Source organism: Numenius arquata, chromosome 5 (genome assembly GCF_964106895.1).
Source record: "Numenius arquata chromosome 5, bNumArq3.hap1.1, whole genome shotgun sequence".
Classification (NCBI taxonomy): domain Eukaryota; kingdom Metazoa; phylum Chordata; class Aves; order Charadriiformes; family Scolopacidae; genus Numenius; species Numenius arquata.
In genome coordinates, this window is record NC_133580.1 from 28,427,041 (window position 1) to 28,667,193 (window position 240,153).

Sequence of the window (240,153 nt, forward strand, 5' to 3'; positions counted from 1 at the left end):
ATTTACACTCCCTATAGAAATACAGACTCCCTGGCACAGAAATCAGGAGACAGGTTGAAGGTACCAACCCATTCCAGCACCTTCGATCTCAGTCATATCAGCTGTAAAGCAGAACAAAAGCGTAATGACCAATTTAGGAACTGAGCTTTACAGGTGAACAACTGCAGCATTTTGACCACTGGAACTCTGAAATGAGGAAGACACTTCATGGTGGTGTTTTGTCCTGACTCTCATTCCTAAAGGAAAATAAATGTTTTCCTAAAGGAAAAAAAATGTTTGGTGCTTTGTGTCGGCTGTCTTCCTCCAATATTTTGGAGTAAACACTATAGCTCTTAAATCTGCTGTTTACGTGCAGATATCCCTGCTCATGGGTTTGAAATCTGCCTTCACATGCTCATGTTCATACTGGATTTGGGGAAACATCAATGAAAGCAGAGGGAGTGGTTCATGCAAAAGAGTGAAAAAGGAAAGAGGGACATAGAAAGCCTGGTTTGCATCCCACCTCACTACCAGCCCCAGTTAAAGGAAAGTTTAATCTGTGTATATGCACTCACATGAGGAATTTTTGCCAGTACAGTTGTTTTAGTCACAAAACACACCTCATGACACTCTGACCCTTCTTTGTAGAGTAGGTCCAGCCCTTGCCTTACCCCAGAGGCGACAGTTTCCTCTGCTATAAAATGCAGTATAGGGTGAAAACTTGAGGCAAGCCACCTTGACGCAACCAAAGCCTCCTTATTTCCTATGAGGGCCACTGGGTCTGGCACTGGCAGGAACAGGTCAGGCAGGGGGAATAACAGCTGGACTGACAGCTGCCAGATTGGCTCCACCACTTAGTGGCTGGGAGTGCATCTCTCAATGCTTTTGCTTTTCTTGCTATATGGCTGGATACCTTCCCAGAGCAGGGAGAAGGAAAGAAAAAAAGAAAAGGAAAGAAAAAAAGAAAAGGAAAGAAAAAAAGAAAAGGAAAGAAAAAAAAGAAAAGGAAAGAAAAAGAGAAAAAAAGTGCTTTAGATGGGATTTTTCCATTGGAGAAAGATGGGGGTGTGAAATTAATTCTTTCCAAGAAAGCAAACATTGAGCTAGACAATATTTTCTTTGAAATCCCATTGACAAACCAATGTAACATTTAGCATGTAATATAGAAAAGTCTATATGACACACTGCAGAGTTTCTTTCTGCCATAAACGGACAGAAGTTATACATAATGCAAAGCCACAAATGCTGACAGACTTTTTGCAAGAATGTTTACATTTATTTTTCATAGCCCCGAGAAATCGATCTGTAAAGACATCCCATAAGAGACTGCATTTGGCCCTGAAATATTGTCCTGAGACACTGTTTTTCTCTCTTCCATCTGACACATTTTACAGAGGGCATCAGCATGTGTATTTGCACCTCAGCTGTGTCATGAGCAAAGAATTGCTATTGTTTTAATATGCTACGCTGGGACATTTAAACATCGATATTGTCAGATACTACTTTACAATTCCCACTAGATTTCTTGCAAAGCACACATTTATGAAATAAAGTATTGCTGTATTCACCCATAAAACTCTATGTTATAACAGTACCGAGCATCTGGTTTTAATCAGAAGCCAGGAAATTCACAGTTCGAGTTGGAACTCCATCCTTTCCTAAACTCATTGTGTTTAACTTCTGCAACTCAGATGTGAACAGGTTCTACAGAGGTCTCATGGCCCCTACTGAAAGCTAAGCACAACAGGCACACAGGTTTGGAGTTAGGTGATGTATCAGGGGCAATTCCACTTCTTGAGGCTTCCTGATGGAGCAACTTGAACAGCCGTAGCAAAACAGGGCAAAGAGACAACACAGACCATCATTGCCAACAGTTTACACAATGGTGGTAGTGTTGCGAAGCAGGCATGTTTGAACCCAACTTTCAAATCCAAGCTCTATCTGAAAATGGTTTAATACTTTCCAAGATTCAGTTTAAATGAATTTAACACTTCCTTTCTCTAAAACCACAGTTGGGATTTTGCTAGTAAAATACCATCAGGATTGAGGACCAAAATAATTTTATAGTGTCAGTCTATTCTAAATCTTTTTGTTCACGAGTGAAGCAAAAATCTGTAAAGGAATGTAATGCACAAAAACAAAGTACCTGAATTAATGTTGGACAGACAGTTTTGAAAGCAACATTTAATAATTTTCAATTGATCAGCTTTGCTAGTAAATAAATGGATTTTCATTTGTGAGGGTTTCTATGAGTGTTCTACTATATATCTAGCATTCGTTCACTCATTTAAATCTTTTTTTTGGAGGCTTTTCTCTGTTCCTGTGGTTTAGGCATGCCCTCAGCTAGAAGTTTGATTAAAAATTAGACCCTAAAACCCTCCCCAAGAAATTAAATGGAGTTTCAAAGTATAGGAAGAAAGTTTAATGAATGCAAGCTCTCTTAAAATCAAAAAACAATTGAGAGTTCTACAAAACCAGGGGCTCCAATGGCATTCACCAGATACTTAAAGGGAACCTTGACAGGTTTCTTTCAGCTATGACCCTGTACTTTCACATGACTCTTCTCTGAAGCTTAGGCAAACCCTTGTGGTCTGCAAAGTCCTGCAACAAAAAACTTTTCAGAAAGTCCTGAACGAAAACAAAACAAAACAACGAAAAACCCAACAAGCTGTAAGTCTCATACCCTGCAGGACTGGAGCTGCTACTGGAAACGTTGCATACATTTACTCGGCCTCTCAGGTTTCACAACACCGATTATATATGTTCAGGAAGAGGGAGATGCTACTGCAAACTTACTATCACTTCTCTATCTAGCAGCCAAGACAACAAATCTTACATTCACAATTATATTTACCTTTTAAAGTTTTAAAGAAGAATGTATCCTACAGCTCAGAGTATCAGCAGATGGAGGCTACTTTCATCTAACGTCTGAAATACCGAAGCAACTCACTGCTGTGTCCTTTCACCTGACAGGATGGAAAACATTAAGTTACACATTTTTGGGAATATCTAAAGTTCTTATTTGTGAAAGTGTCAATTGATATTGCTTCTTAGCCATGGTGGTGAAGAAGACAAATGGTCTTCCTACATAAACCTGTGTGTTTCAATGGGGCTACTCCCCATTGAGTGACAAAGTGGTCACTCAGTAAGACAGACAGTATATGGTGTGTAGATACAGGTAACCAACAAAAGGGTGTGGATATTTGATCTACATTCTCTATTAGCTTGAGTGTAACAGTGGCCACGTGTGTAAAGCACAATCCAGTGTGAACGGTGGTTGCAGAGTGGCTCGATCACCGCCCTGCCCAGAGCTACTGAACTGAACCCACAGAGGTAGCACAGAGTGCATTCATCCACAGGCTGGGGCAAGTGAGTCTCCGTACCCTTGGAAAGAGCTTGGTTCCTCTGAACACTACCTTCAGCTTCGTGATATTTCTTGGATATATCCATTGTCCGTTAGTATAATAACCTAATCTGTTCTATTAAATCCTTAAACTAATTCACTATGTGCTAATGTAAAGACAGAAACACACAAACATGCATACAAAAGAACCTCAAAACGTTGCACCAGAAAGGGTAGTTTCATGCAGGGAAATAACAGAAGGAGAGGTCTATAAAGAAGAGTTTACATTAATTTATGTCATATGAGAGACAATCTAGATTTGTATTCAGGAAGGCCTGTTGTGATGAACGATTGCCCTTAACCGTGTTTCTTCATTCCCTCTCCCTCTTCTGGACCATTTGCAGAATAAATAAACCCCCTGTTTCATTCTTATTTTTACGATGAGGAGATTTGAACCCTGACAGACATTGTCATTTAAGATGTTTCCTGGACTTCTGGGCATTCGTTTAGCTTTTATGTTTTTGAAGAATGCGGACTGTGGATGCTTGTTATCTATGCCCAGGATGCAGGATAAATGCAAATGCTTAGCAGTGTGCTAAACATGGCCCTTTGATTTTGCAGATGGGAAGCAGAAGGATACTACCTGGGTTACAAAGCCATCTAAACGTGTCTGAATGACCTGTAATAGAACAATAGATGGTGAAAAAAAAAAGTAGCAAAAACCAAACCAGAAGAAAAAACACACATTAAACTGGAAAAAGGTGAAACGTGAAATCTATCCCTTTTCTATAAACACATGTGGAAAGAATAACACCTAGCCTTTTTATTCTTGGCTTCTTTTTTTTCCACTTCTTTACATTCCAAGAGAAGATCTGCCAACTTTTGGCCGTATCCGTTTCTCTTCTGTTGTTTGCCAGTATTAGTGCACTCTAGCACACATTCTTTCTTAAGACTTCAAAACGAGTCATTTGTTAGGTCTAACTGTTTAAAGGACCCAGCCACCCTTCCCTCCTTTGCTCATAGCGAGCTGGGTGGTATACAGCACATTCGCACACCCCAGCTTACACACTGCGGGTTTGGCTGAAATCTTTAATTGAAAAGGCTCTTGAACCAGACTTCACACTGCATGCCTTGTGTTATTGTAGATCAGAAGACCTCGCACCAGCACATTCGAATGCTCCTAATGCTCCCTTCATCCTAAAATATACACTGAGGCAAACATACCTGTGTTTTGCTTATTGAAGCCTCCCGATGCAGAGCTTCAGTACTTCTGTTGTATAAAGGATTTCTAAAATCTTAGATCTGGACCTGCTTGTCATTACGCATATAAACAGAGGGTGAATTCACCTCTACACAAAAAGTTAGCACAGTTTAACTGCTTTAGGATTTAAGTTGAACTCTATGGCGAACAGACTGTAGACAAAAGGCTGAGTTTTACCATGAAAGATTAAGTAACATAACACAAAAATAAAATACTGAGTGAGCTAGGGTGTACAAGTACTCACTCTTTGCATGTCATAAAGTGAGAATGGAGTTAGATTCAGATCTGGTGTAAAAGAGTCAACATTAACAACTGTGATAAAGCTGTGTCCACTTCAAACAGGTCTTAATCTGTCTCTGGAGCAGCAAGAAATGTAAATCTCAGTCAGCTTGATTCCAAGTCCATCAGTTTTAATGTTAGCTTTGTTTATAAGAATATCCCTTCTGGGGGAATTTCAAAGATGAAAAAAAAACATGCCACACTGAGAGCTATTAGAATATAGGTAAGAATTCTTGCGTCTTTCTCTCTCTCTCTCCTTCTTTCCATCTCTCTTTTAATTCAAGCACAGACAAAGCTTGCAAGGACCTGCTGAGTTATTTGCCCGATGCCACCCTATCACTAGTGGAGTGAGGAACAGACCCAAGAGCTCCTGATTGCTCACTACCACATGTAGCAGCATCCTCAGCCACAAAGCTCTGAATTTGCATTTTGAGGGAATGTTATATGGGATGCAGAAGAAGAATAGGGAACCACTGGCTGGATGAAGATTTCAGGTTTGGTTTATTATTATATATAGCCACAGGGTAGATCAGATCCAGATCCAACTGCCTCAGCATTTGGTAGTGTTCAGCTCCGGGGTCATGGTTCACTCGCTGTTATGAAAATGGGATCATAGTGTGTTTTGATGTACTTCCTACAATTAATACAGATTATTATGTATGAGAAAGGAGAAAAGAACTAGTATGATTACAACATATAATAAGCAGTAGGGGGTGCCTTGTTATATGTCTCAGTCTCCTGGAGGTGGCGTTTAGCACATTTCTGCGTTTAGGCAAACAAAACTCTCTTAGATGTCAAAAATCACTGTATAGTGATTAACGACACTGACAAAGCCAAAATATAGACAGGAATACCATGTTTAGGCTCTCATTTAGGAGATTTTGCACAGAAGAGTGTTACTTAAAACTAACTGCTGTTGACCATTGGAGAAATGAGGAAAGATACTATAATCTTATGCAATCCCAGTTTTGGTCTGTTCCCTTGACCTGGATTAACCTTTTTCCTTTTATCTGTATTTTAATTCCAAACACCTCACTTGATTGCGACTGTATCCAGGTCTCTGCTAAAACCTTTAATGAGCAACACTAAGGTCAGCGGAAATAAGTTTGAACTCTGTTATTATTTCATACAAATACTGTAGGGATCCTTGAATCTCCCATAGTTATTAGTGACTTTGGTCTCCAGTGAGATGTTCAGCATCTGGCTGTATTTAGTTTATTGATTTCTTTTTAAATGGCTCTTGAAACGCAACCATTTAAAAATACACGTTCTTTCTTCTTAACTTACTATCTACAAGCACACACACTGCACAAAGGTTGCACAAAATTGGGCCCAACTTTCTTTTGCAAACAAGAAGGAAACAGCAAAATGGCCATTAAAATCTTAGTCTAAATATTTCTATTTCCTTCTTGAGTGAAAAAAGGATAAATTTATATACAGCACACTCACTCCACTTACATTATGACTAAGTACTGTCAAAAGACTAATGAAATACCAACTGTGCATTCTCTCAATTTATTACATCACACTCAAATGTATTGCTTTGTGCAACCAATATTAACAAAGATCACGTCCATTAAAATGTGTACACTGTTCTGTAGACTGAATACAGCACATAAAACTTGTTGGCTTTAATCAATAAAAAGCCCAGAGCTGCACAAAAATTGCTGGGTCATGAAACTACAAAACTATTAAACCATTTTTTTAAAAAACAAATCTCTTTTTTATATGGCATGAGTAGCTAATTCTTTTATAAATTATTAAGCATTCTTTTCATTGCTTGCATCATATTAATACCTAGGGGACTTATTAGTGGACCAGGACTCCAGCTGCTCTGTTTCCAGTAGCTGCTCACATAAAAGTGAGAAATTCCCTTACACGGTATCTTTGACTTACTCTCAAAACCATTCCAAATTGGTTTGGAAAAAGGCCACGTGGGTAAGGCCAATATTGCTACACGGACTGAAAACTGGCTGGCAGACAGAATCCCCATAACCCACAACGAGCACACGGTGAGGCCAGATTGGAGGTAACGTGGGTAAGACTATCTGTGAACTGAAGCTCCTGGAAGGCACGTGGTATAAAGCTGAGTGCTTGGAAAGGTAACAGTGTCACACAGCAGTGGGTGCGAGCAAAAACAAGCATCTAGGACTCAGATGTTCCTAAAATTAATCTTGGAGACGTAACCTAACTTCTTATCTGGAAAAAAAGGCAGCTGCCAGACTACAGGGTCTTGATCTACGAAGTGCAGAAATTCCTTCTAGGCTTTGGTTTAGCTTTTGCTTCTGTCTAATAGAATGGAAGAGTTAGAAATATCCCCTCCAAAAAGAAAGTAGGCAAGGAGAAGACGTTTTGGTTGTAACACCTAGGCTTGAGGAGGAAGACACGATAGTGGCCAGGGTCTCACTACAGAAGTGCCTCTGTATCTTTATAGATTATTATTGCTGCAGTTGTCCCAAAAGTCAAGTTTCAAAGCCCTGAAACTGCAGAATATCAAGGGTCCCTGAGGCCAGTTAGAAGGGACTAAGGCTTTTCACTGGTCTGAATCTAGTCCACCTCAGTACTGAGGAGTGCCTGAAAGTTAATCCCATGATGAATGGTCTTCACAAAGTTGGCTGTTCCTGGTCCACATCAAAACTGGCATTAAACAGCAGTCTCAATAAAAGATCAGAGGAACATGAGCCAACTTAGGCTATCACCCTTGCAGATTGTGTTTGGGGTGCATTCCTGGGGCTCTGGGGGAGGCTTCTAATGCCACTAACATCTTTTCTTTTCACATGCACAGAGATAAAGATGGCAAGTTATCAGAGAGCGAAGCAATAACACCGAGTGTGTCCTGAAGACTAACTGAACAGCGTAGGCATCACCCTGAAATAACATGAGATAAAACGACTGCCAATAAGACAAAAATACAATATATGTTAACAAGGCAGAGGCTCCCCTTAATCCCATTCTGAATAATTTTTTACTTTTTTCCTAGATTTTTTTTAGAAATATTTTCATTCTGATATTACCAGGATGGAAAATTTCTGGCTGAAACTTCTGCAAAGCTGCAACTGACTGCAAAAGAGACTTAAAATGATGTGTGTCGTGCATTTCTATGACTAGGAACCATTGTATTGCCTATGTTCATTATGAAGGAGCATAGAATCATAGAATCATCTAGGTTGGAAGCACGAATCATTCTTCATTTGTTCATGATGAAAATATAGCTTCAGAGAATTGAAATGGCAGTTCCAATAAAGTCAGGATTTACTAAACCAACCAAAGTAATTTTCTGCCTTCCTCTTCAGAATTTCCCAATATTTTTCTCACTTTGGACAGTTCTGCCCCCTATGTTTCTGAATTCCTCTTTTACAGCTTAATATAACACATTAATTTCATTTTTAGAAGTCAGAGTATAAAAGTAGGATTTGAGGGCAATACTAAGTTAGCTACATACCCAGAAAGTCTAATAATTTTTAAAGTTTTGGGGTTTTTTTTTGTATACCTGAAAAAAGTGTAGCCAAAAAAATTGAGGATCCTCCATGATTCAACGATTTGACTTCAACTGATCTGCATGTAAAGCCTGAGAACAATATCATGGACACCAGTTTGAAAACATATTGTGAAACCATGGATAATATTTCTAGACAAACAAGTAGCAACATTCACAATAGAGTCATTTAAAAGTGCACAAAAAGGAGTATATCGCTTCTACTGGTTTATGGGAATGTGTAACTAAAATAATAAATAAAAACTTACTGTATTCAAGGTGGGATTACCTGGGAGATGCAGAAACTAATCCTCATTAGTACAGATTTTCTGAGCGGTGAAAGAAAACCCCGTGATATCGGCTTGTGCTGCAACAACACATTACACACTGCGGCTGTATCAAACCAATGGAGCTGTAACAAACATGACATGGGTTAAATAAAACCAGAATTTTTAATTGTCTTCTTTTAAAACAAGAGGGACACCAGGAATCTTTTTAAATTTTATTTTATAAATCAATAGCTTTATAAACATACAAATAAACCAAATATATTATATTTGTGTTGAAATATCATCTCAAGGTTTTATACTAAAGATTATTTTGAGTTTCAAGCTGAGTTTAGGAAACATTTAAAACACGAAACACCGTAATTACAAAAACATACCAGCTCGATTTTACTATCTTATTCTGTAAAGAACACTATCAAATTTAAGATCCCTAGACTGAAGGAAAACAAAGTAAAAAAAACACGGAGTAGAATATGAAACTAATTTGTAAGTACTCTGAAACACCTTTGTCTAGACAAGATTCAAAGTTACAAATCTTTATTTCCTTTGAGCAGGGAAATTCCAACCAAAAGATGACTATCATTCATCACAATACTTTGATTTTAAGCACACAAACGTATTTCACCAGAGATAATCAAAGTGCAGGGATTAAAGTAATTTTACTTTCCAGCTCTGATGGAAACAAAATACTTTACTGAATCATGGCCTTTATAGCTGGACATCAAAATATGCAAGATCAATGATGAACTGTGAAAGACCAAGGAATCCAAACTAGATGTTTTTAACAATGTTAATGAAATTTAACTATGCTGAACTTAAAATAAAATTTAACAAATACTAATGGTTCCACCCAGTGGTTGCGCTCTCCTGAACACAGTTTAGTATGCCAACTCTGCTCAACCACTTCTCTTTCTGTGGAAGCACCCTTGTTGCTACTCACACAAGAGGACAAGTCTTTGTTGCTACTGGGTCCAACTAACCTCTGGAAATGCCTATTTTACAAGCTTATTCTGAATTCAGAACTGGTGTGATTAGAAAACAGACTCACCAATTCAAAACCACTAGCAAAAAAATCACTTTAGAGGATAAGCAAAAAAGTGACAACTCTCTATACAACACGGCATTATCTTCATTATAATTCAGACACCTTGGGCTAAATATTCTTCCTGTTTACACCAACATAAATCAGAACCGACTCCACAAAATTACTGCAGCGTGTAGCTGTTTGGGACGAGAGGTGAAAGGCTTTCGATACTCTTCCCCATCATTGGCCTACAGACCTGGTAACCAAATGACAACATCCCATACCTTCCTGGCAGGATTCTTAAAAAACAAAAGGCAAGATGGCAAGCACACAAATTAGTAACATTTGCCAGTATTATCCAGCTAATAAATTACAAGGAACACTAGTGGTGGGCACTGTACTGGAGTTTAAAGAAGGTGTCTGATAGTTACAGTAGCAGGCTTTAAAGATAGAGGACTGGGAGATCCCCTACAATTAAAACTTTATTAGTAATATAGCTGATTTCCAGATACCTTCCAAAACCTTCTGAAGACAGCCTTAAGGAGTCAAGACCACAGGTGAAAATCACTTGAGATGATAAACAACTAAGGTACAACTCTGTATAGAACAGAGCTTTATAAGTGAGTTAGTTCTTAGTAAATAACTGGAAGGGAACTGTAGCTGTTAGAAAGCCAGTTACAAGAAAAATTGGTGTTGTTTTCCAATTGATCCCATGCAGCACAAATAAGCTATGTGGAAGTCTGTCCAAACTGAGGTGTTTTTTTGTTTGTTTGTCCCACTCCTCCTGTTCTTTGGAGCAGCAACTGGCTGGACTTCTTTCCTCACTTCTTTCCTCACACTAAATCCTATATAACAGAGCAGGTTTTGCTGCCAGCCACACTTCTGTGAGGCAAGGAGACAGCTCCAGCACACGCTGCAGGGCTGAAAGCAGGCTCAGGCCCACTGCCTTAATCCAGAAACAATCCTGTAATGCTCTGAAGGACCAGTGTAGACCGGAACACTTAATGGAAGAATCACCTTTCCCCTCAAATGTTACCTCTCACTTAATAGATGTGACCATCATTAACACCATACGCTCACAAACAATCCTCCAGCCCACCAAACCTGAGAAATGCCAGGCTCCATTTGGTGCTCACTCACAGAAGCAGACACAAGAATATCTCTGGAGAAGTCCAAGAAGTTACACTGGCCTGACAGCAGAACTGGGGAGAGGCTTAAACTGCCTATGAACAACATTTTAATAAAAAGATTTGTTTCTAACTCGTTTTCCTGCATCATCTTCCATTCCAGTTTCTCTGCAGTTGTGCTTCTGGCCCATTTTCTAGGCAGTTTTCTGGACTCGGTGTGTGTTTGTGTAAAGGCCATTACTTGCAATAAACTCCATTAGAACGTGCTTATCTCTGACAAATCACCCTCCAGTCTGTGTTCTCCTCAGTGTCCTTTTAGCAGGCAGTTAATGAAGTTAGCAGCAGTGACCCTTAAAGTGATACTTAGAGTACTCATTGCTAATATGTTGCTCGCAGTAATTCTTCCAAGCAGAGATGATGGGCAAGGAGTGGCAAGGACTTCTCTGTTCTGTCTTGATTTGTGTTTTTTTTTCTAAAGCAGATTTTAACAAAAAGATGAGGGCTGCTTCAGTGTTTCATGAGTTCCCATTCTCTACTGACTTCCTCCTTCCTCCTTTTCCCACTCAAATCCAGGCTGCTTCTAGTCTGGCTGCATCAGCAGACTGGCTGGGGCAAGCTCGCGGGGCTCCCTTTCCAGCAGGGGCTTGGGGTGGATGCTCCAGGGAGCCTGGGGAGGGCCCCTTGCCGCTCCCATGGGCTGCTGCGATTTCTCGCCAACAGGAACCTCTTGTCGACAGCCTTGTTCTTTCTCCTCTTCTGCCAAAGCCTCTGCTGCTTTGTTGTATGTTATAGGCTGTTCTTCCACTGGAGAAAATGGATATGTATTACTGAAAGCCATTTGAGAAGCTTCACGATAACTAAGCTAAGAGAAAGCTAATGGCAGCTTTGAGAGAGGAAGGCTATGAAAGGAAGCACAGAATCAAGTTAAGAAAATTACAGAGCCAATCCATGTCAACAGAACCAAAAAAGAGGCAAAGTCAAGAAAATGTTTCAGATTTTAAGAAATTACTTGTCCTAGGCAAATTTCATGGCTTTCTGTTTTAATATAGAAGAGGAAGAAAACGTGTGCCTGTGACAGCAAGACCACCTGCCTGGCAAAATTAAACCCCCTGCTCCAAGGTCAGAAGATCTTAGAATTATTCATTAGCATGGTATAAGATCTTTCTATAACGTGTTAGAAAAGACATCAGATTATTTGCCAGTCTTGTTATCCAAAATGGTCGAACCACTTCTGCTAAGAATTTTCAACTAGGAAAAAAAAAAATCACACACCTGTCATGAGAAATTTCTGTTCCAATAGCTGCATCTGATAAAACTATAAATGAAAACAGAGCTTCCTAATGGGAAACATCAGGCTTCCTTCAGTGGATGGTACAGTTCTACACATGTTCACAATATTAGTCCGACAAAGTAAACGTGAGGCATATTTTCTAGTGATGAATAAAGTGATTTCCCAATTTATGTCTAAGGACAGGATGGGCAATTTTGAAAATCTTGCAAGATGCTTGCCCAATTGAGTACCCTCAAACATTTGTCTTTGCATATTTCTAAATGACTGACACAAACTGGGTTCTTCTAGTAACTTCTGTAGCTAGGAGGTATATATGGTAAATAAGACAAATAGTTGAGGATGTCAGTCTTTTTCTCACCATCTGAGCAATTAGGAGATTCAGTTGCCACGTATACAGCAGCATTTCCTAAAATTCATAGTGGTCCAGCTGGTAACCTGGAACCATGGAAGCCCACTGGGTGCTCCTATGCTGCCTGCTGCCTTTGCGCCAGGGATGGGAGGCACATCTCCTTTATTAATCTCAAATTTGTTTAAGCATCAAACACCCCCCAGGCACTCAAACACCTTCATACAAAAAGCAGAACTGCAGTTGCTGCCGCAGGGCAAAAGGTTTCTGGGGAGTCCTGGACCTCTCACACCACATAAGTTATCCCACCTGAATGAATACGGAATGTCTTATATATCTTTCCGTGGATGTACATTCCCCATCAGTATGATGGGCATAACTCACTTGCTATGAAGCAAACCTGTGAAGTTCTATGTAAGTGCAAAAATATGATATTATTACTATCACGAGAAGCATCTGGCTTCTTATGAGTACGAAAGCACTGTTGTAGCGTAATTTCTCATGAGTAATCTGCAAAGTGAAAGACTGAATGGTCCCTCCACAGCAATACAAACATGGCTTCTGCTATGCACAGCTGCTATAAACAGGCCAGAAATAAAATTTTCATTTCTCTTTCTCCTCTATCTGCTGCTGCTCCTGCTGGTACAAAGGTAAGGAGACATCTAATAAGGAAGGAAATCCTACTCACCATATTCTGAAGGACAGGCAGGATGGGGATCTGCAGTCTCACACTCAATTAGATCAACCGCTTTAGTCTCCAGAGAACTGTTACACTCCTTAACAACTGCAAACTGCAAATACATACAATATGCACAAAATATACAGAGCACAAATTAATATAAAATGAACCAATCTTCTGAAACCCAAGAGGCAAACTAGAAGAGCCACACACTCCAACCACAGCAGGGGGAAAAAGGTCATCCTGGCTTCTGGGATGACCCTTCCCCTGCAGATAATTAAACACTTGAGTTGATGACAGCCCCGGTCTTTCTTTGGAAAGTGTGCAGTCCCAGTCTAGTAAAGAACTACCCATTCTGTTGCCTTGCAAATTAACCTTTCAAGATGCAAGAACAAAAGTACATGAAAGTCAACCCCCCTCCATAATACTGAGGGCCGCTTTTAAAGTATTGGGGAGACCCGCAACCAGACAGCAGCAAACCCTGTCAGACAGAAGGAAGGAAGCGAGCCTCCCTCTCCGGCTCTCAGCACCACCTGGGGTCTGCAATTCCCTTGTCCCCCAGTGACAGTGGAAGCGACACCTCAGAAGCAGAAGGTGGGACCTTCTGGGAGAACATGCTGGAAAGACCAGGGGGAAAACAAAAAACAGGGGTAGAGGAAAGCAATATGAAGCACTGTGCTGCAATAGTATAGAAAGAAAGAGGGAAACACAGTAAAAAGAGGATGTTTAAATTGTGGGGACAGGAAAGAAAAGAAAATGTCTCTAAGTAAGATGTCCCAGCAGAACGACTGACAGATTCAGTGTTCCAGGTGGATAATTGGTGGGTTTACGTGGATAGACCACAGATGTAGCAGGTGACTATTTAGGCATCAGTTCATTTACATAAAATCTGTAGGCTTGCAGCTGCTAACCCACATGTGACAGACCCCCAGAGGAGATTCAGCTACACACACTTCTGCAAAATATCTTTGACTGTGCAAGGCAGAACACTTGCTGGACAAAAAGTCTCAGAGTAGCATCAATATCCAAGCACGTGCAGAAGTTTACCAAAGCTTATATATCCCTAGGACAAACCTAGCCTGCTTATTGAACTCTAACACAAATGTGAAAAAATACCCAGGCATACTCTCCACTAAATGTAGCCTCACTTGGGAGAATAAAAGTAAAAGGGAACAGTGAATGACACTTGGACAATTTATAGGTATTACAATACCTAGTATTTGATATGCATGACAGCGTAAAACCTCATTATCCTCTACACTAACCGAGATGGGCAAGAACAAGAAAGTCTTTGCACACCCTCTCGTCAGCCTCACGAATGAGCGGTAGCACTGTGAGCTACAAAAGGAGTGCATTCCATGAGCTTTTTACATATCATGCAGTCCACATAAGAAGTGCTTCGTTAGGATTATTTATGCTTTATAAATCAACAGCACCCCAAAACTTATTCCAGTACCTTAAGAGTTGAGAAGCTATAAAGTTTTCTGTCCCCAATGTTGTATAATCTCTTTTTTTTTACATAAAGCTCCCCAATAATCCAGTGTGAGTGAATAGTAGAAACGGACAACTTCCTGCTGCTTTTGGGCAACTATACAGTTTCTAACCTGAGCGCATGCATGCATGAAGCCGCGGTGAACTTAACACTCAATGGCTACATCAGCACAGAGAAAAATCACATGCATGGAACCACAGGAATCCATTACTGTGTAAGCAGCAATAATTAGCAAAGGGTCAGTGATTTCCTCTTCCAGACTGCAACAGACCATTTGCAATAAATTACTTTATTAATGTATTTGATGTCTCCCACAGCAAGAACGCGCGGTGAAATTTAACACGAGTGTGTAATAGATGGGTAGCTTGGATTTGTTTTTGTTGATTCAGTCCATTGCTTAGCTGTCTAATTACACCTAATTCAGCAAAAATGTCATTGACCACTAGCATTAACTGTGGGGACAACAGCAGGTGGGAACAGAGCTGACGAGCTGCAGGCCTCCTAGAGCTCTGCTCCCAGGCAACGAGCTGTTCTTAGTCCCAACAAATGTTTCCGATTTTCCCAGCCTCAGATATTTTGCAAGCTGCGGTTTCTGTCTCTGCTGTGAACACACGATGACATCGTAATGATTCAGCACATTTCCTGTCCAGTACCTGGAGGAATAAAGTGCTGGTAACAAAAGGTCCCCAAGAGTATGCAGTTGACCAGCTAAGGAACAATATGTCATAACCAGGGTCAAGTCAATTCAGTACTCCCAAGATAATTTGATAATGTGTTTCAGTGGCTACTCACTCACAAATCCTGCCAGACACTCAATCTAAACCATTTGCGAAGGCTTCTTTGGGTTGATTAAAAATCCTTGGATTTGCACTATAAATATTTCATGATATTCAACCCCTCAAACAGACTCCCAAGTAGAACAAACTCATCTCTTTCTGGAGTCAAACATTTGGAGCAGAGTCAAACTTCAGGCCTTTTAAAGTCAAATTCTTTTGTGACCATGACTACTATGCACGTGGTTCTTGTACCTTTCCAGCTATAGTTGGTTGTGAAAGGCTTTAAAACCTTCAGTAATACCCATACTAAAAAAACCATGTGTGTGGTTACCCCAGTGAAAAGGTATGTGCTTCCCTAGAGTTTATTACCAATCCTGTACAAGTATAAACACTTCCAGTAGTCTTTTCCACTGGCATAACTGTGCTTGTTTTGAAGTGTGTGTGCTGCTGAGCTGATGGGATGCTACCCGGACAAGTATGGTGATGCCTGCATTACAGCAGCTCACGCAGAGCTGGATGATCTGTGTGTGCAGACAAGCTCTCAGGGGAACTCATACCATTCTGAGAAAGGAGTCCCAGACTGAGCACAGAGGTAGCCGCAGATGCCAACTACGTCACTTTTGCCAACTTCAAGTTTCAATTGCTATCAACTAGCAGTGTAATGTCATTTTAATGCCAGTGAGAACCAGGTCCTTAGATCGGATCTTAAGGGGCCAAATTCTCCGATGCAACTTCAAAAACGACAACAGAAACAGGCCAGTACAACCAGATCATGATGGCATTTCTACCTACACCGGTGCAAAATTTGTATTTTATATTCCCTCCCAAACAGCCTAGTAACACCCTGGTTGTTTTTCTTTACAAGGCAGCAGCCTTTAATACAAAGACATTTAATTTCATCAACCCCCAAAATAAAGTTTAACATCTCATGTAGCACACACAATACTTGGCTTCCAAGAAGCCTTTTTTACTGAGGGCATACTTTCCTGTGAAAATAACCTGTGATATGCCATGTCATCACATTGCCATTTCCTTAATTTAGAACACAGTTCCCCAACTGTTGTGTTCAAAGCTAACAATAACACTGGCTAATGGTTGCAATACATCCAGGCAGCTGTGAACTTTGAGGGATAACAATGAGGTAAGATGAACTAGGGTTCACAGCAAAGCACTTGATGACTCTAGCAGTTATTTAATATATTTAAGATGTGAATTATTTGATGGATAATCTCAAGTGGATCCCTAACACTCTTTGATCCTTCCTGCTTCCCTCTCTACTCCGCATTAATATAGTTACCCGAGACTTGCTGCTTGTAGGCGTCACGTTCTCATTGTCAGCACGGCTGCTCGCATCTCTTGCCACTTCTGCATAGAGATTCTTCTTATACAAGTTTTGACTTCTGCAACAGAACAAAAGCTGAGGCAATTTTTTTTTTGCTTTGGGAGGAACAGATGCTGCTTCCTTCCACATATTATTCTGCAGGTATTTACAGAAGGGACATAATACATTCCTCTTATTAAAAATTTAGGTTGCAGCCAATAAAATGAACAGCGTTTGTGGGTGAAGCTCAGAAATAAAAATCTGACTGTATTTTTGTACACCATTGATAGTTACAATTATGAAAGTCGCTTCTGCATTCATCTGCATCATTTACGAAAAACAACAGTTTCAGAAATTACTATGAAATAAACAAACCAAAAGCCTCAAAAAGCTTCGAACTAAGATATTTCCAGGAAAAAGCATGACCAACGGAATTAGCTCAAGGGGAAAAAAAGCCAAGAGTATAACCTGGAGTTAGAAAAGGATATGAATAATCAGCTCTAAGGGGCTAGGTCCATAAATTCAAAAGTTGTTATTTTTGCAGTTAAACAGCAATCACTTATAAGGCAGTATTAAAAGCTCATACAGGCCCTAACATAGAAAACACGGTCATAAGGAAAAGAGCTGATATATCAGTACATCTTTACTGATTTTACGTACATGTTGTCTCCTCCTAAGCTAAGAAAATTACTGTTACACTCTTCAAATTCCGGAAGTCTCATTCATTTTAAATGAAATTTAATAGACATGTACGAAAGAAAATTGGAATTTTCCTTATTTTCCTTTTATTTTTACATCACATTCATATACTAACTGAGGAAGTGCATCTGCCATAATTACCATATATTGCTCCCTTCATGAAAATCCAATGTAAATAAAATTTGCTTTTTGCTTGAAACAAGAAAGACCTGTCTCCATCATGGATTTTCTCCCCAGATTCTCTATAACACGTTCCTGTGTATTCAAACTTTTTTTTTAGAAAGTAAAAAGTAATTGCTCCCAGTAGAGGATAAGACTGAGACTGCCAATACGAAATCAAATAGGTGTCAGATCTGAGGGTATATCCACAGAGCAGAATGCTGAGAAATAAGGTAAATTAGTCCATTTTGATTTTTCCCCAACACCGTGGCAAGGCTGCTGTTCATGTTTTGTCAGCTGGATGTGCCCGTTCTGCATTGCAGCTCATAGTGTTGACAAAACTCCAGCCCGTTTTCAAGAGTTATAAAATCCATTGCACAGAGCTCACACACAGGCACGGTCCTCAGCCGGATGCCCCGCTACTAATTCTACATCTTACTTTACAGCATGCGGAGTAACAGATGCCAGATGGACTTGGCGAGCACGAGAGTCTTCGTGTGAGACTGAGCACAAGCAGACAAGGCAGTGAAATCTAGTTGACTGAGCATGGGCAGGAGGCCAAGAATTTCTCAATCCTAATCCCAGTCCTACTGTCGATTTTTGCACAGCCTTGGCCAATTGAGGCGGGGTGATAGTCGGCGTTAAATCTGCGATTCAGATATTTATTTTGTTTTGGTTAGAAAAGAGTTATTTCCTTGCTTCCCAAGCAAGATAGGAAACTTGGCATACTATACAGTCAGACTGCCTACACCTAACATTAAGAATAACACAATACTCTTCAGCAGACTGCAGTCATTGAACAAACCAACACAATACTTTGGTATTTTTGGCCTCCAGTTTACACATTTTTCAAATTGGCAGGTATAGATGTCCAACCTCATTTCCTCCAATTAAAAGGAGATAGATGTCTCCATTTTAAAGGGGAAGGAACAGGGCTATTACAGACTTAAATGGTACATTTCAAAATACAGTAGATTATGTGAAAAAGCAGTATAGCAATTTCAACCCAAATACTGGTTTCCAGACCCCAGTTAAATAGGGATCTTAAGCCAATTGGTTTCATTTTGATCTAGTTGTGCTAGTAATAACTGCAGTACAAATTAAATCAAGCACGTAATTGAAAACTTGCTGTTGAGGTAAATAGTTATATTGATCAAAAGCATTTGGCAAGAAAGAAAGGTAAATCATGGAGAAATGACAAAAAAGAGAGGAAAGGAAGAGAATTAATATCTTCACACCTTAAAACCAGCCGTATTCCGGCTATTTTTCATGACAGTTTATACGACATATGTGGGAAATATAAGAATCTCACAAGTTGTCTATTCTGTATGTATCATTCCACTGATTAGCTTCTAAATGCCAGGTCATGAGAACAAACCAGGCTGCGCCTAGCTTTAATTCTGGACCTCTATCATTAATTAATAGAAAATAAGAAGCATGGCAGCTTCTCTACTTTTATGGACTAAATATGCCAGGAAGCATTAAATAAAAATGGAAAATATTAGCTTCCATAGTTAACTTCTTTTGTATCTTAACTTTTTACGTCTAAGAGAGTCTAATTTTAAAATTCACCTAAACCACAAAACAAAACCCCTGCATAGGGAGGGCACGTCAGCACGCAGCAGAAGACTCTTGATTTGGCTCCTGTCTGGCTTTTTATTTGTTTACTTTTAAATATGCATTTAAACAAGAGCCTCTGAGAACAGATATTTGCCAAGGTCATGGCCAAAAGACTTATTAAACGCTGAGTACTTTCCAGTCCAAGGGACATCGATGACATTTAATTTCACATCAGACTGGGTTCTTAAATAGTGACTGGAGGGATTCTTTTTGCCTTGAGAAGAATCCCAAACCTGCACAATTCATTACAGCCATGGAAAATGCCAGGGAGTACTTTTACAACAGATGTGCCTTACTCTTTCTCCTGCCAGGAAAACTGCTTTCACATTCATTGCTGCAGGCATCACCGTGGAAGTTTGCTACTGGAAGAGTAGTGCACTGCTTTTCTCAATGGCAAGGAAACTTTCAGGTGCCACTCAACACTGAAAGTGAAGTAAAACCAAACTATGGGGGTAGCTAGCAGAGAAGAGCCAAACTCTACCATGACAGTTTCAGACATCTACAGCTCTTAAGGGAAATCAAGGAAGAAGTGAATAGCATGCTCCTGAACGCTCTCATCAATAAAACTATGGGTCTTCCTCACAGAATCACAGAATGGTTAGAGTTGGAAGGGACCTTAGAGATCATCAAGTTCCCACCCCCCTGCCATGGGCAGGGACACCTCCCACTAGAGCAGGTTGCTCAAAGCCCCATCCAGCCTGGCCTTGAACACCTCCAGGGATGGGGCATCCACAGCTTCCCTGGGCAATGTGTTCGAGTGCCTCACCACCCTCACAGTAAATAATTTCTTCCTAATAACTAATCTAAATCTCCCCTCTTCCAATTTAAAACCATTACCCCTTGTCCTGTTCTTCAAACCTAGTAAGGTCTATTCTTCATCCCCCCAAACACACATCACTCACTAACACCAATGCAAGTACCGCAGGCGAGGGACATGCCAAAACTTTCTGAATTATTCCTAGATCCAATTACTGCAAAACACAAGAGTAGCAAGGATGACATGGCACTTTACACCAGCTGAAGAACAGCTCACGTTCTTTGCCATGAGCCCTCTGTGAAAATCAGCAGTGTCTCTGCCCCTGTCCACATGTTCACCACACGTGTTTGGAAGCACTACCTGTGGCAGTAGGCAGCCAGGGACACCAGCAGTAGCAGGAGAACCAGCACTGCTATGCACACTGTGATGGTGATGTTCCGCATCTTCACCCGCTCGGCGTGCTGCTGCTCCCACCACTCCAGATCGCTGAACTGGCACCGCTCCCCGACATAACCTGTCACACAGCTGCCAAAGAGAAGTGAGCACACTTTGTAACAGACAGCGGAGGAAAAAAACCCAGATCATCACTTCGGTCACCTTGTGTATTGATTTACCATTGGCAGCTGCTATGGAAATACCTGGTTGAATTTAGTAGTGGTGAAGACAAAATGACTTTAAAGGGATGGCTGTCAAAACCTATAGAATTCAATATTAAAAGACTTTTTTACTGTAAACCTATAGAATTATACAGCGAGGTTATAATCTCCAGATTCTAATGAGTAAAGAATAGAAAAAATAATTTTCTCTTAAATCCTGCTGTGTTTTTATCGTTTCTTTAAGATTTTCCATTTAACTGTTCCCAGCAGCAAGTTTCCCTTTCTTTGAAATAGGCAATATAGGATCTACTCATATTTTCAGAGTGATTTGATTAAGGGAATCAAATTGTAATCTGAATCCTAACTTTAAAATAAAAGATGAATGAAAAGCGTCTAAAAAAAAAAACCTCACATGGGTCAGAAATATCTTCATAAGTTATTTTTAATACAAGCTCCTTCTGCAGGCATTTTTTGTTTATTTGTTTGTTTTTACCACTGTAACACCCAACATAGAGATATCAGTGCATGAAACCCTCAAATCAAAATTACTAGAATGTGAAAAATAAATCAAAAAGAATCCCAGCCTAGTTTTACTGTCCAAGGTGAGAGACATAAAAAATGAATAATAAACACCAAAAAAAAAGTCTACTCATTTCATAACAATCTCTCAGCAACGTAGGCTCAAATCCTGCTCACAATTTTTAATTGCTCTAATTTTACTCAAATCAAAAGAGCTAGTCAAATGAGCCAAAGAAGCAAGATTTGACCTGCAGCAGCTTTTACCTGATGTCCTTGAAAACGTTATATCAGCATTCATTATTAAATCAGGCACAAGCACTCTCATTCTGTCACAAATTAGAATGCATATACGTGGGAAGGCAGAAATCTGCTAATTTTTTAATGTGAGATCACAATAAATTCCAAAAAAGCTAGAAGATCTACTTTCTAGTGTAAGAGGTTTTTATTAATTAAAATACAAATCACATTTGGTATGTCATTTTTGCTAGGTAACATTTTCCCCTGACTGTTTTGGTATTTAATATATTATGGCCTACATGAATGAATGCTGCCATCTAGTGAAAATTCAGCAATGTGAGAATTCAGCAAGGTCCACACAGGAACCCTGGCCCCCAAGAACGTGGCTTAGCATGATTGCTCCTTAATTTTTGAAAAAGCTTCCATTTCCAGCAGTGAAGAATACATACTTTTGGATTCTTATTATGCACTAACACCTAACAAATAAAAGAAAAAAAGATGTGATACAATTTGAAAGTTCTGCAGTTGTGGACTCTTCAGCTTCATAGGAAAAACTCAGTGAGGTAAAAAAAAGATAGTTTTCAATACCTTCAAAATTTACACTAAAAATTTATAACAAATACCAGGGATGGCCATGAGCTCATCTCCTGTAATGGCTCTGCCTAAGGGCTTTGCGAGCTTAGGAAATCTGCAGCACAAAGCATCCACTTCATTCCCATGTATGTAGATGGGATACATTCATTTCATATTCCTGCAGGTACAGAGGTCTGTAGGCAGGGGAGACCACTCATATTTAAAAATAAGAAAGCCTAGGATTTGACGGTTCTTGCAGGAATGTGCTGGTACAGAGGTTCCTGCAGTGCAGTACAAGGAAGATCTGGGGAAATGGTGGGTCAAAAAAACCCTTCAGCACAACGCTTGCTCTCCTCATTCCAGGGTTATACCAGGGCCACCCAAGCTACTGAGACAAGAGGGAGATTTGCCAGCTACGGAAAAGCATCCATCCCCTGCACAGGTCCTCCCTCACCAGGTGAGACCCCAGGGAAAGAGGCAGGCATTCATTTTGTCCCACTATAAACACTTTAATGCTTGATTTTGAAGAAAGATATAACACAGATTCAAATATAATCAAGTTACACAAACTCCAGCACTAATAGTTTTGAAGGAATGATTACCCCATGGTACTAGGCTGTCACATTGACCAGGCCAAGGCTGACTTCTGGAAATATGAGATTCTTTTTGCTTTTATCAGGAACTGCATTTGGGGAACTGGGAATTAGGCTTCACAAAAATATCAACAGGAGGAAAGAGGTCTCTCATTTTTGAGGCCTCATTGCTACTCTCTCTGTTTGTGAGACCATCATGTTTTACCTTTTCTGCGAGGGACCAAGATGCTACAAACTGTAAGGGCAGATGCTGACACTAGACTTCTCCTTCCTGGTCCCAATCAGAGAAGACAAGACAGAGATGTCCTCTTCCATCCCAAAGAGTGCTACACATGAACAGCAAGGCCAACAGGGAGGTACAAGTCAGCACAATACATACAGGAGAGACAGCAAGCGCTTCTTTCATAAAGCCATGAGCACTAAGTCACTTAACAACTTATCTCATATTTCCAAAGCAAAGAATTGAGTGCTTAGGGAACAAATCCAACCCTACTATTAATTGTAACGAGTGTGAATGGAGTGACCTCTTACAGAAACCTGCAGTGATCACTTAGAGAAAAGAGCAGAGGCTAATGATAATTACTAGCATGAGTGATTAACAGATAATTTATGGACAAACACCTCACTGTCTGCACTCAACTGAGCCCTAAGGATACCATTCTTCAGCACAGACAATACAAATTTCTGTACTTACTTGCAGGCATAGTCTTGTAGATCAGAAACGTAATTGCACACTCCACCATGGAGGCAGTACGCAGGAGGGCATCCTAAAGAATCACCTTGCACAGGGTGTGTAGAGTATTCATTGCTGACAATAGCAGGGGACACAGTAGATTCTGAAACATGGGATTTCAGAAGGACATCTCAAACTTTTGGCTGCATTGGCAACATGATCTTACAAAAGAGTTCCAGAACTTCAAGATAGCAAAGTAGGTAAAAATCTCTAATTCTGACCAATTACTTGTGTTTTAACTATTTGCTGAAGTTGCTTATCAAATTTAGGCATACAGAACTTTAGATCACAATACTAAAGATGCTTGATTCTAGATTTGCAGTGAAAGGCTCACAGAGGTTTGCTGCCTTCTGTCTATTTAGATGTGAGTACAGTTCTGAAGAAAAACTGCACTGGCTGTCTAGTTACTTAAGCTTAAATGATTTTTGCAACTTACGCAGCTTGAGGGTAAGGTAAATCCCTGCCATGCATAAAGTACCAGAGTCAGATGTACAGGTGAAGGATGGCTGTATTTCACGCATTTGGATCTCAGACTGAGAAGTTTTCACATGCAACTTGTCATTCTTATGTAGATTATTTCTCCTCTGCTACCATCCAGTTGATTGCATCTATGTGTGACTGCAGATCACATCTTTTATTGTTTCAAGCCAGCTCAGGTACAGATAACAGCATCACTGGAGAAGAAGGGAACTCTATTGACCCAATTCTTCAAAGGGTTTTGTAGCCTGCTCTGAATGACACACACTGTCACCTACATAGATATCCAAACTAGCTAGTTTTAAAGGTAGCTCTAATATCTCTGCAGAGCGTGACCTACAGCGCAGACATGCCCTTACAGAAAAGGAGTGCTTCCTCGCCTACTTTGATGCTACAGCAAATCTGTAGGTCAGAACCAAGAATTTCTAGCAGTATGGCTTAGCACAAACGCGCCCAATTGCTCTTATACATTTATGGGATCAGTTTTATGACTCACACCAGTTTTATTGGAACATGACCTTCAACGACATTTGTTTTTTACAATTTCATTTGCAGGAGAACTGCAATGGCAAAGAGCCTGAATGGAAAAGGACGAGTGATTTTAGTGAACCTCAGGTGTGACTGCATTCTGCAAAGAAAATTTCTGCTTGCTCAAAGAGCTTACTGATTAGGCAAAGAACTAAAACAGTGTGTTAACACACATGAAGACATGGGATCAGTTTTACAGCTGATGGACCTAGAGGGCATTACTTCCAAGTCATGCATCATTTAAAATCATTGTTTCCAGAGTGACACCTGAAACTAATGAAAGCTTCATTAACTGAAAAGGGGTAGGAATCCTGATAGGTCTTCTCCTTAAAAAAACCCATAATTTCCTTCTGTTTTTCTGCAGAAACAGATCTGTGACAATCACATAGTGTCCCTCCATCATCAGACATTCACTTGATCTGGAGTAAAATTCACTCCAGTGAAGAGGGTTGACACAGAGTAAGACGATGAGTCACTCAGCTCCACATTTTCACAGAATGCTGCTGTCACATCGAGGCACTGAAATGAGGGTCCTATAGTCACTAGTGCTGAACCATCAGCAGCTCCCTTCATTAAATTGGTAACCAGATTTTCTAAAGAGCTTAAGAGCCCTTTTGAAAAATTAGCCACTGGATCTGAAAGACTATCTTATTCTGAAGAATTAAATGGGACTTAAATTATGTACGGTTCTTGTGCTAGCCTTCTGCAGAGGAAAAGAAGGCACAGAGACTTTGAAAAATAACACAGACTGAAATCACCTCCAAAAATGTTACCTCCAAGGAACATTTACTTCAGCTGTTGATTGTAAAGGCCATTAGATAGATGTGTCGTTATATTTAGACAGTACAAATTAGCATTGAACCTTGAAGTAGATATTTCCAAACTAAACTCAGATCTGGTCTCCTTAGTCCACCTCAAAACAGCCTCTTAAAGCAATGCTAGACGGCTCCACAGGCTGCCAAGTATGTCACTATACAGGGTTTCCTTAATTTCTAGGTATAACCATTTATCCAAGAGCACAGTCCTTAGTTAAGACCCACTTGATTTTAATTGCTCACTCCATTTACTCACTGCAACCGATGCCAGTTCCAGAAGCATCATCAGCACACGAGCAAGTGAAGTTTCCTTCTGTATTTGTGCAGGTTATGTTCTCTCCACAGGTGTGGGACCCCATCTTGCACTCATCAATATCTGTCACCCAAACAGTCTGCAGTTAGAAGAATGAAATGCCTCAGAGCATCGGTTAAAAGGGCAGCAGTTGCCACACTGCAGTCTCCTGGCTGGGGAAAAACACCAAAGACCTTCCCCCTGCAAATATGCCTTCATGGAAAACATAACAGAAAAGCAACCAGCGTACTTTCTGTGCTAAGTAATCACAGGCTTCCCAGCCTCTCAGATCATGCTGTGCTGCTGCAGAAGCTCTCCAGAGGGAGAAGGTAGGAAAAGCTTTCCCATGAAATGTAACGAGCACAGTAGGGTTGAGAGAAGCCTTTTTTGTACTAGATATATTCTCTTGGCGTTGCTAGTGACAGCTTGCACCCTGGATGAGTACTAGAGTACTGTCAGTTGGAATTCTTGCGTTAAGACAGCAGAAGGGTTCGGGAGTGGCGGTGTTGCCCACCATTGTACCGCCTGCCTGGTCCAGCCTGGACAAAAAGTTTGAAAAGAAGAAAAGCATCTAGAAACCTATAGGTTTATCCAATTTGTGTAAACAATTAAATGAAGTGAGCCCCTGAATTACTATGAAGAGGCTCTCTGATTATGTGGGTTTCCAGGCTCATAGCCTGTGTTAACCTCATATATAGCTCTCATGCACACCCTCCTGCACACCCTCATCCTGCCTCCACATCTTCTCTAGCACAGCCCATGGCAGCAGCCCCTGCCAGGCTGGCACCTGCGTGGTGCTAAGCGCCTAAGCACACACACACACCCCCCCACAAAGGTGGGAACTTTGAAAGGATTCACATACCAGAATTTGGGAGCCTCTGATTCATTTTATGAACTGTCAGCAGAATTCATGTGCCAGATCTACTTTGGAGAAACAAAATCACAGATCTATCATCTCAATTTGTGTGAAATTATTGCTTAAACTACCGGGACTTTTTCTACAGTAAAATTAACAGGATCTGGCCCAAAGCAGAAAATTCAGTACTCTAGTACTGACCAATATTGACAGTACTCTAGTACTCAAAACAGAAAATTCAGAGCACTTTTAAAAGCAAAAATACATGAACAAAACTGTTGCAGCATATTTCAAGAAATGTGATTCCAAAAACACAACATGAGCTCATCTTGTACCATCTCTGGATCTACTAACAAATTCCTGGATGCTGTGCATGCATGCAGGCATCTAAAACTGAAATACAAAAATCACTTAACAGTTTCTGTGGTTTTATAGAACATTTCAAGTCATCAAACACAAAATGAGTTTCGATTCTGTTTACATCGTAACAAGATTGCATCATTTATAAAATGCTGTGAAAACATATCTTACCATATTGTGGACTTAAAGACTTCAGGAAGGGAATGGACTGATTTTCAATAACAGTGGTAGGTACCAGAATCATTCTAGCTGAACAATTATACCACAGACAGTGAGAGACCAGGGCTGCCTGGGGACGCGCCTTGTAGGTAGTTCTGGGACAGCAAGAGGGGCTTGTCACTTCTGTCTGCACTTTCAAACGTCCTCAAAGACACAAGCTCTGGATCTCTGACCACTGTAGGCAGAATGCTTTCTCAGACCTCCTGCCTCTGATACTTTCCACAACCTGCCCATAATACTGATACTGTTCTTAATTTTGATGTCATCCTGATGTGTGTCAAAGAACCGAAGTCCAGTAAAGACTATGTAAGAATTGGGTCAAATTTAATGGGCTTTGAATTAGGCTATAAAGGAGAAAGGAAAAAGAAAAGGACAAAAGAGTAGACAAGACTCTCAGAAAGCTCTGAACAAACCATGTGCTAGTCAAATACTGGAGGGGAAAAGCTTCCCGTTTCCTTCATATTTACAGCTAAAACGGATTAAAAAATTAAGACATGAAAAGAATGAACTAAAGACCTAGCATTAGAGCTGGATGGGAAAATCAGTGGGTCTGATTATTAACAAGACTCTAAATGTACTCAAGTTGTCAGTGTCAACACCTTGAACCCCATGCCTATTAAACCAACCTGGAATTATTTGATGAGTATTATGACACACTCAATACCTGCTTTCGTTTATATTCATGGCAATGATTTTCAATAAAGCTCTACTGCTTCACCTCTTTTTCCCCCCTCCCCTCCACTCTTCCTCTCTCCTGCTGTAGCTACTAAAAAGAGTGCAAACACTGAGAGCAGGTATCCACTGACAGCTACAGGCTTTGCATATTGATCAGTTGCTGAGCTTGCCACACTTCAAACAGGAGGGAAAGAATCAAAAAGGAAGAAATTATAAATGTCAACTGTCTGGTGAAGCCACAGTTAGGATCCATGCCCCTATCAGATTTTTCAAAAAGAACCAGAACAGCTCATTTGACAGCTTCACAGCTTGATGCAAGGCTAGCCCACATCATAAGACTTGTCTCTCGCTCATTCATCCTGCCCCAGCCTTCCAGACGCAGCACAGCCCTCACACACGCTCATACCATAGCAATGGACTCCGTCTCCAGTGTAGCCCTCCAGGCATTTACAGACGTAGCCTCCTTCTGTATTGATACAGCCTGAAACATTTCGATTACAGCGGTCCATATTTAGCGCACACTCATCAACATCTGTGAGACAAAACAAGGAGACGGGACACACAGGTCATGAAACCAGCAGGTAAATCGATAAAAAGAAATCTCTACATCACGAATCTCCCTCAGACTGTGCTGTCACTTGTCATTTGTGCATCTGAAGCAAAAGGGAAGAAAAGGGTGTTGTGGTCTTTTCTTGGTATGAAATTTGATGGGGATATTCTAAAGAGCCTAAGACAGTCAACCAGCTACTTTCAACCGGAGACCTAGAGGTTCCACAAATACCACTTGCTTCCAAAAAAATCCTGTTTGGAGGGAATTATTCTATTCAAAGTAGCCGTATATTCTCAAACCCTACTCAAAACTTCGTTTTGAGAAAGAACACACAAGCTTAAAAAAAAGGTATGACAATGAAAAAAAAATGTACACCCCTTTCACCTTCCAATTTTTATTTTCCTTTCCATACCAACATAGACTCCTGAGAGTCTTCATGCTTAGTCACCAAATGGTAAATTGTTCTGTTTCTAATGCCCTCCTGTCTCGGCCTATATGAGAGAACAAAGTGCTTTGATTTATACTGCATGCAAATCCAAAAATTTAAAGACCACCCAGAGCAATGTGTTGTCTGATGGTTAGAGTCTTTCTAGTGCCAGAAAGAAACAAGAGCAGCACTTCTATATAAACATCACTTCAGGAATACTAATTTTTAAGAGATTCCTTAATACATACTTTTAAATTATATTTCAACTATCATGGCTATAGACTGAGCTTTTATAATTAGGCAATTTTTACAAATAAATACATGTGGGTTTTTTCCTATTATCCTCATTATTGCTTGTTAATATTAATAGGATTAACAGTCATGACTCAGGGGAAAATAAGGCATGTGATAATTAGCCATTTCATCTCACATGCTCTCTGCTCATCATCCCTTTCAAAACAAGCAATACCATTGACCTTTCTGTGATGGCTCACACAGCAGAGCTGCCAGTGTAAGAAAAGATACGATTTTCTTCCTCTCCCCCTATCTAGTTTTCCGAAAGATTGTATTCATGTCTTTTATTACCATAGCATGATTTCCCCTTCCTGGTAAATCCTTTCAAACACTGGCACATAGCACCATCTTCCAGCAAAACACACTGTGCATTGACATCACATTCTAGTGCAGTGCAGTCATCTTGATCTATAGCATAAACAAAAACAAAAAACCCAGTAGATGCATTTGGACAGATCAAAGGAGGTACTGTATATAAAAAAAACCCTACCAACCAACAAACTAACAAGAAAACCAGAACTTACAGTCAAAGTTTGAAACATAGCTCTCCAGAGTTAATGACGATAAGCCATTACAATAATTAGGGCTGATCTCTTTGAGTTGGAGTGTCATTTAGTATCAGGACTTCTGAGTACTGTATGCAAAAACTTTTGTACAATTTAATGATTGAACATATGTAGAATTCAACAGTTTTACTGCATTTTTGTTCAGAGGAACTTAATATACTTATAAAATCTAAGGAAGAGGCTTTCACAAGAGTTCCAAATTATAAATATTTGTTCTCTAGACATGGATAATATTATTAAGTTTTGTTGACATTGCAAAGGAACATGGAGACAAACAAAAAAGCTGTCTTACCTGGCATGATTGCATAGACCCAACTTCTTGTAAGAGAGTTAAGAGTATGAATGCCGCAAGTCTTGACACTCAGCCTTTCTTCCTTTAAGGCCTATGATTTCTTTCTGTTCTATAAACCCTTTCAGAGCTTCACGGTAAATAGAAGGAAGAAAATCATCAGACTCTACCTGATACCATGATTTCAGCCATCAACAAAATGCTGATTTTCTGCTTTTCCCCACTGTCTGTATCCTTGAATATCCCACTGCTTTGTGTGCTCCTGAGCAAGGTCTCTGGTGTTGGCACCGGCACTACCTCCTTGTGCACAGAGACGCTTCCTGAAAAAGACAAGAACAAAGGGACACGGGTTATTGAAGTCTACTGAACTTTTTGATTTTCTATCACCCTTCTACTTTCCAACATTCACAGTGTTTTCCTTCTGAAATAAACATCAGTATCCTCCCAGACTAGCCTGTTTCTGGCCTCAAATTATTCCTAAAACCACTCACTGGTGGGTTTTCTTATATACAAAAGACAACTTGTTGCCACTTCTTGTTCACAGTACTTGTCAGCACCGCACACGTAATATGCCAAGCGGAAAATTACAATGGTCAGGCAACATGTTATTATCCCATGACAACACTCCGGTGTTTTCATTCTTCAGAGAAACCATCATTCATTATCTAGAGCAAGGTGAATATTTTCCAATGCTATCTGTCAGGACCCTCAAGGGTTTAGGAAGGGTCTTTTTTGGAACAGAAGGATTGTACCTGCTGTTGTGTTGGAAGCATCCAGAGCACGACAGGTTTTTCCATCTTGACTTTTCCCAAATCCTGGATGGCACATGCAATGGGCAACTCCGAAATTATTTTCACAGATCTGATCACAGCCTCCATTCTCATAAAGGCAGGGATTTGTTCCTAATGCAGAAAAACAGGCAACTTAACAACCTGCTTCTTCAGTCAACATCTCCTTTTAGCTGTGCAGAGTTGAAGCAGTTGAGAAAAGAACGAAAACTGGCAAAAACTAGAGCATCCCTTTTTTCTTTTTCTTTTTCTTTTTTTTTTAATTAAAAAGAAACGCTCCATAGTAAAGCATAGGTATCACCTAGCCTCTGGCAGGAAAGCAGATTTGCATACTCTCTATCTAATAAATGTATCATTTTCTAAAAATTTATTTCCTTTATTATTTCTCCTTTAATAAAAGAGCCCTAACACTCCCTGAAAGAACATTACAAGGGCACAGAGAACCTGTGATTATCTTCTCTCGGTTCTGGTCTGTTGAATTACTTTTTTCTGTTTACAGGGAGATTGTTCCCAACAGAAAATCAAATTAGTTGATCCAAAACTAATAATTCTTACAAAATCTTTCTCCGTGCCATTTTGTATTATTTGTATGTGTGAGGGGTGCTAATAAACTAGGATAAATAGGAATTAGAAGACTATGGTAGCTTTGTGGCAATTGATCAGCATCTCAAGGCATGATCATAAATATACAAAATCCGTTAACATTTCTGGGACACATGGCCAGATGATGCTTTCAATAAATGCCAGTCTGATTATGCAAGGCCTTTTAAAAAGCCTATTTCTGAGAAGATAATCCTCTCCCCAGGGACATCTATTCTACTGATATCAGTGAACAAGAGGAGGCTGGAAGGGAATGACTGCTTAATTTTTGCAGTATACCTGGTTTCGCCAAAGGATGAACTACAACCATTGATGAGGGTCTCAGCATGCTGCCTCGAAGACGTACCCTGTTTTGGCCGGTCTTCTTGTCCACCCTCATTAGTGATGGCCTAGCCCAGTCAGAAAACCAAAGGTGATCCTCAAACACCGCTACATCAAAAGGGTGGCCTACAAAGAAATTAGATTTCTCATTTCCACATCTGTAGAACACAGACAAGAAACCAGGTAAACAAAAGCAGTATCTGCATACAGATCTACTTCTAACACAGTGGCACAGCCATAGCCACTTCTCCACTTTGATGTCTCACGGGGAGGGATAAGTGTCTGTGAATGATGGACCATGGGCACATGTTACTCGTGCTCTTAGCAGAGGAGGCTATGACACTTGCCAGGCTCAGCACAGCCTCTACAGTGCTCCAACCAGATCAAGTCTACAAGATGCTTCTACCTCAGACATCATCATTTCTTGAAGCAGCATTGGGACCAGCCTTTCAGAAGTGGAGTGCCTCCCTCCTCTGCCAGTAAGGGGCCCAGCACAGAGCTGCTGAGCTACACAGCTCCTTTTGCAGTCTTCACACAACAGGGAGGAGAGCAGCTCATGGCATGTATAAATGTACTGGCACTGGGCAGCCTGGGAGCTACAGACATTACAGCCACTAACTCCTGGTAGGACCCCAAAGCCAGTGTGTGGTCTTTGCAAGTGCCAAAAGTACACACAGGTGCAATACAGTGGTTCACATGTACATATAAACATGCACAGACATTCACTAGTCAATTCATCGCAGTGCAAACTTGAAGAGAGGAATTAATTTTCCTCACTTCAGCCAACTAGCAGCATTAGACTGTGACTAGTTAGTCACTGTCTATTAGCCAGCTAACTAACAGTAACAGCTAACACAAACCACAAGATGCAACAGGTCATCCAGGTAAGTTCATCTCTTTTCACTGGTTACAACAGGAACATAGACACCAGCTTAGACCAAGCACCTAACACTTACATGACTAACAGTAGATGCAAAAAATCTCACCCCAAGTTCAGAATACAGCAATTTTTCCTTCCTAGCACAACATTTTCTGCACTAGAAAAACTCAGATCCCTAGTTGACTTCCAGAGAGAAGCTCATCAATTCAGTATCCAAGGGATAATTTTATCTATAAGGGCAGACATACTTATAGATATAAAGATCTTTGCAAAACAATTCTGACTCTCTTTAATATCTCTGTCATGATAGAAAATTGTCATCAGTCCGTAGGGGACTATGCATTCTTTCTATTCATTTAGAAAACTCCTGCTTTCAAGATAGCCTTTGGGCAAGCTTTTTGCGGTGGAAGGTGAGACCATATACTGTTCTTCCATGGATGTCCACCTGGTTTCAGAGTGGGTTCTTCCTGGCTGAAGCTGGTTTGCTTTGTCCTGGTCTTTATTTGCAGTCTGAATACGCACCTCACTTTGTACCACTGCAGTTTGAGCCACTCTGAGAAGCATGTTTTGTAGGCACGTGATTTTATGACCTTTTTTTTTTGATGTAGGCCTCAAGTAGGCAATATTTATTTCACTAATGAAATTGGGATCCCAAAATATATTAATTTAAAAAATAAAAAATTAATACTAAAAAAAAAAAATCAAAGTGAAGCAAAGAAGCAAATGAAATAGCAGATAAGTTAGAACCTTGGAGAAGGTGTGTGTGTTGGTATATGTTAAATACATATCATAAATAAACTGAAAAAAACACACTCCTACATAAGAAAAATTCTAAACACTCTTTACGTGTTTTTAAGGGTTAAGTTAAAGAGTATATTTTTATTCTGTTAGCACTTCACTACCTCTACTGAACTGTGCTTAATTGCTGGGCAAGGTTCTTAGTTTTTCTTTTCACAAAATTTGAGCAACAGGCCAAGATCTAGATACTATCCCCATCCAAACTTTTATTCACAATTTTAGGATCTATATCTTGCACTACCAACAAACAACAACACGCTTCGACCAGCAACTCCTTAACCTCTTAACTTACCAATACATTAAGGATTAAAAATAGAAGTGTAGTGTCAAAAACAAAGACAGGAGGAAAAGTTAGTAACCACATGAACTCCTTCCACAACAGTGCAAACCCAACCCATTGCATAAACAAAGGGAATGGTTGTGTTCTTCACTGCCTTAAGTGGGTGCTTACAGGCTGTTTTACTTACAGTTGAAAACAGGGTTAGCAGAAGAGCAGAAATAATTTTACTTATTTTGCATGCAGCTATAGTGAATGCATTCTCAGTACAGGGGCACTAGAGGGAGCTGCTGTAATAAAAATTCATGTTACAGCATAACACCTATGAAGAGATGCCGTCTTCCAGTGTTCAGCTGTCCAGGAACAGAAGCTGATTTCTGGTCTCACTAACAGCATTAGCAAAACATCAGGATATCAAGTCTCTCTTCCTCTCTGAATTTGCACTTCATCTCTTTCACTTCTTTCCATCAGGTGTTGATGTCCTTTTCTCCCACCTTCAAATATCCATGTCGTTGTTCCTTTCCCATATCCTGTGTTTCTCCAGCACTCCTAGCTCTCCTCTTTTTTCCCCCAAGACACTGTCCCATTCCTTGTGCAGAAACAAAGTGAAACTTCCAACAGGCTTCAAGGTCCTCCTTTGCAGGTCAGTTGCAAGGTGCAGTGTACAGCAGAATATGTGCAGCAGGTGAAAAGAGAGGAAGGCTGGCAAGTCAGCCTGCTCAGGGCTTTTGATGTCTTATAAACTGGAGAACACTGCTTCCTCCAAGACCTCAGTCTGCTCCCCTCCAAATAAGTGGGAGGGCATCTGGCTTAGGAGATGAACACAAGCCTTCCCAGAGACAAGACTAGAACAGCAGCTGCTTAACAGAGTAGCTGTAAAGTCTCTGCCCGTGGCAATCACTGTCTTGAGCCAAGAGTCCTCATTCCGCCCATGTTTTGCATGCATACCTACAAAATGATCCCCAGAGAGATATCATGCACAAAGGGAATTGTCCTCTACTAATTTGCCCTGTACGAGATTCTTAAACGCATGGTTTACTTTCAATGTGGTACAACATCAGTTCCTCATTGGTAGTATTTCTGTTCTTTTGCTCCAGAACAACACAGTACCGTGTCAAACGACAGAAATCTCAGCCATAACAACTACCAGCATATTGCGTAAATAATTTTTCTATTCAGTGTCTGTTGTGTTCCCAATGTTCAACACTGTGCAGACGCAGGTTCTTTGCTCAAGGACCTAGCGGCCAAGATTAATTCTCTTCCAGCTTACATCAATATAGCTCACTGGTGTAATAAACACAGCAAAAACTGAATTACACTAAGCAGCCATACATGGAACAAGCAAAACACATTTTTAACCCCTTCCTTCTTTTCACTTTTCTCTGACGGCAGAGAAGTTCTCTATGCAATGCAAAGTAGCTGCTTAGTAAAAGCAGAGAGTGTCAGAAAGTTGTTCTCTTCCTAAAATGCATAAACAAAAGTCAACTGGGTGACAGAATGAAGAACTAAGTGATGCCATTAACCTCAACACAGAGTTGCACTGGATATACAGCAGAGCCACTGGCCAGTAATTCACATGCACAGTTCCACATGCAGATACACGTGCACATTGACAAGCAGCAGTAGGTAATTTATCAACCCCAAAGCCTCACCTACATCATTCTGTGCAAGAATTCGCCGACCAGAACCATCCAGGTTTGCGCTCTCAACCACTGATTGCTTAGCATCACACCAGTACAGCTTGTCAGCTAAGTAGTCGAGAGCTATTCCACTGGGCCACACCAGACCAGTGCTGGCTATAACTTGCCGATCGATGCCTTCTAACGAAGAGCTGTCAATCCGGGGATTGACCCCCATGTCAGTCCAGAATAATCTCCTTTAGAAAACAAAATGCATACAGGAAGTTAGTAAGTAAATATTTGTCCTCCTCTTCGTGGAGTTCTTTCAAAGCAGAAAGATCAGATCAGAGCAATAAAAGGCCTGAGGCACATGAGAAAAAGTGTACACTTCAATAAAATATACTGGCTTCTGATCTTTTAACACTTGCCATAAGACTCCAGGTGATTACACTGGGACTTACACAGAATCCCCACTCTGCTTGTTGGCACAAAACCTTTGAAAAAATATCCTCCCACCTATGCTAACTGCCAGCTCTTCCTATCTGCCTTTTGAGTTTTCCACATGACTGATGATGGCGGTTTAGCAAACCCAGACAACAGATGATGCATTATCCAGCCTCTTGTCTAAGCAGGGGTGTAACAGCACAATGAAACCAAAATTACCTGCCACCCATGGAAAGCAAACAAGAGTCTTTGGGTTATTTTGTTTTTAAAAAATAAACCAGTATCAGGCCCAGCCTCTTTTCTTCTTTTAATAAAATCATGATTCTCAGGGTCTCCCTCTAGAGTCCTGAATGTTACCCACTGAGTGCTTACTTTTTTTCAAAGAACACACAAGTACAAGATGGCCACCTAAAACAGAGGTAACCAAAGCCACAAATTACTTCTGAAGCTTGGACTCCAGTCTTCCTAGGCATCAGCTGCCTTTGTCCGGTTTACGGAGATAACTCACAGATTCACTTAGCTTTATTTACATGACCAGTTTTGCTGTAGCCAAAGCAGAGATTGGTATTCTCAACAGTCTTAATTGTGTCTCAGATCTCTCTTTAATACTGACTGTACAATTAGGGAAACTGCTATAATGTCTGTTCCTCCTTTCAATATTAGCTTTCTAATAAGGAAGGTTTTAGTCATGTCTCCTCCTCCCTTTCTCCTCGTAGCCCTTGCCTCTACCAGTAATTCTAATAAACAATCTCCCTGAATTTACCTGTTCTTAAAAGTTTTCCTGTAAAATGTCTCCATTATGTTGAACCTCTACAGAAAGATTGTTTCAGGTCTTTTCTGTACAGAGTGAAGCTAACAAAACACCCTTCCCAACTCAGCTTCATTCATCAGTACTTAGTTACAGCAGGATAAAAATAATAATAATAATAAAAAAAAAATCAACACATTTAAAGCCATCCTACTACAGGCATATCCATGGGACTTTGCCATTGATTAAAACGACGAGAATTTCATCAACAGTTTAAACATTCAGAACTCCTGTGATTACCTCAGCACTAGAGAATAAGACAGTACATTTCAATCAACACATCTCCACAACAGTAGATTTGGTTTAGTTTCCTCAGAAACTGAAATATGGCCAAAAAATTCTTTGTAAGCACCATTGGTTAAAAATGACTACCTTCTTCACGCTAATAGATGTGAAACCATCAAAGTTTGGAGTGTGGTGCTTACAACTGTTAGGGTGGCCTTGGTTGGTTGTGCTTTTCTTTAGCTTAAACTGCATACAGTATGGTTAATGCTTTTGATATTTATGTAAATCTATACAAGAAATGAACATGTCCCAACTCACAAAAGAAATCCAGCAATAAAACATTGCAGTTCACACAACTCTGCAATGCAGTTACTATCCTAACATGAGACTAATGCACTTTTTGACTGCCAAAAGGGCAAGGATGGCATGCTCATTTTTAAGAAGCCTCCCCAGGTATTAGACAATTAATCAGGTTTATCACTCCTTACTTAACAAACGGGTGAATGGCAATCCCCCGGGGCTTGGAGATACCCTCCCAGATGATCATTTTCCTTTGCATTCCATTCAGATTGCTCCTTTCGATGCATGCCTTCCTGCAACACACATAGCACTGTTAAGTCTTCCCTGCTCTCTTTTTAATTACCTTCTCAGGCAGAACGTCGTAAGTTTTTGCGTTGCTTTAGTTTAGCACAAAACTGTAATAAATAACTTTACAACGACAGGAAATAATCCTGCTGATATGGTGTGTCTAGTTGTTTTATCAACCAGTAATTCATGCTACAACCTCATTATCTAGTCCAGGGCATGATGATAAAATACCGGCTGCTCTGCAGGAGACATGATGCTCTCCTTTTTTGGGCAAATAAGGAGTTGGAAATATGACCAGTAATAGAGGAATGTTAGTTTTTAAAGGAGTCAGGAGGAAAACAAGCTCCTAACTGAATGGCATTATTAAATGTGTAAAGAATTTTTTTAAAATGGCACTTATATATAGCAATTTTCATGCAGAAATCACCACGCATTTTACATATTATATTTATTTTACAGGAAAGAATGAAGCTGAGGTCCTTATGATCACCCATAAAAATCCATGGGAGAGTCAAGTATGGAATCTGTATTGCCAGTCTCTCAATACAACCTTTTTCCAGAAAAATGTACTTATTGCTACAAACTTCACCTTGCCAAACAAATATCAGCCTCTACCTGAAAGCAAGGCTACATCCTTCCATTCCTACCTGAACCTGCATAGAAAGGCCACACAAACATGAAAGGAGAAATGTATTCATGCAAATGGACAATACAAACAGGTAAATGCAGTAAGTGAGAAGGATGCGGCAGGTACCAGTTCACAGCTTCACCCTTGCCTCTTTGTCTTACAGAGATAAGCGTGACAATTTCCCATTTCACAAGACACGCCAGCGTATTTATACTGGAGCACAATTGTGCAGACAAGATTGTATTTAATAGCAAGGAAGTGGACTAGCAGCATATTGAAAAGGGAGAAAGAGAGTGATCTGGACATTCAAAGGCACTTTTTATTGACTAAAAGAAGATGGGTCATACTGAAACATCATGACTGCTCTTCAAGGAGTCTTCATTATGTGCTCTGATCTGACACTGCCTTTTCACCAAAGGTCTTTTTTTTTTTTCTCTCTGCAGGTAAGGTTAGGTATCAGCTGAAATGTGAAGCCATATTGCCTGCCAGCAGCCTTTCCTCTTTCAACAGAGATAATTGACAAAGATTCTCCATTAGCTTAAAGGGGCATGATTCTAGCTGTCAACAATGCTAGCTGTCCAAGATGTATTCGTGCAGTAACACTCATTATTTTTATATATATCTCTATATAAATAAAGATATACCTATATATACACACATGCAGTGTATGTATATAAATATGAGCATATACATATATATATTCACACGTGCATGTGCACATACATATATGTATACATGCAGTACATGCTTTAGATTCCTTACAACTGTGTCCAAACCCTCGCCTCTTGGAAAGACAAAGATAAAAATACAATAACAGACACAAAGTGAACTTCCAGCATTTCAAAGAATCTTCCAAATGTATATACTTGAGATTATAGCTACCCAATCAGAATACGAAGCATTACTGAATTTAGAGTGATAGCTCAGCTATTTCTGTATCACCAGTCATTTATTCCAAATATTTTATGGCATGCTTCAACATAAATGCACTGTGGAGCATGTACCCTCTGTCTGTCCAATACAATTTACGGTTAATCCAGTCCACAGCGAGGCCTTCGGGTATATCTATAGCTTCATGAATAACTTTTTCACGATTTGAGCCATCCAGATTAGCTCGTTCTATCCACTTCAAGGCTGTGTGGGCAAAGTAAATCTGTGAAGAGATAACAGATGAGGTGTTATTAGTTCCCATCTCACTGTCTGCTCTATTGCCTTTGCCTAATAATTCCACTTCTAAAACAACTTCTTAATCTTGCAAGTTCCCTCAACTTCTTATTCACAAAAAGCTGCACAGGTAACCTGTGATCCTTGATCAAATAAAAAGGCATTTATCCTTCCACCAGGATGACTTTTACAGGCAGCTTGTGCTTAGCTGTTAATCCTGGTTGCCCTATATACAGCCCTCTGAATATCCTGTGGTTTTGTTTCAGCAAGCAGCTACCTCACATGAAGCACAGCTGAGGAAGCAAAAGTAGGAGCAGGCAAAAAGCAGCATGTTATCATTTCACTGGCTGCTCTTTTTAAAAAGGGGGGAGTGGGGAGAAGAGAGTAGTAGTGTATGTGTGTCAAAGGGCTGGGAAGGGAAAAAGAGTCATATAATTTACTTCTCTTTTTTTTTTTCTTCCCTCTTTCAGCCTGCACATATCTTACTTTTTTTACCAGGTGTCTATTCTGTGAGGCTCTAACATTTCCAGAAAAGGCTTCTCAGTTTTGGGTCTAAATAAAAGTTGTCTGCTGGTGGGGAAATCAGGTTTGTGTTTTCCAAGGATGAGGAACAAAAAATTGCCATGTATTTGATATGCAGAGGGAGCCAAACGCTGTATGGCAGAATTGTATACAAAGCAATGCTGAGGCTTTCTTTGCAAATGGTAGCAACAAAACAAATAACTTTGTTTTGATGCTAACCACGAGGCCAAACAAAGCAGGAGGGAGGCCTCTAGCATTAAACCAGCTAATTCAATTACCATGGGAACACAGAGCAATGCTGAGCTAATTTACCTCGCACCTCAGTTGTGTGCCATCAGGCCCAGACTGCTGCAGCCTGACTGGCCCACTGCACGTCACCTCACCTCCACGCTGCCAGCCCCACCGTTGTGCAGAGCTCCCTAGAGAAGCGGAATGAGAGTGCGCACCCAATGTCACCAGCACAGCTGATTTATATTCAGCACAGCACGGAACAACTGCTAGTTCCCTAGCAGGGCCCTATTTCAGGAGCAAGTGGCCATGTTCCAGCAGCGCCTGAAACGATCCTCCTGTAATGCAGATCCGGTAACATTCTCATTTGTTTAGCTGTGTCCTTCCAGGCCTTGAGATATTTCCAGCAATTTAACTGAGCTCCTCATCAGTTCTCACTGTACCACCCAGTACCTTTTTGCAACACTTTTACAGTGTAAATAAGTCTCACCGTGGGAAAAAATAACTACCTGCCACAGAAGGTTTAGCAAAGTACAGCTGAACTCCTGTTCTTCCCAACTCTGCAGGCAAGGAGTAGGGCACTCCTTGTAGGAGTGGGGCAACCCCTACAGGCAAGGAGTAGGGCACTGGGATGTGGCCACATCCATACAAACAACTCTTAAATGCAGAGAAGATGAGCAGATTCCCGTTTCCAACAGCAATATCTTGTAATATGAGGAAGACATTTCATAAGAACAATAAACCCAGTGAGCGTTCAGCAATTTTATTCAATAACATCAGGACATAGCAATTCCTGTTAAGATCACTCCTACATTTAGTAGGGATTGTGGGATGTAGCTGTACAGAAAAAAACCCATACTGTTGTTTTTACAGCTACCTAGTGAAAAAAACCCCACAATGTATTTCCAGAAAACAGTATTGAAATCTTAAGGAAGAAAACTATCAATCACACAAAAGTTCTTTGAAATTGAAAGAAGGCCTGAAGTACAAAGCACATTAAATCGGAAAGTGAAGGATGAAACTTTTCAACTGGTGTTTGGCATCTTGTACCAGTTGTGCTCCTGGACAGGCAACAGAACAAGCAGCACAACATGTAATCTGGATCACTGTCAGCAGAAAGGTTAAGGCACATGAAAGCCCAATCCATTTGTCCTTGCAACACTTCAAAATCCTCTCGCTTTTAATGCCTTACCTTATTTTCCACCGGGTCAGAGTCCAGTGCTAAGACTATTCCCATCTGCCAGTCAAGTAAACTTGCATAATCTGTTCCATCAAAACTGATCTGGCGGATATCTTGGCCATTTGCAAATAACAAAAATGGCTTAGGACCTGTTGATCAAAATTTGCACCCAGGTTAATCTCACTGGGTTCAAAGTGATCTCTCTCCCGCATCACTCCCTAGCTAACACTGCAAGAAAGTAACAGTAGAAGACAAAATGAGTAACAGAAGCATAAAGAAATGAAGGCTCTTGTCCCACATCCCACTTGCATCAGAAATCAAAGATAAACATGAATATGGGTTTTCAGCATCAGTGCCAAAATTTGTGATAAAGGCAGTCACTAGCCCTGTTGCATTTCACACTGAGCGAGTCTGCCTCAAGGTAATCTTCCCTCTGCATTTCACAGCATCACCGTAAATGCCAGAACACTTGACTTTTGCACATGAGAAGCCTTTCACAGTAAAAGCAAGAAAAATGCTGTCCTCCAAAAAATAAAGCTTTTCCCTTATTCCTGAAACAAATCACAAATTTCTCTTTCTTCTTCTCTCTCATGCAATTTCTTATACCTTGCTGCTCACCAGGCTCTGCCCTTTTCTCAGAAGAAACAGAAAGGTTTGGAATCCAAACATCACATCAAATATCTGGGCTTCCTGGGACCAGTGGGGGAGAAATATCCTTGTAGGGAAGGTCCTTCAACAGACTATTCCCTGCCCTATTCTCCAAATGTAGACACCTCAACCCCAATTCTGTAACACTGGGAAGAAGGTACACCCGCATTTATATGAAGGTGCAAAAACCTGAATACTGCAGACAGACCTGCCCAGTACAGGAGCCCAGAGTGAAACACAGAAGTTGGTTAATAAACTGAATTTTCTGAGGCTGAATCATATGCTGGTGCTTGTTCTGGTATATTTTCAAAATAGGTTATTTTCCCAAACAACTAGTAATTCCCAAGTTTCACAAAGTAACCTAAAAGCAGTGCAAAAATGGATCCCAGTTATGCAATCCACTTTAAATGACTCTAAAATGCTTTTCCTTTTATTGGCAGAAATATGCAGGCATACCAGGATACCAACCTATAGCAGTGCAGTGCTTTCTGTCTCGCTGAAGCTTATATCCAGGAAAACAAGCACATTCCCAGGAGGACGGGCTTAAAGAAGAACATATCTGACTACAGCCACCATTATCTGGAGATGTACAACCTTAAACAGAGAATTTGAAAAATTTAACTTTGCCATTCCAAGAAAAAAAAAAAAACACAACCAAAAAACCAAAAATCAGAGGCATAAGCAAGAGAACGATTCACTCTGCCTAGGACTTCTACACTGCAAAGCACTTCAGTCACTGATAGAGTTACTGAAAGGCCTCCTGCTGAAAGCAGAAGTCTAGTGAAATGAAAGCAAATTGGTAGTAACTTCTCCCAGAGTTTTCAAACTCTTTTTCAAAGTGTAAGGCTGTTATCAATGGAGCTATCTTGACCCCTAAGACAGAAAAGATACAGTTGAAAAGATACAGTCCCCTGAATTTGGAAAGCTTGCTGGAATGGGGAATGACAGATTAGTGGGCGTAGCTGCTTCAGAAATTCTGACTGCAAAAATCCCATTTGTGGGTAATTAGATGAAACTGCTGTAAGTTAGAGTGACTCTGAACCTGGGTTGTGCAATGTCAATAATGTCATCTTCAGATTTCAAGCCTTAATTTTGTACCTATATTTCCTCTCAAATATAAATTTTAGATGTCTCCTGCAACAAACGTCTGGGAGGTGCACTGAGCTGTGCTGACAACAAAAGAATTTGGCCCGCAAAGATTGGATGTTGCTGCTAAGAAACATCTATTAAAAAAAGATTAATATTGCTCATCTCAGCACTCTAAGAGCCTGGCATTCTGTTGCCTCCTAACTCATACAATCATTTACAGCTGTGAAAAATGAGTATAAAATGACATCATTCACTTCGGGCTCTCAGTGCTAAGAGCAAACAGAGTTTAGCAGTCACTACCACTAGAAAAATGTTACTTACCCGTGCATGCTTTGCCATCCACTTTGAGTACAGATCCTTCAGGACAAAAGCAAACAGGCCCTTTAGATGTTTGAAGGCAACCATGGCTACATTCAGTGTTGTTACTTGTACAGGAAATTAGCTCTACAGTAATTTAAAGAGGAAAAAAAAATCTTAAATTATGATACAAATTTGTACGAATCCCCCCAAAAAGAGATGTTAATGCTTTCTTAACTAGGAAAAGAAGAAGAATGAAAGAAAGAGAGGAAGAGAGAAAGAAGGAAGGCAGGAAAGAAAGAAGGAAAAAAAACGTGATGTTGAGAGTATAACACTTCTGTGGTCTTTCTGGGGGTTGTTTTCATTTTTTGGGGTTTTTCCAATTTTTTTTTCTCACCCTCCCGTAACTATAGCAAAGGAGAAAGCCAAAATTGCTGGTCTCTGAAGCCATTATACTGCTCAGCTTTAAATTTTCCAAAATTGTATGAAGAAGTGTTATCCAAATAGAAATAATTTTGAAAGCTTTCTTTTTTACATTTCACCAGAACACAGATCAGGTTTTGAAAACTACAAGGCAGTTATACTGAAAGAATAAATCTAAAACACAAAGAGAATGAGGAAAAACTATTTTCCTACTACTCCAAGGGTAACAGAGTAATCAATGAAAACAGGAGATGAACCTTCCAGAAATACAGTTATGTTCCTTTGGTAATTTTTGAAGCTGAGGACCTGGCAATAGCTTTCCTTTACTTCACATTATAATTGCTGGAGTGCCAATATTTTTTGAGTATTTCTTTAATGCAATTTCACGGGATATCCTCCTTCTACCCTCTGTATTGCAGTGCTGCATCTCTTTATGCCAATTCTAGTGCCATATGGCAACACCCGTTGGAAGACTGGAACTAATGCAGGTTTCCCACAGCTGCTTCTTTGAATCAGCCACATACACTGGCGTAAATGGTGCATAGCTCCTGCAAATATTGCTTCTCCAGGGTAACTGTGCTCTGGACTGGATTGTTTAACCCCTTAAGCATGGTGAATAGAGTCCAGAAACTGATCTTGTTTCCTATGAGGACAGGCTAAGAGAGTTGGGGTTGTTCAGCCTGGAGAAGAGAAGGCTCCGGGGAGACCTCATAGCAGCCTTCCAATATCTGAAGAAAGCTGGAGAGGGACTTCTTACAAGGGCACGTAGTGATAGGATGAGGGGTAATGGTTTCAAACTGAAAGAGGGGAGATTTAGATTAGATATCAGGAAGAAATTCTTTACTCTCAGGGTGGTGAGACACTGGCACAGGTTGCCCAGACAAGTTGTGAATGCCCCATCCCCGGAAATGTTCAAGGCCAGGCTGGATGGGGCTTTGAGCAACCTGGTCTAGTGGGAGATGTCCCTGCCCATGGCAGGGGAGTTGGAACTAGAAGATATTTAAGATCCCTTCCAACGTAAACCATTCTATGATTTTATGATTCTTTCTGACTAGAGCTTGTGGCTTTAGATGAAGAGCTTTGTACTGCACTTGCAGGACAAATCATCAAAATGTCTGGTCAGCATGCGGACTTCTCACCTTGCATCTCTCTCTCTCTCAAGTTGCGTAGATGGTGATATATCTGCCTTGTGCAGCAGTAGTTAAGGAGTTATACTGTCCACGCTGCATCACTAGCTTGTGTTAGAAAAACATTATTTTCTACCTAATTTGAGCACCTCAAAATGTAAGCGTATAGTTCAAGCTAGTCATCCAGAGTACGAGTGAGTTGCACACTAAGTGTTGTTTTGCACACAAAAGGATATCCCACCTCCCAATAGCCTTTGGCTGCAGGACTCCCATAGGTTTTCTGTCACATCATGCTGCCTTCTGCATCTGTCACACACACCCTGGACCTCCATGTTTGGGTCACTCAATCGTACTCTTAATAGAGAGGGAGAAGTGACTCTTGGACGTTTAAAATAGATAGACTGACTGCTAGAGTCTGTTAGACTCTGATACTCTCTGGTAGTGATATTTAATATACCCTAGGTCCTGATCCTGCCGTGATCCAGACTGAACTCATTGGTGTGCACTAGCACTTCTACTTGGGTCAAATGCCAATCTTTTATTTCCATGGAAACAAGTGAGAAGGATCCTTTGCTTATGCCTAAGGTTCACTTCATTATGAAATAGAAAAGTGACTGGGAATATCTCCAGACCTCAAAACTTGGATGCAATTCACATTTTACGTTTTAGACTTACTTTAGAAAGGCTTCATTCATTTGTAGGCTGAATATACACAATGCTACATAAAGGGAGAACAAAAACCTTCACCTTGACCCTTACTATGACTAAAGTATGGTCCTTGAAGCTTATTGACAAACAGGTCTTTGTTTTTTCCCTCCACTTCTCTGTGTTCTCTGCATTTAGTTTATTCACATTTATCCAGCTTCAGAAAGCTTCCTGGTTTATGCACCTATGCTATATGGGTAAGTTCTCTCAGGCATTCTTCTTATAAAAAAATTTAATTGTTAGAAGAAAAAAAAAAAAAACAGAACAAAAACCACCACAAGTGCATCAGTCCTCCAGAATAAACAACTTTATGAATACTTCCACGTGTCTTATTCACTGTAAACAGATGCACATGCATTTAATATCATTAATTTAATGGATATTAGCGATGCTATCAACCCTCATCTGAAGAGAAAAAGAATGAGGCTGTAAGCTGCTCATTCAGAGACTGTGCAAATTGTTATGCAGGTTAGACAGAGTGAGCCAAATTCAGAGACCACACTTAAAAAGACTTAACTGCTTATCCACCTGGAATGTGCCACAGAGACTAATCTCAGCAAAGAGGTCTCTCTGGAGACCTGACTCTTTTTTTTTTTTCTGCTCTGAAGAGGCTCATACTTGATTATTCACGTGTAACTTACAGTTCCTTAAACACGACATCTGAATTTGGTTCAATGAGTTTAAGCTGATCCTACTTACATAATAAGGGATTGGAAGTGAGCAATGCAACACACAAAACTTTCAGAGTTCCCAGTGTCAAATGAGGACTCTCTCCAATATCATACAGGAGGCATTTATGTATTACTGCTACTTACCATGACATGTTTTCCTATCAGGCAGAAGAACGAAACCTCTCGGGCAGGTGCAGTAATAGGAACCGGGGATGTTCACACAGCCCAAAGTACAGCCATGATTCCAGAAGCCACATTCATTGATATCTGCCAAAAAGAAGCGCTTGCTGTGTCAGAATAATGTCATCAACCATGTCAGGTAATTAGATTAATGAAACAAACAAACAGTCTTGAAGAAGTACTTCTTTTTCCCATTCATTTTACAAAAAAATATTGATCCTAATAAATGATAAAAAGCAAGTTTGCAGACCTCAATCAAATAAGCTTTAAAAACCTTCTAGCAAAACCTGCAAAGGCTGCTTATGTCCAGCACAGGTGGCATAGGTGCCTAGAGGACTTTCAAAAGTATGCCTTCCCACACAGACTCCGGTGCCAGTTAAGCCCTGTGTGCACCCAAAAAATTTACATTATGCACTTTCTTCAGATAAAAATTATTTTAAACAGTTTGGCTCCAACATGACTTAAGCAAAATTCTCAAAACACAGAAGTGCTTTAGAAGCTGAAATTCAGAAAGCAATCTTGGTGAACTTCCTGAGAACTAGATGGCTGCTGCTCAGGCAGATCTGTAAGCTAGGAATTTTGGTATCTTTATGTCTTTTCAAATCTGGTCTTGTAGTGAAAAAGATACTTCTGAAAGTGATATCTTAACTATTATTAATAGTAATGTTAGATTTGTATTAACACAATGCAGATTAAAGCATTTAGAAGTAGGTTAAGAATTTGTGACTTTTTTGAAAGAGGGACTTAAGATAGCCATCTTGTTGCAGGATTTTTTAATGATTCACCTTTGGTGGTATATCTATTTCAATTTTTACTTAAAAATTAAACAAGCATCCATAAGCATGTCTACTTATCTGAAGCTCCTTTAACTACTCAGGCTAATACCAAAATTTGTTGCAAGAACAATACTTGTGACACTTTCATAGGTCTTCTTTTAAACTGTCTCAGAACCTGAGAGGACACAAAACTGAAATGGCAAAACCAGAATTTGTAAGATCAGTGTGTTTTTTTCATACTCAAGATATAAGTGAATAAATTCTTCTGTTCTTTTATTCTATCTGATGGAATACAGCTGATGGGAGATTCATGTATTACCTTCACAAAACTGTTTATTTCGACTTAAAATAAAGCCACTAGAACATTTACAACGATGAGTCCTTGAGTCTGGCCTGCAGATTCTTCTTCTGCACTTTTCTTTATTCAAACCACAGGTTCCTTTTTCTGGAAGAACAAACATAGTATAAATGTAATGGAGTTCTTACCATATCAACCTTCAAGGAGAAACTACTTTGAGCAAAGATGCTCAACGATGTCTCTTCTCAAGAGCTTCTTACTCAACCTGAGGAACTTCTTATTAATAGAAAATAACTTGTATTATTTTCTATTGGTAAAATCAGGCCAAAAAGTCACTATAAAAATGAAGACTAAGACTACTTGGAAGACTAAGAGTAGGTCTGTGCAAACGATCATTTCTAGCTCTGTGTCAGATGAGAGAGCCTGAAGTAGGGGATGGTTTGATTTGGGTGCATACCTAATAGTGACTATGAAAGGGAAAATCCTGTGTAGCGGGCTTCTTATGCCACCAGTCCTGCACAGGCTCTGTTACCTGTTATCAGGCTCCGTAAAACACTCAGAAAGAAGAGAGCAACAGAGAGAGAGCACACAAGCACAAAAAGAGAGAAGAGAGCTTTGAAAGAGAGAGAGAGCGCGCAAGCAAAAACTGGAAATTGTTAGCACAAAGCAGTGTTCAAGACTCACATTATTTAGCAAAAAAAATAGCTGGACAGATCATAATGACCACACATTTCATTTGGACAGAAAGTGTTAGCACAGTCTAGAGAATCTTTGTACTGGAGTGGATTGTGGTTTCTGACTATGAGAAAGACAAGCGTTATAAATCTTGAACTCAGATTTAAAACAGAATGTTTCAGATATTCAAGATATGTTCAAAGTTTCTTCAAAGAAAGCATAAAAAAGTACCCAACAGATCCCCAGAAGCCTTCCTACTTCTTATGCTTCATAGAAAAAGGTAAATAGGTATTCAAGTATCTTTTTTTTTCATGGGAAGAATTTGCAGAGCCTCATGTTTGTGCTCAGATATCTTTTAGAGCTGGTGCTTTCGCAGATATGCAACACTCATGGTTTTATTTTTGTCTCCCAAACTATTATTTTTGTTTTAATCTTCCTAATCTTCTTCTGGGGTTGCTTGCCCCTTTTCCAAGCTAAGAATAGCTGAACTGCTGCTACTGAATGTGGGTATGCAGCCACCCACACATGACACTGTCTCTGCCGTGTGCTGTCTGTGTAACAGATCATGGGCTCATATAGACAAAGAAATTTGTATGTGAACAATTTCCTTGTACTATTTCCTAATTACCCTGCAAACTCCAAAAGATGGAAAGCAGCATAATATTGAAGTTCAACATTTAGTCTTCTGCTAGCCACAACAGAGAAGATGCTGGCCATTTGTTGGAATGACAGATCACATCTATAAAAGACTGAAATAAATTTCCCAGACACACACTGGGGCTTGGCTAAAATCATAGAATGGTTAGAGTTGGAAGGGACCTTGAAGATCATCTAATTCCAACCCCCTGCCATGGGCAGGGACACCTCCCACTAGACCAGGTTGCTCAAAGCCCCATCCAACCCAGCCTTGGACACCTCCAGGGACACCTCCAGTTGCATCCGCAACTTCTCTGGGCAACCTGTTCCAGTGTCTCACCACCCTCACAGGAAAGAATTTCCTCCTGATATCAAAGCTAAATCTGCCCTCTTTCAGTTTTAAAACATTATCTCTCATCTTATCACTATAGTCCCTGAGAAAGAGCTCCTCTCCATCTTTCTGTAGGCCCCCTTCACGTACTGGGAGTCTGCTATAAGGCTCCACTCCCTGGAACCTTCTCTTCTCCAGGCTGAACAAACCCAACTCTCTCAGCCTGTCTTCATAGGAGAGGTACTCCAGCCCTCTGATCATCTTCGTGGCCCTCCTCTGGACCTACTCCAACAGATCCATGTCCTTCTTATGTTGAGGGCTGCAGAGCTGGATGCAGTATTCCAGTTGGAATCTCACAAGAGCGGAGTAGAGGGGCAGAATCACCTCCCTCGACCTGCTGGCCACGCTTCTTTTGATGCAGCCCAGGATGCGGTTGGCTTTCTGGGCTGCCAGTGTGCACTGCCAGCTCATGTTGAGCTTGTCCATCAGCACCCCTAAGTCCTTCTTCTCAGGGCTGCTCTCAATCCATTCTCCGCCCAACCTGTATTTGTGCTTGGGATTTCCCTGACCTAGGTTCAGGACCTTGCACATGGCCTTGTTCAATATCACCAACATTGCACTTATTTGCATGAAACTGATTAATTCTTCTCTAACAAAAGTTTTACCACTAATTGAAAAATGATGAATGGATGACTAAATGGATATTATCTATCTCATTAAGCATGTTAGCTTTTGAGAGACTTGAATTTTGCACAGTTTTAGCTAGCTTCTCTTTTTGTAGAACTAGTTTTGAATTGGACCCTTAATCTTTGTCCCTCCTGCAACTGAATCAGGAACACACAGTAGTAGGTTGTCTAATCTTCAAATACAGAATTCTTTAGAATGACAAAAGTGCAAGTACATGCAATCACAAAACAACACAAAACAGAAACAAGTCTACATTCAAGGCTGTATCTTATGCTTATCACTGGTGCTGTATTTTTGCCCCTTGCTTGTACCATTATCGGTCTAATGAGACTAATGAGACCTAAGACACATGAGAGTTACAGGACAACTAACCGAAGCAATAATTATGCCATCTGGGTAAACTCAAGAAGATATTTTGAGTTCTAATAATTGTTTGGACTCAATATTGCCAAATCAATATGTAAAAAAACAATCACATGTCAAAACTTAAAGTGAATGGTGATTAAATTATGAATCACAAAGTTTTTAAGGTAATCTTTTCTGGAAGAACAAGCATTACAAACCATACTTTCTAATTTGCTTGGGGTTTGTGGGGTTTTTCCCTCCCATCACCTCTCATATGTAAATGGGTGTTCTCAGATAATAGCCTGATGCTGATATTTTAAACTGGAAAGAAACACAACATAATTCCTCCAAAAAAATATCCTGAGTGTACTGAATATCATTAATCTGTCAGCCAAGATACTTTAAAAAAATTCCAGAGGCAGTCTTTGAGATTTTAGGGTAATTAAGGTATTTTATGAGCCATTAATAAAAGTATGAAGAATATTCCAGCAGGCATTTATAAATGCACATACTGTCATCAAATCTAGGGTTAGCTATCAAAGTGAGCTGAGGTAAACTAGAGGCCATCTTCCAGATGTTTATTGTGTGGGGTCATAGCAAACCCATAGCTGAATTAACATTCTTCTCTGGCCCTGATCAATCTAGGAAAATCTTTTGAAAGAGAAAGGGAACGGGAGACATGAGGAATTTAAGTAGTAAATAATCCAAATTCCAGTAAAAAAATCAAATCACGTCAGTTGAGCACTTCTCATCAGTTCATCCGAAGGAACTCACTTGCTATCTGCTTTAAATAAGGCCTGATAATTCACAGCCGACATTACATTGCAACATACACTTTCTTAGCTTGTACAGAGCATCCAATTAGTCTAGGTATGCTTTTATCTCCAGGTTCCTCTGTTGTAAGATCAGCTATAAATCTCATTTGTACTCCAGGCTCATTAGTCCTCCTTTCATCCCAGTTCTTGCAGTGGATAAGCCAAGCAATGTACATGCAAAGTCCAAAAGGTTCATCAGGATTCAGCCTGCTAAGCTTCTTTCTACTCCATCACTTACCTTCTTGTAAAAATGCTGGGATTTTGAATTAAAAAAAAGATCTACTGCTGACAACACTTACTGTCATACAAAAATTTACTAAACATTGGAAATATAAGGATATGTACTGCAAGGCATTAAAATACACCAGTAGTTTATTTATTAATAAAGGGGGGGAAACCCTCTTTCCAGTGGAAAGAGAAACACCAGAAAGCAGCATGTTCTAGTGGAAGAAGTGGAGTTAATCTTCTGAGAGAGGAATAAAAGCTAAACCCATAGTCAATGAAATTATGCTACATACTCTTATGGAGAGGAGACGTGTAACACAAACAATAGCCCTTGAGGTTCAAGAGACTTTGAGATTCATGGTGACAGACACCCAAAGATGCGTCATGAGACCTCCCAAATCTCATTGCAACAACCCTGAGATGTGTGGACATGCCACTGCCTGCACCACAAATGTATCCTTCCCTAGTTACTCTGTGTGAAAGCACCAAATGTGTCAGTTGAGAAAAAGTGCTTCCATTTCCCAAGATGACTGTTTTCCTTGAAGGAAGTAGAGAACAGGTGTTGTCTCTGAAGGGAGGCTCCTTCTGTTTACAAGCTTGATGTCCAGGAACACTTTCTCTTCTGCATCTCAACAGCTCTTTGCACTGCAAACAAAGCACTTGAAGGGGAAAGTTCCCCACTTAGACTTGGTTTCAGGAAAGAGAGACAGCACGGTACTGTATAAAGCTGTTGGTTGGCATGAAGACAGACAAAGCCTTTTTTATAGTAGATATTTAGAAATGGGTCATCTATTTAGAATCATAGAATGGTTAGAGTTGGAAGGGACCTTAAAGATCATCGAGTTCCAACACCCCTGCCATGGGCAGGGACACCTCCCACTAGACCAGGTTGCTCAAAGCCCCATCCAGCCTGGCCTTGAACACTTCCAGGGATGAAGCATCCACAACTTCTCTGGGCAACCTGTTCCAGTGTCTCACCACCCTCACAGGAAAGAATTTCTTCCTGATATCTAATATAAATCTCCCCTCTTTCAGTTTTAAACCATTATCCCCCATCCTATCGCTACACTTCCTGACAAAGAGTCCCTCTCCAGCTCTCCCGTAGGCCCCGTTCAGGTACTGGGGGTCTGCTATAAGGTCTCCCTGGAGCCTTCTCTTCTCCAGGCTGACCAACCCCAACTCTCTCAGCCTGTCTTCATAGGAGAGGTACTCCAGCCCTCTGATCATCTTCGTGGCCCTCCTCTGGACCTACTCCAACAGGTCCGTGTCCTTCTTATGTTGAGAGATGCAGAGCTGGATGTGGTACTCCAGTTGGGGTCTCACAAGAGTAGAGGGGCAGAATCATCTCCCTTGACCTGCTGGCCACGCTTCTTTTGACGCAGCCCAGGATGCGGTTGGTTTTCTGGCCTGAGAGCGCACATTGCCGGCTCATGTTGAGATTCTCATCAACAACCCCAAGTCCTTCTCCTCAGCACTGCTCAATCCATCTCTGCCCAGCCTGAGTTTGTGTTTGGGATTTCCCTGACCCAGGTTCAGGACCTTGCACTTGGCTTGGTTGAACTTCATGAGGTTTGCACTCAGGAGCCTCTGTATGGCCACCTCTCAGGACCTCATCCAGGTCCCTCTGGATGGCATCCCTTCCGTCCAGCATATCAACTGCTCCACACAGCATGGTGTTGTCAGCAAACTTGCTGAGGATACACTCAATCCTAGTGTCCATATCGCCAACGAAGATGTTAAACAGCACCAGTCCCAGTACCGACCCCTGAGGAACACTACACATCACTGGTCGCCACTTGGACACTGAGCCGTTGGCCGCAAGTCTGAGTGTGACCAGCCAGCCAGTTCCTTATCCACTGAGTGGCTCATCCATCAAATCCACGTCTATTCAATTTAGACCCAAGTATGTCGTGTGGGACAGTGTCAAATTCTTTGCACAAGTCCAGGTAGATGATGTCAGTTACTCTTCCCTTATCCACCAATGTTGTAACATCATCGTAGAATGCCACCAAATTTGTCAGGTACGATTTGCCCTTAAAAAACCATGTTGGCTGTCACCAGTCACCAATTTACAGTTTCACTTTTGCTGATATGAACCTACTTTCTCTTCATGTCTTTGTACCACCTATACCTCTGGGAACCCCTGGCAATCTTCCCTTGGGAGTTCTGCAACCATTGCTCGACACACAGATGCCTGTATGCTGTTTGCTCAGTTATTCGTATCCAAGCAAAACTGGTGACAAAAGCTATTCCATTAACGCAAGAATATTCTATGTCTGCTTTCCAGAGAACAAGACATTATTTCCCCTGGACACCGCCCACCCCTACTGCCTCAGTCGGAATCCTCAAGGAGGGTAAGCTATCCATAGTCAACTACCTTCGTTTTCTGTCCCACAGTACAAGGCAGTGACATGACCACTTCATACTGTAGGCTGCAACTGATATCAAAGAGACCTAAGGCTCTTATTTCAGAGTTATTACGGCAACTTCAAGTCTGTCTAAAACAGGCTGATTCTTATCCAGCCATTTCACAGCAAAGTTGAGACATCCACAGTATCACTTGTAGGACATGCTATGCACTTAACCTTTAGTGCCATAATAACCAGAGGTGTTTAGATGCACATTAGAATAAAATTTCCAGAAGGGACCAGATATTTGATTAAGATACTCTACATGGAGGATTAAAAAGGTGTATGCTTTGTGCATTTAGCAGGAAAGTATAAAAACATCTTTGTGTAAACAAAGGGAAGAGAAGGAGAAAATCGCATTTATCTGCATGTGTATTCAGATTAATGAAATGAGCAGCTCATGCTCAGCACACTTCCAGCCTCATACTTCAGCTGGAGTTACACACACCAAGTGGAACTGTGGATCACTGAAATTAAAGGAAGTTTTTTTCTTGACTTCACCGAGGCCTGGAATTTTGCCAAAGAAAATTATTACTGTGGAAATTCAGAGTGTATGACATTATTACTCTCACAAATACAACTATATCATTACAGTTTACTTACCGAAATCCTGAGAATCTGTTCTTGCACCTGGCTGTTTAAATGGATGCACCACTTTTATCTCCACTGGTGGAAAAAACGATGGCTTCAGGCTAATTGTCACTACAACGTTTCCAGTATACTTGTTGGCTCTCCATATCATACCAGACTTTAACTCTGAATAGTATAGGTGCTCGGCAAAGAGAGACATACCAAGCAGTTGATGTCTACAATGAAGAGAACATAATACAAAGTGTCACATTACCTGATCCCTATATATTTACTCACTCATACATTTTCTGAGCCAAGTTCACTGTAAATAACCTTTGTATTCTTATATATCTATCTTATATTTTTTTATATATATTACAGTATTTTATGAGAATCAGATGAGGTGCCAGTATTCCCAAACACTCCAGCACCCAGAATCCTGCAGATTTGCAAGAAAGAGATGCAAAGTGGACAGCCTGAATTTCTCATAGGTTATAAGAGCTGTTGTTCAGAACTGACTCAATTGACAGAGAAAGCTTAGGTATCACCCCACTCCTGGTGAACCCAGCAACTAAAATAGACCCTTGCTGTGCTGAAGGAGGTAGGCCAGGTAAGCTCTCCCATTTCCCAATTTCCAGTGCCCGTTCTGACGCTTCTCACTGTCCCATGAAATCAGGGTGGAGATGGATGGGTAGGAGTAGGACATTCCTAAAATCCATCTTGCTACTTCTCCTATCACAAGAATTTATCTTCCATTTGCTGGTCGGTTATAGCAGCCAGCAGGAACCACAAAAGGACCCAGTTTTAAATATGAGGGAAAGCAGAAAAAATAGTGAAAGACTGACTTTTGAACTCCACTTTCCAGTATGTATTCCAGGTGGAAAAAGAAGAATCCATATCATCCAGGCTCTAAGGGAAAGTGCTGATGTCCTCGTGAACACCAGCCAACTCAATGGAGAAAGGGGAAAAGGGTAATCCAATGTGACAGCTGGCAATGCAGTGAAAAACCAGCTTTTTGTTCCTCATATGCAAATGGTGTGCTGCTTATTTAAATCAGCAGGCCAGCAAACCCCTGTATTTTTCTTATTTTGCAGTTGGCAATCCCTGTTACACATATGCTGACCCAGGCATACTGATAGAATCTGCAGTGATATAGGGTAAGCTTTTCCTGAGTACCTCAGTGAAAACATGCCCACCACAGAGCATCTGTACCACTGCAAAGCATGAAGGCCAAATATTAAAGGCATCAAAAAGTACATGGGTCTAAGAGACCCCTCAGCCGTGCTCGGCCCCAGAACCAGGGAGCAGAGGGGAACGAGACTGTTGCGTAGGACAGTTTTCACCACATCTGCTGATGCTTGCTGGAGAGCCTGAGCACAGGGGGTTATCCAAGCCTCCCCACCCAGCAGCTAAGGAGGACAACAGGCTTAGAAGAGGATAGGAAAGACCTGATCTAGCTCAGTCTCTTGAGCACAGCTCAGACACCTGAGCTCACCCACTGTGACCTTGAACAAATCATTTAATCTCTTTGCTTTTGGCTTCTCTATCTGCAGAAAAAAGGCCACTATAAACACTCAGAGAGGATTTCTAAGGATTAAGTAGTTATCATTTGCTAAAAGCCTGGAAGATGGAGAGTACTGAATGGCAGTATTATCCTTACAACAGTCACTTTTTTCCATTCTCCTATCAGTAGTAGATTTACAGTTACAGGCCATTTGCACTATACTTTGTTGTGTTATGAACTGACAAAATAAAAGGGAGAATGAGCAATCCCGGGGAAATGCATGTTTTATTTCTGACAAGCTCAGGAAAACTCACCGGACAGAATTTTTGAGCAAACGGACAGCTCTGCCATCATAGTCACATGATCCAATATGGGAAATCTCTTTCCCATGGTCATGTTGGATCCAGTAGAGCCTTCTGTCAACCAAGTCTAGTGAGATGGCCTTTATTTTTTCTGTGGTTCTTAAAACATTTCTCACATCACTTCCACTGAGGGATACTCGGTGTATGCTGGAAACTGTACCATCTGAAGACCAAAATAACAGCCTGCAGGCAAGAGAAGCATGTTTTGAAAGAAAACAAACCAACCACCAAACCCCACATTTGCAAGATCACATCACTGCTACATACTCCTTGTTTAGTTGCTCCTGTATACAGAATTTTTCAGTCTTACCACAGTGAGAACCAAAACTAATAATAAAGCAAGGAACTTTCTTAGTACGTACTCACCTATTTGAAAAAAAGGCCCAAATACACCTCCCCTTAACATAGCTCTATTAAGAATGGAAACGATAATAAAGTATTTTCTGTTTAACAGAAGCAATGTTAGAACTAAAGTTTGTTACAGTTGTTTTCTTATTTTAATAAATACATTTCTATCAGAGACCATACGACTCTCTTCGGGAAGCAATGAGATAGAAATTTCTTTCATGTAGGTCAAAGCAGGCATGAGCCCAGTTTAACCATGAAGCACTATTCTCTGCCTCTGCTTTGTTCGGCTACGCAGTCAGAGAAGGAAACTGGAGTAATATCTCAAACCTACAGGCAACTCCTGCAAACCTGGGGAAAGACACATCTTTGAGGCAGATATGCATTGTCCTCTGCCTCTGGGAAGGAATCTATCTCCAGAAACTCTAGTTGAACATTAAGTGCGTAACTTAAAAATACCATTTCTATTATTGTTCTCATTTCTTTCTACCTTCCTGCTGGTTACAGCAGCCAGACTATGCTGTTATTAAATTAAGACACAGTCAAAATACAGCTCCAATACTCAAACCACTTGTGCAACTGAAGCTATTTATATGTCAAGTTATTCATGGATCAGAACGCAGATTTATCGATGTGACTAAGGTTAACAGCAGTTCTTCCAAAATAGCAAGTTATCCCTCATACATGTATATTTTATTTTTTAATATTTGGGTTTAGATTCTTTGCTTGGGTTTCTTATGCATGAAAATTCCAAGAAGCATCATCATCTTGCCTTGTCTTCACAAAATTGCAGCATTTATATGTACAAAACAATGTAGCATAAAGACAGCTTTGCTATGTTTATGTTAATCATTTGTTAAAGGCCCCCAAATGGATTAGATCTCACTGGCAAGGGACTATACTAAACCAGGAGGAAGAATCAGCCCCTGCCTCATGGCTTTGCCTCACTGTTACATAGTCTACAGTTATAATGGGTTATAAATGTATAGGTGAAAGCATTTCCAGGACAGCCCAATTTTATACTGCCATTTTTAAACACTTCTATTTTTGCAACTTTAATGGAAGAGATTTATGTGTAAAGAGAAGCAATCTCTTCTCTGTAAAGAGAAGCAATCTCTTTCTCTAAGCAATCCTGCTTCAGCAGGGGAGTTCGACTAGATGATCTATATGGTCCCTTCCAACTCTAAAAAAAAATTCAGTGAAATTCAGAAATTAGCATGGAGAGACCAATGTGACAATTTATATTGATAACTCTTGAGGAGGCCAAATCTCTTATGTGAGCGTGGTTCTCGGTGTAAATTGCTTGAAGCTGAAAGAAGTATCTTTATGAACACCGAATTACTAGTGACACAAAGTAGCAACAGCAGTTTCAGAACCAATATTCAAAGCAACTGACAAAGAGACAAAGGAAACAGGAGTAAAACCTAAGTTCAGACCTTTTCTCAGAAAACATACCAATTTATTCTCTAAGTGTGCCATGTTTGAAGCACAAGGGACTCCAGGCATTTGCAGACATCGTTCCCCTTGCTGCTCCAGTCCTGCTTTCTGCTGCCCTCGAATGTTGCTGTCTTTGAGAGAGGACAGCGAGAGAGGACCAGCAATACCTCTATTCCCTCAGTTCTCCTCACTAGCAAAATTTTACCTGATGACCAAGAAGTATAGATTCTGCATTAGCCTTCAGTGGGCTTTTCGCACGCACTTCTCTATTTATCTCTTATATGCCTATTAATCTTTTATTCTCTTTTGTCAATGTTCAAGGAGCTATTGGACTGGAGATAATACACTGAGCACAGACTAGCCCAGCAGCCTATAAACCACAATCATAGTACTTTGCACATTTTTAGCCCATTTCAATGAAATTACTAACCTAGTTAAAATTACCTTTGCTCAGCATCAATGGTAATCCTCGTGGGACGACCAACATCTCTTAGAAGAACTCGGCGTTTCTTCCCATTCATGTCTGTCGTTTCTATGGTTGCTTTCTGTCTATTGGCCCAGAGAATGTCTTGATTTATCCAGTCAATAGCAAATCCTGAAATGCCTTTGTCTATGTAACAGAGTCTCTGTAAACAGAAAAAAAAAAAAAAAAAAAAAAAAATTGACAACAAGAAGCATCCTAATGATTACCCTAAACTTGACTTCCAGTATAGGGAATAGAGTCCCAGACTGAAGCTTCCCATTTCATTCCTTTGCCTGCTTCATTTTCCCTCAGACCTGTAGATATTTCTCTTTCTTATTCTGTAATCGCTTTCATTTGGTCTTCGTACTTACACAAACCCCTTCTGAAGTGAGGGACCCCCTGCAAAAGGGGAAACTGTTCTCCACAAGAAATACGCTGGACTAGTCTTTTAGTTACAACTTCTTGCATTTGGCACACTATGAAGCACCCAGGCATGTACTGTTACAGATGGAAGACTTCCTAATGTGCCGTTGCTGGACCCTGATCCTTAAAAATCAGCATAAAATACATCAGTGAAGATTTCACATGGGTACAGGAACACTGGCGATCTATCCTAAACAAAAGAAGGCTCTCACAGCGTTAAAGTTCAGCCACAACAAGCCTGTCTGCCCTTCTTAGTCAGCCAGATGCACTGAACTGCACAGCTTTTTCTGAACAAAGGATGAAGTGCTAAAAGAAGCGTTTATGCAACCATAGAAACCAACAAAAGGTTTGAGAAAAAATGAGTAGGAATTCAAGCACATTCTTCTCATACCATTTGTGCCAGTTTGAGTTACAGTAATCTGGAAGACAAACTCCCATAATGCCAGGGATTAATTTAAAACTGATAGAAACATTACTGTCTTCGAAGCTTTAGTTTGTCTGAATTTCCTCTCCTTCATTTTTAACTCCCCTTCAGTTGATCCACAGAAAATACTAAATGTACGGTGAATACCAGTATAACAGCCTAGATTCAGGACAATAACTATTACGACAGCAAAAAATATTTAATAGCCCTGAAGTGCAATCAATGAACAGGAATGGCAGAATTGTAGCGAAAGAGCAGGTGGTTTCCATAGAAGATTTTACGCCGATTAACTTGGAGAATTGCAGAGAACTGATTATTTTACCTCTCGTTTTGTGCCATTCAGGTGAATTCTCTGAAGTAGTCGCCTTTCAGAGTCTACCCAATACACTTTCTCTTCTGTATAATGAAAATCCATAAGCGTTGACTGACCAGTATCAGCCACCAACCTTTCATGATTGGTCCCTTCAGTGTCAATTCTAAAGATGGCATTTCCATGGCTAAAAAGTAGGAATGGTGCAGGGTCTGGTGTGGAGAAAACAAAAAGAGATCAATCAACAGATAAGCATGGCACTTTTGCTGCATGAAGTTCTCATCAGTATTATATTAGCCAAAGAGAAAGGTCACAATCTAACCACCTCTCTCATATTTTAATGATAACTTTCCCGGCATATCACAGAGAACCAATAAGATAGAAATATATAAGTCCTTTCACAATGCTAAAAATTAGGTAAAAAAAAAAAAAATCCGGAGTCATGAAACTGAGATTACAGTGGTTGTTACCACTATTCCCAAACCCTACAGCCTAGTCAGAGTTCAGAAGAACTGTTGCATGCATGCCAACAGAGGTTGGAAGAATTATGCCATGGATGCTTCTTCAAGGTCAAGACTGCTTCCAACTATTGCACTATAGCAAGAACGTATCACAGAGAGGTGGTCTGGAGTCTCACTTTATCCAAACAAGGAAACCGAAGATCCCAAGTCGGGGCAAAAGAAGCTAGAGACTGTGAAGGCTTCTTGTGATGCAGAGGGCTGAAGAAAACCAAGAGACCGGTACTTAAAACTCCTACAGCTCAACAGCAGCAACTCCTTTCAGAACAAAAAACTGTATTCATACTGAGTGAAGGGTAAGAGTGTATCAGGGGCTTTACACAAAATATGTTAAAATGAAAGACGTTCCAATTATGCCCCGAACTGTAGAAATCCAATTAAGGTTGAAAATTATAAGGAACTAGGATGGTCCAAATAGCCTTCATGCAACCTTAAAATCATGATACTTTGATAAGTATGGAACTACAATTAATAGGACGTAAAGCTGGGCTAGTGTAATCTGCAGCCCCAAACATTATCTAGTCCCCTTTTTTATTTTTAGGGTATCACCACAGGGCAAGGTTAAGATTGCCCAAGGAACCTTAACTGCATTTCTAAACCACAGTGGTTTTCATTTAGGCAGTCTGAATATTATGGATGTTTATCAAGCATGCAGCAGAGGAAATTAGTTTTTATGTAGCCAGTCACATTTTAGCCTTCATTTTATAAAGAAATGGGATTTTTCTAATAAATAAAAATTTGGCAGTATACAACCTAGTCTTTAATTTACCACTGAAACAACATTCAAAGAAGAAAGTTCACTGTGGTGGCAATGGTGGGATTTATAACAGGGTTGCCTGAAACAACAGATCACGGCATACCAGTGATGGTTTAGCCAAATGACTTTGAAATGCAATCATTGATATAGATCCAACAGAATAACAGCTTTCAAGCCTGTCTAATCACTTGTTGAACTGACCTTCCTGTAATGCAGAGCAGGTCTCCATTTATGAGGGATGGATGTCATCAAAGATGCACTATCATCAGTTTTCTTGCACATAAACTTTTGAAAATAAAACTGATTTTATTGACCAGTTTTGCAACCTTTTAACTAAATACTTTACTAATAGCCTGAAACCTGAGGCTTTAAAGTCAACAGACATCACTTCTATAAATTTTAGCCAGATGTTCCACGTTCATGATGGTTGCAAGGTTGTTTGATTCAACCCCTTTCACAGCAGAGGAACAAGCCCATTTTTGATTTCTCCAAGAGAACAGCAAGCTAGGCTAGCTTGTTTCTACATTAACAGACTGGTTTTTAAGCTACCACCCAGTTATAGCTGCTTCTAGGATTTTAGTGACTCCCTTTTCCTGCTGCTATTTGCATTGAGCAACCCCATGTGAGAATATTTAAACTATGAAGACTTGTTTTACGTAAATGGTAAATGAACGGTGAAGTGTAGCAAGGTTGATTTATCTCAGGAATTTGACAGCTGTACTGCCTGCATTTTTGCCAATTAGTTGACCAAGAGCATTTATATACTTTGGTTTTGTCCTTTCCACTCTTGGAATTTCCTATCAGGCACCCATGAATGAGGGCTTTAAACAGAACAAATCTAACTTTGATTGCAGAAGCATCAGCCAGACTTGGGACTTAATTTTATCAGGTGTTTAATGAACAGGTAAACAACATCTGCATCTAAGAGCTTCCTGTCTTTAAAACATGAGGATATTTCACTTGGTGCATCCCCTACAGAAGGGTTTATACCTAGCATAAGGGTTCCTTATCCATCACTGTAACTCCTGAGCCATCACTTGCTTTCTACTGGTGCTATAAATGTTAGCAATAGTGTTAAAAACGGTTAAAGTCCTCCAATACTAAGGTATCTTTGAAAGATACTTGTGTACATATATCACTGTGACGGTAACATGTTTGTTTTCAGTTCAGAAGCGACAAGTTTACAAAACATTTGATTAAAAACAAATTTAAAATTATATTTAAGAGGCTAGAGGTGTTTAGGCAGGACTACAAAAAATCCAGTTTGGGTCTTTGTTGAGTCACATGTTGCTGTAAATAACAATGATTCTAGGAGCTGACTGAAGTAATCGTGTTGGTGCCAATTTGGGAGCTACCAGAATATTTTTGGTGAAGTTCATGGTCCCAAAGGCTCAGGGACACAAGTACGTATCCTACTTCTTGGGTCAGAAACATGCCCTGTCACAGCCCATCTCTGCATCAGCAAAACTCCCAGGCAAACATTAGTCAGAAAAAGAAAATCCAAGCTCCTGGATCAGAAGGGAGCTGCAGCATATCCCAGACAAGAACCAAACCCAGACATTCAGGAAACCAAGGTGGAGAGGTGAGAGGTGAACTTCAGAGCACTCCTACCTCATACTTTAGATGAAATATAGGGTTAAAACAATCAATAAAATCCAACTAGATTTTTTTCCCTGGGTAGCATTAGTTGAGGACAAAATGAATCACAGAATCATTCAGGTTGGAAAAGACCCTTGGGATCATCGAGTCCAACCATCAACCCTACTCTACAAAGTTCTCCCCTACACCATATCCCCCAACACCACATCTAAACGACTCTTATGAAGGTTATTCAAAGGCAATAACTTTAGACATTTTCCTCTTAGAAGGGCTAAAAACTTTTAAAATTTAAATGTATCTTACACGTTCAAAAATCAATTCATACACTCAGGACAGAGCAAGTGAGATGAAGAACTCACAGTAGCGCTCAAGTTTATTAAGAAACTGCCAATGGGCCAAACCAAAAATAAGGGCTTCCTGCTTATTATTTCTGTCCCTAAAAGAGACAAAAGGTAGCAAAATGCTGTGTACTGCTATGTTTTCCTAGAAGTAGTAAGGATGGGATAAAAGAGTTTGCAGTTCCAAGCACACAGAGAGTATGTCTACTAAAAAGGAAGTCATTGGTTAGTTTTATTTGTTTGTTTTTATATGTTCATTCATCTCCCACCACCATACTTTCCATTCCTCACAATCACTCTTCTGTGGCATCCACTTTTGGCCTTGCTGCTTACCCACACAGTAGAAGGAGCCAGTTTTTCCATCAGCAAACCAAAGCATCCCAGTCACTGTCCAGTAGGGACCAGATGGGCATGGTTCACTTTGAAAAATAATGCTACCTAAATCTCTAAAGATCTTTATTAGTCATTGAAAAAGAAAATGACCTTACCGTTCACATAGCAAGACCATTTGTCAATATCCAAAGTGTAGCCAGGCAAACAGGAGCAGATATAGGACCCTGGAACATTGGTACAGGTTTGGCCACAGGTTCCCAAACCGCCTTCAAGACACTCATCGATATCTGAAACATGTTTTTGAACAGATCAGGAAAATTCAGCTAGCAAAAGCAGCAAAGAGCAAGAGTACCAATGATAAATTGGTCTACAAAATTCTATATTCCACCATTAAAAATGAAGAGGACGGCTGTATTGCATCATGTATCAGTTTCAGAATTCCTGTTTTGTCCGTTGTTACATGCACAGTGATTTATTTATTTTTAAGAAGACCGCCCAAGGAAATTACCATTCTCCCTAGCGTCTGGGCACTCTGGTCTCTGATTGCCCAAACACAGGGAACAGACTTGTCTCATACTCCATTTCTGTGACTTGCATTGTCATTTGCTATGCAAATTCTTCCTGTAGCTGCTTCTACAGTAATAGTTTTGCCAACAAATTAACAAACATCTCAAAACAGCAAAGCAGCAAACGGGCTGCCACAGCACTGAGTTCCACATTGAGCTCATTTTGGTTTGAGCAAACTCTAAAAATACATTCAAAGCACTAAAATACCCTCTATATTCTGACACCAACAAGTCCAAAGCAATGCAACAAGCAAACTAATTAGAAACTTGGCTTTTAACTGATAGATTAGGCTAGAGCCTTTAAGAATTAAAAGATATTTGATGTATTTATGATGTTTTATCAGGGCTTGAGGCAGTAACTATTAAGTCCTAAATTAAGGACTTTATTTGAAAAATAAAGGTCACCACTGAGGAGCATATTTTACACTAAGGGGGAAAGAAATGAACCCCTTGGGCAGGACCACGGATGACTGTCCCAGAAAATTTAGATAAACTTCAGTTCCTACTGAAAAAAAATAATGTATCTAATAGTAACTTCCCGAGCTGCTTGACATCTGGCAGTACCAGGTCCTGGCATATTTCTTGTATAATCACTGTGAGGGTTGCTCCAAGGAGCAGCTTTTTCCCTGCCCAAGATCTATTTGATGTCAGCGGCTTTTGTTCTGGGTTTTATCATTCGACTTTGCACACAAGGAGAAAAGAAATCAACACAAATTTTTTTGAAGAAATGCATTTGATTAAGTCACTAAAAGACATTGATTCATAACCAAAACTACATATGTGTATATTCCAAGTACAGCTCACAACAATTTTATATTTTTTTTCTGTGTTCCTGATCAAGAATTTAGAGCAATGGAAGAAGAGCTTCTCCTTGGATAACTTATCTTAGATGATCATTTGAATCAAGTGAAAATTATCACAGTGCTTCAGGAGGTCTGTGAGTGTTAGTTGAGGATTCCCATAGTTCAAAGAATGTCAGAACTGGCACTTAATGATAACTACAGGAACTGCAATTTAACCAACTTGCACCAGCACTTTGAAAGAAACTTTCTGTGTCAGTAACCTAGGGAGAGTGAAGTAATCATATCTGATATTGAAACTCTCTTTTAATTGCTTTAAAAAATTGCATGCAGCAGAAGTGTTTAGGTGTTTCTTCTGTGTCAGATATCAAAGTTCTTCAAAAAGAATGTCAATGCTTTACACTCACCTAACATGTCTGTACAGACTTGGGAATGTTCCATATTGTTTTCAGAGTTTTCCCACAATGTTATATTCCACATAGCAGATGAAATATACTTTTCAATATATGACACGTAATCAGAGCACGCGCAACTGATTTGTTGAACAGACTATGACGGTAAAGCAGAAGCATTTTCAGCAATTTAATTCCATAAAGCACTCTAATTCTAACTCACAATCTTCAAACCACCAGCTTTCTGGAGCATATTTTCTCACATGTATTAGAGATGTACATGCCATTCTCCACAGCATTAAAGGAGTAACTCCTCCAAATCCCCTCTAGAAAGGTTTGACTGGCTTAGAAGTTTGTTAATGGGTTACAGAAACCATGAGCTCCAGGTTACCAGTTTAAACGTAGCTACTCTTGGCTAACATTGCCTGGATGTCATTAAAACTAAAGGGCTCTTTGATAACCTATTTGGGAGGGCTTCGGTGACCTCAGCTCATTGTCACAGCTGCTGTCAGTGTTAGCAGGGATGTGAAGCAGTCTGCAGGCATGAACATTGTTTGTATCTCTCCCCGAGGCACTGGTTTTCAAATGGAGTAACTGGCTGACTAAGCCAGATAGTTAATCTGATCTAGCCACCAGTACAAAAGCAGGTGCAAGACTGTTGATAAAGGCTGTAATATAGTTCATGTTAGTCAATATACTTTTATGACAATAGCAGCTTGTTAAATAAACCTGATGTTATTTCTCTGAGGAAATCACAAGTATGGGTAATAAAGGCAACTGTGTAGACGTAAGATTGCTAAAGACAGAGGTCATTGACGAAGCAATGTAAAACACTGATGAAAGAACTATTATACAATCACAGTAAAGAGCACATTAAATAAGAAAGATACAATCTGTAGGTCGGGCCTATCTGGAAGACTGCTTACTCTGAAAAGGGTTTGTGTTCACGCTGAACAGAAAGCTGACCTCCTAGCACATTACCGGGCAAGAAAATTCAAATCACAACATGTATCAACACAGGAGAAATGAATCACAGTGAGGAAATAATTTTACTTTAGTATATGGCAGTGGTCAGACTATATTGGCATGCTGTTTTTATTTCTCAGATATAGATTGTTAAAGGATCCTGAAAAATTAGCAAGCGTATACAAGGGTAAAAAGCCTGATTTCAGGCTAAGGAAAAGTGCCTTGCTATGAGACACTTAAAGAGCTTAGTCTGCTTAGATTATTAGAAAGAAGTTTCAAAGAATGATTGATCACAGTATATAAACACCTTCACAAAGAAAAGGTTTCAGATTTTCTAAAGGACACTATAATCTTTTGAAGGAAAGATTTAACAAGGACTGATGTCTGGGAACTGAAGCCAGACATTAAATTCACATTTTAGTGGGAAGTGCGATTCACTAAGGGAACTAGCTACCAAGAAAAAATGTGGAGATGGGAAAAAATATCAGTGGATATTCTCAAGATCAGACTGGGAAGATGTGTTTTAACCAAACACAGGTTACTGAGCTATGTACCGAGGTAACTGGACAATGACCTGTTATTTACAGGATGGAATTTCCAGCTTTATATGACTGTACAAAATTGACTCTCCAAGAAAGAGCACGTTGATTGATCAGGCTACAGGAATTTACACTGCCTCCCCAGTAATTGTACTTGAAGAGAGGATTTCAGGTTATCAATCTGCATATGCATATGCATCACCACCAAAGTTCACATAGTAAAGCATAACCCCACACGTACTGAAAAGCGAGCAATCACCCCAGCTGAAGAAAGGCTATAGTGGAAGAATAACCACCCGATAAAAGATAAAGGGTGCAGCAGTGACAGGCAGCTGGGCCACTGGAGAATGCCCCTTCCAGCGGTAAACAGGAAGCACCAATAGACACAGCACTATTGTAAAACACACCACAGTTTTGTGAACATTCAGCTTTTATAGCATTAACAATGGAAGAGGGTCCTACGCTTAACACACTCTCTTCTTTGATTAAAGTACAAAAAAAAAAGTAAAAAAAAAAAAAGGCTGTTTTTTAAGGCTTAGAAGAACTCGATCATAAAACCATCCATCAGGTGTAACTAGCAGTGCCTTCACCTGAACTCTTAGTGCCAAAGCAAAGCAGAGTTGCATCCTGCTGTAGCTGTTTTACGTCTCCTGGCAACCACTTCCCCCAGTGGGAACTTTACCCTGTGAAAGAAATCAGCTTAGTGAACACAAAAGCTGTCTGCAGTGGCCTGACAGCCATCCCTGAAAGGAAGAATGAGGTTCTGGTCAGTTCTCAAAGGCTTCTTTATGCAAAAAATGCCTTGAGAATCAGCAAAAACGATGAATCATGTCATCATGATGTTGGCAGCTCTCAATGACTTTGCATACAAATATGCTACTTTATTAAGGGTCCTGAGAAATGCTCTGATTGCAGAAGGTGAAGCATTAGTATGCCTGGCAGGGATACAGAGAGACTACAGTGAGCCAGAGCTTGCATTTCATTATGGTCCCAAATACATACAATTATATACATAATATACACATGTGCAGATATATACACTCAAATAATCTCACTCAAATTTGGTTCCTGTGGAGCTGGACTGGAGATTAATTCAATCCACTCTATTTAGCCATCACCATAATCTTTTCAACAAGGTTGAACATGAAATTTCATGTGGGTTACAAAGAAAGCAGCCTGTGACTTTTATTTATTTTGTTAAAGGCACAGCTCAAAGATTAGAAGAGTGACAGAAATGGAAAAAGATACTCCAGCTATCAGCAGGTCACAATAAAATAGATGAGGCACAGCTCAGTATCTTCTTTCTCTAATTTTAAATGAGGCCTAAAGTACAACCTGATCATTCACAATTTTTGAGAGGATAGAGACTGTGAAGTGCTCAAATACTATGGTGAGAAATACAATGTGATTACAAGGTGGTTATCAGCTCCTGGATTCTTCCAGTCCAGAGCCACAGAGGTGATCATATCACAGATACAACAGCAAGAGGAATCATATGATTTAATCAAGTATAAAGTAGAATGAATTTTAGAACTGAAATAAAATTCAGAAACCATTTGCAGACATCTTGAAGAGAAACAGCAAAAGACATCTTAAGGGACTACAATATCTTTAGTTTTCTACCTTTCTGGACTCGGATCTCAAGGCTTTGGGGACTAGAATGGAAAAAAAATAATTTGGTTTTGTCTGTGAAATAAATTCTACGTGCAAATTAGCAACTATGAAGTGGACCTCTACTTCCTAGATCATGCAACTTTCAACATACTGTTACTGGCTTACTTTGCAAAGCTGAAGTTCACAAGGCTATTATCTGGCCCTCTTTGAAAGGCATAAGCAAATACTGTCATCCAGCTCCCTTGAAAATCCACTTTCAAATTAGATACTAGAATGTAGTCACTTTTGTTTAGAAAGTAGTTTCGTTTAAAACACAACACAAAACTAATATCTGCTGTTTTCCACTGAGCAAAACAATGATGAGTCTTGCAATATTAGTCATTGGTCCTGGTGTCTGTCCCTCAGTCCTCCTCAGAATTAAGCTTCATATGATTTGTAATGCCACTTCTGTCGTTTCTTGTAACACATTTGCCTCCTTCCTATTTTGATCTAAGTTTTTACAGTTAAAGATAGTATTTGTCTGCTGCATCCAATTTCCAGAGAATTTAACGGGAATTTTCTCATGAATTGGTCTGTGGGTTCAGACCCACGTTCAAGAATTCCTAACTACTATTTGGTAACAATATTTTCAAGCATCTTTCCCCAAGGCAGTACAATATGAAGTGAGCTAGCTGGAAAACAGCTACTAAAAATAAGCAAACAAGCATGTCTCCATGAAGCCCTGAAGAAGCGACAAGGCTGATCAGTTAATATCAGAAGTTAGAAGAGACGTGCAGAATTTAAGAACCTACGATTAGGTAACACTTCAATAAAGTGGGTTGTGTTCTGGCTTCTTCAAAAGCTTTTTTTACAATATTGTTGGGTTTTTTAAATCATTATCTTCCTTCACTTCTAAAACTTACAAAGTGAGTACTCAAAGTCAGCCCTGAAGCCAAAGTACACCTCCAGTCTTGCAGTATCCCGAACATAATATATTTACTAGGGTAGCCCAAGATTAACAGGCGCTAGTGTCTAGTCTAAAACTGACAATAAAAGGGGCTGCTCTAGGGGCTTCTTCAGATAAACAGTGGCATGTAGGAAATCTTTTGGTCTCGAGTGGGGAAAGCATCTATGCACCATGAGAGAATAAAAAATAGTGTTGTTAAAGTGGTACTTCAGGAGGGCACAGGCAATTGATTCCAACAGGCATAAGGCCCATCCCCTGGTGTACCATGTATGCTTACATAGTCAAATATGTTAGAAAAAGCTCTCCCAGGACCAACTTTGCACAAGTTTTTACCTTGTAGGAATAATAACTCCTGTGTAGCCTAGACCATTTTTCTTTAGAGACAGGAGGTTCTATGTTTTCACTGGGGTGTAAGAAAGATGAATTATTTAAAGGTAACTGAGTCCCCAGTCCTGACATCAGCTTAAAATAAATTACTAAATCAAGATGACAACATCAAAAATTGCAGAAATGCTTCCAATTCTACCACAACTTGCTGATAAATTGATATGTTCATTCACCAGACTGGTCTTGTTCTGACCATGATCTGTTCTCCCATACTTTCTCTCTTATAAACCTTGCTGTTGTGGGACACTCAGTCACTCCGAAAGGCTTCTCCTCTCTTGGCATACCAAGTCAGGATTCAAATAATCTCTCTTAAAATAACTGTATAAAATTATGTGAGATATTTAGGATTAGATTTCATTATCCTTCCACAGGATGAGAAGGTCCTTTGATCTTTGAATATCCCTGGAAATAAAAGGAACTAATTAAGAAGTGAACTATTTAGTAACGCAAGAAGAGCATGACCCAGACTTTCATCTGTAGTGGCAGCATGGAAAACAAATCTAGAAAAGCCTACACACCTTCCAGCAAGCATTGCTTGTAACAGTTCACTAACAGAGAGCAGACACCTTCTCAGTTCAGGGTAGTCCTTGTGGCTGGCAGGATACCACCACAGTCACAGACCATAAAGAACATTTTACAATTGGTATATTGATTACAGCTGACCAAGAATGGCCACCAAGCCACAGTTCAGCTTGCTGTCATTGTTCACAGTTCTGTGGTATGAGTCATGTCTCCCACTCACCCCTTTTTATCCTCACTATTACCTTCAAAGCCAGCCTCCAGCTTCCTACCACTTACTGCCACTGTACCCTCCATCTGACGCAATTAATGAGCTAGAATATCATGTATCCGGTCTTCTGGTCAGAATATGACTTGTGTATCCAACACACAGAGGAAAGAACAGGGGAAATACACTCCACCAAAGCATCCTTCAGACTTACATTTCATGTCAAAATTTCACCTTTGCTTAATATCCCATAATCTAGTGGTCTCCAATTAAAAAGATACCCAAGCACATTTCATTTTTCATTTTTTCTGTGTTTCACTGAATTGCTCAGAGTATGTCATAGTTTCATTAGCTCTTACACAAAGACGACTTCTATCATTATTTCTTGCAGAGTTTGCTAAGCTACCGGCTGTTCTGTTTTGGTGCTTTACCTAGAGTCCCCCATTCATACAGCAGATGAATGTATCTAATCTTCAACAGAAAAGACATAATTCAGGGCAAGTTATGTCTCCATTGATGGAAGAGCAATGTACATCAATATGTGAAATACGTTAACTGAAATAAAAAAATACATCTTTGCAGCCTTTTGAATGTCAGTATTTAGAGTGCATTTTGACTCATTAAACAATAGCCTTCATGTCAGTAGGATTCTCCTATTATACATGAGCTCCTAATTGGGCAATCCAGTAATGGAGAAGACATAACTAATGTGCAACCTAATTGGCTACTGAAAGCTATGTTCATTTTAGCAAATAGTGTGAGCCTGCAGGAGAGGCTGTGTAAAGTGCAACAATTGCTGAGAATATGACATACACACTGTATATATTTCAGGTTGAGGTTATGGAGAACCAGGTCTAGTTTGGTCCCATGGACCGGCTGGCCATCAACAGTGGAGAGGATAGATGCTCTCCCACGGGGACACCTTCTGATTTAGATTGGGCTAAAGGGAATCCAGTTTGTGCACTTTGAGAGTGCTCCACAATGTGAAGACAGGCATAATAAGAGGTAGCAGTATGGAGATTCATTTCAGAAGTATGCTTCTCGTGTGAATTCAAGCATCAGTGTGTAAGCACCCTACGTGTGTTTGGCTCTCAGATCAGGTTCTGAGTCAGTCTTCAATCAGGTTTATCATCAGGTACACAAAAAAAGCCTAGCTCCTCCCCTCTCAATATCAGAGTATTTAACATGCATACTTCTATTTTCTGCTTACAAGATGGTATTTCTTGGCAGAATGCACAGAGGAGGCACCTGTTATTAAATCACTGGAATCATGTCAAGAACTGAGTCGGAGCCTCTGAAGCCCAAGCAATCTAAGGCAAAAGCATTAGCTCCAAGTATTAGGTCTGTTTGCTTGAATCCTTACAGAGCGTTTCCTCATCTCACTGCAAAGCCCACACCTTCATTGGCTCTGGCTTTCTAAAAAAAAAAATTGGACTTCAAGGCAGCAGGGTAGGGAAAAGGGTTCTGTTACTCTTCATCTTACACTTTGTAAAGAATAGGTACCTTAATTTTACATGTTCCAAATTACTAGAGGTATTATACTAATATTTATGTCATACATTTCACCCAGACTGTAGTAGTACAGTATCAAACACACCAGTGATTCATGTATTGTATGAGATATTATTAAATATAAGCACCACATATCTACATGCACCAATAAATACATAAAAAATAGTTTTTAAAGTTGTCTATCCCACATGTAAGTATATACTAATACACAATCATTAAAATAGTCTATATGCATATAGAAATACAGAAATCCACCTATACACAAATTTTACATATAGAGAAGCAAGAATATGCGCATGCATATGTACCGAAAATACAGAGACACTAAAGCTATGGCAAGAAGTTTTGGTAACTAAAGAACAATTCAGATCTCTCAATGATCATATAAAAGTTTATCCTGCTTTCTAATAGTTAAACTGACAGACAAGTGACTGATTTCTGAAAAACAAACTAAATAAAATGAGTTCTGTTCCTTATGAGAAGTAAAAGATATCGAGAAGTTGATTTATCAGTTCTGCCAGTACAACACACAAACAATCTGTGAAAAAACTCTTTGAAAATTATGAGGCTTAATTAAAGGAATACAAATGCACTTTTATTAATCTGTGAATGGTCAGCAACTTACCTATACAAGTGGAGTTTTCAGTCTTTAATCTGTATCCATTAGGACAGTTCCAGTGCTGCAGAGCTGAGAGGCTGACAAAACCAATTTTAAAAACCACTGGCAAAAAAGCAACAAGGAAGAGAAACATAATCTTGAGCGTTTTTTGAACTGTCACTAGAGAAAAACTAGTTTGTATTCAGTCATATCCAGGACAAGATGAGCACGTGTAATCCCAAAAGGTTTCTGCAATCTCCCACTTTATACTCAGACATCTTATCACAATACCAAGTTTTATCTTTGCCTTGCTTTTCTTGTCACTTTAGCCCTTACTGTGTCTGACTACAACCTTGAAGAAATTCCTGGGAGATTTCTTCCCCACACACGTCGTTTTTTTTTCCTCTCTCTCGTTCCTTTTTTTTTTTTTTGGAAGCCAAGTATGAAATGCCTGACACACTTGCCACAAATTTAACACAGCTTAAAAGCAATGCTCGAAAGGATCACTGTGAATTTCCTTGTAACAAAAGCTGCTGTTTAAATCTTAAAAGCAGTGAATTTTGAAAACTGTTCACCACAGCCCTCAGTGGAGTACAGGGAGCGAGATTTCCAGGTACCGTCCTCCAAAACGCAGTTGCTTTTTACATACAAACTTGGACGGACTCCTCTTTCCTTTTTAAAGCTCTGCTTGCTCCACCTCTTCTCCTTTTAGTACCACTTGAGTGAACCCTGTGTTTGCAAATAGTAATGTGGTCAGTTCCTTACTACAGGGAACTGAGCCAGAATGCAGATACCCAGCCACCCATAATAAATACAGTCTATTTAGAAAAGCAGCCCCTCCTGCTTGAGAAGTACCTGCGGCGTGCCAGCTAACTTTTATTTCCCAGAGATTGTAGGCAGGTTTATACCATGCCTGCTCAATCATGATTAGTTGCATTAATTTTAATATTGTCATGTATTTTACCACCAGAAACAAACTTTGCAGTAAAAACATGCCATGGAAAAAGGGGGGAAAAAAAATCCCTCTGGTTTCTCCAATATATTTCAGCCAGAAAAACAAATTGGCTTAAGGTCAACTTCAGATCTAGGGTATGTGTTTGTAATTCTTGATTTCAAAGAAGCTGCAACCATCTCTCTCAGATCTGAATTTGGCCCTTGTGCACTTCCAGGAAAATACCTGCTGTCAGAGACCGAGGCAAACACGTTCTGGGTCTGTATCTCTCATGTTGCAGGCATTTATATGCACACATTAGTGCTGTAAGAGGCTACTGTTGTGATGTAGTGCTCTTTTACACCTGTTTTGCTGAGATATATAAACTAGAGAAATTCCAGGCACATCAAGCTCATAATTATTCCAGTATTGACAAAAATCTCCATTTTCCCAGTCAAGCAAAGCTTTAGAACACAAGCATAAGTTGCTGAATTTTGAATGTGCTGAGATTTAAGCAGGTATTTAAATGGTTGACCGTGCCAGGCTTTGTTGAGCTGACCCCTGTAAGGCATTCTGGTTCTAGTGCTTTTTTCTTCCCCTTTTTTTTTTTAATTTCTTTCTTTTTTTTTTTTTTTAAATTTCTGCAGTATTGTGCTAGAATAAATACTAATAGAACAGCTGGATACAGCAGCAGTATTAGATGGTTACCTACAGCTGTACAAGTTCCGTCTCTGGGAATTTCCTCTCCCCATATTTGTCTGAATCAATGAGAGTCCAGACTTCCACTGTCAGAAAAGAAGAAGCATGAAACCTGATTATAAATTGGGCCACTCTCCACTAAAAGCAACTGCTTCTTGATGTTTCTGCCTGTGTGTAGGCACATTCTGCTTGCTCAATCTTCACTGCTACAGCTAATGCAGCTAATTAAATCTGGACTGACAAGCGGCAGCCACATTTCCATATACTCTGCTCGGAACAGAGTCTCTGTTCTGCGTGCTATAAAATACAATAACAGTAATGTAAATTATGTGGGGCTAGACTCATGCCAAACAGCATTTGCTTCTCCAAATAGTTCCCTGGAATACAAAAGGGCAACCAATGTGAAAGTGCAGTATAATGCCATCCCATCTAGGATTACAGGATCCTGCCCACGTGAACCCTTTTACTAATTCTGCAGCCATCGGTTCTTCCTCCCACAGTTTTCTTCAGTGTTCAAGCTGGGAGCACACAACCTAAGCAGCTCAAAAGGAATGTGTCACTTCTTTGTGAGCAACCACCAGCAAACTGTTTACTAGACCGTGAGGGTGGTCGTCCCAGCACAGCCCTGACCTCTTCTAGGGCAGACTCAAGACAAACTCACTGAAGGAGACAAAACGAGTAAGCTCTCCCTTTCCCGTTAAAACCCAGAAGCAATTTCTGTCTGACTCACATTATTCTAGTCTCCCATTTACACACATTGCCTTTTCTGAACATTTCCCTCAATCTTCCCCTACTCCATTTCCTCTTTTTGCCTTTACCCAAAACACAGTCAAAGGGATGTCCCAGAATTTCTCTTTTTTTCTCTAAAGTGAAAGTGAAGACAAAACTGTCTGACAAACCAATGATCTTTTCTGGAAGCAGCCAGGTAAAGCATGGTTAATAACGTCATTAATTTTACCATCCTAGAAGTACCGGAAAGGTTTAAAAACAGGAAGAAAAAGATCTCTTAATAGTGGGATTAATATTATTTTTTTCCCTCAAAACCCAATTATGGCTCAGACCAGAACTAACCCCCAGACCCACAATATGATACAATATGATCTAGGCCTAAGGATGTAAATAAGTTACTTGAAAGTGGATAGAAACAATCACCTCCCCTTAGACCAAACTGGAAAGTTCTCAATGAATTATGAAGGGCATCAGGCTGTACCACACCTTAACTTTTCAAACATACCATTTTTCACCAAGTGGTTCAGCATACCACAATAATTTCTTCACATCTAAAGTCAGTGTTTAAGAAGTTGTTCAAACGTGTTTCTACAAAGCAAACTATTGTGCTCACCTACAGGTATTAAGTACAGCAATTTACTTCAGTCTAGCACTCGTACGATAAGTTAGGCTAAAATAGCACAAGTAGTCTCGTTTGTACGGCTCACCACAGAACCGAACCAAACCATCCTAACATTATCTGTCCCAGTACGTCAAATGCAAAGAACTGCCTTAGTTTCATTTGACCTGCTGACTCAAGAGACTGATGAACTAACAACAAATAAACATTTTATTCCTTTCTTTTGGACTTCTCGCTATCTCGATTAGTTTTGGAAGGCTTTCTTTGCCGAGACCAGCTAGCAATTCAAATGGAGGGAGTCTTCTCCCCTACCTTGGCAACGAGCTGCTGGCGTCTAGCTCAAGGCCAGTATATTCTGGCTGTTTCTAAACTATGAAGGAAACAGAGCCCTCCCTCAGTTTTCGAGGGCTTTCAGTATCTTTATTGCATTAATTAGCACATTGTTTAAATCATATATTGGTTTTTATTCTTGCTTATTACACATTGCACTAACCTGTCAGCACTTCTTTTCCTGTCAGCCTCTGGAAGTCTGATTCTGGCCTTATCTAACCTGATCTGGTTAAAATTATATTTTATAGTCATCGCAATCCCAGTTACCACCAACAGAGGTTAATGATTAAATGCAAGAGTTCACTGCAACAGGGTAGGAAATGTGTAGTGGCTCTCTCTAGTACAAATAGCACAGAGGAGTGAGGAACACTCGGATTCCATGAAAGAGCTTCCAGATCCTCCCCCTTGGCCCCAGGGAACCTGCGAGCCCCTGGGTCAACATGCTCACAGACATGTCATTGTCAGAAAAGGTATTGCCACCAGAGCAGTAGCTAATTGACACAAGCAACTTTTAGGATGATACTGGGGATTTCTGATAGTCTTCAGGAAAAATAGACAGTATTTTTGTAAGCCACCTACTTACAGAAGCCTGATCTCAGTGTGCGGATGGCTGACTGCTCACCATACTTTCTCTAACATGACAGTGCTTGATTCAGTACCATTAACGTCATTTCAGCAGGTTGAGCCTGCATCATGTATAATTCCGACAAAAGGGACATTATGCAATACTAAATTGCCTGTCAGACAGAGCAGGGGGAGACACAGTGTGAGACAGTGGCATATTCTGGTGATCTCTAAAAGCCAGGAATGCCTGAATTCTCCTCCTGAGGTATGACGGCCATTCTGGTTTTGTCCTCAAGCATGTCACTCTGTTCTCTTCAACAATTTGTAGATGATATTTGGCTCGAAGGATGCAGTAATTTAATTTATTAGTAAAATTAAAGAGCGGGGCTTTAAATCATGAAAGCTTTATGAAAACCAAGTGCTATTGTAGGTAATATCTTTCCAGTTGTCTCAATTTATTTCACAGAGCAATTATGACAAATACCCACTGGATTTTTTTTTGGCAGTTTGAGTCTCATGTCTTTTCTGCTAGGGTTACAATTTTTCCTACTGCAATCTGACCTTAACGAAAAGAAAAAGACCAAAAAAAAAAAAATCCATGTTAAAACCATACTGTTAATTATAACCAATATTATCTTTTTAAAGCAGTTTTACATTTAACATTTTGACAGGCACCTTTCATCAGTTGCTGTACAGTGAATACTTATTTCATCAGTTAGACCACACTGGAATCCACAGAAAGATCCAGATACAAACTTAAATGTGCTTTCTCTCGTATCCAGACAGTCAGAACAAGAGTGAAACATTCTGGGGAAGTCACATAGCACATTACTGACTTATGACATTTATCAATGTTAGATGACTACATTAGGCCTCTATGTTAGCAGACATAAAGGAGTAGTTAAAATAGCATGTTGAAACAGTCATTTGGCTCTCTGAAGTGGAGATAAAACTGAAGATAAAGCAAGTCATTTGTTACCACAAATAAGATCTATGCAGCTTGCTACATGAGAACATTTAAGAAAGGGTCTCAGTAACAGGTATGGCATTACTTCACTATCAGGGTCAAAAAATGTATCCTCCCCATAGGTTTTTTGCTGTGTTTCCATCCCAAGGATAGCTCTGTTTCATCCACAGAAAATTGATTTCTAATGCACAATATTAGAACAGTCACTCTAACAGATCTCTCAGAAATAAGGCACTGACTGAAATCTGATTTCACTGATTTTCAGAGTTGCTGAGCACTCACCATTTCCACTGATACAAGTAAGAGATCAGAATTTTAAATATCAGTCCATACGTTCTTATTTGGAGTCCATCTACCACAGGCACTGCTGCTACTTCTCTTTTTATCCCATGAGTTCTGGGCTGGGAAGATGAATAATTAAAGTTACTTTTACAGTCAACTTTTGTCTCTGCATCACAGACCTTTTCATTCTTCGGTTCATTCTTCTTGTGACCATGATGCTCTTTAGAAAATAAACATCAGGGAACATTTTATGGTTTTGTTCTACAGCTGCATCATTGGCTATGTGGAACAGAATTACTGCATTTACCAATCCAATTCACTTTGTCAGATTAACCCCATTTCACCTGGTGCATCTATTTGGCATCTACCAGTTTGGCATTCCTACACAAACACACACCTGCATAAGCTTACATCTGTGTATCACATCACAAAGGCAGAATTAAACAAGATGGACAATAAACAGGAGTAGAAGTAGAAAGAGGCATTGTTAAAGTCAGCTTTCCACAGCAAAAACACCTGAGATGAACTCAAAAGACTGGAATTACCAGAAATGTTGTCAGTGCCTGGTACTGAGCTCCCGTGAGCAGACCACAAGATGCTCCCAGTGCTGCCAAGACTCAAACACTCAGAAGGAGGCAATGACTTCCTGAGTGCACTGTGACTACATTCTCTCGTGGAAGTTTAACATTTTCCTGTAGGTGGCCATGCAGCTGGCGCCACCGGGATTCATCAGTGCATTGGTGGGCAACCAAGACCAGGTGTAATAAAATACATTGCTAACTGTTGGGAATGCTCATTTCCCAGATGTTCATAGAACAGGTTCAAGAGATCTCCAGAAACAAATATGTCCAAATTAATAAATATTTTAGTATTGAGAATCTCCTGAAGAATTTGCCCAGAGCCTGCTGAAAGTAAGCTTTCGCTGGAAGCGCAAGTTTTTGATATGATGGCATTTAATGTGTGAGATACTTTAGATCTGTAGTCCCTCTCTCAAATTAAAACTATATATGTTTGTCAGACCCTACCCGCAGTGGCCATAAGAGTCCTGCATGTGGATTTCTTATACCATATCAGGAAGTAGCTGGTACAGAAAGTGGCAAGTGATCAGCAAGGGGCTCTGCCATGGAGGAGGCAGCTTGACCCGACACCACCTCAGAGAGAGCCTCACAGCTGCAGGCAGCTCAATGCCAGAGCCTATCGCAGACCCAAATGCCGCTGTGAGAATGATATCCCAGAACTTGGCATCCAAATCCTGCAGCTACCAAACACACCCTGTTTTTGAGGCCACAGCTGTCAATTCTCCATCTAGACAGGGATGAGGAGAGAAGAGCAGTAGGGAAAAAGGCAGGCATACTAAGTACAAGCAATAGCCTGCATTATATTTAACTTTTAGAAAATGGTTCTGCATACTCCAAAGCTTGAGACAGACACTGTATTGCTGGCGGGAGTGTGAATACAGGCACTTCAGTTCAGACTCAAGTGACAGTGGTGATTTCAGAAATGAGAGAAACAGGTTCCGGAAAGATACAGCTACCTCTTTTATAGTTACCATTATTTATTGGTTGTCATAGCCTTTGCCTTACACTAGGCTGATAACTGACAAATTAGGAAAAGCAACAGTGAAATCAGGCACAGGAAGACTCTGTAAATTAAAATGTCTAAGGATGCACAGACAAATTCTGTGACTGCTATAACCATACGCACAGTATATTAAAAGATTCCTTCATTCCATCTTCATCCCTGCCACAGGCTTTCTGCGTGATCTTGGAATACTGTGCAAGATCTCTGCATCTCACTATTTACCTTTTTATAATAAAAAGAACCAATACTTCCCTTTCGCATGAAGGAAGATTATTGAATTTAATAGCTGTTATATAGCGCACTGAGATCTTTGTATGTAAGGTAGTATTAAAAATTGCAAAGTAATTGTTAATTTATTACTGCTAAGATCACATCGGGAGAACAAACCAGGCCACAAAATAGAAGGAAAAAGAGAAAGTTAATTTGGGTTTGTACATTAGTTGCATCAGAAATAAAACCCAATCTTCTTCCCAAGCAGTGTTGCAAAGCACTGAAAACTTTTAAATGTAATTTGTTACTCTCAGAATGCAACATAAGTTTACTTCTATACAGAAAAGCAGAGTAAAAATACACATCCTTCCAAGGAGATACGTTTATGCTTATACCTAATTTCTATGAAAAATCATTACACTGTATTGTAGAAACTTTTATTTCTCAATGTGCAAACTAAGCTTCTTATGGTAAAATACCTATTAGTGCTGTGCAATAAAATACACAGAGGCCTTCTGTGACTTGACTAGAACTAACACATGACATTGGTAGGAATACACCAGCTAACTTAAAGTAATGAGAGCATTTCTGAGACTCATTGCCTTATACACTATATTAAAAAAATGCTTCACATTCTCAAGCCACTTCACAAGTTACCAAACTAAAACCACAATAACAATGAACAGAGTAGATAATCCAAAGTCACCATCTATAAAATACACCTCAACGTATTATAACATCTTTATTATAAACTAGATTACTTCAGGGCCATTCTGTACTATAATCTTATTGCAGTTAAGGTCAACTGGGCATTAGGACAAAATTATAGAAGGTGGTACCCACCCAAATCCTTCTCAGCAATGCCCATTGGAGAGGGTTTGGTGAACCTCTTGGGCAGTGCTTTGAAAATTAGCCATAAGGTGCAGTTTTCCAAAATGAAACAAGACTCTAGTAAGAGGAGAGGGGCACGGGAAATCTATTCTGAGAGTTTGCATGTGTTTCCCAATGCTAAAGAAACCTCTCCATTTGCGCGTTTGAGTTTGACTGCCTTATTTAGAACTGGGCTGACAGGCAAGGCAGAACGTGTCATAAGAAGAAACCTAAATACCTAAAATATCCCGGCCAAACATTAAAATTCTAGTATCATCTATATATTTCTAGAGAGACTTATAGAAGCACCTACCTTATGTATGTTGGCATAGAAGTCAAAGACACTCATTCCTGCATACATTCTTAATGTTCATTGTCGCTCATTGCTGCAAAACACGTGGACCAAGGGTGGAGACTCTCCTCGAATGTTGCTGGATCACAAGCTCATCTTCACATTCCGGGATTAAATACCCAGAGTGACAGCTCTTTGCTTCCAGACATGAAGGAGACATCCTGAGCTCACTGAAGTCAATATCAAACTCCCTTTGACTGCACTAAAAACATTGGACTAGGCCTGTATTATGGAAGTGACAGATTCTTGTCTTAACCATCAACACAGCTCTAAATAAGTACATTTCTTCTTTCTCCCACAGAAATCAAAAGAGATTCGGTACCTGGGTAAGCAAATATCTCTATTATATGCCCTCTGGGGGCTACTTAAATATTTTTTTAAACCTGTGTAATTTAACATAGGCCCAATACTCAGAAATAAGAGAAATATTAAATAATATTTCTTAAAAGTGAAGGCAAAATAAGGGTACTATCTGATTAAGGCTTCAGGATATGGTTTTCATGCTATGTACTTTTACACCTGTCCCAAACCCGTGTGTGAAATGGACATTTCTTTTCTCAATCTTAAGTCTTCAAGAGGTTCCAGTAGCAAACCTAAACTAGCAATTGACATCAACATTCCTTTTCCTCTACTGCCAATAACAGGCACCTGTTCACCACTACACAACAAAGCAATTACACCTTCAGAAATTATCAGCCATTAAAAATTCTTACAGTCATAGTGTTCTGTGGATGAAGTATTCAGCTACTACTAATGCTTTTGTCGTAAGGTGAAAAAGAACCATCTATTAAGTGCAGAACAATTCAAAAGAGGAAAGCATTATAAGTAAGGCTGAATGGTTTGCCTGTACTGCTGCATGGCTGTTGAGAGCTCTTGCTAGAACTGCACCCACAATGAATAAATGACCATATTCACATTACATGTCACTTTTTTTATCAGGGCCCATCAGATTAAGCATATTATTTAATTCAGACAATTGTACAGACAGGAAAAGACTGCCATATCTTCCCTTCACGTGTTTAATATAGATCAATTTATGATGAAAATTCACCTCCAAAGTTGTCAGTATTTCTCCTGACTAACCAGCTGGACTATTCCTAGAAGTAATGTGGTCACTATTCAGTAGCTTAGGAGAAGAAAACCAAGTCTTTTTGATGCAGCAAAGCTCTTGGCAATCAGTGCTCAGGCAAAGTTATTAGGGCTTGAAGTATTGCTCTTGAAATTGGAGTGCTGAACCCAAAGCAATTGCTTTCTGTGATCAGCTGAACTGCAGAATTACTGAGAAAGAACATTTCCACAAAACTAGAAAAAGTAGTCAGCCAACACCGAAGAAGGAAATGGTGTGCTACATCGTAAATGGCAGTCACTTTACCTTAGGCAGTGAATATATTAAACTCTGGTAACTTTATGGCAGCTGGCACGGCTGTTTCTCATAAACTGCCAACCTTGGAGGATGGTGGAACTGCTATGAACCTGCTGCACATAAACAAAAAGCTCCACCCTCTTGTACAAAACTGCCAGGCAGAACACAGGTCCTTGATGGCTATTGAGGCCAATTCAAAAAACCACATGGATAGTTTTTGTTTGTCTGTGGTCATCAGTGGTTCCTTACACACACCAGGTATGTACAGTGATGAAAGGAGGCCATTCAGTTGCATCTTCACAGGTTCGTTTTTCATGCTGAAAAGCTCAGTCATCTATGGTTTCCTTACTAGATGGTCAGTCATCCTTAGAGACTGTCCTGGTATCATAGTTTTTTGAGATAGATTTGAGAGACAATAGTAAGGGGCACTTTGTCTGACTATTACTATTTTATCAGTACTGCAAGTGGCTTGCAATCTACCTGTCACTTTGCTGAAACTGTCAAGATGTGGTAACATCGTCTGAATCTCTCCCATGGCCCAACCTCTCACCAGACACTCTTGCTATTTGTGTATACTTATTCTTGGCATCCGAAAGCTGCCTGAAGCGTGTGACAGGATTCATCTCACTGTAACTGGAGTACCACTCCACCAAGTCTTGAGCTACTGGCATTTGCTGAAATGGTTGTGGGCTTAGAAACGTTGTCAAATGCCAGTTCCCAGGATGTGGTCAATAAGTTATTTAGAGCATCTTTTCAGAACCCATTCCTATGTTTTATCCTCAGCCCACGCAAGGTTGGCATCGCACAGTTCATAAAGAGCATGGCCTTTTGTGGAATTTACTCCAAATATTCATCAGAGGAAGAAATGTCATCATTTCAGACATATTTTTAGGCACTGACATTTGACTTCAACTTCCTCCAGGCCTGTCCCCCTGCCCTTTTGATGAATCACAAGTTATTAGTACTGTAACGGGCTTCCTATAGTTAAAGTTTTGACAATTCATTCTGCCCAGAACTTCCTATAACCGCGAAGGATCAGAAAGATATGCAAGGATATGTTTTGACTATAACAGATCCTATGAAAGTACATAATCTTCATAGTTTATTTCTCCCTTCTGTTTCTCCCTTCTCATTAAGGCTGACCAAGTCCACTATCTTTCTAGCTGGCAGTTGCCATCAAATAGTGTCCTAGCTTTTCCCACTTAACACATGGCCCATCTCATTTTTACAGTACAGTTAGACTCCTTTGATGGCAAAGGTATCAATCACATGGCTCCTTGCCTATGTAGCCTCTTCAGGCTCAGAAAGCCAATCTTTTTAATTCCTTCAGCCTAAGTCTAGGGTTTCCCCTTCCACAAGTCTTGTTTCAAAGCAATTACCTCAACTCTGGAATGAATGCTAAATATAAAAAAACAAATCACGTACAAGAATACAAGCTTTTGTCCCCCAGACCAGATTTCTCTTAACTCTTCTGAAGATCTTTCCTGGATCCATTTTTTAGAACTGGTGAATTCTCGCTATCCTTCCTCCTTGCAGTTCTTGCCCATGATTTTATAAGCCAAAAGACTGGTGAATGAGGTCTTTCCACTCAGAGAGCAGAGTACTCTCCAGCAGGGTATTTTCACTCTTTATTTAATCTTACTTCTGTGTTTCCTGTAGGAATTTCTTCTTTTCTACTCATGCATTCCCCTTCACCACAGCCTTTTTGCTTGTTTAGAATCCGTTTGATCAGGTTGCCAATTCAATGCTTTCTTCCAAGGCAGACTTGCACATAAATAGTTATACTAAAAATTCTTACTTTATGTCCCAGCCACCAAACTATCATTTACGTGTTCTGCTTGTCCTGAGCACCTTTCCAAATGTCTATCTGCTGATTCTCAGCATTTCCAGTCTCTTATTAAAAAAAAAAATGTTTAACCATTTTCCTTTTTTTGGCATAATTTTCACCTGATCAACCCATAAAAGAATTTTCATGACCATTCTTCTAATTTCTTTATAAAGGTCAATGAGCTTTCAGAATCACCATTTTTTTTTCTCTCATATCATTTGATCCAGACTTCATTTCAATGTGAATCTTCAATAGTAAGGAACTGAAAACTTGATCATCTTTGACTGGTTGAACTTTTGTCTGTACCAATTCACATTCAGGCAATCTCTAGAGCTAAGTCATTGTTAAAGACACCAGGAAATGTCACTTTTTTCTATCAATAAACAAGGAATTTTGTTAGTTACCTCTCCTCAGGAAGTCCCTGCTACAGTTTCAGAGAAATAGCTCATACAGATATTGGACATAATGGCTATTCAATCATTGTGCCCGACCAGAACAAAGACCGTTATTTTTCTGGCTTGCGAAAAACGTGGCTTGCATTGTTTCTGCTGCTGATTACCCTATCCAAAGGGAATGTCTGCTCCTCTGTCTAAGAGTAAAGAATGCTCAAGCAAGCTAAGGAACAAATAATCAGCACTTTTGTGCATGAAAATGTGCTTCTGCCATTGTAGAGAGATTCTTTCTGGTGTTGAGAATTAATTTAGGGCAATCTTCTACTAAAAAATATCTTGCTCAGATTTTAAGCTGAACTCAGAACTCCAGGAATTGAGTGTTTTGTGAATATTGATGCAATGCAAATGCAGAACAAGCAGGAGCGTTATGATTCCTGTTTTCGCACTCCTGCTTCTGCAGGAAGGAAGTCACTTCACCAAGTCACTTTTATGCTAGAGAACAAGAAATATCAAGTATTTTTGTTTTTTAAACCAATCAGTGAGAAAACAGGTCACTCAAGACCTGAGAATACGCTCTGGAAAAATACCCACGGATAATGTCATTCATGTGCAATCTGAAGCTAGCAGTATGCTTCAAGATTAGTCTAACATAGAAGAAGGCTCTAACCAAAGTCAAGTAAGGATAAAATTTAAAAGGCAGAGAAAAGAGAACAGTAACATTAAAAGAGAAAGTAATATTATTCTGAATTTAATTTGCCATGCTCTATAGCTGGCTACTTACCATACTCTTATATTGTCCTCTTTCTCCCTCTGTGATTTAACTTCCACATGATCTTAAACACAAGGGACTGGGCTGTGAAACAAAAAATATAATTGGTACAAGTTATTTTTGGAGGCTCAAATGTTTGGCCAAATCTTAGCAACATAAAATTCAAGACACATGACTCAGAAGTCGATCCGATCAGGCCATGGCATTAGACTTCAGCGTCATTAATTAAATCAGGTTCTTACAAGAAAAAGTACTTATGGATATTGGATTTAATTTCCTTTTTCTTCAACAAAGATGTAATTGTTTTGGAGATTTGTTTATGAATCTGCTTTTTGAAGGTTTAGAGAAACAGCTGTTTGAGGACTCTAAAGGCTTCCTACAACTGTATGTCTAAATGAATGAAAAAAGTAAAAATATATCAACAAAGCTTTTGTTGAGTTGAGTTGAACAAGCAACTAATTTAATTTAAATTAGAGTTGCACTGAATCTACTACTAATTGTCATTTTGGATTGTTCTTACTTTCCATCTAGTCCAGTAGCATGTCTCAAGTATTAGCAGCCCAAACCAGAGGCCTCAGAAGACACTACTTGAACTCTGTCTGAGGCAACACTGGAACACTCTATTCTTGCCCTCAATAAACACATACATTAAGCTCCTTTCTCTTGTATTAAGAGAGAAGAAAAAAAAACACACTCCATTTCAGCCTTCTCTGGAAATGAAGTATCTCACTGAGTCCTCTCTCAGTCACCTTAGTTCCACAGAAAACAAAACAAAGCCTCCACACCATTACCAAATTCCTTTAACTCCTCCTTAAAAAGATGTGCCAAATATTTGATTACTCATTGCGTTTTAGAAAAAGTATTTTCTTGTCAGAATATCATCTCCAAAATGTAGTAATTCACACATGGTTAGTAAACTGGTATTCCATGAGAGTTATCATGAGAGGTTACAGTACTTCGTACAGTCAACTCGTTCCATAACATTCTTAAGCCAATCAAGTGTCTTTCAAAAATACCGGACCTTAGGTTAGATCAACTATACTTAAAATACATACCTGATGGGTGCTACTGAACTTGCTGCAATAATTAGAGCAATTTCATATTCTTTTCTAAACACAAGGCTAGGATGTTATTTCCTTAAAAACAGAAATGACTCTTTTTTACTTAGGTCTAGGGAAAGACGATATCCTCTCGCTCATAGTTGCTTTCTGCCTTATTGATTAAAAAGACTCCTTTCCTGAACACTGACCAATAATGTACACAGCTTTGTAAAAAGAACTCTCTCCTTGGTATAGCCTGTTTCAGACTGAAATTTCAGCTTAATTTTGCCACTGTTTAGCAAGGGAGCCTTTCAGATTTATTAAAAAAAAAAAAAAAAAAAAATCACACATTTCTAAAAAAATCACACATTAATCACGCCTCCATTCTGATGTGAATTTTGGAGGAAAATTTTTTCAGTGGTTTAAAAAGAAAACAGAAAGCATCTATTCTACTGAAAACTTCTCATTTTCAACAAAGGAAACTGACAGTGCTATCCTGGAGCTTCCATGGCTGACTATAACACCTGGAATAATGCAACAAATTCTGTGAGAGATGGCATCCAGGTCAGCATGTTTCCAGTCTACACCCAGTTAGACAGTCAAAAAAAAAGGTTCATTTTGAAATCTCATCTGTGCTCACGAAGGAAATTCAAGTTGGTCTACCTCCCAGCCACAAATCTAACAAATGGGTTTTTTAAAAAAAAAATATCATAGCTCATGATCACAGAATCATGGAATTGTCAGAGTTGGAAGGGACCTCTAGAGATCATCTAGTCCAACTCCCCTGCCAAAGCAGGGTTGCCCAGAGCACATCACTCAGGACTGCATCCAGGCGGGTCTTGAAGATCTCCAGAGAAGGGGACTCCACAACCTCCCTGGGCAGCCTCTTCCAGGGCTCTGGCACCCTCACCGGAAAGAAGTTTTTCCTCATATTTGAATGGAACTTCCCATGTTCCAGCTTGTGCCCATTGCCCCTCGTCCTATCACTGGAAACCACTGAAAAGAGTCCAGCTCCATCATCCTTCAAACCACCCTTTAGGTACTTGTAAACATAGACAAGGTCTCCCCTCAGCCTTCTCTTCTCCAGGCTAAAGAGCCCCAGCTCTTTGAGCCTTTCCTCATAAGGGAGATGCTCTAATCCCTCAATCATCTTTGTTGCCCTACACTGGACTCTCTCCAGTAGTTCCCTGTCTCTCTTGAACCGGGGAGGCCACAAGTGAGTGTGGCCTTCTCCTGTGCTTTTAAGAGTTCCTCCTTGAAGTATGACCAGCCTTCCTGGGCACCTTTGCCCTTCAGGACTGTCTCCCAAGGGACACTCTCAACCATGCTCCTGAACAGGCCAAAGTCTGCCCTTCGGAAGTCCAAGGTAGCAGTTCTGCTGGCTCCCTGCCTTGCTTCTCCAAGTATTGAAAACTATGATTTCATGATCACTCTGCCCAAGATGACCTCCAATCTTTACATTCCCCACCAGACCTTCTCTGTTAACAAGCAGCAGGTCAAGTAGGGCACTTTCCCTGGTTGGATGTCTCACCAGCTGTGTTAGGAAGTTGTCTTCCACACACTCCAGGAACCCCCGGGACTGTTCCCTCTCTGCTGTGTTATATTTCCATCAGACATGTGGGAAGTTGAAGTCCCTCATGAGAACAAGGGCGAGCGATCGCGAGACCTCTGCCAGCTGCTTATAGAATATTTCATCAACCCCTACATCCTGGTTGGGGGGTCTGTAACAAACTCCCACCATGATGTCTGCCTTATTGGCCTTCCCCTTGATTCTTACCCATAAACACTCAACACTGTCATACATGTTGTTAAGTTCTAGGCATTCAAATCTGTCCCTAACATAGAGCGCCACCCCACCGCCTCTCCTTCCTTGCCTATCCCATCTGAAAAGTTGGTAGCCATCAATCGCAGCACTCCAGTTGTGTGAGTCTTCCCACCACATTTCTGTGATGGCAACTATATCATAGTTTTCCTGCTGTACAATGCCCTCCAGCTCCTCCTGTTTGCTGCCCATGCTACGTGCATTCGTGTAGATGCACTTCAGCTGGGCTAATTGTCCTGCCACTTTTTTGGGGGGACGAGCCCTAATTCTCACCTGACCGTGCTCAGACCCTATTGTAGTTGCCATCCTTGGCCCTTTACCCCTAAGCTCATTACTAGTTGGCCTGGTTTTATCCCCTTCCCCCTTCACTTCTAGTTTAAAGCCCTGTCCATGAGCCTTGCTAACTCTTGGCCTAGTACCCTTTTCCACTTTCGGGATAGGGTTTTCCCATCCTTTGCAAGCAGACCTGGTGTCCTGGAAATCAAACTATGGTCAGAGAACCCAAAGCCTTGCTGGTAGCACCAGTTTTGGAGGCAGGCATTGATCTGCCTGATCTCCCTGTTTATCCATTCATCAGTCCCCAAAACTGGAGGGGCAGAGGAGAACACGATCCGTGCTCCCGAACCCTTGACAAGCCGTCCCAAGGCCCCAAAATCTTTCTTCATTGCCCTCAGACTTCCCTCTAACTCATCATTCTCTACCTGTAAGATCAAAAGAGGGTAATAATCTGAGGGCCGTATCAGGCCAGGAAGCTTCATGGTTATATCCCTAACACGGGCCCCAGGGACGCAGCAGACCTCCCTGTGGGAAGGGTCCGGCCGGCATACGGGACCCTCAGTTCCCCTCAGAATGGAACCACCTATAACTATCACCCTCCTCTCGCTCTTCACAGAAGCAGTCTTAATACATGGAGCTGACTGCTTCGGCAACTCCCTGGATGAGGCTTTATCAGCATCCTCAATTCCCTCATCCTCTGTCTCCAGAGGCACCTATCTGTTCTGTACGGGCACCTGGGAAGGTGGGGGAGGTCTGGAGGGGACTCTCCCGCTGCCCCGAGCAGGTACCTGCTTCCATTGCCCCCCATCCTCTCCTAGTTTCCCTCCTTCAGCCTGGTGACAAGAGGGCAGGGGATCCTCTGCCTCTCCTGGAGCCTACACCTGCTCCTTTTTCCCTACGGATGGCAGGGTGTGGCTCCACCAACCCACTTCCCTTTCACATTCCCAAATGGTCCTCAACCCTTCCACTCCCTCCTTCAGCTCAGCCACCAGGCTGAGCAGATCATTTACCTGCTCACAGCGCACACAGGCACTGTCTTTGCTGCCCTCCTGCCAGAGGTGACAGGCTCGGGCATCCCACGCAGCCCGTCACCTGGACAGCTGCATGTCTCTGCGGCGGATCAGTTTGGGTCGCTTTATTCCTTTTGACTGTAGCTGCAGACCGAGCGGAGACCATCTCTGCATGTTTTCTTTCCAGTCAGGCCAGTCCGCCCGCCCGCCCCTCCTTCGTGCCCTCGTTCCTCCCCTCACACTCACCCGTCACGCGCCGCCCCCCGCCACGGCCCCGCCCCGCCCGACCGGCCGACCGACCGCGTGCCTGCTCTTCCCGCCTTTCAATCCCCGCGCGGCTCTTGGCCACACACACCCCCCCCTCCGCGCCTGATTGGTTGCCGCAGACTTCCTGCTTCCCGCTGGGGCTGGGGCTGTGAGGGGGGGGCGCCCCGAGCTGGGATCCCCCTCTGAGCAGCGCCATCCAGGCCCCACCCCAGGCTCGCCTCAGGCCTTGCCGCCGCCTTCAGTGAGGCCAGTGATGGGCTATTGTAATATATTATGTCTAGGACTCACATCCTCGCCAGAATTTCTACTGATGCATACCCCTCTTTCTTGCAATAAATTCATAAACTGTTCGCTCTCCCATTTTCCCTTCATAGGCAACGTTCTTCAAAAAGCTCTCACAACTTTCGTTGGGACAACAGGCAGGCTTTAACATCAGCTTCAAGTACATTCTTGAAATTCCCCCGGTGCTTTTGTTCCACACTCCACTTCTGCAGCTGCCCTCACCTTTGTGGGAACTGGGCATGTGTAGAGCTCCAGTCGTTGCAGTAAGATGGAAGGATCTTCATCCCTCCTTTTATCGCTGCTTGGTCTGCAGACACCCCAGCACCCCTGCCATGTCCACAGCAGAACTGCAAGCGAAAGACTTCGTGGCACACAGACCCAGCATTCTCCTGGATTCTACCCTTCTGTTGTTCCTCAGCCTTTCTTTTTGTATTTTCAGAATCACAGAATCACATGGGGTTGGGAAGGCACCTCTGGAGATCATCTAGTCCAACCCCCCTGCCAAAGCAGGTCCACACAGAGCAGGTTGCACAGGAACATGTCCAGGAGGGTTTTGAACGTCTCCAGAGAAGGAGACTCCACCACCTGCGTGGGCAGCCTGTTCCAGGGCCCTGCCACCCTCAAAGTGAAGAAGTTCCTCCTCATGTTTAGGTGGAACTTCTTATATTCAAGTTTGTGCCCATTTCCTCTTGTCCTATCCCTGGGCACCACTGAAAAAAGACCGGCCCCATCCTCTTGACACCCTCCCTTTAAGTATTTATAAGCATTGATCAGATCCCCCCCCAGACTTCTCTTCTCTAGGCTGAAGAGACCCAAGTCCCTCAGCCTCTCCTCATAAGGGAGATGCTCCAGGCCCCTAATCTCTCATTTTTGAATGATTTTCTCTGATTTCTTCTCAGATTTCCTTTTGTCCCCACAGCTACGCTCATCACATAATTGTCTAAAACTCTAAACAAAGATGAAAGGCTCAGGCAAACACATGGTCACGTATAAAAAACAATCTTTTATTTTCACATCAAAACAACTTCCATTTTAATTACTTCTTTGAAAAGGTAACGAGTTTAAAATCTCCTTTGTTTAGCCCCTTAGATATAGCCCAAGACGGAATGTTTTTGCTATTACAGATGTTCTCACGGTACACACAAAAGAGTTTTCTCTCTTAATCCCCCACCTGAGGAAAGTATGAGAATCTGATGACAGGGCAAGGAATAGATAGATATGATAGAAATGGTAGAACAAGAGGGAGTGGCTTCAAGCTGCAACAGGGTAGGTTTAGACTGGATATTAGGGAACAATTTTTCACAGAAAGAGTGGTCAGACACTGGAACAGGCTGCCCAGGGAGGTGGTTGAGTCACCATCCCTGAATGTGTTTGAGAGCCGTTTAGATGTGGTGTTGGGGAGAACTTTGTAGAGTAGGGTTGATGGTTGGACTCGATGATCCCAAGGGTCTTTTCCAACCTGAATGATTCTATGATTACGAAGTCCACTGAGAGCAATGGCAAGGACTAAAATAGACGCATGGAAGCCTAAAGTTTGGCTCAGTAAATGCGCATTGAAGCCAGGATTGTGGTTAACTGTGACAAGCGCTGAGGTCCACTAAAGCTTTAAGTAAAAATTAGGTCTATTTGGAATTCAGCCCACATCACTCAGTTATTTCATTAACCATCCAATTTTGACACACCCGTTGTAGGTAGTGAATAAAAAGAGGTCTAACCTTCTTGGTGAAATGCAGGATGAATGGAGCTAACAAAGTGCAAAATGTATGAAAGGCGATGCATAAACATTGGTTAAATCCTCTCAAATTCTCCTACCAGGCAAGCATAGGTCATAGTCATCACCGTTCATAGCGATGATTGATTCAGTATTGCGTTTCAGAAGATATTATACAAATTGATTATGGGTGACAAAGTCCATCTCAATGATTCTATCATTAATATTAACAATTTACAGTATAAAAATTTGCATCTGTTACCAGAAGTATTTCTTCAACTCTTTAATTAAACCAATCCTGGGTGATGCAGGGCACATGTCTTCATTGTGTGATTTGGCCTTTGTATCAAATTCCTATCAGAATTCCCCAGCAAATTTGCTGTTTTGACATGAGGTACAGAAGCATGTCCAGGTTATACAACTCTGTTGTCTCAAAAGCTCTGGAAAAAATAACGTATCTCATGTTTTCTTGAAAGAACTTGCCCTTTATAATACATTCCATCTTTGATATACTGATAGCACGCATGGTCATAGAGATTAATTTGTAACTTTAGGATACGCTAATTCCACAAGGATTAGTCAAACCAAAAGGTTTCACATGTGCAAGTGAGCTCTCTCAAACGAGCTTTGCACCACCTCAGTCCCATTTATTGATCTATCATCTACAAGTCAGGCAATAGCACTTTTGAGCTCCAGAATTAGATTCAAGTTTCTTGCGAAGCTTTCAAACCTGAAGTATCAAATATTCTTCAGAATTAAAAAAAAAAAATGTTAAAATAGTTGCTACAAACAGGGTGTTTTTAATTGGAAACACCTTCAGCAACAACTACTGGCTACACTGTCTATATGGAAAATAGAAGGCAAATATCATAACACTTCAGGTCCTGCTAAAAATGTAGTTTATCATGAACTGCTTGTCAGGTGAACCTTGGTTTTGACACAAAGAGAATCTGCTTTCCCTAAAAAAATTCCAAATTAAAAAAAAAAAAAAAAAGCCAAAGCAAAAATATTCCACTCAGAAAACTAAAAACATTTTTACTGCAATCAAAATTATCCACGGAAAAAGAAGGATCACTTTTTAACCACACTAGTGACACCAAGAAATGCCACTATTTTAAAGTTAACTAACTAGGCTTTGGTTTTCAGCTTTGAGTAAAATTTCTCCCTCTGGAAGGAGAAGATTTCCAATTTTCTAGTAAAGTAAACAGTTCTCCTAGGCGTAGAAAGGTCCAAGAAAACAACGCAGTTTTAATTTTTAGGAAAAGACTGTGGTTCTCAATTCATACGTACTCTTAGCCATAGTATCTGAAACTAACACAATAAAAGCTCTGTTGTTTACTTCAGGCAATAAAAAAGCAGCCTCAGAATAGACAACTCATTATTATCATTAGTAGGCAATTCCACATTCATCGTTATTAGCAATATTAATACCTGATTTTTTAAACACTGGGAAGCATGCTCACAATTAACCTTCACTGTGCTCATTGAACTTCATTACACATCCAACATGACCTGAGGACAAGACCTCCTCTTATGGTATCTCAAAATGTATTATATTACTACACTGTAGTACACAGTATTGTGCAATATCTATGTAATATATAGGTATAGAAGAAAGTGTGTTGCATTACACAGTACCACAAAATCTTTTTGTAGAGATTTCTGAAATTGAGGTATATAGACATATGCATCCAAGTAAATTCTAAGGCTGAGATTTTACAATAAGATCATTTGATGTAAATTAACATTATTAATATCTAGTATCTCTCACAGAGTTACTCATAATGATGTCTTACCTGAGCTTCAGAATACTAAAAATGCTCGTTTGCCGTAGCATCTGCAAAATCACAACCTGTGTATTGTACCTCTCAAGAGTCCATAAGCTGTGGCTACCTAGCTTCAGTCTGCATTGGCCTGAGATCACTTCCAGCCCAAGATACTGTACAAACAGAGCTGTATGACATCTCAAAGCACAAGCTGGTATCAGAAGAAAACTTGCATCTTCAGATAAAGTTTTGACTTCGATAGATATAGTTGAAACTGTTTTCCTATTATTTTTAAGTACATACTTTTTACGAAGGTTGTGAATAATGTTTGATACATGCAACTAGCACATCATACAGTAAAACAAGAGAAGAGAAAAAAGAATGATGTTTTAATGAAAACAAAAAATAGATCTTTAACCAGGCAACAACTTCATGCTGTATTCATCTTTTAAAGAACATCATTCCCTCACATCCAATGTCACAAACATAAAAAAAGAAAATAAACTGGCAACATTTTCCTTCTATTCTCCCTCCCACCCACCACCCTCCCCATCCAGTAGACTGCATACATATTCTGACAACCATCTGCTTCCAGATGCAGTACCATCACTTTGGATTAATTTTCCCTATTGTATATTCCATCTCCTCCACCCTCACCTATGTTCAACACAGATACTCAGACCTAGAGCCCTCGCTTTTGAAGGTCATTTGAGAATCCATGCTTGACCTAGAACAAAGGAGAAGTCTTTCCGACTCATCCGTGTACCTTCGTGCCCAGAGCTGCTCTCCTGCATTCACTGTTCGAGGCTTCAGAGACAGTGTTTCAAATTTCACATAGGTCTCTTTTGCAAGGTCAGCTTCCTTTGCAGTTTTTGGTTTCACACGAAGTTTTAAAACTTTATAGAGTAAGAAAAATATCAAAGGTAAAACAACCACACATGCTGCACTGCTGGCCAGTATCAGAATAGAAAACTGAGAGCTGCTGTCATCATTTAACCTATCAGTGGAGAAAATAATGCACTGCTCTTCCGTAGGTGGCACTCCTTTGGGTGAGACACACGCCATATATTGAGTCCTAGGTTGCAAGCCATCAATTGTGACTTTGTTTTTGCTAGAATCGGTGCTCAGAGGCAACATATCTTTCTCGCCGTACTTTGAGTATAACACAGTCACTGCAGAGTTGCCTGTGGCGTTGACAGTTTTCCAAGTTAAGGTCACTCTTTCATCAGTTTCACTGATCACTCTTAGGTTCTTTACAGTAACATTTTGCTCCACCGTACTTGCTGTATTCAATGAAGTATCCTCACCTTTCTTGCTTATCTCCCCAGTCAACTTTGTATCCTCACCTTTCTTGCTTATCTCCCCAGTTTGCCTTTTGTTTCCATTTGTCACTGCTTTTGAATTTTTCTTTCCATCGAACATGGGCCTGGATTGCTTCTTGTCAGTAAACCTGATGCTCGTTGATCTTTCAGTGCTAACCAGTGCTGTGGTGGTTGGTGTGGTGGGAAGAGGTGTAGTTGTCCTCTCAGGTTCCTGCTCGGATTCCTCCTGAGTGGTATTCTGTCTCTCTGCCTCTTGCTTCCTTCCATACTTCTGTGGTGACACAGTTGTAGTAACCACACCAACCACTGTGACGGTAACAGCAGCTTCTGACATTCCTGCCAAGTTCTTGGCTTTACATCTGTATTCTCCTGCATCCTTGTATGAAATCCCTGTCAAGCTTATTATGGACCATCTGACACCCTCTCCAGGTGTTTCTTGAATTACTACAGGAAAATAAAAAGAGAAAAACATTATAAAAGTGAGCTGAAGAGAAAGTAACTGTTATTAGACTACTTCTTCCCTTAAGTTATTTCTGCTAGAAGGAATCACGTGTATTAAACTTCTTAAAAAAACAATAAAACACAAACCAACCCCCCCCCCCCCCCCAAACTATGGAACTCCTTGAAACATATTACACTATTGCAGAAAAGTGCTCAGCTTGGGTCAAAATAGAATTGAATGTCTGGAGGAATTACAACATAATTTGCAGTTTCACTAAGTAAAACAAAACCACATAAAGGGAAATCAAATGTCTTAGAACTGCTAAGTGATTGGCAAATACAAGTCTGACTGACTTCAAGTGACATTGAACACACTAGCCATTTAAAACATGTTTGGAAATTACCTTTGTTTTAAGATATTTCAGTACTTTGGACTATTACCTTCTTCAGACCTACAATTTAAGATAACGCTTGGCACTAGCAAGAAACATTTTTTATATTTAAGTTACTGTATGATCTCTATCATAGTAACTAGAATGATGTAAGACAATCACAGCCTCTTTAGCATTCAAGATGTTTGTCAGAAATGAAGAATAAATGTGCAAATAACAGAAAACATGATTTTGGAAAATCCTATGTTTACAATGCTGAGTTTTAAGTGGCTCAGTTATGGCCTTTCTAGCTTTTTTAACACAAACATTTTGAACCAAAATGGAGATTCCAGTAACGAATTCTCCTTTCTGGTTTTCAGCTTCTGAGTTAGGGCCCAACTATCCCAACCTCCATTTTCCTTTATCCTTCCCCCGCTTCATCCGTTTTCCCCCTCCACATTGTTCTTATTACAGACGACACCCAGAGTCAGAACAGTCTGTTGGACCTGTTCAGACCAAGATCTAGACAGAGAATTTCGTAACTAGCTCTTGCACAGATAAAATCGCCAGCTTGACGCAATACGTGGCCCCTTGTTGCTCATTACAATGATGTCAAAGCACAAGCAACCCGACAATTTCAGGCTCTCCCGTTTCCTATAAAAGAGCAATTATACCTGTATAGTTCACTGGTATATTGTCTGACCTAGTCCAAGTAAGCTGCGGTGTTGGGTACCCGGTCGCATCGCAGCGGAGCAGGACGTTGCTTCCCAGCGGGGAAGTGATTTTCGTCGCTGACGTCATCACGGACGGTTTAAGACACTGCTCTAACTCAGCTCTCTGGAACAAGATTCCTGCCAGGTTCTCGGGTCCGCTACATGAGACCAATGGATCAAGAAGTACAAGCGAGTTGTCCACAATTTTGGAAAATTCAATCAGCTTTGAAATACGACAGTCGCAAAACCATGGGTTGTCCTGCAAACCTGAGGCAGGGAGGGAGGAGGGGAAACAAAACAAAACAAAACTGTTGTCAGGCTACATATGGATGTTGTGATTATAGTACGACGCATGACTTCCACCAAGTACAACCAAGGATTCTGCATTCATCTTTTCTCTTTCCATGTGTCTTTTTTTGTTCGGCTGATTGGTGGGGGAGTTTTTGCAGAGGTGAGGAGGAACAGTACGAATGTTTATTAAGCTAAACTTTTTTCTTCGCAGAAGCTTACAGGAGCACAGTAACATATTGGCAGTGCCTTTCCTTAACTTTGCTATTTATCTAGGAAAAACCACTTTGAAAAGATGTCTTAAGACTGAAGATACATTTTCACCTGCATGTGACTTCTGGAAAGATAGCTTCTCAGGGCTATTGCATCCCATCGCTCTCCTCTGCTCTTAGTTCTTCTTTGGGCTCTTACAGTTTGATGTTCTCAGACCCTTTTTTCAATGCTTGCAGAGAATTTAAGAGCTTACACAAGTATCTCTGCCCCTTGAAAAAAAGGATAAAGGCTAAGGAGAAAAGGCTTTAGGCCAGTAAAATTCTTATCTGGCTCTGAACTATACCAATATTCTTAGAAATCTGGCTTCAATTTACGACAACCTCTGAAATACACTCAAAAAGAATGGCAGAAGAGTAGAAAATGCAGAGGACCCTGAAAAAAAGCTGACGACTACAACATTTTTATGATGGCACACAAGAATGCTGACTCTCCTCTTCCGTTAGAGGCTAGAACACTTGCCTCTTGATTCCAAATTCCTTGAATGAGAGGCTTCTCCGTCTTGGTGAACTTATTATGGTGAAACAGAGTAGCCATTTCTGAGGAATATAAGTTTAAATCCTCAGCTGGTATCGATTACTCTGCGAGGTTGACCTTCACAGAGCAACAGCAGCTTCACCAGGTAAAACACCACACATCGTATCACACGAGGTCAAGTATTTTCTCATTTGACTTATACTTTTGGGAGCACTTTTTTCATTTTTTTCAGGTATTAACAATAAGCAGAACTTACAGTCTGAAACGAAGGACGGTAGGCAAGAGCCTGTCACTATTGAATTTACTGGTTAGCGCAACAGACAAGTCACATTAATTAAAAAAAAATTAAGAGGAAAAAAAACTCCTGAAGCACCTGCTAATAGCAGTGTGTATTTTTAGGAAATACCAAAACAGATAATGGAAAAATTCCGGGTTTTGTTCTGGAAGAAACCTGTAGATGAAACAATACATGAATAATTAACTATTGCTTCCTTTTATCGCCTGACCAAGATTAGGTTATTTTAAGCACAATGGCAGTGATTGGTTAAAACCAGAGTAAACCCCAATTAATCCCCTCTTTAAAACAAGACTTGACCTGAAGAGATTCCATGACTTTGACATCACAATCCAATTTCACCCCTTCCAGACATAAGAGATTTTACATCTATTCACTACTTATTGCCCGCTGGAACGGAGAAGGAGAAATCAAGGAAACTGTATCAGCAACTGTGTTTCGTTAAAAAAAAAAAAAAGAAAGAAATAATCTCCAAAATATGAATTTTTTTCCTGTGAACTTCACACATATATTTACAAGGAAAAAAGATACAATCCAGATATTTTCCTTATGTCTAAGCACATCAACTGTTTGTGCTCGTTAAAATTCTGCCCAGACACGCACATGTATGTAACTGTTTGTGCTCATCTTTTAAATTAGGGAAGCTTTAGTTTGTACTGAGAGAGAGTTAGAGACAATATTCCTGTAATATTTTTTTTGCATTCTCACTTGCTTATAATGGGTCAATTTTCTTTTCTATGTTAAGAAAGAGACTGAGCGTTTGAAAATTAAATTCCCCCTAAGGTATAAGAAGGAAGACAGGATCCCCTTGAAACAAGGCCTCAACTGGCAGAGTTACTCCATAAAAAAAGCTACTAAAATGCATATGAACTCCCACCATGGTCCTTCTGCTATCTAGACGACAGAAGCACGGGGCAGCTGTGCTACGAGCCGGTGGCAGGGCAGGAACTCTGGGTCCACAGCCTTAACCAGGACAGATTTGCAGCATCAGTAGGACCCCCATCCCACATACCAGGCAGCAGATTCTTCCTTAAATCAAACACTACTGAAAATATTTCTTATGCAAGCTTTGCTGCAGGAAAGGATGGGGTTTATTATTGTTATACTGGGGTTTATTATTAAAAACCCCATCAGAGGGTGATCAGAGGGGATGGAGCACCTCCCCTATGAAGACAGGCTGAGAGAGCTGGGGTTGTTCAGCCTGGAGAAGAGAAGGCTCCGAGGAGACCTCATAGCAGCCTTCCAATATCTGAAGGGAGCCTACAGGAGAGATGGGGAGGGATTCTTTGTCAGGAAGTGTAGTGACAGGACAAGGGGTAATGGTTTTAAATTGGAAGAGGGGAGATTTAGATTAGATATTAGGAGGAAATTCTTTCCTGTGAGGGTGGTGAGACCCTGGAACAGGTTGCCCAGGGAAGCTGTGGATGCCCCATCCCTGGAAGTGTTCAAGGCCAGGCTGGATGGGGCTTTGAGCAACCTGGTCTGGTGGAGGTGTCCCTGCCCATGGCAGGGGGTTGGAACTTGATGATCTTTATGGTCCCTTCCAACTCTAACCACTCTATAATTCTATGATTATTATTATTATACTAGCAGCGCTCAAAGGTCTTTCAAATGGAATTATAGAATCATTTAGGTTGGAAAAGACCTTTAAGATCATCACGTCCAACCATAAACCTAACACTGCCAAGTCCACCACTAAACCATGTCCCTAAGTGCCGCATCTACACGTCTTTTAAATATCTCCAGGGATGGTGACTCAATCACTTCCCTGGGCAGCCTGTTCCAGAGCCTGACAACCCTTTTGGTGACGGAATTTTTCCTAACATATATATAAATAGATGGCTTTCATATTCTCCCAGTGTCCCAAAGTAACAAAAAGTATCAGAAATTGACAAAATAGAAGGAATGATGAAGCAAAGATGGATAGCCCTGAGATTGGATGGTTGTTTAGTCCAGTCTGGGACACAGGCTTGACCATCTCAGAAGGCCTGGTTTAAGCTTGAGAAGAAAGCCATAGTCCCAGAAGACTCTGTACTTCTGTGCTTTAGTGCGAAAAGAGAGTTATTTCAGTTAGTGACCTCATCTCCCCAATCCATCATGCTCCCCAGTGGAACTGGATAAAGAAGCAGGACTTATATAAATACATATAATATATACAGATACAGGAGTTCTTTGCTTGCCTCCATGGCTCATACCTTCTGTTTATCTGTGTCTTGCCAATATCTGGCAGTATTCACATTATTTTTAGTAAACTTGCACAGCCATTGTAAGTCATCAAGTCACGTGAATTCCCAAAATGAAAAGATGAAAGCACTATTGAGTTGGAAGCAAGGATAAAACATTGAATTTGATTATACTTCAGTTAGCTATCGAAGAGAAGAGAAATCTGATGGAACACCAAGTCTTTATAAACCCTGGATTATTTTGTAGAAATATTAAGGCAGCTTGCTGACCTGAGGAAGAAATACTAACCAAGGCAAAACAAATGTTAATAAATATTTATGCATTGCAATATACCATTGGAGTGTATTTTAACATTAAATATGGATTAGAAATTGCTCTAAAAACCTTTCTTTATTCTAGATTTATTATATTTTCAATTTACTCTCACACATTTATATGTATGCTTGCGTGTACAATAGCAATGGCAAATATATGTTTATGTCTGTGTGCATGCACATTTTTGCAGTCTCCTCGCTAAGCAGGGTTTCCCCACGCTGTGTCAATATGGACTTTAGGATTCAAAGTAGCTACGAGCAAAATTTCCTTTGTAAATCAGTAACCACTCTCAGACCATAATTTGTATAATATATTGCTTTTCAATGGCTGTAAAATGCCAGTATGTGAAATATTCAAGTTTTGGGCTGACGGAAATCTTCATTACAGCTTGGGCCAACCTACACCCAAGGCTCTCTTCCAGCTGAAGCTCCAAAATTTTTCATCCGTGGTTCTGAACAGTAAAGCCCACTTCCCGCACTGTGTCCCAGTGTTTCCTACACACAGTAATTGCTAGGGAGTAGTTCAGGAAAAGCAGCATCTACCCAATATAACAGTCTAACAGCTGGGAGCCTGAGGGACTTGCAGCATTTCAAGTTTTTTGGCACTTCTACATGCAACAGAGGCAAGATCTCATCTAACTGCCACTCTATCAAATCCTGGATTCCTCTGTTCCTCTCAGCGACTCACCAGATGTAATTTTCCATACGGAAAATGCTATTGCCATCATTCACGCCAGAAATTTCAATCTTTGTGCAGCAGCCAACGCTGAAAGCTAGCTGTGATTTGGAGCAATGTATATAAGGCTATAGCTCCAGAGGTAACCAAGAAAGGGCCAGATGGACTCACATACTGGTCTCACGATCATTTCCACTGCTTAATTGTCAGCTCACTCCACAGCTTTGTTTTGAACTGTTCCAAAGGGCGCTCTCCAAGACAAAGCCAGGCATGGCTCCAGGGACAGTTCACACTTGATGGACTGCTCCCTGAAGGGCTTATGGATGAGACCACACCAAGGACATCTGTCTCTATCCTATTCTTTCCCCCAGCGTAACTGCAACAGGCTTTGCACCTCCAAACTACCCTGCATGCCTATCAGCCCCCCAGGAACACAACACAGCCTTGCTATTTTATATATAAAAAGCACAATTCAATAGGTTGTGATGCGATGCTTAGATTAGTTCAGGCAGCCTGAACTAAAGAAAAATAGAATCATAGAATTGTCTAGGTTGGAAGGGACCTTTAAGATCATCTAGTCCAACCATCAACCTAACTCTGATAAAAAACCCCCATCACTAAACCATGTCTCTAAGCACTATGTCAACCCGGCTTTTGAAAACCTCCAGGGATGGTGCCTCAACCACTTCCCTGGGCAGCCCATTCCAAGGCTTAATAACCCTTTCAGCGTCAAAATTTTTCCTGATATCCAATCTGAACCTCCCCTGGTGCAACTTGAGGCCATTTCCCCTTGTCCCATCGCCTGTTCCGTGGGAGAAGAGACCGACCCCCCCTGGCTACACCCTCCTTTCAGGGAGTTGTAGAGAGTGAGAAGGTCTCCCCTCAGCCTCCTTTTCTCCAGGCTGAACACCCCCAGCTCCCTCAGCCTCTCCTCACAAGACTTGTTCTCCAGACCCCTCACCAGCTCCGTTGCCCTTCTCCAGACCCGCTCCCGCCCCTCAATGTCTTTTTTGTGGGAAGGGGCCCAAAACTGGACACAGCACTCGAGGTGGGGCCTCAAGTCACCCACCCAGTTACATTTTAGAGTCACTGCAGCATCCCGTAGAGCCCACTGAAAACCAAGGGATAAATCTTACCAAGTGTGGAACAGTCAGTCAGCTTTAAAGAGAGCTGGCCCTAAACTGTGTGGATGAAAGAAAGCCAGAGTGAGCCACTTGCCCAGAGGGTCAGGAGCCATTCCCTGACCTTCTTTCATTTAGCATAGTGTCCACACAGAGGAACATCATACAGTAGGAGGTAATTAAAAAAAAAAAAACAAAAACAACTCAAGCCCCTAAATGCAGAGATTATGAATTGGAAGAAGGAGATGCTAACCTACCAGTCCCCTGGCAAAAGTAGTCCATGGCTCCTCCAAGAGTCCTTGAAGTAGACATGGGGAGCCTGAACTTTCTCTTACGTGCAACCTTCTTGATGCTCAGTCAAGACACTGAAGACAAAATTGCCTCCTGGCGTTAAAAAATATATACGCACAAACATTTGGGTTTGGGGCTTTGCTGTTGTCGATCTTGTTAATTAAACACAAGGGACAATCTTGTTTTGCCAGAACTAGGAGAGAACTATGGCCAGCTCAAGCCATAATTTCTTACACTAAGTAGAATCTGACTGCTGTTTTCCCGACTAGACAAAAACAGCATTTATTTGCTCTGGGTTCCAGCTTCTGGCAGAGCTCTTGTCTGCAGATGCCATTCCGTGTGGGCACATAGGTCGGGCGGAACGCTGCCACAGAGAACGGCTGGAGAACACAGGACACTCTTGAGCACCAAAGCAAGCACTGCCTGCAATTGTGGGCATCACATTTTAAGAGAAACCTTTTTTTTTTTTTTAAACACAAAGGAGTCCAAAGGGAACCAGTAACTATGGTAGAAATTTTTTTTAAAGAAGCCTCACAGTCCATAAGAAAGTGCTGAAAGAAATGGTGTGATTGGTTAAGGCGGCAAACAGGGAAGGAAAATGTATGAAAGGTTACTATAAGAGATGGTAATTAGTGTTTCTGTACGTCCATCTCATGTAGGACAATAGGTAATCAGCTTAGTTTGCAGTAAGGGAGATTGAGGTTAGATATTAAGAGAAACTTTCTCACTATCCTGATAGATAAGTACTGGAAGAGGTTACCAGAGAAGGCTCTGGAATGATCTGGCCGCAAGCTTTAAGAACGGTACTGACTTAACCAGAACGGTTGAGTTCATCCGGATCTGCATCCCAGAAGGCTAGAAGCCTTTTTGAAATCCTTCCTGACCACACATCCCTGTGACCCTTACCTCCACCTCAGAGGAGGAGGAGAGCATCTGTGGGATACACTTCTGCTCCCTCAGGCTCCAGCAATCCCGGTAGAGTCAGGAGGGGTGTCAGAGAGGAAACAATGCCACCGAGCGCATCTTGCTCCTGTCATTCTAAGCCAACATCTCCTATGGCTGGAGCATGATAGAGACATCTCAACTCCTAGGTTATCTTTCTAGCCTGACAGTTTCTACTAACCATTCATTCCTGAAAAAGAACTGCTTTGCAACAGTCCGTCAACGGCAACCTAAGGATGAGCCTCTGCATAACTACAACTTCAGAAGCTCCAGTACTATAGATAATACAGCTAACACTTAGCGGAGACTAAGTAAGTTTGTCAAAGTAACCCACAGCATAAAGAGCACCGCACTTCCTAATCTCCAGAGGAAGGGGATGTTTTACTCGCTAGAGAATTTCTTATATAGCAAGCACTGTCTGTCTGCATTGAGATACACTCATCATAAGGCTATGAAGTCAATGAGAGAAAATTCAGCTAATTATTCACAGCTTACCTAAGGGAGACTTACTCAACGCAATACAATGACAGTACTACCTGGCATTTTGCATTCTCAGATCCAAAACTACAATCGCTGCACAGAGCCTCCCTCAGCATGTAACGTTAAAGAAAGAGAAGCTGGTGCTGTCTGATCCCAGCATGTATTCCCCTCTGGAGATCTGTGTTCAAACCCAATTGTAGTTCATAAATGAAAATGATCCAAAGGTCACATCCAAGTCCCTAGAGAACTCAATGCTGGCACCAGAGGGTTTTCCAGGACTAGGGGAGGCTGGCAAAGTGCCTGCACCAACAAAGCGGAGAGAAGAGCATGTGTGGTTTGGGGTTTTTTTGGTGTTTGTTTTTTGTGTTCTTTTGTTTGTTTATTTCTTTTGGTTTTTAAGTGGTGAGAGCTACTTAAGGTAAGGAAACCAAATAACCTCTGGGACTCCCTCATGAGATCATCAGGAAGATTAGATCTAGCACAGTTAGCTCCTACTTTACTGCCTCCTGTACCCTTCCGTGTGGGCACGGGGAAAGGCGTACTGAGCTGGATTTAGTTTTACAGCTTTTTCTTTTCTTTTTTTTTGAATCCTGAATATACGAAGATCCTGAATATATGAAATATATCCTGAATAAACGAAGATCCTATTAATGCTGCAAACCTACAGTTATCGTGTATGTGAGGAACTCGTTCAGCCTACTTGCATTTATGAAGTGACTTATATACAGCCTCATCTGAATGAGAGTTTCAAATTGCAGCTTCTGCTGTGAAACAGAGGAGGTGAAAAAATGAACACTGGAGAGTTGGGGTTCAGGTCAAGAAATTGGAAATACTGGGCAGCCCAATGCAGGGCAGACCTCTACCAGTGGGTACAGAACTACTGCAGTTAATTTATGGAGTGTCAGCTTCTTTTCCTCCCTTTCACCCACTATGCTACAGTACAAAAACATCAAAACAGGAACTTGGACATAGACAGCGACAGAAGAGAACGCTATTGAGAGAGCTGTTCCATCCATGTTCTGAAACTGCGGAAGAGTCTGGCCAAACTATTCTTAAATACTTACTTTAAATGCTATAAAAAGTACTGTGAAGTTGTAGGGAACAGATTCCTATTCTCTCTCCCATATGCAACATGTAAATTGGGAAAAGCTTCAGGATAATCAGTCAGCTTTAGAGCAACACAAGGTCAACAGGAGTCACGGAGAGAGCAGAGCTGGACTCTTTTAAGCCACCACCACTATCTAGAACTCTGGGTCTCAGGACAGGCTTCATATGAGCATCAGCTCTAACTACTTGTTTGGCCTGTGAGTCACTGGAAAACCCAGTTGCAAATGGAGATGCTTGTGGTTGCAACCAGACAGTGATGAGGGAAATGTCAGCAAAACCAAAATTTTTAGAAGTCCTGCATTTTTATGGATACTGAATATACCAGGTGGCCTGTATTCCTGTAGACTGGAATCCCATAGATTTCACTTCAGTTTTATGACCTTGAGATAATAATATACATGGAGGTCGCTCCATGGAGGTCAATCTTCATTTTATAGTTTTCTGCCACCAACAGAAAATAAATAAATAAATAATCACAGAAGACTGATCTGGATAAAACCCACTCTCCTGAATCCCAGGTTGGTCCCCTCCCTGCTCTCACTTGCATCTTAACATTTAGGTATATTTTAATAATGAACGAGACTGGCTGTTTAACATACCCAAAATGACTCTCTGGGTTGCCAGAATGTCTGTGTTCTTGGGCAGGACAGCTTCTGAGAAGGGAGGCCAAATGTCCATCAAGTCCGATGGCAAGGTGGTTAGCTTGTTGCTGGATATGTCCAGGTAGGTGAGGTTTCTCAGGTACCGGCCAGCATCAGCAGGAATGCTGGTCACTTTATTGTTGTGTAAATCAAGGGTCCGTAGGTTGGGCATCTCTGCCAGCGATTCCCAAGGGAAAGTTGAGAGCAGGTTACCATCCAGCCGTAGCTCATGTAGCTGTTTCAAGTTATAGAAACTGCTGATATCAATGTTGGCTACACAGTTGTAAGTTACCCACAGGTATTTGAGATCTACTAGATAGTAAAAGGCTTCAGTTGGAATCCTTCGTATGACAGTTTTCTCTATACGAAGTTTTACGGTATCCACAGGAACGTTCACAGGGATCTCATACATGTCAGGATCGTTACAGAGCACAGACCTTGCATCCAAAGGGGGAAAACAAACAAACAAACAAACAAACAAACAAGAGAGAGATTGGCATTTCTTTCTCAGAAATTTGTATCTCAGATTTAAAAGCAAATGCTATTACTTTCTGCAATGCTACTAGCAAGAGCAGCCCTCTGAATTGAAAAACTGATAAGACAAATGGGGATTTTTTATAAAGAGAAAAAGAATACAAATTAGCAATGATACTTTCATATGAAATCTAATTTGCTTTATTCTAAAGCACGTGAACACCGTCTTCTGTCCATCATTCTATTGATAACTGAAAAACAGAAGCCATGGTATAAGGAATAATACATGCATGTATCTCAACTGTGAACTGCATGACATGTTTTAGTAAAATTCAGAATATTGGATTACTAATTTCTAGTTTTTCTGCATGATGAAGATTCAAAGTATTTGTCTATATAGACAATAGACAACATATAGGCAATTTCAGAATAGACTGAAAATCAAAAGTGTTAGCATATTTACCTAGGGGAGAGCATTCTAGCCCTATTTCTGGTGTCTACATAGAAATTACCTGCTTCTTAGAGGTGCTAAGAACTTTCTCCTCCCGCTGATTTCAGTGAAATGGGATTTGTCAGCATTTTCAGGAATCAGCATGCTTCCATTTCTTTGGGGTACACTGTTTGCCCATGTTGGCTTGAAGACTCCCCTCCCCTCAATAAGCCCATCTTTAATTTTCTCCCTCTTTCTCTATATTCTTCCTCTATTTTACTTTCTCCTCATGCAGCTTTAGACTAGATAGGTTGTGACAGTAAGCCGCAATGACAAACAGTATTTCCCAAAAGTAACATGACAATACCCAGATCATCAAAATTCAAATAAACCTCTTTATTACCGAAAATTATCTGATTTTCCTGCAGATTAAAAAAAAAGAAGAAACTACTGTATTTATGTAAACCAGAATCACTTTACAGTAGACAACTACTTTGTAGAAATAGGAAGGACATTACAATAGTAGGAAAATCACGGAGCAGAAAGAAATTGCCTTCGGCAAAAACTGAAGATCTAGAGTAGAGTAGCTATTTGCTAAGTACAACGCCATAATCACCATCTGCTGCTATTCAGAAACACCGCGAGCCATATAACACAAGTGTAAAATATACTTTTTATTCAACTATGCTAAAACTAATTTGCAACGTATGCAAATGTTATTTCTACTTTCTTCAACCCTTCTCCTTATAAATTGCTTTGTATAACAAATAATGAAATATGTACCTTGCTCCAGTGCCATCACTTCTGCCATGGTAAACGCAAGTGCATTGTGAAGGACAAAAGCCATGCACTTCTTCAAAAAAGCTCATTAGGAGGTAGAAGTAAATAAAAAGATACATGGCTTCCTCTCAGCAGAACAGATATGAAAAAAATCTGAAAACTTTATTCCTAGGCACTCATGGGCAGTGTGCTACGAATGTGAACGTAGACATCCATTTAGTAACAGCAGATTACATCAGATTAGCCGAGATCTGTAGTTGCTTAACCTTCAAACGTATCCTGAAAGGGATCAGTTAAACCGGCTCATTCTTTATTCTGACAGAAGAACACACTCTGTTTCAAATCATATCCAGTATGGTTCAAGGCTATTTTAATACGTAGCTTGTAGGGTTAGTATGTAATAAAATATCTCTTTGCTCCTAAGAGGCAATGCATTATTTACTGTCCATAAAGTGTTCCAAGGTCCCTGAAGGAAATCTAGCAAAGGATGAGGATACTGCATGGCGTTTTCTTTAATACTAAAAATTACAAATTAATAGGAAGCCTAGATTCCTATTAGAATCCCTATAGAAAGAGGGCTTTTAAAAAATCACATAAAAACAGTTTTTTACCAAAAAAACCCCACATACATTTTAAATAAATTACACACTGCAAAGCCAAACTTCAGGTGCATACATACATAATAGAAGATATTTATTCTCAAATTCTGAGAATCATCAAGAGTGCATACACTACCATTCATAAATAGATCTATACACAGTCATCTCTTCCATCCTGAATAAATCCATTGCTCACATCACCACAGGTATTTTTTAAAAATTACACAACAGACCTATATAACCATGAGACTGACTTCGAAATGATGAGAAATTACCATAACTATTTACTCGGTTTTATGTGCCTCCTAAGGGTCAAGTTTTAGGGTGCTTTTTGTCTCATTTTCAGGATTTGCTGAGCAGTCACAAGCACTAGAAACTTCTAAAAGAAAAGCTGTTTTTCCTACAAATTCATTTGGCTGTGTGAGCCAAAACTTTAAAAATACATTAAATATCCTGCAACTCCTTCAAAATGCTAAAAGCTGACAGCAGGTTCTATAGGGTTTGGCTAGATATTTTGATATCTTAACATACTCACAGAAATAGAACTCTGCAAGGCGTATCAACACGGACACTTGGTATAGAAATACATTCACACAGTGAGAATGCAGAGTATTTCAACTCTGGAAAACTTTCAAGGGAAGTTGAGGGAAAGTAATTCATGAAAGGACTTACAGGTCCAAAATCTATGTTACTGAACCTAAGCACTACCTGCTTCACTCCCTCCCTGCCTCTGTGTCACCTTGTCCAACCCTGCAGGAGTCGCAGTGAACACTTCACTAGCCTTTTTTGTTTGGGACAGACATATTGGGCCAATAAACCTCACTCTCAAAAGCTAAAGTCTTCGTGGATTTTATCTTTTTTTCTTCTTAATCTAATCTAAAAAGATTGACAGAAAACAGCTGGCTGGGGCAGATTATTATTCCAAAAAAGATGAATCTTCCAAAAGATTAATTAACTTTAACCCAGATTTCACTCCTTTCCATGTAACTTATGCATGCAAATGATATGAGTTCTACGATGTCAGTGCACTTTGAGATACACTCATGGGCAAGGCATTGTTTATAGTTATCTCTTGTCTTGTCTGACATCGCACCATTGCCAGGATTGCCCTCCGAAACCTGTAAAGGACAAAAAAGGGAAAGCAGAAAGATTGTTAGCTGGAGAGCCAAATATAAAGAAAAACTGGGTAAGCTGGCCTTAAGTATTACAGCAGTTTTCAATTTTAGTAGAACTTAACTTAATAAAAAAATGGTGTATTTGGAATTCAAAAGGACCTGAGCCTTTTTCACTCCCACGTACAGGAGTAACTCGATTAAGTTCAGTGTTTCTTCTCTAACAGGGGTCACAGAAGCTTATCCCAGGACGGGGTATAGCCACGACAGAGATAAACTTCCAGAACGGGAAAAAAAAATGGGATGTTTTTTCATTGACTTAGCAGGATCAGAATACGGTTGCCTAGACTGAAATCACAGGCTCTGCTTCTAGGTTGGCAATAGAAAAAGGAAGAGCGCCTCTTTGCAAAACCCAGTTCCCAGTCAGAGGCACTGGCTTGGTTAGAACATTTGATATGCTTCCTCAAAACAGAAGAACACACTTATCTTATTTACTTTAACGAAAAGTGTCAATCCATCCTAATCAATCAGAATATGACACATCCCAAATCAAGTAAGGAAATCCACAGAAGTTACGTGTCACCAAGTTGACACCCATTTTGGTCACAGTCATTAAAACCAGTCTACTGCTGATGTAACCCAAATTCCATAACGAGTCCCTTTGAGAAACCACAAAAGGACTTTCAAAACTGTCTTACAAAAGCTTCATAAATGCATTCTCAAAAATGATGATCAAAACAATTTCTTTTACACTTCCTGTCCAAAACGTCATCTTTGGTAAATCAGCAGTGCTTTACCCTTTGAGCTCTTCACGGATCAGTTTGTCATATGCTAGAGATGATCATTCTACAGTTACATGACATGCTAAAATCATGAAGTAGACCGGTACTAAATTAGGAGCACTTACTTTTTGTTTGCAATTACATAAATGCAGGGATTATAGAATGTGGAAGATTTTGCAAATAGAGGAGCTATAATGGCCATTGCAGGAGAAATTTTCCTTGGGTCTCCAAAGGAAGACCATAAACACACAATAGAATATGGAGACCACGCCACCAAGAACATTACAATCATCACAATAGACATCTGTAAAACAAGAGCAACAGGCACGTAACCAGTATTGCCTGAAGATGAAGACCTCATAACTTAACCTCAAAAGTGCATGCCCCTGTGTGAAAATATCCAGAAGTAAATATCAAGATGTAAACAAGCACACCTGACAAATTTTGACAGGTTATAATGAAATCTCACTCTGGGGATTTAATAGTACCTCACACTGCCATTTATTTTGGCGTGCTGTTATTTCGTTATGTACAATCTTCCTTCGTAGTCAGCACTACTGATTATGTAAAATCTGTCCATCAAAAGTTTAAATGGCCAGAGAGGACTTCACACATGAATTATGACCACACTTCAGAGCTGGAAATGCCCTGCAAGCTGTCACCAAATCCCTCCCTTCAAACTGCAAGATACCCGAGTTGTATAATCGTTTTTGCTATCATAGATATCTGAAGAGCTGCACTCTGACATCCACCAGAGGATGGATGAACCACGACAGCTATCCATTCCTAAGAAGAGAAAATGCTACATTTAAAAATGATCAGGTAATCAACATCATCTGAGCCACAGAAGGTACCAACTTTTACATAAACCACCCTAGTTTAACCGCTTCCTAGCTACTTCCTCTGTTTTCTGTTCAGGTGTAAACAACCTGAAATCTACTTTCTGACCTTGCTAGAGAAACTATGATAAGCCGCTTCCCAAAAATAAAACGCTCTTTCAGAATGACCTATCCCCTTTCAAAATAGACTTGAGACACACATCAAGAAAAAGATGTTTCAGTGTAACCTCTTTTTGCCATCCTGGACAGCCCAAGCGGAAGGATTCCAGCAAATAGGTCCCTCTGGGATGCTATCACAAACAATAAATACAAACAGAGAGAAAAATCTAAGCCAAACAACCAACCTAATAAAAACATTTCATAAGGCTTAACTATGTTATAGTTAAATAAAAGGAAGTAAATGTTCCAGGACACAAAGGCTCAGCACATATACTTAAAGAACCCAGAAGCCTCTGCTTGGTTTAATGAAGCATGATCGCCATGTTCAAACGTTATACTGAGGAGATATCTGAGCGGTTGTGTCTTCTCTGCCCGCCTGCCAGAGAGAACAGCCTGGACACGTTGGGGCTCACACCCCAGAACACACCACGCCACAGCCAGAACTGAACAGCGACAAACTGGGGGTAGTGGGAGAGCAGGAGAGGAATCAACCAGGACAGAATTTTCTGGCTTTTGTCTGGGATGTGACTCTGGAATGGAAACCTCAAATTAATCAAGAGGACAAAACAAATCGCTACAAAACCAAACAAACCTGCAGGGCTCTTTGTATATACAGGATTCCCTACTGTTGTTTACCTATACCCTTACTCAGTCTTTCAATGATGAACAAAATGAGAAACAAGAAGTAAATGACTGTTTTGTATGAGCTGTTCTAGAGCATAACCAATGTACAAGCTGTGACTCTCTCCACAGAGGATTACTATTTAAATACAAACGCAATACCTACTGACAATAATGCAAAGAAAGAAGCCATTCATTTAGAGGTTAGTTTGGTGCGTAGAAAGCTTAGGAGATGCTAACTTGTGAAAAAGCAAGCAGTCCAATTCTAAAGAAGGATACTGCTTAACTCCAAAGCTTCAGTCTTGGTTGGGTTTTTTTTTATGGTTTGTCTTTTTTTTTTTTTTTTTTTAATAAATATAACTCAGTGTCTTCAACTGCAAAACAGGAAAAATGCATTTTCTATACAAATGTGAGTCTAAATTTATAACCGAATCCTCAGTTTCAAGCATTCTGAAAGTTCCTCAGAAGAGCAAAATTCTCAAATTATTATTTTGAGGTAAAAATACCAGTTTTCAAAATCTAGCAATGAGAAAGTTTTCCAAGTGCTGCTAAGCTTGTATTGATAAGTAATTCAAAAGCATAGGTACACACTCTTCTGTCCAATTCTCTCCCATTCTTTTATCATCCCCAATCATATCTTTACGCAAAATCAAAGGAGCTAATGAACTTCATGATTCCTCAAGGACTTTTCTATATTAAAAGAATGTCAACCTTCCAGGCAGATATATCATTTTATGCCGTAACTCACATTTGCTACTCTTTATGTAAGAAGGAGACAAGCTCAACAGACTGAAAAGAGGAAGGGATCAGAATCACACAGCTTGGGAGCTTGGAAATGCTCTTTCATTTCTAGGCCATTGGTTCAAATCAGAGCTGACCAATCCATTTCAGACCAGATACATCCTTGAACCTAGCAGCAAGCCTAGGGACTCTGCAGACACGAAGAGTGAAAGTCCTACTACTACATCTCTGGGGTACATTTCTATGTAATGACAGAGGGTAGAGGCAAGGAAAATCCATGTTGTTCCCAGCCTCCAAACTAGCAACTCATCTGGAAAGAGTATTGGGCCAAAAGTAAGGAATCTAGTGTTTAAGTCAAGCCAAGAGTTTTCACCGTGGCTAAATTTCAGTTAATATTTAGTACAGAAGGAAAAGGGGGAATATAAGAAACAGAAATGCTTGAAAGGTTGTACTGTTCCTTTGCCCCCAAGACTTTAACACAAAAGAATATGCTTAAAACAAAATATGCCCTCATTTACCATACCTTTGTCACATCTACTTGGTCAGACCAATCTACGTTGATGCTCTCCAGGCATTTACTGCTGGCATATTGTTTCATTGTCCGGGAAACATTGTAATAACAGTAAAACATGACTGTTAAGGGTACAACAAAATTAACAGCGATTACACTCATTGTGAAGGAAACAAAGGACCTGATAAGACAGAAACACAAAACACAGTATCTTACAAATAGCCATCCAGGAGAAGTTACTTAAGAATTTGATATTGTGATTTGATTATGAAATTTTAAAACAAGCTTTTAAAGAATTAGGAAAATTTTCTTTAGCCTTCATTTTTTTTATTAGCAACTATAAGTCTTGCAGTTTTCAAGTATGACTCAATTCCTATGATTTTTCCTAGACTTGCTCTATATTATTTCTATCGTTTTAAAATTTTTTTTATAAATTAGGCTTCATACTTCAGAAAGAAGTTATGCTCATATAGTGGTGAATTAAACAACCTTAGCATTCAATGAGACAGAAAATTTAAAACAAAGGGTGAAGGGGAATCTTACACATCATTTTTCCGCCAATTTACTGTGCACGTTGCTCCAGTTGGATCCGGAGCATAGCTAGCCCAGCCTACAGTAGGCATGGAAGCCCAAAAGACGGCATTTATCCAAGCAGCAAGGATCAGAGTGGCATAGCTTCGGGTGGTCATTCTTCCCCCTGTGGCCAAGCACATACAATCACAAATGGTTGTCATCTTTTGCTTCTTTCCAGTGTTGAACACAACATTAGAGGCACACACCAGCTTGACACTGGTCAAAAACTCCCACAGGCCAGAGGTTTCTCATGTTGTTCTTGTTACGGTTTGAGAGAACCCATAACAATCTATTGTCGTTAGACAATTATTCAATCACCCGATGACCCCTCCCCACCCGGAAAGGGGAATCGGGGAACACAAAGAAACACAAGGGTTGAGATATAAATAGATTTAATAGACTAAGACTAAATAATTAACAATAATACTAAAGAACCACTATTAATCCCGATACTGATATAAGATATACAGGAATTATACTCAGCCACTTCTCTCAGCAGAAGCTGTGCACTCCCAGCCGTGGATAGCAAGTATTGGACACTGGGAGCACAATGGCTTCAGGAAGAAGGGAAGGGCTCAGGGCTCTGGCACCGGGACAAGGACTTGTCTGGACCCGCCGCCATCAGGGAGAGAGCCAGCTACGCAGCAAACTTTTCTAATTGACATTGAATGTGACGTTCATGGTATGAAATAATCCTGTTGGCCACCCTGGGTCAAATGCCCAGGCCTCGCTCCTCCTTGTCCCTGCACCTGGCAAGGCTCGAAAACACTAAAACCTTGAATCCCACAGAGCCTGGCTGGCTATAAACTAAATATTTTCACAAATTCAGACACTAGAGTCTTCTAAAAGTGCAATTTTCCCCAGCATTAGAAGAAAAGTTAGTCCTGTGTCTCTCAACCCAGGACAGGTTCTGTACATGGATGTGGCCCTCTACAGACTGGAAACAGACAGCAAAATACACCTTATAAACAGAATAACAGCCTAATTCTGAAACTTTCACTTTCACAAGCAGTACCATCCATGCCAGCCAGATAACTTACTTAACCAAGTACTGTAGGATCATGCCCTAAATTCAAACTATGCCCAGCATTGTAATTACGGAATCATTCACGAGAAAACAATGCAATTAGACTTGTATTTCACAGAAGCACAACATTGAACCATTTTTGACCGTAAGTACGGTACCTATATCAGGCCTGCAGATTGTCAGATAACGGTCAACTGCAACAACAGTAAGCAAGCCAATACTCGCCATCCCAAAAAAGATATTTAAGGCAGCATAGATCTGAAATTAAAACAAACAGACAAAAAAAAATCCTTTCTGAGAAATCTTTCAAAGGTACAAGCACAAATTTGTGGACTGAAATGAAGGCACTACGACACATTACATTCAGCCAGTGTTCTCTTCCATAAGCAAGGTACTGAAGGAAATAATTCAACGCAGGCAATTTGGAGTTGGAGCTGGCTCATTTAAAATTAAACATTTCAAACGCAACCTGCTTGTGTGCACATCAGAAACCCTAAAGACAGTAGTCTAAGAAGCAAACAAACACCATAATTCAATGAGTAAATTTTGAGATTGAGAGATAAAGAGGTTGGGGGGGGTCAATTCATGCTTTCAATATATGTTTAAGAAACCTGCAGAGCATTTAATTAATCAAAAAAGTTATGGCTTTAGCAAATGTGAGGTCCTGAATTGTCACTCTTTCCTCTGTTGTATCCCTGCACTTAATTTATAGTTATGGTACACTGATTTTCCCCATTAGGCCCCATTTTGACATGTGTCAGATCTATTGCACGCAGTGACGTATGCTGCAATCCCAACATGATCCAAATGCATCTGCCCAGGCATCCCATGGGCAGCCCGACCAGGAAGGATGACTGGGAGGGCTGTGTTACCACTAGCACCCCGGAAATTTAGAGCCCGGTGCCAGCCCACGTGCCACCACCAATTATAATAGAACCACATGACATTCAACCATCTCAGTTCACAGGACTCATCTGGTTTAGGTTGATACGAGTTGTGCTTCAAGTGATCTCAACTCCCAAAGCATTGGTAGTGAGATTTTGCATCAACTTCAACCCGCTACAAGTCAGTCTAGATTCGAAGACGTTAAAAGCGAGGCTTCCTGCCAAACTGTGACTGAATTTTGAGCTTGAAATCACAGTGTATATATAAAGATCCACAATGTATAGGGTTGCTTATGTTTTCCTTGAGTCACATTTTCAGTATATGCCTTCACATTACTACTCATTTTCCTGGGTGCTTAAGCCCCACAGTCTTTTAAAAAAGTAGATTTAAATCACAGTACCCAGTGAGTGAAGGGCACCATCTCTCTGCTGTGGAAGCATACTTTTTCAGTCAGTCTATTTTTAAAAACAGCTATAAAAACTAGGCTAAATCTTTAATAGAGAGAAATAGCCTTGCAGGCCTTCATTTTGGATAATCCCATTCAAAAGAACATGTATTTTCCAAGCAGAGCTCACTGAGATCTGTCAAGCTCATAATCAAAACAGTAGCCAGATCCAAAGTCATTAACTATCAGATAAGTCACCAAACTTGCATGTGCTACTATAACTTTTTTCATTTGGGATGTCATTTCCTAAGCTGCCTTAAAGCTATTTTAAAATCTCTAGTTGATAAATATAAGGTTACATTTTAATGTTTTCAGATTATAAATAAAAATTTGGAATGAAATTCACACAAAACCCTACATCCAGAAATTGTTGACGTTACAGAACATCAGCTTCAGGTCTAGAGCCGAGTTTTGCATCTCCACCTTACCTCTTAAAAGTACTAATATCAAGTAGGGCTACTACTTATTTCTCAGTTTGCTTTTAAGCGCTTAAAACTTTCTCTCTGACTGAATTGCAATACCTGGCATCCAGTATGTCCGAATTTCCAGCTTCCATGCAGGTCTGAGGCAGCAGACATGGGGTAACCAATGCCACTAACACCAATGTCAGTAAAAGCCAAGTTGATAATAATTGCGTTGGTTGCCGTCCGGAGTTCTTTGTACTTAACGAAGATGCCTAACACAACAATGTTACTGAAAATGCTTATCACTCCTGTAGAAACAGAAAAAGGGAAACTTTAAAAAAAGATGCACACCAGTCACTAATATACATGGAGAAGAAAATGCAGCCTACTGTAACATCTAAACAAGTATTGTAATATCCTAAACAAGTTCTATTTTCAGTCAAATGCAATTTTACACAGAGGACAGACACCTGAAAAGGTGAGAAAAGCTTTTCCAATGAGATAACTTGCCCTTGGATTCAGTAAGGGCCAGAGGTGGAGTGTTTCACTGAACCTGGGACTTCTCATGCAATGACAACAAGCACAGCACAAATTCAAAAGCATCTGAGACTATGAGTCAAACACTCCAGCCACCGAGTACAGTGCTGTCTCCCATGGCAAAAAAGAATGGAGGCTGGTGACTGGTAAAAAAAAGCAGGTCTTATGATTCACCTGATCTAGCAGAAGGATCCTGCCACCACCCGAGATCTTCCTTTCTCAGTGGAGAGTTTCCACTGTGCATTCAGGCAATAATCCTGGGCAAAAAAGAATATAGAAGCTTCGACTATGCTACCACTATCCTAGCCAGACTAACTCCCCTCTCTGCTCATGAGGTCCCAATTCTTTGCCAGCATCAGAGTTGGCTCAGGTTGCTGCAAATTGTATTTTCTAAGCCTTGTCAAGCAGTCTGGATGATCCGCACAGCCTGCCACAGTGGCATGGCTGAGCTTGCACCAGAGCTATTTCCTCCACCTGTGACAAGCTCTAGAGCTGTGTAAAAAGCCAGGGTAAAAGCCCAGCTCTGCACTGAGCTTGTTCCTGCATCACTAACCTGCGTATTTTTAAACCTCTTTGGTCTGGCTTGACTCAAGCTGTGTCTGAAGTCTATTATTAGCCAACACAAGAAATCGGCAGTGAACAAAGAGTTGTAATAAAGAAATACAGTAATAAAGTTTAAAAGTACATTCACCTCTCTTCATGTCCGATCTCTCTGAAATTTGCTTTGGACTTAATGCTCTTCAAGGTGCCCCGGACGCTCCTCAGGACCCTGTGCATCAGCGAGCTTTTCCCGATCCTGGTGACCTATATTAAACCCTCCAGTTCTTCCTTTTCTCCTTCTGTTCCTCCTTCCTAGCTACATCCCACTGCACGGCTCTTGGCCACTTTACATGGCACTCCTTCAAAACAGGGGGTTTCTTTGTTGTGGTTTTAATCTCTTCAGACTGTAGCCTGTTGCAGAGATACCCAGAGCAAACCCCCATCCTCTAGACTTTTACTAACCCACTACTAGTAAACAGCTAATAAGGTTAAAAACTCCCCCTTGAAGCTTATCAGAGAAAGACTGACAGCCCTTATCAATAAAATGGAGAATTCAAACATGTTCAAGCAAACGTAGTCATTAAAAAAAATTAACTTGTAAGTAACAACAGAAATTTATAAGTTGTTCATAGATTCCCTAGTCCGGCACAGCTCTTACAGTACCACTGAACCAAATCCTAAACTTACAAACACTTGTATAGCCTGAGCACCTTAAATTACAAGTGCATAGTGGAATGTTATTTTGGTAGAAGTCTAACAACACATTATCCATGGAAATGCCCCCAGAATATTTTTTTTTTTATTTCTTTAAAAACACTATAGTTTCCACCATCACAGCTCTGAGGCATAATTCTGTAAGGCGCTTGAGCGAATGGCTGTCATACTGAATGTGGACTTCCAAAAGCAGAGCCATCTTCTTTCACAGACACTGCCCATCCTGCTCCAGTCCTCTGGCGATCCATCCCCCTCACTGATGGGATTTCTGCTCCTCTGTTGGCTCCACCAAAAACCCGACACACGCAGCTTAGCTTTTGCTGACGTGCCTCCGTGGAGAGGGCAATAAGGTTTTTAAGTATTCATAGATTCATAGATTGGTCCAGGCCGGAAGGGACCTCCAAAGGTCATCTAGTCCGACCTCCCCACAGTCAGCAGGGACACCCCCAACTAGACCACGTTGCCCAGGGCCTTGTTGAGCTTCACCTTGAATATCTCAAGGGAAGGGGCCTCAACCACCTCCCTGGGCAACCTGTTCCAGTGTTCCACCACCCTCATGGTAAAGAACTTTTTCCTAATATCCAATCTAAATCTCCCCTTCTCCAACTTAAAACCATTGCCCCTCGTCCTGTCACTGCAGGCCTTTGTAAACAGACCCTCCCCAGCCTTCCTGTAGGCCCCCCTCAGGTACTGGAAGGCCACTATGAGGTCTCCCCGGAGCCTCCTCTTCTCCAAGCTGAACAACCCCAGCTCCCTCAGTCTGTCCTCATGTGTCCTCATATTGTACAATGTTCTTCCATCTCTGTCACTGTCAATGCTGCAGCACAGAGTTAAAAATCTCTAAAGTCAGTTTACAGTCAGCCTACAAACACACTGCAGTTCAAACAATAACCTCCAATCAGTAGGGTGAGAAAACCTGAGGGAAAGAATCAGTTTCAAGCGCTTCAGCTCTACAGTTCAATTTTGAAGGCTCCACCACCTGGTATTGATATGGAAATTCCTTCAAATCATGGAAAGTCCTGTGGAATCCATCATTGTCAGTCCACAAGAACACAAACCATAGATTTATAAATACGAGCACACGCCCCAGTGCATCAAACTGAGGCAGACATTTCTAGTGTCGAATACACATCAGAAGTACCATCTGAACCACAGCTCAGCAAGAGCTACGTTAATACCACGACAGATATGAGAAAGGGCAGAAGGAAACCCAGTGCAATCATAGTAACATACATAAAATATAACAAAGATGATACTTATGATAACGGACACTAGGGACAACACCAACTCTTCAGCTTTTAAATGGCGTTCCTCCATTTCAATTACGTAAATTGGTACCTTTTTAATTATACTTGAAACTCACATAAGGAGTTTGACCGCAACATTTCATTAATCAGTACCACTCTCCCACATCACAGAAACTCTCTTAACAGATTCAGTAATTTTAAAATCCAATGAGCCAAAATTATATTTAATTCCTAGCTAACTCTCTTTCCATCCTCTTTTTAAAACCACCAAGCGTGTTTGTTCTCAGGTGCAAGTCTCCTGCTTAGTACATAAAATTACATTACAGATGAAGTTGGAGGTGCACAACCACATCGATGCCATCAGCTGTCATATTCATATATTCACACATTGCAGAAATGACACTGTGATGCTATGAGCCCCTAAAATGAACAAAAGCAGGGAGCTGGGGATCTGATCTGAAACTGCCACCATAGTAAAAGTACTTGCAGTGCCCGTTCCATCAGCTCTCCTGTTGACAGGTAGCAAGTGATCTCTTGGGAGAGAGGGAGCAAAATAGAATTACAAGTTTATAAAATGGCACAGGCTTCTTATGAGGCATGCTCTGACAGATATTACAGCTACCAAGAACGAAATCAGAAATAACAACCAGGATTGTAAACTCATATCCGCAGGGTGAAGGAGGGATCCTGCTGGACACACTTAAATTCCATGCCTGAGAGCCCAATCTTAAAAAGAAGGCGGGGAAGGAGGAAGAAACCAAACCAAACCAAAACAGGGAAGAGAGAGTGGAAATTGCTAAGCCTATATTCTTTAAAAATTTTAGCACAACTAAAGCAAATTAATAATAGAGCAAAAAAAAACGTTCCTGGGAGCAAAATGTAAGAAAGAAGATGGACTCCATCTTGAACAAAGTGAGGAAAAAAACACACAGATTCCAAGAAATGCTCTCTTCTCTGTTTTTGAGAATCAGGTCAAGTAAAAGAACAGTCTCTCCAGGCAGCAGTTTAGCAGCTCCCATTAGAAGAGCAACAAAGCTGGTGAAGGGTCTAGAGAACAAGTCCTGTGAGGAGCGGCTGAGGGAGCTGGGGGTGTTCAGCCTGGAGAAAAGGAGGCTGAGGGGAGACCTTATCCCTCTCTACAACTCCCTGAAAGGAGGGTGTAGCGAGGTGGGGGTCAGTCTCTTCTCCCAAGGAACAGGCGATGGGACAAGAAGAAATGGATTCAAGTTGCACCAGGGGAAGTTTAGATGGAACATTAGAAAAAATTTCTTCACCAAAAGGGTTGTCAAGCTTTGGAAGAGGCTGCCCAGGGAAGTGGTTCGGTCATCATCCCTGGAGGTGTTCAAAAGATTTGTAGATGTGGCACTTAGGGACATGGTTTAGCGGTGGACTTGGCAGTGCTGGGTTAACTGTTGGACTCAATCATCTTAAAGGTCTTTTCCAACCTAAAGGATTCTATGATTTAGAGGGCAGTGAGTGTAGACCAAGCCCAGGACTTTCAGTAACGTGAAATCATCAGCTGGGATGAACTCATGTGATGCAGAAAAAGCACATGGCCTGTGAAACATCATACGGTTAGACGACTATTTCCATATTTAATTAAACCTTGTGGTTTTGTGAGGATGAAGATAAAAACCTCATGACATGATAAAGAGCAGAAGAATTTCTTATTTCCCTTCTTCACAGGGAAGCAATGAAAACTAAAGGCAGACCAAATGCAAATACAAGCCCTAACAGAGTTAAGCAAGACAGAGGAGTAGTAGCATCAAAACAATGAAGGTTAGGTATGTGTATAACATGGAATTTACTTTTCCAGTTAGCATTTTTCAGTGACACCAGAGCATTTCACCATTATAAGCTGAAGGATATCCATAATGCAGTATTGCTTCCTGCAGCCTGAGTATCCCTGTTGTCATCACTAAAATTAATACACTGACCACTGTAGACTGCAGTACTTAACAATTTCCTCTTTCTCAGAAAGCAAAGGGGAGAAGCATTCAAACCTTTAAAAAAGCAGCATAATGATGAGTGCTGTACTTGTACTTCATTCTTCTCAGACATCTGCTTATTAACACAGCTTAAATTTTCCAGATGTGAGACTTGCTGTGGTAAGGCATTTGCAAAGCGATCAATTATACTTTCAAAGATGTTATAGACCTTACTGTCAAAAACTTTCCTCATTAAGAAAGCAAAGTCCAAGCTACAGGTGAAAGATTTACTAGACTCCCTCAATTATAATAATAAAAAAAAAAAGGAAAAGAAAAACAGTCACCATAAAGTAATCCAACTTTTTTTTTTTTTTTTCCCAAAGACATTTAATTTCCACACAAGATTAAGGAAGAAGAGCTGGGTTGATTCTAGCTAATCCCATTGATTACCTATGATAACTTTGATCCCTAACACCAGGTGGTCAAACTACCTGAAAAGACCATCTTGTTACATACAATGTAATCAATTTTAATTAAAATATAACAAGTATCATGCATATTTGCAGCACTTAATAGGTCCAGCTACCTTGAAATAGTGTGGTAGTACTGCAGAGTCTATCTAGCCTTCCAGTAAGTGACCATCATCCATCTCTACAGCTTCTTAATAAGTCTATTGATCTGTGTAGCTCTTCTACCAAGTTCTCTAAAAACCTGAAATAAATTACTGCCTTTGCATTCAAAAATACCCTCTATACCAGAACAGCAATTTGATACTCACCACTTCAAACAGATATGCTCAATAAAACGTGACTATCTTCAATACTATTTCATATAAACCTGAGGTACGTTAATATTTTTAAGTATTTTAAGAGCTTATTATAACACAGAAAATGTATGGCACAGTCTATGAATAAAGGATTTATAAACTGATTTAATTTTCCATAATAAAGGCATAGAAGGCCTATTTACAAACACGGTATGTTTCAGGTTTTGGTCAAGTTGATATTTCATTGCTATAGCACTCAATGCTTCAGAAAAACATTACTGACTCAGTTGTGGTTATAACAATGAGAATGTTTTCAAGGGAATAATTAATAATTTCAAAATCATTCAATTTTAGCCAAAAGCCATTGCAGTCACAGGGAATGAACACAATGTCAAGCCTTCCAGCGTGCTTCTTCTAACATGTGTCATCAGTGAAAAATACAGCTGCAACTGGAGTCTGCTCTTCTCTGATTAATGACCAGCTCCCTCCCTCTAAGTCACATTCCAACCCTTCCCCTTACATCCCCCCAACAGACACCCGCTCACATGCTCAGACTACACATATATTACTACGCACATGTGGCCCAGGAGAAATCTCAAGATAGCTTCGAGCCACATCGCTGAAAAATGCAAGATGTGACAGCTATGCCCTATTTTTAGCTCTTTTGCAAGCTGGCAGAAATTAATTCTCACTCTCTTCTATAATTACATATCAACAAAATCTATTTTTTTTTTCGAGACGCCAACACTGCTTTCAAATATAGAGCAGAAAATGTAGATGTTTCTGCACACTTCAGTCACCCTGCCGATTGCCAGCTTGTCAGTAAACTATGGAGAAAAGCCGTCAGACATTTGTGTAACATAAAATGAAATGCCATCACCATTACTATAAAAAAATGAGCATTCAGACCTACAGTTCTATTTTGAAAAAGTTACGCAACAATTTGCCAATGCCCATACCTGCTGTTATTAAGTAAGCTGCAACTATGTTGTGCTCAGTCTGTGTAAAGGCTGAATGAGCTTCATTGCCACTTTCTGAGGAATTGGATGAATCATTCCAATGCATTTTGGACAAAAGAGACTCTCCTCTGTCCTCTGCCATAATTCATCAAGACGACGAAACACTACAAAACCCTGTCAGGCAAATTCTTTCATTATTCAACAGAACAATTTAAAAAAAAAAGGGAGGTGGGGTGAGTTCCCCCCCCACTGACAGCCTCCAAGCACGATTTAACTGGACTAAAGTGCAAAGAAGTTTACGCTCCCAATCTTATGCAGGAGATTGTTAATTAAAACAAAGAGCAGCACAGAACTGAGTACATTTCCAAAAGTATGCTTAAACTTCATTCTTACTGCTAAAGAGATTAACTGTCACATGCCCCCAAACTTTTTCCTTCAAACCTCTTGTGCAACGCTTGGGAAACCTCAACAAAAGTTGGCTGAGGTCAGTTGGTCATCAGCCTGGTTTGGAAGTAATTCCCATCATCCCAGCAAACACAAAAAACCGCAGCACAACGTAAAGATACCAGTGTAAATTTCTTTAAAAAGCAGGATACACTTACTCTAAAGTCCATCCCTTCAAATCCTTAAAAACCGGCTTCTTCAAGATTCTTAGTTTGATTCAAACTCTGAAGCTGACACAGCCACAAGAATAACACGGTCCAGTATTTTCTGAAGTGAAACGTGACTTTCAGAAAACTCAACTGCCACATTTTGAAAATAGCCCAGTCTGCAGAAAATGGTTGTTGAATATGCCTTACAAGTCTGAACACCCTCCCCCTCCCAAACACACACGCATAAGCTTATTTTGGGCAAATTTTTCTAAGCATGTTACTGGACAGAAAAGTATCAGGCATTTTGCAAAACCTTAGGAAGCAGAAGCTCACGTTTTCTTTTCTTCAGTGATGAGGTAGCAGCCCACCAAAGTAAACGTCTTTTACAAAATCCTGCATAAATAGTAGCTGCAATAAACCCTTGCCCAAAGAGCTTATATACAGTCTCAGTATAAGCTGATATATAGATATAGATCAGTGTAGCTGATACATACTTTGAAGTATATCAAAGGTGTTTTCCACCAGTTCTTGGTACAGTTTCTGTCTCCAGTTTTGTACTCATACTGGGTATAAAAGTGAGAAGGACGAGCAACCAGTGGTGCTTCGGTTGCACGTGGTTCGCAGGCAGCTCAAGCAGGCTCCCAGGCTAGGGCTGTGTCTTCTGAGCAGCAATAAGGGTGTAGTGACACAGGCAGCATCGAGGAATACAGCCATCCCATAGAAAGGAAGGATACCTGAAGAGCTCTCCCTTCTCTAATCCATGAAACAGTGCTCTGTGTAGCATTCTCTCCCACGCCTCAGACATCCTGCATCTTTCACCCGTTTGAATCTAAAGGTAAGAAAGATTTCGATACGAAACTTGTGCAGTCGTGACATTTAGTCGTCATTACTACAGATGAGCATCTGCGTCAGTTCTACCAGCACACATTTGCTTTAATGCCACAGATCTACATTCACTCTTAAGAGTTCTCAGGGTACTTGTGTTATTACGGTATTTTTCCTGTCAGAAGAGGATTAGGCAGGAACAGGGTGGGAGGGTTCTGAAAGGAAAGACGATCTGTTGGCAATGAAGCCACTTCCCTAGTGCCCCACAGTACTGCCTCGAAAGATAAAAGCAGAGTGATAATTTGATCTCTTTGCCTTCCTCCCCTGAAACTCTGGCAAGATTTTCAATAGCATCTCAGATCTTGCAGCTCCCACAGAAGTCAGAGTTTGAAATGCTGAATGTCTGGGAAAAGCAAAGCATTACTATTTTTATTCAGATAGGACTCCAGACTTAAGAGGAGCAGTTAATGAGACCATATAGACCAGCTCCTGTTCTCTTAAATTTTGCTAATTTTACAGCAACAGGAATTGAGAGAAAATAAAAAGTCAACATTAAAGGCAGACATTACTTACCATTAATCCAAAAGTAACTTCTTCTAGAACACTGCAGTTCATAAAACAAAGCCAAAAAAAGATAAAGCAACGAATTAAATACTAAAGTATACAAATAATCCGGAAAGCTGGAACCACAGTTCCTAAGGCAGATCAAACATGGCTTACCACATTGCTTTTTAATACTGGCATGGCATAAGAAAAAAAAAAAATCCAAAACCTCAGTCTGTTTTTATCCTCCAATAACAGACAGTATCAGTTGTGTCAACGGGGCACTTCATAACCTCAAGTGATGTTTCTCCTTCCCACTTGTTGCAGATCAGTAGCAACAAAATGCAATTTCTATTCAAGTCCATTCTTCAGTTTGTAAGTGTCTGTATAGATACGGGGCAATGCAAAACTCATCACAGGGTTTGGCAAGTTGCTTCCAGTTATGAGTAAAGTATACTTTAATCCACAAGTGATAAGAGTAGAGAAACTTATCGTTTGAATTTAATAATAAAAAAAAACCCAAAACCAACAAACTAAACAAAACCTCTTTCCTATTTTCAGTGGTAACCAGTAAAAAAACCAGAACAAAACCAAACCCTCCCACGTTTATTAAGCACATCACCACTAGAGGCCTCTATAACGCAGAACTTCCCTTTCATCTTACTTTCGGACATGCAAACGGTTCATACCCAATGGAAAACAAATTAATAAATTACTTCCCTCCCTCCCCTCTGAAACTTTTACTATATTTAAACTGTTGATTAGAAAAGCTTGACTCTGAACTAGAGATTTTCAGCTGACTGAAGAAAACACCCTGAAAAATATATGAATCAACAAAGCTTTTTTACTTGCCACACTTCATGTCGTAGCTATGTTGGTGGTTTTTTTTAAAAGGGGACGATGTGGCTTCTTGCCAAGACAACGCTTCGCACAACTGCAAATAACGTTGCACCAGTCTGTATGTGACTATCCAGCGTTGCTTGAGGCAAACATCCATAGCTTTGTGTCGGTGCTAGAGAAAATCCTTTCTGTTCTTCAACAGCCAGAGCTGCAGCCACAACACATGAAAATAGCCCAATTATTTTCTGCACTTCATCAAATTTCTGTCAAAGTAACGCAGCAAATCTATGAACTATACCGAAGAATTCTATCCCAACAATTACACAAAACACAAGGAGAAAAAATATCCCTCCAACAAGGAGGCACTAAAGCCATTCTCAATGGGTAACAATTTAAGCTTTGCAACACAACTAGATTCCGCATAGAAAAAAATAAATATAAAACCAGAATTTTAGTGTGGAAGGACAAAAGGCTCAAGGTCTCGTAAATGCCTTTAAGCAATCTGATACGAGTGATTTACCAGTTGCCATTTTCAAAATGGGCTGAAAGTCAGACCCTATGTCTGGGTCAAATACTGCAGCGCTAACACATTCGCTTGCGAGCAGATTTGGAAAAACTTGGTTGTTGAAGGCTCTGCCTTTGCCAACAGGGAGCACAGGCAGCGCTGACCAGTGGACAAGGCGGCAGGCAGGTGACACCGCTACTGCAGTGTCCTGGGTGGAAACCAAGCACTGCGGGGGGAACTGGAGCCTACCTTCTTCCTGGGCTTCAGAGGAACATTGCAGGGCAGCAACCCCCTTTGCACTGCCGTTCTTTTAGGTGGCCCAGCCATTTGCCCCAAAGGCCGGCAGTGAGGGGAAATGCAGGGAGCACAAAAGTGTCATTGAGAGCCTGCGCTGCCACTGACACCTTGCCCTCCCTTCCTGCAGACTGTACTATGACTTTTCTTCCCCAGACACTACAGCTACTTGAAACTTTCCCTTTCTGTCAACACACCTATTTCTGCCAGGAAAGGTGGGCTCGCCAGCCCCCTATTTCCTGCAGAAAAAGCCTAAGATATCTGTAAGCTCATATATAAAACTCAAACCGTTCACTTACTAGGATGAGGAGCACGGTGACAGGATCACAGGTAAGATTTGAATAAAAAGTTCAAGGTAGAGAGGGAGGTGTCAGATAAAATTAGGGAACCTGTATTTTAGTTCATTGCAGCATTACACTGTAGACAAGACGTGTTGTCTTAAGTTTTTTAAGTCGCTGAATTTTCATCTAATACAGTTAGCAATTACTTGCATTAGAAGGGCAGGGTCATGCCATGGCACAGAGAAGGCAGAACAGGGACTGGATGGGTCCTGCCACAACCGAACACGATTATTCTCCAGAATGGGGAAGAAAGGGAGGGGAAGACATCACCACATGTCCAGACACTGCTTCCTCATATGGCAGCTCATTCCACACCTGATCACTAGGATGTTCTTCCATCAGCATCTGAACATCCTACAACCTCCACAAAGATCTAAGATTGTAAATTTACTCTGGATATTTGTGTTAATCCCATCCAACATTGATTGTATCCGTAGGGCATGCCATAATGCTCCTCATGCATTTCTCAGCTGGGATTGCAATCAAGAGGCCAATCTTCCCTCTAAAGCCGCAATGGATATTGTTCTTAATCTCCTCTGCACACAAACGTAAGTCTTTGCTTTGGCCTTGCAACAGCTTCAGGCTGACTCACTGCTCCATCTGCTGTGAGATTCAAAGCATACGCTTCTTGCCCTCGGCTGCAAGACAGTACTTCATGGAATTGAAACACCAGCTGTCACACCGTGAAACATAAAGGTGATGGCAGCACAGTCTTTGGATATCCTGGGAGAAAGTATGTCCCTAAAGTGTGCAGTGGGAATAGCAAAGCAGAGCGTGAATCCAGGTGTATGAGTGAGGACTGTGTTATATCAGTCTTCCAAAGCCAGAAGAATAAGGAAAGATCTAACTCAGCTACCCAGATCCAGCTACTGAAGCATCAGTGAAGAAATACAACGCAGCAGAGGGTGCAATTACAAATAGGACAAAGGTAAGGACAGGTCCAGCGTCACTGCAGGTTGGTCTTGTTCAACTGCCATGTGGTATCCCAGAGATTCAACGTCTTGCATAGGATTCTGTCTAGATAAAGGGCAATTCTACAATGCCCCAAGTCAGAGCCCTAAGTCACTTAGACCTAGCAATACACAGCAACAAAAATCTAAACATCTTCAGTGGTCTGGATTTAACTGACCTGGGTAAAGCTAAGTCTGTAGCAGTATCAGAAAAATAATCCGTATCCCTCCATTCCTGATTGTGCTGCGGTTGAACAGGGGACTCAGTTTCTTCTCACAAAAGCAGATCTAGCAGAAATTCCAGTGTTTTGTGGTTTGTATTTTTAAACTGAAGAACATTTTAATCTGTTACCTTATGCAGCATCTGTTCAGACTTCACTGAATTCTTGGACATTTGTTTTGCTCCCTTGTTTCAAGTTTTGTTCCAGAGACTATTCAAACTAGCAGTCACGTTTCTTAAAATGACCAGTAACCGTCCAATCCTGGCACTGACATATTACCTGTTTCTTTTTGTTAAACAGAAGGCTAAGATAACTCATTTGCCTGCTATTGCATTCATTAATTAAAAAGTATAGCAGTATGATCAATTCTGAAATGTACTTCTTTCCACATTGAACAAGATGTTCGAAATACTTTCATGTAGATTATTCTACAGATCCCTTTCAAAAGTGCTTGGTACGAGAGTCTGTGAATGGACTCCTGGCTCTGGATAAAATCCAGGGAGACTGTACTTTTCTATTCTTATTTTATTTCCACAGCTGAAGAATAGAGGCACCCTGTTCTTCTCCATCCTTAAGAGGAGGCAGTTACTAGCTCATCAACAATCCTCATAACGCATCCAATTAAAGAGGCCAAAGACTTGTGCAGTTTTTTTTCACGTCTTTTTTAAGCAATACTTAACTGAAAGCCCTGTGTGCAGAGGAGCCCCATGATGGGCTCGCTAATCATAGCCCTACACTAGCTCAGAGCACCAGAGGTGCCATGCCAGGACATCGAAATCTCAACAGAAACAGGCTAAGGGGGAGAGATAGGGGCAGCTGAAAACTCTTAGCAATTTTAATATCAGTGTAATTATATACAATTAGGTGACTTAAAAACAGTATTAACTTTGTCTTCTAAGAAGAACATGTCTTAATGCCTTTGGCTTTCATTGAGATTTATACAGAAAAATGCACAAAACATCCTTTGCTATCTTCCTTTCCTTTTATACATTACTATGTATAAAAAAAAAATTCTGTCAACACAAAATTCTGAAGTTTAGTTTGTAAAAAAAGGTTCACAAAGGTTGTTTGAACAGCATGTCCACTTTAGAGCAATGCAGAAAATTCAGTATAAAAAGAGGATGAGAACTAGGGATCAGTCACACATAGGTAACAGGTTCATACCGACAAATGTGCACGTAGTGAACCCGTAGGGTTTTTTTAAAAAAAACATTTCGATTGATTGTTTACTCCAAACTCCAACATGAAGTCAAGTATTGACTATGTCACTTGCCAGAAACAAACAGTTTATGAATAAAGTTGAATCCTGGCTTAGTTAAAAAAGTTCAAGTACATTCTGAGCAGTCTTCAATTCTTCGGCTGGGGCTACGCTCTCCTCATGTGTTGATCAACAGTCATTAAGTGTAACAATAATTGTCATTTTACAGCTTCAAGTTCTTTATAAAAAGAACTTTTTCACGATCCTTTACAAAAATTTTTCCTCGTTCTTCACTTCTTCAGATGACACAGTAAGACAGTGGGGAGATACTTGTGGCTCCATTTTTAATATCCTTTTCCTATTTTAAGAGGGAAGAAAAATACACCCAAAAAATCACATCTTAGAAGCATTTAAAGCAAATAAATTATATACATAACACTAAATGACTTGATAAAATAATATATCATCATTATCTGTTCTCACAGTCCGTTTTGAGTGCAAAAAAGTAGCACGGTCTTACACAAGCACCAAAAAAATGCAGAATCCTGTGCTTCAGTTCAAGCTACTGCAATGCACAGGAACTTTTAGCATAAAACTATGGACATCTACAAGAGATTAAAAAATACAACTTTCTGTTTAACAGTGAAAAGCTTTAGAAATCAGGAGCCATTCTTATTACTGAAATACAAAAACCGCACACTCACCCCGAAAGCCTCCTCCACCACCTCTTCCTCCTCTGAATCCTCCTCCTCCTCCACCTCTTCCTCCTCTGAATCCTCCTCCTCTTCCTCCACCTCTTCCTCCTCCAAATCCTCCTGAGCATAGGAAAGAAATTACACTTTGAGGAGGATACAAATTCTTTGTTATGCATAACAATTTATTTCATTGACAGCCTCTGAAAGGAAAAGAACAACAAAAAAAAAACAGAAACAGCCAATTGCTGGATAGTTACTAGGTCAATTAGTAGTACCTTGTCTCTACCATTTGCACATTTTAGGCATTGTTTAATATCTGATATACAATGTCCAAAATACTAAAGACACTAACAAAACTCCACAATAACTTTCTTTCACGAGAGCAAAAAATTAATTACAACTATTAATTAATAATTCTTAAATAATTGCAATGCAACAGAACGTTAAAACAAACAAACCAAAAAACTTTGAAACACTTGTGCCTCTCTGCACAGAAAGGGGCAAGGTAGGGAGAAAAGGGAAGAAAATGAAATGTAAGAAAAAATTAACCTCAGCTGTAATTGAGGGGTACATCATAGAATCACAGAATCGTTTTGCTTGGAAGAGACCTTTAAGATGATCGAGTCCAACCGTAAACCTAACGCTGCCAAGTCCACCACTAAATCATGTCCCTAAGCCATCTATACGTCTTTAAAATACCTCCAGGGATGGTGACTCAACCACTTCCCTGGGCAGCCTCTTCCAATGCTTGACAACCCTTTCGGTGAAGAAATTTTTCCTAATGTCCAATCTAAACCTTCCCTGGTGCAACTTGAGGCCATCTCCTCTTGTCCTATTGATTGTTACTTGGGAGAAGAGACCGACCCCCACCTCGCTACAACCTTGTTTCAGATAGTTCCAGAGAGCGATAAGGTCTCCCCTCAGCCTCCTTTTCCCCAGGCTGATGTTTAAAAAGCAAGAGACGATGATACCTACCAGGTCATTTGCCCCTCTCTCAAACACTGCATTTCAAATATTCTGTCCAAACTATGCTTTTAGAACATACCAAAAATACAGCTTTCACTGACATTTTTAAGTGTGTACTATCTACAAGTTTGATTAGTAGTCATGCTTTCCGTCTTTGTTATACTCTCCTCTCTATGCTTTGGAACTGTTATTTAGCTAGCTACAGAAGCCTAGGCCTTGCCACTGGAACGATACCACTGTCTCTTCCATTGAGTCATTATCTTGGTTTCAGCTGGGATAGAATTAATTTTCTTCCTAGTAGGTGCTGCAGCTTGGATTTAGTATGAGAATAATGTTGATAACACATATTGGTTTAGTTGTTGCTAAGTAATGTTTACATTAGTCAAGGACATTTTCATCTTCCCATGGAAGCTGGGAGGGAGCACAGACAGGAACAGCTGGCCAAAGGAATATTCCATACCACAGACATCATGCTCAGTGCATAAATGGGGGTTGGCTGTGGGGCAGGGATCCGTGATCGCTGCTTGCGATGGGATGGGCAATTGATCATCGGCTGGTGAGAGCAACCTGTGTTGTATCACTAAGGCTAGAGGGACTTTGGTCTTTTTAGTCTGGAGAAGAGAAGGCTGAGGGGGGATCTGATCAACACCTATAAATACTTAAAGGGAGGGTGTCAAGAGGAGGGGGACGGCCTTTTTTCAGTGGTACCCAGTGACAGGACAAGAGGAAATGGGCACAAACTTCTACATAAGAAGTTCCATCTAAACATGAGGAGGAACGTCCACTGGAACATGAGGAGGAACTTCTTCACTTTGAGGGTGGCAGAGCCCTGGAACAGGCTGCCCAGGGAGGTGGTGGAGTCTCCTTCTCTGGAGACATTCAAAACGCGCCTGGACACGTTCCTGTGCAACCTGCTCTGTGTGGACCTGCTTTGGCAGGGGGGTTGGACTAGATGATCTCCAGAGGTCCCTTCCAACCCCATATCATTCTGTGATTCTCTTACCATCATCATCATCTTCCTCTTCCATTACTGTTCCATTAAATTGTCTTTATCTCAATCCATGTGTCTTTTTCCCCGCCTCTCCTTTTCTCCCTAACCTACTGGGAGGGGGCAGGGGAGTTGCGAGCCAGCAGCTATGTTGCTGGCTTGGGTTAAACCACGATAAGTCATCAAACAGAAATACACATAACATTTTTCTTTCCAATACAACTGTTGATATTCAGGTATTTAACTGCAGCATTACCAAAAAAAACCACCGAACACCAAAAAACCCCTCCACTCCCTCAAAAAAAACCCACAAAAACCCAACAACCCACTCCACACCAAAATACCTCAACGTTCTGCAACTTTCTTTCTTGGGATCTTACCTCTACCACCGCCTCTTCCTCCTCCACGTCCACCACCACGTCCTCCTCTACCACCTCCTCTGGGAGCACCTTTTTCTCCAGGAGGCCTTGGCAAAAATCTCTGAAGGGGTAGCAGCTTTGCTGGATCAATGTAAAACTGTCGGAAGAGAGTTCCATTAGGCTTTGAAAATACCAAGTCTACAGAACGCATTAATATCTCGCTTTACAAATATGCACAATTTGGTCTTAACCCTTTATATCAAATTGTCCTCTCCAAATAGCCAAATAAAGCAAGCACATAAGAAATAAATCACAGTGTTATAAAGTTATTAAAATAGAGATGATATTTGCCGGATTTCATTTGTTACATCTTTTTTTGCAGAGCGAGGAGAAAGAAAGAATACGGCAGATACAAAAGTGAAAAGGAAGAGGAAATGAATGCTCATGTTTACAACTAGCTTTTAAAGTTAATAAAGTCTTTATTATCTGATAACATAGATTTATCTAACTGATGACATACAGTAAATTTTGTTATTGAAATTGGCTAACCTTTTGCATTTTTTTAAATGAAGAGGCTTTCATGTTCTCAGACAGTTTCACTGAAAAATACTGTTAGTTTCTTTAAGGAACACAGCAGGAATAAAACATAAGAAATAGCGATTTTGATTATTATATGAAAGGCACATTCAGACATTTTTGAAATTAGTATTTTATAAATGAAGCTGAACATCATCACTGCACATGAAAAATTACAATTAAAAGATCGGGAGAAACCATTTTGAATTTTTCTCAGGGTTTTTTCGTAGTTACAGTATTTTGTGGTAAAATACTTTTTTCCTTCCACGTACTAAGGCATAAGGAAGAACATTCCAGTGGAAAGAGTACCTAAAAACGTAATTGTAAAGAAGCAAATTTGTATAGCAAGTGACAACCCCTTTAGCTCCAGGGTGACCTCAAGGCATATCTGGAACAATTTAAATGCTGCAGGGGCTCTGCTCGTGCTGCTGCTGCTGCTGGGTGGCACAACTGCCGGGCTGCGGAAAGGTAAGAGCCAGCAGGGACTGCTGGACCAACCGCATGCCCAGCTTCATCCTACAGAGAAGTGGCAGACACTCTCCGTAACCCCACATGCAGTCTTCTATGAATCTTTTGGCTCTCCAGCATACAAAGACTTTGGTATATGGTTCTTAAGATCCAAAAGAGCTGCTGGCCAACTCTGCTTAATTAACGCTCAAGATCAAATGGGACACAAAATGGAGACACAAAATCCACTAACACATTTTCTTAATATGTTATTGAACGAAGAAAACAAGTTCCTGAAATTCAAATAAAAATTCAAATAAGTAAATCTGCAAGTTAATACATTCAGAGCCTGACAGTGATTTAAACCTGCACATTTTACTTCACGTTTAATGTGGGAGAAGAAAATGCATGCAGCTAGTTCCTGATGCTCAACCAACCAAGGCAGGCTAAGCCTTCCTGCGTGTGACAGGGTTATTCACCCAGTCGTTCCGCTTTTGTCACGGATTCTATCAGTCCAGCAATGACAACAGAACGGACCCAGTGCCGCTGTCTCAACAAGCTTGCTTTGCAAGAGGGCATCCTAGCACACATCCACTTTATTGAATGAGCAATAGGCCTTCCTAGCAGAAACTCACCTTTATAATTAAGTAATAAGCTGCAGCATAAGCAAGGTCCCCTAGTGCACAAAAAAAAAAAAACAAAACCAACAAAAAAAACCCTGCTCCCTTGATCCAACTCTGTTATAGGTAAGTGTAGCAGAAAATTTGGTCAGGTAGCTAGAAAAAGTAACATCTCGAACCACCATAGATGCAAAAGACATCTGCCAGTACTGATACTGACTGAAAACCTCTGCCTGACATAAGGTACTTCATCATATTGAAAAAACTTTAAGATAGACACTTAATCACAGACACTTAATGTGAATGAGGCACCTACTGAGATCAACAGCTGCAGCTGGACTTGTGACTGTTCCCATCTAGCTGGTAGCCAAGCCTAGAACTATTTTAAAATCCTACAGAAATTCCACTCAGTAATCAATCAGCCTTTAAAAAACAATAGGGTACATCACACTTTTTTAAAGGATACAAAATCTCTCAGCTGTCCAAAGATTTCATCCACTTTGCCAATCTGTTCCTTATTATCCAAGTAAACGGGGGCATTGAAATAAGGCACCTTGTTTTCTTCTGTTTTACATTTACAAACAATGTCATCTTCACAGGGATGCATGAACTCTCCCAATACTGAAATAAAGAACAAACAAGCTAAAGATCCGGAGCAGGTGTCCTAAATTAAATAAATATAATCTTTTCATGTAACTTACAAACTACCCTTTCTGGAGGCCCCTGGTCATATCCGCCTCTGTTGAAGCCTCCTCGTCCACCTCCCCGTCCAAAGCCACCTCGTCCACCACGATTAAAGCCACCTCTGTCACTACCGCCACCTCCTCCACGATTGTAGCCACCTCCTCTTCCTCCTCCACCTCCTCGTCCACGAAAAGACATTCTCTACTACCTCCTAAACAGTGGACAAAAATCAGCTGTTTAAGAAGTCAAATATATTTCACATTTGATTTGGTGTATGAATAAGAATCATAGAATCATAGAATGGTTAGAGTTGGAAGGGACCTTAAAGATCATCGAGTCCCAACCCCCCTGCCACGGGCAGGGACATCTCCACTAGAGCAGGTTGCTCAAAGCCCCATCCAGCCTGGCCTTGAACACCTCCAGGGATGGGGCATCCACAACTTCCCTGGGCAACCCGTTCCAGTGTCTCACCACCCTCACAGGAAAGAATTTCTTCCTAATATCTAATCTAAATCTCCCCTCTTCCAATTTAAAACCATTACCCCTTGTCCTGTCACTACACTTCCTGACAAAGAGTCCCTCTCCGGCTCTCCTGAAGGCCTTGTTTCTTAATTTAACATTTAGCTCTTTTAGTCCTCACTAAAAATCACCTCGAGGGAGGTGATTCTGGCCCTCTACTCTTGTGAGACCCCAACTGGAGTACTGTGTCCAGCTCTGGAGCCCCCAGCATAAGAAGGATGTGGGCCAGCTGGAGTGGGTCCAGAGGAGGGCCACAAAGATGATCTGAGGGCTGGAGGACCTCTCCTGTGAAGACAGGCTGAGAGAGTTGGGGTTGTTCAGCCTGGAGAAGATGAAGACCTTACAGCAGCCTTCCAGTACCTAAAGGGAGTCTAGAGGAAAGATGGGGAGGGACTCTTTGTCAGGGGGCGTAGTGATAGGACAAGGGGTAACAGCTTTAAACTGAAAGAGGGTAGAGATCAGATACTAGGAAGACATTCTTTCCTGTGAGGGTGGTGAGGCACTGGAACAGGTTGCCCAGGGAAGTTGTGGATGCCCCATCCCTGGATGTGTTCAAGGCCAGGCTGGATGGGGCTTTGAGCAGCCTGGTCTGGTGGGAGATATTCCTGCAATGATCTTTAAGGTCCCCTCCATCCCAAACCATTCTATGATTCCATGAACAACATGCAGGCACGTGAAAAATCAATTTTACGGCTAAAATGTCATCCCCCGCAACGCCCACCTGTCACACACCATCGGCAGGGCCGGCATGTTTCTCACGCGTGTGTGTGAGGGCTGGAAGGTGGCACCCCCCCAGCCCCAGGCAGAGGCTGTGCAGCCCCTCCAGCCCCGCCGAGGAGCGGCACCAAGAGAGACGCCACTCGGCGCACAACCGCGGTGCCTTCCCCGGGGGCCGCACCGGGCCCGTGAGGCGCCGCCTGGGCACGGGGACCCGCGCCAAGGCCGACCTCCCCCGCACCCTCGGCCCTCCCTCGGTGCTGCCGCCGGCCCTTGGGGTTGCGGGGCGGGCGCTGAAGAACCACCAAGGGCCGCTAACGAGCCCGAGCCCAAGCCCGTCCCCGTCCCCGCGCACCCCCACAGACGTCTCCCGCCCGACCTCCACGTGCGCGCCGTCCCCGCCGCCGCCGCCCCCACCGGGAAACCGCCCCCACCGCCGGAAACGAAGTTGCCTGCCGTAAGTGAAGCGGCGTCTCTGTCCGGCACCGTCGCAAAAGGGTCCCAAAGTGTTCCGTCCTCCCGGGGATGCCGCCGCTCTGTGGCGGGCTCAAGCGGGCGGCGGGCTCAAGCGGGCGGCGGGCGCTGTCGCAGGCGGCCCGAGCTGCTCGCAAGGACACGTTCTGCGTGTAAAACAGAGGGGACCGGGAACCGCCTCGGCCCGCACCTCCCGGCAGCCGCAAGTGAGTGATGGCCTTGCCGGGCGCCGTCGTGCTGGTCTCCCCCGAGACTCCTGAGGGGACCCCCCGTCAGGGCCTGGCGTCGGTCTGAGCCCACGGCGGGGACAGCCCGGATGCCGGGGAGGGGGCCGTGAGCCTGTCCGTATGCGCTGAGGAGCTGAAGGTGCTTAGAAGAAGGTGGTACTGATGTCTTGGACTGTGCTGCTCTCGGCATGCACCAAAACACGCGGTGCCAGGAGAACTTAGGGTCCCACCCTTCCAACCAGGGAGTCTTGGCAGTGGTAGGTGTCCTGGGTTGAGAGACACAGGACTAACTTTTCTTCTAATGCTGGGGAAAATTGCACTTTTAGAAGACTCTAGTGTCTGAATTTGTGAAAATATTTAGTTTATAGCCAGCCAGGCTCCGTGAGATTCAAGGCTAGTGTTTTCGGGCCTTGCCAGGTGCAGGGACAAGGAGGAGCGAGGCCTGGGCATTTGACCCAGGCTGGCCAACAGGATTATTTCATACCATGAACGTCACATTCAATATAAATTAGAAAAGTTTGCTGCGTAGCTGGGCTCTTTCCCTGATGGTGGCGAGTCCAGACAAGTCCTTGTCCCGGTGCCGGAGCCCTGAGCCCTTCCCTTCCTCCTGAAGCCATTGCGCTCCCAGTGTCCCGCATTTGCTGTCCCTGCTGGGAGTGCACAGCTTCCTGCTGAGAGAAGTGGCTGAGTATAACTCCTGTGTATCTTATATCAGTATCGGGATTAATACTGGTTCTTTAGTATTATTGTTAATTATTTAGTCTTGGTCTATTAAATCTATTTATATCTCAACCCTTGTGTTTCTTTGTGTTCCCCGATTCCCCTTTCGGGGTGGGGAGGGGTCATCGGGTGATTGAATAATTGTCTAATGACAATAGATTGTTATGGGTTCTCTCAAACCATAACAGTAGGCTAGACCTTTCTAACTTGGTTCTTGAATTTGGAGACATAAGCTTCCTCCCTGATCCCAGTGTGAGCATTTCTGCATCTTGCTATTGTTGTGTTTCCCTCATATAGTGGGAATAACCTTAGCTGTGCTAAGGAGAAAGAGCCGGCGCTTCTGCCTGCAAACCCACTGCAGGGGAGCAGCTCTGCTGCTGTCCTCCGGGCTGCGAGGCAGGTCTTTTTTTGGGGGGTGAGGGGGGTGTTGGTTCTGCTGGGTTTAATTAAAGTTGTCCTGGAAACCCACTTTCAGAAGAGCACTTCAAGCATTTGCCAAATACTTGCAAGTCTGCTATACAAATGGTGTAACACGAGCTTGTAATCCAGCTGAGTATATAATGGACGTTACATGGATATGAGTATTTCCATATATACGAAGACACAGAATCATAGAATCGTCTCGGCTGGAAGGGACCTTTAAGATCATCGAGTGCAACCATCAACCTAACACTGCCAAAACCCACCACTAAACCATGCCCCTCAGCACCACATCTTACCTGTCTTTTAAACACCTCCAGGGATGATGATTCCACCACTTCCCTGAGCAGCCCATTCCAGTGTTTGATAACCCTTTTGGTGAAGAAATTTTTCCTAATCTTCCATCTAAACTTCCCCTGGTGCAACCTGAATCCATTTCCTCTTGCCCTATCGCCTGTTCCTTGGGAGAAGAGACCGACCCTCACCTCACTACACCCTCCTTTCAGGGAGTTGCAGAGAGGGATGAGGTCTCCCCTCAGCCTCCTTTTCTCCAGGCTGAACAACCCCAGCTCCCTCAGCTGCTCCTCACAGGACTTGTTCTCTGTCTCTTATATAAAAACACATTTATCTTTTACAATAATCTGGCAGAGATGAATGCCTGCAATCAGGAGAACCAGCGTGATGATTCGATCAGTCTCCTCTGGCAACAGAAAGGAAATGTGTATCCTTAATAAGTGCTTCCTTTTAATCATTTACTTTAAGGTCTTTATTTTTGCTATCTCATCTTGCACTTACAGTAAAACCAGTTAAATTGAGGCGGGATCTTTTTGGAGAGATCAGTTTTATCAGTTAATAATTGAGGCTCCTGTACTTTATTTCTAAACACACTTCAAAATATTTTGCTAATGGTTAAAAATTAAACACAAATCTAACAACTGATATTCAAAAGAATCCCAGTCAGAGCACTTTGTCTACAAAGAGAGATCAAATTTCATCATGCGAGTGGCCCCAGTTTTCTTGATTTTCTTGTCTCTCTTTTGTTTTTGTGGATCAGAGGTAAGAATTTACTTTATTGCGATAGTAGTAATTTATTTTTTAAAAAAACATCTAAAAAGCAGTTTATTGTTATAAAAGCAAAACCAGTTGATTTCTTTAAAGTTTCCTTTCATAGTGTTAGTGTTTCATACCTTTTGTTTCAGCCCAGCTTGAATGTTTGAAGCTTGCTGTTTCTCTTTCATGTATTGATTCCATCTGGGGTTCATGCTAACGGGCTTCTGGAAAAGATTTTAATCATCGTCCTATCCTAAACCAAATTTGCCAGCACGGTTGACCACAGAAAGGTGCTGCAAATTTCCCTGCAACCCTTTTTTTGAGAAATGAGATTACAATCTTCTAATGTGGCAACATGGGTATATGGTACTGCCTGAAAGATTGCTGTGGAATCCCTCCTGGCAGAAGTGTCCCAGAAAGCCCATCTGGGCTGAGCGTTCGGTGTGACCCAAGTCTTTTAGAGAAACCATTAAATAAAAATCGGCACCTTTTGTTCCTGTTCAGGAGAAATGCCTAGTATAATATGGGAGTTATGCCAAGCCGGATCCAGCTCACAGTTTGGATTCTACTGACCTGAGAACAGCAGGAAGAACTTAGTAAGATTATACAACCATTAGAAGGGGTTTTGTTGAGTTAGATTCTGCCCCAACAACACCCCCACTGACTTTACTATGGCCAGGATTTCTTCACGAGAACTTTAAACTTCAGCTCTATTGATTCAGTTGGCACAGTCAAAGCTGATAAATCACATTTGAGGACTAACCTTTCTCTCCCATTTTTATGCAAAGCCCATCCATATATAGTTTTCATATTTCAACATTCTTCCTACCTGTAGATCATAGTAAGCAGAAGCACTCCGGCAGCAACGAAGTCACCAGGGAGCTGCAGAAACACTGGTGCAGAGTCACTCACTGAGAGGCAGTGGGACAGAAGGGCAAAATCTGTACTTGCAGCCCAGCGATGACCAGCAACAGCATGCGAATCCACTGCTGTGCACGAAAAAGGAAGAGCTGATAAGGAAGGGCACTTAGTTTTCAAATTTCTTTAAGATATTTCTTACTTCAGCAGTCATGCGGTGAAACAAATCATTAATTTTAGATCTCTTTATTTGCTTCTAAGTAGTTCTTAAATATTTACAGGTGCTATTTAAACCCAAAGCCAACCAAGCCAATAAAAAAGTCTCAGAAAAAAAAAAAGTTGTTTTTTTTTTTTTAATTTATTTTTCTGGTGTTTAAGTCCCCATATGATTTGATTTCCTTACAATCCTGTTGCTGTGGTGTGTTATGAACCATTGCCTTAAAATATGTTTATAATCTGCTGTGCACTTCAGCTGATGTTTGAAGAGTAAAGAGTTTGTGGGAGAGCAGTAAAAGAGAAGATCTCACCAGGTGAGTGATCCGAAAAGAAAAAAAAAAGTTCAGAAAAACTGAGAAAGATGAGGTGGCCAAAGACAAGGGAATAAACACTATAAGTGAGATTTAGCAACTTTTTTCTCGTAAGACAGGAGAAGGCTTATGAATGAACACTTTGTTGAGGTCAGTAAAGGGATCTGCAGAACTCTTGGTGCAGTTCCTAGTCTGACTCTTCTTTTATTTATTTTGTGCTTTGCAGAATGCAGCATCTAATGCTGAAGAAAACCAGTTTCAGCAGGTTGAGCCTGCCCAGCCAGCTGAGCAAGACACGTACCTCATAGAAGAATGCTTAAGCAACCAATACACAGACAAGTCCTGTGAGAAAGTTTTTTGTAACCCATGGGAACGATGTGTGGAGGGAAAATGCCTTTGTAAGCTTCCCTACCAGTGCCCAAAGAATGGCTCCTCAGTTTGTTCTACCAATAGAAAGTACTTCCTTACTTACTGTCACCTAAAGAGCTATGAGTGTCAACGTCCCGAAGCGAAGTTTCTGCACAAGGGAAAATGCATGTCTGAAGGTATTAACACCTCCTTTTCCAAAAAGTGTTATCAGTCAGTCATTTGTGGCCAAGGAGATGCTTTACTATTTACAGTGCAGAAAGTCTGTTCATTTCCTTGCACTAGTGAGAACATGAAACAGAAAAGCAGAAGTCATTGAAAATGGGAATTGGCTGTTGATTTTCATCAAAGTAAAGTGATTGACAGGCCCAGGTCACCCTGCTGCTGGTAGGTTGCTCAAATCATCAGGTAGAAACGGGAGAAACAGACCTACCAGCCCTACCATCCTCCAGCCCCACCTCCGCCGATCGCAGCAGGAGCAGCAAGCCAGGCCCAGGGCTGTCAATACAGAATTATTCCTGATTTGTTTCTGTGCTGTCTTTCCACTAGATACAGCTATATAATAAGATTTTAGTTGGAGAATTTTTTTATTTATCTTTTTTTTTTTTTGTTTTAGGAACATTTTCAGTCTCTGTGGGCCATGGAAATTCAAATTTGCTTCAAGTAAAACCCATGAATCAAAATAATGACTTTTTTGTCTGTGATAGTGAATGGACTATGAATGAAGCAAATGTGGCTTGCAGGCACCTTGGCTTTGAATTGTAAGTTTGGGGAATTTATCTCTGGATAACTGCAAGGGATCTGAAAAAGTACCGATGCTTACATAAGTCTCAGTCACTGTCAGTCAACAGTTAAGACAAAAAAACTCATGAACAATGTATTAGCTACAATATTCTGATAAAGCTTCTTGAATCGAGACCCGAGAGTGAAAGCCAAACCATAGATTTGTGTTCTATTACAGATTACAACTATACAAACCATAATTGTTTTACTTTTAAAGTAAAGCTGAAAACCAACGCAGAGATTTTCTCTCAGGTCTTTGTAAGGGAAAGTGCGTAGATGGACCATCCCCAAGTAGCTCTGAGCAATAACCTGCACGCAGAGAGAAGTTTCTTGCGCTAGCTACAACAGGCTACAGCTCTGGGCACCGGGCAGACTAACAACCAAAACATGTTTCTTTTCTTCACCACTTGCCCCCACTGCCATTCCTTGCTTTGCTCCCCAGGAACGGCTGAAGCCACATAGAGCTTGTTCTTTTTCCTGCGACCACACTGATGACCCGAGTTGCACATTCAGCTCCTCATAAAGAGCCAACTCTATATCCTATACATAATTATTTTACACGTATACAACTAATTTAACTTAGTCAGGTAGGGGTCCCTCCCCAACCCTACCCGAAGATTAAAAATGCTATTGCAGAGCCCTAAATTGTCCCCTCTAGGTGAGAAGCAAAACTTCCTAGTCCTGATCAGTACCTCTTTAGATAGCAGAGAAGGGTTTGTCCTGGGACAGAGCATTCAGCCCTGGAGTCCCATTGTTAAACCTCTCTAGTTACTTATTTACTTGGTCCATATTTCTTTAAGGTAGGGGACACATACACTGTTAAGAGGATACCGCTCAGGTAAACCCAAGGGAGATAAAATTTATTAATCCCAGCCTTGCAGTGGCTTGAGCTTCCTCAATATGCATTGAGTTTGATGACATCAAGGATACTTGACTTCATGCAGGATGGCAAATTATGGCTCAGCTGTGTCCACCCAGAGATCGAGATCCGAGCTTTCAAGTTTTGCTACATAAAGAGACGTTTCTATCCATCAAGATAATTAGTGACCGTCATAGAGCTACACATTTAGGGACAGTTCTATGCAGCAACCTGCAAAAAATTATCACTTTGCTTTACTTTTTCTTCCAAAGTAAACATCTCCTACTTACCCCCCGATGATTCCATGGGAAGTCTGCTTTTTTTCTTAGCCATGACCGCAACTCTTTAACAGTGAAGAAAATCATATAAATTCTAAACAACAAAAACAGTGGACAATCCATTGTGAAATGATATAATTTGTTATTATTATTTGTATTCTCACAGAGGTGCTGAATATTACCGAGCAAATTCCAGCATCACAGAATCTGCCTTAAACTCGTTGCACTGTCTGCAAATAACTTGCAGGGGCCTAGAGACAAGTCTTGCTGAATGTCACATAGAGATGAAATCAAGAGATAGTAATGAGGGATTTGTTAGCCTCCAGTGCCATGAAAATCTCAGAGGTTAGTAGGTTTTTTAGTTTTATATCTATTTGGGGTTCTTACATTTTAAGTTCATTTAAAATACTTAGGACCTAGTTTGCTGAACTCTCAGCCACAGCAAACCTGCACTGAAACCTTTTGATTTTTTTTTTTTTAATAATCCTTTTGCAGACTTTAAGACAATTGAGGCAGTCTTGAGTCAAGACAGTCTTGAGTTTATGAGTTTAGAAAATCACTGTTGCTCCTAAAGTATTTTTACAGGTACTTCCCAAAAGCAAATATATTTCACCCATGGTTCTGTTTGTTCCCCCATCCCTTCCAAGGGCACCGAGGTAGACTGTATTCCACAAGTCTTGTCTCTCCCCGGTTAACTGGTGAGGAGACAGGTGACAACCTCCTACTCACTGCTTCGTCTATGAAGGAGATCAATTAGGACACGAGCAGCACTGTAGCCAGACAAGCGTGACTGCTTGTCATCTGCTCGTGTCTTCTGAGGAGTTTCAGGACTCCTCAGTTTCTCACTGATATGGAATCAAATGGAATCAAGTCCATGTTTTGACTTCTGACAGCTTTCTCTTCTCTGTAGTGGGCTTTCTTTGGCACTGGTAAGCATTAGCCTGAGAAACTGCTGCTTATGAGCTATGAATTCTCTTAGGTTTTTCTCATGCCACAAAAGTAGGAGTTCACAGAGGCTTGGTGACTTCCTTCTAGAGGGGGAACATCCATCATCTTAATCACTTGAATAATTTACAGCGGGTTTGAACCGATCATTTCTGGTTTAGTCCTTGTCTAGAAGAAATGAGGTTCCCTTTCGCCAGGCTGCTGCAAGTTGGAGGAGGAAAATAAGTGGTCACATTGAAAGCTTGATGAGAAGCCGATTAAAACAGTAAAAAAGATTCCTATTTACATTACTGGGCCCTACTGTTGACAGGCCAAACTGCTGACAGAATAAAATATGCAAGCAGAATATTTTTGTGGGCAGTTGTGAACCTATAGACATTTCCACACTAACTTCATTTTCATCGTGCTGTACAGCCTGTTCAGATGGTGAGTTCCATTGTGTCAACAAGAAGTGCATTTCTCTGAATAAAACCTGTGATGGAATCAATGACTGTGGAGATTTAAGTGATGAACTGTGCTGTAGAGGTAATAATTTCCTTTCTCAGCTGTTTCAAAATCGTTTCAGCAGAAAACCACCCCCAAAGAATATTTACAGTGATGTAACAGCTAAAGCCTCTTTTCAAAGTGCAAAAAAAGTAGGCATAATATAATTTTTTGAAGCAGGCAAGTTATCTCTGAGAATCTGGATTTCTTCAGAGGATGAGGAAATACAAAGAGATTATTTAGGAGGCTATTAAACACTGATACAAAAAAATGAGCCGTGTTAGAATGAAAATATATTTTTAGTTGGGAGAAATCAATAGTAATTAAACAAAGACACTGTTTTTCCAAAGAATTACCTTTAAACCAAAGTAAGATCTATCTTAAATTTATTACTGATCCCAGATTATCCATAGAATATCTGTGAACAGCTCCCGTCACATTGCTTGTTTATGAGCAGTCATTCTTTCAGCATGTGCAATTCCAGCTGTGATTAGAGCCAAGGAATGGGTGTAGCATGACTTGAGTGCAGGAGAATAGTTTCGGAAGTTGGGTTTCAGGTGCCAAATTGTAATGTGAGTTACAAATCCCATCACTATCCCTAAATAACCTTAATTTCTGTAGTTTTACAATTGTCCGTAAATTTAATCTGATAATCATGGAAACACAATCACAGGCATTTTCGAAGAAAATAAGAAATACCTGTGGCTTCATATATTTAGAGGACATTTAGTCATTCCACTTGACCAAAATAGTGCTGTTTCAGCCATATGGGCTGAAAATAATGCTTCAAAATAAGTATTTCAACTGAGTTCAGTGGTCTTTGGATCGTATCGGGATATCTGGATACTTTTAGAGAACTATCTGATTTTCTATTAAAGTCATATATCCTTAAATAGTACATTGATAAAAGATTATAAAGTAGCTCAAAAACGCCTGCCATAAATTCAAGCACTGCTTCGCTTTAGGTAACATACAAAGTGATCACAGGAATTAAAAGGAAGGGGGTTCTCAGGTTTATAATAACGTTTCATATAAACAAGAATTTTAGAAGAAATAAGTTATTAAATTCAGTATCTTCAAAATATGACTCTCGATTCCTAACCCTGCCTTTAGCTCATTCAACCAAAAGCCAGCTTGGACTCTGATTTTGGGCAGGAATTTTGACCCAAGGATCATAAATTCCTCATCTGAGATGATCAGTAACGCTGGCAAAACTGGAGGTCCTTTGGCTGAGGTTGGGTGTGGGCACGTGTTGCGGATGGAACTGGTAAGGAGTGAAGCCAAGTGTAGAAGTACAGTACTGAACTGGTAACAGAGATCCACATTTTTTTAAGTCTTAAAAGTTCAAAATTGCAAAATGAGAAGAGCCAAATACTCATTTCATTTTACACTTCCAGAGCCTGCTTTTGTGATCTATTTGTGAACAGCCAGGTCCCCCATAACAGGGATATTATATAGTGTTTATATTTTAAAAAGCTCTCGAACTATGTGAGGTTCCTGAACCATGTGATCCTGTGATTTACATTTGTAATTCTCCTGTGTTACAGAGTGCAGAGGCAACAGTTTCCACTGTCGGTCAAATATCTGTATTCCAAATAAGAATGTCTGTAACAAAGAAATGGACTGCCTCACAGGAGAGGATGAAGCTCGAGTTCTTTGTGCAGGTTTCCTTCCAAAAGATGTTTTTGTTTCTTTCCTTTCATTCTGCTCAATTATAACTACAGACTACACAATGCGTAGCATTAAATTATTTAACAGATTAGCAAAACCAAAATGCATGCAAGAATTAATCTTCCCAGCACTATGTTACGCATAGCATGAAGAAAAGGTTACAGAATTTTTCTCCTTTTTCTTCTAGAAAAGAATAGCAAGAAAACTAAAGGAAAGAAGAAACAGATTATGTTTTAGGATGCTTAGGGCAGATTATATCCTTTGCTTACGTGGCCATCTATCAAACTGGTATTCCCTATTTGTGAAGAAAGCATAGACAGGGCAGGCAGGAATATTTTCCTCACAGATGAGGAATTCATCTAGTTTGTCAATATAATAATTCTTCTGTGCTGTTCCCCTGACCGATGAAAAGATTTTGGTTTGTTTTGAAATTAGAATGTTTTTTTCTTGCTCTGATAAGAGACAAAGTCTAAAGTCAAAAAGTAAACACTATTGGTAAATGGTAATTGGTAAGGGTAAACTGAACTCTAAATGTAAACACTGCTGTCAGTAACATGAGAACAGACCCAATCCTTAACCTCCATTTGGGAACTAAATTCAATGGGCATTTTGTTTGAAAAAAAGCTGACAAACCAGATTCAGGAAGCAATTAATTTAGCTCTCATATTGAATAACCTCTCCGTTAAAAGAGGTACACAGTACACAACAGCATCATCTAAATTGGGAAAAAAAAAAAAAAATCCTGTTACCTAATACTCCTTTGGGCTTTAGAAAGCTCCCAAAGGTTGATGGGGCAGGAGGAGGAATTTCTGTTGTTTCCTGGTGGAAGAGAATGGGATACCACTTTAGAGATCAAAAACCAAAAAGAAAAGCGGCCATTTCTCAGAGTTTCTTTGCAAAAGAGCTCCCTAGGCATGGAAAGCAGGGTAGATGTCATGTAGTTATGCATGAGTATCTACTGGATGTAGGTCGTTTGTAGGCTCAGGCAGACAAAGAGTGTCTAGTAGGAAAGGAAACAGCAGGCACCAGGCTGAGAGAATATTGCTGTCCATGTGAAATGATGTGCACTTATGCATTTAAAATGTGTACCACGATTTTGGCACACAAACATATATTCAAAGAATAGAACAAATTTAAGTGTTTACTAATATTTTTAGTATTTTGTTATTCTGCTACAGGCAAAGACAAAGGTGCTGAAAATCACAGTATGGATGAAGGTAAGTGTAACTGACCCTGCAAAAGCAGCACACTCTCTTAATTAGTGGCTTTCTAACTACCAGCCAGCTGGCCAGATCCAGAACACTCAGATATTTGGACTTTGTGATTTAGTAATACACACTCTGGGGCTTACTATTTGTCTTGCTTTCCACTAATTTCAAGAATGCCGTAATAATAATCCTCCTGGCTGAGGACCCACATCTGCATGTTTTGGCGACTGGTGGAGGTAAACTCTCAGCAAATCTAGGGGAACTTCTTTAAAGTTATTTGCCTGAGTGCAAGCAGCAGTGGGAAATTAGGAGAAGTAATGTGATGCTAAGACACAAGCAATTTTCAAAGCAAAACCGCATGCCAAAATTTTTGGTTTTTGCTTTCCTGCTACTGCAACTACTGGCATATTCAGAGCACTCAAATTTTCAAGATAAAGATAAACCTGTCTCCAAATGCAGAGAGTGGATACCTGAATTCTGAGACACATTTTTCCTTTTTGTTAAAGAAAGAAAAAGGATAAAGACATTTCTTCCTCAAGTACACTGCGGTCTTACAAATCACACATTAACTCGTCGGAAAAGAATCGTAGGTGGAGAGATTGCAAGAAAGGTAAACAAAAACCTTACCAGACACGAGGTCATTCAGCATCAATTTCAATGGGCATTATTGTCCTTCTGTGAAAGTGTACAGAAATAACAAAATCAGCTGCAACACTAATTTCATGTTTTGCAGCAGTAGTAGCATTGCACTGAACAAAAGTAGAGAAGCACAATTTATAAAGTAAAACATGCAAAACTGAGCTTCACAGTACAAGTACACATTGAAAATTATTCAGCAAAATACTTAATACTGTAGCTAGAAATAACAGTTCCGACAAAATGGAATTTAAATTTGCACCTTCGAAACAGAATACAGTCAAAAATGCTATACTTGATCATACCAGGTCAGATTCTACATCTGTTTCTCTGGCTGCAAGGCTTTTCATAACAGAAAGCTAGAGGGAAGGAGGCATCGCACCAAGTCAGAAGATTGAACAAAATTACTGCATTTTAGATATATATCCTTTATATCAGACAGAGCCCAATTCACAATTTCTGGATAGCAGATTTTTTACTTACGATCCGATATAGTCAAGGAGATGGGGTTATACCAAGGAGTGTGTTTCCCGTTATGATCTAAAAATAGTACAATTATTATGATTTCACATTATGTGGGTGTTTGTTGTTTGAATAGGGTGAATTCCCTTGGCAAGTGGCAATTAAAGAAACTGGCAGTGAAGGTGCAACAGTGTACTGTGGAGGGGTCTACATTGGTGGCTGTTGGGTTCTGACTGCTGCGCACTGTGTCAGGTAAAATCAACAAACTGGGAACTTATCTTCTTCTTGCAAGGCAGAAAGATTGGTTTGGATATTATTGTCCTTCTTAGCTACCTGTTTGCCAATTCCTATTTGCCTATTGAATCAAATGATTTAAACCCCACATTAATGACGGGGAAGATTCAGAGAAAACAGAATACTTTGGCAGTGAACGGGAAGATGGAAAGGTAATGATGAGTTTGAAGAGACATGGCATTCTTCAGTCCCATAGTAGGAAAGGTTCACTGTAAAAGGTTCGCTTTGCCTGAAAGGGAGGTACAAGAGACCTCCTCTCTTCCCCATCTCCACCTTGGGGAAGTCCAGGATCTGTTCCCTGAGAAGGTCCCTTGGGTCGTATATTCTCCAGAACAAGCATGAGCAGACAGGGAAGATTTGCCAGTCCCAGCATCCCATCCACACCTGCTCACTCTTTTTACACTTGAAATCAGAGAGGCATAAACACCTGCTTTCTCTTTGTCACAGCACTAAACACAGAGGCTGACCTCTAATGGGTTTTTTTTTCTGTATTAGTTGCCGTACCCAGCAGTAAGTGTCACCTGCCTTGCAACCGCTACACTTTAGAAAAACCTGGACATCAAGTCCAGAAAGAAATTATATCTATATAATATGAATTTTTATTCCAGAGAAACTTTGATAAAATGCAAAAGTTTACAGCTAGTTGAAATGTACAGTGCTGGTGTTAAGTACGAAAATGTATTTTATTTCACTGGTTTTTTTCCAGGGCAAATCGAGTTCATCTGTACCGTGTCTGGATTGGACTGTTGGATACAATAATGTACGACAAAGAGACAGACACTTTCAGGCTAAACCAACTGATAATCCATGAAAAGTATAATGCGTCAACTTACGAAAACGACATTGCTCTGCTGGAGCTGAAAGGTTTTGGGAAAGGAGAATGCTCCCTGAAATACAGCACCCCTGCCTGCATCCCCTGGTCAGAGTATATGTTCAAGGCTGGTGACAGATGCAAGGTTTCTGGATGGGGACTAGAGAAAGGTATTTGCTTCGGTGCTTGCTACAAGAATGTATGACTTGGCTCATTCGTTTTCTAATTGCGGTGAGCTTTCATTTTGAAAAGGCTGAAGAGTAGCTGTGCACAAAGCACTGGGAAGAGGCTGAGTACAGAAAACACAGGCTGCGGTTCGGCATTTGGCTTTGACTGTTGGTTCTCTTCTCTGTACTGTTTCCTCTGCTGTTGCAGCCACCTGGTAAACTGATCTGGAGGACGCCCCTGGTTGAAAACAACCCGAACAATAAGAAATGTTCCTTCGGTCAATCTAAGATTTATATTAGCTGTGGAGACCTGGTAACTGCGTTTAACAAGTGGCGGTTAGTAGCTCACAGTGGCCCATAGTCACAGCCTCTGTCCCCTGCCCAGGAGGATCTGAGCCGCAGCCAACAGTTATGAAACACGGCACATCTGGTCTCAGCTGTGTTCGAGTTTTGCCCTGAGAAGGTTGCACAGAGACAGATACGCCAAATGCAATCGCGCTTTCAAAGATTTAGGAAGCATTTGTTTTTTGTATCACGGTGATTACAGCCTGGAGTTGAAGCTACTACGTGCTGGTTGTGAGGCTTCTCCTGTCCATACTCAGTAGCAGTCCATAAAGCAAATGCAAAGTTGGGAATTACTAGGAAACGGACAGAGAACAAAACAGAGAACCTTCTTAACCCTGTGAATACATAGTTCACCTCTATCTTCAATATCTGGTCCACTCATCCCAAAAAGACAGAGTAGAACTGGAAAAAAGGTAATGAGGATGATCAGCCACATCTCCCTTTTATAGAAAACAATATACCAGTTTCCCAGTGTCTGAAAACACTGATATGGAAAACAGAGGAAAATAAAACCAAAAAAACAACTGAGTAAGACAAGGAAAGAGAAAGTGTAAAAATGTCACAAAATGAAAGTACTGTATTTAACACTGCAATTAAACCAATCTGCTTTTATTTTGAAATATATGGGCAATGTACTGCAATTCATACAGCATGTTAATGGCAGTTTAAGGTACCTGGTTTATAATATTGAAGATTATATTCTACAGATAAGCAAATATATAACTTTCAATTTATGGTATTTAAAGTGTCAAATATGTACTTACCTCTTTTTATTTAGAAAAGTTTCTTCTTTTCTTTTCTAGGTTATACCAAGCAATATATCCTCAAGTGGGGCAATATTAATTTATTTCAGAATTGTTCTGAATTGTATCCAGGACGATTTTTTAAACAAATGGCATGTGCAGGCAAGCATAAATTTTCTTACTATAATTTCTGTACCATCAAACCCACTGTTTGTAAGGTCAGAAAAACTGGCTGGGAATCTTTTAGACTTGACCCATTGCCACAGTATCACCATTAGCAAAACGCTAGCCATTGGAGCCTAGATGCATCCACCATTATATATCTATTTATAAACAGAATTAAGATGACATTATGCTAAGTTTCTATGATTATATGGGCAAATTTCGGCATGCAACTTGAGTTATGTTTTATAAAACCCACAAGTACTTTACAGCCCACTAAGCTTCCTACCTTTACTATAATGGATCCTGATTCAGCAACATATTTAAGCAAATGCCTGTTTTAGAGCACATCAGTAATCCCAATGACTAGAATGTGACTATTCCTCTGCTTAGACATTTCCTACTACCACACTGCACCCCAGGACAAATACAATTAACTTTTCAAACTAAGATTAGTCTGGCCCAGGAAACTGGTTGTCCCTCCTAGTACTAAAATAAGGATTTTGAATACACATATTTTTCCTTCTAAAGTAACAAAAAGTATTACCAAATACACGACTAAAAGAGCAATGAGTATTGCAACCTACAGGGCTGATAGTTTCAACTGTTCTTTAAACCAAGAAGTAAAGGCAATATTTAAACAAACTACTTAACAAGAAAAATAAAAGACAGATATAAAAGCCAAGTCATTCATGATAAATTCAGCATGAAATCTGTAAGACACTGGGTTTGTCTACTGTGCAAGTTCCGTAACTTATCTCCTTGATCCTCAATGTATTTCAAATGATCTTACTTTACCAGGACAGAACAAAGACAGTATCACGTGGGACAACATCAGAAAAGGGGGATGTGAGGTCAGCTTCCCCTCCCTGATACAACTACAAACTTTGGAATTAAGGGCTATTATCCACGGGAGTTAGTTATACAAGCAAATATTAATTAAACTGAGTAAAGGCAATAAAATCTTGGTTTATAGGATTTGTAATCCCAACTCTGAAAAGTTCACAAAACTCTTTCTCAGTAATGTAGAGATTCAAGAAAGAGGTTATAATTTTAAAAACTTGGGATACTCCTGCTTAGTGTGGATTCCTTCATACTACGTCAATCAACCAAGCAGAAAAGTGTAGTAAGGGAGTTAGAAATTAATAAACTTTTACTGAGTAGATAGGACAAAGCATAAATCATATTCTAACTCTGTAGCAATGTTTCTGTTCATATCACATCCTTCACTCTTAATCGATTTTTTTTTTACGAGCACTATATTTGCTGAATTGCAAACAAGTAGTTCTGTGGGCGCTGAAACTTAGAAAGTACCTCAGGGCTGCTATCTGGTGTTGCAAAAGGTCCATGCTGTGACCGAGACCTTGCAGTGAGGGCACTTCCAGAGAGTTGCTCTCCCTGCCATCCCAGCACTCACATGCTCTCCTTCTTGTACGTGCCCACCTATTTTCATAAAGCTGGTAGAGCAAATAATTTTGAGGCCTCTGCTTCTCTGTACAGCTCTGTACAGATGAAACTGGACAATGAATTATTGGGTAGAGAGGACACCGGAGGCGCAGACACGTAGGCATATACATATCACGATAGCTTCGTTTCTGCAGGAATCCACCTACAATTCTTTCTACCTTTTTCCTTCTGCTTTTGTTCACTTTTTATGAGATACTTCTAATGATATAATAGGCAGTATGGCTGAATTCTTCTCTATTGCACAGGGTAAAACAAGACTCACATCACTGACATCAAAGCAAAAAAAAAGGGGGAATTTGGGCCAGTCACAAATGTAAACAGAGGCCTCACTTAAAAAGAAATGAGAAGTAACAGACAGAAAAGGTTGGGAACCTCCTTTACTGGTGACCAGTATGTAAACTTCTGTCAGGAAGTGACGTTGACCTGAAAAGCCTCCTGAGCTCTGTTTTGTGTGCTAGCTTGTATATGAACTTATTTTTGCTTTTTATTTCCTCTTTCGCTTCAGGTACTTACGATGGCTCCATAGACAGTTGCAAAGGTGATTCAGGAGGACCCCTGGTCTGTTTTGATGCAGAAAACGTGGCGTACGTCTGGGGCATTGTGAGCTGGGGTGAGAACTGTGGGGAGGCTGGTCATCCTGGCGTGTACACCAAAGTCGCCACCTATTACGATTGGATTAGCCATCATGTGACAAGGAGTCTCATTTCACGGTATAATATCTGAAGCTCGGAAAATTAAATAATACTTCCTTCTTATCAGCCATGCAAAAATGAACAGTAGTCCTTTTTTACAATCAGCACCCGTGTAACTTAGCAACAACTAGTACAAATCTTTAAAGAATATATTTGGAAAATTCTTAACACACTATGAATACCACAATTTTGCAGAAGAGGATTTCATAGTCACATGATTCCGCAGCAAAAGTCTCTAATAAAAGCAAGGAAATGAAAATATCTTTCTCTTGTTGTTACTTTGGGGTTTGTTTTTTTTTCCACATTTCACGTTGCATTTCAATTGTGGTTGGTTGTTTATTTAAAATGAACAACCATACTGAGAGCAGCGGTTGGAAAATGACTGCACTGGCAAAATGACTTCACAGAAAGGAGAGCAATCAGATCTCTTTGAAGAACTGCCACCATCTAAAGGCCTAGGTCATTAGAAACCCTCAGGATTCTGCCTGGCTTGGCAGTTGATTCTGTAGGCTCAGACCACCTATCAATTGACCGATTAACCAAGAGCATGAGATTTGTTATAATGCAAAAACTACCCAAATAGTAAGTCTGTTTGGTGGTAGCTTTTTCAGCTACAAACTCAGACAATTTTTACCTGGTTAATATACCTCATCTGATCATTTAGCTTGGGGCAATTTTTGTAGCTCTAAGTTTTATTCATTTACCTGCAGCTGGTGGCAAACAACAAAGGAATTTTAAAATAACTTGAATCTTCAACTTAAACAAAAAGCATCTTTACTAATTCTCTCTGTATGTATATAAGTATTTCTGGTCTCTAACAAACTCTTAACATCAAGTAGGGGTTTACTGCACGTGTGTATATATATACACACATTATTATATATTATTATATATTATATACTATATATAACATAACATTATATATTATTATATACAGATATATATTTACATTTCTATATACACACACATATACGCACAATTTATGCAACAATATAAATGTATAAAAAGTCTGTATATTATACCTGTAGACTTAATTCTACAAAACCAAGTTACAGATCTAAAGTTAAAAATTAATAGTCTCAGTCATAAAGCCCGCCCTCCTGATTCTCAAATTAGCACAAGCTTTCTACACCAATATACAGAAGCATGAAACAGGAATGCCAAGAAAGAACACCCAGGGCCAGACCTCGCAATGTGCAGTCAGGGGGAGTTTTGTTACTGCCTTAGCTGATCCAGAACTAGAGGAACCATCAACAAAAGGGGCCATCAACAAAACTGGAACGATTAAGCAGAAAATGCTTCTGCTTTCATCAAGCCTTGCGAGGAAGTTCTGCCCACTTGATAATCAGGAAAGCACAGCCCAAAGGACCGCTGCGTAAGCTGTGCGTTTTTAGACAGCAGTAACGGTGCCTGCTATAAGAAAATGTCAACCTATACATAATTCAGCAAGTTACATATAGAAAATGCGCACAATCTTTTTACAAAGTATTAGGATTTGGTACCCTTGAGAAAAACCTGTCAAATAGTTTAAGGACAGTGAGTTCCATCAAACTGCTGAATAGTTTTAGAACATACTTCACTGTATTTTAATTTACAAGTGGTTTTGATATCTATTTTACTTTTTTGCTCTCAAATAATTATCCTGTTGAATAAATGACATATGTTTACACAACACAGTTGTGGCGGTGTTTTTTCTATAATTCACCATAGTCTGCTTCAGACACAATTTTTACTATTTCACTGATTTTTCTTCATCTTTCCATCTTGTAAAAAAACCACATCAGTATGAATTTGTCATGTAAAGACACTGTCAGTCACCAATAACTAAAGGTATTAATTAATTAATTGCTTCTCTTACCTCCCACCCACCCCCCCCCTCAACAAGGCTGGCTATTTAGGAAAGCACTTAAGTATATTCCTACACAGGAATTATTTTGCTGAATCAGGATCTTTCTAAAGTAATCATAGGGAAAAGCTGGACAAGTGTAGGAAGAGCTCCCTCTTTTGTTTGACAATTAACTTCTGTAAATAACTTTTTCCACAAATTTCTTCAGTTAACTACAAATAATATTAAATGCTGAGACTGAAAAGAAAAAAAAAAAACCACCAAAAAAAAAAAAAAACAGCAAAAGATTAGAATATTTACCGTGTATCTTTCTGCTCTGCCTGTTGATCTGGAAGTCTCTCAATTTTCTTTCCATTTCCTGTTCTTTTTTACAGTTAACTTTGTCCTGAAGCCCAATATTACTATGTTCTGAGGGATCCCACACGTCTTAAAATAGAGCTTTCATTACAAAAATTAAAACAATTTCCACGTGGTTCCACTTCAGCTCATCTGTGAAGCAGCTAGAATTTAAATATAAAATTAAATAAAAAATGCAACTGAAAAAAAAAATTAACCACAAAATGAAACAGGATGGTTTCAAGCAAGCTCATTTTGGTCTTTTCAGCAAAGCAAGACTGGGCTTTTAATGTTTAATAGATATACTTTCATTTTGCCCTCTTTTACAACCCTGTCGTGTACGTTGATGTTGCCTGAAACTGAATCACTCTCATGCATAAAGGTCATTGGATCAGTTTCCTTCACATTGAACATCATCATAAAACTAGGTTAAAATTTTAACTCTTCAAGTACATATTCCCTAATGCAATCTGTTGGCTTCAAAATGAGTGGTGTCCCAAAAGGTCATGTTTTTCTAGCTGTATTAATACAAGTTCTCCCCCAGACTGCCCTGAAAGAGGGCATTATGTGGTTTTGGGCACAGAATCACAGAATGGTAGAGGCTGGAACAGACCTCTGGAGATCATATAGTCCAACCCCCTGCCAAAGCTGGGTCACCTAGAGCAGGCTGGACAGGAACACACCCAGGAGGGCTTTGAATATCTCCAGAGAAGGAGACTCCACCACATCTCTGGGCAGCCTGTTCCAGGGCTCTGTCAGTGACCTCAAAGGAAAGAAGTTTTTCCACATGTTGAGATGAAATTTCCTGTGTTCCAGTTTGCACCCACTGCCACTTGTCCTGTTGCTGGGCACCACTGAAAAGAGTCTGGCCCCATTCTCTGGACGCCCGCCCTTTAGATATTGATAAGCATTCAATGAGATCAATGCTGGCGTTTGCTCTGAGCCACTGCACTCATCCAGCACCACACACTGAACCTTCCCTTCCTTCCTTCCTTCCATCCATCCATCCAGCCAGCCAGCCCCACGCACTGAACCTTCCCTTCCTTCCTTCCATCCAACCCCACGCACTGAACCTTCCCTTCCTTCCATCCATCCATCCAGCCCCACGCACTGAACCTTCCCTTCCTTCCATCCATCCATCCAGCCCCACGCACTGAACCTTCCCTTCCTTCCATCCAGCCAGCCAGCCAGCCCGCCCCACGCACTGAACCTTCCCTTCCTTCCTTCCATCCAACCCCACGCACTGAACCTTCCCTTCCTTCCTTCCTTCCTTCCATCCATCCAGCCAGCCCCACGCACTGAACCTTCCCTTCCTTCCATCCATCCATCCATCCATCCAGCCCCACGCACTGAACCTTCCCTTCCTTCCATCCAGCCATCCAGCCCCACGGCCATAACACCTCGACAGCTCCTCCAAAAGGCTATCGCTCTCTCTTTCACATTTAGCAACACCAAGTTCGCCACTTCTAATACGTTCATCAAATAAGGCTTTCCAAATGAAAAAAAAAATAAAAATAAAAATGAAGTCCTAGGGTTTCGTATTGTCTGATACAGCGGTACCTCCCGCCGCCCTCTCAGCCGCCGGAGCTGGCAGCCAGCCGCGCCCCCGGCCCCTGTCAGCACCGGCTCGGGAAGGTTCCCGGGGCACCGTGACCCGCTGGGGACGGCGGCGTTTCTCCCGGTGTCACAGCCCGCGTTGTCGGGGGGGCGGGTGCTGGGCCGCGTTTTGAAACGCCTCCTCTCGCCGCCCGCGGGTGGGGGTGAAAGGCTCTGCCCGGCTTTCCCCCTCTCCCCCCTCAGCGCCATGGCCGCTGTGGCTCTCTCTCACCCGCCCGCCGCCCAGGAAAAGCCGCTGCGGCCGCGGCCGACTCAGTGACCCGCGGCCCCGTTCCAGCCGTAAATTCCCTCCAGCCCTCCCTTCCCCTCCGGCGGAGCCCCAGAACCGGGCAGGCCCCTTCCCTCAGGGCGGCGGTGGGCGGGCGGAGGCGCGGCGGCGGAAGGCCCGGCCCCTCCCGGCCGGGCGGGGGCGGTGCCGGCGGGGAGGATGATGGCGGCGGCGGGCCGGGCTGGGCTAGCGAGGCGCTGCGGGGGCGGGCAGGCGGTGGGGGCTTAGCGGGCGCCCGGCGGGGCGCCGCTCGGCATGGCCCGCGCCCTGCGGCTGCTGCCGCTGCTGTTGGCCTGCGCCTGGCTGTGCCCTCGGCCGGCGCGGTGCCCGGAGGCGCCGCACACCCCCGACTGGCGGATGACGCTGAAGACCATCCGCAACGGAGTGCACAAGATCGACGTGTACCTCAACGCGGCCCTCGACCTGCTGGGCGGCGAGGACGGGCTCTGCCAGTACAAGTGCAGCGACGGTGAGGCGGGCGGTGGGGGCCGGGGGGCGACCCTTGCTCTCCCTCCTTCCCGCCGCTTCAGGCCGGCCGGGGCTGTGAGGGTGAAGGCGGGCGGCGGCGCCGCTCCCGCCCGTCCCGGCAGCCGCTCGCAGGGAAACGGGGCGCAGCCGCCGAGGGAGCCTCCTCCGCGCCTGCTGCGGGCGGCTTCCCTCAGAGGGGTGCCGGGCGGGCGGCGCGCCGGGAAAGCGGGGGGGGGCGTTTCTCGCCCGGAGCGGCCCGGGCGGGAGGGTCCCGTAGATCTTGGTGGCCCCCGGCTGGATGGAGTTGCCCCCGGCTGGCTGGGCTGGAGGATTTGTTGAGTCAGGAACTGCGTTTGGTAGTGTCGCCCTGACTGGCTCCAGGAGAGGCCAGGGCAGCGTGACATTTCCTCTCTGTACTAGAATACGCGCTTTTCAAACGCGGTTTTGTGTTTTTTTTTTTTTCTTATCCATTGCTTGTAATTGTGGCCTCAGTTTGTTTCCGATAGCCAAACGCGATGATGGGTCATGTTTCAAATTAACTCCACGCCCTTCCTTAACAGGCGATGCAGGACTCCCCGCCTTGCTGGGAGTCGGTGTTCAGGGAGACCTGACTCTACAATCCCTACTAATTTAATTTTATTAATGTTCCAGTTGTAGAAACAAAAGAGGTGTTTCATTCCAGTTAATTAAAAGTTAAGCTAAACCAATCGGAGCGCTACTGTTGCTTGCGTATAAAGCAGAGAAGTAATAATGAACTTACCCTAAAGTACTCTGTTCTTTAATGTAATCCTACATATTGCACGGTTAACTGACACGTACATTTTAGTAACTCAAGCTCTTTTTTTCTTTAACGTCGGAAGCTAACGTTAACCCTTGCTCACGTGTCTTGTCCCTTCTTTTTAAAAAAAAATTGTTTAGTACCCTGAAGTTATGATTTGGTACTAATTTATGATATTCAGGTGTCTGAATATATAAGTGATACTCTCTCAAGCCCAACAAATGCCCGTGGTGAGTTTTGACAGTACTAAAATCCTGTGCAAAAAAAATCTATTTGAGGCATGATAAATTACTTTTTTCAGGATCAAAGCCCTTTCCTCGCTACGGATATAAACCTTCACCACCAAATGGTTGTGGATCCCCTTTATTTGGAGTTCAGGTAAGTATTTCCATTTGGGGGGGCTTCTTTATGTGTCTTTTATACATCAGCTTTTCTCAAAGTTGGCGGTTGTTTTTCCCTCCCCCATTCTAAGGATGAGACAGCATCCGTGTACAGTGTCCTTGCTTTTTATCAGCTTCAGCACATGTAAAAACACATGGAAAATGCTAGTATTATTATAAGCGTAAACATTTTCATCATTGAAATAAAATATTGTAGGGATAAGTGAATGATGATGATTAATTTCTGGTTTGTTTTTTTTTGGTTTGTTCTCACAATTTCGAAAGCGTTGAATAACACCAGCTGTAGCCCTGTGGGAGTGGAGAGTTTGGCTCCGACTCTTTCCGTCCTTATTGAGGCTAACCCATTTTCCTTAATGATAGAAAGAAAATACGGGTTAGATTATGTACTGGCTCTGGCTGGGATGGAGTTAACTTTCTGCATAGCAGACTGCATGGCGCTGCGTTTGGGATTTTTAGCTAAAACTGTTGATGGTTTTGGTTAACGCTGAAAGGTGATTGCACACAGATTTGGGACTTTCTCTTTTTTCCCCCCCTGACTCTGACCATCCGCCACCCCAGAGCATGGGCTGGGGCTGGGTAAGATGCTGGGAGGGGACACAGCTGAGGCAGCTGACCTGAATTGGCCAGAGGGATTTTCCATATTACGGAGTCACGCTCAGCAATAAAAACTTGAGTAGTGGAAGAAGAGAGGGGTGGTGGGGTGGTGTGTGTGTGTTTGGCTTCCGAGGTGGCTGTTGCTCCGAGACTGGCTGGGGATTAAACTGTCCTTATCTCCACCACAAGTTTTCTTGCTCTTCCCTGTCCTCTCCTCCATTCCACGGAGAGGGGTGAGCAAACAACTCTGTGGGTGCTTGGCTACTGGTAGGGGTCAAACCACCACAGCTTACTGGAGGTGAACAGCAAAATACAGAGATAAACTGGATTGATCGCATTAGTTTTTGATTTCTGTTACAGTCTATTCATATGCTATCTCTTTCTTGCTGGAATACCAATGGAGGGGGGGATTTTCTTCACAGTTTGACATCGGTATCCCTTCGATGACAAAGTGCTGCAATCACCACGACAGATGCTATGATACTTGTGGCAATAAAAAAAATGATTGTGATGAGCAGTTTCAGTCCTGCCTCTCCAAAATTTGCAGAGATGTGCAGAAAACACTTGGAATCTCAGAGAGCGTCCAGGGTGAGTGTGAAAAAGCCTTTCTTTTTTTTCCAAGTTTAACCGATCTTGGTAAAGAATATTTGTGCAGCGCAGTAATGACACGTTTTCATAAGCTGATGCTATTGCTGAAAGATGCCTAGTTCCGTCCTTCTGTCGTGCAGCCCAGAAGACACTTGTACAGCAGAGAAGTGACACAACATAGAAAAAGAAGTCATTGTGTTAGTGTTTAGTGTTAGAACTGGTGAATATTTGCTCAGTTCTGTTGAGCTGCTGTTAAAGATAGCAACCTCTGCATAAATTTGGATGCAAAAAGTAAAGCAGCTCTTTCATCTTTCCAAGATTAAGTGTTGTTTCTAACACTGATAACATTCCACATGCAGTGAATTTTCTTGTTCCTTCTGATTGGCATGTGAAAAGTCTTTACTCACAACTTAAAAGGTTGTGTATTGGTTCAGTCTTTCATTTGACAATCTATTTGCTACGCCCAGAGAAGACCGCTTCTTTCTTAAAATCATTCTCAGTTTGCCAGAGTAGTTTCTGTTAGTTTCATATTCCATTCAATGAGTACTTTTAACTGAACTCCTCTTCGCTTGCAGCTTGTGAATCAACTGTTCAGCTGTTGTTTGATGCCGTTATACATTTAGGATGTAAACCATACCTGGATAGCCAGAGAGCTGCATGTATGTGTCGTTATGAGGATAAGACGGATCTCTGAAAGAAGATACTGAGATCTCATGGTATAGAATAAAGTCAAAGACTCAGCTGGAATGAAGCAATATTTGGTTACAAAGCTTCACACTTTTCAGACGGTAATGTATTAAACACTGCATGAATATACTGGTTTGAAAGTTGCTACGATATTCTTCCAAGTGTAAAAAAGAACCAAGTCTTCCTTCTCTTCCCCTTTACGCCAGAAGCTTGGAAACTGAAACTAGTTTCCTTCGGTGGATGTCTGCTCAGGGTATGCTATCGTAAAACACTAGTGCCGTTATAAAGTTTCTAAGAAAACTCCATAATGGGGAAATTAGAGCCACAGAAGAGTTGTATTGAATTTTCGGATAATTTTTAATATAGGTCAAATTTTAGGTTTACTAGCAGTGGATACATCAGATAGTTCCAACAGGAAAGAGCGTTTTGTGTGCATTAATATGGCATATTAAATAGCCTGAACTTTCATGCTGCTTTTGGCACAGTCGCCTTCAATTCTCTTTGATGTATCCTGTCCCATGTTTTTTTTTTTTTAAAAAAACAAATAAACCCCCCTAACCCTTAGCAAGGGTATACATCTGCACCGCATATTTCTACTTGATTCTGTATCATCCTTACTTCTGCAGCACTTTTCAGATCAAATATGTTGATCCTTTTAAGGCTTGACCACTAAAATAAACAGTTTTCAACCTAAGGATATACTTTTGATTTGACAAAATGGTGGAATGTAGTTGCTATGTTATTTTAAAAATGAATCAAATGTTTATTTTTCAAATAAAACATTTTGTGTTGTGTATTATATGCATAGAAAGGATATATTGTTGGAAGAAGTTGATTTATATTCGTCTTGTGGCACAACTTGGTTACTGTATTCATCTTTGCTTTCATTTAGTCCATTCTGATGAAACGTAAAAGAAAGTTCCCCAGGTAGGGTCAGTATGCTCAACAACCTTTTTTATTTAAAATGCCCTCTGTGAGGCTGACAGATATTTGAGCCTGTATTTCTCTCATCTTTTCCCATGACCTCTGTGAGGCTGAGAAACATCTGAGCCTGTACTCCAGTCATCTGTTCCTTCTCTGACTTCTCTTGCTGAAGTCACCTGATGTCTGAATTATTTGGGGTTTGCTCTCTGTACTGATCTTTCATTGCTTATCTCCAGTTCTCAGACCTTGGTTAACTTTTGCATTGGGTCCTCTATCAAAGATTTTTATTTGCTCTCCTGGTGCCCACATACTGCCTTAGAAATCACGGGAGTAGAGGACTGAAAATTAAAATACTGCATCTGTGAACAGGGAGTAGAAACCATGCTAAAAGCTTGAAATTTACCAGATTCATGGACTATAATGTGATTTCTTCTCTGGAAGTACTTTTATATGTTTTTTTTCTTTAACAGTTGTTTGTGGTATTTTTGTTTTGTTTTTTCACTAGAGCTTACTGTACCTGACACTGAATGTAAGTGCCACAGAGAATAAAGTTTCTGCTAAAGTTCTTTGTCTGTGCTTTATAGTTTCTTTTCAGATTTGTTGAAGTAGCACTGCAAGAGAGGTATTAATGTAGAGTTTTAACAAAACCATGTTTTAAAGGAATCCTGAGTTCTTCAATTATATTAAATTTATTTTCTGTTACGGAATTGAAACTACTCTGAATTACTATTCTGGAATTCGGTGGTTGGAACACTAAAAGTCTTTTAGCACTAAAGCAGGGAATGGGAATGGCATTGCTTGTTTAAAATAAAAAAAGTACCACAATGAGTCCAAAACATTATAATTCAACTAGATGGCGGTTGAGATGCGTAGAAACAAGCTTATACTAGATGCTTAAATGAACGCAGGCAATTTTAGTGTTGGAAGGAGCTGGGTTTTGTTCCCTTCTGTGTTGACCTGTAATTATACCGTGAAAGCCTTCCAGAGCTTCCTTCAAAACATTTTTAAAACTACAAAGAGCTTTAACGTTGCTAGATGATAGCACAACAAGTGACCCGTTGACAGTTCTGCTTGCAAATCAGAGGAAGCATTTGACTTCCAGGGAGTCTTCACTTTGCATAAGCTTTTCCTGTGCAGTTACCGGCAAACTATACAAAATACATTTTACAGGCCACAGCCCCAAAATGAAGGCTAGCTATTACCCCCAGGATTAATCATACCATACTAACAACTTAGATATTTTGATGTACATGTAGAAAACTTAATGCTGTATCTAGCAGTTCTTGGCATTTGACTCATTTACTGTATGCTTCTATGTAGTCAGTAATACTCTTTCAATATTGCAGTGAATTTCTACTTTTTGTTTGTTTTTTCAAGTAAAGTCTTAATACTCCCTCAGGCTATTTTGCTCTTCTGGGTGATCTGAATGACAGCAGTGTGTCCACAATCAAACTCCCTTCTTTGAACTGTAGTTCTGATACATCCGTAATGCCTTTTCCAAAAATACCCACTTACAGTGGAGTTACTGCAACGATCTGAAACTTTCAAAACATGTATGTGCATGTATAACAAAAACATTCATAAATTAAAATAAGATGGAAATGCACACCAGTCAAACACTACCTGAGGCTTCATAGATGTGATCAAGTTCGGATGGTGACTCATCTGAACGCAGTGGCCGACTTGAGTATGCTGTTAGGCTCCAGCAATACAAAGCAGGAAAGATGTTTGTCTTATGAGGATCTAAGCCAACTGTTGGTCTGAGGAACACAGCTGATAAAAGTTCCAACTCTGCTGAACAGAAAGCTGCTACAGAGTCCTAGATTTAGGTTCTGCAGCTGCTGCTTCACACAGGATTCTTGCAGCCAGTGGGTTTAGGGGCAGCTGAGAGATCTGGGATTTGCAGTTTGCAAATAATGAGTCTGCTGGATAAGGGTCTAAATGTTTCATAGTGGAAGACACTAAACGTATTATGTTCTAACTAAAGTATACACAAAGACAAATTTAAGTGACAGTTTTATCTTGATTTAGCTGCCTACTGGCAGTCGGAGGATAACAAGTCCAAACAAGGGGAAAACATGCAAAGGCAATCAGAAATACCCATAGCTCCTTCAACCAAAAGGGAGATATCTTGTCTAAAAGATTTAGTCATTCAAGACGCCTGTGTAAAAACAGGCCAATCAGACCAGATAAAAATACCTAAAATCCCACTCTAAATCTGCCTCCCTTTGTGCTTGTAGCAGTGATCTCTAAGCACATATTCACACTTGAGTTTATGCTACTGCCCACCTAGAAACAGGCCACATAGATAAGAAATTTAGATCCATCCACGCTACAAATCTGCAAAGCTCTTATACAGAAGGATTTTTTTTGTCACTGGCTTTGGTTTAGAAACTGTTGTTTCTTATGCAACCAATCAAGTGAACACTAAGTGCCATATAATGAAAAGGTTGGGAATATCAGAGTCATAGAATGGTTTGGGTTGGAAGTGACCTTAAAGATCATTGAGTTCCAACCTCCCTGCCATGGGCAGGGACACCTCCACTAGAGCAGGTTGCTCAAAGCCCCATCCAGCCTGGCCTTGAACACCTCCAGGGATGGGGCATCCACAGCTTCCCTGGGCACCCTGTTCCAGTGTCTCACCACCCTCATAGTGAAAAATTTTTTCCTGATATCCAATATAAATCTACCCTCTTCCAGTTTGAAGCTGTTACCCCATAGCCTACCAGTACACTCCCTAAAAAGTCTCTTTCCAGCTTTCCTGTAGGCCCACTTCAGATACTGGAAGGCTGCTATAAAGTCTCCCTGGAGCCTTCTCTTCTCCAGGCTGAACAACCCCAGCTCTCTCAGCCTGTCTGAAAACAAATATTAACAAATATCCACGTTTGTTAAGATACGTTGGTACTTCAATACCTTGGTGGTCTCCTTGCAGTTCTATGGTCATCAATGAGAACTGATCCAAGAATAGAGCAAAGCTGCAAAATTATCTGCATCCAAACCTCTCAAGGGTTCATACGTGGGTATCCAAATGAAAATGCATTTTGAGTAACAGCAGTCTTACAGCAAAGGAGAGAGTATGTGCCTTTAAAGGGGCTTCTAATACAGATTTGAAAAAATCTCAATTTAGTAAATGCAGCAGCTTCTCACCACGTTTGGTGAGAACTCAGCACAAGGACATGGACCTGTTGGAGCGGGTCTGGAGGAGAGCCACAAAGGTGATCCAAGGACTGAAGCACCTCTCCTATGAGGACAGGCTGAGAGAGTTGGGGTTGTTCAGCCTGGAGAAGAGAAGGCTCCGGGGACACTTTATAGCCCTTTCCAGTACCTAAAGGGGGCCTACAGGAGAGATGGGGATGGACTCTTTATCAGGGACTTTAGCGATAGGTAATAGGATAGGCAATAGGATGAGGGGCAACAGCTTCAAACTGGAAGAGGGTAGATTTAGATTAGATATTAGGAAGAAATTTTTCACTATGAGGGTGGTGAGACACTGGAACAGGGTGCCCAGGGAAGTTGTGGATGCCCCATCCCTGGAAGTGTTCAAGGCCAGGCTGGATGGGGCTTTGAGCAACCTGGTCTGGTGGGAAGTGTCCCTTCCCACGGCAGGGGGGTTGGAACTCAATGATCTTTAAGGTCCCTTCCAACTCTAACCATTCCATGATTCTATATTTCAGGATGACGCTTTTGTGTGTGACAGCGCAGTTAGTTAGCGAAACACGGTCACTAAAGCACCCGTCGCAGTAATACAGCTAGCGCATGACCACCTGGAAAAGTAACAGGGGACGCTTTAACACATCACCCTTCGATTTTCCCGGCGCAGTTTCGACCCACGGCAGCCGGACCCCGCCATCTCCCGAGCAGGGGCGCCCGCCGCCGCCTCTGGAATGCCCCACAGCCCCCGCCGGCTTGCTGCCGCCCGCCCCGGCCACCGGGACCCCGCGGCTCTTCCCCCGTCCTCTCCCGCCCCTTTTCTTACAAGAGGAAAGGGCGGTAAAAGATCTGCCCCCGAGGGGGTGGCCTGGGCCGGGCCAGGGAGGCGGGCCGGCCCCGGAAAGGCGCGGAGCAGAGCAGAGCAGAGCACGGCAGGTCTACCTCTCTCGGCGGTCATGGCGGGCTCGGAGCAGCGGCGGCCAGCAGGTGGGTAGGTAGGTGGGTGGGTAGGTAGGTAGGTAGGTAGGTAGGTGGGTGGGCGGCAGGTAATGGCGGCCGGCAGGTGGGTAGGTGGGAGGGCGGCAGGTAATGGTGGGCGCCCCCGCGGTTGGGGGGCGTCGGTTGATCCGTCGGTCTCCGACCGTTAACGGTCGCGGCGGTCCCCAGGCCGCGCTCTGGCGACCGGGCTTTCAACTGACCGTCCCCCGCGGGGGAAGAGCGGGGTGCCTTTGTGAGGGTGGCGCGGGGAGAGGGGCTTCCCCCTCTCGGCTGAGCCGCGGCGGTGGCTGGAGGAGTTCTGCCCGGAGGTCGCTGCCGACCCTGGTGGGCAGCGCGGCCTTTGCTTCCCTTCCGAGAAGGAAGGGGAGCGGGGAAAGGCGGCCGGCGGGGAGAAGGGCGCGGGGAGGCGGCGGCCAACACGGAAGTCGATTCCCCCTCGCTGAGGGGAAAGTCCCCCCGCCATCGCTGAGGGAGGGGAGCGGCGGGAAGCCCGGCCCGGCCTCCGGGGGGAGAGCGGGGAAACGGGGCGGCTTTGTCAACACAGAAAGAAAACATCATCAAAAAGAGGGGAAAACACCCCGGGCAGCCGGCGTTCAGGTGCCCGGGAGGGAGGGTGATGTGTAGCATGAGGACAAGAGGGGAGAGGAGCAGCAAACACCTGTGTGGGTTTGGTTCCCCAGGATGTTCTTAGGCTTACATAGAGGTTTTTTGGGGTTTTGAGTTTGTTTGTTTGTTTTTTTTCTTTTTGGTGGTTTTTTTGTTTGGGTTTTTTTGGGGTTGGTTTTTTTTTTTTTGGTACCATTTGGTTCCTTGTACTTTCTAAATGCCGTGCACTTTGACTCAAAGGATAGACCTTGAGATTAAAAGGTAGGCAGGGCTGTGGGCTATCAGATGCGGCTGTTATCAGGCCAGTGCACACCTGAACTTTGATTCCCTTGCAACGATCCTCCTTCACAAGATTTAAAACAAGTAAGTAGTCCCGTTGAGGGCAATCGGTTTTTAGAACAAGCAGAAAGCTTTCCATAAATCATAGTTTAAGGAGCGTTACTCGAATACAGCTGCAATGTGACAGTGGCAAGGGAAAGCTAAAGACTAGGAACTGGCTCAACAGGGTTAAAAAAACAGGAAGACCATCTTTCCCTAGTTTCCTTTGGCCCAGGAATTCTGTTCTTCCTATGTCTACGTGAGACCATTTTCCATCTAAAACCTTGTTGACTATAACATTTTTATGGTCTGTTGGGTTTTTTTGGGGGGTGGATTACTCCCTCCCCCTTAAGTTGAGGCAAAAGCATCAGCCAGATCTCAGGTACACAAGCAAAAACACTGTAAATTTAAACATACAGATGCGCTCTTAAAGATCCCTGGCTTCGTGTTATCAACAGAGCCACAGGACTAGGTATTGTTGCCATTTACACTTGTTTTTGAGGACTTCTGTCATGAATCTGACCTACATGTTATGTTTCAAGCAAACTGAAATAGGTTTTTTTTGTGCATTCAGGTAACTAGCGATAACTGTAAGACTTGACACCTGAAAGCACATTGGTATTTGCCAGTGTGAAATTTATGTGTTAATAGTAACACTTAGAAGCACTAAGTGTTACTAAGGGGCGACTTCCTTTGAGCCACCCTTTCCTGTGCTATATTGTTCAACATAAAAGCTTCTAAATCCAAGTCTAGATTTCTGCAAGTTTATTCTAATGTCTTTATGAACTTTGCTCCTCGATCCATACATAGCTACGTTAGTTTATTTTGCCAAAGGCTTTAATCACATGTGAAAAACGGATGTGAAAAGGTAGTATCGTATATATGAAGTAGTTTGTAAAACAGATGTACACATGACCCATCTTCTCTTTTAATTGCAGGTGATGTCCAGTTGGATAGCCGACCTACATTAACCACCCCAGGTACATTATAGTACAAAGTTTTCATAATGTGGTAGTTGAGCCCTGGAACAGGCTGCCCAGGGAGGTTGTGGAGTCCCCTTCTTTGGAGATTTTCAAGACCCGTCTGGATGCAGTCCTGAGTAGCATTCTCTAAGCAATCCTGCTTCAGCAGGGGAGTTGGACTAGATGATCTATACGGTCTATACGGTCCCTTCCAACTCTAAAAAAATTCAGTGAAATTCAGTTAGTCTCCACCGGTACTAGTAGGAGCTGTGATTTTATAGCCCATTGAGGTGTTCAAGCAAAAGGAATAAATACTTTTGCCTGACCATCTGCAAGTCTTTATGTCTGCGTGCTCCCAAGATGTGCATGTTCCCACAATGTTACCTTTACGTGCAGTCTGTTACTGGAGATACTTATGTCTATGTAGTTTAGCAGAAGAAAAGGTATGTATCTTGCATCTCCTCAGTTGTCCTTTACTATACATACTGTTACACTACCTGCTATGACTCATGCTGCATCCAGCCTCAAAGAGAATGCTCAGCTTTGCATTAGCAGCATTACTGAAATAAAAGAAACACCGGTGTATTTTTAGATTATGTAAAATCGTAACTACTGAGTTAGAGACCCTGTTTTAATAAATGCAGCCAGCTAGTTCGTTATATAAAATCATGATCTCTGAATGTGTCTATATTGATACAGGTACATAGGCAGATACAAAACATGCATATCTTGACCACCTAAAATGCAGACTGTTGCAGTCAGTTTTAAGAACTGCCCCCAAAAACTGTGGGTGCAGACAAACGCTAATGAAGCTGTTTAACCGTATGCCTAATTACGTGATGTGTGAATGAGCTTCTGGTTCACATTAACGGCTAAACTTCAAGGCTGGATGCACAAGATCAAATTGTTTCTTTTTAATGAATGATTTAATGACTAAATCACTTTTTGATCTAACAGATGGAAATCAGAACATCACAGAAGTGGATGCACTTGATATAAGGTAAAGTTCTGATGGCAGTGACAGAGAGACGGCCCATGGCATTGAGGTCAGTGCAGGGTTTTCTGATTTTTGTTAAGAATGTGACTGGATTATTCAGCTCAACTCCACCCACTTACAGAACACATTTCTAGTTTTAGCTACAGCAGATGTAGAACCACGCGTCTTATCATGAAGGCATGCAGAAGGGACTCTTAGGAGTGGACTCCTTTTATGTTAGGCAACGTGAAGAGACTGTGGCAAAAATACCACCACAATCTAAGGAACAATTGAGCAGACTAAGTGATAGGGTGTTGCACAGGAATATATTCCTCTAGAAGAAGGGTAAAGGGACCGTGGGATAGTGATTCCATGAATTTTTCCTGTTCCACCTTACAATATCATCTAGCCCTGGAGAGGGCAAACTACCTGCCTGATAACTTCCTTGGCCTCACCCACTCAGTGAATATAGCCGAGCAGAGGAAAAACTATTTAGGGAACCATGTTTTAATGGTAATTCACAGGATCCAGGGACCTAACTGTCCAAAGTCCCTGTTAGCCCTACATCTAGCTGAATCCCAAGGAAGATAAATTGCCAAAATCCAAATAAACTCTGGTACCAGTACAGGGAAAATACCATTCGTAATTACAGGGCTAAAGTTTATCATCTTTGCATTTTATCTTGTGAAATATTCAAATTGGGGAGAGTGTGATAAAGCACCCCACTTAACTTTTCTTATTGGTTATCCACACAATGTTGTAGAAATCCCCCCATTTCTAAGAGTCATCCAGAATTCCTGTTCCCTGTTTGAATTCGTATGCAGGTATTACAAAAAGATGCTTTATTAAGGTGCTGCTCATAATAAAGTGGAGAAGCAGAAATAGTTTACGGGTAACTTTGCTCGTTTTGTAGTAAAACAAGAGCATTCTGCTGATGAAACTGCATTCTTTAAGTAATGTCTGCAGGCAAATATTCTAAGCAACTTCTTCCACCGATTGCACCAAAAGTGAATGTTCCATAGCAGGCAAAAAACCCAGTAACGTGCCAAAGGTGACAGCCCTGACTAGAGGCAGTCCTAGGGCAGCATGACCTGGGTTGTCATTCTGTACATCTGTAGCACTGGCCTTGGCTATTGCCAGAAGCATTTTAGTTTCTATTCCCTACACCAATACCTCCGTCTACAAAAGCAGTAAGATTGTCTGCTTTGTTTCGCGAAATACAGATGTGCCAACGTTTGGGAACAATCTTTTGGGTCCAAGTGTATAGTCCACAGCATGCTATCACAGACTTCTATCTTATGTTTTGCTCACAGAACAGTAAAATTGCTAAAAGCTACTTCAAACGCACAGGTGCTCCGCACGTTTGTTGTCACGATAAAGTCCTCTGCTTAGAAGCTGGGTCAGTCATTTGTACTGTCCTTCAGCTATAGGGTTTTTGTTGGCTTTTTTAAAAACTTCAATGAACAGTTATATTGTCATAGCTTTCATTTTGTTAGGGTAAATAATACAAATTTCTTCTCCTTTGCAAGACACATTATACGTATCACCTCATCGCCCGTTTATAGCCTATTGGTTATGATGCAGGACTCGGTTTAGTTAGAACAACTTGAAGCAAATCTCAGATAGCTACAATTCCAAATAAGTACATATGCACTATCCAATTATGTTAAAGTAATATTTAGCTAAACACCTAACATAGAGAATTGGAGCCAACTCTAAAGTGCACCGTTACATGCCTTACTGCGTTACTAATGAGACACCCTCCTGACCAGAAAATACAAAGACATTGTAGAGAAACTGTTCAACCTATCTGATAGAGCCTAGTACACAACCAAAACTAGTTTTTACTGAATTGCTTAACATGGCCAAGCTTTTCAAAAAGACCTAGCGATTTAGGCTTTTCCTAAAATGTTGCACGTTTTGAGGTCTGTCTTCTGAAACTGGGTCCTCAGACTCTAGTCAGTTATAAAATCTCAACTAGCAGGAATACAGGAAGGGAATTCAATTAGCCATTAACTAACATTCGCCTAACATTTATCAAGAATGTTTTCCGTCTCTGGCAACAGGGAAACGCTCAATCCTGCAGTGCAATACAAAATGAACCATCAAAGAAGAGGAGTTGCGTTAATTTTCAATCACGAGCACTTCTTTTGGCATTTGAAGCTGCGAGACAGATGTGGGACTCTTGCAGACAGAAACAATCTGAAACGCAGGTAAGAAACTTGGTTTCTCTACTCAAGCTTAAAAAGCTAAACTTCAGAAATCACGGTCAAATAAGCAGTAACCTAAGTCTTACATTTAAGTATAGACCAAAAGGTTTTTGCAGACATCAGCACCTATGCAATCTTGGCAAAGAAAGCCATAATAAAAAACCTTTGAGTCACAGAAACTGCTGGCACAAGTCCTATCATTTCAGTGCATCCAGACTTCTCTTAGAACAAACTCTGTGAAGTGACGTTAGGTATTACACCTGAATGTGACACCAGTTTGAGTTCAAAATCAAGTTTAGTAGTTTTTTTCATAAATAATGCATAAGCATGAATATTCATTCTCTCACAGGGAAAGCAACTGAGTTGATAGCAACTGACATATAGTTTGAGCAAGATTTTTACTGATACTGATGTGTTTTAACAATAGTTTGACAGACCTTGGATTTGAAGTCAGAGTTTTTGATGATCTGAAAGCAGAAGATGTGCTGCAGAAAATCTGTGAAGGTAGGAGACTATATTTTGGTTATGTCTAACTATTTGTAGCAGAATTTTCAGATATATTTTCTTCCATTCTCTCTGTTCTTCTAACTTAAAATAATGTTTGTGCATAAGGGAGTTGTTTATCATTAGAAGGACTTAAGGGTTTGACTTCAGATAATTTTATTGCAATGTAAGTGAAGCTTCTGTGGAGAGAACTAATGAGGTTGCTAAAAGATGAAAGGAAGTACCTGCAGCTGGGAGGAGTTAGTAACATTCTTTTTACTTGTAGTGGCCCTTATCTTCAGTCGTGTTGAATCCTTGCACCTTCACATCTCTGCAGTGTTATACTATCTGAAAACAGGGTTCATTTGACAAAAAACTGATCAGAGATTAAATTATATGATAGAAATGTACAATGTTTGTTAAACCTAAAGATCACCGTGTAGTTGTTTAAACACCACTTGACTATTTCAGCCTCTAAGGATGACCACAGCAACGCTGACTGCTTTGTTTGTGTCTTCCTGAGTCATGGTGAGAACGATCACGTTTATGCGTTTGACGACCAAATCAAAATTGAGACAATCACAGACATGTTCAGAGGAGACAAGTGTCAGAGTCTGGTAGGCAAACCGAAGATTTTTATCATTCAGGTAAGATGTCTGTTTCTGAATTCAGTGGAGTTAACACTGACCTATGTCTTCTTGTAATACAGAAGTCCGTTTTCCCGATACAGTCTTTCCACAAGGGAAACTTTTTGCATCTTTAGGAAAGAAGGTATGGAAAACTGTTCCTTAAAGGCATTCAAGACAATGATTCTTCTTTTTTTTTTAAGAAAAAAACCCTTTATGTACACAAGTGTTAATATTATGATTCTAGCTGTATTTAATAAGAAGTAATTTTATGAAGAGCAACCCAAATTAAGCCCATGTTGGATTGACTGTCGGTGTATATTTAATGGCAGAGAAGACAGCACTGTTTTTTTGAGAAAGTTGTGTACGAACTCAGCTCAGTTGCTACTGTTCACACCTCACAGCCCTAGGCTAGGCTGAAGAAGGGTATAAAACCTCCTAATCTTCACTGTCACCTTCCAGGCAAGTCCCTTTACTTGATCCTTACAGAAGTTGTTTTTTGTGGGTTTTATGTTTGGTGGTGATGTTTTTTCTGGTTCTCTTTGTTGTTTTGTTTGTTTTCTGTCCATAACCAATACTTGGCATCTCCGCAGAATTTAAAGAATCATTTAAGGGTCTGCTGTCTCAGAAATACTGCTTGTGCCAAGTGGTCAAGTAAAGCCACGTAACCTCCTGTTTCGCTCCTTGGTTCCCAGGATAATGCAGGTTGGAAGGGACCTCAGGAGATCTCTGGCCCAGCCTCCTGTTCAAAGCAGAGTCAGTTATAGGGTCAAACCAGGTTATGCAAGGCTTTATCCCATCTTTATCCAGATTACAACTAGCAAACTCAAATAAGAACCTGGCCTTCAGCAGATTATAATTCTAGTATTTTATAGACTGATTCTAAGAATTGCCTTTTTTTCAAATGAAAGCTTCCTTAGGGACAAGGCTGCTGCAAGAATCAGCACATGGTTAATTTATCTTTCATTAGGACTCATTCAGCTTTGGTTGTTTTTAAACAGGTGCCAAAGATGGAAAAATATTTACATATTCCAATTTTAATTCAGTTTGGAGGAGATGGCTCAGGGGAATGTTATCAATGTTATAAACGCCTGGTGGGAGGGAATAAAGAAGAAGGAGCCAGGCTCTTTTCAGTGGTGCCCAGCGACAGGACAAAAGGCAACTGGCACAAATTAAAAGACATGAAATTGCATCTCAACAAAGGAAACCACTTTTTTACTGTGAGGGTGGTCAAACACTGGAAGAGGTCATCCGGAGAGGCTGTGGAGTGTCCATCTATGAAGATACTTGAAAGCTGACTGGACATAGTCCTGAACGACCTGCTCTAGCTAACCCTGTTTGAGCCAGGGGGGTTGGACTAGATGATCTCAAGAGGTCCCTTCCAATCTCATCAATTCTGTGATCATCCAAGAGCTTTCACTGGACTTCATCACCAATATTTTAATTGATAGAGAAGCACATGGGTCTTTATGCATGCAGACTCATGGTAACGTACAACACCTAACTGAACAGAAGTCCCCTCTGGTTAGTGTCAGAAGTATCATATTAACATGGGTGAACTTGGCAGGGGTGAAAGCGTAACCATACTTCTCATCAACAGGCATGTCGAGGTGATAAACATGACAACCCAGTTATTGTTCAGGATTCAATAGACAGTAGCGATGAATCTGCTGTCAATGAGACTGAAGTGGATGCAGCTGGTGTCTACACCCTGCCTGCTGGTGCGGACTTTATCATGTGCTACTCTGTGGCGCAAGGTGAGTTCTAATATTTTACACCTCATCTCTAATGCTTCACTGTTACAAGCTTGAACACTTCTTCGTTTGGCAGCCAAAGTAATGAGTACGGTTCCAGGTCATCTGTTTTGCATGTCTGATAAGTGACATCTCGTCTTGGAAAGAGCTTCACGCGTTAAGGAAAAAGTGAAAATAAACTATCAAGGTTGCAGTTAATTTGCCAAGCAGAAACATTCTCATCATAATCTTGCTGTTGAGCTGTCTGCTGACAGCAAGCATTCCCATCTTTTCTAGGATTGTAGGATTCTGGTGGCTTATAAATTTGCTTGTGCTACGTAGCTGTCCTCTCCAGTCCTCCGTGTATCTTGTCCTCACTCCCACCTGCTCTCTTCCGAAGTGCAGATACAATCCTGTAAGCTACCACTCCCTGAACCACATTCCTCTTGGCTGAGCACAACAAGTGACCCCAAAGCCATTTCCCATCTATAATGAAATCACGTAATTGGCAAAGTAAGATTCACACCCATTAGTAATCTCCTATGGATGCAGCTAGCGAGCAGTAACTCTCACGAATATTTTTCAAGTGGCATAGCTACTTACGTTTGCATATAATTTTATGTTCCTGTTCTGCAATAGGTTACTTTTCTCATCGTGAAACTGTAAATGGCTCCTGGTACATTCAAGATCTGTGCGAGGCGCTTAGGAAGCACGGCTCTTCCTTGGAGTTCACAGAACTTCTTACTGTCGTTAACAGGAAAGTATCTTATCGCAAAGTGGATAGATGCAGTGACATTAATGCTTTAGGAAAAAAACAGATTCCCTGTTTTGCTTCAATGTTAACTAAAAAATTGTATTTTCACCCCAAATCTAAGTAGATTGTTGCTTAACAATGAGAACCATTAACTAACACTCACTGCAGAAGTGAAAAACACACGTTAGTCCAGGAAACTAATATTCTACAAGACTGTCTGCAAAAACACTGGGATAAAACATGATAGTTTGCATATATAATAGTTTCTAGAATCTTACAGCAATTTTAAAGCTACTATTACAGCTTTGCTCATCTCAGGGAATTTCGGAAAAACTGACTGGTGCAAAACTGTTAAGAGGTGCTCAGATTTTGCTGCAATTGGTACTCTAGATTTACTTTTTTTCTTAAAAGTTTTTTGCTTGATTGCTGTCTAACTATTGCACATTTTACAACATTTCAAATGTTGTATTAGATTAGCTTTTCTTGCTCCAAGAGCACGGTTTACAGGGAATACATCTGTGGGGCATCTTTTGATACCTGTGGACAGCAGTATCCCTTACCTTCCAATTTCTGTCAATTTATAGCTTTTTAGACATTTTTAAATTTTCTCTCAACACTAAAAAGGAACTTAATTCCTTGAGTACAACTGTAGCATTAATATAGATAAAGGGCTTCTTTATGCTTGCACATCATTTACGGTTAGGGCACAATTAAAGCTTGCTGGTGCTTTGCATCCTCAGGAGAAAAGCAAGCGGTAGTGAAATGAGACCACATATGGCTTGCTTAGCGTGGCTTTGGGTAAGCTCGCCTCCTACACATCTCTAAAGCTAAAGCAAATCATTTCAAGGTTCCAGCTTCACTTACAACTGCTGGACGTCTCTAGGCAGCTCTGTGTAGCGGTTTACATACAACATACGCAGACCTTCCTACTTCAGGCCTTGGTGCTGGATCAGCCTCTTCCTCCCCTTGGCCCCAGAGGAGATCAGCCACACACTGTCACGGTGTATATAAAAGTGGTAGTGCCTTTGTTACCACAGGATGTTTCACCACCGGCTTGTTACTACTGCAGCATCAGTTGATAGTTACCAGAAGCGGGTATTTCTTTTATTATTTTGTACATTATTGGTACACAACGCTTAACTCTGGGGGACAGTGGTGAACTCAAGCTGAGAAAAGTGTCTTAATCCACTTTCCTGGGTATAAAAGAATTGGTTTACTGGCTCTGCTTTAGTTAAATCTTTCCATATATTATGTTCTGAATCATAGATGTTCAATCTTACTATGGATACTTTTAAGCTTTGTATAAATCATGAATGGATATTCAATTTCAAATTCAAATTCTTTCAATAAAATGCAACAGCAAAATATAAATGATTTTGTATTAAATGAGTTTGGTATATCTTACTCTTCCAGCAATATTTACTAAAAAAGCTTCCTTGTAATGCAAGTTTAACCTCCACCAATGGTGTTATATCAAAGCAGAGAGCTAGGGCAAGAAAAAAAGGAATTTCAGGAAAAAAAATCCTTAATACTCAATGCAGAAGATTATTCTATGAGCAGCCTTTGTTCTATAAAATATGCCCGTCATTTTAGCAGCAGGCAGAATGCCTCAATTTTGCTAATGAGATTTGACAACTGTCTTAAAGAACTTTGCTTCGGCAGCTTCTTTACAGTATTGAAGAAAACAAACCCGAACCATCAAATGACCAAATCATTTTTGGAGATATTTATTGCAACTTTTAAAACTATAGTGGTCAAAAGAATCCAGTTCCTGACGAGTAACTAAATGTTCATATCAACTCTGAAAGGGCAATTCCAATGTATATACAAAACCAAAGTCAGTCCTTGTCACTGATTTCCTGGATGGGAAGCCTCAGGTGCAGAGGGTGGCGCAGACGCCTCAGGGATTCTTCTGCCTGCCAGGGCAAGAGAGAGCGAGAGTTCATCCTTCTGCAGCCCTCTGTTTTCTCCTCCTCTTTCACACATCCACTATCTTTCCTTTCTCAGAAGGCTTTGGTCTTACACGAGAAACCAAACTAATCAAATGGGAGATGCTGCCCATCTACAGACCTGCTCAGGCAGCCAGAGAGAAGCGTGTGCCCTGCCCATCCACCCACCCACCCGCACCCCGAAGTATTATCTTCCCGAAATTACAATTACAAAATTCATACTCAAAGGCTACTGAAAAGCCATCAAACTCTAGCCTTATGCCAAATGCGGCTCATGAAATGATACCCTGAACCACAGGTCTGGAACTAAAATGAGGGGTAGTTCCAATTTTCTTTTATGAGACATGGAACACAGGACTGGGGAGATGGAGTGGGGGAGTAAGAATTGAGGAGTGGGATCTGCTACGTTTTTTTTCATGAAGATGACAAAGTTTCTCCCAGGCACACACCCCACCACCTTTTACAGAATATGGGTGACTGGATGGAAATCTAAGCCTTTTACCTGAGGAATAGGATTAAGATGTCAACTGCTGAACTCTGCAAGACAGTCTCCTTCCGAGGAAAGGAGAGGATTGTGTTACCACAGCAGCGCAGCAAACACACTGTCTCCGAAAGCAATACGGCCGTTCTACTAAAATGGCCAAAACCGCAACATGTTCAAATATGCAGAAAACGGACATGTAGGGCTGATAAACTGGTTTGTGGTAAATTAAATTCATGAAGGTCTCCCTCTCTCACTGAAGTAGGTTATACCTCAATGGTGAAGACTGCATGGTTATTTAAACAGCTCAAAAACTGGCTGTTTTGAACGTATGTAACAAACCTTGAGGTCAATTTTCTCTTAGCTGAGAGTTTACTGAAAAAGTCTTAACCCAGAAGCTACTTCATTATTTAAGGACTGTATTTAAATACCTCTGCCAGGTCTTCTTTGAGCTTGTTATATCGTTCCACATTAAAATGCTGTTTTTTGGATTTCCGATAGAAGTAGTGGAGGAGCTGCCTGTCTTTAGCGTCAGGGTAAATGTAGTCCTGGTGAAGAAAGCAGGGCACGTATTTGGGGTTAGCAAGAAAACTGAGTAGAGGTCAGATGATTATCTGTACAAATGAGTTTTCAATAGAAATTCAGCCTGTTTCAGGAAAATGTACCTGGTTCAGCACACATATATGTTCTGTTAAGAGGCCACATATGAAGTTATGCCCTCATAGGTTGTAAGGGCCTTTTAGATACATGGTAGGAACCATTTCTATTGCATCTAAAGGAATTTTTAATCATAATAAAACCATAGTGTGATCTTTATAACTGGTGCCACCTGAGTCAACAGACACTACTTTCAAGGAGTCAGAGAAAGTTCAGCTACTATTTCTCAAAGACTTATTGGAAAGTCTTAAGCAATGGTGCCAGCAGATGTTCCGAAGAGCCAAGTAGTAATCTCTTTATCTACTCATGAAGAAGTGCCTTAGCCCTTCTTAAAAATCAGTGAGAAGGAGTAAAACTGGCATTCAGAGTCAGCTGGTCATAAAAACAGACACACGTCCTCTTTTCATCACTAAAGGAGCCTGGCATCTCACGAGCTCCTTAGATCCACTGGTATTACGGAAGGAAGTGTTGGCTACTCTTCCACATACCTCTATGACAAAAAGAGTTTTGCATCACAGAAAGTTCGACATCAGGATGTCCACTTTGGGAGTAAAATACAGAGCTAAACCAGGAAAAAGACACATTCCTCAAAGCCTTACAGGATTCCAGGACAAGTCTGCATGGTGCAGCTCAGTTGAGGTCTGTTTTTTTGTTACTCAGCAAACTTTTTTCTTCTAAACAATGCCTGTTTCCTGCCCCACTTCAGCTGTCCCACATTTACCGCCAGTCATTCAAAGACGAGGAAAAGCAATCAGATTATGAAGAACAAAGCAGTAACATTTTTTCAGGCACTAAATTAGGTATATTTCAATAATGCAACTGCCAGATTTCCAAACAGTTTGGCAACCTGAACCATTTATAGATAAACTCCAGCAAATAAAAGCTATTTTTTCAATTATTTGCTTCCTGCCCTGCTGTAAGGCAGCACTCACAAACTGGCAGACACTTCTTTCATCACTTTTCATTCCCTGGGTTAGGAAATGTTACAGATAGTAGTTATGCTCAGCAGCTGGTCTGCAGTTCACGCGTAACACTTCCGGGCTTGACTTTGTGTAACGCAGTGGTCATATCCAGCCCCATCAGGCATCAAACAAGTCCCTGTGCGACGGCAAGGCTGCTTACGGAATGTATTTTCATCAAAGCCCAAACACTGTGATTTTCAGAGTCAGTTATGCTCCTTTACAATACTCCAGACCTTTACAAAACGAGGACTTACCTGTCTAGTAAGAACAAAGTAGGCATAGAAAGCCATGGCACTCCCGTAAGTAATGAAGTATGTGACCGGCTCCATGATGTCCCAGGAATAGACCCACCAAGTGAGCCAGGCCAGTGCTCCCCCTTGTGTTGACATCAGAGCTAACCCGACCCATAGGAGCCTGGAGGTCTTTGCATCTGCGCTATCCATGATTCTGGCTTTCATCTAAGGAAAAGAAATACATAAACCTGATTAAGCAAACATGAGTGCAACTGATGAGCAGCTCCTCAACTATGTTTTCTCTTGCTGGGCTAGATCCTTTTTCAGGATCTTTTACTGACTCCCCCTACCAATTTGCCCTGCAGAGAAAGAAAAGGACTGAAATCCAAGGGCAGCTGGATCTGGCTCTTGTGCCCCAGGAAATCCTGCTTTTAATTCCCCCCTTCCCACTACTAGGGATTTATGTTTACTGGATTTCCATTTACCATTCAAGGCAGCTCTGGTTAACATTAAAGCTGGTCCTCACAAAGCAGGGCTGAAGCCAAAGAAAAGCTTGTCCGTTTTGTCAAGCTCTTTCTGCTGCCTCTCCTCATGCTGGGCTAGCTCAGCCTGCCCTAGAGCAACATTCATACCTTTCCTTCTTGGATTATGGCAACCATTAGTCCAAACAATTTGCCTTGCTGCCTCAGTGATACAGAAAACCTTAGCCTAAGCCACACGGATTATTTCTACCTCACTATTGATTTCTGTAATGGGTATTTAGAGCTCATACAGCAACAGGTGACTAAATGGACTTTCAATCTCAACACTAGCTATGCTGAGGCTCGTTCATGACAGCTTTCTCCAGGCGTTGTGGTTTCTAACCAGGGCATATGCATCAAAGGAGGGAAAACTGAATTGAAAATAATTTGAATTATATTTGAATTGACCCTTGTTTACTTAGCAAACAAAACAAGGCACACCCTAGCCATTCATCATGATTTTTTTCTATCACAGGACTTGATGAAAGGAAATGCTGTTGAGTTTTAAAAAAAAACCAAGTAACTCCACTTTCTAACCTGTTCAAGAGGGAGAAGCTCTTCTTTAAGATGGTCCAGTTTCTGCAGCAACTCCCTCTCTTTCCTGATCTGGTGATCTTCTAAATGTAGAGCCACGAACAGTCTGTGAACCAAGCATCTGATATCTTCCATTTCAGTAGCGTGCTCATTACTCAGCTTATCTGAAAAGAAAATGTTTGTCGTATAAAACATTTCAGGAACTCACCCTTCTTAAATTCTCTCCCCACATCCAACCCCAAAAAGCAGGACCATCCAATGGTTTAAAAAAAAAAAAAAAAAAAAGAAATTCCTTTCTCTAGACAGGTTCCAGTTTGTTCCAGTTTTCTGAGACTTCCCATGCCTTTCACTAGATGAAGTGAAATAATCAGAGTCACTAAGCATCGCTCTTACCTTTTACAGGAGGTGACACACTGTATGCCGTGTTGTTGATAACAAGTTTAAAGTCATTCATCAATAAGACCTCCATCAAGGTGGCATGAGAGACCTTGCTACCATCTGCAGAAAAAAGATTTAAGTTCTAAATCATTTATCATAAGGAATCTTAAGCATTAGCTGATATCCCTTTGGAAAAGTGCTAGAGATCTTCATTAAGAATGGCTGGAATGGAGCTGTACTTTTAGTAAATCTTGTAACTGATATTAAACAGTAAGGAGGAGCACATCAATGCAGAGTGTGTCCCTGATGCTTTCTCTAGCAGCGGTGTTTGGACTTGTCACTACTATGAGCAAACTTGTTATTTTCTTGTGTTATGACTAGAACTGACCCATTGGGAAGGGGAGGGCAGAAGAAAAAGAAGTCTTGCATAAAACAGTAGCAAATTGCAACATAAAGATCTGCATTTTTGTTTCTCCATCCTCACCCAAGTTTGCATCTTCATTAGGACAAAGGTTTTTGGGAAATTAAAAGACCTTCAAAGACCTCATCTTCAGTTATAGATTTATGTCTTTCCTTAAACAAGCTCTTCTGATCAAAAGGAGCAACGCTTGTCGGTACTGGTGTTCAGATTTTGATTAACGGTACTTGAAATCACTGTTTCACTATCAGTTGCAACAGTCTAAATAGCTAGACTGTCCAGTACAAGGCAGACCAGGAGCCACAGAGGAATCAGTCTAAAAAGCTCTGGAGAACCCTTTTCTACTCTTCTTTTTTATGCAAAAATTTACATGAATGCTATCCCATCAGCAACACAGAGAACAGGCTGGGGAAAAAAAAACCAAACATCTATTTTCAATTACTTAAAATCAGGGAGAAGGGGGCAACTGTGACATTCAATCAGGAAAGCCAGTTGTTGAAGATTTTATCCTGCTTTTATATTTGTTCCTTCTTTTTGTTCCCTCTTTACCATTTTTCTTTGCCAAAGCCCCTTTCACCCAAAATGCAGTATCTCTGTCTGCCTGGGGCTTGGAAAAGGTTTGCCACTGGTAGATGGACCACAACTTCAATACATGAAAAGACTCTCATCCAACAGCACAGACGCACTGCAGCCTTTCTCAGGGCATTCTCATTCTCATCCACACAGCAGATCTTGCAGGACTAGTACTCTGGCAACACTTCTGATTTCTTGAACAACAGGACAAACAGCTGTATCCAAATGAGAAACTGACCCCTTCCTGTTTTACATTCAATGCACAAAGGCAGATTTAATCTAAAAGCTCTGCTGAAATCTAGAAGATCTGTTTTGTCCCATCTCTGCTTGTCCCATCTCATTTCCCTGTTTAAAGGGGCATGAAGTATTGTAAATAACCTCTTTTCTTTAGTATATTACTACTCTGCCTACCTGCCGGCTTTCATACCTCCTCCTCATTTCACTGTTCACCGCACCTCACCGCAGTTAGGAGGCAAATCCCTGGAGGTGTTCAAGGCCAGGCTGGATGGGGCTTTGAGCAACCTGCTCTAGTGGAGGTGTCCCTGCCCATGGCAGGGCGGGTGGAACTCGATGATCTTTAAGGTCCCTTCCAACTCTAACCATTCTGTGATTCTATGATCACATCCCGCAGGGAGCTGAAGGCACCGAGAAGGAGCTCCTAGAGTCATTAGCAGCAACATGTAATAGAGGATCCTTGGAGCTCTCGCTGGCCCAAGTCCAGCAGATCCCAGAGCCACCCAGTAAAACCAGCACCCCCCCAGGGGGTTCAGATGGCCCAAGAACGCCCCGGAGCCGCACACCATTGCTGCTGGGCACATTGCTGTGGTACATGGGGGTTGGGAGGGTCAAAAGCCACAGAGCAGCTGCTCCACAGTAGCTGTTTGGCCCGATCTTCTTTCCTATACATAAAACCAGCATTTTCCCCTGCCAAGAGGTGGGCAGTGGCAGAAAACAGCAGCTTTACTCCCAAGATTTATAATGATCGGGCTACAAAATAGGAAGATTTTTGTATGTAAATATTTGTCACAGTGCTACTGCCTCAGCTCCTCCATCTGTCCCCATGTGCCTGGTACAGAAAGGCACTGCAGATAACCCCGCACCTGCAATTATTTATTCATCGGAACCCTGTTCTCTAGCCCCATCTGCTTCAACTACTGAACTCCACCAGCTAACGCACCAGCTGGCTCCCCAACTGTGTGGGTAGCAAAGCAAACCTGGAAGGGTTATCACTTTCAATCCAAAATCTGAAATTTTAATGTGCCCATCCACTCATTTCTTTTTTTTTCTTTTTTTCTTGCCTTTTTTTTTTAATAGTGTAATAGAACATCGAAGCTCATTTGCATCTAAATTATTAAGGTGACATTTATAAAGTGACATTTAAGCAAAAAATGCTTTTCAAAAGAAGTGCCAGACAGCCTCTTTGTTCTGGATGTGATACAACACCAATTTATTAACCTGCCCAACCTTTCATTAACTGAAAAGCAGAAAAGTTTGGGGTAGGGTGGGTAGAGTTGTTTTATTTTAGAAAATTCCCCACAGGCATTCAGCAAAAGGCTACTTTCCTTCTTATACCGAAGCACAGGTGTTCAAATGTGGATCAAGGGCCATTTTTTTTGTCTACAGAATCATAGAATGGTTTGGGTTGGAAGGGACCTTAAATATCATCGAGTTCCAACCCCCCTGCCACGGGCAGGGACACCTCCCACTAGACAGGACTAACATCAAATCTACAGAAAATGGAAGTGAGTCATCATATACAGCGCTAATGCTTTCAATTAAGGTTGGGTTTCATTTAATGGCTAAATGATACAGAAGTGTCTGCACTAAATCAAGGCTTCATAATTTTTCTTTAATAATACATGTTTGAATTCAACTCTCAGTACTTGACCAATAGTTTCTCTTTACAGTATCAGTTTCCTAATAAATTAAACATCTAAGCTGTTCTCTACTATTACAATTGCCTGGCACTTGAAAAATTAAGAGTAGAGAACTATTAACAGTCATTGTTTTAATCAAAGCGGACACTGTTTCTATTCCAACGTTGGGCAGCGGCAGGCGGGTGTGCTTAAATAGAGGAGATAAATGAGGTGAAAACAGCCCAGATGCCTTTCCACTTTGGAACCTGCTGCCTGTCCTTGCTAAAAACCCCGGACTTGCAGGTTTCTTACAGAAATTATCTTATGCTTCACAAGTGACCGACATTTGCACCGAAGCAGAATAAGTAGTGTGCATAAAGCTTTCGCTGACATACCACAGAAGAATGGGATTCAGCACTGAATCACAAATACCTCTGTCAGGGATGTCTCTGCACAGATAGTACTCAGAGGTTAAGCATTTGCTGGCACACCTTGGTTAGCCCTGCCTCATCCCAGTAAAGAATCCTTTTTAGTGAGAACTCCCACGTTAATGGGAAGGACAGCTTCTGACAACCATGATTTCTCACAGTGAAGATACAAGAGTTTCTTAAGAAATTATCTTTTTCAAGAGAATTCTCTACCTTTGCTGCCTGGCAGATAAAGCATTAAAAAAAGCCTCAACAAAACACCACCAAAGTTCCTATGTACACGAAGCTCATGCACACACTGGGATCCACGCAGATCACCCCTCCATTGCCCTAGAGAATATAAATGTATTGCTCTATGGGGTATTTTCCTACTAAATGCGCTTTTAAAGGCAACTAAGGCAGCTTCTCCTAGATCTTTGGCATTCTGATCTTCTAGGAGCATCAATCTATTTTCAGTTCCTTTGAAAGTCCCTGTACCACTCTGCTATCACAACCAGGAAGAAAGGGGATATTATGAATGCATCCAGTTATGAGCCTTTGGACCAACCTTCCTTGACAACATCCTTTCTTTCTGCGTGTTACATGATGGAAAATAAATCTTTCTATAGGGATGTAGCTACGCCTTTTTTTTTTTTCTTTCATTTTAGGGGGGATGAGGGAAAAAATTGATGCTTTTAGTTAGCCAAATTGAAGTACCTATTCTACCAGACTCAGGCAAGAGAGCTACATCTCTTTTATTTTTGAGACAGTCCTTCACTAAGAGCAAGACTTAGGACACTGGGATAAACAGTATGTTACAAGGAAGAAAGCCCACATCAACACTAACGTATCAGTATAGCTTTTTCCTTTCAACCCAAGGGCCCCGAAGTATTATTCTCTAGCTCATTAATTAAACTTCAGCAACGTCTCAAAAAGCTGCCCTTTATTATTGGACACATTATCTCCTTGCTTAGCTCTTATTAAGTTTTCCATGAGTTTAAGTTTGTAGTATGGCAAATAGATTCTTCTAGCTCCAGGTAACACAGAACAACAGGCAGATGTCACATTCAAGAGCCCAACTGGTTGCCTTTAAGAATGATCACAGAGGACAAGGAAAGAAAAAGACACCAAGGAAACCAGAAGAGAGACACCTATTTAAAGACAGCATGACAAAAGGAAGCTACCTGAAAAAGATAATAGAGAACACTACTGGGATTTAAGGGTGGTTACAGTAACATGTCCAATTCTGCATTGTTAATCAGCCTTTCCAAGAGTACTTGGATATTAAATCTGAAACACCAATAAACCCCAGAAGCATTCAAGAACTACCCCAACAGTAACAATGCTAAACCCGATGGAGGACTGTGCTCCTGTGCTTCAGGCAAGTAGTACAATCCGTTTGAAAAGGAATGTATTCATTTTGAGGAGTGACGGAAATGCAAGATACCTGTTGCAAAGACTTCCGCCCTCTCAATTCCTTTATCTTCTCTCTGCACATCCCGCAGGAACGCCCCTACGGTGGTAACCACTGGCTTAACAGTGAACCGACAGCGTTCACGTCTTGTGGGCAGCGTAAGAGTTATCACAGGAAGACCATGTCTGTAATTAATAGTTACTTCTGCCAAAAAAAAAAAAAAAAAGTGAAATATTGTAAGTTTTAGTTTAATTTTAAAACACAGGATGAATAAAGAAAACCACACAGTACATTCTAGATTTCTTTAACGAGAGAACATATAGAATGTATATATCTATATGGGGCATATAGATATATACATACATATAACATGCGACTAATGTAATCTCACCCACCCCACACACAAAATAAATGAAACAGAAGGGGGCAAACCTGCTGTGCCACTTACCGTCAGATGGCACCAGCGTGCTGTACGGTGCTGCTCCTTCCCAGCCCTGCCAAACTCCTGCACGGCTCCGCACCTGCAGCACGGACACAGGAAGCTTGCTTTAGAAAGGGTAAGATACAAGATTTTTACTGGTCAAAAGCAGCACCCAGCCTTGTCAGAGTGATCTGCTTCTGTGTGACGTGACAGCAGAGGCGTGTCTGTCTGAAGAACTCCAATTTGCGTGTAAAAGATGGAACCATCCTTACAGAAAGCACAAACGTTGCCAAAGGTATTAAGGTATTGCCCATAGTTAAACTTTTCGTCTAGCATGGTTTAAATAACTCAAGGAAAAAAGAGAAAAGGAAGAAAAGAAAGGGAAAAAAAAAAAAAAAAAAAGTACTGTTTCTGAAGTGCTTCATGCAACTCTTACAACAAGCCCTCTCCTCTCCCTCAAAAACCAGCTGCTTGGAAAGATCTCTACATGGTGGTGCCTGAAGGCAGAAGTGTTCTGCAGCAGTTTAGAGTCCGCAGCGTAACTTCAAACAGTGGGCATAGTTCCAGTGAAGCCTTTTACTGCCGAATCATAAACAGAATGGCACTCTTAATCTCAAATTAAATAGGTGACTGAGGTCACCCCCTTTGGCTTCATAATTATGTACCGAAAGTTAACTGTTGACATTCATTCATGGTGTTAAAAGACAGTAAAAATGCAGCTTGCCAAAGTATGGAAGATTTTTTATTTTTTAAATATGAATGGCTGTTTCAACTCCAGCTGAGATGCCGCCGCAACTAACGGCACCACCAGCCTCTGGTACCACCTCGAAGGAGGCAAATCCCAATGCACTAAGTATTCCCTACGTCCTAGGACAGTGATGACAGCAGGTTTTTGAACCTGCATGGTTGCACTCCCAAGCCCATCCCTTCCAGGGACATCAGTGAGAACCGTCAAGACACTTCAAGTCGGCCACGTCAAAACAGAGAAGACAAACTGCTCCCATTAGACCTGTGTACTTAAAGCAGTCCCGCCACGCTGTGGAAGATGCGACTGCTCCCACACAAAAGTTCCCCGCTTCTACAGCTAGTAGCCCTGCAAAAGGAGCAGAACGATTTTATTGCAACAACTCCTACAAAGCAGGCATTACTGCTATAAACTAAGCGTAAGAGGCAGAAGTAAGAATGGAAATCACATCCCTGACTAAGCTGGTTACAAAGATTCTGCGTGGGCTGGACCAAGGCACGGGGTTTGAAATACAGTAGCTGGGGGAAGCAGAAAACGATGCGGGGAGAGATGACAGGGACCGATTCTCCCTCTGGTGAGATTTATAGCTCATCTTTCTGAAGGCCACAGCATTTCAGAGTCTGCAAGCTTATCTCCTTCGACAAGGCAGGAAAGGGAAACTACAAACGCAGGAGGCCTCTGCCCATTCAGTACGCCAAGCACTACCCACCACTTTCACGTGGTCTATTTGTTTTTAAAGAATCACAAGCTGGACCGTTTGGATAGGCATATGCTATTAGGTTAAATAAAGAACTCATCTGTAAAATGAATCTGTGTGTTTCGAAGATTCTGTCCTTGCCCTAGCTTTCTACCTGGAATAAGCCCTTTTCAGGATTTAAAGAAAATAAAATAAATCACTCTGGGAGTCTCCAAGACTAAGAAATCCGTGTATTGTAATCTTCAGGCATCAAAGGCAGTCAGAAACCTAGGCTGAATAGCCAAATACCTCGATCACAAGAGTGTTGTTTAAAAAAAGGTAGACACTAGGAGTGCAGGAACGCCAAAAGGCCACCCAAAGCTAGGACGTGTTTGTTCTCCAGCAGAGCAAGAGACTTTCCCTGGAGCAGAGCGGCGCACACAGCCCAGCCCACCAGTTCTCTCCTCATCTACAGGCAGCACCTACACCCACAAAACACGTAGAAACACACAGCCCAACAGTGGGGAGACAACATTCAACATATGATCTGTTTTTCCACAAAAGACCCTGAAACACACCAATGAGAACAATCCACGGTAATACTCGATAGCCTTAAATATAACAACTGTGTTGTTTCTTCAGAGGGATATATTTAAGGAACTAATTTTTTTTTTACAGACACTTGGTACGTAACTTCGCGATCAGTATCTAGATATCCACCATCCAACACACCCCAGGCACTGAACTGCATCCAGCCTGTAACTGAAGGTTACCCAATTTCTTTTGCTGTGAATTTGGCTATCTGCTTTATTTATGGAGGAAACACTGCATTCAACAATTAATGTATCTCAGTATGTTAATATATTAATATGTATTAAGTTAAAATATTTATTACATTAAATTCCATTTATTGAAATAAGATCTTTAAGGTATTTAATTCTATTATTCTTTACACTTTGACGTTTACCATTCATGATCCCTTGAAAGAATCTCTATGTGCTGAAGCTTTTTTCTTTTTTTTAGACTGTCTATTAACGCAGCCAACTCATTAAAATCACCTGCAAAGAATATATGAAGAAAAGCAAAAGCCACCGAGCCACGCAGTTGAACCGAGTTCCAAATAATGAACTCTTTCTATACAAGCTCTAGGTTGATCAGTTGGGAAGCACAAAGGGCTGAGTTAAATTTTTTTCTCCCTGCGTTTCCAGATCTAAATCTCCGGTTTCAGTGAAGTTATTAAACCACTAGCTTGTGCCCTACGGCCAAATCACGGTGCTTCTTTCAAAATGCTTGGAATGACCCTCGCTCTGCCACTGGAAAAGAAACCAAGTTGGCAGCCACCGCAACTAAAAGGTAGGCTTGAACTACAGGACCAAAGCAATGAGGCTGCCCTCATCGTAACAGCAGTGAGAGCTGGAGTAGGAGGAGTGTATCCTGAATTAACTGCATCACAACTTTACCTTTGAGGACAGCATACTACTAACTTTTTATACGCCAGTACATGCACCTCTTGGCCAATTCATCTAACCACACAAAGGCTAAAGAAAGCTATTCTGCATCTTTCTGCAACTTGAACACACATGCGGCTAAAACACCTCGAATGCAATCACAACTATGTTTGGGAACCAGGCTAAAGGCTTGTGAACAGCATCTGGCGGTGTAACACCCTTTTCTCCCTCAGCTGTATTTGCCTCCTGACGCAAAACACATGGGAGCAGCAGTTGGCCATAGTGCTTCACCATCTCCCGATTCAATTCAAGGCATGGACGCAGGGAGTGAAAACTCATGAGAACTTAAGGCACAGAATGATAACTGTGATAAAAATAATCCAGTATATTCCATTAAAAAATACCAGCTGGTGTAAAACAGAAAACATATACCCGGTTTAAAGAAGTATTAAGGGTACCTCCTGTCTCTAACAGCAGACGAGCTGCCACTGTTAGAGTGGAAATTTCAACGATAGGGTTTGCTTTAGGGACTAATGTAGCAGCATAACTGATCTGGGAAACCAAGCAGCCAGACATGGGGCGTGGGAGAGACAGAACAGCAACACTGCATTTTGCACTTTTGAGAGTGGCAACCCACTGAACGCCGCGTTTTCTGGAGTTAGCTGTTCCAAACAAGCAATCTCTTACCACGTTGAGTGACTGCAGCTCCAAACTTAAGCTCAAATTTATGCGTGACCAGTTACGTGTAAGAAATTGGTATCACCATCAGTATATGAGGTGGCGTGGAAGCCTCTAATCTTCCTCAGCAGTGCATATGCAAATAGAAACCTCATCAGGAACCATAACTTCTGTTCTGTGGAAAATTGCAATGTGGGTGGGAAGGGAGAGAGCAAGAAATAAAAATATTTTTCTCGGGAAAAAGGAATTCTACAAAAAGATGTCGTTAGGAGATCTTCTGAGGCACGGAATTATTGTCTTTGACACTTGGTTGATTTATTTCATTTTGACTTGCCATACCGGAACATTACAAAAAAAACCCTGAATCAAAACAGAGCTAGCCAACAATCACGTATTTGAAACTGTTTTGTCTTCGCTTATATACACTTCAGGTGATTCGATCGTTTTGGTTTGTTATTTCAACAGCAAAAATAACATAATGCTCCTTCAACAATCAAGTCCCCGTTAATTTGCGTTTATTAGCAGAAAGCTGTTCAACCCAACCAAAAAAACAAAGAGTCAGCTCAACTCCATCTGCCTGCTTCTTGAAGTGCCATGCAATACTACAACCGAAGTATTGTATTCCTTTAGCGTCAGATGCTGTCGATAACGCCTCGAGTCAAACTCATAAGCAGCCTTCACAAAAAATTATTACCGCAGACTGTTACCATTATGAGTGATACGATCTCCCGTATTCTCATTTCCTTCTCTCTAAGGCAATGATAAGAATCTGAAATAGAAAAGCACTAAGCGGAAGCTTGCTACCCTTAATTACACTGCAGCAAAACACACTCTAATTAAAACATATCTTGCAGTGTGCTTTTCAATAGTAATATAGCGTTACGGTTTTTCCCTCGGCAGAAGAGAAGAGCTCAGTTACCTCCCGGAGTCCTGGTCCGACACCTGCTACAGGTCCCTCCACACAGCTGCTGGAGAAGGACTGGGGGAAAGGAACAGAGGGAGAAAAATCATGGGGAAAACTAATAGTTGCAGTGCCTAAAAATGATTTTTGGGGCCTGTCTTTCTAAGTGCCACTCGATGAGCCAACATCCCCAGTATGCATCGTTATCCCCACAAGCTGATCCTGCCCAGCCTGTGAAGGAGAGGGCAAGGCAAGATGCTGCTCCCTTGGCTGGAGAAGGAGGAAAACGAGGGCAGGTAAGTGTTAGCCACTGTTCAGTGAGGGCATGTACTATAAATAGCTATTTATATTTTCCATATTGAATTCCATATGTTTTGCTATCACTCATAATAAACACGCCTAGAAGTTCTCCGCGTATGAATGGCATCGGCTCCAGTCTAATTCTCCAAGGGAAACAAAGGGAGCAATCGACTAATTATGGAGCAACAATCTGCAATTTCAGAATAAACTATCTACAGATATTTCAGAAAGGTTTAAAACCAAAGGAAAGCAGAAAAAAAGCAAGTGCTGTCACAGTCTACTGAGTTTGCAAATCTTGCACAACCAAGATTACCAAAAATGAATCAGTATTCAGATCAAGTTTACAATAACAACACATAAGGTATTTCCCTTTTTAAAATGAGTCACCAAGGCCATTTTGGAGATATCTGCTGTTAAATTCTTGTGCTGTTTTTATAACCAATCCCACAGGAGTAGGAAAGTAAGACATCGGGAGCCCTAACAACCGCCTACAATCATCTTACAAGTGCCCATTTGCGCTACAGAAACACCTTCTCTCTCATTAACTTTTCAGTAATTTGTCTTTGCTTACACCGAAAGGATTTTCATTGTTTCTCCACTGGTTCTAGAACTGATTTAGATGATGATGCAACAACAGCCTCCATACAAACAGCAGCTTCAAGGCACATTGCTCAGATTTAGCAACATCCTCTGGAAGCCCAACTCAAACAAACAGACACATCACTCATTCTGCCATAATACCCCTATGCCTAGTAACACTTTCAGCCAGGGAACATAATTTTGACACTTGGAAGCATTCAGTATACAACTTCTCTTTCCTAGAAAGAGGAAACAAAAATAAATAAAAAGATGACAGATTTTCTTACTCTCCTGAGACAGAGTTTTCCTGTCTCAATATGGCCCACGTGGTGGACGTCTTCTCCCAGTTGCTCCACAGGGCACTACAAGAGCTGGTGTACATCTCAACCCTGTAGCTTATTCAGAATCCACAGTATTTTTAACCCCTTCCTAAGTACAAATCAAAGTTTTAAAAAGTAACCAAGAGGTCTCTTGCAGCAAAGCAGTAGTTTCAGCGTGAGTATGCATGTTCCGGTGATCTTGAAGAAGCAAAAGCAATATAGCATTCACGTCGCTTTCCTTCAAAAAACTCAGTCTTACAGCAATGAAAGAAAAAAAGCTTGGTTTCACGTGCCTGTTGTTCTTTGTGCCTTTATCATCCCTGATGATCTTTCATTTCCTGCCTCTGCTCAGGTTCCAAGAAGAGCTGGGACTAGATTTAAGCAGCCGGACAAACTCTACCAATGACCAAAGTAGCAGCTGTGATGAGAAGTGCATCGAGATGACCAGCCACCAACAACCCCTTTTCTGAAGGCCCAGCTGGTCAAATCCACCGCTGCAGCAGCGCTTCACCAGGGAGACCTTCCACCCAGCCTCTGCTGAGCAAGCACACATCCTCCGCTTGGCTTCTGCTCACTCTTCTCTTGTGCTGTCACCCACTCCCTGCCAGGACTCTTCCTCCACCCACATCTGCTCAGCACGTCCAAGTAGGGGAGACAAACCATTATGCAGCCCCTGCAAGTCATGGATGATCACAGGGGGCAAAGTCCCTCTTCTCGCTTGTCACCAAGCTGAACCCTCCACTGGGCAGCTGAGGTTGCAGAGCTCCAGGTATCTAGGGAAGCACCGAGACTTGCATCCCTATTGGTTTTACGAGCCATAAAAATAGATGCTGAAAACACTGATGTTTCAAGCAGGCTGAAATGACACCTCGCCCTCCTCTATCCAAAAGCATGATTCCAGTAACAGTGACCCCTCACTGCAAGGAAGCAATACCAGAAAGCGCTTAGGAGATGAAAAGGATGAACACCAGCTGACATATTGTGCCTGCAGTGTCTTCTGGGCACTACTCTAAAGGTACAGATCATCCTTGCTTTTCAAAGCCAGCAGAATTCCAAACAAGCATAAAGACAGGCCTAAAACCCAAGATGATTACGCAGGCCAAGCACATTGTTAGGAGGAACACCAAGAATTTTGTCTTATTATTTTATCAAACCTTCTTCTCCTTCCCTTCCTGCAAAGAGAAGCAAATCTAAAATCTCCTCTAAGTGTTTACAGCATTGGAAATCTTCATACCTCATCTATGTTTACAAGTACCTAAAGGGTGGGTTGAAGGATGATGGAGCCAGACTCTTTTCAGTGTTTGCCAGTGACAGGACGAGGGGCAACGGGCACAAGCTGGAACATGGGAAGTTCCACTCAAATATGAGGAAAAACTTCTTTCCGGTGAGCGTGCCAGAGCCCTGGAAGAGGCTGCCCAGGGAGGTGGTGGAGTCCCCTTCTCTGGAGATCTTCAAGACCCGCCTGGATGCAGTCCTGAGCGATGTGCTCTGGGCAACCCTGCTTTAGCAGGGGAGTTGGACTGGATGATCTCTAGAGGTCCCTTCCAACTCTGACAATTCTGTGGTTCATCTGGTTTCGATGAAGTCTAGTTGTCTGAAAGCTGCTGTTCTTCCCAACCTACTTTATTTTCAGAAGGGAAGGTGGGATGGAACACCTAGGAGGAAGTTTGCAAATCAAAGAAGGGTCAGACTTTGAGAGGGAGGGATTGTAGCATGAAAATGTATCTGCGCTTTATCAAAAGCAAAAGCAAGCCTACATTCAAGAGCTGTGCCATCTGTTCCCCAGCAACAGTCTTGGTTAAAAGATTAATTTGTCAGCACAGACAGGATTTTAATTTGTCCCACAGAATGTATCTTTGCTCTTGTGCCGTGCCTTCTTGGACAGGCATCCTGACCTGGGAAGCGTTGCAAAATTTTACTTTCAGGGTAACAAAAGTGATTTTGCTTTCAAAAATATGCTTATATCTCATTAGATAAGAAAATGGACTTGCTGCACATTTTCCTACAAAGGTCTTAGACTGAGTGTATCTTAATGTACGCAGCTGCTTTCGTGTCTCTCAAAAAACCCCTCTCGAACACATCTCTAGGAATAACAGTTATTCTTCAAATTGCCAGCCAAGAAAAAGCTTGTTTAAATTCCAGCTGAAATGAGATAACAGAAGAGAGATAAGGATGCAAAGCCAGATGAATGCAATTAAAGGTTTGCTAAAGCTACAGACAACTCTACAACTCTCAGTCTTCTTTTACAGAGCTTTTCAGATAGAAAGCACTGAGCAGGTTGTAGCACAAAGAAAAAAGATGCAACTCAGAAAACAGAATTGGTTGTCAACATTTTAATTTAGAATGGACACTTTTATTTGCAATATAAATAACCCTACCCCCCAACACAAAAAAAACCAAACATTTTTTTATTCACCTACAAGGGTGCACTTCTGTTAATTTGTATGAGTATTGTTTTCTCAGGCTTTTCTTTACTCAACTGTGCAGATTTCAAATGCCTTAAGGCATTTACAGCTTGGCTAATGAAGAAGAGAGTGCTTGGGAAATTTGATTGACTCAGGGCTTAAAATTAGTATCTGACAGATGCGTGCAAAAAGGTCAGTCAGAATTATAAGCAGTGGAGAAAATTCCCAGTGATGGCTCTCACCCGACTTTTCAGCAAGATTTCTAGCAGGTAACATGCTGCAGATCCATTCCATCAAACAGCCCTCGGAAAGGGAACCAGCTGCATGGCTGCTGAAACACAACAGGCAGGGAAAGCTGGCTCCTCTCCACAGCACCCCCTCCATTCCCCACTTAGCCACCTCTCCAGCAAATCGTTTCCATCTCTTCCCCACTGAATGCATTTCCCACCTGGTCCCCTTCTCAGACCTCCCTAGGGTCTGATTACAATCCATGAGGAACCCCAATACCCTGCAAAATCAAAGCAACCATCTTCCTTGTTCCATTGGCCCACCTTCACCCCCCAAAAAACAACCTCAACTGCACTATTCTTACATATAAGTAGTGAAATTTTCATGGAATCATAGAATGGTTAGAGTTGGAAGGGACCTTAAAGATCATCTAGTTTCCAAACCCCCTGCCCTGGGCAGGGACACCTCCCACCAGACCAGGCTGCTCAAAGCCCCATCCAGCCTGGCCTTAAACACTTCCAGGGATGGGGCATCCACGGCTTCCCTGGGCAACCTGTTCCAGTGTCTCACCACCCTATACCCTAATTTTGCTATCTCTTCAAGAGCATTTCCCCACAGCTAGCAATTTCTGCTACCCAAACACCATCACCCCAAAAGCAGTAGTTTTCTTGGCAATGTAGACTGTGAGCTGCAGATCCACAGCCACCAGCCAGCCCTGTGGGGTTGGCTTTGAGACCAGCAGAGCTGTGGGCAGAGCCCTTCCCCTTTCATTTCCCTTTCCCCCTCAAACACTCCCCTGGTCACCTTAGCGCAGAGGATGCCGTCCCAGCAAGAAAACAGACCAAGAAATCCTGCACTTGACTTCAGCCAGACGTGGAGGATTCGTTCCATTTGCCCACTCACACTGAGCAAGAAGGCTTTTTAATTAAATAATTAATTATTATTTGGAGGGTCAGGAAAACATTAGGGCTCAAATTTAAGGCACCAGAGGACAGTAATAGAGAGGAGGTACTTAGTCTTATGTCCATGTCTGGCTTAGTCCCAGTATAATTTAGAGCAAATCTAGGTCCAATTATCTGAATGTTGCACTATTAGAGGGGTTTCTCCTTTTTCTCCTGCCACAACATTTCCAGGAATGATTTGTCTATATAATTATTTTAACATAGCAGACCATAAAAAGATGTTTTTATAAACATCTCCATATCTCTGTTCCTCCCTATTTTTTTTTATTTTTTTTTTAAAAAGGCCTGCAGTTATACCAGCCCAAACACTTAGGAACCAGTGTTTTGCGCAGGCAGCTGTAAACAGGTGGTTCTTTTCAAGGAAAACACAGATTTCTTTTGGTTGCTTAAAAAAAAAAAAAAAAAATCACAAAAAAAAAAATGTAGGAACAGAAGAACTAACAGATTAGATGAAATTGAAAGTCTTTCTCTGTTAGCAGTTGGTATTAGTATGGAGATGCAATGATTTATATCCATTATAACAGACAGTTATAGAGTAATTCCCAAAAGGAACTTAGGAGTTAGTTTATATTCCAGCTTTACAGGCTATTACACTCCTGTGGATGCTCAAATTACTTGCAGGGAGTGCAAAATATATATTTTTAGCCTTGTTACAAAGTAACCAAAGAAAACAAAGGCATAAACAGACAAGTAAACAGAGAAGGCTAATCCTTTCCCTTTCCATCGCTTCTGATGAATAACACTTAAAAAAAAATCTCTAGGGCAGATACTCTAAGAACATCCGTAGCCAGTAACCAACAGCGAACTTCAGATCACAATTTAATACAAACTTCAACAGGTTTTTGTCAGCAACTGCAGAGCTGACAGCAGGAAAATAAAAAAATAAATTAAAACCAAAACCCAACCAAACCACAACAGACCAAAGCAAAGAAAGTAAACATTTCTAAGCAACAAGATCAAAAGGGCCACCACAAACATACCCACACCGATGTGTTTAAGAGCTCCCAGCCATTATGCCCCCTTCACAGAACACCAGCAACAAGCCGGGTTCAGCAACACCGTGGTAGCAACGCTTTGCCCGAGAAGGTAACTGTGGTCAAAGCCCCTTCTCAGAGGTCTACATAAATATTTTTAAAACCCCCAAAAACTCACCTGAGTAGGCAAGCTTACAACCATCTATTTGTTTTCTTGGAAAAGCGCTTTGCTGAGAGAAGCAGCTTCAACAATGTTCCTGCTAAAAGGGCAGCCCATGGCAGAGATGGCTAGAAATTCCAACCCCTGTTCCGGCATGAAACAGAACACAGCTGTGCTGTTGAGCATGCAGAGGCCTCCTTAACCCAAGACTGTTCAGCAAAGCTCCTGATAAGCACGTCCTGGCACCTTAAGACCTTTGTCTAAGGGCTTATCACTCTCAAATACTCGTGGACAGAGGCCTCAAACATTGCTATCACCCAAAGCGAAACACCAAGGTGTTGCCAGTTGTCAAAGAAAACAACATTTTTGCTTTATTTTCTATTTTTCTTTTGGAAGTCTATCTTCTCCCATTGCTGTTCAAGAAGCTGTTTTTATCCAAAACCATCAAATGGCTGTGGCTTTGCTGATGCTGCCCACTTCCATGTTTCAGCTGTTAATATCAGTGTTTTTCAAACACATCTGAGCTGAAATAGTGACTCGGTGAACTCATTTGCAACATTCCTTATCAAATCCAGCAGTCTGATTTCCACCTTCTTCCGATGGGATAGAAGTACAACGCATACAGACAGCAATGCTATTGGAAGTCGACAACCAGTACCGGCTGTGATACACTGAGCTACCACCCTGCTCCTCAGCCTTAACTCTGTACAACAAGCCTGTACATTTATACCTTTTGCAGGCGAAGCTAACAGAAAAAAACTAAATATTTCATGTAGATGTTTCTAAGGGCTTTTTCTAGAGCTTATCGTCATGAGAAAAACAATTAAAACCAGTAGAAGAAGATGAAAGGCTCTGTATGCCCCGGATGGTCCAGCATCTGTGTTTCCGTGCGCCCGCTGTGCCTCCCGGGGGGGGGGGGGGGGGGGGGGGGTGGCAAACCTGCACGTCAGCTGCTCACCTTTTCACCCCAAAGCCTTTGAACTCCAGCCAATTAAGAGTTGTTCTATTTCCCCTTCCTTTATCAATTCACTTAGGGCACGTATTTGAAAGGCTGATGCCACAAACAGAGCAAGAACCTGCATTCTCCAAAAGCAGGGTCTATCATGTGTTTTTAGGAACCCCTCTTAACGCTAAAGCGAACAAGAATTTAATGCCACACAGAACAAGCAACCAATACTCAAAAGCCCCATAGTAACATCAACGTACGGCAGATGCAGTCACCTGGCCTTCCAACACAGACAGACTGCTATAACACAATGATTATAAGGCAGAAGCTCTTACCCCGGCTCTGTACTTTGGGACACATTTAAACGAAGCTGCCACCGATGAACCAGACTCCTGCGGACAGCAGAACCTCTGGGCTGCAACACCGATGAAAGTCTGCTTTATAGAATCATAGAATAGTTAGAGTTGGAAGGGACCTTAAAGATCATTGAGTTCCAACCCCCCTGCCATGGGCAGGGACACCTCCACTAGAGCAGGTTGCTCAAAGCCCCATCCAGCCTGGCCTTGAACACTTCCAGGGATGGGGCATCCACAGCATCTCTGAGCAACCTGTTCCAGTGCCTCACCACCCTCACAGGAAAGAATTTCCTCCTAATATCTAACCTAAATCTCCCCTCTTCCAATTTAAAACCATTACCCCTTGTCCTGTCACTACATCTCCTGACAGAGAGTCCGTCTCCGGCTCTCCTGTAGGCTCCCTTCAGATATTGGAAGGCTGCTATGAGGTCTCCCCGGAGCCTTCTCTTCTCCAGGCTGAACAGCCCCAGCTCTCTCAGCCTGTCTTCACAGGGGAGGTGCTCCAGCCCTCTGATCATCTTCATGGCCCTCCGCTGGACCCGTTCCAACAGGTCCATGTCCTTCCTGTGTTGAGGACTCCAAAGCTGGACACATGACTCCAGGTGGGGTCTCACGAGCGCAGAGTAGAGGGGTAAAATCATCTCCCACGACCTGCTGGCCACACTTCTCTTGATGCAGCCCAGGATGCTGTTGGCTTTCTGGGCTGTCAGTGCACATTGCCAGCTCATGTTGAGCTTCTCATCCACCAACATTCCCAAGTCCTTCTCCTCAGGGCTGCTCTCCAGCCATTCTCCACCCAACCTGTATTTGTGCCTGGGATTGCCACATCCCAGGTGCAGGACCCTGCACTTGGCCTGGTTGAACTTCATGTGGTTTGCATGGGCCCACCTCTCAAGCCTGTCCAGGTCCCTCTGGATGGCACCCCTTCCCTCCAGTGTGTCGACCATGCCAGTGAGTTTGGTCAGTGCTTATGCTGACAAGTTTTCTCTAGGCTACGTCCAACAAATCGTCTTGCCTTGTCAATTAATCAAGTGAAGTTTGCAGTTAAAGACCAGTTTTGCCCCCGGACTTGCTCCTAACTGAATGGAAGCATATGATGTGGGGAAACCATTGCCAAAAGAAAACTCTACAAAGAAGGTAAATAAATCCTATGTCAGGTTGCCCTGTTTACAGCCTGTACTCCAGAACAAGCCACAACACTGACCTAGAAAATAAATGGCCTGTGGTCACTCTATTCACCCTCAACACGCACCCCAATTCATACAGGAATTCTGTGTAAAGTCAAATTTCAAATAACTTATAATAATTCATAGTTGTTAATACCTTACTACTCAGAGGAAGCAGTGGAGCATTTGTGACAATGTCACATTGGAATGTGACAAGTTTATACTTGTCAACATTCAAAGGAGCTGAAAACTGTTCAGCTCTTAATCTTGGAATTTTAACATAGGATCACTGGAAAATCAGTTACTCCTCTGTAAGGTAAATGTGCAAATGCAAAGAGATATCCTACCAGGAAAATATTCTGCCACTCTTTTGATATTAACAATCAAAGAGTATCGAGTTCGGTTTATTTTGTAAAGCATTATGTAAATGCAGCTTGTGCAGAAAAAAAACCCATGGGGGGACTCAATTTCTCTTGAAAACAGCAAAGAAACTAATCCTTAAAATACTAACACAGAGTGACCATCTACATTTTTCAATCACCAACTAAACCATTTACTGGAAAGCTATTAATTGTAAAGTGAAAAAAGTATATAAAATTGAATTCATATTACACTCAGCCCTTAAAAATTATGGATCCTGTTTCTCCCTTTTATCAACTTTGATCTGAAGGAAGATATAGAGCATAGGTTCTATCAGGAGCTGCAAAAACTCCTTGCTCTGAAGGAACGTAAAGTGTCTTCACTGCACATCTCTCTTCGTAAACCGATTAGCAAGGCAGTTCCATGCTACATATCTCATTAATTAGCACTGTTGCATTTCCAAATGATCTAGTATTTTCCAGGTGAAGTTTCTCAGTTCATCAGGGGTAATTCAAAGCCCTCATAACTCTGCCAGCAGAAGAAGAAGGAAAACCCCCGTATTGTTAACACTCCACCTCATATCAGGACTATTGTGCAGAATTAGGGATAATCTGGATTTTTCTTTTGCTTTGGTGATGTGGTTTTGTATGGGAACAAGATGCTCAATCATGCTGTGTACCTGTCTACCAAAGTCAGTTTCCACTAAGATTTAAGATTATTTAATTACACAGCTACCAGCCACTCAGTCAGAAACAGTTAACGAGTGCTCAAAGATCCAACAGCCTGCACTCCCTCCACTAGGATGCATAAAACATTAGCACATCAGAGACGTTAATTTTAAATTAAATATGATTGCAGAGAGGTTACTCAAAACTGACGTCTAACACCTGCTCATTCCTAGCAGCAAGCCTGCCACCAAAACAACAGAGAGGAGGCACTGCTGCTGAGGAGCAAGGGCGAGCTGTTCCACCTCAGCGTGTTTACCCTGTTGCCTTCCAACAACAATCAATTTGTATTTAGAATAGTTTTAACATGTTATTCTGCGCACACGGACAAAACACGTTGTTCTGTGCACAGGGCCTCTTTATCTCCAACAATGTGGAAAGACCGTCATCTCCCATAAAGGTCACCAGTAGCTTTGCCTCCAGCGTGAGCACTCACCAGAGCGTTGCAAATATTGCTGATATTCTGAAAAATAAATAAATATTCAGAGCCTGTGGCCACCTACGAAGCCCGAAGGCTGGCACAGTAAGAGCCCCGTGAGCAACGTATTCAAAGAGACGTTATTTAGTGCCTTCCTTAGAACAATCGAGTTGTAACAAAGGTGTCAGAAGGACGGAAAAAGCGTGCAATCTATGGCGAGAACCCACCGTTCCGTAGGAAAACGGCTTTATAAACTGCTTAATGCATACGCAGGTGCTTCCTCTGCATTTCTGATGCACTTTTCAGTCGTTTTTCCTGCACTCCTATTACACGCTCTTCCCAATCCAGTCTGCCCACGGCCAGGGACAGCACACACTGTTCTCGGAGTCTATTATAGGAGCATCTCTCTCTTATCTCAGTAAAGGTACCAATTTTAACATCCATAAAAGCCAAAGAACCACACTGATGTATTCTTTGCCATTTTACAGTGCAGCAATTTTCTTCCTGCTGGCAATGTGAGCAGGTGACCTGGAAGTCAGACCAGGCAGCAATTCTGGTTCTGACTCACCGTGCAGACTCGGCAAAGTCACTCACAACCAAGTTTTCAGGTAGGGCACTAACCTCAAGGTGTTTCACACTTGAGGTCCTTAAGCCTGGCGTCAAGCACCCAAAAGTTACCACAGACTTCCACCTGAGTCACACCAAACCTTCCAACTGAGCACCCTAAATCCGTGTGCATCTCATAAAATGTCGGGTTATTCAGTCTCTAAACTTTAGCTTTACAGCGGAAATACACTCTAAGCAGACCACGGAGCCAACCATAACTCGCCGTAATCTACACCACTAGAGGTTAACACACATCAGGATGAGCTTTAAGGAGACCTGTCTCATGGATATCTATCTAGCACAGAGCAAACTGCAGTAATCGGAACCGGAGATTTCTGTATCTTATCACTTACATATCAAACCACTTACAGGGACTTGTAGTACATTCACCACTTACAATGTTTATTGTAAGTAGGATGAAGAGATTCACTTGAAAGCATGCATTTGTCTATCACGTTTTTATATCAGTGAGACATAACGGTGCAGTATCTTCCATAAAGCTGTAGTGATATTCTCTTCTAAAACCTTTCCTTGAATCTCAAAATGCACGTTATGTGGAAAAAACACTAACCTCAGTGTTACTCTAAGATATTTTAAGAACTTTCTCCAGAAAACAAAACCAATCTGATTTTCTGCTACAGGTTGTTACAGTTGTCCAGATTTACATCTCCATTAATGGACACCCTCACGCATAATATTCCGTATATTCAGCTTTGCAAGTAAGTATAACTATTCTGTGCATACGTGAGAAAGTGTATGGAAAACAGGCAAGACAACATTCCTGGGGGTTTATGAGAAGTAATCTGCCATCTTCACGTTTTTGGTAATAATGTTCTTCAAAATACAAATACTGACGTTCAAGAATTAATGGTTTCAAAAGGATAAAGCAGTTAATGTACTCAGTATACTAATGGCTAGCTGAGGGGAACTGCTGGATGCAAAACAATGAAAAGTCTAGTCATAAATGCCTATCACAAACAAAAGGCTAGTGAATTTAGAGGAGAAACAGCAAATAGATCCACTGGTGCCCCTCAGTGTGACGGAGAGTGACTGAACAATAACACTATCTGAATTAATTTTTTTTTTTTTCCCCTACCCACATTTAAAATGCCATGAATAAAACGTATGTTTTTAGTTAAAGTTGAAAGCTCAACAGCCAACAGGTACACAAATTAATTTGTTCAGGTAGTGCCCAAATATGATACCCTATGTACAAGTAAATTAAAGTTCAGGTAAACAACCACAGAAATATCAATCCATGTCTTTGCGGCAATAAAAACGGCAATATAATCAAATATCCGATTTGATCAGCTAAACAACAAATGAAGACAGGCTGAGAGAGCTGGGGTTGTTCAGCCTGGAGAAGAGAAGGCTCCGGGGAGACCTCATAGCAGCCTTCCAATATCTGAAGGGAGCCTACAGGAGAGCCGGAGACGGACTCTCTGTCAGGAGATGTAGTGACAGGACAAGGGGTAATGGTTTTAAATTGGAAGAGGGGAGATTTAGGTTAGATATTAGGAGGAAATTCTTTCCTGTGAGGGTGGTGAGGCACTGGAACAGGTTGCCCAGAGATGCTGTGGATGCCCCATCCCTGGAAGTGTTCAAGGCCAGGCTGGATGGGGCTTTGAGCAACCTGGTCTAGTGGAGGTGTCTGTCCCCATGGCAGGGGTGTTGGAACTCGATGATCTTTAAGGTACCTTCCAACCCAAACCATTCTATGACTCTATGATAACTCTGCCTGTTGTTACCTTTTATTTTCCCACATTTTTACTAGGAAGAGAATTGCGTGAGAAGCCTCACAATGCATTAGTACTATTTATACTATTTCCAATACACACGCAGCCAAGAGCGTAACCTTACTTAAACAGCCCCGATGCTATTTCAGCTCGGGGATGTCAAAAACAATCGAACCCAGCACGGAAAGGCAGGGACTCTTATTTCCACACAGACGTACTTGTCTGGGGGAGACAGAGCAGAGAAACACGTGAGCGAGGCCGCACGTCAGCAAGGAGCCAAGCAGCCCCCGACCGGCAGGACTAGCACCCGTTCCCCGGCTCCCGCAGCACACACGGATGTTACGTTGCAGGGGTCCAGGTCTTCTGCACAAGTAAACAACCTGCCTTTTCTCACCAGAAAATACACCTCTTTCCATCTAAACACAAGCTTAGGTTCCAGGAATACGTTTTCTTGGCTGTCAAACGAGACAAACTCCCTAAATTCTTGCTCTGCTTAGCCCTGTATATATTTTGACACAGAGCATTTCCGTACATCGCTGCATCACCTTTATACTGGTAACCGCGCAATATGGAAAACATGAGCCGCATGAATGTGATTATTATCCTCTCTTATGAGGAAAGGCTGAGGGACTTGGGTCTTCTTACTCTGGAGAAGGCTGAGGGGGGATCTGATCAATGCTTATCAATACTTAAAGGGAGGGTGGCAAGAGGATGGGGATGGTCTTTTTTCAGTGGTGCCCAGGGATAGGACAAGAGGGAATGGGCACAAACTTGAATGTAAGAAGTTCCACCTAAACATGAGGAGGAACTTCTTTACTTTGAGGGTGGCAGAGCCCTGGAACAGGCTGCCCAGGGAGGTGGTGGAGTCTCCTTCTCTGGAGACATTCAAAACCCTCCTGGACATGTTCCTGTGCAACCTGCTCTGGGTAGACCTGCTCTGGCAGGGGGGTTGGACTAGATAATCTCCAGAGGTCCCTTCCAACCCCGTATCATTCTATGGTTCTGTGAAAGGAGAACAGTAAGAGCCTTAGGGACATTTGGTTTGGTTTGGTTTGTTGTTGTTTGAGGTTGCTTTGCCATCCAGTTCCGTTATTTAAAATAGCCAGGGAGTCAAAACACCAACAGTATAGATCAGAAAACACACCCAGAGATAATAAGGAGGGAATGGACTGGTGAGACCAATCCTATCTGATGTGCTGCATAACACAGCACGGCAGCTTCTGCACAAAGCTCAGCCTAAGCTGAAACACATCTTTTCAGAAAACGTCTTTGCCTTGACGTAAAAGATTTTAATAGATGGATGTTGTATATTTTCCATAGATCAGAGAAGACAGTTATAAACTAGCGTAGTAAAAAAACACCACAGGCATTATGTTTCTATTTAATGGGTTGAGCAAGTTAATAGCTGTGGAGTTTAACCTGCTTATATTAACAGCGGTTGAGCCTCAGAAATGTCACTCCTTTGTAGGTACCCGTAGACCACAAGAAGATACTTAGATTGAAAGTCTTCAGTGTTTTGTTGTAGTATATTTTTCCACTCTGGAAACAATGCTTGTAATTTCGTTAAAGGAAACTCAAATTTTCCAGCTTTCCAGCATTCAGAATTCCAGCCTCACTAAAGTTATATAGCAGAATATTGCTCCTACCTCACCACTCCCTGTTCATACTCCTCTGCCCAAAAATCTTCTGACTACAATGTCACGATGGGATTCAAATCCAGCCATCGCGACCTCCGTGCCCCTTTCAGAACGGCTGCTTTACAGGATGTAGTGTCATTTCCATTCTTTTTTTTCAGATGGGGGACCTTATTTTTTACATCTTTTTTTTTTTAAACATATTCAAATGACACCACTGGGTGAAAATGAGATACAGAAGATAAAGTTTCCAATGCCTTCCAGCTTAATGAAAACCCCTCAATTCCCCCTGTCTTGAAAGAGGACTATCCTAAGACAGAAATAATGACACTTCTACCAGCCTTTACATGTTATAAGGGATGAAAAGGAATCAACTCCAGCAAGCACCCAGAATTACCCACCACTGACCTCTCCAATAATCAGCCAAGCAACTGGTAAACCATATCGTTTAGGTAAGTTGTAGCTTTTACCAGTAATTGTATTTTGTTCTAGATGCTTAGGATACTCAAACAGCAGCAGGTAAGAGCTCTTAGCCACCACAAACATGCGGCATCACTGCATTCACAGTTAATTTTGTGCTCTCACTTTATTGACATCTTATTTATGAATTAAAGACAAGTAACTTTTAGTAGGTATTAATAATAAGTATGTTGGTTGCTCAGTTAGGTCTTTCTTGTTCCTACCTCTGGTTTGTCAAACAGATTAACAATGGATTACTGCACCTTTCACAGTGCCAGAGAGACCCCATGTAAAAAAAAAGGAGAAAATCAAGTTTTCAAGTGCATTTTACAAGAAGAATTGTCTTCAAGAATATAAATTACAGATGAAATGCAATAGAGACAACAGCAAAACGTTCATACAGCACAAGCATAATCAATGCTTAAGGATTCCCCGTAATCAGAAGAAATTGCCTATTTTTTTTCTCCTTATGATCAAGCTAGCCTGCCATCTCATACCTCCGTTACATTACCTGTGATTACCTATTTCCTTACAAAATTGCACTCCAGCCAGAGCCCAGCCTTTGTCAAATGATGAGTAGCTGAATTCCTTTCCTTTCTGTTTTGAAATCCTAAGCTGTCAGCCACCGGCAATTCTGAGGCAATCAGTAAAAAGTCTCTAGCATCATCATAATTTTAAAAAATTAAATAAATTACTCAATTTTGTTTCATAATTAATGTCCTACATGTAAGATCATAGTCTTCACATGTAGGCAAAATGGAGTCAGAAGTTTCTAAGAAAACCATTTAAGGGGCTTAGGGTCTCAATGTTTTTCCCAAAGAAAAGGAGGAAATGTCAAATCCTCGGTGTTACCTTTAGAAGATTAAAGCAACAAATCAAGGAATACTTATCAGACAGAGTTTCATGTTAACTGGCAAAGGTAAATGACAGGTCATTCTGTAGAGACTCATACTCCTACACTGCCTACAGCAGAGATAAACACCCCAAGCCCTGAGCTATGGGAAGACAACATCAGAGTCACCATCATGACCTTCAGCTAGCTATTTGGTAGATAAATCCTTCCTGTCCTTGGCTTAAATTGGAAAAGCCTGAAAACCAGGTGGATGTGGTCAGTCAACTCCCCAGTTCATTTAAAAATTCTCTTCTGGTAAAGTAAAGCAATATTATTTTTGGGTTGATCTAACTTGATTCTAATTCTGGTTTGCTCCCTAACAGTGCTCATTACCTGCTGAACCTTAAAATTTGCATTCCAAGCCTCACTATCTGGAATCACATCCTAAAGCCCACAGCAAGGAGAAAATCCTGTGGTGTTGTTTCAGGTCCACCAAGAGCGAGGCAACCAGGGCAGAGCCACCCACGTGGCCACACGGGGCTGCTGACCCTCACAGCCAGAAAGAGCAGCTGATCCCGAGGAAGACTTCCCGAATTTCCAGTAGCTTTGCATGGGAGTTTGTTAGATGAGAATGAAATTGAGCAATATCAGGAGAAGACTCATAAACAAGCTAAAAGCTTAGAAGGCTGGGGATTTGTTTTTAACCAGCTGAACACCTATTTTGGTAGTGATGGTAAGCAGCTCTCCCCCGACTCAGGGTTTCCAAGGTGGTCTTCCAGCGCCCACCACATCTGCAGAAGATCCTCAATTTCCTATCATCTGTGTTATCTCCACAATGTACCAAACCACACAGCTTTTTCTTTGGTGTTGATAAACTTCATATTACATTGTACTTTTGTTAAACTTTCTGCAACACATGGCACCCAGTTCTCAAGGGCTAGCACAGGATTTATCCGTACCCACCAGGAATACAAACACAGGCACTGAGACCACTTTCATGGAGCTCGCAAAGGGCTTTAGCAGCCTAAAGAGATTTATTTTTTCTTTCTTTAAAGGAAGTCTCTTACATTCTTATCAGCATGCTGAACAGCTGTATACGGAGAGAGATCCACCACGTACCCCAGTACTCACCCAAATCTTGAGCACAGTGGGCAGAATAGCAACAAATAAGTTGACAAAAGGAAGAAAATAATCTAAACATCGAATTACAAAGATTTCCATTTGCCATCTGTTCTGCTTCTCCAGCATGCTGCCGCACTACGCAAAATAGATTGTCCTCCTCGCTGCCTATGAGATTAAAAACAAACAAAAAACCTTTTGGCTAATGAGGTTTTCTTCTAAAAGCAACAACGCAATTTTACCTCCATGTGAAGAGACACTGGAAGATAGGCTTGAATCCACGGTTTTAAGGGCACATGCTGAGATGTCGCTCTTCCTCCCTCCATAGCCACCCCCCACCTGAGACTACAGAGTGTCGAATCCCCTCCAGTGGTATTTCTTAAGATAAATTATTTGCTTTTTCAACTCATTGCACCGTACCTATGCACCATAATAACAGCACAAGTTTATAAGGAAGCAGTGCTGCTGGAAGAGTCGCCTGTTCTCCTTATCCTAAGAGCTTCTGAACCTGCTAGGGAATTTCACCTCGATCTGGAGAGACGGTAGAGGTCTCAAGGTTATTATGTTCCTGCATGTTGCGTGGAAAAATTGGAGGCTGAATGGAAAAGAGGGATGCAAATTAACACCCCCAGGGAGGAAAAGGCAATGGCTCACCCACTCCCAGGGGCAGGCACTGGCATTACCAGTCGGGGACCTGCGGACGCTTCCCATTCCCTGCCTGACAACGGAAATCCTATGGGCGAGGACAAGGATGACCAGGGCAATATTTCTCACACATCTGCAGAAAAAACAGGCTCATTAGGTCTATGAGCCATCTAACTATGATAGTTTATAGTGTTATGCAACCTATAATCACATCACCAGAGGCTACCTCAATACAAGCATCAAGAAAGGCTGTTACAGGAGCTTTAACTCTGCACCAGTTTTGCACGTACCTCAAATTTACACAGAACAGAGAGTTCCCGCAAGGCAACACTCACCATCACCTGGTGTTCCAGAGCAATTCAGCCCAAAACAAAAAAGATATTTCAGAGAAAGGATAACCAACTACCTCTCCTATACTAATTTAAATAAGGAAAATTCCACTTCCTCATATTCCAAAGAGTGAATCCAAACCACACGTAGGCTTAACAAAACATTCTGCAAAACCACATAGAAGAGGGAAGGAGGTTGCTGTAGGTATAAAATGGCTCAAGGTTGCACAGTATGTTGTGGGCCTAAAGGTACAAAATCGAAGTACATCAGCTGTGAAGCTCTTTTCAGCAGTAACGTTTGTATTTTCTGTACTGTTTAATTCTATCACAGAGAGGAGCTCAGCGGGGCAGATGCGATCGGCATCACCACACCAAGCTACAGCACCAGACGCTCGCTGCTTTTCTATCCACAACTCCTTACCTTAATCTTGCATCCTGTGCCAGTGCCACCACTCCTATGGAGACACCTCCCTCTGGCTCTCAATTTGCATTTTAATAATCCCTAAGATCTCACCTATATTTTGCTATTACCACCTCAATTTTACAGGTATTAGGTACAGCCTGTGCTTTCTCGAAGAGAGCCCGAGTTGTCAAGAAAAACAAACTGCAAATTAAGCGTTTAGTTTCTTTGTTTCTAGACTTAATGTCTGACTGAGAGCAAACAGGGGGTGGGCAGACCCTTCATAATAAGGATAAACAACCTTTCTGCTGGAGCTCTGCAGGGCAGAAAGGACAGACCCCCCCGGGAAGGAAAAGAAAAGCTACAAGGAATCTCTGTTGGGAGCACTGTCTTCAATTTCCAATACTCCCGCAACTCCCTCAGATAGCCTGGAGGTGCAAACATATTTTCTTGGCTGAGTGATCAGGAACATCAGGACAGTTTTATGATCATCTGAAGCAAATAGGGAGTGCAGGTCACAGCAAAACAGCTTGTCCCAGCTTCATCACTACAACCAGTTGATCAGCCAGAACAGGAAACCAAGCCGACTGAAACCAGCCCAGGGAGAAGAGGAAAATCAATGAGATGGATCAGGAGAGGAAAGGCAGAAGAGATTTCAAGTGGATTCACTCTGAGCACAAAAGAACAGGCAGAAAAAAGTAACCAGTGAAGGAGTGTCTTAGCCTAAATTAATCTCGAAGAAGTTGCCTACAGGGCATTGTATATCTTGAACTGGATCAGAAAACAACCAAACCCAAACAACCAAGTAGGAAGTCAATTGCCCTCTGAATGGAAAAAAAAAAAAGAATTCTGTGTCCTAAAAGGAAAGTCACACAGACAGCTGAATTTTGCTGCAGTGGTAACTATACTGTATTCTAAACGTATCATATGGAGAGCATTGACTTCTATCTGAAGCGCTGATGCACAGAGCAATGTAGTGGTTGGTAGCAACGCAACAGCAAAGCTGTGGAACTGGAGCTCACCTAAGGAGGGACTGAGATGCCCACACAGCTCATGCAGACAGTGCAAGAAAGCTAGGGAATGGCAAGGTGTGGAGCTTGTACTTCAAGCTCTGCTTCCCCCTTCGTGCACTGGCAGCCCAGAAAGTCAACCACATCCTGGGCTGCATCAAAAGAAGTGTGGCCAGCAGGTCGAGGGAGATGATTCCATCCCTGTACTCCGCTCTGGTGAGACCCCACCTGGAGTACTGCATCCAGCTTTGGAGTCCTCAGCACAAGAAGGACATAGACCTGTTGGAATGGGTCCAGCGGAGGGCCAAGAAGATGATCAGAGGGCTGGAGCACCTCTCCTACCAGGACATAGCAGCTGGTGAGGGGTCCGGAGAATAAGTCTTATGAGGAGAGGCTGAAGGAGCTGGGGTTGTTCAGCCTAGAGAAAAGAAGGTTGAGGGGAGACCTTCTCGCTCTCTACAACTACCTGAAAGGAGGTTGCAGAGAGGTGGGGGTCAGTCTCTTCTCCCAAGTCACAGGCGATGGGACAAAAGGAAATGGTCTCAAGTTGCACCACGAGAGGTTCAGATTGGATATCAGGAAAAATTTTTACACTGAGAGGGTTATTAAGCATTGGAATGGGCTGCCCAGGGAAGTGGTTGAGGCACCATCCCTGGAGGTATTTAAAAAATGGGTTGACATAGTGCTTAGAGATATGGTTTAGTGATGGTTTTTTATCAGATTGATGGTTGGACTAGATGGTCTTAAAGATCCCTTCCAACCTTGACAATTCTACAACAATTCCATGATTCTATGACAGGCTGAGAGAGTTAGGGTTGTTCAGCCTGGAGAAGAGAAGGCTCCAGGGAGACCTTGTAGCAGCCTTCCAATACCTAAAGAGGGCCTACAGGAGAGATGGAGAGGGACTCTTTATGAGGGAGTGTAGCAATAGGATGAGGGATAATGGTTTTAAACTGAAAGAGAGGAGATTTAGATTAGATATTAGGAAGAAATTCTTTACTGTGAGGGTGGTGAGACACTGGAACAGGTTGCCCAGAGAAGCTGTGGATGCCCCATCCCTAGAGGTGTTCAAGGCCAGGCTGGATGGGGCTTTGAGCAACCTAGTCTGGTGGAGGTGTCCCTGCCCATGGCAGGGGGGTTGGAACCTGATGATCTCTAAGGTCCCCTCCAACCCAAACCATTCTATGATTCTATGATTCTCTGCCTGATATCTTCCTCTGCCACTGGAATTGCACATGCCCTGTAAAGGATGTCCCCAGTGACAATAACTCTGTCTGGCGACCTTGGGCAGGTCATCAGCTGAGTAGATACCAGTTCCCCAAACGCTCATGCCAAATATCAGAGTGACCCAAATGAAGATTTGCAGACATGGATTTAAAGAGTTGGGACATGCACTTGAGGAATATCCCAGAGCAGGGAGCTGACCACAGTCTGGATGATGCAGGGGAAACAGACCGCATGCTGCTTCCTCACCTGATGCACCTGCTTCCTCCAGAGCTGGGATTTCTCTTTGGCCCCCTGCTTCTCTCATCTTTATGGCTTTCATTTGAAAATATAGAGGAAAAAAAAATGGCATGGGAAGAGCAAGCAAAGGAAATTAAAACTACTGGACTGGGACAAGAAAATCAGTCAGCAGCTATTTTTGAGATGGACACATAGTGGCAAAGACACAATATTTGCACCCCTCTTACACAGAAGGGTGATGTTCTGTTTGCAGCTTTGGCATATTTCTCTAAATTGCCCTCTTTTTCAGTCTGCGCTTACTTTCATAATATACCCTCACTTGGATCCCAGATGAGACCATTTCCACATCTGACGGAATGTGGAAGGAATTCCAAAAGGAAGACCTTCCACACAGAGCCAAGCAGCCCAGTACAATGAGTACCGTTTCCTCTCATTTCCTCTATCTGAAAAGTAGACCTGTGTTTAAGAAATCAGATGGGAAACAGCTGACCTCAACTGCTGCGTTTCTAGTTGGCCCACACTACTATTAATATGACAGTCTCTTTTGAAAACTTGAAAACAACAAGCTTCAACCACTTGCTGGCAGACAATGCAGTCAGGCAGTTAAACCTGTATAAATTCATCCATCACTGTTTATTTTTTTACAACCCATGTAGTAAGTCATTCTTCTATTTCCTCTTTCTTTCTTCCTTTGTGAGGAAAAATAGAAAAAAACCCACTAAAAACAATAGCCAGATGACAAGTTTGGACATTTCAAAATCCTTCAAAAAAAAAAAACAAACACACACAAGAAAGAATTTTTATTTATGCATCTCTTGAAAATGATACACAAAGCAAATAGTGCTGAAATTTCTGAAGTGCAACACTCCAGCCCGGCAGCTGCCTACCTCTTCTCTGATAGCTAATTCTTTATCATTATCACGCGGGTTGTTTTGACAGCTTCCCTTCTAAGCTGACTGTAAATCTGTGAATATTTCACTGATGATTGAACTGGAACAACTACTGACAACATCCATCGGCTTGGAGCGTGAAGATTTAGCCAGGCTCTAGTAGCCGGTAACATGTCTGTATATGAATCAAAGTGCTGAAAACCTGTATTTACTTTGCACTGTGCAATTCATTGGGATTTTGTAAAGTAATTTGTTAACTTTCTGACTAAATTAACGATGTGCTTCACGAGTTCAACCCTTCAAGGGACAGCTGCACTTATATAACAAAACAGCTGAAAATTTAGGAAAGAACAAAAACTTTCTGAAAACTAAACTGGCAACAACAGCAAAAAACTTTTGTAGGGCTGTAGGATTGCTAGGTCTCTGTGGGGTGCTGCCCCTTTATGCCACACCATTAGTTTTAGTTCACATTACTGTTTAGCCCCTATAGCGGAAAGAAAGTCATGAGCCTGTCTCATACAGCTGATGCCCAAGAAGAAGCTGCTCCAATACATCCTGCACTTCCAGCCTGTGACAATTAGGAGCTGACTGACACTCACCAAGAAAGGGGAAGGGGGTGCCCCGAGACAGCCCTTCGCTGCTTCTCGCTTCACATCCTCCAAAGAACGTCTCCACTTCAACAGCCTGACCTTACGCAGCTGGCATCCTAATTGCAGTTGGCTTCCTAAGTATGAAACAGAACAAACACTTGGCATCTGAATCCTTTCCAGTGTTTTATTTTCAACTGCTGGGTGTTCAGGCACAGACAGTAAAGAGCACCTCCTCCCAGAACGTTAACAGCTGTCAGTATTTGCTGCTCAACAACAAAGCAGTGAGACTGCCAAAAGATTTTTTTGAAAAAAAATTGCTTTGGAAAAGAGGGAAAGGTTAGAGGCAGGAAACATGTTCTTCTCTTTCAGAGCGCTTACAGCTAATTTGATTTTAAGTCCCTTCTTCAAACTATGATTGAGCATCTCTGTCTCTGATCCTCAGACAACTGCTGCAGGCAGGGAAGTACAATCACTTCTTTATCCAGATTGAAAAAACACCACCATTTAAGTGACTTGCCAAAGGCAACACACAAAGCTTACAGTGGAGCAAAGAACAAAACCTGTGTATCAAAGTATTATCTATGCATCACATATGAAAGTGTGCTTCCCCCTTCTAGGACTTAGCAGAAGAAAACTCTACAAAGACACACATTACATTGTAAACTATCCATCTACAATTTTTAAAAATTTAAATCTATAATGTCTAAATCCTACTTTTTTTTATAAGTGCATATTTTTGTTGATTTAAGTATTTTTTGACCAAAGGGCCTTGGGTTTTTTGGGGTGCTGTCCCATCTGCTGCTTGTATTTTGGAAGCATCGCAGATCAGGTGTCGAGAAGAAAGAACCACACCGAAACCAAGAAGATCTCAGACCCTACAAATGGCTATCGCGGTCCAGACAAGAATCCAGCTAGCTCAGCATCCCCCTCACTCAGCTATGGGTGGGCAGATCCCTTAGGGATGCCCAGGGAGGAATGAGAACAGGGCGAGAATGTTTTCATTCCCTTCCACAGCGTATGTCTCCTCTTTGAAAGAGAAAAATACAAGTGCATTTAACATGGGTTTCACCAAGTACAGCAGCTTGGCATCCTTGTCACACTATGATTCTGCTTTGTCTCACAACTATCACTGGAAAAATCACACGTATTAAATACACTCGGCAACTCGGTTTTAGGAGATCCCATTTCATAGCCTTCAGCCATTTTGCTAGATGTAGAAAACAGCTGCAACAAGTAGAAGCAACAAGTGCGGCTGTACAGCAGTCAGCTCTACTTTGGACTCTGGCCCATTTCAGGCAGACTTCTGTCATGCCTGCCTACTTTAGTGACAGTAAGTAGCAGAAAATGCAACTCGTACCTTCTCCAAGGAGAATCCCAAGGAAGAGCAGCAAAGGTCTAAGAACAAGTCCCCTAGCAAAAGAGGAGTTCTTGCCACTTAGCTTCAGCCTGACCATCAGATGGAGAGGCAGGTCTGAGAAAGTCTCTCTGTGTCTGTTCACTCAGCTCCTGCTCAGATTTTGGCCGCCCATCCCAAGGCCTGATGTATCCTGGGAGCAGCGCCATCAGGTCAAAGGAAGAGCAGTGCGCTGGCAGGACACAACGGGCAGGAAGGTCTAAAGGTCATTATTCAGCTGTTACCACCTGCAGCTTGCTGTCTTCTGCAGCCATCATCCTTGCATTTCGACTGTCCGGCATTTTTTTTCAGCGTCCACTAACCTATGGAAATGGTATAGACCCAATTTCCTCAGCGAGGTCACTGCTTTGCTCGCAGGTGCACAAGTTACAAACCAGAGAACTCGGGAGTCAGAACCCTCAGGAATTAAGTGATGAGTTAGTGAACTCACACGTTAGATTAGTCTGTACAAAAGGGACTGAGCTCATTGACACGTTCATTTATTTTCTTTCCTAATGAGCTCATTAAACGAAGTTTAATTTACAGAGTACGTTGTCCTGTAAATTTGAGAGATCCAAGAGGACTGTGACACTCTCCTCCCCTCAACCTGGTGTTCAAGGATAAGAAGAGAGTGAGGAGTTTGTCAGATTTATAAATCCACATCTGTCTATAGGACCCAAGACAGCACGGTTGACTCTCGTTGCACTGTGTGTCCTTCACACCAGATTCAAATAATGCTGACAGCTAACGTGACTAATGTCACAAGATAAAGCCAGACTCAATATATAACATTTAATCACCCTAAAAGGACAGGATTTTTCTTACTACATATTTATTAGATTTCTGTCTAGCATAGCTCTGTGCACGTCAAGGAATTAATTCCTGTCCTCTCCCAAAGCAGGGTGTTTAATAGCTCAGACCATTTGACTCTCAGCAAATCACGCACAGGATACTCAAAGTTTCCATTTCAGCTTTATCCCCAACTAAACACATAGTTTTCTGTCCTTCTTTTTTTCTGTGCTTGCATCTCTCATGCTTGTTAGATTTATGAACCCCTGTAGTCACTGCTCAGCCAAGTCATACATATTTAATTCTTAAATTTTTCCTCAGAAATTAATATCTACAGCTTCTACCCATTTACATTACTTTTAAGTTCCCTTTGATGATCAATACGTTTATGGTAATAGGAACACTGAAGCCTAATATAATATTTCAGGTACTGTCATACCAGCTCTTACTCTTTTGTCCCCGAAGAGATTCCTCCCGCATATGCAACAAAAAAATTACACTGGTCTTTCCTAACACCCTAGCATATTCACATGGTTTCCTCATCATTAAAACCTTTTTTAGGAGTGCCAAAATCCAGCGGGCTTCCTCCCTGGGAGACGGGCAAGAGCACAACAAAGGTATTACATTTGCTCTTTTAATTTTGTCTAGCAATTTTTTGTCTAGCACTCAGACAGTGCCTAGTAAAATGAAATATTAAGAGACTTCAAGTTTACTTTGTTACAACAAAAATTACAAAATAAGTAATATGTCGATACCCGTAAAACCTGCCTCTTACGTTGCTCTTCAGATGCCTTTCAGTTTCTCTCTCAACATTTGTGCCGTTGGATTTCACTGAGACGCAAGAGCAATTTATAGTTATTTCTCTCTTCTCAAATGGCTCTATTTTTTTCACCACCAGCGAGAAAGGAGGGCCTGGAAAAAAATACACCCGCCACTTCAGAACTTCATTTTGGATTTTTCATGTGCAAAACATAAGGTACAGGTAAGCATGCTCTATCTGTGCCGCAGCAGCAGCCGCAGGGTGACGTTAGCAGCTGTGTTAAGACACAGCAGGCGTTGCCATACTGCCACTGCTCTTCCCCTTCCACCTAACATGGATTCTGGATCTCTGCAGGAGCATTAAGGATTCCAGGCCAGAGGGAGAAACCAGGGTGAGCATGAAGAGGGCTGTGAAGGAGGACACTGCCAAATCAAGCTGGCAAACTCAGGAACACGCCTGCAAAAGTGATTTATGATAAGGAGAGAGGTCTTGCATAGTTGCTGCACCCATTGATACCAAACCCACACAAATTACCATCAGGACCGTAGGCTTGACAACTCCTTCCTTTACAAACAGCAGGCTAAAGAGAGAGAAGATTGGCTATTGAACTTGCAGCTGATAAACAGCAAACTCTGACCCCATCAAACCACCAAATTCATGTCCACTTTAACAGCCGCCCTCTGACAGACAGCACCCGTCCTGATACTTGCAGAAGTCAACTCGGAGGCAGAATATTCCCTTACGGTGTGCTATGCCTATTCTACAGCTCAAGCAGAAACCTTGTTTTCCAGTGACTCTCAACAAATAATCAATGTATTCTAGTTTATTTTTTTAAAGGAACCAGACACTAATTGTCCTTGCTCAAGAACCAGGACCCTTGCAGCCATTTCCCCGGGAAACTATGAACTATGCATGGTCTATTACCTTATTATACTGGTGGTTAAAGAAAAATGAGACTCTAAGAGCAGTCTGCTTCTGGTAAATATTTAACTACCAGAACCATGCCAACATACTTCTCAGCTTGGTTCTCCTTTACTTCAGCATCATGCTTTCATCTTCCCCTATGGTCTGAAGCTGATAGCGTATCGTATTTAGCAACGTAAGCGTACTCCTCCTACGGGATGTGAATGGATCCTACTAATAGATTACGACAGCATTTAATCTGAGATGAACTTCAGTCACTTTTATCTGTTCAGATAAGGAATCATCTGAATGTTTGTTCTACGCTTGTTGCTTTATGAGCTTTAGTTTCACAAATTAGAAAAACTTGCTCTTTACTCAGCTATTAGCAGAAAGGGAAAACAATTCTTAATCTCTAGAATTATTTGGAGGAGACCGAGGGGTGGCATTTCACAGCTATGGATCAACTGTTCTCCAGCTGGGTATAGATTGGGGTGGGTAAGGATAGACATGGAAAAAGTGGTCACCCAATTGCAGGCCCCAGCAGCTGCAGAGGAAGATCAGTAGCAAGTGTAGAGCAGCCCCAATTTATTGCACCCTTCTGAGGATGCAGGACAAGTCCTGGCCGCTGTCTGTTCCAGACAGAGCAAGTGCCCACAGCTCCATACAGCAAGGACTACAGCACCTAAACATCTTCCCTGGGGAGTTTGAAAGAGGGAGGGACTGGAGTTACAACCATCACTTCTCCCTCCTCTTTTCCTCTTTCTTTATGTCTTGAGCCTGTTAAAATTGAACTTACAGTATCCAGCATGTTCGGATCTTCCTAGGAAAAAGAGTCAACTGAATCCTCTAAAGCTCTGCTCCTGCCAGCATTCATAACTGAAGGGGATTGCTGGAGCAGCTCGCAGAAAAGAACAGGCACTACCTAAAAATCCCAAAAGCTGGAGTTACAGGGTCTCAATCTGTAAATCTATTTGCTAAGAAAATGAAGTACATTCATATTGACTAACATGCTACAAAGGCATCAAATCCAATCTGAGGTGCAGTTCTGGACACATCTGTGGGTCTATGCAACAATGCAATTTCTTTTTACGTCTTTTAGGTGCTACTGCAAAGATAGGACAAAGCAGCTTTCCTTTGTATCTGTGATTTGCAGCAAAACCCTCTAGTTAGACCGTTTTCAGCATAAGAAATGTTTTTTTGATGAGAATTTAGAACATCATTTATTTCAGTAGCTCCAGCTCAACTGTCACCAGCCCTATAGCAAGAAGAGTAATGCCAATGCGCTCCCAAATATACCTTTGGATCCATAGCAGGCAGCAGATCTCGTTATCACACCAGTTGTTTCGCTTTTGTATTCCACCAAGAACGCAGGACTCGCTCTGCAGGCGTTTTTTTAGCATGAGTTAAATTTACGTCAGCGTTAGCAGCAACAAAACAGGCGATTATGTTGCATTTGGCAGCGGGTGAGAAAAATCAGCCTCCAGTTTGGCCTCTGTCCTTTCCACAAAGGAGAGAGCAGCATCCCACGGTGCTGGTGCAAAAAGATGCGCTACAGCTAACGCTGAAGACCATGCTGGCAGAGGGCCAGCGACCCAGTGCGTTCAGAGTCATCAGCTCCCAGCTCCCGAGCCCCACAGAGCTCTGGGCTGAACAGAAACTGAGAGTTGCTGCCTCACTCAGAGGCGAGATACAACCAATTAACTGGCTGGCAGCGTCTCTCTTCTTTGAGAGACGCCACTTTTGCCTTCCACTAAGTACCTATCAGCATGCTTAACCTCCGCTTTAGCAAAGAAAGAGACAATTTGACATGTTATTCTTGACAAGCTGCTCGCTTTGATTCACAGCATCACTGGATAGATGTGATTAGTGTCCAGCCGGCTCAACACTGGATTTAGCTCTTGCCTCACTATAAATAAGATCTTAAAGATGGAGTTATATATTTTTAAAATGTTTTCAGATTAGCTCTGCTAAGGCATTGTCAACAGTAGAAAGAGCTTATTGATATAACTATCATCAGGAAACATCTCAACAAAGACACAGGATATATATGGGAGTCTTTTAGCTACTACTGCTGGCTCTGAAGTGTCTCAAAAAAATAAATCCACTCAACTTGTCTTCCCCATTAATTATCAAAGCTATCAGCAGCCATAAAGAAAATGATTGATCAGTAGCAAAATCTAGTGGCAGTTACAGAGCTAGATATCGAGACTTCCCTGTATGTTCATCAGAGCATCAGTCCTGATATTCCTTTGTATTTCTTACTATTTTAAATACCTTACCCAAAATTAAATGTGTAAGTATATTAATACTATGATATTCTAGGTATGTCAAGCTAAGAATTTTCAAAGAAAACAGAAAACAGCTGACTAGTAACTGCTGTTAAGTTAAACTAAAAACATGTGGTTGTAAATGTTATGCCTCCCGTTTGTCAAAATGTCCACAAAAAAGATTTGTAGTTTAGTTATACCAACAAATCCTCTCAATATAGAAACATCTCATATATGCAAAACAGGTAAATAATTACACTGATTTTTTTTCCTTCAAAGATCTTAAACTAGGATTAACACCAGTTCCTCAGCTTTCACCAACTCTAGGACTTCGGCTGGAGAAATACCCGTTTGTTATAGCTTCCAAAAGGCAGAATTCCTACTGCAGATGGAGCTACACCAGCAAAAGTAGTGCTTTGACTGGTACATCTTTCTTAATTCAAGTAGTTTGTAAATTCTGCTAGCAAAACAACGTCTGCTCAAGCTACTTTGTGTTAAATCATGCTAGTACAGATTAACTGACTCTTTCATTATGTAGGAGAGGCTGAACACTGAAATTGAAAGTATTTTTAGTTTTTGAATTTGACCAAAAAAGACTTTGACAGAAAATACCTAAAACGTTATCACGGCAATAATCAGACTTCTTTTGTTTGGAAAATCAATTTGATGCTGAAACCCATTCCCTTCTGAAACACCCTTCATATTCAGTCAAGTCAATATTTAACTTAGGCCAATACTGCTGACCAACTTAAAAAAACAAATTAAAGAAGTCCAATCCCAGACAGCAAAACATATCCATCAGCTACTCACAGACATGCATACACTCCAAATCCTTGTGCTATTTTTTTCAGATGTTCTGTAATTGCTTGTCTAAAGGACAAGAATCTCAGGTTTTACAAAAGAATGTATTATCCTCCTGACTTAGAGCTTAAAAAAAACCCACTATTCAAATCCATCTCAAAGACTCAAATCTCAGTGGAAGGCAAGTACACAGAAGCATAATATTTTGTTTAGAAAATAAGTGCCTAATGTTTCTCAGAAGTTATGACATTAAAAAAAATACGCACACACAAAATGTTCAAGGACCGGACAGGAATGTCTGGACACAGAGGACATTCATTGCTAGAAATACAGAAGGAAAAAGTCTTCTGTACCCAATAACCTACACAATTAAAGAATTTTTTGTTTTGTTTTGTGTTATCTTGTGAATTTGACACTCAGACAAAAAGCTGTATCCTGAAGCAAGAGCCTGAAACAAGCTCTGGCCCCACTGCTCTCTTCCCGACCTGGTGAGAAGGTGCACGCTAGTTACACACTGCACAATACAGAAGGGCTTTCTGGTCCAGGTGCACCAACACACTGAGCAGCTACACGCCGCTTCCAAGATCCCAGCTAGTCTTTCCATATGGACAGTGTTTCCTGCATGTAGCAGCCCACTCAGAATGAGCCACAGAGAAAAGCATAATCGTGCCCACAGAGCCCAATCTGCGTCCAAGACCATCTGCAATATGAAATGCAGATATCCAGGACTATCAACTCACCATCCTCCTTACGGAAATGGAGAAAAGAGGACCAGCCACGCTCTCAGACTGTCTGGTGCTTTGCTGTGAGGAAGACAGTGGGAGTTGAGCCCCCACAAATACACAGTAAAAGGATTCTTGTAAATCCTTCTCACATTATAAAACTCGCATCTTCTTGAGAAAACTGCAGTTTGGAGAAGCTGCAGTAACTCATAACAAACACCTTTAGGACTCAATAAAGAGTTTTTCCGGAGTGCAAAATAGCGTCTGAATTTTTTCATTGATGGCTTATTAAAAGTCTAGCAAGTTAGAAAAAACACCTGATTAACAAGTGAGCAATACTCATAACCATATTTGCAACGTGCTATCCTGGAAGAAAGTACAAGGGAAATACAGTCACAATCTCTTCGACAGCACCATATTTTGCTGCAATATGCTTTTTCAGTGTGCCAGTTCCAAGAGCAAGGATTTGATACAGATTAAAAAACATACCAAAAAAACCTCTTTCCTCACTTGTTTTGTGGCTACACAGAGTATAAAGAGACTGATCAATCTGTGCAGGTTGTTTCCTCCATACGTTTATTTTCTTTCACTCTCAGAATATGGTAACTGAAGTTCAGTTAAAAACGTACCATCTGCCATATCTACCTGTTGCAGCTGAAGTCTCTGAAGCAACATGCAAACTACTCCAATTTAAACAGAGGCATTAATTAACACTATCAAACAATGACTTAAACGAAAAGGGATAGCCTGAATAGTTCTGCTGTATTTCTGCTATATATCATAGTCCTGAATAGTTCTGCTATATATAATAGTTCAACACTAAAAGAAAGAAACTGGGTTTTTTTCCTAATTTTAGAAATTCACTGTTGTGTGTTATTTAACAGCAGCAAGGGAGCCCCTCTGACACCAGCAACCATCTGATTTAAATATAACGTCGACCTGCCACCCCAGTTTTCTGAGTTTGACTACAAATGAAATTAAAGAAGTGGCAGAGAAGATGGCTCCCTCCGCAGCTCCAGGCCTAGAAATAGCTGCTGGTTGACTATTTTTTTATGATGGCCACTCCCAGAACTTTGTACTGCTTGTGCATATGGAAAACCTCAAATTTGTGTCATGGAAATACATTATTCTTGTCTTGCATGCTTGCAGGTAAGATTAGCCTGCGCCACAGGGGCATGTACTGACCTGTGAACCAGCACATAGCTGCTGGCTGCTTCTCGTAGATCTCGCTGGTCTGACGGCTGCCACGACGTGCTGTGTGTTTTTCTTAAAGCTCAAGTCCTTGAGTCATGGGGTTACACAACAGGCTGACCCACCATTGCAGAGCCTCAGCCAAAATCTAGGAACTATTAGGAACACCATAAAGGCCCACAGCAGTACCTAAGGGCTTGAATTCTAAATGTTATTTAATTAGACATTCAAAATTATTAGTAGCATATGAATAATTAACATCAGCGTTTTTGTTGAAGCCTGTTAATAACTTTTGATAGCATCTACCTTATTATGTAACTTTGTGCAGTTACTTATTGCATTAGTTATGATATTCATAACTTGCACAAAAACTTTTGTAGTATGTCAAGAAAACAGTTGACTGCCGATAGTTAATGCCAAGTAAGACAAGATGTACTGTAACTGTTGGCAGTAGAGTGCACGGTTATAAGATCTTACTTCCCAACAACCCAAAACTGCAGTTATATTTGAATGCCAATGAGATGACAGCTTTCATTGGCTGGCTCAGGGGAATCCCCGAAGACAGTTACATCCCTGTTCACAAGAAAACCAACACGGCCATTGCAGAAGATAAGGTAACCAACTCACAGGGAAACAAAAGCATGTGCAGCATTATGAAATGCTGCAGAATGGCATCACTATGATGGTTTACCCAGATTGAAGTCGTAATCAGGGTCTGATCTATTGCAAAATAGACTCGCTTTACATTTTCACTGTCATGAAGTGACAGCTTGGGGTCAGTACTCCAAGGAGCATGCATGGTTTAACAGCTATAATTCAGTTTTAGGGCCCGGGATATATGATGTCCCTTTAAATCACTCCACCTTAGTCACATTTCCAGTGTGCTTACAGTCACAGGGCACTGCAAGACCAAGACTGAAATGTCAACCTTCAAACTGCGATCTTCTATGCACGCCTGACGTTATTACACCAGAAACGCTACGAACACTTAGTACACACCTTTGGCTTCTGACTAAAGCGCACAGAGCTAAATCAAACTATAGTTTCATATCCTGTAGCATATCAAACTTTATGGCTTCAGATAAATAACGTTATTTAATATTCCTACAATAAAGAACACTGGAGAATGCTCTCCCAACCAACAGATTAAAATGAGCAAAAAGTGGTAGAAAACTCAGCGCAGAAATGTCAGTGCCTGCACGTTCAATTGGGACTAGTTCCAGCTCTGCAAACAATAGTGTTACCGGTCTTACAAGAAACTGCTTTTGACCAAAAGCCACTGCAGCCAGCTGAGAAACTGTACTGGTCAGCTTTGGCTGCAGGATAAAAGATACTGCTGTGATGCCAGTGCCTGGGAATGCATTCTGGCAGGAATCTTCTCTCAAGATTTTTATTAGACTTTTCTTGGTTTAAATGAGGTGCAACTCATCCTGCAGCAAGTCAGGAGGAGCACCCAGGAAGGTGGTTGAGTCACCATCCCTGGATGTGTTTAAGAGCCGTTTAGATGTGGTGTTGGGGGATATGGTATAGGGGAGAACTTTGTAGAGTAGATGGTTGGACTCGATGATCCCAAGGGTCTCTTCCAACCTAGACGATTCTATGATTCTATGATCTCCAAGGGCAAAACCCCCATTCTGAACCCTCACAGTCTCCTTGTGCTGCACCTATAGCAAGCCTTAACCTTTGGATATTATAGGAAACAGACTACGGTTTCAAAAACTTTTCCAAACCAACAAGCAAACTGCCAAAAGGTGTGCCATAAACACAAGTAACATGATGCCTGAATAGTTCAGGACTCATTTAAAAGCAGACTTTGGGAACAAGGTCAACAAGAATCCAGGGTATCACCAGCAGTACGTAAGATTAAAAGGGAACGGGGAAACTAAAAGCAAAGTCCCATCTAACACAGACACAGCGTAGGGTTGAATCACGGCATTTAGCTACTGAGCACAAAAGCTCCTCACAGAAGAGCTCCAAGGACTTGATTCAGTTTTCCTGTTTAAATACAACGCAGGGCCTCCCAGCAGTCAAATAAAACCAGAGAAAGGCAGAAGACACAGGCTCACACTCTGGCCTCTGGCAGCAGCAGCAAACAGATTGCTCAAGATCACTAATTGCTGTGTCTTCATTCCCTCCCTCCCCAAATTTAAGAGACTTCCTGCCTTTAGTTAAAAATACTAGCATAAGTAGTGCTCCGAAAAAACAGTATTATTTACAGAGCTGGGGAATTCATCTCCCTTGGTTCTGCCAATTCATGAGCTCAGTGTAAACTTTAAAAACTGTTGCTGTCTTTCAAGAAGCTGGTGAGATGTTAACAACTTCCTGGTAGTTTTATCTGGAATTTTAAAATTCTAAAAAGCTGAGGGAGGGTGCAGGGGGTGGGAGGGCTGGTAAATTGAATCTGATCCACTGAGAAGCTAAGATAAACTCCTAACCTTGCCATTTCACAGGTGTCCATTCTACTTAAACCACGTAAGACGTACAAATCAGATACACAGCTCTTATGATATAGTTGTGAGAGATGACTGTCTTAAAGTTTCAATTATTTTATCTATGTTAACAGCATCACATATTGACCTGAGCCAGTGATCAAGATTCTGGACTTCCAACACTCAGTTGATTCAGAATTGCTAGCCCCGAGCACAGCATTCAGGACAGCAAGATCATAAATTCAACTTCTCACATAGTATTTATTTTATCACAGATGTATTTCTTCCACTGGGCTAATATTTTTGTAATTGTTTTAATTTCACTGTTTGCAAACATTTCTTTCAGTTTCTTTTCTTGTCTAGGGCAAGGCAGACACAGCATCTGCAGAACAGGGAGCTGACCTACCTTGTGGTTATGCAGTAGGTTTGCCGTTTTCTTAAACACTCTGAGACAGCTTAATCCACCTTAATTTATTGCAGGAGGAGCAGCTGGGGTCACAGAGGTCCCTAGAATGTAGATGCTGCTGCACCTCAGGGGCCTGGCACCTTTATACTTCTGTTTAGAACAAACACATAAAGGTGAGGGATATGTTTTATAAAAAAAAAAAAAAAAAAGAATTTCTTCCACATATAGCACCATGGAATATGTTCACAGCTGGTTCAAAAAGCAAGTACAGAATATCAAACAATGAACAGTTTGCATGAGAAGGTGCAGAGGTCAGGCTATGCCCTAGAAAAAAGAAATCTCAAAACGAAACTGTAGGAACGTTGTTCTGTGAACAGTATGGGATAACCACCCCAGGTAAAACAGGAGACTGCACTGTACACGGATGTACATCTTTTCCCCATCATGGCAGTGTCACCAAAGTGATGTTCTCATGATATATCAAGTCTGATTTGCCAGAAGAGCGATGTAATTTTTCCTCCACTCTGGCAATCATACAGACATTTAAAGATGCTTTTGTGATCTCTAAATCAACTTTGTTGTCTCTTACTATACTTTTAAGTACCAATAGGGAAATATTGGGAAGATGAAATAGCTGCCTACTTTGCAGTTAAATAAAACATTTCTTCAAAGAAGACAATTTATTTCTCTCCAGCTGACTAGAGTGTAAAGATTGAAGTAATTTTGATCTAAAATGACCAGATAGTAAATATGTGAAGATAATTGCTTCAAAACTGTTTACCTGAAGAAAAAAACAAAAGTAAATTATATCTTGCCTGCGTATAATGTACGAAAATTTTCTGTCCTTTTGAAGATGCACTGCCTGTGCTCATCATGATAAACGCAGCTGCTTTTAAAAGGTATAAATTTCCCATTTTTACAGTAAACATCTTTTTTTTCATTTCAGCCTGAGGGAGTACTGAATGTCTCCTCCCCAATAAGGGAAGGTTGTGCTCGCCAGTTCTTCCTCACACAAGCGCAAAGCTATTTGTTTATCCTCACACCGACTGCTAACACCTGACATTTCCGCACAGGCAGAGCAGCAGGCTGCTTACCCTGGCCAGTGACCCGTGGATGAAGGAGAATCAGTTTATGGACTACAAAAGTTACCGTCTTTAGTAGGCAGGCAGCCGATCAATGTTCATTTTTAACTTCTATTCCCTTCTTCAGCTGTTGTGTTACAGCAAATAGAGTCACTCTCATACAAGGGATTTATTTTACTGGAGATGGACCTGACCTTCGGAGTCTAGATCCGTACTTTCCCAACACTTGGGGATCACAGACTTTGGGTCAAGCATTCCCCACAAGCCATCTATCCTCACCACGATCACGCTGCAGATTCCTCATACGCTCTATCAGTTACAAATGGGTGTACAGCAGTACTTTTATAGATCAAGCCACTCTCCATATATCGCAGGAATTAAAGAGCAGCCTGCCTGGCAAACACAAAGCATAGTGGGGACAGCATGTAAGAATACCTGCATTGGATGCAATTTCAACATGACCCAGGATTCACGCGTCAGCTGAGGATGGAAAAAGTCACAGCAAAGCCTGAAAACTGCCCCCCTCCTAGCCTCCCTATGCAAGTTCACAGAAAAAATAGCTTAATTTGTTTGTCGGGCTCCTTAGATTAGCTTGGGATGCCAGAAATGACACAGTGAGCAGTCATAAGAGTGGCAGAAGTGACCTTATAAAAAGCCACCTTTTCCCCACATAAACCTGATTGCCAAGTTAGTACTCAGTATCTTGACAGCAAGACAGAGGACAAGGCAGCAATACAGAGAACCCGTCTCTCCCTTTCATCTTTCTGGAAAAGAACAAAAGGGAAGAGAAATCAAACCAGCTCAAGAGCTGGTGTTACATGCCCTTAACAGACACCTATTTAACATTATTCTCCCCCTCTACCCTGCACTGGTGAGGCCACAACTGGAATACTGCGTCCAGTTCTGGGCTCCCCAGTTCAAGAGAGACAGGGAACTACTGGAGAGAGTCCAACCAACAGAGGGCAACTAAGATGATTAAGGGATTGGAGCATCTCCCTTATGAGGAAAGGCTCAAAGAGCTGGGGCTCTTTAGCCTGGAGAAGAGAAGGCTGAGGGGAGACCTTATCTATGTTTACAAGTACCTAAAGGGTGGGTTGAAGGATGATGGAGCCGGACTCTTTTCAGTGGTTTCCAGCAATAGGACGAGGGGCAATGGGCACAAGCTAGAACATGGGAAGTTCCATTCAAATACAAGGCAAAACTTGTTTCCGGTGAGGGTGACAGAGCCCTGGAAGAGGCTGCCCAGGGAGGTGGTGGAGTCCCCTTCTCTGGAGATCTTCAAGACCCGCCTGGATGCAGTCCTGAGTGATGTGCTCTGGGCAACCCTGCTTTGGCAGGGGAGTTGGACTAGATGATCTCTAGAGGTCCCTTCCAACTCTGACAATTCCCTGATTCCATTATATTATAACAAGACCGAGAAGTGACTGTGAAACACCTCTGGGCTCAGAAGAGCTTACTGCCTTCTCACCTGGCTGTAGGAACCCCCCGCCAATGAGCAACTCAATGGGTAAAGATGGTCCTAGAGGAAGCAAGCCTAGCTCAAGCCCAGCTATTCCATTCATTTTCCTTCAGCTCATTTCCCCTCAAGGGGAAGGGGGGAAAAAAAAAAAAAAAAAAAAAAAAATCAAGATTTTAATCCTTATTTGATCTTTGGAACAAGTGTACTCTTTGCTTCCTCTCCAATGGCAAAAATCCTTCCTTCAGAAGGTGAAGTCCTCACCACAAAAAAAAAAAACCCACAAAAGAAACAACCAAACAAAACCCAACAAAACAACAACAACAACAAAGTATTCCCCTTTCCTTCCTTTCCCAGCCCTTCAGAAATCAAGATGTTATAAGCTCTGGAACAGAGTCTACATTTTTACCCTGTAAGCTTTACAACATGATTTTAAAACATAAAAATGTAAAAAAAACCCCAAAAAACCAAAAACAACCAAATCCCACATCATAAGAGCCTCATTCTTAAAACATGCACTAGGTTTGTAAACACCATTAAGTACTCCGCACTTCAGTGATTTGCGGTTAATTTTCAGAGCACCCAAGACACTTGAAAAGCAATTTTCTCAGACATCCCCAAACTTAGACGTTCCTCGTCCCATGAGCAACAAAAAAAAAAAATTACTCATACTTACAGCACTGTTTGTATGACCACAGCATCAACTTCAAATGACATCACAGCATCATTTTCTGTCAATCTACTTTATTAACTACAGAGCATGCAATACAGTTATCACCTCACAATATCTCCCTATTCCTATACTCCTATCCCTATATATTTCCCTATACTCCTATCCCTATATACTTCCCTATACTCCTATCCCTATTCTAGATTAAAAAAATATATAAAGTAAATAAACAATGTTGCTATGGTTATCAACGGGAAGTTACATGGATTTTTATCTACCTTTACGATAAGCCTGTTGCATATATTTGAAGTAATTTACTTCCCAACCTTTCGGAAGCACAGCGTATTACTCCTATATCACATAAGAGAAAGCTCTTCAGGAAGTTTTCTAAAATATTATACACAGTACAGTATAACGTAGGTAGTAACATCAGACCAGCATTTCAGTTTCAGGGCTTCTTTACATATTCTGCAGTACCACACAGACTCTATTTAGCACACAAAACTTCCAGCTTCTTTAAGCCTGTGATCCCGAAGAGCATGACTACACCCTTTCCAACTTTGCAGGAGCTCGTTTTCATTTCCTTTCTTAGGAATTGCCGTATTCACACAAACGCCACAAACAAGCACCTACTGACACTTGTTCAGAATAGGCAAAAAACCATTCTAATATTCTATACAAAGAGAGCTGATTTGATCTGTGCATCCCAATTTGTCTCTTTTCTGTCATCCGCTCTGTTGGAAAAAAAACACCAACACTTTTTGGGAAGTCATGCTGTTGATGCCAGATTCAAACACAGAGTGAAGCTAGTATTTGAAATTTAATAATAAACCTCCAAAAGACGTGAGTGTTTTGCCAGTAATTATATGTGCACATACAAGAGTATTTTACAACCCGCTGACTTAGTACAGAAGCTGTACTGGAGAGAAAAGATGAAGAAGAGCACTAGATAAGACTACCTGTAAAAGTAGAAAGGATAGTGAATTTCTGTGTTATATACCACATCTCTCCCCAAAAGTGTTATTTCTTAGAACAAACGTAACCATCTCCCAGCAAATCGCTAGCTGCTATCCCCAATGCTATCCTGTTATTCTGGCACAGACACAGTACCAAAGGCAAATAAACAAATTTGCTGAGACAGGCACATTTCCTAGCTGGAAATCTTCTAAATGGCCTTTTCAAGGCATTTATAAATTAGTATTTGTAAGAGTGAACAGTACTTCCACAAACAAACAGTTTAGTGGGTTGAATGTTTTTGTTGACATACACCAGTATAAGCACAAGGTTTTCTGTTTAGAAAACAAAACTTGGATCAACAAGCTAACATTTGTTGTGCAAGGCTTTCAAAGGGAAGGAAAGACGGGGAAAACAGGCCCCAGCGGCCACCAATTACTCCCAGTTCTTGGCTCCAATTAGATCTCAATTTCCAGAAAACCTGAGTAGGCTGAAAATACAAAGCAGGAACTTAAACCACATTTATGTGAAATATTCAGCTGCACAAGACACTCAATGATAATTCAGCTCTCTGTAGCTGCCTGGGATGTCCTGGGGCTGCCACTGTGACAGTACCTTAGAAATCCCGACAGCTGAGTATGTACGAAAGTGAAAGGCGCACAATTAAAAACCCAAATGAAAAAAACCCACCACATTTCAAATGATCCTGTGGCTATTTGGACACATTTAGACGCTTGCTTATAAGACTGTATAAAACTGGAAGACAAACTAGATGGGTACAATGCTGGGAGTATTACAGTAATTCGGAAGTAAGAAGAGTAACAACTATAACAACTAACAGGAAGGACAGGAAAAAAGTTCAAGACAGTCTGAAGAACTGGGTAGTCACCAACTCACCAGCTGAAAGCATTAAAAGAAACATTTTTGACAAATAGGGATGACACTGGGAACTGACCTAAAAAAAAAAAAATTCCCCAAAAGAAACCCTCTCTACACTGCTTTCTGCAGATAAACAAAACCAATGACTCTTCTGCTGGCTGCAATTTGCAACTAGGAAGAAAATTCCCCTCAGCAACAAGCATATGTGATATCCTGATCAAGGAAGAAAACAAACCCGTAATGTTTTTCACAGCAGCCTTTGCAATTCGATCTTGCCAGCTTACACACAGTCTTTCTCCTCACCAGTGTATTCCAGAGGCACAATTTTAAGAGAACTCTGCACCCAAAGGACCCAAAAGTGGAATGCATTCTGAATTAACGATGTTAAATAAACTCACATTTTGAAAAAAAAAAAAATATGAAAGTTTTCCCATTTTAGTTACCTCATTCATACTTGCCCCAAAGAAGCCTTGCCTTTTACAGGAGGCAATGTCACTACCGCTCCAGCATCTTCATACAGGACAGAAACAGTTTGAGCTAGAACAGGGATGTGCAACTGCGATGAAACCTGCTTTTAAGTGAAGAGAAACTGCGTAACTCAGGCTTCGTTTTCCCCAGTTGCTGCCCGTCCCCAGTGGTGGAGGCATGCTGGTACAGATTCCCATACTGTGGACTAAGCTGAGAATCTTGGCATATACGAATGGCCATAAAAAGCAACACAATTTTAGATCAGTTGGATTCAGCGCTACAGAGAAACTAACTAGGATCACCTAAAAAACCCAAAACATTAAATCCAGCCCCTTCAATGTTTCCTGGCTTAGAAGGTTTATGAATATATATTAAAAAAAAAAAAGAACCCAGCAATTTTAAGCTTTGCTTCTGTGTTAACACCTCTGTTCTGCATTGCGATACAGTGAGGGGAGCTTTTCCTCCCGGAGAGCAGTGCAAGCAGGGCATTTCTCTCATTAAAACGTGCTAGTGAAGAAGAATGGAAAGAGCTGGCAACCTTTAGGTTTCACCACATGCAAAATAACTGCAGCATTACAAATCCCGGACTCCAGCAAAACAAAGTGCACCAAAATTATGTGTAATAAGAAAGCCTGCCCGAAGAACACAATACAGCATGCTTCACTTAGTGTGAAAAAGTGTCTTGCCTAAGCATTAGCCACTTAAAAAAAAAAAAAAATAGAAAAAACCCTCACATAACAAAACCCTCAACTTTACAAAATTAAAAGGAATTTGTATAAGCATTACTCCAAAGGCAAAGCTGCTAATCACAGCCATCAGAAGAGTTGTGGAATTTTGTCTAAAAGCAGAACTGAGAAGCTAACACTTAAGGATACAGCTCTTTAGGACAGCAACCCCTGCTTTTACAGAAAAATCACAGCAAATTAGCCATTACAATAATGGTTTGTCTGTGTCCACAGCAGTGTGTTTATTAGTTGAAAACACAGCACACAAATACACTGCCAACGTACACACCTGCCCACCAACACTGGGCCTGCATAATCTCACAGTAGATGACGACCAAGGACACGTATTACAACCCTGAGTGGCCACTGAAGCATCACCTCCAGCTTTACAAATGGAAACCTACAGTCAACGCCCCAAAAAGTTATTTGGGCAATCCAACTCCCATCACCAAACACAGCAGGGAACAAGCCAGAGAACTGGGACCGTGATGCCATCAGACTACACCAAGTGCAAAGGCAACCAGCGACCGAGCCCTGCTTTTCCTCAGCCCTGCACAAGCACTCCAACCTTTCCTCCAGAGCTAGAGGCAAAATATTTCTTCCTCAACGGCAAGCAGCAGAACTAGCAACACACAACAGCAATAATAACAAAAACAAAAAAGCCAAAGCCAAAAAATACTGCCGAAAAATAAATCAAATAATCACAACAGTGTTTGCGCTGGACAAGACGTATGTAACATTCTGCATTACATCAAAATCTAAAGAGTTAAACAACTGCAGTAAAAATTGGAAATTTTTTTTTGTTTTCACTAGCTTGAAATTACAGCTACAGGACATTCATTTAGTGTTTAAGAGAACAAATATTTTTTAACTGCCTGAACTGTTCTGCAGAAACATAGTCAAAAACTTGAAAGGTACCCAAATATGAAAACAGGAAGGGGGAAATCAGTGAACATGCTTCATTACCCACCATGCTAGCAACTCTGTAGCAAAACTAGAACTATGGACTGCATATATAAAAAGCATTTTATATTAATTTATTCAAAGCATTTCCACTTTAGAAATAAAGAAAATCTTGCATTAATTTTTTTCAAAATTAGAATTTTCCTCAATGTTACAACATCCCCTCTCCTTAACCTATTTGGTGCAAGGATTTAATTGCTGAGACGTGTCACTGTCGTGTTCCATCCCACAAAGGAACGGGGACAATCATTTTTCTGCTCTTTCTTATAATGGAAGCACTGCCAAAGCAAGAGCTTCTCCTCCTCCTCCTCCTCTCCTTTGTGGTGCCTCTTCTTGAAGCTTTATCAGCTTTCAGTCTCATTTTAGAGCCTTAGAAAAGCAGGAAGCTTGTCTGCAAAGCAGCACTCCGGAGAAGTTAGAGGTGACAAACTGAATATGTAGTAGCAGCGTGTGCCGAATGACAGTGTAAATGCTCTCCGTGAGGTGCAAGATGTTTTCAGCACGCCGCATTCCAACCTTTGAAGACTAAGGAGGGTAAGTCAATATTTATCTTAAATTCCCTTCTTAAATGTCCTCACACACAAGCGTGACAAAGCAAAGAAGGGCCACTCGCACGAGCAGAGACGGAGCACATCATTACCACGGAATTTTGTAGAAGGGGTTTTTGAAGAGTTTGTGCAAAAAGCTCTTAGCAAAAGTACAGAGTTCATGCCGCACAACTCCTCAACTCCCACCGCAGGTTTCCGGACCCCAATTGTGGAAGCCACTCACTAACGAGCCCCAGAGCGCCCTGAGCTTCCTTCTGCGGATGTCACCACACGTCCCAGCTACTTCCTCGCCACGGACGGGCCCCAGACGCAGGGAAGGGGCTTTGCCATATTCCATCTCAGCAACGACTGCAAGCACATAGAGCACCTCCATTATTAAGCACAATAATCAAGGATTAAACTGTCTCCTCTCCCGGCAGGCAGCCACACGGGACTCTAGGACTGTGGTATCCTACGTCCTGGCAGATCTTTATTTTTAAAAGTTGCCGTTCCTTCTTGTTTTCCTTCACCCTTCCTCCTCGTCGGGTCTGTGAGGCTTCTTAAAAGCCAAGAGAAGCTCAGACTCGCAGGCACTGGGTTATTTTTACACGCACGAGCCAGTTCCACAGCAGCACTATCGGAAAACTTTTGCCCCCATTTTATTTCCCTCAATCGACAACCGCCAGGCCTGCGGTCCCCCCCGAATCCCTAACCACCCCACCTCGCCGCCCCCACCTTCCCCACAGCCGGGGAAAACCACCCACAACGCCCCCAAAAACAACAACCCAGGGAGCGGCCCTACCCCCGCCAGGCCCCGGCCCCGACCCCTCACGGCTGTCCCCAAACCGCCACCGCCGCTCCTCCCAACGGCCGCCCCCGCCTGAGTCACCGCGCCTCTCGCCGGGCACCGACGCCCCAACGAAGGGAGTAAGGGCGGGGGGGGGGGGGAACGGGACACCCGCCCCCGCCGCCTCCCCAGGCGCCGGGGGAGACGAGGAAGCAGCGGGACGGCCCGGCGGCGGGTCCCCGGAGCCCCTCAAAGGGGGCTCAACTTCCCCTCACGCAGGAGTTTCGCCCCCGCCGCCGGGCCGAGCCCCGCCGCGCCTCAGGGCGGCCTCAGGGCGGCCCCGGGGCGGGCGGGCGGGAAAGGCGGACGAGGCGCCAGCAGGCGGGAGGGGGAATTCCGCCTCGTCCCGCCGCGAACCTCGCCCGCTCCCCCTCTTACCTGAGGCGCTGAGGAAGGCGGGCGGCCATCCCGCCTGACCCGCGCTGCCCGGCCGCCCAGCAGCACCGCCGGCTGCCGCTTGCCCCGCAGCCAGCCCCTCCGCACCGCCCGCCCCAGCCCCGCCAGCATCGTCCCCGTCCTCCTCCTCCTCCGCCGCCGCCGGCGGGGACCGGGCCGCCTCCGGGCGCGCTCGGGGCGGGCGGCGCTGGGTTGCCACGCCGGGCGTGGGCGAGCCCGAGCGGAGGGCGTCTCCTCCGGCGGCCGGGGTGGTGGTTTTGTGTGTTTTTTTCCTCTTCTCCTTCCCGCCAGCCGCCGCTGAGGGGCCGGGCCGGGCAGCTCCCTCCGTCCCGCTCGGCGGGGCGATCCCCGGGCGGAGGCGGCTGCGTGGGTGTCCGTCTGTCGGTCCGGCCGGCCGGCCGGGAGCCGCTATGGCGAAGAGCTGCGGGGCTGGAGGCGGCCCCCGCTGGGGGCAACCCACCCCCCTTTGCATAGAGCTGCCGTGCCCCGGCCTCCGCATCTCCCTCCTTCTTGCAAACGGGCTTCTATACCTGCATTTACAAAGGGGGTGAAGGGAACGGTAAAAATTCTGTCTCTCCTGAACACCTGCCTTTTTACGTAGCTGAGCATTGGGTCATTTACTTTCCACATTGCCTGCTTTTGAGGAACGGGACTGTCGCTACCCACAGTGTTTCAGTAGAATAAACGCATTCCGGTACCACAGAAACGAACAGCAAAGCACAGAAGGAAAACACTCCTGGAGTTTGTTATTTTACAGGAAAGTCCTGATCAGAGCAGTACAGCAACCAGCAAGGCTTAACCCTTCCCCCTCTACTCTGCACTGGTGAGGCCACAACTGGAATACTGCGTCCAGTTCTGGGCTCCCCAGTTCAAGAGAGACAGGGAACTACTGGAGAGAGTCCAACAGAGGGCAACTAAGATGATTAAGGGATTGGAGCATCTCCCTTATGAGGAAAGGCTCAAAGAGCTGGGACTCTTTAGCCTGGAGAAGAGAAAGCTGAGGGGAGACCTTATTCGTGCTTATACGTATCTAAAGGGTGAGTTGAGGGAGGATGGAGCCGGACTCTTTTCAGTGGTTCCCAGTGACAGGACGAGGGGCAACGGGCACAAGCTGGAACATGGTTCCATTCAAATATGAGGAAGAACTTGTTTAGGGTGAGGGTGACAGAGCCCTGGAAGAGGCTGCCCAGGGAGGTGGTGGAGTCCCCTTCTCTGGAGATCTTCAAGACCCGCCTGGATGCAGTCCTGAGTGATGTGCTCTGGGCAACCCTACTTCAGCAGGGGAGTTGGACTAGATGGTCTCTAGAGGTCCCTTCCAACTCTGACAATTCCGTGATTCCATGACTCTTTGAAAAACTTACCCTACATTACCTTCACACCTTTCAAACTGCCTCATGAGGCAACTCCTGCTTTGTTTTCTAAGCAACACGTTTTGCATCTCACAATTTCCGCTGTAAGTACTCTCTGTTCACTGTAACTTCAATTTTTTCAAATCATACCTCAAAATTTACAACATACATCGCTTCCAAACTAACATCGTACATAATTGACATAATTGACAAAGAGAAGTCTACAGTGGTTGCCAGTGACAGGACGAGGGGCAACGGGCACAAGTTGGAACATAAGAGGTTCCACTCAAATATGAGAAAAAACTTCTTCACAGTGAGGGTGCCAGAGCCCTGGAAGAGGCTGCCCAGGGAGGTTATGGCGTCCCCTTCTTTGGAGATTTTCAAGACCCGCCTGGATGCAGTCCTGAGTGATGTGCTCTGGGCAATCCTGCTTCAGCAGGGGAGTTGGACTAGATGATCTTTATGGTCCCTTCCAACTCTAAAAATTCAGTGAAATTCAGTGAAAACTGTCGTATGTATCTTTTAATACACATTGAATACAGTAAAAATAAGAAAAAAATCCTGTGAAACATCAATACAGTCACAGATACCGTTAAAATAGCTATAAAATGCAGAGAATGGCAACGTTTCTTGAGTGCAACTGCTAAATCAAGGTCTGGAGCTGAAGGCTGTTCAAGGGGGACAGCTTTTAGAATGACTTGCTAGTTCCCAAACTTTTGCCTTTTTTCTTTCCCCGGTGCTTACAATGTAGTTGGTAACAAGGAGATAGATTACGTTAACTTGAAACGAGCTTGGAATGAGCTTTCTTCTTCTGTGACATGCAAGTTGATCTCTCCCCCTCTGGTTTCTGTGTGCTTTGCCAGTAGGAAACAGCACTTGAAGGAGAGTGATTTATTCATGCACAGCATCAGGGTTCTTGTCTTCGTATTATACATACGTGACTGGCCTCAATTCCAGTAAGAAAACGGTTAGGAAAACAAGCGGACTTACGTTTCAAGTCATATTCTCGGGGATATTTTTTAAAGAGGAAACTATTTACTAAAATAAAACCAGATGGAGTTCTAGGGAAGTGTGAAACTAAGGGGGAATAAGAGGAATCCTGGCCACAATGTTTCCGTGTGGCAAAGGGTCTGTCTCGAACCTCAGAGTATTCATTTCAAATCTTTGCCGAGGTAAAAAAAAAAAACCAACCAACAAAACCCACAAAACCAAACTTTAAGGTAGAACAGAAGGAAACAGATGATCTTCTGAATTAATGTTTTTTTCCCCTGGGCAAAATACCAAGGTCTAGAAGAGTACCTTAACTCCAGACATGTCTCACCAACTGGAATGTCAAGGGCACAAAACTGCAAGAACAGAGATCTCTACCCTCACCACAGAGCAGAACGTGACCGAAGGTGCCATGCATCATATTCCAAATACATTCGGAAGGGGAAGGCACACAGACTAATTACAGGGTAATCATCTTCGCTGGCCAGCTATAGGAGTCCAATGGAAGCCAGATCCCTTTTCCTCATCCTCTGTCTCACTTCCTTCATTACAGTTCTTTTAATGCTTCCTTGTTTGTTCACGGGTACCCTTCCCGAGTTGGAGGGTAAAGGATAGAGAGCAGAAAAAACTTGATGATGAAACTCAAAAGTCCCCATCTGTCCAACAACACCAAACCCACGACAGATAGCTGGGAGCTCTCTCCCTAAGGCAGTTCTATGCCATCCTCTTTTAGTAAGCAGGATTTCCTCCTCCCACTTCCAGCATCCCTCGGAACAAAACTTTCCAATGTTTCTTACTTGAAAACCAACAGCTAGGGGTTTTTAACTACTGCATTACTACAGTTCAAAACAGAAAATATAATGGAATGGAATTATGTGATACATCTTCCAAAAACCACGTCTACTGAGAGATTTATCTCGCATCTGGTAATGAGAAGCTGCTGCAAAATCTCTCCTCTTCAGCAGCAGATTTGAGCTAAGATCTTGAGCCTGGCTTGCAGAATTCCAGATCAGGCCATTACAAGTCATAACTGAACAGTCTGAAGTTTCCCCAAGAGTCACAAGGATGAAACCCAAACTCCTGTGTTTTCATAAAGAGGGGAGCATACAAAGTCCTTTTTCTCCTTCTGGTCGTGGTAACAGCACTGTGGCCATTCAACGTAAAGACAAACTTTTTCACCAGGGAAAACTACGTTCCCTTCCAGCTCACAGAAAACAAAAAATCTCTTCAAAGTATATAAGAGGAGCTCACTGCAAAACATTAGCTCTGCCAGTACTGATATACTAATCCTCCTGGCTCTAGTAAAGGAATAGTGAGATGAGACCTACCTCTGACTTGCATAAAACATAGACAAAAGCTGTGTATATTCGATAGGGCAGTGGATCATGCCTGTAAGATTTCCTAAATAAAGCTCTGGAAAGTGTGACGCCACATGGGAAAAGACCCGGACTCCAATTACAGAGATAAATTCTTACTCAAGGAGTGAGAAGTGCTTAGACTAGGTGAAGGATCATAAATTACACTCTTATTACAGAGCTGCCAGGCGGTCTAAATTGCACTGGAGCGTTAAGTCAGTAAAGCAGAGACTTGAATTGCGATTATAGGGAAGTTGCATCATCCACAGTCAGCATTTTTTCCTCCCTCTTCTGAGACTTTTTACTGTCTCATCGTTTGCTTAGACTTTCTCCTGTGCTTTCTCTCGCTTATAAATTTATCTTTGATGCATAAATCCTTAGAAAAATAATTATTGCATTTAGGGGCTTAATACAGGACTGACACGTATGACCACCTGGCAGGCACAAAAGTCTCAAAAAAAAAAAAAATTATCACAGCTAAGCAGTAAGCTGTTATGCAGGTTGGCATTGCAGACACAAACATGGCTTGCACAGGGCAGGAAATCAGTGCACAGAGTATGGTTCAGAGCCTATCTCCCCAAAAAATTCAGGTTAAGAGAGAACTGGCCCAAGAGCGAAAGGCTGCAGCTTGACATTTAAATTGACCCCAGTGTGATAACACAGGCCAGCTCACTGGGAATTCACATAGCACCTACGGCAAAGGCCATTGTTTGAGTACATTCATTAATATTAAAGTCACATTCTAGTTATGGAAGCAGCGTATCAGTCTTTAATTTCATGTTCCCAGTACAGTTTTAGCAGCCCATTAAGCCTTTGCGCAGCAGGTACCAACACCAGCACACCTCTTCAATGAAGAGCCTTCCTTACAACCCCAGGGGAGGACAGGGTCCCCAAGAAAAAAGTCCCGCTGGTTTCTAGGTCCCTATCACTAACATCTTTTTCTGGGCGATAAAATGAAGTTTATATTCCCCATCCCTCAAGGTGCTGAGCATCAGAACCTTGCAGGAACAGCCAGCTTGAAGAATAGGGACAGTTCATATCAGGCGATGTGAATGCCAGAGGCGTCCTTTGAATCTTTGCTGAGAGTTTATTTGGCCGCCCAGTTGTGAACACCTGTGTCTCGGGACAAGCAGCCGCACAACCGCCACTGCTGACGCAATGGAGGCAGCGGGAGCACTCGGGGACAGGGCTGAGATTCCCCTTTCGGGGCCACTGAGCAGGGAGATCAGCCTAAGCTGCCACTGGAGCCACAGCTCCAGGGAGGAATACAGAACCAACGCACTGGAAAAATATGGGTGGAGATCTCCAATGTAAGGTTTCCCGATTCTGGAGCCGTTCCAGGCCCAGCTCCTGCTCCAGGCAAGACAATCTGTCACCAGAGAGCAGTAGCACGATGGCAAAGTTCAGCTGTTCCCTCTTCCCTCGATACACCACCTGCATCGGGCAGAGCTTCAGCCCCTTTCAGGCTCTGGCTCCCTTTGTGCCAGCCGGCCACGGAGACACAGTCAAGTCTTAGAATCATAGAATGGTTAGAGTTGGAAGGGACCTTAAAGATCATCGAGTTCCAACCCCCCTGCCATGGGCAGGGACACCTCCCACTAGAGCAGGTTGCTCAAAGCCCCATCCAGCCTGGCCTTGAACACCTCCAGGGATGGGGCATCCACAACTTCCCTGGGCAACCTGTTCCAGTGCTTCACCACCCCCACAGGAAAGAATTTCCTCCTAATATCTAACCTAAATCTCCCCTCTTCCAATTTAAAACCATTACCCCTTGTCCTGTCACTACATCTCCTGACAAAGAATCCCTCTCTGGCTCTCCTGTAGGCTCCCTTCAGATATTGGAAGGCTGCTATGAGGTCTCCCCGGAGCCTTCTCTTCTCCAGGCTGAACAACCCCAGCTCTCTCAGCCTGTCTTCACAGGGGAGGTGCTCCATCCTTCTGATCATCTTCGTGGCCCTCCGCTAGACCCGTTCCAACAGGTCCATGTCCTTCCTGTGTTGAGGACTCCAAAGCTGGACACAGTACTCCAGGTGGGGTCTCACGAGTGCAGAGTCCTTAGCCTGGAACCTGCAGTATTAAAAAGAGTTTAGTAACCCTCTGTTTACCTTTCCTCACTTGGGTAGTCTTGGAGACCTATGCTAGACCTCTGTATGACTCATGGCTTAAAACGCGAGAAGATGTAAATTTGATGTCATCAGCGTGAGGCAGGCAGCACTGCCCAGAAGACAGCCCAGCCCAAGCTCCTTGGTCAGGGGTCCTCCGTGAAACCTCTGTCTAAGGGCTCAGTGCCTGTAACTGAGGGCTACCGACAGCTCTGCTCAGCTCAACACACTGCCCTCAGACACACGGAAGAGACCACGGAATCAAGGTGAAAGAGTGGAGCTGAAATAAAGAAATACTTTACAGTTCAAAACCTGCAAACAGCAACATTAAATGGCTTCCCAAAGCAAGCACAAACAGGAATTATACCAGAGGAAACCACGCACACCAACATAACACGGGTTCTTTTCGTTTATTTTTTGTTGTCGTTTCACATTAGTCGTTACGAACGAACGCCAGAGCTGAGCACAAACTCTGTGAGTCACAGCCACATTCGTTCTAAAAATTCTCACTTCCCGTTTTATGCAAATATTCCGGGGCCTGAGCATCCAACTCCAACCCCGCTTGTGTCCCAGGAAAATACACTGGGTTTTGTGGTTATATTCTCTGTTTGGGTAATGGTTCTTCCTCCCTTTGAGGTGATACCACGTCTCCCTGTTACTGTTTTAGGCTAAGGAAGACCGACCGCCAGGAACGTGACAACTTCTTGGAGAAAATGCTGGCTTCTAAGCCATTTTACATGTAGTTCACGTAAAATTCACAAGTTAAAGCTGGAGGACATTCCTAGAGGTCCTAACTCTTGCTTCAGTAAGCCCTGCAGTCCTGCCTAGACCTCTTCTGCAACATGCACAGTTTCTGCAGCATTTTGGTTACTTCTAGTTATTTTTTTAAGGCAAGTCCTAAATTCCAAAGTAAAGGAGCTAAAAGATTCTTCCTGCTACCTTAGGAAACTGCCACTGAGGAGGGAAGATAGTTCACAGGTTTCGTTTCTATTTTGTTCTTTTTTTTTTTTTTTTAAATTCTCCAGGAAGCCACAGAACAGAACTTATTTTTTGTAACACGCACTTATTTAAAGAACCAGGTATCGCTGTTAACATAGTTCACTGTATTGTTGACTTGTGTTAACAAGAAATTAGGATGAAAGAGAGTAGAAAAAGGGAAAAGGTAAGAGCAGAAAAGGTGATTGATACCCACCTTTATGTAAATCAGCTCATGCAACACCATTTGCCATAGTTTTGCATAGGACTAGGCACCCTGTTCTCAAGCAGAGTCTTAGCAGGTGGTGTGAGAAGACAGATGACCATCATCAAAAATTTAAACGTACTGAGAAACCGAACGCCTTAGAAAGCAATTTCAGGAGAGGACGTGATAACTGAGTATCAAAGAAAGAAGAGTTTGGCATTTTCTGTTCTCCCCAGCCCAGGAAGCTACAGAGCATTCAGCAACTTTCAGAAATAATAACAATAATAATATTTTTCTTTACAGGTCATTAAATTGCAGAACTTTTCATTAGAAGAAATTATACAAACTAAGGTCAACAATACTCAGTTATTCTGATCAGCAAAAACGCCAACAGGCTTTCGCACGTCAAGCTGATCTCTAAATAGGAAAGGTAGGGTCACAACTCGGGGTAGGACAGCCCGGGCACTAGGGATTTCTCACGTTTCACCCCCCCGCCCCAGACCATCCGATAGCAGTCACTCTTACGGGAAACAGGATGCCGGAGCAGGTGGATGGGCGACGGCCACTCGATGATCCAGCTGAGGTTTGATCCCGCTGCCCCTCGCGTGCCGCCGCTTTTCCTCAATTCCTGCGCTCCTCCTGCAGAACCAATCCATCCCGTGGGCGCTGCTACAAGATGCCACGGTCCTGCTTGCAGAGGCATTTTCCACTCTTTTTTTTTTTTTTTTTCCCCTCCAGGAAAATTAAAACAAAACACATGTTTGGAAGGCTGAAAGGTTCCACATTTGCTCTCCAAGAGTAAGTCAGGCTTTTGTGTAAACAAAGTATTTTTGGTAATCAGTAATAATAGTTTGGATGGGGAAAAGGGGAGAGCCTGGAAACTCAAACGGCTTTTTATTTTGAATAGGCATTTAGAAATACAGAAGAAATTGCTAAACTCCAACCTCTGGATAGACGGTCCAAGCACCCAATCTTTCAGGAGCTGTGCGCGCACTCGGCAGGCTGGGTGAAGACATCCAGCACACATCCCACTGCTTCCAGTTCTACTTCTACTCCTGGCTTTCCCTAAGCTCTGCTTCAGATAATAAAAGCGGCGTGTGTATTCAGCTGCCAGAGAGACAAAGAAAAGCAGAAAGAACTCCTTAGCTACAGATGGCTGCTACACATCTCTCTTTTTTTTCTTTTTTTCCTTCAGCATTAGGTCATCGGGTAATTTTTGGTAACATTTTATATTCAGAAAAGCTGGAATTTACAGCCTGTAGAATTTTTTGAAAGCATCATATCTACAGAATTTATTAACAAAATACAGTGTTTTCCTAAATTATGATCTAAAATTAAAATTAAATATTTTGTTGCTTTTTTTTTTTAAACACCTTTTCAAACAATTTAAAAGAATAACATTTCCTATGGCTAGCAGATTACCAAGATGGTTAGTTATCACCGACTCTTCCTCATGCTTGAGGGTTCTGGTGCCAGTAAACACTTCACTCCCATAAAAAAAAAAAGATCCCACCAAAAAAAAAAAAAGATCCCACCAAAAAAAAAAAAAGATCCCACCAAAAAAAAAGATCCCACAAAGCCTCAGTGTTTCACAAGCAGAGACTTTCTACTCTTGTTGATAAACAGAAGAAAAATTATACTACGTGCTAGCCACACAGTACTTCTTCCAACACTCTTGACCTTTTTAAAACTTGACCTTTTCTTTTAATGTTAACGTGATTAAGGGTGTAATTGGAGATCTGTATTTGCTGATGCCTCTAGGATGGTGTTCTCTCAGCCTCTGAAAAATCCAATACACCCACATCTGTAGCTTTAAGAAAATATAAACCAAAAAATCATGAACAGGTGCAAGAACAAGATTAAAAACTCATCTCATTTTCCAATTTTTTTTTTAAAACAGGTTCTGAAATATGTCAAGGAGTTCTGTCATCTCCTCTATTTACCTTCTGTAGAAATGTGCAACTGCTAAAATCTTGTGCATGACTGATATTCCAAATTAGGCAGCTCCATCACTTTTGCTAAGGACTTCCAGAGGAAAATAAGTTCTGTGAAGTATCTGGTATTTTCTACTCGTCAAAATTGTAAAAGGAAAAGACATCAAAGGCCCTGCAAGTGGAAATCAGTAAGAATTCAGGATTGGAACATAAACTGAAGAAGCACCTATAATGTGGTTATCTGAATTTTCATTGCTCTCGTAATAATCTCTTTCACATGGCACTAATTGTGAGAATTCTCTTGCTAGATTCAAACAAGTAGGATGCCTTTGGATTTTTCATGAAAAGGCATCGTCAGTAGCTTGCAAGGAAAAATAACATGTTCTCAAGAGATTTCAAATCCCAGTTATTTCATAGAATCATAGAATGGTTTGGGTTGGAAGGGACCTTAAAGATCATCGAGTTCCAACGCCCCTGCCATGGGCAGGGACACCTCCCACTAGAGCAGGTTGCTCAAAGCCCCATCCAGCCTGGCCTTGAACCCCTCCAGGGATGGGGCATCCACAGCTTCCCTGGGCAACCTGTTCCAGGGTCTCACCACCCTCACAGGAAATAATTTCCTCCTGATATCTAACCTAAGCCTCCCCTCTTTCAGTTTTAAACCATCCCCCTCATCCTATCACTACATGCCCTTGTACAAAGTGCCTCTCCAGCTTTCTTGTATTTGCAATAGTTGTAACCACACTTTGCAGATTCCTGCATCTGAATATAACATAACGTCAGTTTAAGTAAAGGCATGCAAGGCTGCTAGAAATGTGCTTTCTTAATTCTGGGAACTGACAGATAAAGAAAGATACATCGATAAATCATTACAGTCTGCCTACCCCACCTTTAAAATTCCCAACACAACTGTACCCCCCCCCCAAAAAAAAAAAAAAAAGCTGTTATGCTAAATCAGAATTATCGGGGTCCAACGGGCATTACTGTTACATCCTTCTACCTAAACCTTGAAAGAATTATATTCTACCTCATTTATGAAAAACTGAGAAGCAACAGTGCACGTAGACACCTCTCCACCCTTTTTATAAAAACAGAGTAAACTACTGGAAAGAAATGCATAAAAGATTTTGTATCTATTAAAAGCCGAAGAACTGCTTTTAAACAAAAAGTCACTAGAGTAATTTTTGACACAGTAACTGACACGTATTTGGGGTATTCCATAAATTCCTCACCGGTTGGAGCCTCAGACCTCCAAACTCGCTCTCAGCTCTTGCGGGGTCACACAATCAGAATACAGCCCACAATAAGAATACAGCACTGAAACAAATCATACTGTAAAACTCAAATCAAAATGAGATTTTTCAGGACTCTCATGCGAGAGTTAGTATTTCTAACTACGGAAATCGGCGACTGAGGTTGTAATTATTCCTTCATAAACCTACTTCCGTCCCATTAATTGAAAATTTTGCACCAAATTCTTAAAATGTATTTGGCCTGAAAAAAATGTAAGACCCCACATTTAAAATTACCGAAGATTCTTGCCTCTCAGGATTACTAACAACTGATTCTGGCTTTTTAAAAACAACAATAATGACAAAACCATCTTTTCAGTATCTGACAACCAAAGCCAAATAAGATCACCCACACCTGGTCATCTTTTCTCCATTGCCGTGAAGCTCTGCATCAAGATTAATGAATAGGCTTATTTCTAATAAGCTTAAGAACATAATACAGAATCAAGCTTAGTAGTAATTCTCTGGGAGCTGCATCACGTGTCCTACCATTGTAAGAGCTTCATGGACTCTCACTTCTCCAATAGGAAATCCTCTAAGACTTAACTGGTAAGAGAGGTACGAGATGTTGCTCTTAGAACTAAGACGT

General features: G+C 41.6%; 8 protein-coding genes across 11 annotated transcripts; 3 read left to right on the forward strand and 5 right to left on the reverse strand.

Moving 5' to 3' along the window:
* Positions 1–11,355: 11,355 nt before the first annotated feature.
* Positions 11,356–71,504, reverse strand: EGF (epidermal growth factor). The gene is made up of 25 exons (XM_074147718.1): positions 71,378–71,504; positions 62,459–62,590; positions 58,771–58,970; positions 57,583–57,764; positions 55,309–55,539; positions 53,524–53,726; positions 46,820–46,945; positions 45,689–45,811; positions 42,643–42,765; positions 41,701–41,826; positions 40,597–40,733; positions 38,495–38,643; positions 36,763–36,867; positions 34,831–35,054; positions 31,182–31,349; positions 30,267–30,416; positions 29,685–29,834; positions 28,951–29,067; positions 27,795–27,920; positions 25,243–25,362; positions 23,128–23,269; positions 20,276–20,440; positions 16,657–16,759; positions 13,101–13,203; positions 11,356–11,579 (listed from the first exon to the last, which is right to left on the reverse strand). Exons 1-25 carry the CDS (start codon positions 71,502–71,504, stop codon positions 11,356–11,358), a joined length of 3,756 nt encoding a protein of 1,251 aa, XP_074003819.1.
* A 21,169-nt stretch (positions 71,505–92,673) lies between these two features.
* LRIT3 (leucine rich repeat, Ig-like and transmembrane domains 3) lies at positions 92,674–105,839 on the reverse strand. Of its 2 annotated transcripts, XM_074148190.1 has the most exons (5): positions 105,631–105,746; positions 103,902–104,380; positions 94,819–95,124; positions 93,357–93,776; positions 92,674–93,317 (listed from the first exon to the last, which is right to left on the reverse strand). In XM_074148190.1, the coding sequence occupies exons 1-5, from the start codon at positions 105,744–105,746 to the stop codon at positions 92,674–92,676; spliced, it is 1,965 nt and encodes a 654-aa protein (XP_074004291.1). The 2 variants fall into 2 exon arrangements, with proteins under 2 accessions (XP_074004291.1, XP_074004290.1); XM_074148189.1 differs by having other exon boundaries at positions 92,674–93,776; positions 105,631–105,839.
* Positions 105,840–107,238: 1,399 nt separating this feature from the next.
* Positions 107,239–121,122, reverse strand: RRH (retinal pigment epithelium-derived rhodopsin homolog). Its single transcript, XM_074148207.1, has 7 exons — positions 121,017–121,122; positions 114,443–114,633; positions 112,750–112,849; positions 111,535–111,688; positions 111,004–111,172; positions 108,246–108,424; positions 107,239–107,344 (listed from the first exon to the last, which is right to left on the reverse strand). Exons 1-7 carry the CDS (start codon positions 121,120–121,122, stop codon positions 107,239–107,241), a joined length of 1,005 nt encoding a protein of 334 aa, XP_074004308.1.
* A 5,537-nt stretch (positions 121,123–126,659) lies between these two features.
* Positions 126,660–134,338, reverse strand: GAR1 (GAR1 ribonucleoprotein). Of its 2 annotated transcripts, none has more exons than XM_074147703.1 (7): positions 134,277–134,338; positions 132,679–132,872; positions 132,444–132,598; positions 130,884–130,943; positions 130,356–130,491; positions 128,031–128,141; positions 126,660–127,684 (listed from the first exon to the last, which is right to left on the reverse strand). In XM_074147703.1, exons 2-7 carry the CDS (start codon positions 132,857–132,859, stop codon positions 127,671–127,673), a joined length of 657 nt encoding a protein of 218 aa, XP_074003804.1. In that variant the 5' UTR covers positions 132,860–132,872; positions 134,277–134,338; the 3' UTR covers positions 126,660–127,670. The 2 variants fall into 2 exon arrangements, with proteins under 2 accessions (XP_074003804.1, XP_074003805.1); XM_074147704.1 differs by having other exon boundaries at positions 134,253–134,312.
* A 2,396-nt stretch (positions 134,339–136,734) lies between these two features.
* On the forward strand, positions 136,735–150,576 carry CFI (complement factor I). Its single transcript, XM_074147796.1, has 12 exons — positions 136,735–136,794; positions 138,400–138,718; positions 139,156–139,300; positions 140,626–140,804; positions 141,819–141,929; positions 143,435–143,551; positions 144,737–144,775; positions 145,273–145,376; positions 146,001–146,116; positions 146,865–147,139; positions 148,285–148,386; positions 150,359–150,576. Exons 1-12 carry the CDS (start codon positions 136,735–136,737, stop codon positions 150,574–150,576), a joined length of 1,785 nt encoding a protein of 594 aa, XP_074003897.1.
* Positions 150,577–154,745: 4,169 nt separating this feature from the next.
* On the forward strand, positions 154,746–159,618 carry PLA2G12A (phospholipase A2 group XIIA). The gene is made up of 4 exons (XM_074147629.1): positions 154,746–155,081; positions 156,160–156,236; positions 157,276–157,441; positions 158,017–159,618. The coding sequence occupies exons 1-4, from the start codon at positions 154,868–154,870 to the stop codon at positions 158,133–158,135; spliced, it is 576 nt and encodes a 191-aa protein (XP_074003730.1). The 5' UTR covers positions 154,746–154,867; the 3' UTR covers positions 158,136–159,618.
* Positions 159,619–163,105: 3,487 nt separating this feature from the next.
* Positions 163,106–173,230, forward strand: CASP6 (caspase 6). Of its 2 annotated transcripts, XM_074147977.1 has the most exons (8): positions 163,106–163,189; positions 165,064–165,105; positions 166,045–166,087; positions 168,130–168,276; positions 168,701–168,777; positions 169,228–169,403; positions 170,983–171,139; positions 171,755–173,230. In XM_074147977.1, exons 1-8 carry the CDS (start codon positions 163,159–163,161, stop codon positions 171,991–171,993), a joined length of 912 nt encoding a protein of 303 aa, XP_074004078.1. In that variant the 5' UTR covers positions 163,106–163,158; the 3' UTR covers positions 171,994–173,230. The 2 variants fall into 2 exon arrangements, with proteins under 2 accessions (XP_074004078.1, XP_074004079.1); XM_074147978.1 differs by lacking the exon at positions 168,130–168,276 and having other exon boundaries at positions 163,159–163,189; positions 171,755–173,224.
* Positions 173,231–173,573: 343 nt separating this feature from the next.
* MCUB (mitochondrial calcium uniporter dominant negative subunit beta) lies at positions 173,574–229,478 on the reverse strand. Its single transcript, XM_074147714.1, has 8 exons — positions 229,345–229,478; positions 182,701–182,773; positions 182,286–182,456; positions 177,600–177,704; positions 177,210–177,370; positions 176,173–176,376; positions 174,731–174,847; positions 173,574–173,785 (listed from the first exon to the last, which is right to left on the reverse strand). Exons 1-8 carry the CDS (start codon positions 229,471–229,473, stop codon positions 173,708–173,710), a joined length of 1,038 nt encoding a protein of 345 aa, XP_074003815.1. The 5' UTR covers positions 229,474–229,478; the 3' UTR covers positions 173,574–173,707.
* Between the last annotated feature and the right edge of the window lie 10,675 nt (positions 229,479–240,153).

Bases quoted from the DNA above. Each gene is read 5' to 3' on its own strand.
- EGF (XM_074147718.1), bottom strand. From the start codon at position 71,504: ATGTTTCTCTTCCTTGTTGCTTTTTTGCCAGTGGTTTTTAAAATTGGT. The intron at 58,971-62,458 runs GTAAGGTCATTT...TCTCCACACCAG, and splicing joins ATGGTCTTGCTATGTGAACG to ACCCTGCACCATTCCTACTT. The intron at 46,946-53,523 runs GTAAGTAAACTG...TTGTTCTTCCAG, and splicing joins AACAGATTCTCAGGATTTCG to AAAAAGGAACCTGTGGTTTG.
- LRIT3 (XM_074148189.1), bottom strand. From the start codon at position 105,746: ATGTATCTTTTTATTTACTTCTACCTCCTAATGAGCTTTTTTGAAGAA. The intron at 95,125-103,901 runs GTATGTTAAACA...TCCCTGCCTCAG, and splicing joins AACCCAGAGAGTCATTTTGG to GTTTGCAGGACAACCCATGG. The intron at 93,777-94,818 runs GTATAATTGCTC...ATTTTCCTGTAG, and splicing joins TATACCAGTGAACTATACAG to TAATTCAAGAAACACCTGGA.
- RRH (XM_074148207.1), bottom strand. From the start codon at position 121,122: ATGCATTGGAATGATTCATCCAATTCCTCAGAAAGTGGCAATGAAGCT. The intron at 111,173-111,534 runs GTAAGATTCCCC...CTGTCTTATCAG, and splicing joins AATTGGCGGAAAAATGATGT to GTCCTTTGTTTCCTTCACAA. The intron at 108,425-111,003 runs GTATGGTAAATG...CTTGTTTTACAG, and splicing joins ACCAAGTAGATGTGACAAAG to ATGTCTATTGTGATGATTGT.
- GAR1 (XM_074147703.1), bottom strand. From the start codon at position 132,859: ATGTCTTTTCGTGGACGAGGAGGTGGAGGAGGAAGAGGAGGTGGCTAC. The intron at 130,944-132,443 runs GTATCCTTTAAA...AGAAACTAACAG, and splicing joins TTGGACAGCTGAGAGATTTT to TATTTTTCAGTGAAACTGTC. The intron at 130,492-130,883 runs GTTAGCCAATTT...CTCTTCCGACAG, and splicing joins CATTTAAAAAAATGCAAAAG to TTTTACATTGATCCAGCAAA.
- CFI (XM_074147796.1), top strand. From the start codon at position 136,735: ATGCGAGTGGCCCCAGTTTTCTTGATTTTCTTGTCTCTCTTTTGTTTT. The intron at 136,795-138,399 runs GTAAGAATTTAC...TGTGCTTTGCAG, and splicing joins TTTGTTTTTGTGGATCAGAG to AATGCAGCATCTAATGCTGA. The intron at 138,719-139,155 runs GTATTAACACCT...TTTTTGTTTTAG, and splicing joins GGGAAAATGCATGTCTGAAG to GAACATTTTCAGTCTCTGTG.
- PLA2G12A (XM_074147629.1), top strand. From the start codon at position 154,868: ATGGCCCGCGCCCTGCGGCTGCTGCCGCTGCTGTTGGCCTGCGCCTGG. The intron at 155,082-156,159 runs GTGAGGCGGGCG...TACTTTTTTCAG, and splicing joins CCAGTACAAGTGCAGCGACG to GATCAAAGCCCTTTCCTCGC. The intron at 157,442-158,016 runs GTGAGTGTGAAA...CTTCGCTTGCAG, and splicing joins AATCTCAGAGAGCGTCCAGG to CTTGTGAATCAACTGTTCAG.
- CASP6 (XM_074147977.1), top strand. From the start codon at position 163,159: ATGGCGGGCTCGGAGCAGCGGCGGCCAGCAG. The intron at 163,190-165,063 runs GTGGGTAGGTAG...TTTTAATTGCAG, and splicing joins GGAGCAGCGGCGGCCAGCAG to GTGATGTCCAGTTGGATAGC. The intron at 168,277-168,700 runs GTAAGAAACTTG...TTTTAACAATAG, and splicing joins AGAAACAATCTGAAACGCAG to TTTGACAGACCTTGGATTTG.
- MCUB (XM_074147714.1), bottom strand. From the start codon at position 229,473: ATGCTGGCGGGGCTGGGGCGGGCGGTGCGGAGGGGCTGGCTGCGGGGC. The intron at 177,705-182,285 runs GTATCTTGCATT...TTTTTTCTGCAG, and splicing joins GGCGGAAGTCTTTGCAACAG to ATGGTAGCAAGGTCTCTCAT. The intron at 177,371-177,599 runs GTAAGAGCGATG...TTTTCTTTTCAG, and splicing joins TGTGTCACCTCCTGTAAAAG to ATAAGCTGAGTAATGAGCAC.